The 288,358-nt window shown below is 43.1% G+C and overlaps 2 protein-coding genes across 2 annotated transcripts; one reads left to right on the plus strand and one right to left on the minus strand.

The window, feature by feature from the left end:
- Positions 1-52,468: 52,468 nt before the first annotated feature.
- On the plus strand, positions 52,469-121,487 carry LRIG1 (leucine rich repeats and immunoglobulin like domains 1). The gene is made up of 19 exons (XM_069966915.1): positions 52,469-53,000; positions 80,526-80,597; positions 87,078-87,152; positions 98,813-98,950; positions 99,699-99,842; positions 101,936-102,079; positions 103,138-103,281; positions 106,111-106,254; positions 108,997-109,077; positions 110,785-110,856; positions 111,552-111,623; positions 112,674-112,837; positions 114,644-114,964; positions 115,551-115,832; positions 115,921-116,358; positions 117,719-117,766; positions 118,369-118,509; positions 119,196-119,480; positions 120,593-121,487. The coding sequence occupies exons 1-19, from the start codon at positions 52,816-52,818 to the stop codon at positions 120,793-120,795; spliced, it is 3,153 nt and encodes a 1,050-aa protein (XP_069823016.1). The 5' UTR covers positions 52,469-52,815; the 3' UTR covers positions 120,796-121,487.
- A 6,457-nt stretch (positions 121,488-127,944) lies between these two features.
- On the minus strand, positions 127,945-230,551 carry SLC25A26 (solute carrier family 25 member 26). Its single transcript, XM_069966916.1, has 10 exons — positions 230,338-230,551; positions 228,528-228,684; positions 222,797-222,906; positions 200,466-200,570; positions 198,582-198,629; positions 145,885-145,929; positions 137,926-137,995; positions 135,089-135,153; positions 133,592-133,665; positions 127,945-128,246 (listed from the first exon to the last, which is right to left on the minus strand). Exons 1-10 carry the CDS (start codon positions 230,368-230,370, stop codon positions 128,150-128,152), a joined length of 804 nt encoding a protein of 267 aa, XP_069823017.1. The 5' UTR covers positions 230,371-230,551; the 3' UTR covers positions 127,945-128,149.
- Positions 230,552-288,358: the final 57,807 nt, after the last annotated feature.

A 288,358-nucleotide genomic window follows, 5' to 3' on the forward strand; every position in this document is an offset into this window, starting at 1 on the left:
AGATGAGAAAACATGGCTACTAGAGATGAGCGAGCCGGGTTCGGGTTCGAGTCGTTCCGAACCTGAACTTTCGGTATTTGATTAGCAGGGGCTGCAGAACTTCAATAAAGCTCTAAGGTTGTCTGGAAAACATGGATACAGCCAATGACTATATCCATGTTTTCCACATAGCCTTAGGGCTTTATCCAAGTTCAGCAGCCACCCGTAATCAAATGCCAAAGGTTTGGGTTCGGATCGATTTGAGCATGCTCAAGGTTTGCTCATCTCTAATGGCTACCTGTCCATTGGTTGTGTCTACTTCTAGCACAAGGAAGACCCCAATGCACAAAGACTGGTGTAAGAGAATCAGGACTCCCTAAATGAGATACTTTACATGTGCCTTTGTTTTCAAACCTTTCCAGGTGGTGGCCACTAGAGATGAGCTCAAGTTGTGCATGCTCAAGTCTGATCAAGTTTGAATATCAGTGGCTGAAGAAGTTGGATGCAGCCTTAGGGAGGTCTGGAAAACATGGATACAGTCTATGGCTTTATGGCAGCATCCAACTTCTTTAGACTCGAGCATGCCTCATCTCTAGTAGCCACCATAAAAAGGCAGAAAAGGGGAATTTAAGGAGAAAATGTTGTGAGTTGGTGTGCCAGGCAGAGACTAAGCTGCATAAGAAGCCACTATACCAGAAGAACCCTATTTTTGATGGGTTGCTGGTAGAGATGAGCGAACCGGGTTCGGGTTCGAGTCGATCCGAACCCGAACGTTCGGTATTTGATTAGCTGGGGCTGCTGAACTTGGATAAAGCTCTATGGTTGTCTGGAAAACATGGATATAGCCAATGACTATATCCATGTTTTCCACATGGCCTTAGGGCTTTATCCAAGTTCAACAGCCACCGCCTATCAAATGCCGAAAGTTCGGGTTCGGATCGACTCGAGCATGCTCCAGGTTCGCTCATCTCTAGTTGCTGGGAAATTTAATTGGCTGGGACAAGAGGTCCATGTAATGGTGTGTTTAAACAGAGAGATTTATCTGACCAATTTTGGAAGCCAAAGCCAGGAATGGATTTGAAAAGAGAAGAAATCTCAGTCTTTCCTTTATGACCTGTTCTCTGTTTATAGTCTGTTCCTGTTTTTGGCTTCAAAAATCTGTCAGATTAATCTATCTGTGTAAACGCACCATAATGCTGGGTTTACACGGAACGATAATTGGCCCGATCGTACGATTAATGATGTCGGAGTAATGATTTTTCATAACGATCAGCATCTAGACGGTACGATATATCGTACAGAAAAATCGTTTTGCGATCGTTTTGCAATCGTGCGCCTGGAGCCCGACCCCCAGCTCGCAGCCCGGCCCCCCGCTCGCAGCCCGGCCCCCCCGCTCATCCGCAGCCCGGCCCCACGGTCAACCGCAGCCCCCTGCGCTGCCCAGATCGCCACCCCCGCCGCTCCGATCGCCACCCCCGCAGCCGCCACTCCGATCGCCCCCCTGCCGCCGTCGCTCCGATCGCCCCCGCCACAAGCATACGTTACCTGCTCCGCGTAGCAGGTCTTCGAAATCCCCGGCTCCCCTCTTCAGTACACTGATTGGCTGAAGATGTGAGCCGGGAATTTTGAACGGCTCCTCTTCAGCCAATCAGTGCTCCTCTTCAGCACTGATTAGCTGAAGAGGAGACGTTTTAAATTCCTGGCTCCCCTCTTCAGCCAATCAATGCACGGCAGCACTGATTGGCTGAAGAAGGGAGCCGGGAATTTCAAACGGCTCTTCTTCAGCCAAACAGTGCTGCCGTGCATTGATTGGCTGAAGAGGGGAGCCGGGAATTTCAAACGGCTCCTCTTCAGCCAATCAGTGCACTGAAGAGGGGAGCCAGGGATTTCAAAGACCTGCTACACGGAGCAGGTAACGTATGCTTGTGGCCGGGGCGGGGGAGGTGGGGGGATGCGTCGATCGGAGCGGCGGCGGGGGTGGCGATCGGGGCGGCGTGGGTGGCGATCGGAGTGGTGGCGGGGGTGGCGATCGGCAGGGCCGGTTTTAGACTAAATGTGGCCCTGGGCAAAGTAGAAGGTTGGGCCCCAAATGCTAAAATATTGTAGCAACAATTTAAGGTCCCCATACATGTTACACTTTTGGTTGGTGGTACCTTCTGCTCGTGGTGGTTTCGGCCATCAGTGTAAGGAGTATGAGGCTCTCTGGACAGTTTTCTGACAGATGATATCAGTGGACGTAGGGGGTTAGGCTTGATGGAAAATCAACACCTAAACTCTCTGTTCTCAGAGAGATAAGCCGCCATCAGATCTCCTATAGAGAACACAGGAACACTCAGCTGTGCCAAACATTCCTGTATATGGGGAGGACGGGGCCGGATGGGAGAGATAATTGTCAGCTGAAGGATTGTGGCCAGTTTAAGGGCCGTTTTACACAACCTGATATTCCGGAGAAGTGAGCGCCAATCTGGTAGAATGTAGCTCGCTTAGAGAGCCTACAACATGGCTCGATTATCATGCCAGGACTGCCACTACTGTACATGCCAGGACTGCTGCTATTGTACATGCCAGGACTGCCACTACATGCCAGGACTGCCGCTACTGTACATGCCAGGACTGCCGCTACTGTACATGCCGGGACTGCCGATACTGTACATGCCAGGATTACCGCTACATGCCGGGACAGCCGCTACTGTACATGCCAGGACTACCGCTACATGCCGGGACTGCCGCTACTGTACATGCCAGGACTACCACTACATGCCAGGACTGCCACCATAGAGTGACCACTGCATAATGACACTATATACAGGCCAATATTAGCACCACACCATGACCGCCACATAAAGACTCTATATATACACTATATAAAGACCATATTACCGCCATAGATTGACCATCACATAATGACTCTAAATACACTATATACAGACCAATATTATCGCTATAGACTGACCACTGTATAATGACTAAATACACTATATACAGACCAATATTATGTGGTTGGTCACTGAACGGCGGTAATATTGGTCTGTATATAGTGTATATATAGAGTCATTAGGTGGCAGTCACTCTATGGCAGAAATATTGGTCTGTATATAGTGTATATATAGTCATTAGGTGGCAGTCACAATACCAGAATTTTGAGTTCAATACCGATACCATATTTTTTTATTTCGATACTAAATACCATTTCAATACTTAATAAAGTATATAAAAAAAAAATGCTTAAAATACAAATATAATGCCCCCCCCCCCCCCCCCCCAGGCCACGGATATGATGCCCCCATGTACTATGTTTTATTTATGTGACTTTTTGATCCCTTTTTTGTTACGTTTTATAGTTCGGACAATTACGCATGCAATGATGCCAAATATTTGTTGTTGGACAAAAGGAAAAAGCTGGGATTATTAGAACTTGTGTTATGAATTTTTAAAAACTTTTTTTTACACTTTTTAATTCCCCTGTACCTCCCAGCATACCTCCTTGTGCACTACAACTCCCAGCATACCTCCTTGTGCACTACAGCTCCCAGCATACCTCCTTGTGCACTACAACTTTCAACATAGCTCATTGTGCACTACAACTCCCAGCAAATCTTGTGCACAACAACTCCAAGAGCTGGGAAGTACAGGGGAATTAAAAAGTGTAAAAAAAAGTTTTTAAAAATTCATAACACAAGTTCTAATAATTGCAACTCCCAGAGTTGTTGTACACAAGGAGCTCTGCTGGGAGTTGTAGCGCACATAGAGGTATGCTGGGAGTTGTTGTGCACAAGGAGGTATGCTGGGAGTTGTTGTGCGCAAGGAGGTATGCTGGGAGTTGTAGTGCACAAGGAGTTGCTGCACAACTGCAACTCCCAGCAAACCTTCTTGTGCACTACAACTCCAAGCATACCTCCTTGAACACAAAAAGGTATGCTGGGATTTGTAGTGCACAAGGAAATATGCTGGGAGTTGCAGTTGTGCAGTAGCAGCCTCCCAACACAACAACTCCCAGCATACCTACAGCGGTGCTACAAACAGTATTGCGGCTAACTACTGTGTAGAGTGGGGCTACAGTGTAGGGGCATACTGTGTGGACAATAACACCTACCCCCATAGCCCTAAACAATATAAGACCCCGTGTTATGTGAGAGAAACATAAAAGATTAAAAGATGAAAACTTTGCGATGCCCTGGCCCCTGGGGGCCACTTCCGCAGTGCTGGTGTTATGAGCGGGCAATGACCGGGGCAGCTGCAGGGGTTATACTTGTCACGGTATAGGCCTGAGGGCGGCACAGCTGTAGAGCCGGTCTGTGGAATCTGCGGGTGATGATGGGCATGCGATTCTTCGCTGCACTTAGTCAGGGCACCAGTTAGTGGACACCAATGCCAGGGTTCAGTAACAGCGGTTTTATTATAGATGAGGTAACTAGTAGCAACAGTTCTGTCCGGATGCAACCGGGTATATAGCAGGCTTGGACAAATAAAGCAGGAGTGGTGCTGCATAGGCTGTGAGAATACGTGCCGGATGATGGGAGTAGGAGTATGAGAGAAATAGCGTTGCTGGGTGGATTAGCTTGAGAATAATACTTGCTGTGAATCCTTGCAGCGATGAGGAGAGATAACGGAATGACACCCAGATGAGAGAGAAGAATCCGGTCACTTGAGCAGGCAGATACAGCCGAAGACTTGTATATAGCAGCAGACTTAGTCACTCTTCTGTGGGAGAGGATAGAACCACACAACCTCCTTGCTTGGAAGCCGGGGCTCAACTCCCTTGTCAGCAGGAAGTGGGAGGTCACATGGTTGCTCCTGGCCAGAACTAGTCGGCCATTGGAGGAACCATGGTTACAGGTCACGTGATCAACAGCCTTGCATACCACTGTACACTGTAATACACAGGAACACATGAAAATACACATGAAAATGCACAATACCAGAGAATACTAGGGGAAAACCAGCAGCAGTTGCAGTGCAAACACTTACCAGAACAGGCATTGACACAGCAATAGAAATGGCCACAATAGGAGTAGTAGTCTGCATGTTCTGGGACACTGCATACCTCCCTAGCAAGTTTGAGCCGACCTCGGCGAATCTAGAAGGCAGCAAACATGAATAGACTGGACAATCAGACAACAGGAATGAATGATGAGAGTGAGTGTGATGAGGTGTGTGTTTCCCACGCCCAAGGCACAGGTGAGAAGAGAGAGAATGAGAAACCCTAGTGGCAGGACTTCACCTAGGGGTGCCTAACGTACTCTGGCGACCAGGTAGCTAGTGCGTGAACCATCTGACATGTAAGCCAGGACAACTTAACTGCTGGCGGGGGACCCTCAATATTCCAGCCAGTTAGACAGTAGGTTTTCTGTTAAATGTGTTACCCTACTGGAGGAGAACGTGAAGACCTGTGTACTACCTTGGCGTGTCTGAGTAGTGTCTTGGATACCTGGAAGAGAAAAGAACAAAATAATAAAAGCAAACATACATGGGGAGCTCCCTTTCATACCACTCAATCACACACACAAGCACTCCACAGGCCAAACACACGAAAAGGTATCCAGGGTGCGATATGTATGGACCAGTGTGAAGGTTAGGTATGACTATGTGTGATAACTACTATGTTGGGACAAGACAGAGGCGAACAAATACTGGAAACAAAAAGGAAGGGAAACACAACAGACAACAAATACTGCGAGGTCTTGAGGAGAACTGGCTCACATGAATCTGAATGAAACCTGAGAGAAATCTGAATGAAAATCTGAGAAAAATCTGCATACAAACTGGCTCAACTAAATCTTTCCAGCTATAGATACGATAATAATACACAATACTGAGACTGGATGAGAAAATACACTCCTACATAAACTGGACTTTCTCTGAGGTATATATAAACTGACTTCTCTTACTCAGAGGAGGAGCTATCTGACTTAGACACTGGAAAAATATACTGTTTTACAAAAGAGGCACTCTACTCTGAGGCAATCTATGTAGCCTTGTGCTTACTCAGAGGAGAAAATACAAAGACTTCGATAACACTGAAATGCAATAGTAGAAAAAAATGCAATAAGGAAATAAGTGCAATGATACCCTGTGTGGAACACACAATCACAGGAAAGTGCATTAGGAAGGAATGGGTTAAGTGTCTCTGTGAGGTAGAGTCTCTTTTAGTCAATTAGACATCGTCCATGTAAAAGGCTCTGGGACAGGCACTAGAGAACTTTTTGTTATGGTAAGTGTCCATCAGCTCATGGCTGGTTAGTACAGGGAACTTGGTCAGGGGGACCAGGCACAAACCTTGAACGTTGCAGGAACTGGAACAAAACAGTTAGACAACAGAAACAGTGAGAACAGTTAGGACGGCCATGTCGGCCTAGCTTCCCAGAGAAGCTTACTCTTGCCCAGGGTGTGGAGGATCAGTCGGCTGCCAGATAGCAACCGATGCTTCCCCGTTAGCGGCCATGACCTCTGCCCGATGATGCTCCCAGAGGGCTTGGAGCTGGCGACGCCAGGCATGCAGAATGGCAGCCTTTTGGACCTCCTCTGGATCCGGGGTGCCCTCCAGGGACACTGGAGCAGTGTCCATCTCATCTGGGGAGTCCTCTTCGGCCTGGGTGAGCTGCGAATCTGGAGGCTCTTCCTTATAGCCTGAGAGATGGGAGAGGCCGATGAGGAACTGCGCCCCTCTGGCAGCTGCGGGCACAGGAATAGTACCAGCGGGGCCCGGAGGAATGCTGGTCTCAGGTATGGGCCCCTCATTCTTATCAGCAGAGGCCGGGATGAAGGCCCGGCGAAGACTTCCGTCATCCGACGGGGCAGCGCCCCAGCTGGTGTCGCTGTAGGATGGGAGCGGTGCTAGCAGGCAGGCAGGATTGCTCTCCGGCAGCTCCGGTATCACTGGAGCTGCAGGCAAACGTTTCTCAGGGGCCGCCATCTTGTCACGCTCCAGCGTGTCTTTGAGGAGGAAGGAGGAGGAGCGAGAAGGCAGAAAGCTCGACTCCCCAATCTGCCCAGCAACTGTGACATCAGCGGCCTGAGATAGCCAATCAGGGGAGGCAGCAGCACAATCTATGGCGCCGGGTGATTCCCGCGCTTTGGCAGCATGGCTGTTAACCCCTTCTGGCCCAGAGTATGGCGTAGCAAGGAATAAGAGGAAGCAGCGGCCATCTTGGATACAGTTTAGGGCCTGGGGCACTTCAATTACACCCATGATGATTCGGGCACAGTCTCTGCAAATAAAATGTAAATCTTGCACACCGCGGGGCGTGTGTATCCTGTTCGTGACGCCAAATGCGATGCCCTGGCCCCTGGGGGCCACTTCCGCAGTGCTGGTGTTATGAGCGGGCAATGACCGGGGCAGCTGCAGGGGTTATACTTGTCACGGTATAGGCCTGAGGGCGGCACAGCTGTAGAGCCGGTCTGTGGAATCTGCGGGTGATGATGGGCATGCGATTCTTCGCTGCACTTAGTCAGGGCACCAGTTAGTGGACACCAATGCCAGGGTTCAGTAACAGCGGTTTTATTATAGATGAGGTAACTAGTAGCAACAGTTCTGTCCGGATGCAACCGGGTATATAGCAGGCTTGGACAAATAAAGCAGGAGTGGTGCTGCATAGGCTGTGAGAATACGTGCCGGATGATGGGAGTAGGAGTATGAGAGAAATAGCGTTGCTGGGTGGATTAGCTTGAGAATAATACTTGCTGTGAATCCTTGCAGCGATGAGGAGAGATAACGGAATGACACCCAGATGAGAGAGAAGAATCCGGTCACTTGAGCAGGCAGATACAGCCGAAGACTTGTATATAGCAGCAGACTTAGTCACTCTTCTGTGGGAGAGGATAGAACCACACAACCTCCTTGCTTGGAAGCCGGGGCTCAACTCCCTTGTCAGCAGGAAGTGGGAGGTCACATGGTTGCTCCTGGCCAGAACTAGTCGGCCATTGGAGGAACCATGGTTACAGGTCACGTGATCAACAGCCTTGCATACCACTGTACACTGTAATACACAGGAACACATGAAAATACACATGAAAATGCACAATACCAGAGAATACTAGGGGAAAACCAGCAGCAGTTGCAGTGCAAACACTTACCAGAACAGGCATTGACACAGCAATAGAAATGGCCACAATAGGAGTAGTAGTCTGCATGTTCTGGGACACTGCAACTTGGTATAAAAATATATATTTATTAATAATTCAGTAAATTTCAAAAGTTTTGAGAGGATGAGTGGTCGGCTACTGATGGTCTGCTCTCTGGATGAGTCTTCATGAGAGTCTCAGCTGTTAGGGCTCGTTCACACTAGGGAATTGGCACTGAATCCTGCCTTTTGTCTGTTTGAATGGGAGGGTTCGCGCACCTTCGGCTTTGGCTGTCCAGGCATCATAGGAATTGTAGTTTTGCAACAGCTGGAGAGCTTGAGCTTGTGTTTAAAGATGGTCTCCTCTCTGTTGGAGTCTTCAGGAGCCTCAGATGATATAGATAGTCTCCTCTCTGGATGAGTCTTCAGGAGCCTCAGATGATATAGATGGTCTCCTCTCTGTTGGAGTCTTCAGGAGCCTCAGATGATATAGATGGTCTCCTCTCTGTTGGAGTCTTTAGGAGCCTCAGATGTTATAGATGGTCTCCTCTCTGGATGAGTCTTCAGGAGCCTCAGATGATATAGATGGTCTCCTCTCTGTTGGAGTCTTTAGGAGCCTCAGATGTTATAGATGGTCTCCTCTCTGGATGAGTCTTCAGGAGCCTCAGATGATATAGATGGTCTCCTCTCTGGATGAGTCTTCAGGAGCCTCAGATGATATAGATGGTCTCCTCTCTGTTGGAGTCTTCAGGAGCCTCAGATGATATTGATGGTCTCCTCTATGGATGAGTCTTCAGGAGCCTCAGATGATATAGATGGTCTCCTCTCTGGATGAGTCTTCAGGAGCCTCAGATGTTATAGAGGTTATTGGGAAACTGCAAAGAAATCAGAGAAATAAATGAGTGAGGAAATGAACATTTTGTCTTTGCACAATTGTAGAACAGTCAGAGATGAGAGGGTTGTCAGTTGTCAGGCTCTTACCTCTAGATGAGTCCCAATAGATGTTGCATGTAGGCTGATCCTCCATCTCCACCTGCAGCCTTCAGTCCACCTCCATATCCTCCACCGGCGGCAGGTGGGTTGTGGACATCTTTCTCCTCTTGATGGATACATCCACCATCTCCACATCGTCAGGGAATTGCCGTCCTCCAACCTCCATGGGCTCGCAGATCCTCTTATATGCCCTCTTCAGGATGCGAGCTGGTCTTGCTGATGGGGCGGGGTGGGATAGGGCAGGGGGTGGTGGTGGGGGTGGGACAGGGTTTGGTGGTAGGGCAGGGTGGGATGGGGCAGGTGGTGGGGCAGGGTGGGATGGGGCAGGTGGTGGGGCAGGGTGGGATGGGGCAGGATTTGGTGGCTGGGCCACATTCTGGCGAAATCTGTTTCTCTTCCTTGTCATCTATAGACTCTCCAACACTCCAACTCCAAGAAAAGTTAGCCTGGACTAACTGTGCTGTCAGGGTGCAGCTTGGTTTTATTGTCACAACCAGGTTCTATTGTGACATCATCCTCATACGTGACATGATGACATCACAAGCAGTGGGCGGGGCCAGAGCACATAGAGATGAATACTATGAGGGAGATTTATCAAACATGATGTAAAGTGAAACTGGCTCAGTTGCCCCTAGCAACCAATCAGATTCCTCCTTTCATTCCTCACAGACTCTTTGGAAAATGAAAGGTGGAATCTGATTGGTTGCTAGGGGCAACTGGGCCAGTTTCACTTTACACCATGTTTGATAAATCTCCCCCTATGTGTACCTGCACTGGACTTCTACAATATAACATTACAGCATTTGTTTTCTGCTCCATTTTTAGTCCCATTAGTAAATAATAGTAATAATCAGTGTTTTCTCTGCCTGGTGGGGCAGCACGGGGTCTATAGAGGGGCTTTATTTAGAGTAATAATTTATCAGGAATACACCCCCTCCCCAGGTTGGATGCAGATGACATTATGCTTTATGGTAGATGCTGAGAGTTGTCCTAACCTGACGGCTCCATCATGAATGAGCTCCCAATGTATCTGGTAGATGGCTCCTATGTTATGGATGGTAGATGCCACTGTTAGGGGTCTTACACCCCCACCCCCCAGTATATATTTACATGGAAGCTACAAAATAGTGTGACAGTGTAACTGTTATGTATATCCTATAGGGGAGGGGGAGGACATGACAGTTACTTAACCCCATCATTACTCTGCTCTCTTCTCTGAGGCCACGTTCACACAGGGGATTGTTTCATTAAACAATGGCCGTTGTTGCAGATTGCAAAAACGCCAGTTATTTAATGCCACCGTGGCATTGCATTAAATAGCATGGAATCACGGCCATAGTTTATACACACTGTAAACACTATGGCCGTTGTTCTCTGCAGCCACACAAAATAATTGACATGTCTATTGTGTTCACTGAATAGCGGCCACACAACATAGCCTGTGTACACAATGTAAAGTGCAGCTCCCGGACGTACTTTACATTGTTCTCTGTGGCTAACTGGAGTGTGGACACACCCGAATGTGCCCTCATTTCAATTCAAATGAAGGGATTGGCCAGGTGAACGTCTCACACGTGTTTCACACGGCCATGTCAGCCAACAGCCGCTTTTTTGCCATGTGTGAACATGAATATCACAGAGGCGTATCACAAATTAAAATATCAATTTATTATAACCAGCAAAAAAGGAATAAAAACGCCACAAAACATACATAGCACCCCAATCCAATACTTGACTGGAGTGTACTCGGGTCTCTTGACTCACATTACTTGGTCACTGGTTTGCAGAAAAATGAAGCAAAAAAAAAAAAAAAAAAACTCAGTTGCCAAAAAGTCTGAGCACTTTAGATTCATCTTGTCTGTAGTTTTCTTTTTTTTGGAGGCTGAAAAGTGAGCGTCCATATACTGTATGCACATGGTCTTATGGCAGATTCACTCACTGCAGAAATATTGCGGTAAATCCTGCACCTCTGAATTACACACAGTGGCGGTCAGTGCGTCCCGTCTCGTGTAATAGTAGTCCCGATTTCCAGTTACTCAGATTTTTTTAGAAAGGTCTGGTGCGACTTTTCCAGGAAATCTGAGCACCTATAAAGCGGAGCTAATAATGGCCGCCACCACAGACCTGGCTCTTTTACGTGACCATATTTACTGCACAATTTAATACAGACGCAGGTCTCGGTCTGGCCTCATTCCTGATGACCTGAGCGGATGGGGAAAATCCACATGGGACGGATTTGTGCAGGTAATATCTACAGCAGATTCCGGTTGCAGGCAGGTAGAAGAGACTTCACAGGTCTGGACAATGTCCATAGAAAAGTAGTGATGTAACTCGGCCCTTCTGGTGGTGACATCTTGTTTCTCAAATTGGACGTGCATAATGGGCCACTCCATATGCAGCACACTCCTGCTGTATATGGAGGGGTTAAATGCCGCTGTCAGGTGTGACAGCGGCATGTACACTGTAAAACAGCCGGCACAAGCGGTCGCTATGTGTCGGCTATTTGAATTTGGTGCCGCCAGGAGCTGACAGTGTGCGGGGTAAGAAGGTGACACCAGGGGGCGGCACAGAGAACATGGCTGGCGCTCAGCCAGCCTTTGTGCTATACTTTGTTAAACTGCACTATTATGCAGCTTAAAGGGAACCTGTCACCCGGCATTGCAGCGCAGAGCCTACCCAACCCCCTGGTGCAGCCCCGGATACTTACCCTTTCCTGCAAGTCCCCCTCCTGGAATCGGTCCCGGGACAGAGATATCTGCGCCCGAAGCTGAGCGCACGCTTTATGCTAATCAGCAGAGATGAGTCCGATGCCCATAGAAAATTAATGGAGCCGTCATTCTCTATGGGCATCAGACTCATCTCTGAAGCGCGAGCACCACTTCCGACAGGGACATGTTCCACGTCCTGGGTGACAGGTTCCTTTTAACATAAAGTATGGAATACCAGGAAATCCTGGTACCGAACCGTTTTTTTTTTTTTGCCCGAAATATCGATAGTAGCATTATTATTTTGGTGCATCACTAATGTTCACACATGCACATATTCTATAGACTGCTTTGTTGCAGATCTGTAGCTGAAAATCTGCATGTGTGAACAGGGCCGGTTTTAGACTAGATGTGGCCCTGGGCAAAGTTAAAGGTGGGGCCCCAAATGCTGAAATATTTTAGCAACAATTTAAGGTCCCCATACATTTTACTCTTTTGTTGGTGGTACCTGTTGCTCCTGGTGGGTTCGGCCATCAGTGTAAGGTGTATGGGGCTCTCTGGACAGTCCTCTGACAGATGATATCAGTGGACATAGGGGATCAAGCTTGATGGAAAATCAATGCCCAACCTCTTTGTTCTAAGAGAGATAAGCCGCCATCAGATCTGTATGGCTATGGCTTTACCCTCTCATAGAAAACACAGGAAAACTCAGATGTGCCAAATTTCTATGTATGGGGAGGACGGGACCAGATGGGAGAGATAATTGTCAGCTGAAGGAATGTTCAGCCAGCAGTTATTGGAAGCATACGGCCACTTTTAAGGCCGTATTACACGGCCTGATATTCTGCAGAAGTGAGCGCCAATCTGGTAGAATGGAGCTCGCTTAGAGAGCCTACTACAGCAAAAGCTATGGAGGAGATTTATCAAACTGGTGTAAAGAAGAATTGGCTCAGTTGCCCCTAGCAACCAATCAGATTCCACCTACTTAGAATCTGAGTAATGTAAGGTGGAATCTGATTGGTTGCTACGGGCAACTGAGCCAGTTTCACTTTACACTATGTTTGATAAATCTCCCCCTATGTGTATATATACAGTATATCATTAGTGATGTGTGTGCAATCCTTGCTGTATATAGTAAACAATAAAGATATATACTACCTGATCACGTTCCCCGGTGTCCTCAGGCCATGTCTGTGATATATACAACCTGATCACGTTCCCCGGTGTCCTCAGGCCTTGTCTGTGATATATACTACCTGATCATGTTCCCCAGTGTTCTTAGGCCTTGTCTGTGATATATACTACCTGATCATGTTCCCCAGTGTCCTCACAGAGCGATAGCGTCCTGATTCGGACAATTTTCGCTCCATGTATTAGGGCCCTTACTCAGTTCAGAAGTTTACATGCCGCTACATGTCAGGACTACCGCTACATGCCGGGACCGCAGCTACATGTCGGGACCGCCGCTACATGTCGGGACCACCCCTACATGTCGGGACCGCCCCTACATGTCGGGACCGCCCCTACATGTCGGAACCGCCTCTACATGTCGGGACCGCCCCTACATGTCGGGACTGCCCCTACATGTCGGGACTGCCCCTACATGTCAGGACCGCCGCTACATTCTGGGACTGCCCCTACATGTCAGGACCGCCGCTACATTCTGGGACTGCCACTACATGCCAGGACTGCCGCTAAATGCCAGGACTGCCCCTACATGCCAGGACTGCCGCTAAATGCCAGGAATGCCGCTAAATGCCAGGACTGCCCCTACATGCCAGGACTGCCGCTAAATGTCAGGACTGCCCGCTAGTGGTGTAAATACAAGAACTATTTATATGAATTGCTTTAAAAAAATAAATTTAAAAAAATCACTATAATCAGGACCAAATATTACCTCCATACCGTTATTGAAGAAAACACACTATATATAGGCCAATATTACCACCATAAAAGTGACCGCCCCATAATGACTCTATATACACTATATACAGACCAATATTACCGCCATAGAGTGACCATCGCATAATGACTCTATATACACTATATACAGACCAATATTACCGCTATAGACTGACCACTGTATAATAAATGACTGTATATACACTGTATACAGACCAATATTATGTGGCTGTCACCCTATGGCTGTACTATTGGTGTATATAGTGTATATATAGAGTCATTATGTGGCAGTCAATCTATGGCAGTAATGACTCTACGCTATATACGCTATATACAGACCAATATTATTGCCATAGGCTGACCCCTGTATAATGACTTTATATACACTCTATATACAGACCAATATTACCGCCATAGAGTGACCACTGCATAATTACTCTATATACAGACCAATATTACTGCCATAGACTGACCCCTGTATAATGACTCTATATACACTGTATGCAGACCAATATTATGTGGCGATCACTCTATGGCTGTACTATATATACTGTACTGTGGCTGTACTGCATATAGTGTAATTATGTGGTAGTTAATCTATGGCAATAATGACTCTATATATACGCTATATACAGACCAATATTAATGCCAAAGAGTGACCACTGCATAATGACACTATATACAGACCAATATTACCGCCATAGAGTGACCACTGCATAATGACACTATATACAGACCAATATTACCGCCATAGAGTGACCACTGCATAATGACTCTATATACAGACCAAAATTACTGCCATAGACTGACCCCTGTATAATGACTCTATATACACACTATATACAGACCAATATTATGTGGGCGATCACTCTATGGTTGTACTATTGGTCTGTATATAGTGTGTATATAGAGTCATTATGTGGTGGTCACTGTATGGCGGTAATATTGGTCTGTATATAGTGTCATTATGTGGTAGTCAATCTATGGCAGTAATGAGTGTATATATATACGCTATATACAGACCAATATTAATGCCAAAGAGTGACCACTGCATAATGACACTATATACAGACCAATATTACCGCCATACAGTGACCACCACCTAAAGACTGAATACCACCTTATTTTTTTCTCAATAAAATACACCGTATTGCCTTAGTGATGTCATCATACACTATACATAGGAGCTGCAGCAATTACATAGGACTGATGAGGCCGGAGAATGGCTGCAGCTCCTATATACAGTCTATTCACCTCAACACTTGGAGTCAGCAGTGCTTATACACACACACCATTATATATATATATACACACACACTCACACACCCATGAAAACACATTATACAGATACAAACCATCCAGTCCACACACTATACACAGGACATGTAACACACACTGCATTCATGCATTATACACTTACATTCATACACATTACACACTACATGTACAGAATACTTACTCCCTCTAGCATGCTGGTTGTAGTGGTGAATCCCCCTCATGTTCCTTGCAGCAGCAGGCTGTCATCCTCACCCGGCAGCCCTCTCCTCCATCGTCCCGACAGCTCCACACCAGAGCAGGAAGTCACGTGCAGTGAGAGGAGCTGGAGGGAGAGGGAGGGGGAGCAGACACCAAGCCCAGCGTCCTGCAGCCTCTGCATGACCCCTGATAGCAGCAGCCAGGGATCACTCCCAGACGCTGGAGGACGCTGTCAGTGCTCTTCTCTCCACTGGAACTGCGGTAGGGGGCCCCTGGGGGTTGGGGGCCCTGGGCATTTGCCCTGCTGGCCCCCCCCTAACGCCGGCCCTGGCGATCGGAGCGGAGGGGGGGGGGGTGATCGGGGCAGCGGTGGTGGCGATCGGAGCGGCGGCGGCGGGGGTGGCGATCGGGGGGCCGGGCTGCGGATGAGCGGGGGGCCGGGCTGCAGATGAGCGGGGGGCCAGGCAGGCTGAGGGCGGCTGGACTTTCGCGCGACGACTGTTTATACGGAACGATAAGCGAATTTTTTACAAACGACGATTTAAGAACAAGATACAAGATCAAAATGAACGATTTCTCGCTCGTCGTTCGATTGTTCGCTGCGTTTACACATACGATTATAGTTCGAATTCGATCGCTATCATGCTAATTCGAACGATAATCGTTCCGTGTAAACCCAGCATTAGACATGTCCATGGAGCCCATGAGCTCTGAAGGCCAGGTGATAGCTCCTTCTGTGACTGAGAGAGATGCTGGTCTGCTAATATAAGGGCAGATTCAGCCAGAGCCCTGAGGGGGAAAGCAAGGACAACAGTCTTGTTTCAGTGATGTTCAAGTTTTTGTCTGGGAAGGTCTTTGAAGTGACATCATACCTAGAAAATTGCAATTTGTGGCTGATATCCATTGTGGAACCCACTTAAACCAGACTCACCAGCCATTGGTCCAGAAGGGTATATTGTGCCGTATATTTTTACTATGCATAATTTTCACATTACTGATTTCATTTGGCCCAAAATCTGAAAGTAATCCACAGAACCACCTATAACCGCAGCCACGTATGTCATCCATACTACCTTTATCCCAGATTTATTTAAATGAAAAAGAATATGAATCTGATGAAGACTGATACATAGAAATTAAAATGGGACCTGTGGTCTCTCTTGCCAGATTTACAAATCATATTCTCCATGAAATAATAGTTCTGGAACATCTTTTCTTATAGCTCTGTGATGTGCCGTTTCTCTCTTATTCCTACTAGAAATATATGAGTAAATAGCCAACTGGGTGTTACCAGTAATTGCATGTGCCTACATTGGCAGATTTGATTGGACAGTGTTGGGACACACCCCAAACTGGTAGCATCCCTCTGTCTTTTTAGTCATACATTTATAGTGAGAATAAATGGGGAATTACACAACACTGTAAGGTCTGTAAGAAATGATGCTCCCGAATTATTATTACTTGGAAAATTAAGTAGTTGCGCAGGTAAGGAGAAGCAGCTGCATATCAGAATCGCTGTTTGGTTGCTGTACAAATTTGCTCTATTTTCCCCTTGCACCAGTTTTAATACCCCCCCCCCCCCCCTTTTATTTGTGTATCAGCCTCCATTGAAAGCAAAGAAGCCATAAGTTTGTTTATTGCTTCTAAATTAAGTAACACTGATTCCTAATACGATAATCTGAGATTCTCACCCGAGAAACCAACCGGTTATAAATAAGGCATCCTGCCGTATGGCTTCCATGGCACTATATTTATAGTTGAGCAGTATTCAGATCAACCACATGAATCCTAGGAATGAGATCAAGAAACAGCTAAACCTTTATAGATATAAATAAATGATAATTCACATATCACTTATTAACTAATCACTGGCAAATGAAAAAAAAAAAAAATCCTGCGTTTTACTTTTCCAGTTGGAATGGATGGAATGGAATGGAAATTATTTTATTCACTTTATTTTCTAAACTCAAGTTATTTATTTTATTTTATTTTTATTTGGAGGGGAGCTAAAATTAATGGGGTACATAATAATCCCTGCTCTGTAATGCATAGTTATACATTTGTACTGTACTGTACAGCCCCAGAGGCCTTTGTTGGACTCAAGGGGTATAAGTAATAAACCATAAGTCTTGATGATCCTGGCGGGCACAGGACAAAGGAAGCCCCCTGCCTTTGTCAGCACTATTCTCAGTACTGATGGCAGAACAAAAGTAGAGCAGAAGCTTAAAAGAGTTAGTTGCCAAGTCCTACCCAAGGAATCAAGGCTAATTCTGCCAGAAGTTTACAGAGTACCATCTTTACCCTAATCTTACTTCTGTTGCCTTCAAGAGAAGGACCAGCATCATTTCTACTAGCCTTATAGGGTAACATTTTGTTAAAGATCTCTTTGCACTCCAGTAGTTTTGTTGACCTCCAGTTGGATCCAGACCTTTTCTACTGCAGGGAACCAACTGGTGTGATTTCTTCCACCTTAGGGACTCTACACATCATAAGATCTAGTTCAGAACACCCACTGACTTTTTATGGGTTAATTCTGCACCACCAGTTGCTGTTTCTTCTGTGTTGCAACTCTAAACTTCTCAAGATTTGTACTTCCATGTATGATCTGTTACTGCTAGTGATATGAACTGCACTGCCCCTTGGTCTTATCCTTTCTTCTGCTAGTGACCCAGCTTTACCTGCACCTGCTCAATGTAACTGGCATCCCACTGGTACCCACTGTCAGGTTCTGTATTTAGGGGTGCCCCAGGGGCCAATTCCTCTCCCACATACCTGTGCAGACCCCCTGTTATCAGTTTGCCATTTCAGCCACAGAAGTGCCCCAGGGTCAAACACTTTAGCTACTGTGACTTGCCTCTGCTAGGGTGGCACACTGCAAACTGCCCTAAAAACCAACTCGGAAAAAGTGCCAAAAATGTTCCAAAAAACAGTAATTTGTTTTACACCGAAACAGCCCAAAAAAGGTATAAATTACAGCCATAAAACTAAACTACATGTGAACTGAGAGCCTTTTTTTCATTCAAAGTCTGTTTTTTTATGTTTTCTGGGACATGGCCTAAACTCAAAGATTGTATTCATGTGACCCCTTTCATATTCTCCCATATTTCATGTTGTCATTATAGTTAAATTAACCAGAACAATTCACATGTATATACAGGCAAATATCATCATCTTAGAATTGAAAAAAAAAAAGAAGAAAAGAAAAGTATAAGAAAAATATTCCACATATCAAAATTTGGTCTTAGAACAGAACATATTTAGACAAGGCAGAGAAGGGGTTAAATGCTTGGAACCTATCAAACACTCATTCCAGACTTTTAGGGGAGAGGTTCTCAGCGCTTAACGTCTTCCATGTGGAGCAGGTGCACGGACTGGGCGGAAGAAGCCAATTACAGATACACTTTACTAAATTGGAACAACAGCCGTTTAGTTCACCTTATGTTCCACAGAGTTTTATTTACTGGGTAGCTGAATTCTTTAGCATCAACCAGTGAAGAGATTAACAGATTGCGGGTGTGAGGGATTGGTTCTACATATTTTTCTGATGGAGACCCTAATAGTTGTGTGATAATTGGGCAATAAACACAAAACTATGAAATTCAAGGTTTAAAGGTGAATTATAGAAATTATATTAAAATAATCTAAAGTATAATTCTGAACATGTACATAATTTCTACATGGATAACTTTCCAGGTGCAATGTCCAAGTGCAATGAATTCCATTGGTAATATCAAGGAAGATCATTAAAAAGTAGGTTTAATTTATAAGAACGAGTGTTATATAGTGTTATAAGAACGAGAGTTTCTACTGTTAGGGTATGTGCACACTGCAGAATCCTGGCGGAACACCGGTCGTGGATTCCACAGCTCGCAGGAATTGTTTTCTCCTCCACTAAATTTGCTCAGTCTACTCAGCATATAATTTAGTTCATACCAGATAAACATTTCTATAATATCCTGTGCCTTTTTTTTATACGTAACCCCCTTTACCCCATAACCAAATTCTCTCTCAATCCTAATCTTTTCCTTATTGGGAGATTATTCAAACTTTTGTGCTAACAACTCCTTATATATTTTAGAAATTGCTTTTTTCCATAATACAGTGGGGTTTTTTTTCAAATAAACTGCTTTCAAAAAGTTATATAGATTTGTAATTTACTTCTATTTAAAACTCTCAAGCCTTCCCATGAGCTTCTGTATGTCCTGCAGGAAATTCTTTTCAGTCTGAAACAGTGCTCTCTGCTGCCACCTCTGTCTGGGACAGGAACTGTCCAGAGCAGGAGAGGTTTTCAATGGGGATTTGCTGCTGCTCTAGACAGTTCCTGCATCAGACAGAGGTGGCAGCAGAGAGCACTGTGTCAGACTGGAAAGAAAACAACATCTCTTGTAGGATATACAGCAGCTTATAAGTGTGGAAAGATGAGATTTTTAAATAGATATAAATAACGCTGTGTTTACACGGAACGATTATTGTGCGAATTTGCAAGATAACCATCGAATTCGAACGATAATCATACGTGTAAACCAGCTGATTTGAAAGTAAAAGACTTTCACTGGACAATCCCTTTAAGGTGATTGGACTTTTGAGATGCATTTTAGTATCTTGTGTATTTTTTCAAAGCACTGGAAAAGTTTTTACGGTTGCCACCTAGGCTATGTAATGCACACAATGACATCACTCCAAATGTAAATGGATGATAAAGACAGTGTTGTCACAATATACAGCTAATAAACAATCTGCAAAGATAGCACAGCACAGAATAGTCACAACATTGCCACATTGTACAGACAATAAACACATAAGTCATAAAAACTGCATAAAAACATTATGTCACAGCACAGTGATCATCAATCATCCCAGTGTATCACAATACAGAAGTAATCCACAAACTAAGGGCTCTATTACATGGTACAATTATCATGCGGAAAAAAAAATCGTTATATGGTTCGATTTTAAACGATAATCGTTCTGTGTAATTGCACGCAACGATCGAAAAATCGTTCGTATGTCGTTGATCATTGATTTAGATCTGAACCTAAAATTATTGTTAATCGCTCGCTAATCGTTCGCTGTAATTCCCCGTTCGTTCGCTGTAGTTCCGCATTTGTTCACTAATCGTTCAGTGTAATAGCACATTGTTCATTGTTTTGCTGAGATCAGAAGGAATAAACAATCATAGTAACAATCGCAATAACGATAGTATCTAACGACCATCGCTCTGTGTAATACGGTGAGTGATTTCAGGTTAACAATAAACAATCCATAAAAGGATACAGATGAGTGATCATTTTAAACCATTCCCATTTATGTCACAATCACCTTCCCATTTTTTGCTGATCCACAAAAAAAATTATGGATGCAATACAGATGCATTACAGATATTTTTTTTTTCTTGGGTTGCAGACAAATATTGTGGATGATTGCAGACATCATATACGGTGCTGAAAAACGACTGAACGTGTGATAGTAAACAAATACTGCCGCAGTAGAGAAATAATAAATGTGGTGAGGTCACAGTACATGCCTTGTAAACGCATTACATTAGATTGTTATAATCTAGTGATGTCAAGGTTAAGGGATAATAAACACAGTATTGTCGCAGTATAGGGATAATGGATGCCCTGTTTTCACACTACATGGATAATGAGTAACATGAAATCACAGGAAAGAGTTATTGCACCCAGTGATTTCACGGTACAGGGTAGAATGGGTTATACACACAGTGATGTCACAGATAAAGACTAAGAATCATAGTGATGTCACATAATAACCAGAGCCACCTAAAAAAATAAACCCTGGTGTTTCCTTATGCTGCAGATTGGTAGTTAGGACCTGTCAGTCCTTAGGGCTCAGGTGCAATTGGCTCCCCATGGTTATGCCCCTGGCCATATGGTACGTCATACAAGCCTATTAGCCTAAGGGGATAGAATAACAAAGCTAACATAGATGACAGGACTATTGTGGTGTGACTTAGATTTAACAGACTCAGCTTGTTCTTTCACAGTGTGTTCTTCCAGTCTCTTAACTCTTAATATGTCATTATATAAAGTGAGAGGGGATGTCTAGTCTATTACAGATAAAAAAGACATGCTTTATATATATATATATATATATATATATATATACAGTATATATACATATATGAATTCATGTCCTGATGCTTTTCAAGATGTATGACCCAAGATTCTAGGATTTGGGGACAATATGAGAGGAGGTGATCCATTATACTATAATATTGTCCCCCACGGGCCATGTGTTTATATAACATAGCTGTGATATGTCAGAGTGCTGCCATATTCGAGAAGCCTGGCCAATATCTTTCTACTGTACTTTTATTGAAGCCGAACGTTTGCATAAAACTATACATCAGCCATATTTTTTGCTTTAAAATGTTGAAGTCATAAGAAACATAAAACACAGTGTTAAATCTTTTAGCAGCGTTTCCAAGGACATTTCGCACTAAGGGAAATCCAGGTGGCTTAGTAATGTGGATCGAAACATCTGCACTCCACACCAAGGATGTCCTTGTGAATCATCTCAGGGGAAGCAAAACTGATTGAAATCCTGCAGCTGATCCGACATTCCCAATATTCAACACTTGGAATTAATACAGATCCCAGAATAGCCACTACGGGTCACAATTAACTCTTTGGGGACATAGGAAAGCCTGCTTGGGGTAGACGTATTCTTTATTTCGTTTGGATATTTTATTATATTACCATTTATTCATATATTAAAAGAAAGATTCATTTAAAGGGGTTATCCAGCGCTACAAAAACATGGCCACTTTCCTCCAGAGACAGCCCCTTTCTTGTCTCCAGCTTGGGCGGGGTTTTGCTGCTCAGTTCCATTGAAGTGAATGGAGCTTAATTGCAAACCGCACCTGAACAGGAGACAAGAGTCGTGTTGTCTCTGAAAGAGAATGGCCATGTTTTTGTAGCACTGGATAACCCCTTTAAAGGGGAACTATCAGCGGTTTAGACGAATGTAACCTTCTGATATGTTCCTACTGCACAGGAGACACCAAGGAAAAAGGTGTGTGTCCTACCTTCCTCCTTCTTGTGCTCCATGGACCGGTGAGACCATTAGGAGCACTGGGGCACCCGTTAGGAGCCACAGCCGCCCCCATAGTGCAGATCTGGGCCGGATCAGCAATATGGGGGCAGGCAGTGCTCATAATGGGTGCCTCAGTGCACCTAACAGTATTACCAAACCATGGACTAACTGCACCGGAATGGCACCGAGGAGGAAGGTAAGACACATACCTCCCCCCTCCTGTGCAGTAAGGACATATCAACAGGTTAGATTTGTCTACCCTGCTGATAGTTCCCCTTTAAAGAACATTTCCCCCTTAAAGCCTTCCTGTAACTATGCAGATCTTCCCTCTTAAAGGATCAAGTCATTATGCATATGCCGACATTGGGTGAGTTCAGGGCACAAACCTTATTTTGATTCAATAGGGCTTGTGCACAGGTCTCATCCAGCATGGACATATCCATTGTAGCCCAATCTTCCAAGAACAGACTCTTCTTAAGGTGGCTGAAGGATCAGACAGGTGAAATTCAACATGCCCATCATTCTCTGATCCTACTTCATTTTGTAGGGAGGTACCCATAGAGAATAGATTGCAGCTGGTACGGCTAAAATTGGTGAGTTCAGCTAAATGTATAAGGAATTGTCAATTCACAAAGTTATCTCCCTATTCACTGCTGGGAACCCCAACAATCTTGAGAATGGAGTGATGGCATGAACATGCGCATCGCTGCTCCATTCATTCTTCATAGCTGAGTACAGCGTTCTGTACTCCCACAGTGCAGCTCCCACAGAGAATGAAAGCAGCAACAATGCACATGCATTCCCATTGCTTCATTATGACAGGACACTTGGGCCTCCGTTCTCAATTTTGTGGCGGGTCCCTGCAGTCGGAACCTTCTCACTATCAAACAGACTGAACATAGAAGACAACCCCTTTAAGGCTCATATGTGCTTATTTTGTCAAAGTATCAAGTTGATGTCTTTTAGTCTATTCTGCTTCAGCTAAAATTTGTGCAGTCTCAGATTCTGACATAGGGGAAATGGAAAATGGTAATGGTAAAAAAAAGGAGCCCTGAAAACCTTTCATTCTATTTTCTTAAATTTATTAGTATATTAAATAGTTGTCGGTAGATAAAATTACTTAAAACTATACTAGGTAGCACTAGAGCATAATGTATGTAGATAAAAAAAGAAAGATGGACAGATTGGTTTTTCTACAAGGTTTGCAAGACAGAGATTAGAAAAATGTGATTGAAGATTTAATGTGTTTTACATATGCATACGCTATTCTGTTTCTTATGATACATCACATTGGCTGTATAGGTTATCTGTGAATCTCCAGACTTCCTAGCTCCCCGCATGGGTTATGGTATACTGAGAATCTGCTGTGTCATTTTCACACATTAAGAATCCATGTACTTTTCGTAATTCCTGTTCTTTACAGCCCCATACCCTCCCACCAATAGAACAGGTGTTATAATTCACTCTCTTGTCCATCACCGCAGGATGAACTTGTATTTATCCAGGCTGTAATATAACACTCTGCTTCATCTCTCCCAGTCTGTTCTTCTTCAGGAACAATCATGTGTTCTTTATAGAAGGTCAAACTATTAAGTTCTATATGAGATTCACTGCGGCGAGTACTATTCTACTGCGGTTCATTAGGGTAGACTCTATAATTTTGTTTGTAGTGGTGGTTTTAGACTATAAGTTAAAGACTAAAAATAAGGAAAGAGCAATGGATGTTGTGGAATCCGGTAACTCTAATATCCCCTTAGTCCATTAGCTCTTATTTAGATATCCACTAGATGGAATCATTTTTGCTCTTAATCTGCTGTAATGTTTGCATTAACATGTTATATTAGGTCTAGTATGTTAAAATGATTCCTTGGTTCACAATGTTCTACTGACTTGTGCACTCCAGTATATGGCTGATTTTGGGGTAGCCACAGCCTGTCTTGACATAACTACAGCTATAACTGCTACAGGGCATAGCTGCTCTCTTCTAGAAACAGCACCACCCCTGTTCTCAGTTTGTGGTATTGAAGCTGAGTTGAACTGAAGTAAAAGTTTTAATAATCAGTGTGGTGTTGTTTTTCGAAGAGAATGGCTAATGTTCTGCTAATCCTGAATAACTCATTTAAGCAATTACATTGCAGTTACATTCAGTGACTCACAGGGGGGTGTCTTCACTGATGGGAGTCGCTTACTTTTCTATTCTATCCTATCTGACCTGGTCATCATGAAGACTTCTCCTGGTGATGCCTCATCTCTGCAGAATCTGCCAGACAAACATTTTAGGCTCTAGTACCATCGTCACCTCTTTACAATTTACAAACTGGTAGTATTTGTCAGGACAGGACTCAGAGAGGCAGATGAATCCAGATGAGGCCCTGCACTGGCACCCTCCCTGCTGTCTCTGCCTACTTACCACTATCTGCCCTAGACGGCAGGGGGTAATTGGGCGACAGTCCCTGACCTGAGTTGGTGTAACACAAAAACAAGGACAGGATAAACAAACACAATACTTTCTAGGTAAACAAGCCAGGTCCGTATCTATCAGTTGGTGCGGAACAAAAACAGAAGTCAGGGAGAATAGTCAAGAAGTCAAGCCAGAATCAGGAAATCAGGAAATACAAATCAGGATACAATGCTAGCTTAGTCACTCTAAAGAGGCTCTATCACAGACAAGGGGGATGATGAGGGTAGAAGTCCCAGACCCAGGACATGATTGGGGAATGAGACTCCAGCCCCCCAGCACATTATAGAGCTGATTGGCGGTGGCAGCTGTGCCATCCGGCCCCGGGGGAGGCGGAGAAGTCACGACAGTGGCAGGGGTAGCCATGAACGCTGCCAGCGCACCCCTAGCTAGCAGCCGGGCCGGTTGCCAGGGACGCCAATGGTGCTGCGGTACCGTACCGTCTTGAACAAAAGAAAATAATTCATGATTAAAAATCAATAAGCAATCACCTATATAAGATATCAGGGAATCCACACTTTCTATTTGTCAGTTTTTTTCTTTACACAGTTAGACGTAAGATTTTACAAGTTTCACATTTTCGTTACTAATGTGTATTTTCAAGAACCATAACAAAGTAAATAGGTAACGTGTTAAACCTTTACTAATCCAATTACTTATAATTACATGGAAGTGCACAGGCAGGGGGAGGCCAGCCTGGATCTCTTTTATTTTACCAGTATTTTGTGTGGCTTTTGGCTCTTTTCCAACAAATACATAATTGTGAGATAATTGCTGACAGCGAGCAGAATGCACACAGCCATCATTTGCAGACTGTAATGATACTAATCGCCCACAACAGTGTTCGCTGCCTCTTAATTACTGACTAATTTGTTATTTGTTTGACATACTTTCGGCTTTGACTCATTATATTTTAAGTTGAAATTCAGGACAACCTTGTAATTTAGGCTTTCTTTTGATTTTTTTTTTCTTTCCCGATGACAGGGAAAGGTATACAAAAACCTATACACTAATGAACTATTAAGTTTCTATAGATTTTTTTTTTTAATACCTGGTGATTGCAAGATCCATATGTTTTGTTTTTGTTAGCAGTATTGAGTAATGAGTTTAGGCTGTGTTCACACTAACATAGGGCTACATAAGACATTCCCGCAGTATTATAGTCACTAGACACGCCAGGATTAGTGTTGAGCAAATCTGTCACAATGTCCGGGTTCGGCAATGTTATCCAAACTTGAACACTCAGTGTTTGATTCCCCATGGCTGCAGAAATTGGATGTGGCATCTAATTTCTGTAGCTGCCAGGAATCAAATGCTGAATGTTTGGTTTGGATAACGTTGACGAACTCGAACATTTTGACAGATCAACACTAGTCAGGATATTGTCACAAGGGTATCCAGTGTATACTGTGTCATACCCATACACTGGCTTTAATAAACCAATGGTAGTCTATTAGTGACTTTCATTTAAAGGGGTACTCTGGGCAGGAGGGCTTTTTTTTACTATGGCAGTGGAGGGGGTGAATGAAAGCAACAACATCCACTTACCTTCCCGATTCGAGTGCTGGGTCCCACATTGCGCTGCTCTGGTCTCTGCAATTCCAGGTCTATGATGCAGCTTGAGATGTGGTGTTTCAAGCCTGCCCAGCCATTCAGAGGCTGTAGCAGGGTCCCGTCTCTGCCACTGAATGGCTGAGCAGGCTTGAAGCGTCGCGTCTTAAGCCATTTCATAGACCAGAAAGCGGCAGGGGGACCAGAGACCGGAGCAGCGTGATGCAGGACCCAGCGTTGGAACCGGTGAGGTAGGTGGATGTTGTTGCTTTCATCCATCCCTTCCCAGCCATAGTGAAAAAAGCCCTCCCACCTAGAGTGCCCCTTTAAATGCTGGTATACAATTCATATTGTCAGCCACTGTATGAACAGCTGCAGGTCAGCCAGTGTACAGCTGGGGGTCAGCCAGTGTACAGCTGGGGGTCAGCCACTGCACAGCCATGGATCAGCCACTGTACAGCTGGGGGTCAGCCACTGTACAGCTAGGGGTCAGCCACTGTACAGCTGGGGGTCAGCCACTGTACAGCCGGGGGTCAGTCACTGCACAGCCTTGGGTCAACCACTGTACATGTAGATTTATTAGGAGACCAGCACCTCTTCTAAAATCTGCCGAAATGAACTGGGATTTTATGACTAGTGTGGAGAATGCTGGTCTTAGTCGACTCTCCCCAATATGTTTTTCTTAATTTTTTTTTTTAATTCTTAGTTTTTAAAGAAAATATGCTAAATTTTAGTGATGAGCGAATAGTAAGATATTCGCGTATTCGATATTCGTACGAATATTCCACGAATATTCGAATATTTGATCGAATATTCTATCCCATTAAAGTCTATGGGAACAAGTATTCAATTAGTGAAAACATCTATTTGACCATTTGGAGGGTGAAACCGGAAGCTGGGGGGATTTGAACGCTTATCGAATATTTATCGAATAATCGCGGGATATTCGTACGAATATCGAATATTCGAATATCTCACTATTCGATCGAATATCTATTCGATCGAACACTATTCGCTCATCACTACTAAATTTGTAAGGGGGGGGTTGTTTTTTTTAAACAGAATTTAAAGGGTTTGTCTGTGGAATCTTGTTTTGCTCCCCGAAGCTCATTCATCATCATGTGCAGGCATGGTTTTACGCAACACTTTAACAATTTATTACTTTTCCCATGCCAATACGGTCAGGGACCTCCTCTGTGACTCTATATACACATCTACATTGGTGTTAAGAGGTGAGCAAACCTTGAGGTTCATCCAAACCCGATCGTGTGGCATTTGATTACCGGTGGCTGAAAAAGCATGCCCCAAAGTTTCTCACCTGTATTGGTATGTAGTGACTTAACAGCAGTGTCCATCCACAGACCACCACGTTACGATGCCATGGTGGTCATTGGTTCCATGCAATCCTACATTTCCCATGCTTCATCCGTTTGTGAAAGAAGATGATATTTGGTACCTGTCATATTGAGCAGGAATTAAAAAGGGTATTCAACATGTAATAGTTTCCTTTTGTTACACATATATATATATATATATATATATATACTGTATATATATATATATACGTATTGAAGCTAGAACAAAGTTCTGTTGTGCCCTGCAAACTACCCAGCTCTGAATGACTAGCTTTACTGGTAAGTATTAGAGAACTGTTACGTCTCTCCTGTTATCTCCCACCATGTAATAATCTCCTACTGCCTATGTAGTGAAATGTGTTATAGTTATCTGGTGATAGCTTTGGCTTTGATAAGGACGCATACACAACGTGCGAGGATTAAACACTCCCATTAATGATTAGCGACTGCTTTATGTCTTGTGATTACTAAAGGAAGTGTTTTCGGACAAGGCCAATCATGGAGACACCTGGTAATTAAACATGGAAGTCAGATAAGGACCGAAAGCATTTCTTATGAATGCCAAGGTGCTGGACAAGTGTAGGCAAACATCCTCGAGATGAAGGCAGGAAACAATGTAGAGCCAAAACGTATTGAAATAAAAAAGATAAAATAAGATTTTGCCATTCTGGTAAATGAGGTCTGGTTTTAGGCTGGGGAGAGGTAACAGAAAGGTCACCAGATTATTGAGATTACGCTGTATATTTATTAAATGGGCTGAATGGTGGTATTGTTACTATGTATGTGTGGATGAATTATAACTATAGGGCCACTAAACCGAAAGTCTGAGTCATATAATAGTTTAGTTCTGGAGACTTGAAATAAAGTAGTGATCGTGTGTGGGGTCTGGAGTTAGACATTTTTTTTATTGGCCTTCCTGTTAATAATCCTATTCAAAAACACTTCAGTCAGCAAGAAATGACTGTGGGATATACTGTAATGATCTGCATAGTATTGTACAGTATTTAAAGCGCTTTAGGCTGGGTTCATGCAGTTGTTGCATGCCAGACTGGTAATGTGTAGCCAAGGAGCCTTAAACGGGTTATCATAAGAGCAGTAAAGGTTCTACGCACCCATTCCGGAAATATAGGAACTTTATTTTTTTCCGAAAAGTCATATGAGCAAGAATTTTATTTAAAACATTTTAAATACTAAGCTTAGGGTTGGGGGGAGGAGTGGGGATGAGTCATATTCATGCCCCGTCTGTCATATATTCACCCCCCCTAGTCTTATGTTCACACCATCCTGAGGGTAAGGGCTTATTCCCAAATTCTGTGAAACACAGAAAAAGCGCCTTCTTGTCCTCAGTTTCCGCGTAGTGTTACAGCTCAATTCTATTGGAGTGACTAGAGCTGAATTATAATATTAAACACAGCCTGAGCATGTAGCTGGTGCTGATTTTGGAAGAAAGTAGCTACATGTATGTTTTTCTTATTCTGGACAACTCCTTTAACCAAACTCTAAAACCCCTATATCTCAGCACTGGGGGTGCAGGAGGTGCGGCAAAACAGCAAAATAAAACCAGCATTGGAATCAGTGCATCTGTGGCTATAAAATATAATAGAGAGCTAAATATATTTATACTTACTGGAAGCATTCAGCCATGGTGAGATGCATTGGTGGGCTACAGGGAGAGAAGTGAGAAGTTTGGGTGCAGTTGAGCAGTACCCCTGTAACCTTGCAACCTACAGTGGTACCTATGTTCTCAAACAGCTCGGAACTCAAACTGTATTTTCATGCTTTGGTTCTCAAACTCTTGCTCAGTTTTCAAACACTTTCGGGCACCCAGTCTTGAAGTACTCGGTATCTGAGCGTTTTTGTGAGCGTGAATGGTGTTTTCTATCTGGTGAGTTAAGCACTGGTGAGGCTTCACATACAGTACTGTATAAGACTGCTGGAGTGCATATACAGTACAGTAATAGTCAGTGGCGGATTAAATGTACCCTGGGCCCCGGGCTGTCCACAAACTTGCCCCCCCCCCCCCCCTTCCCCCCCCCGCTGTCCCCGATAAACACTGCCTGCCTCCCCTCCCTGCTGGCTCCAATAAACATAATGTTCGGTCCCTTGCTGCTCCCAGTAAGCTTTGTCCACCCCACCTCCACTGCCCCCAATAAACATACTGCCACCTGGTTTCGGGAGAGGAGGGAGCTGATCTTATAGGGGAGGTCGCAGGGTCACAGCAGCATAGAGGATGTCAGGAGTGGAGGGTGCTGATCTTATAGGGGAGGTCTAAGCCGCACAGAGGAGGTCAGGAGAGGAGGGTGCTAATCCTATAGGAGAGGTCCCAGCAGCACAGAGGATGTCAGGAGAGGTGGGTGCTGATCTATAGGAGAGGTCCCAGCAGCACAGAGGATGTCAGGAGAGGAGGGCGCTAATCTAATAGGGGAGGGTCACAGCAGCACAGAGAATGTCAGGAGAGGAGGGGTCTGATCTTATAGAGGAGGGTCACAGCAGCACAGAGGATGTCAGGAGAGGAGGGGGCTGATCTTATAGGGGAGGTCACAGCGTCCCAGCAGCACAGAGGATATCAGTAGAGGAGGGTGCTAATCCTATAGGAGATGGTCCCCCTCTCCCCCCTTATAGATGGTCACCCTCTTCCCTCCTTATAGATGGTCCCCCTCTTTCCCCCCCTTATAGATGGTACCCTTCTTCCCCCCCCTTATAGATGGTCCCCCTCTCCCCCCCTTATATCCTTATTGATGGTCCCCCTCTCCCCTCCTCTTATAGATGGTCCCCCTCTTCCCCCCCCTCTTATAGATGGTCCCCCTCTTCCCCCCCCTTATAGATGGTCCCCCTCTTTCCCCCCTCTTATAGATGGTCCCCCTCTTTCCCCCACCTCTTATAGATGGTCCCCCTCTTCCCCCCTCTTATAGATGGTCCCCCTCTTCCCCCCTCTTAAAGATGGCCCCCCTCTTCCCCCCCCTCTTATAGATGGTCCCCCCTCTCCCCCCCCCCCCTTATAGATGGTCCCCCTCTTTCCCCCCCTCTTATAGATGGTCCCCCTCTTTTCCCCCCCTCTTATAGATGGTCCCCCTCTTTTCCCCCCCTTATAGATGATCCCCCTCTTTCCCCCCCCCCTCTTATAGATGGTCCCCCTCTTCCCCCTCCCCCTTATAGATGGTCCCCCTCTTTTCCCCCCCTCTTATAGATGGTCCCCCCTCCCCCTCTGTGCAGGCAGATTTAAGAAAAACAAAAAAAACTCACCTTACAACCCGTTCCCCCGTCGAGCCTCTCCGTCTGTCCCCGGCTGATGTGCGGCTGCCGGAGGTGTCCCATCCTGTCCCTGGCAGCGCGCGCATCACAGAGCTCCCCGTGCGCCGGAAGTCACAGCAGCCGGGGACAGTAAGAGCAGGACTCTTGTGACCGCAAGCAAAACAATGCTTGCGGTCACAAGAGCCTGCAGTGGCGAGGGGGGGCCGGGCCGCAGCGGTATTATAATGTGGGCGGCGTGGCATGGGCCCCCCGGAGCCTCGGGCCCGGGCGGCCGCCCAAACCGCCCACATTATAATCCGCCATTGGTAGTAGTACAGTCAGTGCACCACCATCTCCCATCCTGTACTGTATAAGACTGCTGGAGTGCATAAACAGTACAGTAGTAGTACAGTCAGTGCACCACCATCTTCCATCCTGTACTGTATAAGACTGCTGGAGTGCATATACAGTACAGTAGTAGTACAGTCAGTGCACCACCATCTCCCATCCTGTACTGTATAAGACTGCTGGACTGCATAGAAAGTACAGTAGTAGTACAGTCAGGGCACCACCACCTCCCATCCTGTACTGTATAAGACTGCTGGAGTGCATATACAGTACAGTAGTAGTACAGTCAGTGCACCACCATCTCATATATGTTACAGAGCTAGGATGGGGGGACTCTATACAGTAAAGGATGAGTGAGGAGTTTGGGAATATTGTACTATAATTTCTGGTTTTGGTCAATATTTCTTGTGTATAATGTACTTTACAGTATATAGTGCTGCTCTGTATAGTACTGTAGAGATTAAACTGGGTACTTTTCAATGTAATATATGGGTACTATAGGTAATTATTGGTGGGTGCTGGAACCAATTAAAGACATTTACATCATTATTTACTATGGGAAGACACTGCTTTGTCCTCAAACTGCTCGGTTCCCAAACTGCCTTCCAGAACCAATTAAGTTCGAGAACCGAGGTACCACTGTTATTACACATGGGAAAAAACGATCAGGCATGTTGGATTTTACCATGCTTGATCTTTTTATCCTGGAGAAATAAGCTGCTGTTAGGAATGTCTTGGCTGATATGTGCGTCTATATTTATGGGCAGGTTGGTGGTTAGGGTAGCCAGTGGCGGAACTACCGCCGTAGCAGCCGTAGCGGCCGCTACGGGGCCCCGCCGTATCGGGGGCCCGTGGCGCGAGCCCCCGGAGCTCACATAGCCTGTAGCACCCGGCGGCCGAGCAGGCCTCCCGGGTGCTACAGCTGTTTGGGGTCCAGGCAGTGGCCACGAAGGGGGGCCCGCTGGGCCCTCCCGATCAATTACTCTTGTGACCGCAAGCATTGTTTTGCTTGCGGTCACAAGAGTCCTGCTCCCCCGGCTGCTGCGCGGCTGCCGGGGGTGTCGCATCTTATCCCCGGCAGCACGCGCATCCCAGAACTCCCTGCGCGCCTTGGGCCCTGACTTCCGGTTCCGGCGCGCAGGGAGCTCTGGGATGCGCGCTGCCGGGGATAGGACGCGACACCCCCGGCAGCCGCGCAGCAGCCGGGGACAGACCAGGAGGAGAATCAACGTGGGAGTGCGTTGTCAGGTGAGTTAAGTTTTTTTTTTTTTTTTTTTTTTTATCAGCCTGCAGGGTGGGGGGAAGGAGGGGGGCATCTATGAGGGTGGGGGGGAAGAGGGGGCATCTATGAGGGTGGGGGGAAAGAGGGGGGCATCTATGAGGGTGGGGGGGAAGAGGGGGCATCTATGAGGGTGGGGGGAAGGAGGGGGCATCTATGAGGGTGGGGGGAAAGAGGGGGCATCTATGAGGGTGGGGGGAAAGAGGGGGCATCTATGAGGGTGGGGGGAAAGAGGGGGCATCTATGAGGGTGGGGGGAAGGAGGGGGGCATTTATGAGGGTGGGGGAAGGAGGGGGCATTTATGAGGGTGGGGGGAAGGAGGGGGCATCTATGAGGGTGGGGGGGAGGGGGGCATCTATGAGGGTGGGGGGAAAGAGGGGGCATCTATGAGGGTGGGGGGAAGAAGGGGGCCATCTATGAGGGTGGGGGGAAGGAGGGGGCCATCTATGTGGGTGGGTGGAAGGAGGGGGCCATCTATGAGGGTGGGGGGAAGGAGGGGGCATCTATGAGGGTGGGGGAAGGAGGGGGGCATCTATGCGGGTGGGGGGAAGCAGGGGGCATCTATGAGGGTGGGGGAAGGAGGGGGGCATCTATGCGGGTGGGGGGAAGCAGGGGGCATCTATGAGGGTGGGAGGAAGGAGGGGGGCATCTATGAGGGGGGGGAAGAGGGGGCATCTATGAGGGTGGGGGGGAAGAGGGGGCATCTATGAGGGTGGGGGGAAGAAGGGGGGCATCTATGAGGGTGGGGGGAAGGAGGGGGCATCTGTGAGGGTGGGGGGAAGGAGGGGGGCATCTATGAGGGTGGGGGGGAGGAGGCGGGCATCTATGAGGGTAGGGGGAAAGAGGGGGCATCTATGAGGGTGGGGGGAAGGAGGGGGGCATCTATGAGGGTGGGGGGAAGGAGGGGGGCATCTATGAGGGTGGGGGGAAGGAGGGGGCCATCTATGCGGGTGGGGGGAAGGAGGGGGCCATCTATGAGGGTGGGGGGAAGGAGGGGGCCATCTATGAGGGTGGGGGGAAGGAGGGGGCATCTATGAGGGTGGGGGAAGGAGGGGGGCATCTATGAGGGTGGGGGAAGGAGGGGGGCATCTATGAGGGTGGGGGGGGGAAGAGGGTGCATCTATGAGGGTGGGGGGGAAGAGGGGGCATCTATGAGGGGGCATCTATGAGGGGGTGGGGGGGAAGAGGGGGCTTCTATGAGGGTGGGGGGAAAGGGGACCATCTATGAGGGTGGGGGGAAGAGGGGGCATCTATATGGAGGGGGGGAAGAGGGGGCATCTATGAGAGTGGGGTGGAAGAGGGGGCATCTATGAGGGTGGAGGGGGAAGAGGGGGCATCTATGAGGGTGGGGGGGAAGAGGGGGCATCTATGAGGGTGGGGGGGGAAGAGGGGGCATCTATGAGGATGGGGGGAAGAGGAAGCATCTATGAGGGTGGGGGGGAAGAGGGGGCATCTATGAGGGTGGGGGGGAAGAGGGGGCATCTATGAGGGTGGGGGGGAAGAGAGGGCATCTATGAGGGTGGGGGGGGAAGAGGGGGCATCTATGAGGGTGGGGGGGAAGAGGGGGCATCTATGAGGGTGGGGGGGAAGAGGGGGCATCTATGAGGGTGGGGGGGAGAGGAGGCCATCTATAAGGGAGGGTGGGGGGAGAGGTGGCCATCTATAAGGAGGGCAAAATGGGGGGAAAGGGGCCATCTATTTGGGGGGGGGGCAACATAGGGAGAGAGGGAATACACAGAGGGGGGCATATATTATTAGGGGGTCACATAGAGTCAGGGCTACCCACTAAATGAGGGTGTAAAGGGGACAGTACAGATGTGCAGTGTGTATAGAGATAAGGATGGTGCCAGAGTGAGGAGACTAATATGTCTGTCTGGCAGATTCTGTGGATTCGTGGCTCGGAGAAGTTCTCATAATGGCCCAGGACGGATGGAGAAGATGAAAAGGAAAGAACTCCGATCAGAAAAGACTTCCCCTGTGAGTCACCTGATATAACTGCACTGTAATGTATATGGTGTATAGAACCTGTGTAGAGCTGGGGCCACCTCTATATGACTGGATGAGGTGATTTAGTATACTGGATTTGGTCAGTAACAATATGGTGGTGATGGTTGTGGTTGTGGTGTGGCAGTAATGTTTCCTTCCTATATACTGGTATTACTGGTAATATTGGTCTCAGTATACAGGATTTGGTCGGTAACAGTATGGCAGTAATATGTACGGTGATAATACTTTCTCTTCCAATATGCTGGTGTTATTGGTAATATCTGTCTTGGTGTATATATATATATATATATATATATATATATAATATTTATACACACACACACACACCAATAGCATCACTTGGTCGTGAAAGGAGGGGGGGGGGGCCAAGTTGGCCTCTCGCACCAGGGCCCAGGAGACATTAGCTACGCCCCTGGGTCCAGGGGTGTTCCGGGGATTCCCAGGAAGCACAGGTGACAGGCTCGGAGTGGCTTGGCGTCCGCCGGGGGCCAGGGTAAGTACTTCTGGCGCAGGGACTTCAAGCACTAACAAGCGTTCCTGTGTACAGGCTAGGGGCGGACTCTGAGCTCACTGGTACCGGTGCTTCCGGGGATGCTGCCCCCCCCTTGCCACCGTATTGCTGTCCCGGCAGCACAGGTACCGGTGAGTTCAGCGTCCGCCCCCAGCCTGTACCTCCGGCACAGGAGCACTTGTTAGAGATGCACCCTGCGCCGGAAGTACTTGCCCCGGCGGACACTGAGCCACTCTGAGCCCGACACCTGTGCTGCCTGGGAATCCCCAGGACGCCCCCCCGGGAGAAGAGGAGAAGACAGCCGACGGGGGAGTTAGGTGAGTTGTGTTTTTTTTTATTTTCTATCTGCTTTGCAAAGGGGGATAATACAGGGTGGGGCCATCTATGGGGTATATATAGGGGGCCATCTATGAGGGATATACAGGGGGGCCATCTATGGGGGATATACAGGGGGGCAATCTATGGGGGATATACAGGGGGCCCATCTATGGGGGATATACAGGGGGGACATCTATGGGGGATATACAGGGGGCCATCTATGGGGGATATACAGGGGGCCATCTATGGGGAATATACAGGGGGGACATCTATGGGGGATATACAGGGGGGCCATCTATGGGGGATATACAGGGGGGCCATCTATGGGGGATATACAGGGGGGACATCTATGGGGGATATACAGGGGGGACATCTATGGGGGATATACAGGGGGGAAATCTATGGGGGATATACAGGGGGGCCATCTATGGGGGATATACAGGGGGGGTATATATAGGGGGATAATACAGGGGGCCATCTATGGGGGATATACAGGGGGGACATCTATGGGGGATATACAGGGGGGACATCTATGGGGGATAATACAGGGGGGACATCTATTGGGAATATACAGGGGGCCATCTATGGGGGATATACAGGGGGCCATCTATGGGGGATATACAGGGGGCCATCTATGGGGGATATACAGGGGGCCATCTATGGGGGATAATACAGGGGTGCCAATCTATGGTGGATTATACAGGGAGGTATACATAGGGGGATAATACAGGGGGCCATCTATAGGGCGACACCATGAGGGGGCATTTATAAGGGGACCAAATGAGAGTTCATCTATAGGGGGACAACATGTGGGACCATCTTTAAGGGGGATGGACAACACGGGGGGTAATTTATAAGGGGCCAACAAGGGTGGCATCGGTAAGGGGGAATACACAGAGGGGCATATACTATAAGGGGATCACATAGTGTCAGGGCTATCCACTAAACAAGGGGATAAAGGGGCCAATACAGATATGCAGTTTGTATAGAGATGAGGATGGTGTCATAGTGAGGAGCCTAATATGTTTCTCTGGCAGATTCTGTGGATTCGTGGCTCGGAGAAGTTCTAATGGCCCAGGAAGGATGAAGAAGAAAATGAAGGAAACAACTCCGATCAGAGAAGACGTCCCCTGTGAGTCACTTAATATAACTGTACTGTAATTTATATGGTGTACAGAACCTGTGTAGAGCTGAGTGTGTTGATGGCGTAGTGGTCGATTGAGGGGGTGGGGGCCCCAATCAAAAGTTTGCTATGGGGCCCAGCCATTTCTAGTTACGCCCCTGAGGGTAGCCGACATTTATCTAATGTGTATGGTAACTTTAACCCCACACAGAGCAGAGCAATGTAAGAGCAGGCAAGCTTTTGCTTGTTTTATGTCAACAATCACTAGAAAAAATTGTCACTTTTCTTGTGAACGTTCCACAGTGACAGACACAGTTTTTAATTTTTTTTCTTCAGAGGCTTACAAGCTATTCATTCCTCTTTTTCTGTTTTCCTCACTTAATTAGTCAATGCCAAACGACACAGGGGATTTTCCATCTTTCACATGTAGAAATGATCTGATCCTCATCATTAGCTGGATTCACCTTGACATTATAAAACACCCACCCGGGGCATTTTAAGATTTACAGATCTAATTTCAAACCCAGATGGTGTTTTTATTTTCTTTCTTTCGTTAATCAACCGCAGCTAAAATGTGATATTGTTCAAACCCGTTCTGAGTCCTAACCACACAGCTAGTGAGCGAGACACAAACCCGAGGAGCCGAAGAATAGATTCAGATGTAAAGGGATATCTGATAGATGAACCCGTTCCGTCTCGCTAAATATAAACTAACAATAACGGCTTAAATCTTTGAGTCATGTGAAATTTTAGGAAAATGCTCAATTAGATATGGCAGCATTGATATCACGCATGTTGGCTAAGGTTTAAAGTGTTCCTCAATATCAAGAGTTGTCATTAGTGGGGTTCATGAGTCATGAGCCCCACCTAGGACTACATTGAAGGGCTCATACAAAATGAAAGCCTTTTTGGCTTTTTTGGCACCTTCAATAACGATCACGATCATGTGTTTTCTATGTGGAGGGGTAAGCCCGAGCAAAACTGCCCTGGTGGTGGCTTATCACTCCCAGAACAAAAGGACCTCACAGTGAAAATCCATCACACCCAACGTTTCTCTCCACTGACATAATTTGTTGGTGGAGAGTTGAGAGGCCGTCGTATACCTTTTACTGTCAGTTGAACCTGCCGCTGGCAGAGGGGTTTAGCCATCTTTAGTGTAAAGTGCATGACCACCTTTAGTATTAAAGGGATCCAGTCAGAACATTTATGCTGATTTGGCTCCCAGAACAGATGCACGCACCTCACAGACAGCTCTCCTGTGGTGTCAGGGATTCTGGGCTGCGTAGGCTTCAAGTCCAGTACAATGCATTTTAATCCTGCGCACAAGGAAGGAGGAGAGCCGTGAACTAGTCATCTAGGCTGTGACTAGTCACACCTCTCTGTCCTGTCAGCACGCTCTGCGGGGTGATTGGCAGGCAAGGAGGCCCATTACTAGTTAGACCCAGATGACTAGTTCACAAATTTGCTTTGCGCAAGGGATTAAAGTGCATTTTACCAAACATGAAGCCTACAGAGCCCGGAACCCCCGACACCATAGGAGAACCGGCTGCAAGGTGCAAGCAGTCATTCTGGAAGCCCAATCTCGATTAGTTCCCTTTAATCTTACAAGTTCTCCAAGCCAAATCTTGACAGCACTCCTTGAATGAGGCTGTAATTCACAAGCTCGACATTACATGTTTCTTGCAGTGGAAATGTATTACATGTCTCCCTTTAAGATCAATTGACAACCAAATAATAGAAGGCTGGATCAGAAAGACCAAGACATCCTCTAACATAACAGTTTCCTCCTGTGACGTTCCTCTTGGACATATGAATTCCCTAATACATTTTAAATAATAGGAAACTCGTTTCACTATTTTTTACATTTAAGGGATTTTGAGTGTCTTTAACCCCCACTTTGCCATTGGAGGCAACAATGAGGTAAATATTATATGGAGATGTAACTAGGATAAAAGAACACATGGGATGCTAATAAATTTGGTTTAGGCTAAACTAAAAAGTGGAATCTAAGGGATTGTGCGTCATTCACACCTAACTCATGCAAGGGACCACAAGAATTAAGCAAAATTACTTCTAAAAGGACTTTTACATGGGCCAATTATCAGCTAGAAGCAGTGCAAGAAAAAAACATATGCGCTATCAGTTTCCAGACCACACAGCAGTACATACTTACCGCTGCTATGATCCTATTATCTAGCTCTCCTGTCCAGACATTGTGTTGTTCGGCCTTGCCTCCTCTGTCTGGCAACCATTTTGGAAATGGCAGGGCATGAAGACACAGCAGCTGGTACCAGTAAGTACTGCTGTGTGATCCGGACGTGACAGCATTGAAATATGTATATCCTTGCTGTCATTTTTCATGCTTGCACAAACAATAAATGGATCCTTCGTGCAGCCCGGCCACTAGATTTCTTGCACCGCATAAAGGCACTGCAAACAAGTGCAGATCTTGCTGATAGCGCTCGTTTGCAGCCACCTGCGGCTGAGAAATCTTTATATGTAAAAGAACCCTTAGGCATCCATGTGATGGATGAAGGGTCCTCAAGAAGCATGGGATGCCTTTACATGGGCACAAACTGGCCCTTTAAGACACACAGACTGGATGGTAGGACACGGCAAAAGAGTAGCGGTGGGCAGCAGGCCAGACACTGGAATAGCTGAGCTGGGGGTTGTGGAGATAAAATATCATTAGAGATGTTTATAGTTGGGTTAACTATATAAAACTTTACAAAACTATTCTTTAAAAGGGTTATCCAGTGCTACAAAAACATGGCCACTTTTCCCCTCTCTTGTCCCCAGATTGGGTGGGGTTTCAAACTCAGTTCCATTAAAGTAAATGGAGCTTAATTGCAAACCGCACCTGAACTGGAGACAAGAGAGGGGGAAAAGTGGCCATTTTTTTGTAGCGCTGGATAACCCCTTTAATTACTCCATTACATACCAACAGTTCAGCAACTATGGGCATTGTAGAGTAACTCATTGTGCCACCAGAAAGGGCAAAAAGGTGCTGACAGCCATATTTTATTTATAAATTACAAGAAAATTGGCCCAGCATAGGCATTCACTTTAACAACGGTTACCAAAGTTTTCTCCACTCAGCATTTCATGTTACAAGAATAAACATAAACAATGAAACATTGCGTTCATAGGATTCTCTGCCCTTAGTTGACTTTGTGTTGGGTGGTAGACTCTGCACTGAGCAATCATTTCCAGAGTAAATAAATACAATAGAGATACAACTGGACTGACAGGTACAGACACCTACTGCAATGAATGCCACTTACATAATAGGCCCTTTTTCTTGGATTTGATTACATACACAAACCATCAGCTACAATACAGATGAAATAACACCTTATCCTCTAAATGAGCTTTACTTCAAAGACCCCTACAATTAGAGAGAGCTGTATTTATCCTAAATGCAGGATTGAATTGCAGATACTTTGATCAAACTAGCAGCTCAACCTAAGCAAAGTGGGCACGCTCACTGCTAGCAGATTGTATTGCATGCAATGGGCTAACATTTTATTTTGGCAAAATTCTAATTTAACAAAAAAACTAAACAAAAAAAAAAACAAAGGTGCTACAATGCATTCAGACAATTTTCACATTACAGTGGTGCCTTGGATTACCAGCATAATTTGTTCCGGGACTGCACTTGTAATCCAAATCAACTCTTAAACCAAAGCAAATTTTCCTATAAGAAATCATTGAAATGCAGACATTTGGTTTCACGCCTCCAAAAACAATTATTTTTTATTCTGAATAGCAGGTAAAACAAAACAAAAACAAACATTTAAAAAGCTGGATATGTCATATTATAAGTTACTGTACAGTATAGCAATCAGCATAAGGTGTATTATGTATAGTAAGTGCATAAGAATGAAAAAAACAGCAGCAATGTGTAGATACAGGAAGGAGCTGTAGATCCCCAAAATGCAGGAGCTTAGTAAAACAGGTTGCTGTCAGAGGTCTGTATGGTCACATGACAACATTGGAGAAGGGGTATGTGTTCAGCATGGACCAATCAGGAAGAGCTGTGCGGGAGGACAGTGACAGAAGCTTTTTTATACATCAGTGTAAATGGCTGAGTGTAAGTGCAGGCACATTATAGCAGGAATGAAGAGGATGGGAAACACAAGGGATGACAGAGCTGCAGGAAGGAATGAGCAGAGTATAGGCCCTCTTCACTATTAAGAATGCCCCTGGCAGCATTTTTCCTATTCATCACCTGTGTGAACACTGCACATGACTTGGATAGTTAGGCACCTGTGTAGTGTTCTGAAAAAGGATGAATGGTCTGGTCATCCAAGGACATTCGCTGAGTTATCCTTTTTATTACCTTTAGTGCCAAGTATTATGCTGTAACCAAAATACTAATAAAGCAGGCCTGAGGGCCTTCATTGGACCTCTCGTTGCTATGTCAACCACTCAACACCCTGCTATTGAGTTGCATTTGAAGGGGGTATTTGAAACAAATAAGGGCACCTCGCTTCAGCCGCCTAGATGCTGTGGTTGTTATTAATTGGTTCACATCACGATTTTGCTGTTTAATTTATCCTTGCAAAAATGCATGCAAAAATGGTGGGTAAAAACGGATGCTGTTGTATGTCATCTGTTTTCCATTGACTTACATTATTAAAAAAAATGGATCAAATGGATGTTGTTGTTTTTTTTTTCCGTTTGGAAACGTACAAAAAAACTTTTTTTTTTTTTCTATGCATTTTGCGAAACGGATACAGTGAGATGGATGGCAAAATCGTAAAGTGAACCTAGCCTAAAAGCTAAATGGCCAGGATCAGAGTTATCTCCAATCCCAATGGTTGCTGGTAGGTGTCAGCTGAATAACACAGTGGCAATTGACATATATGAAGCCAGATCAGTTCCGAGGGTTTAAATAATAAATGCTCTGACAACTGTAGCAAAAATAGTCATGTTAGACAGGATTAGATAACTTTGTGCAGTAATCGTACGATTGCTCAGACACATAGGTCACATAGAAAGCATGCTGTGGATATGTTTGTAATGATAGAAGATAACATTTAGATCCATGGCAGATTACAAAGCACAACTTGGAACTCTTCAACAATGGCGCCACCACTTCCAGCTATTTTAGACTAACAACTCAAAATGCACATCAGACACTCTGATCAATACCTCGTCCTGACATAGCTGGGGGATTACAGACTTTATTTGTGCTGGAGAAATCTGTGCCGGAGTAAGTGACCTGATTATGTTTACGATAGAACTGGAAGACGCTTGACACCTATGCTGGTAGTGTAGTGGTACATCTCTTGTCGTAACATGTAGGGTCCCACTACAAGAGAAAGCAAATAGAATCCATTCTAATACAAAACAAAAGAGGAATGTTCACTACAAAGAGACCAGGGTCCTGTGAGGTCTAAAACGTGCAAAGTAAAAGAAGGAAAATTTCAAATATGTAAGTAGTGGTGCTGACAAAAATGACACTTTTCTATGTACACGTTGCTGTTGGAAAAGGATCCCATGCCTTATAATACCGATCTATGACCCAACATACACTATAGCATCTGGCATGCCAAAACGATAGAATGAAAGTCCCATTAGAGTCTCATTTTGCTTCTATTGGAAGTTGAACAATAAATCCCTATGCTTTCTACATATAAAACAGAGAAAAACCAACAAAACCTGGCAGAGTATTTTATGTGTATGGGGCTTACCAACTCTTTCCCAACAGATGACATCAAGAAGAAGGGGGAAGCGGCATGTTGAGTGTGATCAACCGGTCCTTTCGGCAAGATGCTGGCTGAGGTGTCTAGTAGCAGCTTATTCACAATTTCCCATAAAAGAGGTTATCTAGCCTTATAAATCTGATGGCCCATTTCTCAAAATAGGCAATCCATGTTACACTGGCAGGGGTCTGACTCAGCTAATTAAAGGGGCATAATAATAAGTTGTAAACTAGTTTTCAATCAAAAGTTATTTCTTAGTGTAGGGGATCGGTAATGGCCTGATAACTGGGAACCTCACCGATCATAAGAATGAAGATAAAATGTACCCCAGAATGGACGTAGTGTACCACGCGTGTGGCCAGAGCGCCATTCATTCTCTGTAGGACTTCCGAAAATTGATGAGCTCATGAGAATAGTGCTTGGCAATATTCAGAAGACCTATAGAAAATGAGTTGAACGCTCAGTGGGACATGTCACCTCCATTCTCATAATCAGTAGGGGTCTCAGAGGTTGAGGGATTTGATTGTAGGATTATCCCTTTTAGAAAACAAGGCAACAGTGGGGAATAAAAAAAAAATAAAGTGCTTCTCACAATGACCTGAAAAATAATCGTCCTCTTATAGCTCCAGTTACTTTAACAGTTGTGCAACACGTAAATGACTGATGTCGAGGATTGTTACAGTGTAATATCGTTATGTATAGTAGTGCACTTTATAACTGGTTGAGGAAGACGTATATATGTCTTATAGATTACATAATTACCTTAAAATCTTTACAATTGTTTTGAGTGTCGCAGGTTTATTGGTGCAAAGTGTGTAGTGTTTATAGGGCCACTGGGTTTCAGCAAAATAAAGCTTATTCATCAGGCTATTCAACGCTTACTGTAAAGTTACACAATCTACTTTTTCCCACTATACTTCCTGTATCAATTCACAGTTTTCCAGCAGTCAGTCAATAGAAATCTTTATTGCTTACGGTATAGATGGCTGGAGTACTTAACTATTTTTACAGGAAAAAAAGAAAACACATTCTACCATGATTTCATGATGCGTTTTTGACAACATGGCTTTACACATTTTGAAACACCCTATACACACATGCTGTATATGCTGCAGATTTTATCACTATATAATATATAAATATATATATATATATATATATATATATATATATATATATATATATTGATTTACACATGATCATTTCTGCAGCATCATATTCGTTGCATACACAGTACTTGTGAACATACTCTTAGGGTCCTGTTACACAAAATGATTATCGATTATACTTGGCTGATTACCGGCCGTTCCGGCCAATAGTCGTTTTGAGTAATAGCTCAATCACCATAGCGATAATCTGCTGCCTGTCGCCCCATGTAGTAAAAACGGCAGTAGCAGACCCTCACTCTCTCTTTTTTTTTAAAATAAATTTTTATTCATTTTTTGCATACAAAACTTCTTTTAAGAAAAGAAAAAGGGAAGAACAACATAGAATGGTCACTCTCTTCTATAGTCCATCTAAAGATCATCTGGGCAGCCCCTCTCGCAGCACCCGTAACCCTACCACCCGCCCCCCCCCCCCAACCAACACACAAGCTTGCTGTTTCTTAAAAGAGGAAGATCTACTGTATTATTAAAATATTACATTAGATTCCATAATTATTTAACATATTTTTTTCTCAATAATTAACACTATTGTTTTTTTTCCATTCCATATCGTACCTGTCTACCCATAAACCCCTGCTGTCATGTCACATTTCCTTAGCTTTTTTTAGAAAGGCAGGTGCTGTATTCCCTAGACACCTGCAGGTACGCCCAGAGGCAGCTTTCTGTTTTCTGTCTTACACACTGTATCGTGAAGGGTTCTCTTTGCCACTTTCCTACCTACCAGAATGAACGTCTCGTGACTGTCTGGTGTGATATTTCATATGGTGTGATTAAAACCCAAGTCACTGTTGTGGGAGAAATAAATAAGAAGAAATCCCCCTGTGGACAAGTGTTTGAGAGTGTGAAAAACGTAAAACCCGTGCAGGCGATGCAACCAGAGAACACAGCGATTTGGTCTGATCTTTATGTTTATTCTGCGGATTTACTGCAAACTAATAAAAGTGCATGATGAAAATGATATTGCTTGATTTGGGAATGCAATTTTGTTCTCATTTTGTGTTAGGCCTAGTTCACACAAAGTAAAAAAAAAAGGCAAAATACAGCTGTATTGGATAAATATGGCCTGAAATAGAGAACATGATCATTATTTTAGGCCGTATTTATCCAAATACAGTCGTATTTTGCCCTTATTTTCACATTGTGTGAACATAGCCTTAAAGTGTAAAATTATATAGGAAGAAAACAAACAAAAAAAAAACAATACCTTTAGTGGTGGGCCTTTACCTTCCTTTTCCTTTTTTCCTCTCATCCAGGTTTACTGGTTTTGGTTTAAACCGGCTGCATTGCAATTAAAGGGTTATTCCCATTTTATAAAAATAATTGCATCTTGCAGACTCCATATACGTTTCACTCATGCCACATGTGAGTATATCCAGAAAGGGGTTCAGAACTGTTGGGGGTCTCAGCCGTTGGACCAAAACAGATCAGAAAGTGATGGCATATCTGAGCGATGTTATTACCTGCAGCGAGGAGAGTGACGGGAGGAGAAGCAGTCTGCTGCCTGTTTCTCTCTGCTCTTTTTAACCATTGGTGGGGATCCAGCATCACCCTGACTGATCAAAACTTTGGACATTTTTGTAAAGAAAAAAAATTATTTTATATGAGAGTAATATTGAAAAAAATTAAAATATAAATAAAAGTATCCAGGCAGTAAGAGTCAGATAAACCTCTTATAAAAGTCGATATTATAATACAAGCAGGTAATTGCTTCGGAAAAATGATGAAAAAAGATTTGTTGGCAAATAGTCCCATTTTATATGAGAAAAGCAAAAATGCGGAGTGTGACATATCCTCCACCAGAGCTACTGTACTGCAAGGTGTGAATTATTTTAGCAGGAGTGTGATCCCACATGACATATCAAGTGACAACATGTAAGTGAAGCTGTTTATAGCACTCAGGCTAAATATGGAAACAAGTCAAATACAATATATTTTAGCAGATAAATCACTTATTATGGTTAAGCAGGTGTTTGTATCTTTGTAGACCTTCTAGATCTAGACGATATATACATTTGAGAGACATAATGTCCCCCATTTTTATGTAGAATACTCTCTCTCTCTCTCTAAATATATATATCAAAGGAAATCAGCAGCACTCCAGTAGTAGTTCAGTGGCGTGCAGGTGCCAGCGAATGGGGTCTTGACCACGGACTAACTTAGATAGTATGAAGGATATTTTGCAGCACTCCTTTTGAAGTAACGAAAGGTGATTTATTCCCACAGCATTAGTGCATTACAAATTTGTGCAACACAGAAAATATAAACCGCGACGTTTTGGCAGCCTTGCCGCCATTTTCAAGTGGTTTATATTTGCTGTGTTGCACAAATTTGTAATGCACTAATGCTGTGGGAATAAATCACTTTTCGTTACTTCAAAAGGAGTGCTGCGAAATATGCTTTATATACTCTCTCTCTCTCTCTCTATATATATATATATATTTATTTTAATCATTGTATAATAATACATGATGCCACATTACTTGGATCTCTGCTTGCTGTCGGTGAATGAAAACACCCATATTTACATCCAGAGGCTGAAACCACCAAGGGTATGTTCACAAGACAGATTTTACCATGCGGATTTGGAAGCATTTTCACCATCAAATTACAAGTTAATTCCATGTCCCTTTGATCTGGGTTAAATATATAGACAAACAAACACAGGAAAAAACACAAGGGGGACTATATAGTGTAGTAGACATCCTATAGACTAAGTGCTGAACATTAACCTTCTAGAGTTGTGCTAATTCATAGGCACAAGTCTATTGTAAGAAGAGTATATGTTTCGCAGCCTGGCTTGTGATCCTGTACCTCTAACACTCGTCACAATGTTTAGGGTAGAATTCAGACTAATTTTAGACCCATGTGTAGTAATCACCACTTGGTGAGAGAGCTTCAATTATATTTAGCAATATACAGCACTTTTTGAAAAAAATTAAAAAGAATTGAGTAGCGCGTTTCCACACTGATCCTGCATCTTCCTCAGGCTCCTGGTAGCACAGCCAGAAACCACAGTGTCGCACTGCATGTCACACTGCCTGGTCATGTTTCATCACTCATCCAAGTGAATGGAGTTGTGTTGGGACTCACAAGCGGTCTTGACCATGACCACACAACAGTCATGGCTGCTTGTAACGTGACTCATTCGCTTGTATGATTGATGGAGTCGCACAACAGCCAGTGCAACATGGTGGCTCCTGTTCATGCAACAGGGAATAATTGAGCAGCCCTAGGCATATACCACAGTAAAGCTGCCCACACACATTGCATTAAAGTTGCTGAAATTAAATCTCTTCAACTCCAATGGTTATTTATTAAGTGAAATATAACAACAAATTCTATTTTTGCTGACCAATGGCAGACCATAAAAACACAGAAAAATGCAACAGCTCACCGCAATGGCAAGATGTAGACCCACTACAGACATGAAAATAGTTAAAAGCAGCCCTCCAACTGCTAACGCTGCCGGCTGCCGGTTAAAGCGCTCAATGCAGTGAAATCCTAGGTGCATTGCCCCCTGGGAAACATGAATATGCAAAAGAAGAGCATGTGGAGCCTCATTTAAGAGTCTCGAAACACAGGACTAGTAAGATACCCCTTTAAGAAGGACTTAGCCAAGGGGTCCTTCCCCTGGGTTCTTCCCAGAGGGATATCTGGCTAGTCCTGTGTTTCGAGACTCTTAAATGAGGCTTCACGGGCTCTTCTTTAGCATGTTTATATTTGAAATTATCACCTTGTAGTTGGACGAAAGGTCTTACAGGAAAGAATATTCTCAGAATGTTCCCAGAATATTCCCAGACAGATCATTCACCCTTTGACCGCTGTCGCTGATCATGTATGGACAGTTTGAACAATGATAATGGACTGAAATGTATACGAATGTGTCTGCAAAGCAGTTGTTTATTGACAACTGTTCATTCAACAATTATTTAAAGCAAATGTACCATCAGTTAAATCGTTTTAATATTTTTGCATGAATGGATCGATGCTGGGGTGGGGATGCTGGCACCGGTCTATTCCCAGGTATCGGCCCAACATGAAGCACTGGGGGCAGGCCTGCTCGCCCCCAGTGTGACGATCTCCCCTCCTCTCTGTGACGCTGCTCTATTAGCCTTAAGTGCTACATGCCAGGCTGGGGCTCGGGAATAGACCGGCATGTGGTGGGAATTGGGCGGTGGTTCAAAGAAAGGACTCCTGCGCAGGCACTGATTCATTCATGTAAGAAACTTAAAGCGATGTACCTGATGGCACATTTGCTTTAACCATCAACCTACTTCTATCTAAGGCTGGGGCTACATAGTGTCACAATATGTTACACCGATAGTAAGTAAATGGGGTTGCACTGCATGGATTTGTTGTGAGTGTTGGGTCATAGTCACTATTACTTTTGAGCCGCAGTGCAACACCATTTACTTTTCCTAGGTGTGATAAAGTGTGACCCACACGGAGCAGCACAAGGATTTTTAGACGTATAACCCCTGTCGTAGCCAAAATCACCATGTAGCCAATGTCTAATGTATATGGCTACCCTTAGGTCTGTTTACAGAAAGTACAAGAATGTTCCCATTCATTGACAGCAAGCAGATCTGCCCGGCTTGAACAGTGTTTAGTCTGCCAGCAGAATCTCTAGTAGATACCTTTTTTTCCAGTGTTTTTGTCATAGAAGTAAAAAAAAATGCTCGATTAAAATATTTCTAACCAAAAAAATGGAACCTTAATACGCTTGTAAAAAAAACACCATGAAGAAGCCATAAAGTTCATGACTTTTTTTTTCCAAGTCTTTAAAATTGCTGAAAAAAAAAGAAAGAGTGTTTGAAGAGTTAAACACCCAGAGGTTACAGGGTGATGAGTGGCTATTTCCCTAGCCCACCTGTGTATACCCCAAGTAACAGGGTGCCCTTCACAACAAAGACCACACTGTCAGACTTCACAGAGCTGGCCTTCCATCAGAAAGTCTGTTCCCTTTGAAATAAGGAGATTGGTTCAATGCATGACAGCTTCCAAATGACCTGAAAACCCTTGAGGGGAGGATGCAGCCTCTTGTCTGCGTGTTGTGTGCAGCTGGACAGTGTGCACAATCGTAGTAGTGTCCTGTCCCTCATATGTGCTACAAGCAGATGTACACCAAGATGTTATGTTCTCCTCATGTAAAACCCTTGATGATACAGTGAAAATAAGGCAGGCAATTCTCCGCAGCAGGATGTGTGAATGTAAACCAAGCTATACACATGGTATATGTACTGACAATGAAACCCTCAGCATGCCACTTACTAGGGTAAGCACCTTGGCTAATACTTTGCTCTACTATTTTTTACATCTCCATTCAGATACATAACTTCTTCTAAAAACTCTCTGGGAAGCAGACAGAGGTCTATCTCTAATATCCTGTCCCATATGGGACCCTAAAGGGGTCATCTGACTTTTTTAAAAATATACCCGGCAAGGCTAAGCTGCTTGGATGCTACGGCCTGGCATATCTTCCAGCCCCTACTTGCTTGGCATACAGAGCTTATACATGAATCATGTTGAAGATGAGTGAGGAGGTGTGTCAGGCTGTGGCACTTGAGCAGCCCAACTCCGCCTCCTTGACATTGGGCTCCGAAATAAAAAGGAGGTTTTATAAGTTTGGAAATCACCATCAGCTCCAGAAAACTTTTATACCCTATGGGCTATCTAAAAGTGTCTGCAGCTCCCATCATATTTTGAGGATTTTTCTGAAGACATGAAGGTGATCTGTGGTTAAATCTGTAGTACAGGGCTGTTAAAAAAATTCAGTCACAGTTGGACCCTACCACCCCTGCGATCAGTTATCCCCTATGCTGTGGATAGGGAACAACTTAAAATGGCGGGTCAACTCCTCTAGTAAGCTTTTGGGGGTGGGAAGTTTTACTACAACAAAACACACATTTTAATGCAAATAAAAAATGGGTGGTGTGGAAAGGACATATAGCAACAGGTGGCCGCGCTCCAGAGGGTGAAGGATGAGATAATGGAATGAACAATAGGATAAGGAAAAGAGGAGTCCTGAAGAATAGAATGTGACTTGTTTGATAGGATCTAGTAGACTTATTTTAAAGTTGTTATCCAGATGCTTAAAAAACTTTCTATACTGCTGGTGGTTGCATGAAAAAAATAAAAAAACAAACACTCGAAGACCTCAGTCCCATTTTTATGCAGTTTTTCTGATGTTTTCCCAAAATAATGTGGTGCTTTTTTTTATTGTGTTTATTATGTACATTTTTTTTTCATTTACAAATTTATCTGATACATTGATCATATGAGCCAAAGATGTTTTTTCAAAAAAAAAATGTGGGGGAAAAAGCCTAGAAAATATACAAATTAACAGTTGAGCGAGTTAAGTGAATCTCCAGCACGCTCAGGTTCGTTCAAACCCAAGCATGCACCATTTGATAACTGGTGGCTGAAGAAGTTGGATGTAGCCCTAGGAAGCCCATGCCATAGGCTGTATCCATGTTTTCCAGCACTCCCTAGGGCTGCATCAAGCTTCTACAGCCACCAGTATTTAAATACCGAACGGTCGGACTTGCATGCCAGAGTTGCACTCATCTCTAGAATCCATAGATCTGATGTTTTTGGTGACTCCAAGACTTTATGGTTTTATGGCTTAGTTTATGTAGTTTTGGTTCACTAGGAGATAAGTGGTGCCCTATCCATTAGCCGCTTGTTTTAGACTGCCTAGAAAACTCCCTAGGGCTGCATCTAATGGTGCGTTTACACTGGCAGATTTATCTGACAGATTTTGGAAGCCAAAACCAGGAATGGATTTAAAAAGAGGAGAAATCTGAGTCTTTTCTTTATGACCGCTTCCCTGTTTATAGTCTGTTCCTGGCTTTGGCTTCAAAAATCTGTCAGATAAATCTGCCTGTGTAAACGCACCATAACTTCTTCAGCCACTTCTAGTCGCCCTGGTTACACCTTTCTCTCTCATATTGAGGCTTAATGTCCATGAGTGCCAACAGGAAAGCAGTAAAGGAGCGTAATAAGTGAAGAACATAAGTGACACATAATGCCCAGTGTGAATATCGGTGTACAAATCTTGTTTCTACTAAGAGAAGAAAGAGGCATACAAGGGTACACGAGTTTCTTGTATTTCCTTGATGATTTATGTAAATCAATAGTTGAGATGACAGTGGCTATTTACTGCTATTTTCTGTCTATAATCAGCGTAAACTGTACTCAGACCGGCCATAAATTAATATGATAACATTATTACAAATGATCTAAATAATTTTATTGACTGGATCTGACTCATGTAAGATTGTGGACATATTCACACCTACCAGTAGTCAGAATACATGTGTCAGATCAGCGTTTTAACCACATAGGTCTTCAAAGAGGAAACATGTGCTGCAGATCTATACATTTCTGAACATGCGTATAGTGTATTTGATTATTTTAAGCCTCCTTAGCAGTTGTATTCTTCCTTTAATAAATTCACATAGAAGCTCATTACTCCCTTCAGCTTGTGCAATGTGTGGCTGTATGCCACTCCAAAATGTTTTCATCTGGCAAGAGCAGGGGGAACATAACAAACAATCCCAACTCACCTCTCCCTGTCCCTCTTCAGCACTGGATTACCACTCAGGGACCCCTGCCAGCTCTGGGGTCTCCCGCACTGTCAACGTCACAACCCAGTTGATGGACTTCCCACTCAGCCAGTCAATGACTGAGAGGAGACATCGCTGCAGGCATTGATTGGCACTGATTGGCTGAGCAGGCAATCCATTAGCTGGGACAGGCATTTTTCCGCCGAATCATGACATCTTTAGAACTTAAGGGAAAATGCCCTCCGGCGGGTGTCCTGGAGCCTTTAAACCAGCACTTCCCGGGTACGGGGAGAAGTAAATAATGGTTGTTCATAACATAAACTCCTGCTGGATGTCTGGATGTGAACATTTTTCAAATCGCTGGACTTCTCATTTAAAGGGGTACTACAGCGGGGGGGGGGGGGGGGGGGGGCAGTTTTTTGATGGGACCGGGGAGGGGGTGGCTGAGGAAAAACACGTCTACTCATCTCCCCGGTTCCAGCAGCGGGTCCCGCATCGCGGCGCTCCGGTCCCCGGCCGCTTCTTGGTGTCTGACGCCACCCAAGATGCTACGTCTCAGGTCCGCTAAGCCACTCAGTGAAGGAGGCGGGATCCGTGTCAAGTCCGCTCAGATCCCGCCTCCTTCACTGAATGGCTGAGCGGCCCTGAGACGTAGCATCTCGGGCGGCGTCAGACACCAGGAAGCGGCCGGGAACCGGGGACCAGAGCGCCGCGATGCGGGACCTGCCGCTGGAACCGGGGAGGTGAGTGGACGTCTTTTTCCTCAGTCACCCCCTCCCCGGTCCCATCAAAAAAGTGCCCTTCGCCGGAGTACTCCTTTAAATAAAAAAATTAAACAAAAAACAAACAAATGCCGGTATTGTTGATTTCACATCTCAGAAAAAGATCCAATGTGATCAGAGTTTCATCTACCCCATTGTGGTACTGATAAAGAGGATGGCGCAAAAAATGGAAAATGAAAAAAGTTATAAGGGTCATGATGATAAAGGGGTTCAAAGCATTAAAAACATTTTTTTCTTTTAAAGCATTAAAACATAAAATTGTGTATCACTTTTATTGTACCGACCTAAACATTTTTTTACAATTTTTAGTACATGGTAAACAGCGTAAAAACGAAGCCACCAAATCTGCAAGATTGCAATATATACACATTATATATATATATATATATATATATATATATATAATATATATACATACAGTATATATATATATATATATATATATATATATATATAATTTATTATTATTTTTTACATTTACATGGTATATTTTATGGTTACTTTGTGCCATCACAAAGTACTACTGGTCCCACAAAAAACAAGCCCTCATAAGAGTTAGGGCTCTTAGAGGACGAGGAGGACTCCCCATCTCCGTGCTACCTCTCTATATCGCCACAATCTGGTTATTACAGCTAAGCAGCGCCGTTATCCCTATGGCTGTGCCTCTGTATAACGCCGCTCCCCACATACCCCGCGCACACGCCGCCGCCTCTAGCCAACAAAATCAAAAAGTTGCAAAAGTTACAAGTGTAAGAAAAAAGCGAGGGTGCGAAAGGGGGACGTGGCTGACCAATCAGAAGCCTCGACACAGCCGCCAATGACTTACTGCCCGCCGGAGCCAATCAGAGCGCGCGTTACTGGGCGGATTGAAGCCAGGCAGTCCAGGCAAGGGAACAGAGCAGCGCTGTCTGCAGGGGGATCTACAGCGGGAGTGAGAGTGTGCGCTGCTGCCCGGGATAGCCAGCGAGCTCCGTGTCCCCCTGTGAGCGGCGTCTGCTGGACACGTCCGCCGGGAGCCGTACAGGATCGGGATCGCTATATCGGAGCTAGGAGTGAGGAGTATCACCCCGCGGCTGGCTGGGCGCTTCTCCCCGATGGTCACCCCCTTATCTGCTGCGCCCCCTGTGATCTCCCCGGACATGGAAGGATCAGTGATCGCTCCAGTGTAACCATCACCAGCGGCAGCGGCTCATCCCCAGCTCTCATCTGTCATTACAGTACGGTGCGGATTATAACATGCAGCCCCGGGCAGGAAGGAGTCTCCTGCAGGATCCCAGCCTCCTTCTCCTACTTCTGGGATGTTGCTTGGCTTCCAGGACCCCCTGTCCCACCAGCTGCAGCTGCACTGGGGATCTGGTGGACTGCAGCAACCTGGGGCTCACAGAGGTGCCCACTCACCTGCCAGCATGGGCAGCCCACCTGTAAGTCCTGCCAGCTCCCTATCATCATATGTCAACACTGGCCACATGTTGTCTTTGTGTATATGTCACCTGTATACTGTTACCATCCTCTCATCCAGCATTAGGCTGTGTTCACACATGGCCCATACAATGCAGATTTCCCCACTTTTCCCAAAATCTGCAGAGTATCTGCCACATGTGAATATACCTTGACCAGCTCTGGATTGTCATAGGTTCTGGATTACCAGATGGTTATAAAGCTGTGATCCCCAACCTGCGGCTTCCCAGCTTTTTGTATAACCACAACTCTCCATGGCATGATAGGAGTTGTAGTTGTGCAACCATTGAAGAACAATGTTATAATATAAAGTATATAAAGCGAGGAGGACCGTGCTGACATCTGCTTTTATTCTGGATTAAAGGAATGGATAGGGCATGTGCTATACTCACCCCTGTCTACGTCTATAGCATTGATCTCCAGCCTGTGGCCTTCCAGAGCTACAACTCCCATCAGACTCCTGACAGTCAGAGTTGTAGTTTCACAACTGGTTGATATACATCCTAGGAAACAAATATCCCTGGGAGCTGATCCCAAGTCTCCTGGTTATCGTGTATCTCCTGTATACAGATGGGGTGGGGGGGAAGGGGCACCCTAGTGTATACATTATTGTAATATTCCCCTTATTATTACTCCTTATGCACCAGGTGTGCGCGCAGCATTGGGAGATCTGCCAAGCAATGCTTTGTGTACTTATAAAATACGGCTATATAATGTAATCCATGTTTTCAGGTCGGATTTTACATTCGAATGTTGGGAAAACACATGATGCAAATTAGAGGCCGATGAATTATTGCTAATATGATTTTATAGTTGCCGACTGCATAGAATCACTTATTGAAGTGCGAGGGCTTCTGTTATTGGAGTTCACGTTTTTAAGGTTTCTTTTAAAAGTTTTTAAGACTTTGGGGGATAAATTTTTTTTTTTTTAGTTTTTAAATGTGAAAACTTTCTTAGGACACCGTGTAAAGTGTATCGGGGTACGTTCACACCTGGTTGATACGTTGCAGATTTTGACCCTATTGAAGATAATTAGGAAAATGACCTCAAATCTTCAAGACGTTGGTCATGTGGGACTATATTCTTAGGCTATGTTCCCACACTGTGTTATTGCTTAGTATTTTGCAACCAAAACCAGGAGTGGATTGAAAACACGGGAAGTCTATGTTCACACAGTGATGAAATTGAGGGTGTTTGATGGCAAATAATTCCCATTAGTTTTAAGCAATGGGCGTTGTTTTTAAATAACGGACGTTATTTGGTGTTAAATGACGGCAATCCTCACAATTTCAACAGTGTGTGAACAGAGCCTTTCTGTGTTTTCAATCCACTCCTGGTTTTGGTTGCAATATGAGGACCACAATACTGACTGAAATATACGTAGTGTGAACATGGCCCTAAATATATCTGTATGTACAGTGTGCAAGGTTTGACTGTTCCTGCAGCTTTAGAACTTTCTAAACTTTTAAAAAAAGTTGAGCTTGCCCCTTGTCGGGGTCTTTTTGGCCACTAAGCTAAGTCAGGGCCTGATATAGTTAATATACAGCTCTGTGGGAACTGAATGCACTACAGAAATTCCAAACAAAATCCAAATAATATTTAAATGTAAGTATTGATTCTTATTACCTTTTATTTATTTTTCTGTTTCTAAATATTATCGATTTCTTTCCATTACCCCTATGGTATCACCTTCACGCTGGGTTCACACCTCGTATTTCAGTATCCCCCCCCCCCCCCTCTCAAAACCTGGAATGGAACCAACACAGAGGGCAAAACGACCATGGAAAGAGTTTCACTGTTTCTTGTGTTTTGGATCCATTCCTGGTTTTGGTGAAAACAAGGAGCAGATCTGACCACTGGCTGTATATATAGAAGGGGTAGTCAGTATTCTGCTGTGAGTCTTGATGGTCCTTTATGTCCGTTGTAATTTGATTGAAAGATTAGATGAGATGGGCCCCTCGGGGGTATCTGCTGTGAGAAGGTGGGAGTCTTCCTCTCCTGCACATAGTACATGTTCTCTTACAGAAAAGATTTGAAGTTGGGCTTTACTAGTCTCACTAATCTCCACTATTTGATATAAGGAAACTGATTGAATGGTTATTGATCCGGTCTTTGTTATACAATGTCTTTTGTAGTTTGGTTTGCAGGTGCAAAGTGTTTGTTTTTTTTAATTTGTTAGTTTAAAGTAGTGTCCCCAACCTGTTGCAAAATACAGCTCCCATCATGCTCTGATCTGGACATGATGGGAGTTGTAGCTTTGTAACAGCTGGAGAGCCACAGGTTGGGGAACACTACTATAGGGATTCTAGTTCATGGTTCGGCTGCTTCAGCTCAAGTACACAGTGTAATACATTAATTCAGAATGATCCTGCCAATAAACCCATCATTGTGCTGTGACTGTTCCTAGAATCGCTGTCAGATTTGATTGTAGTTGAGTATACAGATTATCACTTCATGCTGGTGACCAAAAAGCTAAAAAGTCATATAAATATATCACTATATATAAGTATATATTTGTCTGCCTTTAAGATACAATCAAGAAGTTTGTTGTTTTACCAATTTGCTTTTCCCACCATGATTAGAATTCTTCTCGTCCCCAGACAGTCCAGTCTGCGCTGGGTTAAACATATGTTGGACCATTGTAGTTTTATGTCCGCTTTGATCATTCCTCGTGATAAAAGGGCAAATTAACAGGTGGAAATCATAAACCATGTCCCCATGAGGCCCGGATGGGAATACTGTACTGTAAATCTGTTTCTATAACTTAGTAAGGTCATAACCCCTTTAACTGTCCTATAGAAAGCAATGGGCTCTGTGTAGTAATGTGTGGTGGTAGATGATTGACTATATTAAGTACAGTAGATGATGCAGTCTTACGTTTCCAAGGGTCGTGAACTGCATACTTTTTTTTTTACTCTTGGCCATGAGTTTCCCTCTTTTATAACTTTTCCAAGCACTTGTCTGACTCATGCGACCACAGGATCCCAGATGGGTCGTTATGTTTTGAAGGGCATTTCCCCCTTAAGTGGAAAAAAAATCAACTAGTAGATAGAAGAAATTGAAACATCCGATTTATATCTGTCAAGCACTATTCCTCAAATTCTGATTTATCATTGCTAGATAGTGAGTGACACCCAATATGGCCACTACATGATGTATCACTGTATTGTTATCCCCTCCAAATGACATAAACCTTGAGACAATACAGACAGATCCCATGAACAATCTAGTATAACGTCATGATGCAGAGGCCAACACATCCAAATATATCTGTGATATGTTGTTGGGGTCTATCAGGCCCGCATCATGTGATGCTTACCATCCTGTCTGCCTGACGTGGATGTGAATATTGGAGGAAATAAAGTTGTTGTCGGAGTAATAAAGTTATTTGAGACATTACGTAACAATTCCTGTATGTAATTTCATAGGATTTTAAAGTAATCTAAAATTTGTGTCACGTTCCTACAGTGGAGACCCCCACCCCCCACCATGTACTGCGCTGCCGTATGGATAATGTTCCATTAAGTCCACAGTGATTTCCCCCCCCCCCCCCCCCCCCCCCTTCTCCCAGACATAATTTAATGGCTTCTTGTGGTTTCTTTATTATAGCAATAACGTTGCTTAAGTGATCAGGGGAAGCCTTGTATTATCTTCTGGTTTATCCCATCCTGGCTTAGTGTTTTTTTTTTCTGTTTTTTTTTTTTTTTTTTTTTTTTTTTTTTTTTTTTTTTTAAGGAGGCGTCCATTCACTACAATTCTCATTAAAATTCACGCGATCCTTTAATAGGAAAAAAATATATACATTTTAATAAACTTTTTTTTATTTTATTGATATAATATACTTTTTTATACTCTGGTCTTGTACATCTTCTCTTGGGATTTCCCTTTATATGTGTGTGTATTGCCATGATCACACATACAGACAGATTTTTGCAGAATTCCTATTAGCAGCCATGAATACATTTACTTCCCCCTCAACCCTTACTGAATTTATTTTCCTGATTCTTCAGTGTATAGAAGTAGTCCATAGTAATACTACAGAGGTCTGTAGCACATGAAGTCGTTGTACAATAGTGTGTATCCACAAAGTGAAGTGTTACCAGATTTTTATTTCTTTTTTGGAAGGTGCAGTTTTTCCATTGGCCAGAGAGGCACTGTTGGGCACCTGCTGTCATGTTGCTTCCTCTTGTACTTGCGCTACATGGTGTCGAATTGATGTGACCGTAAATATACCCTGAAATCACCCTGACTGTGTCTGTTGAGATCATCAAGTGCGCTTAGCTTTTCACTAAGGATGGAGAGAAGGGGCTTCTATACTGGATCAATGCCACTTATCTTACCCACTCTATAGCCAACACATCTGAAATTGGATTATATTCAGCTACCTATTAAACATGTTTCTAGGTGTTGGTGTACTTACCCACTGAGCCGAGTGGCCTCATTATTCAGAGAAATTTAGAACTATTAGGGAAGCTTCACACACACTGTATCGCAGCAATTTTTTCTGCTGAAGATCTACAGCTGTTTTGGTCAAAATAACTGAACACAGCATCAAATCACCATCAAATCTGCTGCGGATCCTGTATGTGTGAACGCACCCTTAAGGTTTTTGTTAAACACATGTATACCAGGCGTGTAGTTGTCCCTCCGTGTTTTATTGATGTATATTATTGGCACAATGATAAGGGATGCCTAAATCCGGCCCTTTTATGACTAGTCCAGTGAACCACTATTGACTTTTAGAATTAGTACTTTGTTTCTTTTTGATTTACATGTTTGCTTATCCATAGGGGATTGTGTGTCCATCTGTCCATCCCTGGATATGGCAGAAAAGATGAAGGTTTTATTCCATATAATCCTATATTATATATTATACAATGGGTTCTTCCTAAAGGGGTTATCCAGGCTTAGAAAAGCGTGACCACTTACTTCCAGAAACTGGACCACTCCTGTCACCAGTTTGGGTGTAGTTTTGCAACTCCGTTCCATTGAAGTGAATGGAATGCAAAACCACACCTGAAATGGAGAAGAGTGGTGCTGTTTCTGGAAGAAAGTGGTCATGCTTTTTATGCATTAGCCCCACAAAAACTAATGCATGCTAAAAACACAACAAAAAGCACAATCTGTATATAACAGAGAAAGTATATCCACAGTGGTAAAAAAAAAAATATATATATTTTATTTATTTTTTTTAGCTCAATAGGATTATAAATTTCTACCTTTCAGGAGTATATAAAAGCTGTGTGACAGCTTCTTTCCTAGAGCATAACATTTCACTTAAAAAAAAAAAAAAATCAATTAATTGTTCTATTCTTTTAAATGATTCTATTCTTATTTTTTTTCATTTAATTAATTTTATTTACATATTTTTGTGCTTTTAAAGGTTTTAGTACACTTCTGTTTTTATACTGTACTAATGTGAGAATGAGTCTCTTCTAAAAACAGCCAGTCTTTCCCTAACCTATTGCAAAACTACAACTCTCACCATCCCGAAGGCTGTGGGGCATGGTGGGAGCTGCAGGTTAGGGAACAACTGCATCAGACCTTTTCCATCACAAAAGCTCCCTGAGAAATCTTCCCACCCTTTCCAGTTCCAGTGGCCGTGTGTAAATATGCAATGTGTTAGACTACAGGAGATGGAGGCTTTCTTTCCAGTAACGTCTCGGCTGCCGCTGCAGAAGTGCTTGTAATAGTAACGCTGTGTGGAAAAATGACAGCGGCGCAGTGTGAAGTGTGAAAATAAGGATAATGTGCCTCAGGGCCTACTAAAAAATTAATTCTAGCTTTTCCTCTGGTGACCTTGTTTAAATGTAGGTTCAGGCGCAGCTGGGGGAGGGGGACGGGATTTTGTACTGTCAGTTGTAAACTTAAAAAAAAAAAAGTCAAAAATAGGTCAATGAACTGTGTGACGGTGTAAAGGGGTGAGAAACATCATCATCACTCACTCCGAGTAGGTAATAGTTACAATGAGGCACTGAACAGCTCATCATGATTTTTGTTACTAGTGTATTTATATAATTATTACTTAAGGTGCGTTTACACGAAACGATAATTGGCCCGATCGTACGATTAACAATGTCGGAGTAACGATTTTTTTTCATAACAATCAGCGTTTAGGCTGTACATTATATCGTACGGAAATTCGTTTTGCGATCGCTTAAGCCTATCTCACACATTGGTTAAATCGGCGAACGACTGTTTACACGGAACGATCTGCGAATTTTTTGTGAACGAGGATTTGAGAACATGTTGAAAGATCAAAATGAACGATTTCTCGTTCGTCGTTAGATCGTTCGCTGCGTTTACACGTACGATTATCGTTCGAATTCGATCGTTATCGATATAAAATCGTTATAAAATCATTGATTATTGATCAGCAAGTAAGGAGTCAAATATTGTTTGTTGAACTTTGTTTCTCCATCCACACTTTAGACTTATTGACAGATGATTTTGGCATGTCTGTGGAGGCTAGAAAAGGTCCTCAGCAGCCGCAGACCCTTCTGTCTCCATGCAAATAACATATGCGTGTTTATAGTTATACAGCTGAATAGTTGCTAAAGGTGCAAACTCAACTGTCAGTTATTCATGTTTGTAAATTACTTCTATAAAAAAATATTCAAGCCTTCCAGTACTTATCAGCTGCTGTATGTCCTGCAGGAAGTGATATATTCTTCTATATATGCTTCTGTTCTGTCCAGAGTAGTAGCAAATCCCCATAGAAAACCTCTCCTCTCCTCGACAGTAATAAGAAATCCATCTCTGCTGGATTTTTTTTTTGCAATTGCACATCATCCCCATTTACTGTGACTTGACAGTTATAAGAAATCCATCTCGGATGGATTTTTTTGCAATTGCACATCATCCCTATAAACCTTAAATAAGTGGATATACGTTTTTTTTTTTGTCCAAATGTAAAAGCCGTAGACACAGAATAACCCAAATATCTCAACAAAGTCCAGAACACAGGTGACCACTGTACCCCAAATAAATTTGATTCTCAAGCCAGACTTTTTCTTTGTCTGTTGAGACCACCTATTGTGGACCAACCAAAAAGGTGAACTGGCCTGGAAGTTGCTCTTATAGGGTTAGTTTACGGTGTTTTGCCTAGTGGGGTATACTTCCATGGTGTGGTTAAACCAAGGATTACTGTAGTGAATACTATGAAATAGTTTGTGAGTACAAGGGTAAATCACAGCACCTTGCGGCATTTGGCTGCACTGTGTGAATATACCCACAGAGCTTTGTTCCCCTATAGATAACCCCCATCTCCATAGGACATTTGGCATGTTACACGTAAGTTGCTCCGAATGTTATTTCCATACATATGTATGAGAGCTGACTCCTGATGGTGGGATCATTAGACATACTGGATACAGATGGGCTCCACAATGGTTCCATCAGCCGTTTCTATGCGGCCCGGGTCTGGTCAGGCTTTACGTGCAGCTTTTGTCCACCACATGTGAATTCCACTTGTCAAAATACTCTTCAGCTCCGGTGATGAAGCATTTGCTTTTAGGCGAAAGGAAGTGAGGCCTCAGCTGCTCTCAGGAATGGGCAGGGGGCTCTGTTCTACCACAACCTCCTTCATCTAATGCTTCTCACATGTGGCTTGCTTGTTCTATAGCACAGGGGGGGCACGTGTACAAAAAGTTTTTGTCTGGTCATCAGCCTTGTCTGTGGAAGTGGCGCTTATTTTATAAGGCCTGAGCCATATTGAGTGAACCATCCACATATTACCAACTAAGTTTTAGTTGGACTAAGTATATAAGCGGTTAACGGATATGGCACCACTTATCTCCTAGTGAAACAAAACTATATAAAATAAGACCATGAAGTCTTGGAATCACCATAAACAGATCTGTGCATTCTAGAGATGAGCACAACTTTTCCCCCATGTACCAGCCTGTCTTTTGCCTTCATGTAATGTGTTGTGATCTTGTGTTGTTTCTGCTTGTTACCCCTATCTATTGTATAGCGCTCTGGAATTAAGGGCGCTTTATAAATAAATAATAATAACAATAATAACTCCGGCATGCTTGAGTCCTATCGTTGTGCATTTGATTACCAGTGGCTGAGAAAGTTGTATGCAGCCCTAGGCGGTCCGGGAAAACATCAAAGGGGTTATTCAGCGCTACAAAAACATGGCCACTTTCTTCCAGAGACAGCACCACTCTTGTCTCCAGCTCGGGCAGGGTTTTGCTGCTCAGTTCCATTAAAGTGAATGGGGCTTAATTGCAAACGGACACAAGAGTCGTGTTGTCTCTGAAAGAAAGTTGCCATGTTGGATAACCCCTTTAATACCACCTATGGCTGTATCCATATTTTCCAGGACTCTCTAGGGCTGCATCCAACTTCAGCCACTGGTAATCAAATGCCGCATGCTCGAGTTGCGCTCAAGTCTAGTAGATTCCTTCCAAGCAAATACAGTCCTCCTATTGAAATCTAACGTCTGTGACCACCAATAGTCCTACATATTGGATGAATAAAATCTACAATGCAATAAAAAAGGTAACCGTGTTACGTCTATATTATTTTATTAGTATTACATATATGTCCCGTAGACTCAGAGCTGAACTAGACGGATCTGAATGGGTGTAGCTGTAGGATGCATAGATTTCTGCTCTTTTTGCTCCCCCTCCCGCTCGGCCGTCACTCGCTGTAATCTTGTATACAGGAGAAGATTTGTCTATCTTATCTTTAGTTCCACTCCTGTCTCAAGTGGAAACAATTTTCTCTGTGTACTGATAAGAGGCTACTGAACAACCTTTCAGTCTTCCTTGATTTGGTCAAGTGCTGTCCGGCAAGGCCGGGGTGTGAGGGATTTAACTGTTTTATGGCTCCATTTAATTCAATAAATGCAGCTCAGTTCAGTGTTGGAGCTTTGCTCCTCAGGCTTCTGCAGTCTCCTAGAATAGTGCACCCAGTTTATGTAGTCTACAGTATTTAGTCCGTCCCTGATCAGATGCTACACAAACCACACATCCATCTTTAGGCTATGTTCCCATGACGTACTAAAGATTGCAAAGAGAGAGTTGTTGTTAATAATGTTCATGAATATTATTAGTTCTTTGCAATCTTTAGTACATCGTGGGAACATAAGGGGAAATTTATCAAGGGCTTTGCGCCCATTTTTTGTGAATAATTAGAATTTTCACCCAAGTTCTATTTATGAACCAGTATTCAATGAGTGAATATTTTTTAGATGCAACTTTTTTTTAATCTGCCTGTTTTAAGTATTCACCCAAAAGTTCCCAAAACTTTTTAGTCTTTATAAAAAAAATCGCACAAACAGGTGCAAGCTTACGCTTGGTCAGTACCAGTTGAATATGCTTGCGCAATTTTAGCAATTTTGCAACTTTTTAATCAGATACATTCACTATGGTAAATAGTGCTACATTTTAATGAATCAGTCACATGATATTGGAACAAAATATGCACCAATCCTCATTAGAAGAGTTGCACACATTAGACTCCTTAGTAAATGGCCCCCATAGTCTTAGGCTGCATTCAAATGTGGCACATTTTTGGAGAAAATTGCTGAAAGTCTGTGTGCCTGGATTTCTGCAATGCATATTCAGGTGATAGTCGCTGAATTTTTTTTGTCACTGGTCTACCATGTGTAAACCAATGTAATGGTGCGTTCACACCTACAGTATCCGCAGCAGATTTGATGCTGTGTTCAGTTATTTAAATGAAATCTGCTGCGGATACGGTAAGTGTGAACGTACACTAAAGGCTGGAGTCATAAATGGTCAGGAACTATTCAGAGCAGGAGAGATTTTCGGTGGGAATTTTCTTCTGCTCTGGACAGTTCCTGTCACGGACAGAGGTGGCAGCAGAGAGCACTGTGTCAGACTGGAAAGAATACACTACTTCCTGCAGGACATAGAGCATAGAGCAAGTAAATTGCAAATTTGTACAACTTTCAGATGCAAGTTGATTTGAAATAGAAAAAAAAAATCACCGCTGTATCCCTTTAAAGTGTACCTGTCATTTAGCAAGTAGCTTTTTTACATCTCACATAGACAACTTTGATTGGTCAGGGTCTAGGTGTTCAGATCGTGCGCTTAGGTGCTTCATTCCTTGGCTTCCTGCAATCTCATAAGTCTATAGAGTTGTGGAGTGAAGAGCATCTGCACTTCTCCCAGCTTGTTTTATAGGTCAGTGGGGGTTTAAACACACGGAACAAAACCGATCAAAATGTTTGACATATCGAAAGCTTTTTCTATTGACAGGGAGACTTTGAAGTCCTAATCGGCTTAACCCAAGATTGTTAATTTTTATCTATCCGCCAAATAGTTAATAAGTATCTAATCATTGGGGCCCAACAGGCAGTGGGTAAAGCCTTATTTTTGGATAATCAGCGGGCCGTTCTTGTAATGCTAGGATGCTCCTTGTAATGGATCTTCACTTTGGCTGATAAAATGGAGGACCTCTAAATAAGGAGCTGAGAATCCCCTAATAATGCGTAGTGAATCTGTCCCTGATCATGTGTTACATTGGTCGTATATCTGGAGGGCCCTTTAAGTACAGTCTGTGGCACGTCACAGCCGGAGTGAGGCAATAGACGTGTTCTCTTAGGATTTGTAACCTTAGTGTGTAATATTGTGCAATCCCCGTCTATCGCTGGTATGATGCATTGAGAGGCGCTTTTATTGTTTACATGTGAGCACCTGGAGTGTGAGGCGAAACTTCTTCATGCGGACTGTGCGCCAGGTGCTCCATTCTAAACATTACAAACCACAGGGATCCAGTTGGTTTATTATTTTCTTTTCTTTTTCTGTTTGTGGGAAGCGCGCTGTGTTTTTCTTGTGGATTTATGACATTTTTGTTGGTGTAAGTCGAGTCCTTCTTGTTTCTAATGTCCCATAGACGGCAACGGCTGCAAATCCAAATCCTCCCGTCTTATTCTCAGGGTATTGATGTCCAGTGTTTACTCTGCTTGGAGAGGGATTTTACAGACTCCAAACAAGAGCGTGGATCGTATTCACTAACAGGTTGTGAAAGAAAATGTTAGAATATAAACCCAGTCTGGAGTCTGGCCTTGTGGGTGGTGCGCTTTATATAGTGCAGTCACCCAGCTTTTCCAGACTCCTGAATGGCAAATCAGATTATATCCGCCTAATGAGGCAATTTTTTTTATCCTAGAGCCCCTGTAGGAATTGTTAGCACAGCCGTATTGGTTGTTACCCAGCTTTCCCGGAAACAGATATATCAGATGGACAATTCAGAAGCATCATTTCAGATAATTTTTAGTTACTCTCTGGATTTGGAGTCAATTGATCCTTAATGATACACAGGCAAGAGCGTCTTTCAGAAGGATGTTGTGATAGTTCCCTTAAGCTCAGTGGGTGGGCAGGGGCAGGAAGTCTCTCCAGGGCTGTATAAGACCCCCATTGTTCCTCCCAATCACTTGTGTTTTTGTTCATCATTCACGTTGGGGGACTCTGTCTTGTGTCTCTGCAGTTTTTGTAAGTGAAAAATAAGAACTTTTAATTTATTATAATTATGCAATGTAAAACTTTTTATTGATCATTGATGATTTCCAATTTTTAATGCCCACTAGGCCTTATTAATTTCCTGTTAAATCATCAATATAGTACTGGGAGGCATTTGTTATGTATCGCAGAGTTATGCTGTGTGTACACGGAACGATTATCGTGCGAATAACGATCAAATTCGAAGGATAATCGTACGTGTAAACGGAGCGAACGATCAAACGACGAGCGAGAAATCGTTCATTTTGATCTTTCAACAACTTCTCAAATTGTTGTTGATCGTTAGCAAAAAAATTAGCCGATCATTCCGTGTGAACAGTCGTTCGCCGATTTAACCAATGTGTGAGATAGGCTTAAGCGATCGCAAAACGAATTTTCCATACAATATAGCGTACCATCTAAACGCTGATCGTTATGGAAAATAAATCGTTACTCCAACATCGTTAATTGTATGATCGGGCGAATTATCGTTTCGTGTAAACGTAGCATTAGCGCCAGTGTGGATGCCATTACACGACTTACAGCATATCCTAAATGGTAACTATACTCCATAGCATTTGCAGCTACATCTCACCCACCCTTGTAAGGCAGGTTTAACATGACTGCAGGTCTCAGCCCGACAGCAGGTCTGATGAACCAAACAGACACCTGTCAGAACGAGCGTCTAGATTTGTAGTTAAGCCGGGACTTGTGGCCATAATACAGATGCAAAAATGCTTCCATGATACATCGGCTCATAGGAAACCTGGGTGGAAGGTGACGTTTAAAGGGTTAAGTGAAGACCTAGTGACTGTGAGGCTATGTTTTTGGGACTTGTAAGACATCCCCCCCCCCCCACACACCCCAAAAAAAAAAAAACACAAACAAACAAAAATAAAAATTTCCCCCCAAAAAACTCTTTTCCCCATTGAATTCAGGAGGAAAGCATTTGTTGTTTCACATGCCATTACATTTTATGGCCATAATTATTACAGATGTAATTCTCAGTCCAAATAGCATCTGGACTGCAAACTGTATATTGGTATTTAAGGGCTTTTTAGACCGACAGACATTATTGCCCCATGTAAGGGTCTCTTTCATATGGTGTGCATCCTGTAATTGCAGTCGGCACCTGTAAGTGCTGCTTTAGGATCCATTCACAAATACAGGATGGGCTGCAGATATCAATATATATGTGCACGTAACCTTAGTGAGGCGTGAGGTACATTATACCTCAGTAACGTCACCCTTCCTACTGAGTATCTGATACCTCATGAATATTTGCTAGGATATAACGATCCAAGTAAAAGAAAAAGTAGTAATTCTCCTTCTTGAAGACCATTGGGTCCCCCAGGGGCCCCGGCCGGTGAGAATAGTCAGAGGTCTTTTCTTTCAGAATTCATTTTACACCCAGGGTGCAGATTGTAGAATGGAGAATCACAACACAATTTCACGCTTGGAGACTCTTGGCGGGGGGCATGGAGTGGGTTTGACTTTCTATTGAGACCTTCGTTTAATGTGAAGAAACCCCTCACCATGCATTGATGTCAATTCAAACTTGACATGTCAGAGATGATTCAATTTACATATCTATACAGATGACCGAGGCCGCGGCCATTGTGAGGGATCTATTCAGTGGTGTTTTTTTGTTGTTGCTGTAGAAAGAGTTGAGCTTTCTGTGAGGCGTCTTCTTCTCCCGTATCACAAAGTGAAGGTTATATAGAAAATGCAGTGGTGTGGAGGTGGTCAGGTTGGGGATGGGCTTTGTATTCCTTAATGTTTGTCCCATTGTTGGGGAATATGGTGCAGATCGTGCTAGACCACCAGATTTCTGCCAGAGAAGCTTTTAGGCTCTGTTCACGTGACACAGATCCTCTGCCGCTGAAACTTTTTGATTTCCGCTCCGGATTGAGCATACAGATTATCTCCAATATAAATCAGTTGGGTTAATCCAAAGTAAGGCTATGTTCACATGTTGTAAGAAAGCGGCCGTTCCATGACCCGACCGGTCTCAAAAAAGATCATCCCGGCCAGTACTACAGTACCAGCTGGATGAGCTCTAGCGCCGCTGAGTTCTGATGCGGGCGCATCTGTGCGCGCCCGCATCAGAACTCCCCACTGCAGACTAAGGAGAGTGCGGCCAGAGCCAGAGAACACCAGCAGATGTGGTGAGAATTTAGCCGCCCTTCATAAATCCGATACTTGGATGATGGTGTAGATCATGGGTCTCCAAACTGCGGCCCTCCAGCTGTTGCAAAACTACATTTCCCATCATGCCTGGACAGCCAAATCCAAAGCTTTAGCTGTCCAGGCATGATGGGAGTTGTGGTTTCACAACAGCTGGAGGGCCGCAGTTTGGAGACCCATGGTGTAGATAAATTGTGCCCCAAATAAGCTGTTACATGTGGTTCCCGCATTGCATGGCAGGATAGAGAAATGGTAGCTGTGATCTGACACCACCTTCCTGTTAAGCATTCATCAACCTAAACATACTTAGTAGATAAAAGATAAAACAGCGCCCCACTTCCCCCTCCAACCTCAGCACTGGGTTATGGCTGGCAGTCCAAGTACCTTACATCAGAGACAACCTCTTTCAAAATCCATCCATTGGAGCGATTTGCTGATCACTTTGGGTCTTTTTCCCCAGCACAACCCGACATCTGAGCCAATTAGGAAATTACCCCCAGTAGCTGTCGCTGCTGTGAAGATATGGCATTATATGGCGGCCTTTCAGAAGAGCATTGGTTAAGTCTGCTAGAAAGGAAGTCACCTTTTTTCAAGCACTCAGTCCAGGGATCTGTAATACAAATGCGAAAATCTGCATGTGACTCTATAATAATTCTAGGAAGCTCAACTCCATCACAGTGGGTGTCCAGCTAGCCAGGGAGTAAAGCTCGTAGCAGAATGCTTCATCCAGCTAAAGTTTATGATTGGGACGGATCTCAGGACTGAGACCCTGTGTGACCCAAACTTTTGACATGTCAATTTTATTTTAACAAAAAAAATTTTAAGGTTGCGTTCACATGATGTGACAACATTGTGTATTTTTAGTTTGTTTGTTATGCCACAGTTTCCTGAAACCTTAAAGGACAACTCCGGCGAAATTTTTTTTGGGCTTATTTAACACACATTACAAAGTTATATAACTTTGTAATGTGGTTAAATACCCGGCCTGGCCCCCTTCCCCCACTTTCCGACCCCCGACCCCCCCACCCCGGAAGTTAAAGAATGTATACATTACCTATTACGGTCATCACGGTCCTCTTCTCTGGTGTCGGGTGACGTCTGAGCTGGGGGGGCGGTCCGGGTCTTCTTCCTCTTCGGCGTCTTCATTGAGAGTGAATGGGAGGGAAAAGGCTGCTGGTGCACATGCGCACCAGCAGCCTTTTCATTGGCTGGAGCGCATCACATGGCTTCCAGCTTGCTCAGCCCTGATTGGCTGAGCTTGCTGGAAGTCATGTGATGCGCTCCAGCCAATGAAAAGGCTGCCGGTGCGCAAGCGCACTGGCAACCTTTTCTCTCTCGTGGACCCGGAAGCAAGAGACATCGCTGGACGGCGGACGCAGGTGACGGTGAGGCGGACGGCGGGCGAATGGAGTGGCGATCGTCACCGGAGGGATGGTGAGTATGGTGTCTGTGTGTGTCTGTGTTTTTTTTTTTTTTGGGGGGGGGGGGTCCCGCCGGAGTTGTCCTTTAACAAAATTGCAGTGCCATGATTTCAGAAACTGTGGTAAAACCTGTGATATACACAGCATGTAAACACAGCCTAATTCTGCTGCAGCTTTCTTCTAGATACCTATGAGATTGGTCGCCAGCCTATAAGACTTTGGCCCTTAACAGGTTCTTAGGATTTGGAGTATACATATGTCATAGTAAGGGTTTTAATTTTAAAAATTAAGTTGTTTTTTTTTAGTTTTTTTTAACCTGTTTCCTTTTCTCCAAAAAATGAAAGAACGCCTTGAACTTCTGGTAAATCCTCTAATTGTCAAAGGAGATTTGAAGAAAATTGCTCCCAAGTCGTTGACCTGACTTGTGACCCCCCTGACACTGGACCATTTGTAGCACAGTTTGACCTCTCATCCAGTCCTTGTCGGCAAGCTTCCTGTAAAATTCACTATCATTTTTCACTGCAAGAATTGGGAGGAAAAGTCCTTAAACTGGAACCGCCGCCTGCATAGTTTAACTTTTTGTACTTTTTTTTTTTTTCTTCTCCTCCAATGTTTGGTGGAAAGCGACTTCAAAGTATCGGATGTGTTGGTGCCAGACGCCTCGTAGTTATTGTTAGAGGAATTTGGAATATAATTGAAAACAATCCATGATGTGTATTTGAGATCAGGCCCAGCACTGGCTCGGTAGGGAGGTAGTACGGAAAGCTTGTCTTGCTTAAGGCCTGATGTCTACGAGTTGGTCATGAGAGATGAGTCATCTGTGAATTTTGCGCATCTGGTAAAAGTTTGCATATCTGGAAAAAAGCATCATTTTTAAAGATGCAGGGAATGAGGGTTACCAAGAACAGGAGTCAGGATCTCTCTGGAGAAAGCAAGAAATTACTTTTGCATAACAGGCGTTCTATCTTTTTATTATCCAAGTGTGATTTTTCTTGTTTTTATGGATCCTTTTTTTTTTTTTATTTCCAGATGCTCAGACTGATATATTAAAAATCTTTTCTGTTTTTCACAGTATTAGTCTGATCGCACTAGTATCCCTATTGATGTCTATTTTTTAAAGATGGGTTTGTCATGGGTTTTCTGGTCTATTTGCAAGAGAATTGGAATTTTACCTGGCAATATCACCTGGCTATTGGTGGTGAATTGGGGGCCTGGTTTCTGCCACATTCAGGCTATGTTCACACACAGTATTTTTTCTCAGTATTTTGCAACCAAAACAAGGAGTGGATTGAAAACACAGGAAGGCTATGTTCCTACACTGCTGAAATTTAGTAGATGGCCGCCATTTAATGTCAAATAATTACTGGTATTTTAAAACAACATAATTATTTGCCATTAAATGGAGGCCATCTACTAAATTTCAACAGTGTGTGAACATAGCCTTCCTGTGTTTTCAATCCACTGCTGATTTTGGTTGCAAAATACTAAACAAAAATACTGTGTGTGAACATGGATGGGTCAGCCCCAGATGAAACATGACGACTTTGGTCAAACAACATGAACACTAATATCACATGTGGCGTTGCATCTGATGGTTGTCAATGCGGTTGTGATATGATTTGTGATAATGCGACAATTGCACAAAATCCAATTAGGTTTTGGTTGCAGGTCGCAAATCACATGCAGCATTACTAGTGTAAGAGACCACAACTTGCTGGCAATTTCCCTTTAGTTTGGCTTTTTTTTTTTTTTTTTTTTAATTTTAATTTGCACATATATGGTTGTATGATGCATTGCATGTTCACAGTGGGTCTGTAACCTAAGTTGGCATGCTGTGGATTTAAAGTGTTCCTGTCATTTAAAAAAAAGTTTTGACATGTCAAAAGTTTTGATTGTTGGAGTTCTGGATGCTGAGACTGAAACACAACTGTCTGCCCCCCCCCCCCCCCCCCCATCTTATCTCTGGTAGTATGGCCCACGGTAGTTGTGCATGGGGTATTTGACATGACACCTCTCAATTACTGTAATGTAAATATCCTTCGTCCACCTACAAAACATTTTCGATCTCTCTTGGGCTCTGGGGCGCAGATCTTTTCTAGCAAGTGTTTATGCAGCTGTAATTTGCCTATTAACAGTGGTGAGCCTGTGACTGCGCTCGCTGTGAGCATCCAGTGTTGTCGAGTCCATGGGAAAACCTGGCTCCTTATACGCCGTGTAAACAAACCTTCACGAAGACCGCAAACTGCTGGCCGAGGCCTTGTGAGAGGCCGGGAGCCTCCAGTGACGCTATCGCCCTCCTTGCATCAGAAATATTACATCTTCTCACATCTTTATGTCTCTGTGTTTATGTTCCGTCAAGAGCCACCGCACAGATGTTTGTCAATTTCAATAAAGTTTTAAAGAGTTAGATGGCTGCTGCCTTCAAAGCCGCTCAATAAGTGACATGTGTTTGACGTTACCGAAAACATTTGTTTTGCATATTTATAGCGCGTTATTACTGCTCCTTTGCTATCTTTGCCTTGTCCTATTTATAAATGGCAGACGGTCTCAATTTAAGCTGAGCGCTCTATATTACCCCGTAACCCCTGTACTGCAATACATAGAGCACGGGTCCCCAACCTGTGGCTCTCTGACTATTGCTTAACTACAACCCTCATCATGCCAGGACAGAATATTGTTTCTTTATTTTTTCCCCTATAAACCCCTCAATTGCAAGTTAATAAAACCATTGAGTTGTTCCATCTGTTATCACAGTATCTGGTATTGCTGTGCAATTAAAGGGTTGTTCCAGCCATTTTTTGCTTTCAAATCAACTGGTTACAGAAAGTTATATAGATTTGTAAATTACTTCTGTTTAAAAATCTCAAGTCTTCCAGTACTTATGTCCTGCTGGAAGTGGTGTATTCCTTTCAGTCTGACACAGTTCTCTCTGCTGCCACCTCTTTCCTCTTATGTAAGGAATTGTCTAGAGCAGCTCTCCTGCTCTGGACAGTTCCTGACATAGACAGAGGTGGCAGCAGAGAGCACTGTGTCAGACTGAAAGGAATACACCACTTCCGGCAGGACATACAGCAGCTGATAAGTACTGGAAGACTGGAGATTTTTAATTAGAAGTAAATTACAAATCTATATAACTTTCTGTAACCAGTTGATCTGAAAGAATTTTTTTTTCATAGGGGTACCCCTATAAATTTAGATAAACTGTAATACCAGATGCAGCCCATGGTTAACAGTGGTGCTTTAATGAGACTAAGATGCCACTGGACATCAGAAGATTAAAAATAGCTGATCTATTTGCTGAAACCCCCGCCAATTTCAAGAATGGATGTCATGTGTGTCCTGAGTGTATGGAGGAGCAGTTTGCATGCTCAGCTACTGAATGTAGCTGGGAAAGCATGCCCACTACTGATCCATTCACTTGCACAACAATTAACCCCTGTTTTTGTGATCAGTAGGGGGTGCTCTTTAGCCCATATCCTTTAGATTTTGGATGATTTTCAATCTTGCGATAAACCCTTTAAGGCTTCCCTGCAAAGTTTTAAGACGATAAGCATGCTCAATAAACTCTATAAAAACACCTGCGACAATCACACATACAGTCTACTGTAAGCATGTCGCCTGTTTTAATGTCACATGACTGTATTTTGGCTGATGTGCTGTTCACGTCTAGGTATGACTTCTCATTTCACATCCATCATCTCACATATCCAGTCTGTGGCTCTCTACCTGTTTCAGTACTTCACCTCCCATCAGACATCGCATTTAGGGAGCCGTAGTACTGCAACATCTGACGAGTCAGTTTGGAGACAAATGAGAAACTACAACTGTGTCGGCATGCTGGCAGTTGTAGTTGCTCTTAAGTCGGAGTCCATCTTTTATTGTTCATTATGGCTGTATAGGACAGGGTAGAACTGTATCTAATGCAGAGATGGAGGCAGCCGGAGTCTTTTTAATGTACTGATTGTATATTAATGAACAGCCAGGCAGGAGGCCTCTGCCAAAACCCGGCAAGAAAAAGAGCCAACAATATCAATTTGAACTTTGCACTCTGGAAGTGTGAAGTGATGTCGGTGAAAGGAGTTTACTGCACAAGTGCAGCTCCGGCGGCTCCTTTGAAGCTCATTTTAGACTTCAATAAAACCGAGAAGTGTAATAATTCATTGTGGGGAGAGCTTTCTTCTTACATTTGGCCTGTGCTCCGCCGAGTGTCCACTCTGTAGCCAGAGGAGACATAGTTCTTACACTCAGTTCTCTTATTATGTTTGTTGTACTTTGGGCCTTTATTCACATATCTGATTGCGGTCAGTGAATTAAATTATCCATTGTCTATAATTGCAGGCCAAAAGCCTGTCACATCTAGTGCTGTGCGTATACGTGGTAGCTAACAGGCCGAAGTCCCTTGCATCCAGTGCTTGTATTGTGTGTGTGAACAAGAAGTAAGTCAGGACATGTTGTAATGAAGGTTTCCATTCACTGACAGCAAGCAGAAGTGTGGAAGTGCAATACGGCATACAGTATTCTGGTCTTAGTCTGGATTATCCGACAGTCATAAAGTATAAAAAGTTAATCTAACTCTCTGCTGGATTTATCAGACTTTCCATTAATCTTAAATCCAATAATCCATAATGTCTTTTAGTGTGTATAACCTTTTATTACTTCATATTTTGGTTTTTTTGATTATTTACTTGGAACCATTTTGCAGTTTACTTGTAGAAGTTTAGGACAGACAGTAACTGCGCTGTCGTTTTACACCTGGAAATCCTATTAAGCTTGTCTGCGGCCATATTCCGAGAAAACAAGGGCTCAAGGCGCAGCACGGGAGGAAGCTTGTCATGTCTATGGGAGGCAAGAAGCAGAGCTGAAATGCCTCCTGGTTACTCCTGGGGCAGGTTCTGCAGGCTGTCAGGAGTCTGGGGCAGGTTCTGCAGGCTGTCAGGCGCCTGGGGCAGGTTCTGCAGACTGTCAGGAGATGACTGCTGGTCTGATGGCAGCGGCTATAGACCAGGCCTGAACCGCGCTGCTTAGGTCTGGCTGATCTGTGGCTGGGTAATGATTCAGGACAGGTTTACTGTGGTGAGGTGTGAAGTGTTCGTCTGGCCTGTGTGAAGGCAGGAAGGCTGAGTCTGGGGGAGGTGGAGGGATTTCAAGTGACTTGAATGGCAGCTGGAGTAAAGTCATTGAATTCTGTTTGTTCCTGTTTTATGTTATGTGAAACTGAGTATATGTCCGTTCAGGATTCACGATACATTGTGGAAGAAGATCAAAGAATTTATCCCATCGAGAACTTAACTAACAAAGTTTTTCTTAATAATTTTTTTTCACTATTTGGACAGACCTGAACATTTCCCAAGATCACAGAATGACATAGAAATAATGGGTGACCACTAGTGCAAGGGGACTTGTCGCACTGTTTGGGTTCAGCAACGTCTTTGAACCCGAATGCGGCCCATGTTTTCCAGGACTCCATAGGGTGACATATAACTTTTTCTGTTGCCGTGAGTCAAATGCAGTGTGTTCAAGTTTAGAGAACATTACTGAGCCTGAACAGTTCGACAACACTAGTGACAACCAGTACTGCCCCCCATTATGGTGCCCATGTAAGTTCTTCTCAATCTGAAATATCTGGTCTAGCCCTTGTGCGCATGGAAATACCTTGTTCATGAGTCCTGCCACCTGTCCTGTAGTTTTGTAGAGACTGCATGTTCCCCTTGTAGACATTTATGGGGGATATTTATCAAACATAGCGTAAACTGGCTCAGTTGCCCCTAGCAACCAATCAGATTCCACCTTTCATTTTCCAAAGAGTCTGTGAGGAACGAAAAGTGGAATCTTGATTGGTTGCTAGGGGCAACTGAGCCAGTTTCACTTTACGCCATGTTTGATAAATCTCCCCCTATATTCTTATCTACAATGAACACTTCTCAGTCTATAGAATAGAATACAGTATATAGATGCAGGATGAGTTCATGTGAAATTAGAGGCCAATATAAGTCCATGGTTTTCTACACACACCACCTTATGGATCTTTACAGCACAGATCTCATATACATGTGCACCTAGAGAAGCCATGTTTTTGCTCTTGTGCGTCTCTGTCAGGCGAACTCTCCCCTGTTGTCTTAGCATGGAGTACTAGACCTCTCCATACATAGGAGTGTCTCTCAGACTTGAGAAAATTCCCATGAGACCTAAACGTTGCCCTTGGCACAGTCTTGTCACAGATGACCCATATGTGTCTTCTTGGTGACAGCTAAACAAGTGCAGTGATGTCTTAGAGAGGCTTTGATCTAAGGTTATGTTCTCAGGAGATGGTCATTCGAGTTTCTTGGAGAATTGAGCCTTGGGCAATCCCTCTCACTTAGCACGTCAAGTCTATGTATTACGCAGACAGTCCAGTCATTTTTAATGGGCACATTGTAATGCTTTTTTTGGCCTGTGGGGGTGCTGTAGGGAATTTGCACACTTGGAAACAGGTTAATCCACAGATTACAAACAATATTTTGTATAGTACACTCTCGGGGAAGGGCGAGGGTATCCATTTTTATTAGCTGTTTTCTGACTGGATGATGGTGAGAAGAGCTGTGTAATGTTCTCTGCTGCTACATCAGCCACCGCCATGTTCTTTTGCCCTTTTCATGTTCAAAAGTCCTTTCTCATCCTGAAGAATAAAGAACTTTGGAAGGATTCGGTTCATTAAGCCCCTGAGTTCTGCAGGCGTTAAAACCGGATTGTGTAGCTTTCATCTGTAGAAAATGGTGTTGGCCAAACAATGGTGAGCTCAACAAATCACCCTCTCACCGCAGCGTTCACCTCTATTGATTTATTCCGCTGCCTATTTACCTAATGTGAGATATGTGCAGGCTGCCATAGGTGTAGGTCAGGCTGGAAGGAAAGATGAAAGAGAAGGAAGGAAAACTTCGAGCCTGTCGATAATCTCTATTGTGCAGAGGTGCAGTGGCAAATGACTCACGGAGGGGGCACTGCAAGGAGCCCAGTTTATGCAATCATGGTTGCACAGCCCTGGATAAATATTGACAAGTGAGATCTTGGCAGGCCTCTCGTCTTATCCACCCATAAAAAGAAAAGATCTTTTCATTGGTGTATTGCTGTTGTTTGAAAGACCCTAGCAAGTTACTGCAGGAGGAACAGTTGGGCTGTTGTGCGGTAAACTGCTTATATCAACCTGTCGTACAGATATAGCAGAGCTCAGTGTGTCATTTGACAAAACTCTGGTAGCTGACGTAAAAAAAAATGTCATTTTACATAGGACTTTACGTAGGACTATCATCTTAAAGGAACAGTCAGGGTAAAACTGGACACTTGGTCTTTAATAATCAGAACTGGTCTTGGTACCATAGGTACCAGTTGGAACCCAGTTTTCATTTAGGAACTCTCATTGCTGTCTGTAGAAACCAAAGCCAAGTTCTTAGTTTTATATTGGTCTTATTGCAACCAATCAGTGCATATTTAATAGACAGATTTAATAAAAAGCTGGGCTCTGATTGGTTACTATGGACAACAAGGCCAATTTACATTGAAAGCTAGGCCCTGATTGGTTGCCAGGGACAACAAGGCCAGTTTAATTGGAAGCTAGGCCCTGATTGGTTGCCAAGGACAACAAGGCCAGATTAAATATAAAGCTGGGCTCTGATTGGTTGCCAAGGGCAAATTTGAAAATAGGAACTGGGCTCTGGTTGTTAAAGCAACTTAAAACTTAATATTGGTTTGTGAGGAGTAGCTAGTGAGGAGAAGTTACAGTCTTAGTGTGTTGTGTGAGTTGTGCTCTGGACCCAGATCAAAAGTCGATGAATGTAAGTCTCTACATAATAGATTACAATCTAATTCTGGACTGGAGCACAACGCGCCTAGGATAGTTGCCCAAGGTCACACAAACTTAGCCCTGTTTACATTTTTTTTAATAGATCCCAAAGTCTAAAGTGGGAACTGATAAGTCCTTAACACGTGGCTGTGTAGCAGATGAAAGGACTCTTGTGGCTAAAAAACAGGATATTTTTGGAAGGATTTCTTCTGGTTACGAAGTTGACAGATGACACATGGGGAGAATTGGAAGTCCTTCACTTGCTGATGGGTCTGACCCTACTGAGGTTTTTTATTGCTCTCGGTAGCTGCTGCTACTGGGAAAACTAAGCTTTACTAGAAACCTCTTCTTCTTCTTTTTTTCTTTTTTTCTCCCCTGCAGTCATCTGCTCGGCTGTAACTCGATTACAACAATGACTTATAAAAAGAAGGGGTGTGATCAGCTAGCCTAAAAAAAGTTGTTTGCTGCAACTTTTCAAGAGCAAGATGCCATCGGTGTAAAACATCTGTCCCCTTAGAAATGCTGTGTGAACATAGACCTAAATACGTTAAACAGGCCAGGCTCACTAGCGGCTTTGAGTCTGGTGACGGGAACTGGTTCCTTACAGACGTCATATTGGCGAGTTGCAGTGCCACACGTTCTCAGGACTTTTAACCTTTTATACATAATCCAGAAGAACCCCATTAAAAAAAGCAAACCTCAATACCAACCACTTCACTGCACAGAATACTTGATTCTGAATGACTCTGGCCGCCGCTGAAATATTAGCACAGCGGATTATGGTAGACCACTGAGAACAAACTTTTACTGTACTCCCATCATACCTGATAAATCACCAGTGTTTTGAGCTTGGGTTATTTCAGACTGCATGGAAGTCTTAAATGTTTGCTTAAATTCTAAGACCTCTGGCGACGCAGACACCCAGACAGATGCTTTTAGGATGGAGTCGACCCTCTAGTACAGTGACATATGAGGCAAATGTTTTGAAGGTGGCTCTTAAGGTATGTATTCTAAGATATGATATCGATCAAATAAACAATTTTAATACGTAAGAACCCTATAAACATTGTCCGTAACCCATACACACTGTATATGTTGGCAGGATGTCCTTTATAAATGTTATGCAGTAGGTTTCTTCCCTGGAATATTATATCCTATGGACTAACTAAAGAGGGTGCAGAGTTGGTAACATATTATATATTAACCAATCAGAGCGCAGTGGTTTTTTTTTTTTTCTTGCTTGAAATTGAAAGCCGCACTGTGATTGGTGGCAGTCGGCAAGAACACTAAAGTTTCTGTTAGACCGTATAAATGGATGAGGTCCTAAGTGATGTAATCCGTAGTCGCTGCAGTCCGCCTTGAGGACTACATGTCAGCGGCTACAGAGCTGTTGATGTTCCCAGCTCATGTGTTGTTGTTTTAAGAAAGTCAAGGAATCGTTTCATCTTTCCTGGTTGCTTTTCCACAGAGTGACAGCTATATTTATCACCATTTTGATTCTCATGTGTTTTTGGTTTAGTATCTTTGTATTGGATTGTGTGTGTTTTTTAACTTAACCAGACTTGGCGTGGAAATGCGTTCTTATTCATTTGTGTTCACGTTTCAGTAATTATTTAGTTATTTTTGTGTATTTCAGGGAAAAAAAATTCCTTTTAGGGAGAAAAATGCTGTGGAAATTTTGACCATTGCATGACATTTTTGGGGACAATGAATGGAAAGAACCTATTTGCAAGTGAAACTCTGACCCCATTTCTGAGTGGTCGTAACACCAGTGTAACAAAGACCTACTGTTTTTCCCCCCCAAAAAATAAGACCTCGTCTTATATTATTTTTTCCGGCAAAAAAAATCCAATAGGGCTTATTTTTGGAGTAGCTTTTTCTTTTTGAACTCATGTTGCCTGTGGGTAAAATGTACCATTACCTATACAGTATACCAGTTAGTGATGGGCAAATCTATGTGTAGATTTGGCCCAAATCCTGGGCATTCTGCAGTGGCTCTGGACCGCGACTCAGAAGTTGGTGAGCTGCTTTCGCCCTGCCATGGTGGGAAGTAGCAGGGCACTTGTCCAGTTGGAAGCTACAGTATGCCTATTCTCCATCCCTGTGATGTCAAGTGACATAACCTAGTGCTGACTGTAACTAGGGCTTACCTTTGGAGTAGGGCTTATATTTTAAGCCGACTCTGAAAACCCTCCAAAATCAAGCTATGGCTTATTTGTGGAAAAACTGGGTAGATTAGTGATAATCTGAGGGAATGATGCCTAACAAAGGACAAGAGATTTGGGGCCCGACCCCTATTTAAAGGGGTTCAGTGGTACAGTGATTTTAGGGGATGATATATTGTGGTACAGTTAGGCTGATTTTCCATGTAGAAGTGTGGGAAAGGATTTTTAATGGAGTATGAAATGTCATTTTGTTATAGTGAGTACTATTAGTTGTTATATTATGTTGGTGACTTTACAGGTCACTTAACAGCTTATATTCCTTTATAACAGGGGTATAATGGGGGTACTACTTGGGGATACTACACACATATGTATACGTTTGTTGGTCATGGTCATGGTTTGGGTTATTAGTTCCTACAGAGGACCTTGGCCCCTTAACAAGCCATAAAATAGTCTGGAGCAAATCACAAAAATCGGCTGTAAATGTAGATGTTATGTGTCCCGTTGTTTTCGCCTGGCTGGAAGTCCCCTTGTTTTATAGTATGAACTTTTAGTTGTTCTTTTAACGGTTCAGAGATTACATCAAATAAGGTCTGAATTTAAGGATCAGATCTTCTGTACAATGCTCAGTATCTTGTCAGAATAAGCTCCGCAGCCCCCTCATCCTCTTGACTGAGTGGGTCTATCACACATTGAAGGCCTATCTGAAGTATAGTGGGTTTTTTTTGGTCCCTTTAATGGCAGAATGACTGTTCCATTCCCCGCATGTGAGAGCATTTGTCAGGCTGCATTATATTATATTAAATATATCCAATGGATATTTTATTTGTCCATTAAGGCTTGCTCGCTACAATAGAAATCAGTAGTGACACGTTCAACGTAACCTTATTATGTGGTTAACCAGTAATGTAATCTCCGCCGAGCAAATTACATTTTTGTCCTACATGTTATCAGATGAGGCCGGGCTCTGAATGCGCTGTCAGTCCATGTTTCATGTGACTTTCATTCAGATAGATGTTTGGCAATTTCTGCTGAATGACCGCTAAAGCTTTCTTTTATGATGGGATTCGTATAACAAAGAAAGAGTTAGTGTGCACAGTTCTGGACCTGTTTGTATTGGGAATTCCATCACTATAGATCATTACTAAACAGGTTTCGGTGTACATAGATTACAATACCATAATGGCATCAAGCATACTGGGTAGTTATTGAATATGACATGTATTGTATCAAGAGGCTGCACACTTATTACATTGACTGCATTATCTACAGAGGTCACATATTTTCTAAAAAGCGGCTGTCAACGTATATATATGTATTGCTATGTTGCTTTCTCTGGTATAATCCCCGTACCTAAAATGTAAATGGTCACTGTCATTTAAAAGAAGCTTTTGATATGTCGTCGTGACATAACAAAAGTTTGATGGGCTGTGGTCTTCGTGTTCAGACCCTGACCAGTCGCTAGGGAAAACTGCAGGCTACGGCATTCCCTCCCAGGTCTCTACCACATGAATCAAGAAGACGGTCTCATAATAATAGTCTATTGGACCCTCTCACAAGGAGCAAAGTGCTCAGCCATGTGCTTCTCTTCCCCCTGTGGTCAGGGTCTGAAAGTTTGAACTGCAGTGTGAACGGGGTCTGAACTACAGTACTGCAGTGTAGTTTCCATTAAAATCATAAAGAGGTTGTCCTGTTAGGAAAACCCTGTGCATTTGGAATTCATAGAGAAAGTGCCCATTTTCTTCGGCTGTGGAGAGCTGCCATAATAAGCTCTGGAGGATGTGGCGTAACCATAAGTCACCATGGCTGGGTGCCACTACCATAAAAATATTTAGTCACCTACTGCTTCCACCAGCTATTCGCCAGGGGTCTCATCCGCCAGACTTATGATGATCAGCATATTTAGAGAAGACTTTTACCAGATAGGACAACCCCTTTAATGACACTCATAGGAAGGCCAATGGCTTTCATAGGATATAGACCTTGCACAGTCTTACTTGCCTGGCTTATCTTGCAGGACAAACATCCTATTAATTGCCATAATTCTTTTAATGGCTCGGAAATCAGACAAATGAGCCTGTCGCTGACTAAACGCTCGAAGATTGATTTGTTTGACTCTCCGAACCAAAGAAAATAAATGAAAACAAAACCCGGGCTAATCCGGCTGAATTTGCTGATTTAATTACCAGAGAAGGCAGCATCCCGAGCTTTCCATGTCTCCTTATAGTGCCTTTGTAATTGGCTTGTTTGCCGAAACTGAAAAAGCATTGCCATTTCCTAAGTGCTCTTGTATAACAGCGGATCGTTTTCTCCATGCGATCCAGAATAATTGTCAGGCAGCTTTCTGCTGACCTCAGTGACTGCCATGTGCTGATTCCATTGCCTTTTCTCTTATATTTTTTCCTTTCTGTAATTCTAACAGAAACCTGAGCCACAACAAGCTGAAGGAGATCGATCCGGCCGCCTTTGTGGAGCTGCAGGGTCTACGGGAAGTGTGAGTATTTTTCTGCAGCTTTTGCTGCACTTTTAGAGGAGATCTCTGGTGCTTCAGCTGGAGGATTGAAACGAAATACTCGGTCCCTGGACGCCAGCTTCTCTTGCTTCAATTACATCAGCAGATTGGCCTTTTTATGTGTCTGTGTTTCTGTTCTATATACAGTTCTTTTCTTAACTGCAATTTTACTGTATCAATTAGATATAGATGTGATTGCTGTAACGGACTGGGATTACAGAGAGGCGTCTTCTTCTACACCTAAACTACTACTGCTGCCCTCAATAGTATTTGTACATCAGTGCATTTAGTGTTAGGGTATGTTCACACTGAGCAAATATGGCAGAATTCCGCGGCGGACCTCTCCGCTGTGGAATCCCACCGTGCTCTGTGTCCTGCAGTGAGTGAATGGGAGGGCGCTCGCCCGTCTGCTTCCTCCTCTCTCCACTAAAAGAAGTGATATGACACTTCTTTGAGCGGAGAGCCACCGCAGAGGAGGAGCGTGCGCTCTTCCATAGACGGGCAATGACACACCTAAACAGGCGGGATTCCGCCTGTTTTTTTCAGTGTTAACATACCCTAAGAATTACAAATGATCCTACAATGACAATGTTTGGACCCTCTTAAAAAAGTTCTTAGTGGAAGGCACTAAAATATTGCCTTCTCTGTATTCAGCATCCCAGTCTTGAACACAACATTGGGACCATGATAATGCCATGTTGGCACAAAGTTCAAAGTGCTCCAACCCTAGACGGAGAAGGGGCCTTTGAGCAACATTTTTGGGCCTATGGAGAGCCATTGCCATGTTAGGATCATACCAATCACACGGATGGGAAATGACTTCTTTGCTCTCGTGTAAGACTCTTCTTTATGGCTGGAGTGCCATTGATCATGACTTAGTTGAAAAAGCAGTACGAGGGTTGAGTGCCAAATGATTTAAACATAGCCCAATAGAATTTACTCCATGGCCAGTGTAGGAGAATCAGTCCCAAATCAAATTGGCATAAAAGCAACTGAATGAAGTGACCTTGTTTCTAATGGAAGTAACAGAAAACAACCCCCTTCCTCCCCCTCCCCGTCACGTAATGACTGTGATATATTAAACAAATGTCCCCTATGACTTGTGAATTTTTGTACGTTTTAGGAATGTAATAGATATCAGGGTTAGGTTTCATTTCCTATATGTTCAGGCATGCATTGCTTTTTAACTCTTAAAATAAATGTTACCAAGTTTCCATGCTAGATAGCTTAGATACTTGCAACAGCATAGTCATTGATAAGTTTGCACTATGTAGTATTTACCATACCACGGTGCCTTCACTTACATTGCTACTTCCCAGCCATTATAGCTATGATTCTGGATGGCTGACGCTGGACATTGCTGTAAACAAGATCTCCACCCTTCAGTGAGTTCATTGGCTTTCCAGACGTGAGCATTTCCTGTTACATGGATGCCTGCTACTACTTTCTGAAATTTATTGTGTATGTAATTTAACTGGGTACGTAGACTAGACCAGGAAGAGTGGTAAAAGTGTCCATAGATTAATACAGTGTTCAGGAAGGAATAGAGTTCACCTCAAGAAACCAGGAAATGGATGGAGAGCAGACATAAGTATAACTACAGTAACCCTGGCCTAAACTGAACCTAATAGGTTGGATGACTATTAGTTTAGTTTGGGCAAATTAGTTCCTTTTTAGGCTATGTTCACACATGACGGCTGATCAGTTTTTGGCTAAATTTACAGTAGTTTCATATACCTCTGCTGTGGAGTTGTATGTGATTGTTATCCTGTCTTACCTTAGGCCCCCATCAGTACAATGTCATGTATATATCTTAATAAAAGTCCCCTCCGTCTAATGGTATTGATATGTCTCTGCTCCTACTGTCCCAGTCTACACAACAAAGTTAAAAAAGTGAACTGCAGAAAACAGGAAATGTTAAAGGGGTAGTTCACCAAAAAAAAATCTTTCAAATAAACTGGTGCCAGAAAGTTTTATAGATTTGTAATTTACTTTCATTAAAAAAAAAAATATTAAGTCTTCCAGTACTTATCAGCTGCTGTATGTCCTACAGCACACGTGTCAAACTCAGGCCCTCCAGCTGTTACAAAACTAAAATTACCATCATGCCGGGACAGCCAAAGCTAACGCTTTGGCTGTCCAGGCATGATGGGATTTGTAGTTTTGCAATAGCTGGAGGGCCTGAGTTTGACACCCCTGTTCTACAGGAAGTAGTATTCTTTCCAGTCTAAAGAGCAGGAGAGGTTTTCTATGGGAATTTGCTACTGCTCTGGACAGGTCTTGACATGGACAGAATTGACAGCACTGTGTCACACTAGAAAGAATACACCACTTCCTGCAGGGCATACAGCAGCTGATATGTACTGGAAGACTTGAGATTTTTTAAGTGTACATTTTAAATAAATTATAAATATCTGGCCTTTTCTGGCACCAGTTGATTTGAAAGAATTTTGATTGGGTGAACTACCCCTTTGATTTATTGAATTGGTAGCTACAAAAATCCATTTAAGTGCCCGTTAAGTATTTACATTGTTCCCTAATAATAATCCCTCATTCTTTAGCCTACAAATATGACTCCCGTTTCGGCCTTGAGACTTTTTTCCCTCCATTATTAGGAGATTATTATCATCATTACTTAGTACATCAGCTTGCTAGGGACAGTCTGGATTTAAGAGCCTCTGTTTTTACTTGACACCAAATTGGCAGCTGGTCCATAAATATTTTATATGGAAAAGCCCTCCTCAGGCCGCTTGTCTGTTTATAAAAGGCAGAAAATATAGAGTTCGCCAAAAACAATGATTACGGCACCAATAAAAACCATGTATGTGTGCAGAATTAATAAAGTGTTCATGGTTGTTTTTACACCTTGTCAAAAGAGCTCACCGAGCGAAGACAAGTTAATGGGAAAATTACTGACTGATTTTTCATAACACAATACTGTGTATCGCTTACAGAAATGTCTTTACTTGTCCTACACAATGCCAGACAGAAGCCGAGTTATCTCTCTTACACCTGACTAAACAATTTCACTTGACATGATTAAATATGGCTTGTGTGTACATTATAATGAGGCCATGTTATCAGCGGGATGGAGCAGTCAAGGCGTTTCAATCACCCGGATACGGCTCTGGTTCCCGTCAGATGCCGTAAAGTCTAAAAATGATGTACAAAGCCTATATGTAAATGTCTTAATAGGCTTATGTATGTAAAATAGGAGAAGAAACCCATTCTTTTTCAGCATTTTAAATTAAGGTGGGTGTCCTCTTCTGACACACGAAAGTAGTAGTACTGGTTTTTCTAGTTTAAAAGAACCAACCCCCTCCCTCCCTTCCATCATCTCAAGAATCTCTACTACTCCCTTATAGGAAATGCCAAGCCTTCCTACTGTCTAGAATCCTGGGCTTATTTGGCTAAAACCCTGGTCATATCAGGCCATGCTATCCAGTTACTCATTGGTTTAAATGTTAGTCCTAACTACTATAGAGTTGAGCGCAAGTTGAGCATGCTTGAGTCTGATCATTCAGTATTTGAATACTGGTGGCTAAAGAAGTATGAGGCAGCCCTAGGGAGTCTGGGAAAACATTGATACAGCCTATGGCTATGTTCACACTACGTAAGAAAGGTACTTGCATAATGCTGCAGGCTAAGGGAATCCCGGCCGGAGTGTATACACTCTGGCCGGGATCCCTAGCGGCGCCGTAGAAAACTGACATGTCAGTTTTCTGCGGGCACTATTCAGTGAATAGCAGCTACACAAAACCCTGTCAGTGCACACAATGGAGTGAGCGGCTCCGGCCGCACACTCCATAGTGTGCAGTGGGGAGTTCTGATGCGGCAGGTACTGCAGGATGAGGATCTTTTCTAGGTTTATAACCCCATTTTCAAATTTTCTGTTGAGTATTTATTGGAAACCAGTAAAAAAAAAAAAATGCTCCCAAATTGGTGGAGGAACCTGGCGAGAAGTGTTCGGTTCTCCTGCAGCACCACCGCAGGGGAAATAAAGTATCACATGTCCTTTGAAATTGTTAGGTTGTCCATGTAATGTGCTGATGGGCCAAGTCTTCCAAAGTGAAAGAAGCCTATTGTAGATTTTGCTGACCTGGGGCTAGACTAGTATATGGTATCGCTCAGGGTATTCGTGCTGCCTGAACAACTGACAGCATGAAATGTTTTACTTGAAAAGGGATATTCCTATTTCCGCTTTTAGGGCTCATCAAACTTAGACATAGCTATCTATAGATAATGTATGTACATGTATCTATATAGGAACATTTTTGTCAAGTATTTATTGGATGCAGTTAGGAACATTGCTTGACATTTCAAGCCCATTGAAATTGACAAGCAGAGAATGGTGCAGTATTCTGTACATTTTCTATACAGCTCAGCCTTCTTTGCCATGGAACACGTTGATATTAGTTTAACACCTCATTAGTGTCCCAGAATCCCACATTACAACATGTGCAACGTGCCTAGATTAGAAGACAGGTTCTTACAATGTTTTTCTTCCATAAATGAAGACCACCACAGGATATCTGTTGGGCGTCCACTATTTTCTTTGGTTCCTCTTATTATTTTCATCCCGGGGGTCTTGCCACATAATGTGTAACTTGGGAAAAGCTTGCTCTTTCAAGGTATAAAATAAAGGTGCTAATTCAGCAAATGCTGGAGGTGCCCCATCACTCCTGAGCAGGTAATTGCTTCAGCATGCGGCTTGCAAGCAGAAGTATCGATGAGGGTGGCCGAAGAGTGAGCCACCATCGCTCAAGGAGCCAGCTAAGAAAATTGTGTTAATTAGAGAAATATCTCATTGGCACGACATTAGAAAGTAAAATCTCACTTGTGTTTGTTTAAAGCTATGGTGCTAAAGTGTGTGTGTGTGTATATGTGTATATATATATATATATATATATATATATATATATATATATATATATATGCCATGCCCCTAAGTAACTATGGGACTTCCTTAAATTTTCCTGAATTTGTGTTGTATAGTGTCCTGCTTACTAAAAAGACCTGGAGAGTATACATATTGTGCAGATTTTCCCTTTCCGTTAGCTTGTCCTAATGACCACCAGATTGCTCGGGACCTTTTATTTACATAACAAATTGTAGATGTGGAAGAGATTTAACAGGAAAGCCGATCCTGAGGTCTAAGGTCAGCGCATGACCTTTGCAGTTAAAAATACTGTGTAATGACAAAGTACATTTTGCTCAAACACAGGTGCAACAGCATGTAACTGAAGGTTGGGCCATTAGTGGAAACTACTGAAAATTATTTTCTTGAAACATTTCCAATTAAAATATCTCCTAAAATACTCCTAAAATAATTGTTAAAAAATAAATAAAAGCAGATCCTATTCCATATTGTATAACTGTTTTCTCTGGCGTTGTTTGCATCCTTGTCTTTTAAAGGGGAATTCCAGTTTAATTAAAAACCCACCTACACCATGCTGCTTGTGTAAAATGGCAAACTATGGCAGCATACTCTCCTCAACTGGTGTTCTGTAATCTGTGCCGGTGCCTCTGACATGCCACTTACTCTGACATGTACTTACTGAAACAATATGAAGGCTAAATGCTCTAATACACTTCATACTAAGGTTGGCCAGACTTGCCACTAGTGGCAGATACAGCCATCAGTATACGGTGTATGGGGGCCTTCACCGCCACCGGCAGATGATATCAGTGTTTATAGGGGTTAATGGGTGTGATGTGTTTTCACTGTCTGACCCCTTTTGTTCCCAAAGATAAAAGCCAGCACTAGAGCAGTCTGGCTGCAGCTTACCCCTCCCCATTGGAAATAGTAGTGTTTATTCTTTATTCCCCGTGGCTGTAGAAGTTGGATGCCGCCCTGGCTTGTCCTGGAAAATTTCTGCAGCCACAAGGAATCAAATGACAAGCGTTTGGGTTTGGATAACTTTGCAGAAACCAAAACATTTTAACAGATCTGCTCAGCACTAGTGTTTAGTCTCCTTTAGTCTCTATTCACATCTATATTGTTGCCTTTGTTTATAACTAGAGATGAGCGAACCTCGAGCATGCTTGAGTCGATCCGAACCCGAACTTTCGGCATTTGATTAGCGGTGGCTGCTGAACTTGGATAAAGCCCTAAGGCTATGTGGAAAACATGGATATAGTCATTGGCTGTATCCATGTTTTCTAGGCAACCTTAGAGCTTTATCCAAGTTCTGCAGCCCCAGCTAATCAACTGCCGAACATTCGTTGTCGGATGGACTCGAACCCGAACCCGGTTCATCTCTATTTATAACAAAAGACTCCATACTGCATTAAATCACGATTTCATTTAATAACATTGGGGTCTGTCATGCTATCCATTGTTTTGAAGCTGACGCTATTCTAAGGAATTTGTTGAGAAATATTTAATTGATCATTAATTGTTTGTGATTGTTTGTGAATAAAGTAGTATTTTTAACCCTTATATTTTTTCTTTTCTTTTAGGCAATTAGGCTACAATGAGCTAAGCGCCTTTCCTTCTCTTGGATCTGCCTCCTCAGATGTCGTCAGCCTTTCACTGTAAGTTAAACTTGTATGAAGCTATTCAAAATATTGTTTTAAATTCTTGAAGTCTTTATACTTAGTGTCGTTAACCTGTCTTTATTAAAAAAAAAAACTTTTGACGTCCTAGAGACATCAAAATTTTTATTGGTCCGGGTCTCAGTACTCAGACCTGTCGGGAGATAGAGCAGGGAGAAAATGCACTGCAGTGCGCCCACTCTCCGCTCTGAATAAAAAAAAAAAAGTGTCTGACTTATAATTGGCTCCTACGGAACACAACCCTCCTTTTTTTTTTTTTTTTTCTTTTTGAGCACATCAAAACTTTTGACGTGTCTCTATGACATGTGCAAAGTTTTTTAAAACGACTGGTACGATTTAACTATTTTAATTTCCCAATAACTAGATGGATCATATTGTATATTTTTGTTTCTGGCCGCCATCATGTAATGATTATATCCTCGCAACATACAGACAAAATCTGATTAACATTCTAAAATTCCCAAGGTCCTGACAAAACAACAAATAAATTATTCTGTCATCCCCGATTCTGATTAGCATCGGTACAACCCGGTAAGTGGCTGCCACCATTGTCTCCAGGTGAGGGTTTCACTGTAACTTACTAAGAGGGTGTTTCTGCTGCTTATTTGAACTGCTCATTTTTGTACCTCCCTGACTAAAACCACTCTGTTATCGGAACCCAAGATCCGGTGAAATGTGTTTTGTGAAGGTCTCTATGCTTCATTAAACCTTTGGATTTGTGCTTTATCTTTGCCAGGAAATGCTTCTCTGTAAAGTCTTTCTTTTGTTTACTTTCAGTTAGTTACAGAAGTTATTCTTGATTTAAACTAGCAGTTAATCCTACGGTGCTATTGATCGGCATTTTCTTAGAGGTTGATACGCTCACCTTTCATTTTTTCAGTTTGAATTTGCTCACCTGTGTTTACTTTCAAGTAAAAAAAAAAAGGACTCGACAAATACAGTTGAGGTGACTTGGCATGTTGCTCCATCAATAAAATTGTTGATATAGCTAGTAGATCCGAGATTGGTGTTGGAAATTGGCCATTTTCTGAAGGCTCGCTGTCCTCGCCAACTTCTTGTCATTCTATGAATAAACCGATGCCTTATTTTTTTTTGTGTGCATACAGTAAGTGATTTATATTAATCGTTGATGCAACCTTACTGGTTGTTCTTTAAAGAGACTTTGTCAGTAGGTTTATCTCAGGGTAGCATAAACTAGTAACAGAGAAGCTGAACAGAATGATGTATCACTTACATTGTATTGTGCAGCTGATCCAGCTTATCTTTCTAAATAACAAGGACAATAAGTAGTCTACATTATGTGCATGAGCCCAGTAGTCCTGGATATTCATGAGAAGCAGAAAACTCCGCCCACAACCTGCTGATTGGCAGTTATCTATCTAGTTATCTATCCATGCTGTGTATAGGCAGTCAACTGTCAATCAGCAGCTGGAGGGTGGTGGGAGGGGTGCAGCAAGAATCATATTCTCCTGCATATTAGAAGAACGGCTAAACAAAATGATGTAATACACCGATCTGTTCAGCATTTCTGTCACTAGTTTATGCTGCCCTCATTTAAGGCAGAAAACACCTAGTGACAGATTCCCTTTAAAAACCTTTTAGTATGATTAAGACACCAGATTGTTCCAAATCCATACAACGGCTAAAGAGTGCAAAGCATCTCTCACCACTAGAGATCAGTGAAATTATAGTAAGTTCAGGTTAGCTCAACCCAAAGCACTGTGCATTTGATTCCCGTTGGCTGGAGAAGATGAATGCAAAAGAGAGCTGCATCCATATTCTCCAGCCACCTAGAGTCAAATGTTAAAGAACAACTCCGGCGGGAACCCCCCCCCCCCAAAAAAAAAAAAAACACAGACACCATACTATCCATCCCTCCGGTGACGATCGCCACTCGATTCGCCCGCCATCCGCCTCACCGTCACCTGCGTCCGCCGTCCAGCGATCTCTCTCACTTCCGGGTACATGGGAGAGAAAAGGCTGCAAATGCGCACCAGCAGCCTTTTCATTGGCTGGAGTGCATCACATGGCTTCCAGCAAGCTCAGCCAATCAGCTCAGCCAAGCCATGTGATGCACTCCAGCCAATGAAAAGGCTGCTGGTGCGCATGTGCACCAGCAGCCTTTTCTCTCCCATTCACTTTCCATGAAGACGCCGAGGAGGAAGAAGACTCGGACCGCCCCCCCGGCTCTGACATCGTCGTCACCAGATGGCGCCCGGGAGAAGAGGACCGTGATGACCGTAATCGGTAATGTATACATTCTTTAACTTCCGGGGGGGGGGGGGGAGGGGAAGGGGGCCAGACCGGTTATTTAACCACATTACAAAGTTATGTAACTTTGTAATGTGTGTTAAATAAGCCAAAAAATATTTTCGTGGGAGTTGTCCTTTAAGTGTTCAGGGTTTTTCAACCCTGAATTTACTGTACTTCTATTCCTCTCTAGTCCCTAGATTCACATATTTTTGTATAGTTTTTAATAAAAATATTAGTACTATACTAAGGTTTTTTTCCTAATTAAAAAAAAAAAAATACATAGGAAAATATTTTATCAATTCTCCTAATTTATCATCTCCTTTCAATAACCATTTACTTGCAATTATTTTTGAATTGTGAGACTTTAGTACGGCCAAAGCAGTGCGTGAAATAAGAACAATAATATCCAACACTTCCAAAATACATAATATACTTTCTGGAAAAAATATTTAACTTCAAGATAGAATTGATATTAAATACCTAATCCCAAAATCTATATAGTTTTGGGCACGTCTAAAAGAGGTGACTCCAACCTGCGTTTTCACTTAGGCATTTTAGACAATCTGCATGACTTCTAGAGTTCATCCTAGCCAACAGTTTAGGGGTTAAATACAGTTGATAGACTGTAAAGGAGTAAGGCTACATTTTGGCCTGGATTTTGAAGAAGTAACTCATGCTAAAAGACCACCCAAATCGTGACTCGGTTATTGTTTAGATAAGTGAGGGTATGTTCAGTTTTTATTAGGTAATTTTCTTACCTTGATCCTGAGCGCTGTTTTCGGGAACTTTATAGTTTATCAGATATCTAAATCCTCAGTGCACCAATTCAGCCCACACCCCCTCCTTATGAATAGGAGTGGTGATCTTCTAAGTGACGTCACTGCTGCCCCAATATTCGTTAGAAGGTTGGGTTACAGGGATATATCAGCCACTTAAGTCACAGTTCTCAAGATCACAGAGGGCCCGAGTGGTTGAACCCCCTGCCATCAGTTCATTATCCCCTATCTTATAGGAATATCTTTGTAGGAATGGAAAAATGCTTTAGCCACTTTATCTCCTAAGATTTTTAATAACAAAATTTTTTTCACCCAGATGTATCAAACAATGTAAAATAGAAACTGGTGTAAACTGCCCGCAGCAACCAATCACAGCTCAACTTTCATTTTACCAGCGCTAAAAACTGAGCTGTGATTGGTTGTCATCTGCAGTTTACACCAGTTTATATTTCACAGAGTTTGGTAAATTTAGGCATTAGTATTTTATATAGTAGAGATCAAGTTCAAGGGGATAGCATCAGATATCCTAAGACTCCCCAGGAAAATCATACAACGACAAGACAAGTTTAACTTGTAAATATATGTACACAGCGTCTTGGGGATATTATAGTCTACTTTTTTGACCTGTAGAACCTCTTAATGAATACTATTCTCAAAAGGATCTCTTACATGGCACAGATATGCTGCAAAAAATTTATTGCCTGATTCCAAGAAACCAAGAGAGTCCAAAGAATAATTTCCCCAAATAAAAAGATGGAATGTATAATAAGCACCTTGTTACTGCTCGGACTTTTCCCTAACCTTCCATACCTTGGCGCAAATAAGGTCATTTTTAAAGGTCCAAGTTTTTAAGTTGCCCGGATTCCAGTAATTGTAAAAAATTGGTTTAGCTATAATTAAGAACCAGAGCATCTTGCAAAATAATTGGAATAATGTCCATTTATCGAATACTAGAAGAACTGTACAGCTATGAAACCTAAACACAAGTTTGGTAGGTTGACCCCCCCCCCCCTCTTAAAAATTCTGTTTGATTTACTATTTTCCTCCTCCCATAGAAGATCACAATTTATTATAGCCAGAGTTTTAAAGAAGACAATGATATAAAGGCCAAGATTGTGAATTTCTCAAAACACATAATACTTTTGGGAGCACAAACATTTTAATTAAATTATCTGTATGAAAGGAAAGTTAAATTTACCCAATTTTTTTTCTAACAAATGTCAAACAGGGTGGAAATCTCAAAGTAATAAAGGCCTTTAGTAATATTACCAAATCTGTAATCTGAAGCTTCATTGGAACCGGTTGTAGTAGGCCTGGGTCATAACTACCCAGAGGGAGTAGAATGGACCTAGTCCAATTGACCTGTAGGACTAGAGTTTAGAGAAGACCTCTAATTTAGAAATAACAATTGGAATGGGGACAGATGAATTGTCCAAATATACTAAGATATAATCAGTAGAAAGTGAAACACTATCTTCAGTAGAGTCATATTTAAAGCCAACAATTTCTCGATCTTTATGCATTGCCTTACTGTTTGTCAGATACATGCGAGATTTCTTACTAAATTACAATTTTATTTTATTTTATTTTTTTAAGAGTTAAAGCCAAATTCCAAAAAAGGGGGAAACATAAATATGAAATATTTCATTTTTTTTTCAAGAAAAAGTAGCCAACAACCTTATGTAGAATTTTTTTTAGCTCTGGCAGTGAATTTACCGGTAAAAAAATTATAAAGATGTTTGGTTCCATGAGTTACATTTCTAACAAATTTTATACCTGAATTAAATTTATATATGAAATAATAATCAATCTGTAAGATTCAGAACAGAAAATTCCACCCAAGAACAGAAGTTACGGCTGACTGACAATTATTAACTGGAGTTTAGCATTTTTTGTTTCTCTGCATATCTTTGGTTCCAAACTTGTATAAGGCTTTGTGTTGCTTGAAAAGAGTTGTCTTGAGTTTGGCTTCCATTGCTGGGAAGTCTAAGTCAGCACTACAGAGCCTTTCAAAGAAGCCTTCATTTATTCACCAGATGTTCCTCTATTATGTCCTGTGTTTAATAGAAAATGGTCAATTAGCCATCCCCTGCTATTTCACAAACACTGACGGACTCAGCGTTGAGGAAATAAATGCTGACTATTGGGATCTGGAGAGAAAAAAAAAACTCTTTAAGATGCCCTTTTTTTATTCGGGATTAAAGAAAGCACAAATTTCAATGCAACATGACATCAATGAGTTTTTTAGAAAGTCCCCAAGTGTTCCAGTCACTAGCACTTGTACGAAAGAATCCTTGCTCTGACTTAAACAAGTATCAGCTCCCACTGTTTTCTTGTCTTCTTGCGCCCTCATTCCAAAGAGTAGAAACTTTTTAGCACAAGAAAAGATGCTCTTCAAAGCTTCTCTGTTAAAAAATTTACAAAGATTTGGTAGGAAAATAAAATAAAAAAAATACATATGTATGTGATACTTACAAAAAACAAAAAAATGTGCTTAGTGTAGCTGAGTTTTCCAATCTTTTTAGAAACCTTCGGAGTTTCTCATGCATGACATCCTGTAAAATACTTATTGGCACAATTTGTAAATGAATTGCCCCATTGGAATTGCTACTTATTAGTGTTTTTTTACTTATTCCATTAAGGAAGACTTTATTACAGCAGGAAGCAGGACTTCTATGTCTGACAGGATACTGTGACTTAATGAGAACCCAAGTGTGACCATGTTTTGGAAGCCATCACAAATGGCCAGTCACATACATGACATTCTGGTTTTTCACTTTGTCCTTGGTTGGTAACTTTTTATGGACAGCAATTATTGTTATCCAACAGTAAAGCATTCAAATTACATCAGTAATTTCAGATGCTGTAAACTAAATGTAGAGTTTCCCCTAAATAGAAACTGCCATTAAAAAAACACTTTGGACATGTCAAGTTTTGATTGGTTGGGGTCTCGCTGCTGTGACCCCAGCGATTAGCAGAATGAGCCGAGAGTATGATGCTGTAGCACATTTCACTCCCCGGATAGCAGTGATCTCCATCCAGTTGGTTCCACTGTAAGTTTAAGGGGTCGCTGGATGGAAATGATTGACATTGGGGAAGTAAAGCACACTACCGAACACATCTCCTAAGGGTAAGACTATTGAACATGTTTGTATACCTAGTTGAAAGATTGCAAATAGGTTTTGTTGCGCTTATGTGGTTTTGCACATATTCGGATAGTTTTAGTGAAATTCTTCCAAGGTTTGCCAAATTGCTGAAATGGCTCCAAGGTTGGCCAAATTGGTGAATTGTCCAGTTGGTGGTTTTACTTGGATGCAGAATCTGTCCAGTGTAGAATAATATTGTTCGATACATTTTTATGTTAAATGCTAGATATGATATTTTAAGGTTAACCTTGAGGATAATTTTTTCTTATGGCTTTGTCAGCCTAAAGAAGATCCACTGATTCAGGTTAAAGTAAAAGCTAGACTAGACTTTCTTTGTCTTGCATCTGCCATCATTGAATTTTCCAGTGCGGTAATTAATAAGGAGCTTGAACCCGAGGACCCCCACCAGAAGAGGTTACTAATTACATATCGAATGGAAAACCAAACTCTAAATTAACCCTCCTTTGGGGAGGAGATAGTGGAAAATAGGATTAGATAGTTCACAAAGGGCTAAGCAGCTTTCTGCCGAGTATTTACTGTTGAAACTAAATCAATAGGTCTATATTGTCACTGGAGAGAGTATAAAACTCTATTAAAAAATCAATCTGTTTTACAGGCTAATTAATGTCCAGATCAATCCGCATTAAACTGCAATTAAACAGATAGACTAAGTACACGGCACCAATGGATTTTCTGCTCGGCAGACGGGCAGTAGGGATGGAATCTAAAGCCTGCAGATGAAGCAGTGGTTTTCTGTGGATGGTTGGCTATATTACTTGTTACTTATATCTGTATATATAGCTGTATGTTGTGAAGACAGACCAGTATTATTATCCATTATATCGGACACCCCATCCCCCATTGGTTTAAATTTTGGGTGAGGTTTGAAGATCCTATGGCAACATAAATACATTTTTTTTTGGTAGATAAAAAAAAATTAACCATTGGATGGTGCAATTCCCTTTAACTTCTTTAACTATTTGCATTCGTAAAGGGCATCTGTTTTTAGTGTCTTGCAGCCCAATGGACGAACAGATTAAAAACAGGATAGACTCCCTTATGATAACGTTGTATGATTTACTGGGAAAGGTGTTTCAGACTAATTACTGTAGTCATTGCTGTAGCCCCTGCCAGTTTTTCTCTGTTTCTGGCCTCAATTGAAAGATCTCTCTCTGAATGTATAAAGGCCAATGGGGCAAAGAGAAGTGGCATGGGGCCATCCTGATGACTCGGAGTCCCGTACTGGGTGCTGTTTAACTATAATTCCTCTGATGCACCATAGCATTTTAGGGTGACTCATACATTGTTGTACTAATGGAACTTGTACCGCTTTCATGCTGCCGTGGAATGACACTGATAATAGGTTGGAGCACAGTTATAAAAAAGTACAATTGTCATCATGCCTAGTCAGCCAAAGCTGAAGCTTTGGCCATCCAGGCATGATGGGAATTGTAGTTTTGCAACAGCTGTTGGCAGAATTTACAATGCCAATACTTTACATCAGTCCTTGCACTATGACACATTCTAAACCCTCTTAGGCTATGTTCACACAGCACAAAACAATGGCTGCTTTTTGATGTGTTCCTTGGGCCGATACTGCTTTATCGGCTGGAGGAAAGTGATTCAAAACCCACTGAAATGTCCCGGCCGTATGGGTGTGTCTGAATATCAATTAACCATTGATTTGCATGCACACTATGGCCGGTATGACAGCCACACAGTTTTGTAAAGTGTCAGTTATTTGCGGCTGCCGTTTGGGAATAACGGTTGGAAATAATTGACAGGTCAGTTATTACCACGGCGGTATTGAACAACGACCATTGTCCAATACACTGTGTGAACAACTGCCTTTGTTTCAATTGATTTCAATGGGACACATTTTTTATGACAAGAACAGCCATTGTTTTAATCAACGACAGTGGCTCTTCTTGTTATATAAAAATACATTGTGTGTCCATAGCCTTACAGTGCACATACTTGCTTATGTCTTTCCATCTTGTGCCTTATTGTGACGTTTGGCATACATCATCTTCTACCAGCTTATCACTACTATGATGTAATGCCCGTTATAGCCTTCTGTTCACACTTATCTACTTCTCTTCCCTCACACGTATCTATTCATCTATTAAACATTTAAATTGGAGTTCAGTATCTTTTAAGCCTTTAACCCTCCTCGTAAACCCTGACCTAACCGCAACAATCCAGAAACTACTTCAGCCTAATGCAACCTTAATGCCTAAAATATGTAAACCTAAGGAAAACTAAAAAGAGCAGCAAGCACAATTATTGTTAACAAAGGCGTCTACCTCATGTTAGGCATTAGAAACAAACTAGTCTCATCAAGGTTAGGGCTTGGGACGAATTGCTTACATGCGGCACATTTGGTTGCAATTATGCATCTGGCACCTAATCACAGTAATAATGGTGGTATTTCCAACGTATTCTTATTGCCCTATTTGGTATTTGGGATTCACAAGCTGTTTCAAATTATTTAGCTGTGATTCACTTTGAAATCCTCTAGAATGCATCTGATAGATATTACTAAACTCTTCGCTCTCCCTCTAGCCAAGTACCGTCATGTGGCTCCAAGCTCCATATCAAAGTTTTCCTTTGTCTGTATTTTCCCAGAGATCTCTGCATAATGTGGATTGAGGGCAGCTCTTGTTTTAAAAAAAAGTGTTGTCTCTCGTCTTTTGGGCTGGAGGGGAATTTCGTTGTTTTTTTTTGTAATAACAGGTACAGAGGCTGAGAGAGGGGTAGCAACTAGTCATCTGGGTGGGGAGCGGTCTGTGACTAGTCACGGTCTCTGCGGGGCTGATTCACAGGCAGAGAGGCCTGCAACTGCTCTCTGCCTGTTGGCTCGCAGTGTAAGGCAGAGAGCAGTAACTAGTCACGAACGGCTCCCAGCCCAGATGACTAGTTGCTGCCCCTCCCCCTGCCTCTTGGCAGAATAGGAGTACTTTTTCTCTTTACCAAAACTACTGCAGCCGGGGCTGGTACATGCCTTGGCTACAGCAATAGCTCTATACAATAATTCTGGTAACCATATCGGCACAATTTGTTTTCTTTAAGTTAAAAGCAAGACAAGAAACTGCTAAAAAGCAGCTCATCTAATTTATCCTTAACCTTTATGTTGGCACCAATTCTTACCCCCTTCCATGACCAAGAATGGGACATCTCGCAATTCATAAAAAAAAAAAAAAAAAAATCAGACTTAAGTCGCTGAAAGACGCCTGTTCTAGTGGCAGACTCCATTTCCACCTCTGTTTTGGCAGCCGAATCCTGTTTCAAGGAATGTATCTGAAAAGTTAAGGGGAAAGGGGAAATTCTTTTAATTCTTTTATCATTTCTTGTTGCTTTGGATGGATTTCAAACTCTGATGTCAACTTGGGAGAGTTGAAGGTGCTGAAGGTGCCTTTGGTTCTTATGCTTAGGAGAATGTCCAATTACACAAGTCGTTTTCAGATATGGTTTAATAGCTAACAGACTATGAGAAATATGGCCGAGGTGTTTTTTTTTTTTTTACGCAGTTGTAAAATAAATCAATCACTGGTTCTAACTCTTAACAATTATTTTTGTTTGGGGCTGTAAAAGTTTTTGACTATTAAAGAAAGATCATAATCTTCATAAATCCCAATAAATCCTCAATCCTGCATTTTTATTGTGTGGTTTTTAATAATTGTAGTCTTGTAAAGTTGCTAGGACTTTTATAGAGTTGGGTGTTCTTTGATTTCTTAACTAAGGACTGATATATATATGTAAAAGGAAAGCGGTGATAAATTATAGCAACTGAAGAAGGATATGAAAATGAAGCGCACATCACTGCTCTGCTTTTAACTAGCTGTTCTGCTACAATTCACTCCATATCCTCGCTGCTTATAGAAACGTGCATTTCAGGCTTGATCAGTGGGATGCAATGTTTATTGGGTGGGATTTGTTCTCAAGTGAATTAGACCTTTAAGGCTTTAAAAACAATGAATTGTTTTGTATATAAGGCCAGTGGAGAGTTCTCATAAAGGGGGTTTGTCATTTGTCATAGACAGAATTATGTCTAGTGTAGGTTGGGGGGGGGGGTGCATAGATTCCACCCTCTCCAAACCATGACAACTTTTTTATATGATACGGTTAAGGTCTTTTTACATAAGCCACTAGAACATTCTAGTACTTTTATAGGGTAGGCCAATCAGTAAAATATCAGTAGGGGTAAAACTTATGGAATGCCCGTTAGCTGATTGAAGCTAAACTTCCTAACAGACTCTGCTCCATACATTCAGTGGTGGCTGTACCTGGTATTGCAGCTCATACTACCGAAGTGAACGGGACAGGATTCCATTAACCAGTCTTGTGGAACCTGACCTTGAAGGCTGCAGCATATTGGAGCACAATAAATCCTTCCAGATGATTATTGGGGCTGCCAGAAGTTAACCCCCCCCCCCCCAAACACACACACCAATCTGATATAGATGGTCTATCCTAAGAATAGACCATCAAAATAAAAATCCTGGAAAATACCTTTACATTGTTGGTAGTCAGGATGGGCCTAATGTGCACAGATCTAATAACACGAGTTATTAACAATCGATTTATAAAAGAATAAGTTTGTATCTAGGTATAAAAATGGAGATAATTGTAATAGTTGCTCTGAAAGGGTCCTAATATATGGCTGTAGTTCCCAACTAGAATAGGATTAGGGTGCAGTATTTATGTTAAGCCCAGATATATCTCAGATTCCTCATGGCATGAATGTGCAAGCGGGAAAATCTTATAAAGTGTTTGCGTTGCCTTTTTCTAATACCGAGGACCTATGGTCCCATCCAACCAGGTCACCATCTACATGGACTTTGTGTCATCTATTAGATCATCTGCTTTACTCTCACAAGCGAAACATATTGATTAGTTAATTTGTCCCAACGTGAGGGATTAATTATAGCTGGTTAATCCAAAATTATCCATAAAAATCATCACATGTTCGAAAACCCTCCATTTTTGGGAGCAAATTGATACTCTGCCCATTTTGGCCTCTAGGCTTCATGGGTTCAGACACTGGTCTGGCCTTGTTTTTTTGGATTGAGTTCCCACCTGAACAAACAGAACTTCTGCAGACGGCCTGAGAATTCGTCCAGCTTCCCTCGGGAAGCACTGACTCAGCAGACTCATGAAGAAGATGCTTTTATTTTTTCCCTGATATGAAAGTGTTCATTTCCTGTGAGATGAGTAAAAGCCAAATAGGCGCACATGACCCTAAATGCAACAAACCGCCAGTCCTTTGAGGTATCATTACCCTGAAACATCCCAGGTCTAATAGCGTAAGATGCACAGAGAACTACAAGGTGCCAGATACTTGTCAGCAGGTGGCATGGAATAGATATTACTTCACTTTGGGCGCTCAGCATTTTACATATGATACAATGTTACTAACTTAAAATTTCCGTTCCTACGATGATATCCTTTTTCTTTATTCTAGGCATCACAATAAGATCCGTAATATTGAGCAAAGTGACCTGATCCCATATGCATCACTGGAGACCCTCGACCTGAGCTCTAATGAAATAACAGAAATCCGAAGTGGTTTATTTCCTTTACGTCTTCGTATAAAGGACCTGTAAGTATCTGTCTATATCTCTTTGTTGCTCTCTTGATTGCCACTTCCCACTTGATTTATCACTATAGTACTGTTTTTACCCTATTTACTTTTGGCTATTAAATAGTAAGTTTAGATGTGGCCGCTGTACACATGAGATTGTTGTCACTGAAATTCCGATAAAATAAATAGAGGAGGACCAGGGGACTACATTCAGGAGGCAGCACTGTGTACATACTGCGAACACATGGGACAGCTACTCAGAACTCTATGGGTGGTTAACCGGAAAGTTTTCCTCAAGTCGAAAACTTCATGGCTCTTTAGGGTCACAAGATTTTCAACCACCTTAATGTTCTTGTCCTACAAAAGCTTCCCCAGTAGTAAAATATTAATGTCGCACAAGGCTTGTACTACCCTGCGACACTTACACACATCTAAAAGTCAATTTTTATAAACAAATGATTGCTCCCTTTTTATTTATTTTTAACATTTTATGTTTTTTCTTTTTTTTTTTCTTTGCTTTTATATATGATAGTGTAGTTTTTAGAATTTCCCCCCTGAATTCTAAATATGCAAAACCTAGACTAGAACATATTGTACTAAAGTTTCAATCCCGTTGATCAACTTCTGCAGTGACATTCAGAACGGCATGCACGGCTCTGTAAAGAAAGTTCACATCCATTCTTCACAAATATGCCATTTGCCTTGCATTGAAATAGTTGACATTTTATTTCTTTTCTGCAAATGCCTTTTTATTCTTTCTCTACAGCAACCTGGGGAGCAACAAGCTGAGCAGCCTCGAGTCTGGATCATTTGACAACCTGTCACGGTCTCTGCTTACACTTCGTCTGAGCAAAAACAGAATCTCGCAGCTTCCTGTCAGAGCGTTTAAGCTCCCCTTACTAACCCAACTGTAAGTATCGGAACGGAGCGTAATTACGGCTCCCTGCCCGCTCCTGCACATGCCGCTCCTCCTGGGATCACTGTGCCAACTGTGATAGTCTCTGTAATGCCCTGTGTTCATTAATACAAAAACAACACCCAATAAAACATGTATTAGGCCCCTTTTTCTTAGATAAATGGCTATTTTGTAAAGATTAGGGGCCTATTTCAGCTAATAAAGCCAGAGCCTGTGAGACTTTCAGTCCATCGGGGGCCTCTCAGCCTCAAACAGTCTTAATGTGATCGGTAATTTTATCACGCTCGCTGGTTGGGGTCTGGTGCAGAACTAACATGCTCGGACCACACAGGGGCTGATTAGGCAGGAAATGTTGTACAAGGTGATAGTAAAATAAATCTTCTTTTGTTTTGGTAATAAAACTTTGCCTACAGTTTCCAAGCTTAGACCGATTATTGTTAATGCAGGAGCAAGTCATTTTCTGACTGTGGTTTACAGGTGGTAGGCAGCCATGTACAGTAATACCACATGTACCAGTGCAGTACACTGAAGTTAGTGTACTGTCCAAGGGGCTTGCAAGTTACAGTATTTAGATTTAGTTGAATATTATAAATTTTTGTACATGTCAAGATTCACATTCTTGTTCATTGAGGCAGTCTTATAGTAGTTATATTTGTGTACACAGGGGCAGTATTAAAGTAATTATATTGCACAAGCCAGTGATGTAGAACATTAAAACTGGTGAGTGCCGCTACTTTTTTTTCTCTTGCAATCATTATTGTAGTTTTAATCTGGGGTTTGCATCAGGGCAGGGAGAGACAGGTGGGACTCTGTGCACACACCTACAGACTGTAGCTGTAGCCGCGTGCACAGCATCTTACCTGTCTCCCTGCCCTGATGCAAACTCGAATTGGAACTACAATAAAGATTGCAAGAGATGAAAATTGGTGAGTGCTGCTACAACATCTTTTCTGTTCTACCTCACTGGCTGGTGCAATTTTTCAATGGACTGCATTCCTATTGCTGAGCACCACTAGTACATTTGCCGCATCAGACAGTAAATCTACTGCTCCCCATTAATGGCTGCATAAAGGAGGCTTATAGACATAAAATAATTGCATACTATACATGACAAGATTGTGCTGACTTGCTATTTCTCTATTGCTTGTGAGTGATTATAGTAGTTATATTCTTGTACATAGAAGCAGTATTATAGTAGTTATATTCTTGTACAGTATATAGAAGCAGGATTATAGTAGTTATAGTCTTGTACATAGGGGGCAGTGTTATTGTAGTTATATTCTTGTACATTATAGTATTATAATAGATATATTCGTGTTCATATGAGGTAATAATATAGTTTTTGTGCAGTACGGCTATTTTATTTTTTGTCTATAGGGGCAGTAGTAAGGTTGTTGCTCAGCTGAATGGGTTTATAAGGATTTTTGAGTCAGGCTTTTACATTGAGCCCTTACCACCACCACACCACCTGGCAGCATATATAAAATACAGAATACAGCAAGAAGCCTACTCCAGAGTATGAAACCAAGATGTCAGGCTGATGTCACCCATCTACACGATGTAGTAAGCAGCTCAGTGCATTGTGTCTATCATGATATAATTGTCTATGTAGCCATTTTGTTACTTCTGCCCTTGCAATAGTCCTTAAGTTACAGAAACCTCACTCAAGGTCGGGCAGGTTCTCTACTTTTAATTAACTGCAATGCACTTCTGGCAAAGTTTGCTCCTGGGACTTATTCAATAATAAGAAAGTCATGTTTGGTTTCTTTAGACCGGTGCACTAGGAGATTTGTTTTTTAACTAAGCAAGTATCATTTTACTACCAATTCAGCCTGACAAGGTAGTAGGAACAATCAGAGTCTTTAGATCCTTCTTGTACTTCTGTAGAAAGCCCTTTAGTTCTTTGCAGGTCCTCTTTTCCCAGTGGAGGTGTAGATGGGGGGAGAGATTAGAGAGCCATGCGATACGATCTGCCGGCCCTTTATCCTGTACACTATGGGCTCTAGCCTCTTTTGCACAGAACCCGGCTGACTACCAGTTAGCAAGGTACTTTGTAACAATGTTACATGACATGTCTCTATTTGTAGGGAACTCAATCGGAATCGAATTCGCCTGATAGAGGGACTCACGTTCCAGGGACTGGACAGCTTGGAAGTTTTAAAGTTACAGCGCAATAATATCAGCCGACTCACTGACGGGGCTTTCTGGGGCCTTGCAAAGATGCAAGTTTTGTAAGTATGAGTAAATCATGACTCTGCCGGGAGTTTGCAGAGACACAAAGATGAGAAAGACATGACAACTTCTGACTGCATACTGCCACCAGTAGAGGGCGCTTATTGCATACTGTTTAACCATCCAGTATGAGTAATGCAGTAAGCTTCCCCTAGTTGCAAAATGTAAGGTACCTCACAAGGGAAATTTATGCTTTGTGGTAGTAGTCCTAAAATATGCACATCTTTTCTCTTGGCAATATTGATGTGAAAGCTCTATATTCATTATTGGCTTCGCGAGATTTACTTCGCGAGATGTTCAATAAAGTATTTATTGGGTACACCAAAGGGATTCTTAAAGTGTAACTGTCATTTGTTTTGTTATCTTATGGGGAGGGGGGGGGGGCGAGGGGGATGAATGAACAGAAAAAAGAGACAAGCAGCTATACAGCTTGCATACTGTCTGGGCACATAAAATGCTGGATTCAGAGATCAGAAAGGTCAGTGCTTATCTGGGGACTTGGTCAGAGAAGATTGTAGGATATAGTGTTTTGTATAGCCCTACTTTTCTCCTGTCTGTGCTTACTCATCCCCCTTGTCCCTTCCCCTCTCCATAGAGCATATTGGACACAGAAATCCTGCTTCTTCTGAGTACAGAAGAAAACGCTTTTGCTTGATAAAACCTATTACAGAGTTTCTTAAAATCGCTTGTATTATTGATATTTATTGATTTCAGAAAAGTGACATTGAAATGACCGTTACTCTGAAGGTGGCTCATGGGCCTATTGCCCTATACTATAAACTTTATACGACCCCTCCCTTTGCGAGGCATGATTAATGGATATCACAGTGTGGTGTGCCGAGAAGCTTCTTTACACCATGCAGTGCACAGGTCAGGGTTGCAGGTCCATATGCCTTCAGTTGAACTCCCCCAGCTGAATAAATGTTAGGTAAACAGTGACAATCTTGTTTTTATCTTCAGCGAATATTTGTATGATGAATGTATATACTGCATGGAAAGGCAGCGGTCTAACCACCGGTTTCATCTTTATTCTTCCTCCTGCTGCCTGTCTCCGTAGACATCTGGAACATAACAGCTTGACAGAAGTGAACACCGGATCTCTTTACGGGCTCAAGTCTCTACAGCAACTTTACCTCAGCAACAACTCCATCTCCAAGATCGGCTCTGGTGGCTGGAGCTTTTGCCAGAAACTACAAGAGCTGTAAGTGACTCCTACATCTCCACCTACCCCCCTCCCCCTTTATATTAAATGAAGTAACAGCTGTTATCACACGGGACACCGCAATGTGGGATGTGGCAAAAAATAGAAGTGATAATCCTTAACATAGTATACATATAATGTGTTCTGCTCCTTATATTGCACTTATGTGGGATTTATGCTTCACAGTCATATCTATCCATCTGCAATAGTACCTTAAAATGACTCTCCACCTTTTATTGTCACGTCTTTTTTATATTGCTGATTAATTTCTTAATATATCTGTATAACAATGGCGGTCATGTTTTGAGAGCCAAATCCACTACATAGACCAGAGGCAGGGAACCTTGGCTCTCCAGCTGTTTCAAAGCTACAACTCCCATCACACCTGGTCAGCCAAAGCTTTAGCTTTGGCTGTCTGTACATGATGGGAGTTGTTTTGCAACAGCTGGAGAGCCAAGGTTCCCTACCCTTGGCATAGACCCAGAGTTCAGTGATAAAATTATGGCTGCCTGCAGCCAACACTAGGGGGAGCTTAGGAGCCTACTGCATACATCACATAGTTTACATACACTTTAGTCCATTAATTAATTTGCCCAGTCTGTAGGCAAGACAGTATTGGGTGGCAGCATCAATCTCATTGATACAGTGCCACTTTTTAGCCTGTCCATAGTATTGCATTGGGAAATGTACTTAATCCCACTGGCCACTGTTAAGCTATGCACAGCAGTTATCAGAAGAAGGTCTAATTGTTTGCTTCCATGGATCAGTGAAGGTAAACTGTATCACCGTGGAGTCCAGGAGGATTTCTTAGACTGTTTTTTTTTTCTTCTCTCTTATATGCACAATTCAGTTTAGATCTTCTATCAGTGGCAGATGTTTTACTTTGCATTAAAGTGAACTTTTTCTTACTTTTATAAAATCCAGGTCTTGAGTTACTTTCTCAGAAATGCATTTATCTCTCGACTAAATTCTTAAATAGTAATTGTAGACATTATTTTGGGCGGATGCCAATACAAGAGTTAACTCTTTCAGAAGTGTCACATAGTTCATTAGTCAGGGATGAATATCTTAGGATTTTATTGCGGGGGACATGAGACCGCTAATACATGGGTCTCCAGGTTTTATATCTTGTTTCTAAAAGGAATTCTCTAGATCTACATTGTGCTTTGTATCCCTTCCCCATGCAATAAATGTTTTAGCAGTTCAGAGTTGACTGAATGTTTGTGTTCTATATACCTGTCATCACACATGGTCTTATATCTACTGTATTTTACATGGTGACTGGAGTTGGTAGTTGGCTTTTATCTTTGTAGTTATGGCTACTTCTGATGTCCCATCTTATTTTTGGCAATGCTGTCTTCGTTGACTACTTAGGGTGAATTCTGGCTAGTTATGATATAGAAGAAGAGATCGTTCCCTTCGTAGCTAGAAATGGTTGTAATTCAGGTAGCTAAAAAAGTTGGATGACCATAATGATTACATCTGTATTGGTGCCCATATAAGTGCCCATGTAGCTTTCCTGCATAAAACTTGGAAATAGGTGAGTACAATGTTATGTAAAGGATGTCTGTGAAAATGTGGCTAAACTGCAGAACCAGCAACAGCCTGTAGAAAAGCGAATCTTAACTCACAATCTGTCCACCCCCAACCCCCCTAAACCACTTATACCTTCAGATAGCTGCTTTTAACCCAAGATCTGTCCTGGGGTCCATTCAACAGGTGATGCAGTTATTGTCCTAAAAAAACTACTTTTAAACTTACAGCCCTGTGGTAAATTGGCAAGGCCTAAAGTGTCTGTGCCCTAGGCATGCACCGCCTCTTTGTCGCTCCTCCCCGCCCTCTTCAGTATTAGGAATGCCCAAGCCAGGATTTTTTCTATTCATCACTTGTCTAAATACTGCACATATGCTGGATTGTTAAGGCCCATGTACAGTGTTCAGACAGGTGATTATTAGGAGAAATCCTGCTTGGGGCATTCGCAATGGTAAAGAGGGTGGGAAGGAGGGACAGAGAGGCAGTGCAGGCCTAGGGCACAGACACTCTAGGTCACGCCAATTTTGACACAGGGCTGAAAGTTTAAAGTGACACTGTCACCCCCTTTTGTGCATTCTGACATCTCTACACAGGTGTAAAGGGTAAATTTAGGGTTTTTCATACCTTATTTCATATCATACGTCATGGTGCTTGTTCAAGTAAAAAGTGTCCTTTTATCAACTGCAGATTGTATTAAGTGGGCGTGGCCTCGCGGCATTAGCACCACTTAGCTCCGCCCACAACTGCACAGTTGGCCCCGCCCCCTTGACGCCCATTGGTTAGCCGACGTAAAGGGTGTGGGGTCTAGACCTTTCAGCCAGCCTGTTCCAATGGGTGGCAAGGGGGCAGGGCCAACTGTGGTGTTGTGGGCGGGGCTAAGTGGCACTAATGTCGCGAGGCCCCGCCCACTGAACGCAATCTGCAGTTGATAAAAGATGACTTTTTACTTGAACAAGCACCATGACGTATGATTTAAAAGAAGGTATCAAAACCGCTAAATTTACAGTTTACACCTGTGTAGAGATGTCAGAATGCACAAAGGGGGTGACAGTGTCACTTTAAAAGGAAAATAACTGCAAGGACCCAAGGAAAGATCATTGAATAAAAGCAGCTCTCCAACGGTACAAGCGGTTTGGGGGGAGGGGCAGATTGTGGGTACAGAGTCGCTTTAAGGAGAGAGAAATCAAAACATGGATATCCCCTCTGAGGTGTTTATTTAGGGGATCCATTTTCCCCTGTAATATTTCTCTACAGCACATATGATATAACTATTTTATCATCTTGTCTCCTTCACAGCGTCCTGTCTCATAATAACCTGACCCGCTTAGATGAGGGAAGCCTTGCAGATCTCGGGTCTCTGGCTGTCCTGCGTCTCAGCCATAATTCTATAAATCTCATCGCTGAGGGGGCATTGAAAGGGCTTCAGAAGCTGCGTGTATTGTAAGTATTTACCAACCACAGTCAGAGTCTATAACTGTTCTGTTATTCTTGTTATTTTTATCTGACTATTCTTGTGCATGGCGGGGGGGGGGGGGGGCTGAGGCTTCTGTGCCTGAGATTTTCCAGTCTGGTCTCCATGCTGTGGCTTTCAAGCAGTTGGAAAAGTACAACTCTCATCAGCCATTGGTGGGTAACAACTGCTATAAGAGACTACAGTTATCTCCTGAGATAATGTATCACTTGAGTCTGGACATGTGAAGCCCACAATGGCCATCATTACACAGATAGCTGCAAATCAGATGATATCTGATGGATTTATCATTTTTACCATCTTTTTATTTTCCATTGCTCACACACGGTCTGAACGTGTAACAGTTACATGAGAATCCTGTTGTGTTTGAGGAAGCGGTGATATTTATTGTCGTTACAGTGCATAACATCTATCTAAAAGACACGTAGCAGAGCTTAGTTTGTAGTTTAACATAACACCTTGTGATAGTTTTTTTTTTTCCCCCTAAGGTCATAAATTCAGCTCTGCTACATCTGTTTTTTTTTCATCTGTTTACATATTTTCTCCATAAACCAATAGTTTAAGAAAAGTAAAGAAACTTTATAATATATCTTATTAGACAAAAATTCTTCTTTCTCCACTTATGAGCCACTTCTCCTCCTCATCCTTCTGCTTCTAGTTCTGGCTTGTCCTAGTGTTTGATTTAGAAGCTTAGGCCTTCTTTCCATGTTCCATGCATATGGACAGTGTGCAACGGAACAGATTACCGGAACTCACATAATGTATCATTATGATGCAGGGAGCACTGAAACAGTGTAAGTTTGCAGTACACACACAATGAAGTGGAGCCATAAAATATTGCAGAGTTTATTATATCACGAGTAATTTCATGATATATTGATGTATTGGACATCAGCTCGGTCCCTATAGTTTCCTTAATCATTATGAGTGATAGAAATCAATCCATTTCATTGATTTACTTATTGATTCAATTCAATTTGGCTGAGCTGCAATGCCGGACGTGGCCTATAGAAAGATGTGGCGCTGTTTCTTGTTTGATACAGCCTAAACAACTAAAATGTCTATACAGGTATTGCATATACACGTCACTATTAGCTTTCACTGCTTGAATTGATATGTATACGAATAATACTAAACCACCCAGAGCTTTTTTCCCTCCAAAATTCCATAGAAAATATCCGCTCTCGTCCTGCAGTCAACCTAGATTGTTGCATAGCATGACTTGGCTGTAAAAATATCTGGAGAGAAGAGATCAGGTTCTTCAAGAATGACTTTTCCATCATTGTAACATAAGCAACCTGGCATCTCCAAATGCTGTGCTCAGTAAAGACCCACAATTGTGTTTTTTTTTTTTTTTTACTGAATGATCTGTTTTTGCCCCCTACTCTGCCCCCCCCCTCCCCCCCAAAAAAACAAAAAACATTTGGGCCCATTTCCTGCTTTTTTTCTGATTTCCACACCAACTGAAAGCCTCCATCTCCCCGGAGATATGTAAAACCTCAGGATCTGGCACACAGGAAGACTCTGTGAATGCCAGCTGTTGGTGCCTGTGCTTCACCCGGAATTTGTTGGCATTCCAAAAAGACTTAAAGAATCTTGTTGTGTTGAAGTTTTTAATGCAGAGATCCTTTCAGCTGGGTGAATAGAGAGCGGGCAATGGTGGGTGAGCTCTAATTTAATAAGAGGGGGTGCACCCCGGCTCATACACCTGGTGAAAGGGACCCGAGCATGTTTTAATTACAGCCCATTGTCTGGATGCCTTTACTTGGTGCAAAGCTGCTGAATTGCTGGCCTATTCAGATAGAGGTCACACTGGAAGACCTCCCAGTCCTATGATTAACAGGGCCACTTGCATTTAGATGCAGCCAGCCAGAAAGAACGGGAAATTGGCATGGGAGAGAAGAGGGCTGAATAGAATGAAAGATGGGTTAAAGCCCCTCATTGTCTCCTCAACAATACATATGCAAGTTTTCAATGGAAGAACACACCCAAGCGAAAGAAATGATAATGCATCACTGATGGAAATGGATTCACTGTAACGTTATGGATTCAGTAGATAAATAACTAACAGGGTCATGTCACCACTTTGACAGGGATTCAGGATTTATTTATTTTTTTACTTTTTTTTTTTTTTTTGGTGTTTTTTTTTTCTTTTTGTTAAATACTAGGCTGGCATTGTAGCACAGCCTCACTGAAGCAAATGTGTATGAGCTGCAATACCACATACAGCCTCTGAACAAGAGTGGCACTGTTTCCGGGAAAAAGGCAGGCACTTTTTATTATTATCTCCCCATAGGCCTGAGTAGTGAACTGCATATACCTCTTTTCAGACATTTTAGCTAATGTTAGAGAACAAAAGTGTGAGATCAAATCAACTGAGACAACTACCATATTCTTGTGCAGGTTGATCTCCCCTCTCCAGTGCCTTTTATTAATGCTGGGGCTCATATAACAGTATGTATATTGTGCTATATATATTATATTGTTCTGAATTATGTAAGTATTGCAACATATAAATGTGGCTCCACCAAAGCCACAAAAAATATGGTCAAGATGGCCAAAACTGGTGTAGTCCTGAGAGGGTTAAGAAGAAAAAATATCAGCATAAAAGTCTTTTTTTTTTTTTTCTTTTTTATCCCTTTCCAAAAGTTGTTCTTACAAAGAAGCAAGTGCAGAAACTGATTGTACCTTGTCTTTTGTGTTCTCTGCAGGGAACTGGATCATAATGAGATCTCGGGCACAATAGAGGATACCAATGGGGCCTTTCGAGGCCTGGACAGCCTGAACAAGCTGTGAGTACTTCACCTCCTTCTTTCACTGTTCCTCGAGCAGTAGGACCTTTTCCTCCTTCCCCTCCTCCCGGTGTGTGTCCTTTATTCTGGCCGCACAAATAAGGACAGCCGTTCACACATATATCTTCTAGAGAGACGGCTTCTATAGTCCCAGGCTCTTAATGACTTGAGGTAGTTCTGAAGAAAGAGGTGCAGGGTTTGGAAAAGGCTGGTGAAAGGTTTTGGGTGGTCCGTCGCTAGGAAAGAACTGGCAATTCACATATTTTCCCCCCACTTATACTGATATTTTATTTAATGGTGGTGACAATTTTTGGTGAAGTGCAGCCATATTGGTTGTAATTTTAGGCTTCTCAGCAACTGATGGCACAGGCTGATCGCCTAACAGTTTTAGTGTTTAAGAAGTTCATTCAAATGTGACACCCAGTATGCCGGCACTTCCTGTTGTCACCAAATATGGCTGCCACAACAATCTCTTAAAGGGTTTATCCCAAGATTACAATTGTTACCTTCAAATGGAAGTATCTTATCCTCTTATACCCCTGTATGAATGAAACAGTGGTCAAACAAGTGTGCTACTGCTTCATTTATTCCCTATGGGACTAATAGTTGAGTGCTGTGCTTACCTTCAGTAGTCTTATAGTGAGTGAAGTGAGTTGCAGCAAAGATTTAGTGATCTAGATATACCAAAGTGCCAATTTCTTTAGAGATGGCTTCAAAGTTTTCATTGGTCAGAGTCTGGGTGTTCAGACCCCTACTGATTGTTGGATAGAACTAGAAGAAGCAGTCTTACTGCAACAAGACAGAGAGTGAAGCACTTAGCTGAGCAATTCTCCCAGCTCTATTTAGCGATCTGAGTTCTGAACACCCAGACCTTGACTGATCAAAACTTTTGACATGTCAATTTTTTTTTAAAGTGACAGTGCCCTTTAAAAAAAAAAAAAACTAAAAAAAAAACAACTCCTAAAACAGTGTGACCTTGTTGTTTAAAGTGTCACTGTCATAGAGGCATGTCAAAGGTTTAGATCGGTCTTGGTCTGAGTGTTCGGACCCGTACCGATTGTGAGAACAAGCAGGGAGAGGACTGTGCTGCAGCGCAGCCTCTTCCCACTCTGTATCAGTGAAAGAGTTGGGCTCCATAGACTTACAATATGAGCCCACGGAGCTTGGTTAGGACCTCGCTGAGTGCGATCTTCTTTAGGTTCGCTTTCACAATCAGTCGGGGTCTAAACACTCAGACCCGGACTGATCAAAACTTTTAAAAAAGTCTCTATGATATGTCAAAAGTTTTATCAAACAGTGACACTTTTATCAAGTCAGCGATTTACATTATGCATGCACTACTTGTAGATGCAGGAAGCTGATCTGACGGCACAGTCACTAATGGCCTGTTAGACCTCCCTTCTTGTACAACATGCATTTAACAAAAAGGGAAAGGAACTACGGCCTAACAAGAGAGCTGAATGGCGGCTTTCTCACAGGAGAAAATATGTGTGATTCAGCCCTGTCATCACTGGTAAATTGCATTGCTGATAAAGGGATCTCCTTTCAGTAGGCCAAAGAAAGAATAGGCCTAATCTCTGTACTGGATACTGATAGGAGCGCCGTACAGCGGACATGAGATCTGTTTCACCCCAACTAATTCTGCTTTTTCTTCTTATCCCTTTCTCCCCTTTTGTTTGTCTGACCCTTGATGTTTGGAAACTGCAGATCTCTGTTTGGAAACAAGATCAAGTCGGTGGCCAGAAACGCTTTCTCAGGCTTGGGGGCCCTGGAGCACCTGTGAGTCTCCCATCATGCATTGCATTTTTAGAGTGGGTTGCCAAAAGTAGCTGCTTGAGAGGTCTGCAAGCAATTTAATAGCGTCTTTGTAAGCTGAGAAGCTCGTCCATTTGAGCAGACCAGCTGCTTCCTTCTCATTATAAGTCAGCTTCAACTTTGGCCTCTCGTTGTGCCAAGAAAGGAGTTAGAGAACATATGGCAAATTTAGGCGCATTTTTATTTTGTGATTACTCTGAGAACAGACAACACTTGATGAATTCTCACTGGTTTGACTGGTTCAGATCCGCACCACAAGTTTGGTCATTTTCTCGTCACACAAGGAGGAGAACACCTTAAGTTTCCTTCGAGAAAGTTACGTGTGCAGCAGACTTGGCTGGAGAGGAGGATATTTTTTTTCTTTCCTCTCTCCTTCCCCAAGGACCATAAATGCTTCTAGTACTGAATCAGCATTGGTTTCCTTTTATAAATGAAGTGCAGCCTGGACAGTATATCCCCAGGATGACTGGGTTTACTTGTGTTTATTAATATTCTGACGGGATTTGTGGAAATCATTAGTTTCTGGCACAAATTACCCAAATTGATAGGAAATCAATTTTGAATTTACAATTAGGATTTTAAAGTTTGCCAACATTTGTTGATTATTTTCCAAGCTGATTTTTTATTTAATTTATTTTATTTTATTTTTTTTTTTGCAGAAACCTAGGTGGTAATGCCATGCGGTCAGTTCAGGCTGAGGCATTTGGAGAAATGAAGATGTTGAAAGAACTGTAAGTAAAGTTTCAATATACAAATTATTTAAATGGTGTATCCACAAAAGTGAGGGATACTTAGCTGCTGGGTGGGCGTCTGATCTCTGGGAACTATCGTGAGAATGGAGGTCAAATGTCAAGTGGATGGTATGGTACTATGCATGCTCAGCCACCATTCCATTCATTCTCTTAACTGCTATGTTCAGAAGTCCCATAAACAGTGAAGGGAGCAGTGGCTGAGCATGCATATTGCCGTTGCGTTCACTCAGACGACATTTGACCTCCTTTCTCTTGATTGGTGGGGGTCCCAGCAGCCCTGAAATTCAGGACCGTGATGCCTTTCAGCAAAGTTCAAAGTTCCTTGCTTACAAGGAGAGACCGGAGACAGCTGGGTGCCCAGTTTATAGGAGATGTAGATACAGCAATGCAAGTGCCTTATATTAAAAAATTAGGGCTGACATCCGTTCCTGTGGATATACCATAAATATCCTGAAGTGAAGTTCAGAACTTTGAAGAATTAACATGTTAAGCGTCTTTTAAAAAGCATTAATTTTCATTAGAACAATGATTGAAGTAATTTTTTCCCCCAGGGAAACCGTATAGGTTTACTATATGCCTCCCTGTGCTGTGAACCAATAAAAGGCCACATACACTACCTCCCCTGGCACTGCGGCTCTCCGATCTTCTGGTTGTCCCCCCTGTGCTGCTCTCCCTCCTTTTGATGACGTCCTGCTCCCTGCTCAGCCAATCGCAGAGCAGGGGAGTACTCAAACCAGAAACCCTCTTTAGTATATAATACATGATCTGTACTTGAAATTGAGCCACCATTACCCTCTGTAGGATAATCTTACCCTTAAAATATTTAGCATATAAAATGCAGTAAATAAAACCTTCAGAATGAGAATACAAAGTCTCCTGAATAAATATAATGGGAAACTGGTTTCCCTTTAAGACTTTGAAATATCCTTATGTATTCATTCCATCATTACCCTAACAAGTTCGATGATTGTCCAGCCGTGCTGAGTGAAATCCTATCTAGTCTTAAGTGTCTTTTTCTCTTTATTCAAGATACATCAATAGTGAGAGCTTCTTATGTGACTGTCATCTTAAGTGGCTTCCATCATGGCTGACCAGTAGGAAACTGCAGGCCAATGTTAAAGCTCTTTGTGCCCATCCAGAATCCATACAGAACAAGAGTATCTTCAGCGTCCCTGCACGGAGCTTTGTGTGTGGTAAGTTCTGCTATTTTCATCTTACGCCCATAACTGATGGATCATATAGGCAACCTCGTCGCACCTTATGAGAATTTTTGAAAAACAGATTTGGGTACAAGAATACATGTATATGATTTATAGCTGATCTTATAATATGGAGATTCTTTTGTTTGTCGAACACATAAGATTAGATTGCTTCTGGGCTGTATTATTTCCTTATGTGACGTAATACCGATGTACTGTTATGTGAAAGAAGATGACCGATAGCAATGAGGTGCAAGAGACAAATCGGCAGAATATAGCAATCTACTCCAAATGTGCTCCAGTCCAGAAATGTGCACATCTGTGAGATTAAAGCTGATTGAAAATCTTAGAACGGAAAGCCGGGCCTCCTCTCCAGAAAAGTGATAATCTTCTTCCCAGCAAAGTCTAGTACCAGCAGTCCAAAGTGCAGGCCGACATCAAAAACTCCTGAGGACACATATGTGTGTCACATGTGCTGCCTGCTGCTCACACCCAAATTCCAGGATTTCTCTCCTTTTGTGGTCCAGCTGGCTCTCAGCTCTGGACAGCTGAAAACACAATTATTCCCCCACAGAACAACGGTAACAACAAAAGGTTTAATTAAAACAAGGTACGCGGAGATCAAGCTTCATTATATATGTTTTTTTCCAGCAAGGTACGTGGCTTGGAACGTTTTGCGTTGCTTATTTTGTTTACTGATTTGTACATTCCGCCAAAGGAACGAGATGAAGTGGAAATTCGTCATTTATATTTCAAATAGCCACATGTTACAGCGAACCAAGTCAGTCCATGAGTTACGGCTTCTGGGAAAGGGGGCCGCTTACTTGTATATGTTCATTGTATCCAACCAGTTAATGAGTAAACTATTTTATATCGATGTAAACTTACAAACATATGTCAGTGTTTATTTTATATGGCCAATGAAGAACAAATTGATCCGTTTCCTTTGGCAGATGTTTAGTAATGGGCCGAAATTCTTAATAGTCCGAGATAATGTTGGAGGAGGCCAATAAGGGTGGTAGACTTGCCAGTTTATAAAGTCTAGCGCTTTTAGTTCTCTTTTTCTCATTTCCACCAAACAATCATAAAGGGGAAGAAAGGTCTCCTAGCTGGAGTGGAAGACCCATCTAGACTAGAAGATATTTGAGTTGGACACCAAGCCAGTTCCTCAATGCACCTCAGGGAAAAAGTGAGCATTTCCCAGTGCAAATCACCCTGAACCGCACAGATGGGGACATGTTCCCCTCTCAGCTGTGCATAATCCTTAAATGTAGAATAATATTTGTATGAGCCAAGCACAATGAAAAATTGAGCCACCTACAACCTTGAACATTGGCTCTCCGATGTAAACAGAAGGATCATCCCACCAGTGTTTGTTTAGGTAATTCCAAAGGAACACGATCTCTCAGCCGTCACACTAACAGGTTGTGAATGTTACTTTAAAACAAGATATGTAGCAACCATTACCACCAACTAATTCTACACTGTAAATATGGCAGAGGAAGAGCCTAGAACTGGGGAGATGTTAGAGAGGGCAGAAACTTTATGTATCCAGGTCTTCACTATACCCTGGTTAGCAAATCTGATGGCTGTCCAGTAGAATTCGAAGTCCACTTTGTTCTTTGTTGCCAACTTCATTACATGATGGTGAAATTTATAGCACAAGGAGTTCACCAAAGACTATATGAATGCTCTATAACCCACAAATTATGGGCCGTGTCAATGAAATGTGGAAATATTCTTCTACATTCTGCTTCAGAATTGACAAACACACATTATCTACCACTTTTTGTCTTCTAGATGACTTACCAAAGCCACACATCACGGTGCACCCAGAGAAGACCATGGCGGTGGTTGGGAAAGATATCCGCTTCTCTTGTTCTGCTGCAAGCAGTAGTAGTTCTCCCATGACCTTTGTGTGGAAGAAAGACAATGAAATCTTGCACAACATGGAAACTGAGAATTTTGCCAACATCAGGGAGAAAGATGGAGATGTGATGGTTTACACAACTCTTCTGCATTTACGTAATGTTACTTTTGAACACGAGGGACAATATCAGTGTATCATCACCAACCATTTTGGCTCTACCTACTCCAATAAAGCTGGACTGACTGTAAATGGTGAGTATAGATCAAGCTAGGGTTGATACTTAAAGGGAACCAATCACCATATGACTTGGCCCCAATACCTTACAGCTGCCAGGCACAGCTCTCCGACCCTGTATCTGTCGAACTCTAATGGGGCATCAATTTCCAAATATTGATGATTAATCCTCCGGGTTGGTCCCTGGTAACCAGGCATGGGGCGGAGCTGCAGCGGCATGTAGTCATGCTGCCTCTGCCCTTTTCCCAGTCACTCACACTTGATTGGCAACCTGCACTGGGAACTTAATGCAGAGGCCAACACTCAAGCTGCCAGTCATGCGTGTAGTACCACATTTCCGCTGTAGGTAAAATTAGTTATAACAGCTGATCGTCGTGGTTTGATGATCAGTTCATTCTAAGAAGGCTCAACCATTTGATAGTATTTGTCAAAGGTTGGATAACTTGATTACATTTATCGTTTGCCAGCAGTGGCCTTGTAAAAGTGTATTTCCCTGATTTTACCATATTCTAGTTGGCGGCCAGTTTCTGTTTAACCCTTACATTACCTTATGTCATGTCGAAATGGGGTTAAAACTATGTTTGCAAATTTCTTTCCTTCCAGTCCTGCCATCCTTCATCAAAACTCCAAGAGATAACACCATCAGGACGGGTACTACTGCCAGGCTGGAGTGTGCAGCAGATGGACACCCCACTCCGGAAATTGCATGGCAGAAAGATGGGGGCACAGATTTTCCTGCTGCCCGAGAACGGCGAATGCATGTCATGCCAGATGACGACGTCTTCTTCATTACAGACGTTAAAATTGAGGATATGGGCGTCTACAGCTGCACTGCACAAAACTCTGCAGGATCGGTTTCTGCCAATGCCACATTAACAATACTTGGTAAGATAGGGAAAATATTTAAAGAAAAATGTATTTGCATCACTTCTATTTGCAATATTCACTTTTTTTTTTATTTTTGTACTTTCAGAGATGCCATTTTTGGCACATCCACTAGAGGACCGTACTGTTTCAGCAGGAGCTACATTAGCATTACAATGTAAAGCCAACGGGAGTCCTCCTCCCCGAATCACTTGGCTAAAAGGGGACGAGCCTCTCATCATGACAGAAAGGCACCATTTTACTCCTGGGAACCAGCTCCTCATCATACGCAATGTGGTCCAGGAAGATGCTGGAAAATATACCTGTGAAATGTCCAACACTCTAGGAACTGAAAGAGCTTATAGTCAAGTCAGCATATACCCCTCCTCTCGCTGTGTGCTGGAGTCCAACAAGATGGAGGGAACCATGACATTTGGTATCATCACAATCGCCGTGGTGTGTAGTATTGTCCTGACCTCACTGGTTTGGGTGTGTATTATCTACCAAACCAGGAAAAAGAGTGAGGAGTACAGCGTTACTAACACAGGTAAATCCTTACATCTTAAAAGGCAAAGATTGTCAGGTTTAGTTAAATGGAGACACTTGGTGAGGTGTTGTAATTGGGAAGTCCTTCCCCTTCCCTATTGTAACATCATTCACACCCTGATGGCTAGTCAGCTTATTTGGGTGGTTATCTAGCATCAGGCATTACAAGTGGTCTACATGGTCAGATTTCCATCATGAGATCTAGTGATGCCACAGGACTGGTGATGTGAAAAACACCGCCAACTCTTCCAGAGTTAGAGTTACTGTCACTTTAAAAAACAAGCAAACAACTTTTGACATGTCACACAGATATGTCACAAACAAACAACTTTTGACATGTCACACAGATATGTCAAAAGTTTTGATTGGTTGGGGTCTGGGAGTTCAGAGCCCAAATGATTGCTAGATACAGCCAGGAGAAGTGCGTGGCTGAGTGCTTCATTCTCTGGCTTGCTGCTCTGTCCAACTCCTTGCGGGACATAGACTTACTATAAAATCCTGTCCTACAATGAGTTGGATAGAGCACTGAGACACTGACCGATCAAAAAGTCACAAAAACGTGTCAAAACGTTTTTTTTTTTAAAGTGACAGATATGTCTTTGAAGGGGTTATCAAGGCTTAGAAAAACATGTCCACTTTCTCCCAGAAATAGCACCACTTTTATCCTCAGTTTTGATGTGGATTTGTAATTCAGTTCCATTGACGTGAATAAAGTTGAATTGCAATACTACACACTAACCTAAAGACGTGGGCAGTGCTGTTTTTGCAAGAAAGTAGCTGTGCCTTTAAAAAGACAGGGTTAGAAAAATATGGCTGCTATCTTCCAAAAAACACAGCACACCTGTCCATGGAGTACCTGCCTGAAGGGAATGGATTGGAGTTGCAGTATCTCATGGAACCTTTCCACAAGTGTGGGCGTTTCAGGAAGAAAGCAGAGGTGGTTTTGTTCCATTGAAAAGAAGATGACCCTCCTTACTAAACTATTGGGGATCAAGACTAGTTAGAAAACTATAGAGAAACATCAATATGGATAAAACTCTGCTTTTCTTAGTACCAGACACAGCCCATAGCCAAGAATGGGGCTCCTCTTAGAAAAGAAAGCAGAACCCTTTACATGAAATAATGGCCTGTGAATGTGATGTGTTTGTTCAGTGGTCGCGTGCTCCTCTCCGCCTGTTTATAGAAATAAATGCACTGGCTGAAAGGGAAGCCAATGTTATTTGAATTAGTTTGTGGTTTCGCTGAAGTCCTGGCTGTCTCCACGCTGCCAGTCACACTACTTGTGAAAGACAGAAATGCTTTTTTCTTTTTTTTTCTTTTAAAGTAATCGAGTAACTGGACTGCAATTTATTGTTTTGCAGATGAAACCATTGTGCCCCCAGATGTGCCAAGTTACTTATCCTCACAAGGTATGTGGTACAAGTCTGCACCATGGGGCTCTAACTGGGAACAAATAAAGGGCCATAGAATCTGTTAGCATTATCAGGGGGGTTGTCCACAATTACAAATATGGTTTGTTCCAGAAACAGCGCCACTCTTTTTCCTCAGTTTTTGTTTGGTATTGCAACTCTATTCCAATGGTGTGAATGGAGCAAAGTTGTAATATCACACGTAACCTGAGGGCAGGTGTGGTGCTATCTTTGGAAGAATGCAGCCATGTTGACAGATTGACATACAATGATATGGTGTCCTCTCAGCAAGGAGACCATAAGTGACAGGTTCCCTTTAAGCAGCACACAAAAGCGTTGTTCCTTACATAAAGACATAGCTGTAATACCTGTACAGAGCAGTAAACTTTTGTGTCCACCACATTACCCGGACAGACTTATCTACATGGAAAAACAATGATACAATCTGAGATCTTGAAAGCCATGAGAAACTTATACAAAAAGGATATTGGAACATGACAACACAATTCAATTTTTTTGCATAATCCGTATTTGCTGAAATCACAATGCCCCTTTAAGGTTACATTGAGTGACAGTTTGGTCTCTTTGGTTATATGTTCCAGGTATCTGTTCTAGTGATGGCATTGGAAACACTGACGTGGAGGCGTGTAATGTGGGATACAGGCAACCAAGACTTTGCATAGGATGCAACTCAGATGAACCCTGTAAAACAGCAGAAGGATTGTTCTCCACAGACAGTAACGGTAATGACCTTGATTGTTACTTTGGAAGTCCAGTTCCCAAATATATTCCAAATAAAACGTCTGTTGGAAGTGGAGGGGTTAATGTCACTGAGTAGTGTGGGGCACAGCCACTGTTGTGGGTTTCTCCCTGCACTCAGGCTGTCAATCAACCCTGACTGGGAGGGACAGAAATGGAGGCTATTGCTTCCACTATTTATTCTTATTATTTCTACCTATTTAAAGAAATGCATCGGTACAGAATAGTGTTCATCAAGCATTTTCTATTTCTATAAAAAATAGTTCTAATTTTGTGTAAATTAAATATACAAATAAAATTAAAAAAAAGCAATATGTTACTGCAAGACACAATTGAACTCCGGCGGTATGTCGTCAATTGATGGCATACAATTGGAATTCTAATATCTCTTGCAGTAACCTTTTGCTTTTTTTTTTTTTACATTTAAATTTACCCATGCCTTGAAGGTGAACCAGGCACCCTACCCTCTACCGAGCAGGGGGCACCTGGGTAGCTTCTTCATCACTTGAGTCGAGTACTTGTGCATGTGATGGATGAGCAGAACTGATTCCCATTACAGTGTGTGTTTTATCAGCCATGCACCAGTATACCTTCATATGCCCATGGAGACCTATTTTTCATGTTACTATGTGTAGTTCTGAAAATAAAACTTGTTTTACTATCTTTCCAGGATATGGATACCAGGTGGTATGTACAGACTGCTTGGAGGGCCGAGCAATGTACAGCAAAGACCTGGACTACTGCCCCCAGCCGTTACCATCTATAGACTGCTCCTATGAAAAGCCCCAAAGCAACCAGGACACTTATAGGAATGGCATTGACCATTCCCACCTGCCTAATTGTCAGCAGAGCTACAGTAAAATGGACAGCAATGATTTTGTCTATCCCAGCAACCATGAAAGGGTTCCCCTCTTCGGTGAGCAGAGATCACATGTGTTGGTTTCTGATGCACAAGGTAATAATCCATATTTATCTTCTATTTGGTAGACACCTCAATTACACATGACTCCTCAGCTGACGTTGTACTGTATGCCACAAGTCATGATAACTGCAAACACTTAGGTGATTCATTAGTATTTAGCAAATACTACAACTTGGCAATTTTATTTTCTCTGTTGGATATTGAGCATGAAGAAACTTGATAATACAGAAAAAAAGGGAGACTGGCACTTGAAGGGGGTTATCCAGGACTTTTAATAAACAAAACCCAGCTACCTTCTTGTAAAAACAGCACCACCTCTGTCATCAGGTTGTGTATGGTATTACAATTCAGCTCCATTCACTTCAACGAAACTGAGATGCTGTTTCTGGACGAAAGCAGACATGTTTTTCTAAGCCTGGATAACCCACTCACTGTAGTAGCAGGGCAACTGCACAGTAAATGGAGCCAATTACTTCTAGCATCATTCATAGAACAGATCCAACCTTGACAGCCCTGCAAAACAGGAGTGTCAGTAGAGATGAGCGGATTTACAGTGATCAGTTGAATTGCTTTGTCCCTGCAATCTGCTCATCAGCCTGCTGCCTTATAACTTACGCTACTCAGGTGCTGGGAAAAGCTGGATCCAGTCCTGGGAAACTTCCCCGTTTCCCTGGACTGGATCCAGCTTTTCCAGGCACTGCGTTAGAGATAGGTGAATTTACTGTAATAGCGAATTGCCTTATTATCTCGCAAAACTGCTCATCTGCTGGCTGCCTTCTAATTGTCAGGGTTGCCTTATCTGTGTGTACTAGGCTAGGGCTACATGGCGACTTCTGGTTGTGAATCCAGTAACAACTGTGTTGCACTGCCTGTCATACAAATGAATGGGGTCTTGTTGTGACCCAGAAGCGAGTGTCACCCCTTCAGGGTAGCAGTCATGTGTGTGTATATATAGAAATCCTCTGCAGGTCCATGAAACATTTGTTATCACCAAGGTTTAAAAATCCACTACATGTGAACAGGGTTTAGAACACTCTCATAGTCTAGTTGACTTTTAGTGCCAGATTATAGCCCACAGACTAAACACTTGTGAATGTGGTAAAGGCTCTTCCCCACATCAATGTCTCCTATGCTTCTATTCACAGGTTCACATCTGGAGCCATTAATCCAGTCACGTGACCAGGAGACGTATCAGCAGCCTCTAGATTCGGACTGTTTAACGCAGCAATCATCACACATAAGTGATCCTCTACAAGAGGCCAAATTGACTGTGCTCTCTAATGGACACATCACGTCACCGGCGCCTATCGAGCACAGGCCACACAACGGATCGTGTGACTCCAAGTGACTCTTGTGTGCAAGGAATTAGAAAGGACCTTTGAATTTTGCACTGAACCGGCAGAGATCTTGCTACCTCAACTCCTAAACTTACCATTTAGGGGAGGCATCCGAAAAAAGAGGTACGAAGTGTGGGTGTAGAATCCAACCCGATCGACGCTGGGATAAATGGACTTTACAAACTTCTAAAGTGTTGGTAGCTCAAACGTCACATTGCATTTAATGCACAAAAATGCAAAAGACTTGTAAGTAGGGAAAGAAATATGTATTTGATACATTGTACATAAGAGTTTTCATAAATCTATATCTGTAAATATCTAAAGGTTAGATATATAAATATATACCTATATGTTTTACAGAGTCTATTTTGATTGTTAGTGCATGAGTCATTCTAGAACAGCTGTGAAACGCGTCAATGGTTTTAAAAAAACGTATTTGGAAAAGAATGAACTAGGTGCCTTACTGCATAGAAGAATACAGGGCGGTTTATTGATGGAGGGGGTGCAGCTGCCTAGACTATTTCTTTCAAGTATTTTATGGAAATGAGCCATCACACATTCTTAAAGGAGAAGTCCGGCGAAAAATTTTAATAAAGTATTGTATTGCCCTGCAAAAATTTTACAAATTACCAATATACACTTATTACGGGAAATGCTTATAAAGTGCTTTTTCCCCTGCACTTACTACTGCATCAAGGCTTCACTTCCTGGATAACATGGTGATGTCACGACCCGACTCCCAGAGCTGTGCGGGCTGTGGCTGCTGAAGAGGGTGATGGCAGAGGGATGCTCAGTGTCCCTCAGTGTCCCCCTGCCATCATCCTCTACAGCAGCCACAGCCCGCACAGCTCTGGGAGTCGGGTCGTGACATCATCATTTTATCCAGGAAGTGAAGCCTTGATGCAGCAGTAAGTGCAGGAAAAAAGCACTTTAAGTGTATATTGGTAATTTGTATAAGTTTTGGGGGGCAATACAATACGTTAATAAAAATTTTCACCAGACTTCTCCTTTAATACAGATGCATTTTAGTATCTGTAATATAACTGCACCACCTCTAGAATAGTCTCTGCATCAATGTTCTGTTCAATAGGGGGGTCATCACCATAATATAGACAAAAGGTGCAAGATAAAGTGTAGATGTTACATAAGTAAGCTCAGATCTTCACCTGTGGTCCGACACTTTGTTTTCTAATGGGGTTATACAAGATGCTGCTCCTCTACCAAGGCTTGGTTCACCGAATAGCTGAAGTCGCATTAAAAACAGCAAATTTTTACTATGACCTGCACAGTCATGGTAAAATAATGAGGTTTAGGGGAAATTGCAACATATGAACACAGGACGGAAATTTTTAGCAGTCCTTATTTACTAATCCTGAGCACCCTCCTGCAACTTGTACTGTACTGCAGCATCTCCAACATCATTACAGACTAGCCAGTCAGAATACAGCAGCTGTCACTCTGCTCCCCAATAAATACCTGACAAGTAAAGTGGCTTGCACAAAAAGAGAGGTATATTGCACTTAAATGCTATATTTGCATCTTCATTAGAGACATTCTACAAGGGTGTCGTGTGATGAACAGAAGGAGGGTTTACGACATGTTACTTTTCTAGATCACATTCCAAAAAGATACAGACACATGACTCATAAGCTACTGACCCTTTACAGTCCCTAATTCTGGCTTTCCTGTCTAATTGCTGACGACATTAGAGTTTGGATCTGGGACGACAGAAGACATATAAAAATCAATAAAGGAATCTATTCCATATTGAATTTGCACTTTGAGACATTAAAGGGGTAGCAAAAAATAAAAAAATCTTTCAAATCAACCAGAGATTTGTAATTAATGTCTGTTAAAAAAAAATCTCAAGTTTTCTAATACTTATAAGCTGCTGTACGTCCTGTATTAAGTGGTGTATTCTTTTCAGTCTGGAGAGCAGGAGAGTTTTCCTATGGGAATTTGCTGCTGCTCTGGAGAGTTCTGATGTCAGCAGAGAGCACAGTGTCAGACTGGTAATAATATACTACTTCCTGCAGGACATACAGCATCTAATAAGTACTGGAAGACTGGAGATTTTTTTAATAGAGTTACAAGAGTTACAAATGTCTGGCACTTTTTGACACCAGTTGATTTGAAAGAACAACCCCTTTAAAGTCCTCCCTGTTAGTGAAAGGCTCTGTTCAGGCCTTTTTTCCCCCCCTATAATTATGATGTTTGGCACTTCTACCTGTATAGTTCCCAAGGCATATGCTGAACATTATATATGTAACATTGTGCACCCGCTATGTTGTAGCAGTCTATAAAAATATATTTTTCCTGTAGTATGTGGCACTTTCCTAGACACGGGGATACTGTATAAAAAAAAAAAAGGTGTGAACAGAGCCTTAGTATACAACATCTTCTATTAAAAGGTTTGTATGGTTAAAAAAAAAAACAAATGCCCAAAAAGGGTACTCAGTGGGGAGGGGTCTCGGGACCTTTCTGTATTAGAGCAACTTCAAAGATGGATACCACACCGGTGCTGAGTGTACATGGAGTGCCAACAGTGTTTAGGGTTAGAGATAAATGCACTTACTGCTGGAAATTCAGATTTTCTTTCCAGACAAAAAGAACCCAGTTACAGTACAGATTAGTTCTGTTCAAGTGCTCGGAACCCCTGTACGCCTGATAGGAGTTTTCCAGGGAATCTCCGCACTTGAGTGGAACTACTTTTTCTAGACCAAACAAGTCTTGAGAGTTAGATTCTGTGATTCTTCCTGTAAATTCACTTATCTCTATTTAGGACTTATAACCAAGATTAATCCTAGGAATGGAATCTATATTCATACTACATCCTATTGGAAAAGCTAATGTAATGTGAATGTTTACCTGGCCTCCACTAATATCGCTGTGATCAATGAATGTTTAATAGGATAATGTGAAGTGCTAAACTATGGCAGATTATAAGAGACTTTATATTCTTAGTACATTCTGGGGGAAAAAAAATTACTTATATAAGAATAGCAAGACTTTTTTTGTATTATTTCACACTACATAGAAGGCATTTACATTTAGGGTTTGTTCACACGCTGCAGATTTTCCCAATTTATGTCAATAGGGAAGTCTGAGTCTGCATGTGAACATGCCTTTTAAAGGGGAAATCAAGTGTGAATCATCAGATACATTCTAGATACTTGGGACAAGGTCAATATGTGATCCACTAGGGATGTATAGAACTAAAAGGCTCTATATAGAGATCACACCCTTTGGCACCGCTCAGAGCTTTCTGTACCCCAGAATCTGACAACTAAGACTCATCTGAATTAACCTTCACTTAGACTACCAGTAAGGAGACTCTTACAACCATACCAAAGGGCCTTCATAGCCATAGAGCTTTTTCAATATAGAAATCAGTGATGGCCCAATATCAGGCTTCAGCATCTCGTATGTATGTATGATGTATCAATTATTTGGACTAGAATTCCCCTTTAAAACCACAAGCATTTCTGTAAGTTTTTTTCCCCATTTCCTCTTCTAGAGTGAATTCTAAATTCAAAGTAAAGGAAATTAATGTAGGAATTAGTATTTTGACATGGTGCTGATCTTTGTAGTATTTTTGCCACATCTCTTACATGGGGATGGAAGGCGGCAGGTGATATGTAAAGGAAAAATGCACCTAGTGCAGATAAGCAATATTAAGGTGTAGACAAAGCCATACTGCAGCTGGCTGCAGATTCTTCTATAGAAAAAGAAATAGACTGACTTCTCACCTGATCTTAGTCATTTGTGCCTGAAACAATGTCAAAATAGGACTTAAAAATCTCTAGTGTATTCAGCTTTACGTTTCCATGGTTACAGACTACAAACAAACCCTGGACGTAGTCTGACCTGCACTTACTGCCTTCTATCAGTTCTAATGCCTGAGGGAGTGAGCAGGAGCTGTGTACACAAAACTATAGGATATTTTTTAACAAAGTCTCTTTCTTTTTAGTTTTTTATTTTAGCTGCATAGTAGCAGCCCGACAGACATTAAACTGTGTAACATTACAAGTGTCCAGCTGATGGCCGTGTGACATGCTCATCGAGCCTTTACAATATTCAGCATAGGAAATAAGCCTGTACTTGGGCCTTAGTCTCCGTAGTAAAACCTCAACTTAAATCCACATTTTTGTAAGCTGAAGAAAAAGATAATTTTTTAAGCTAAACAACATTTGCCACATTTAACCCTTCAATGTTGTTACTTCCACGAACCAGAGAAAATGCTGCTTCTGAGAGGCAATGTGAAACGGAAGTATTACTTTTATGTAAAGTTATTTATTTATAGAAGATGTGGTACAATGTATATTGCAAAGTTTCTAACAAATGACATTGACGTGTCTACTAAACCGTTGTTTTAATGCAGCAGAGTTGTTTTTGTTGTTGAAAGATCCAAGTTGGAAAAAAATAAAAATTTTAGAGAGAAACTTTTGTGTCTATCATTTGTCAACACTGTACAGATGTAGCGGAACTTGTGATCGGTGAACTGTAGTTGGGATTTGCTATTAAAGCACATGATGCAAGATGATAGTGAAATCTGCTGCCTTATCTTATGGAAAACCAAAGTGGTGAATTCTTTCCAGTCTGACGAGCTCTCTGTTGCCGCCTTTGTCCATATCAGTACTGTCCAGACCAGTATCAAATCCCCAAAGAAAACCATTCCTGCCCTGAACAGTTCCTGACATGGACAGTGGTGGCAACAGAGAGCGCGTCAGACTGGAAAGAATACACCACTTCCTGCAGGCCATAAAGCAGCTGATAAGTACTGGAAGACTTGTGATTTTTACAAAGAAGTAAATTACAAACCTAAATAAATTTCTGACACCAGTTGACTGTACAGAAGAAAAAAAAAAATCACCAGAGTCCTCTTTGAATATCAAAATTGTACAAACAAGGTCAATACTTAAACTTTAGCTATAGAAATACACCTGGTTAGCTGCTCCATGGGACAATAGGACACACTTTAATGAATGATGACTGACAAAAACAGATGAGCAAACAAAAGGTTAAACTTGCACCTACACCCTGCGAATAGAGACCCATGAAATTTGTGCCACACTAGTCACATGGGTGGGAACTGTAATGTGAATACACACACAACCATGATTCACATGCCCCTGAGCCTTGCATTCACACTACATTTTACAATAAAGTCCACCGGACTGTACAGATAGTACAAAACACATCTGGAATCTGGGCACCCAAGGCCATAAAATGATATAAAAAACATTCTCTTTGACTGTTCACAGATCCTCTTTAAAGGGTACCTGAAACAAGGATTGTGCAAATCACCTGCAAGTATGGGGCATAGCCACTGCTATGCCATCTTCTAGCATCACAATCATTATACATCCTAAAGGGAACGGTCACAGAGACAGAAAAAAACCCATCATTTTTGCTGTGTAGAAGAGTACAATAAACTACCCTATTGTGATAGGTCGTTTCAAGACAACAATAAGCCGCCATTGTGCATGTTGGTTGATCGTTGCCTTTTAACATTACCTATTAGACCAAACAATTAAAGCGAATTGTCTGGTGTAGTAGGGCCCTTAGGATAGGCCTTGAATATTTGATGGTGTGGGGTCAGATGCCAGGCCGACTGATCAGCTGATATAAGAGCTGCAGCTCCTTATTTCCCATCAGGCACAGCTCCCCATGTATTAGGCAGCACATGGCATTGCAGGTTGTCCACTTATGCAAATGAGGTTGAGTTGCACAGAGCAGAACTACCACCTCCATAACTCTTAGGTTAGCTGGGCTATTGTGTAGCATTAGTCCGGCCTGGTATGTTTTCTACATGTGACTTTCTTATAGGCTTTAACTGGATACAGTAAAGCTTCAATAGAAAAGGGGGAATTAGCATTTTGTTAAGATATTTTGACATTCAAGGCTGAAAAGCTTAATAAATTCTACAAATACCTAAATAAGAAGAGATGAGGCGGCTATGAAAGGGTCTGTTCACATCACAGGAGCTTATAGTAAAAGAAATTCCAAAAATGCTGAGGTGAATGACAAGCCAGTTTACTATTACAACAAGGGTAAGCCTGCACCCCGGCTCAGGAAACTGCCTAACGCAGCGTCTGACTGCTGGAGGGATGTTAAGGAGACTGCGGCCTGGTGTAAAGTACAGAAACAGCACAGAGATGTTCAGCATCAATCTTAACTGGGTTACTAAAAAAATAAATGCTTTCTTCCATAATGTAGGGCTACTAGAGTCTACCACAGGTGCAGAGACCAGCAGCATGACTCCACTCAAGTGAACAGGGTGACTGTCGTCTCCTGCACAGTTAGGTTAAACCTCTTGCATGGATTGTATTTTTAACCTCTTGCATGGATTGTATTTTAAAGCATAAAACTTTCAAATGTTCCATAGTTTTGTTCATAATTGCATTACTCGCAATAACTGATAAATTTAGGGCCCATTGATTTCAATTGGGCAGTTCACACTGTGTAATTTTTGCAGATTACGGATCCATAAAACTACAGATAAGCCCTAGTACGGACTGTAATTACGGCAAAGACTGTCCCATAGAAGTCTGCAATTTTTCTGGATTATTTTTTACGGAAGAAATGCCCACATCATTTGTAAAGAAAAAAATATGAACAAGTAATTATTTCATTTGAACCATTCCCATGTATATAAACATCCCCTTCTTTGATGATCCACAAAAAATATGTATACAATATGGATTTATTTTTGGGGGGATTGCAGACATCATATAAAGTTGTGAAAAGCTAAGTCAGTTACTTGAAAATTGCAAGCTGCGAGTTGATTCGCATAAAACGGCGAAATGCCATATAAACCCCTCTATACAAGCTCAATATCATGCTCAAAGATATAGAAATGGCCCGATAGGAAGAAAAAAAAGAAACATTATTCACCTCATCAGCTTGTTGACTGTTTCCAGTTGGCAACCTTGATCACATATAATGTGGACCGCGTTTCAAAAACCTCTGATACTTGAACTACATGTCTCCTTACATATGCACGACAGAAATGCAGTGGAACAAAGTATACTATCCATTCAGGAGTCTAGAAAGGGTGGAGGAAACCACTTGTACTGGCAGTAATGGTGGCCATATTGGCTTTACCCAGTCTGTATTACTAGTTAATAGAGCTAGGGGTTTTGACTATTAAAATAAAAATAAAAAGTACAAAATACAAGTAAAAAACAAAAAAACAAATAGAGAATTTACTGCTGTTATAATGTGGCGAGTTCCAGTTAAAGCTCACATTTCCCAGCTTCAATGTCATACACAGATCCCATTGGTGCAGTCACAGGAGAGGTAGGTGCAGGTATCAGTCTGTATCAGTGATCATCAACAAAGATGTTTTCTGCTTCCATGTCTTCACATCAGTAAGCTGCGGACCTTGTCATAAGCTCCAAGGAATATAAACCCTCCAAGGCTGATGGCGGTCATTCTTGGCACAATGCCAGCAAATAACCTGAGAAAGAATGAAAAGTCACAAACTGGTAGAAGGTCCTACATTTAGCTACATCCTACTTATTAAGTGCAAGTCTATCACAATTACAACACTCAGGACAAAACAGAGAAAGTGTATTATGCCTCCTGCAAGGCCCGAGTGAGGAAGTATCACCCCATAATAACAATCTCTAGTCAAGGACATTCACACTGGGGAAACTTATGTTGGGGCACCCTATATGAAAATAAAAGGACCTCTCATCCAGATTGGAGAAGGTAACTGTGTGGTCACATTACTAACAACAACCACATGGCGTTTCTAAGCCCATCTCTCAGCAGTAGGCGATGTAATTCTTTTTTCCGAGCTGCCATGTTCTATTCGTCACCTATGCTATCTGCTGTAAGGTACAGACCTCATGGCAGGAACATGACGGCCCTGGTAGACCCTCTTGTGTAGGGTAAGACGACTGTGCTGTGCAGCTGCAAACAGTTTAGGGAATCACTAGACAACACTTAAGTCTATTACATAATCGCTCCAACCTGCACAAGGCTGATAGAGAGCAAATTGCCAAGGGAAAACTGAAAAATACTTGCCATATCAGTGATCATAAAGCCAGCATCTCAACAGAAACACCATTACACTGGAACCATCCCATGCTTATTAGTATTAATGTAATATAGGTCCTTATACAGGAACAGCTACGGAGGGTGTTGGTGACCTTGTCTTACACTAAGTTCATAGGACGTTATCGGGCATGTACCAAAAGCAATGCACAATTGGGTAGGGCATGGTTAGTCTCTCAACAAAACATCTATTGTAGATCCCTGCACTACTCCGGTCCAGTAGTGATACAGATCTTATAGAAAAGAAACTATTGGTACCAGCAAGGGGCGCTCTATTTTCATTCCATTCTTAGTCCGTCCCGTCTGTGCACTCCCCTGCTTAGTATGAAGTTACACAATGCTTATTCACTGTATTCTATCCCGGCACTCAGCTAATTCTATAGCGGCTGCATCTGGCACAGCCCACATTGAACGGAGATAGAAAGTGATGTATTTGGTGTTGCAGTCATCACATCCATTTTCTTCTCCTCAGTGGTCTATACTAAGGAATCTGTCACTTGTTATTCTACCGCTCTGGATTGAATTACTGGGTACACTGCTGTTTTTAACAATGAAGATGCTGGGTGAACCTTTCGCCAACTGGAAATTCTACAAGAGCTGCATTGCATTGCTAAAGTAAGACCAGGCCTTGCTTGTAAACTAGGAATGGATTTATGTACTGGTTTATACACCAAGGGGGGTTATTTGGTTTTTACAACAATCACCCACTATAATAAAAAACTAAAATTAAGGAAAAAAAAATCCTATTGCTGGTTATAAATAGCACTGGATTTTTTAAGGAAACGGGCGGGATTATTGGACAGTGCTTGTGATGCCAACATAACTATAACTTGCTATTAACCATTAGGTAACTAAAGAAAAGGATATGTTAAAGTGGTTGTACAGAATAAAGAAAAAAAAAAAAAAAAAAAAGATTCTTCCCAAAAACAGCAATGCACCCGTCCACAGGTTGTGTTTGGCTTAGAGATGAGCGAACCTGGAGCATGCTCAAGTCCACCCGAACCCGATCGATCGGCATTTGATTAGCGGTGGCTGCTGAAGTTGGATAAAGCCCTAAGGCTATGTAGAAAACATGGAAATAGTCATTGGCTGTATCCATGTTTTCCAGACAACCTTAGAGCTTTATCCAACTTCAGCAGCCCCCGCTAATCAAATACCGATCGATCGGGTTCAGGTGGACTCGAGCATGCTCAAGGTTCGCTCATCTCTAGTTTGGCTTTGTAGCTCAGCTTCACTCAATGGAGCAAAGCTGCAAGAAAAGACAAAATCCAGGACCAGATGTGACGCTGTTTAGGGATTTGTGAGCTCTATATCATGCCGAAATGTCAAAGAGGTGGTGCTGAGTCAGCACATAAAATGGTCAAGAGAAGAAGGGGTGGGGAGTTGGCATGCATGCTGCAGCTCGGCACAGCATCTTTGACATTTATAGCTGACACATTGTTTTTTTTTTCTCCTTGTTATATGCTTTAGAGAAGAAACAAAGGGGCACACCACTCAGTCCAACCACTTCTGCCCCTTCATTTTAGTAATCTGGGGGTGTGGGCTCCTGGACCCGCAGGTTTTTACAACTTTACTTAATATTGTAAGAAAATAACACATGTTAAGTTTCCAGAGTTTTGGATATCAATAGGATCTGGCGTATATATTTGATTGGTAACATTCCCAATTAGACTGCTGGTGTTCCCACTAATCCTGATGTCTCCCTGGTTTTCTAGGCATTGCATGTCCTATCAGCCATCATTATAGAGAGAAGATAGTTCAGTAAACTAATACACTACCTGTGCCCACCTCTTTGTTACAAAATAGGCACATGGGACAATGAACTGGAAATGGGATGAAGTTGAACAGAGGACATGGAAGGGCTGCATCTGAGAGCCTATAATGTGGCTGGGTGACCACCCCTCACTCATATAGATATTAACATATATAGTAGAATTTTATAGGGAGGATCATCCACTATTTCTGTGCAGAACTATGGGGTCACTGTTAAGATACACAGAAGAATAAAACTTTCAGAAACCTTTCTGGTCTCCTTAGAGAGGTGGTCTTCAGGACAGGTTTTACAGGTTATTATTTCAAGCTGTGGCAAGGTAGCGCCTGTAAACCATCTTTGGCGGAGACCCAGCACATGTGCACTTCTATAGGGGAGGTCAAACTACAACCCTGGTCCATAATGGTTTTGCAAGTCTTCAAGAATAATCAGCTTTACATAGTTGGAGGTGATATGTAATTGAAAGGGGACACTGTGCACTTGGTCTGCTGATAGAAGAAAGTTAATGCGAGCGCTAAGAAAAACAAATGGTTAAATCCCATCATTTAACAGTTAAAATACTCTTGCTGCAAGGATTCCTGCGGATCAAAGTGAAGAGGAACTTAAGTGAAATCAGATCTATTTTTGCAGATTTTGCCATATGGAATGTATAAGGAAAATAGCATAATTGTCAGGCCTGGGTACAGCTGGCTAGACGGCTGAAATCACATAATTGCTTAATTTTGTTCCCCTGTAAAAGTTCTATGCGTTATCCTTTTTTTGTTAGGTCAGAGTTTAACCGCTCTCCGTGTTCACACCCGATGGCTGTGGCTGTGTGACACCCGCTTATAATCCTCCCTCTGATCTCTCTATAATACGCTGGATGTTTATTGTCCAATACATCTGGTTTATAGATATACAATCCTCCGTTCCAGCGAGTTCGCTTTAATAGCCGCTTGTCGTACAATTTCTGCAGTAAACACATTCGGGATGGAAGAGGTTTTTCTTTGGTTGAGGATTTTTTTTGTAGCCATTTTGAATTGAAGTACTGAAAAACTATTGTTGGGGAGCTTAGAAAGTTATTACTGGAAGAGTTACTGCGGCTTCATCCCCTTCCTCAAAGTAGTCGTAGTGTTAATATTGAGACTAAGTTCCGGATAGATGAGGTTCTTAAAGGGGTTATCCAGCGCTACAAAAACGTGGCTACTTTTCCCCTTCTCTTGTCTCCAGTTCAGGTGCGGTTTGCAATTAAGCTCCATTTACTTCAATGGAACGGGGTTTGAAACCCCACTCAATCTGGAGACAAGAGAGGGGGAAAAGTGGCCATGTTTTTGTAGCACTGGATAACCCCTTTAATCCAGGGTTGGTCAACCTACATTTTCTCAAGGGAGATTGGATACATCTCAGCAGACCAGTCAGCCCCCCAAGACTAACGTCTATGAAGACTGACTGGCTAACTTCTCTAAGCCTTAGGGTATGTTCACAGTGAGAAAACAAGAGTCTGTGGAGCCTCGGTTGTGTGTCTCAAAACACGGGATAGCCAGATATCTCTAGCCTGTTGTCACGGGGTGCCTCCATGGGGAGAGCACCACACCACCCTGATAGTTTAGAACCCCTAAAGTCCCACTCGGTTGCAAGTATTGAAACATAAATAGGCAAACAACAGGGTGGCCCCTTTTTGTCAAGCCATTGTCATGATCGCAATACTCACACCTTGAGTTAGACTTTGACAAAAAAGGGCCACCCTGTTGCTTCCCTATTTATGTTCCAATACTCGCAACCGAGTGGGACTTTAGTGGTTACCTATCAGGGTGGTGTGGTGCTCTCCCCATCATGGAGGCACCCCGTGGCAACAGGCTAGAGATATCTGGCTATCCAGTGTTTTGAGACTCGCATCCGAGGCTTCACGGACTCTTGTTTTGCATATTTAAATTTTGGGGGGCATCAGTGGAGACTCTTGATTGAGTACTTCATTGGAATTTTTTCACTGATCTCCTTGAGTTCAGTGATAACTGTGTTTTGTTGGTTGATTTGTCATTGCCCCAACTAGCCAGAATCCTACTCCACACTGACGAGGGGCAAATACCCCGAAACGGCTGTCTGTGGATGGATACCTGCCTTGGCAAGCCCTTGTCATGATCGCAATACTCGCACCTTGAGTTAGACATTGACAAAAAGGGGCCACCCTGGTGTTTCCCTATTTATGTTCCAATATAAAGTTCAGTTCAGTGATTACTATGTTCACAGTGAGGAATTGGCAATTCTGCTTGAATTCCACCCATAAATTATTATTAACATAGTAATGTTCCATTGTGTTCAATAAAACTTCCGCTATGCTGTTAACATGGCGGAAATTACACACAGAATTTTCCACCAAGGATCCGCTTTCTGCCCTAAGAATTGACAAGTCAATTCTTTTGGCGGATTCCCCTAGAGAAATCCCATAGAAGTGATTGAATTTTAGTTTTCTGCTCGAATGACTATAGACTGTATCCATGTTTTCCAGAACTCGCTAGGGCTGCATCCAACTTCTTCAGGCACTGGTAATCAAATACTGCATGTTTGGGTTCGGACAAACCCGAGAGTTCTCAAGGTTCTAATCATTTCTAATCGCCATTCATTAAATGGCCCCCATGCAATGTAACACTGGTTATTAGGGTGAAGGGGGGAGAAGTTAGACCTCCAGATCGCTTTGCTGTGAGACAAACCTATTAAATAATATAGGGTGGAACTGTGAATTGTTTCCCTGTAGAAATACTCTCTGCATAGCATTGAAGGTGATGTTTGGTGCAATTGTTTCCTACACTCAAGATTTGCTATGAAACAGTCATGATGGGAAAAGTGTTGTAGAAATTGTGAAGGGCTACAGAAGTTATGCGATACCTATCACACTGCAGTCTCATAGCAATACACATGTTAAAAAAAAAGAAAAAAAAAGAAAAAACTCAATTCAGACATATATTCAGATATGGACGATAATTCTCTATAGATACCCTGTGAGGCCTTGCGTTCTCCACACATCACTTAGCGCTAGCAGCACATTTCCACTTGCAGTACTCGATCCGACCTATAGGAGGAGAAGGATAACCATTCAATCAGCTTACAGAGCTCAGTGGATTTTAGGGCTGTCCCTAGTGAATTTAGGGGCCATTTACATAGTCTCCATGCACAGACAATATTCTGTGCACCGGACCTCTGAGCTCCCGGCATCAGTTTTTATTATGCCGCCGAGAGCTCTGAAACTATTTGAATGTTCACATTACTGTACTGACACAGTGTCCGGGTCAAAAATCTGCAAACCGCTCAACTTCTGTGTAAGGTAAGAAATCAGAGAAAGGAAAGACACTACTATAGACAAGACAAACTATATAGGAAAGACAAACTATAGAAAATACATGAAAACACACCAGAAATTCTTCAACACTGCCCTCCTCTATTATCTTATCCCGGCTCACACTACAGTCAAATCAGTGAGAAGTATAAAAATAATTCTACATCTATCCCTATCTTTTAGCCATTTTTCCATTTTTTCAACAAAGATCAGTTTCTGGTGTATGGCAACTGGCTGCAGTAGAAGCCCTACCCCACTGTGCAACATGCCTGATCCTTCTAACCTGCACCTATGATGGGTGGGGCGATATGTAAAGGGGTGTGGCTTCCTACCGGAATTCAGTGCAAATTATGGCAGATATGTCAGCCTGTAGCTGGTATAGATTAGTGTGTGTGTTACACAGCAGTCACATTTACTTCATCAATATTAAAAGGAGAAGTCCGGTGATTTCTAAAAGCCGGCAGCCTGCAGGGGGAGGGGGGAAACTGATTACAAGAAGTAACAACTTACCTTTCCTTGTGCCCATGGTGAGCGATGGGAGCAGTCGTGGGACCCCCGCCAGGCTCCAGGATCTCTGGCGTGTCCACGTCATGACCCGGCTAATAGTCACTGATTGGCTGAGCTTTCAGTCCATCCACTAGGACAAGCATCCTCCCCCTTCCCCAACGTCAGTTGTGAGGCCGTCATCACAGCTCGGCTGAAAATGACTTCCAAAGCGGTCCCGCAGCCGCTCACTGCGGGCACAAGGAGAATTAAGTCCTACTTGTAATCAATTTCCCTCCTCCCCCTGTAGGCTGACTGCTTTTAGAAATCGCCGGACTTCTCCTTTAAGGGACGTGTGTAAGACCATTGCATGAAACGCTAGCATACCTGTCATTAGCAAAAACATTTGCAGCCATCCAGGTCTCAAAGGTATAGAGTGCAGGTAGAGAAGCGCGTGTCAGTGCAGTAGTATTCCCGCTAGTTTTACTGACCTTGACTATGTCCCTAACACAAGAGAAAGTCCCTACCAGAACAGATTAACGATAGCTCTCAGTCCTTATACTACTTTACATCAAACACATCACCTCCGAAAAGAAGCCATAATATACACTGTCTGGTGTAGTCTGAATGCGGCTATACTAGAGTCACACAGGTGGGCGATCCTCACTCTTTTTACCTTTGCCAGCATTATACGGGTCTTCGCTACATCCAGGGGTGTAGTAACCGCAGCTGCAAAACCACCTGAGTAGTAAAAAAAAAAAAAAAAAAAAGAACAAAACAAATAAGACCTTGTTGGGGATTGATCTTACAGTGCGGTTCCCACAACCTCTGCCAAGACATCTTGAAATGTGATGTTTATATATAAACTACATCAAACATATGACGGGTCATTCGGCTTGTGACTGTGGAGGAGGGATCTCAAGGGTGAAGATTCTGCTCCTTCCGCACATCCAACCATTCCTTTATAAGCAGATGTTGGAGCAGTCTCTGACCCTATACGTCCACTTCATGTAATGTAAAGGAGGGGGGAGGGAGACAACCATTAAAAGAGACTGGTTACTGAGCTGGCAGCACCACTGGATAGATATTAAAAGCACGTTACCTGGGTCTGTGGTTTAATTTTCCTGAAGAACAGTGTCAGGGGGCTGGGCCTAGGCTGCCGTGGCCCTAGCACCACTACGTCTCACCGTCATGTACAGTGAGCTCACCGATTATGAAAAGGGCCATGATACAGCACATTGAGGTGTATAGGCACTATAGGGTCATGGTAGCAATATTATTTGCTTGCAACCCCCTGTAGGTCACATACCCATTGATAATCATTTGTGTTTGGGTTGACCATGAATTTTTGTGTTCCTAATTGGAATTTTTAATTGTTTTTAACTGTGTTTTGTAGTGTTACGTGTGATCTTTAATCTAATAAAATAAAACATGTTTGTACTTTTTCATAATTAGCAAGTGGAGTGCACTCTTCATTGATGTCTAGTCTTTGCTTCTTTTGGTTTACTATGGTTACAATCTAGGCATTGAGTGGCACCCAGCCCCTTAATTATTTAGGTAGAGCCCCCTGTTTTGTTTTTTCAGTGTAAAGGCACTAACGCTGAGAGAACCCTAGGCCCCACCCCCTTGACACTACTTCTTTCCAGTCTGACACAGTGCTCTCTGCTGCCACCTCTGTCCATGTCAGGAAAATCTCTACTACTTTGGACAGTTCCTGTCATGGACAGGGGTGGCATCAGAGATCACTGTGTCAGAATCGAAAATATACCACACACAATTTGGTGCAGACTTTCTGCTTTTGCAGAAAATCTGCAGCATATCTGCTACAAGTGCATGTATTGTATACTGCCTATGTTGCAGATTTTCTGCTGGTTAGTTAATGATAAAATCTGCAGCAGAAGATACAGTGTGAACATACTCTAAAAGGGAACTTGGCCCCTATTTCATGTTACCCTCTTCGAAAGCAGCATGTAGTAGTGACAGAAGTGCCAATGCCAGCAATTACCTAAAACTATGCCGAAGCTTTGTCAAACCTAATGTTTTTTTTTTTTTGCTGCGGTAAACTGTAATCCCTCTTGGTTGTACAGGACCTCCGGCTCATAGCACTCGCAGAACAGAATGTGAGTTTCACTAAACTTTGGCATATTCTCACATAACAGAAATACTGATGAAGTCAGCACTTCTACATGCCGCTCTCAGAGGGGGCAGCATGAAATAGGGGACAGGTGCCCCTTAAGGCTATGCTCTCCTACAATCGTTCTCTGTTATCAGCCTGGGATTGGGGACAGTCTGTATTTGGGATTAAAGGGAACTCTTTCATGCTGGCTAAAGTCAGAGAAAGCCACTGGGGGGGCATCCCAATGACTTGTGGCTCAGACTGCATGAGTGAAGGCCCTATTCCACAGGACGATTATCGTCCGCATAATCGTTAACGATAAACGATCTCAAATAACCGACCTGAAATTGTTCACCTATTTCCACGGAACGATGATCGTTACTTATGATCGTTCTTGCGATCGTCTTGTTGTTGCTATTGTGTTCGTCGCTACTACGAACAACGTCTTATTTCAATGCGACCGATTTGTGAACGAGCAACGATAAAAATAGGTCCAGGTCTTATTAAGCGATCAACGATTTCTCGTTCGTCGTTTAATCGATAACTGCTATTCAACCGCAAGATTACCATTTCTTTCCGAATGATTTGACGATTATCAGAACCATAATCGTCCTGTAGAATGGGGCCTTAAAAGTGACAACAGGTTCCCTTTAAAATTCTGCATACACTGGGGGTTGGGCTAAGCTCCACTTTGCATTCATTACCTTGCTGGATTGAAAGCAGGTTTATAAACTAAAATTTAAGAGTGTCCCTGTCTTTATCCTTCAGGTTTCCCCAGCTATGGGGAGTCACACTACCCCCATAACCTTTTCTTATTCTATTCGCTGATGTCATGCCTGTTGCTTCTACACTGCCCAGATGTTTTGTTCTCCATTGCTTTCGCATAGAAGGGTTTTTTAGCCTGTAGGCGCTTGCAACAAATTTTTTCTCCTCTCCTGACACCACTTAATCTGCGCTGCTGTCAGAGCTGTCACACAAGAGGTGAATCATGGCCTTTCTACAGGAGTCGGAGAAAGCCCTGAAGAGCGGCTGGGGGCAGACAGCTGCACGGTCCTGTACTCGCCTCTGCAGCCTCTTCACATAGGATTGTGCTCCCTTACCAGGATTACAGGCTGGGGAGGGGAGGGGGTGATTGACACCTTCTCTATTTTAAACAAAGCAAATTTGTCAAAAACAAATTGGTCGTCTTTCATCTTAATGTTTTTTTTTTTCTCACCTCTTTGGTAGAATGACCTCCGAACACCAAACAACAACTGTAGGGATCACACTCTAAACAAACCGGCTTCATGAAGAATGCTGCGCCTCTGAACCTAATACAATTCTATGGTGTGTTTTTTCGCCCTCCTCTCTAATGTGTTTTTCCCCTCTCCCTCAGTTTAACATATAATCCCTTGCACCTGCAAAAGCTCCACAGACCGCCGACTGCCAAGAATCGAGTGGACGGCTCTGCTTCCATGACCAGAGATCCTAAAATGAAAAACAGAAGAGAAATAAAAATGTATTTAAAAAACGGAGGAATGTCCTTCAGTGTTTGAGATCATCTGCAAATGGGAAAATTTCAAGGATGGGAATTGACGTAAAGGGGTCATGGAAAGCATTGGAGGTCAGACTTGGGAAAGCTGGGACTCTCCAGATGTTGAGGAACTACAACTCCCAGACTGGTGGATTAGCCAGCGGGGAGCAGCACTAAATTATAGTGAAAAAATCAGTAACAAAAAGATAAACATGTACAAGGACAATAGAACACAATAAGCAACAATAAATTGTCTTGGCTGGCTTGAAGGAACTGTCTCTTGACAGACAACACCTATCCTATTATCTGGCTCCTTTGCCAAACAGCTGATCTTGAAGGGGGAAGCCTTGGCTGGCCAGACACTTCCCCAGCAGCAGCCAGAAGTCTATGACAAGGTCATTCAGCTAGAAGCATGGATGAGTACTGCTAAACTTATTTGGGGCTTTTGTTTGTAGTTCCATAACTTTTTATTCATCAGTCAACATAAATTACATCAGTGATGTCACAATCTGGCATAATGCAGCTATGATAGTGAGTGGAGTACATAGAAGGCATAAGGACTGAAGGATGGGGTCTAGTTTTGCCACCCAGAGTAGAAGTGCCTGCCAGTAGTCTAGCCCCCCTTTATGCATGACCCATGACTCTTGAGGCAGTTCCCTTGTTTACTAACAAGGTTCTTACTATCCAGGAGCAAAGGTAAGAGGATGAACCAGGCTTGTACCTTCCCTATCCAAAGGCTTCACAGAAGCTGCTGGTCTACCCCCATAGTGATGATAATAATAATAATCAACGCAGAATTTTACGTAATTGAAAATCCTTTCACTTTCATGTGAACAGCTTTAAATCCAGTCATCGACACTATACAGACATAAATGGAAATTTGCACAAGCTAATCCCTCTCTGACAGTTGACAAAGGCTTATAAATATCAGGGTTCTCAAGATCGCCCAGGGTGAAACCTGTGCTAATGTTTAATTTCTTACTCTGTGGATATTACTGTACCGTGTCACTGCTATTTATTTTAAAGGTTTAAAAATGTACCTTTACCTTTGGTGAACCTTTCACAAACTATTAAAAGAAATGCTTAATGGAAAGGTCCGCCTTCATTTTTTTTTTAATCATTTTGTTAAAATGCATCTAAAATGAAGAAGCAGCTGATTTTCTAGTATTCCCTTAAAATCTCCTACTGTTTGGGATTTACAGCTTCTACGCAGGTCTCCATGGTATCAGACTACTAATATACTCTGTGTAGTCTAATCTTATAATCATATGGTCATCAAACTTCTTGCTAAGCTACCAAATGTATGCTAGTGAGGAGGAGCAGGCAATTGTAAGGGAGCATGACAGCAGGATCAGACTACACAGGGGATGTTTGTAGTCTGTTACTATGGAGACACATAGATCTGAGTTTTATCCACATATCTGGTATAAATAAACAATAGCTGTAGTTAAAATACCCTTTAAGTTGAATCTTATGTTTCAATGAAAATAAAATCTCCTGTTATGTAAGATAGGGGCTCAAAGCTAAAGTTGAGCAACTTTCCTAAAATTATTTACTCACCCTTACCTGCACTGCCCAATTAATAAAGATGGCTGGACCATAGTAACAATGAAGCACTTTGTCCCTATGCTTTTTTTGTCTCAAACCCCCTCCTAATAGTCTGTAAGCTCTGTATGTATGTCTGTATGTATGGATAATTATATGTATATATGTCTGATTTTTGTCAATGTTTGTACCCCCAGAATTGGAAAGTGCTGCGGAATCTGTTAGCGCTATATAAATAAAAATTACATTATATTGACCTTCACAATCTGCATTCGACAGTATTTTAAAAAGGTGTCACTGCTACAGTACACTAAGCTGCAAATATGTGTCTTTTGAAATAACTTGTTATTAGACAGGTCAAAAGTTACTGATCGCAGTGGGTCTCACTACTGAGACCTGCTGAAATCCCTAGACACAGTCATGGGGAGTGTGCAACAGTGGACTTCATTCCCCAGACTGCCAAAGATCCAACTCTTTTGCTTTATAGGGTATGTTCACACTGAGAAGATTCGGCGGAATCCCGCCTGCCTCAGTGTCAAATGGCGACTCGTGCACCTCCGCTCTCTGCTCAAAGAATTGACATGTCAATTCTTGGAGCGGAGGCACGCAAACTGTTTGACACTGAGGCAGGTGGGATTCTGCGGCTTACAGCTCCACCGTGGAATTCCACCGAAATTGATCAGTATGAACTGGCCCATAGACTGTAATGAAGCGAAACAGTTAGATTTGATTGACAGCCAGGGAGTGACCTGCTGTCAATCCAATCAGATTTGGAAGAAATTAAGATTTTGAAGAATCTGAACTTTGGGGGAACTGTGGAGCAAAGTTGGTGTGAAACATACCAACTCCTCATATTTACTAAAAATCCATTATTGAAATGCTCAACTAGGGCATACTGACTTAAGGCTATATTAAACTGTAAGAAAGCGCATATCTGCTAAATCGCTGCATACTTGCAGAACCGATTCACGGCTCGATAATCGTGCCTGTAGGGCTGCACAAACATCGCTAGTGTGTCAGTGCAGCCCTTGCTGTATATAGAAAATAATAAAGATGTAGTTATACTTGCCTCTCCGCCAGTGATTGGCTGAGCGGACTGTCATTGCAGAGATGGTTCGGAAGTGTCAGCAGTGGTTGCAGTCAGCAGGGAATGTGAGAAAAAGGCAGCATGACACCACAGCAGTAAGGAGAGGTAGATATAACTACATCTTTATTATTTTCTATACTCTTTCACCAGCCGTCGGCCACACAAACTATAACACAAAGTGATGCATGGCTGGTTTAAATTTGCTGAAAGACAACGATCAGATATTGATTGCATCCTTAGCTGATGTTTGTCTTTATTTCACAGATTCGGCAGATAATTGGTCTGTGTAATAGGGCCCATAGACAGGAGTCCCATGAATCAGCTGTAGTAGAGTCTCTTCCTTATGAGGACCCAACATGTTTATGTGTTATATGGATATACCACTAATTATAATGTACACTATGTAATGCTTTATGTCCCCATAGGTGGCATTGCAGAGAAAACACTTGCTTTAAGGCTTTATCTGCAGATTAGTTCATTGTTGGCACGCCCAGTAACAAGATCCTGTAATAAGCCTATATTCAACAGGTCCTTGTAATAGAAAATCTTTGCCCAGGTGAAAAAAAAAATCCCTTTAAGGAAGCTATGGACGGTGAACCTACTCAATCAATATACATCAACGTGGGGCTATCCCAGAAATGGTTTGAAAGTCTCTTGTGTGCAGGATTCAGGTCAACTTCAATGATACTAAGTACAGTATGTAGGATTCACTTGACAGCGTGCCATATGATATTAAACAAACACAAGGTAATAGGATATACAGTGTTGGAGGACGGTGTTCTCTTCCAATATGTGCACTGCATTTTTCAGGATGTGCTAGAGACAAGTTCTTTCCTTAGATTGAAAGGAAAACACAGAGGAAGCCATTGATAAGCTTCTGGCTTTGGAAAGCTTTTCCCCATAGAGCACTTACAAATGGTTCTAGTAACAGCTTGTGTTTCTGGGGAAACTCTATTTAGAGGAAGAACTAATGGTCCTGACAAAGTGACTGCGACAGCACAAACCGGGGACATTCTCATTGTGCGTCTCACAGAGGGTAGTGGATTCTATTCTGCTGCCTGCGCAATATTCTTATGTGGTTTCTCCACGTGATCAGCATTGGAGCGATCAGTGTACCACCGGTAACATTAACCCTTCTCACCGGCTGCACATAACCCACTAACTAAATATTCCTTGACTCTCTTAACATTTTTTACAATGTAAATAGTTAATGGTTTTATTGAAACAAAATTATCACATCATCATCCTGGCTCAAGCAGTAAAATATTATTACAGTCAATTAAAGGGGTACTCCGGCACTCAGTTGTTTTTAAATTTATGATGCAGCTAATCAATTTCTTATTTAGTTGGTCTTTTCTATCCAAAAAATTCCTGGAATACTTTTCTTTCAGTTGGGTCATGTGATCTCATGATGATCCCCTGGAAATTACATGTGTTTTTGTGCTCTAAACAGGGTCACCATCTCAGCCAGAACTTCCTATGTGATCAAACTACATGGACCCTTTCCACACAAGCAAACTCCACATCGTTACTATGGCTTAAAAGTCCGATGGTTTATAAAATCCTGCAGCCGCCAGGGGCAGGGGGAAACTGGTTTCAAGTACTAACTTACCTCGTCCCTGTGCCCGCAGTGAACGGCCGTGGGACCCCCGCTGGGCTCCGGGATCTCCAGAGCTGACACATCACGACCTGGCTGATGGACTGGCCACTTAGCCAGTTAGTGACTGGGGCAGGATGCTGATCCAGTCACTGATTGACCAGTCCATCCGCCGGAAAAGGTACCGAGCACAAATTGGGGGGGAATGCCTTTTGGCGGGGGTCCCTAGGCTAGTCCCGCTGCTAACCATGGGCATGGGGAGAGGTAAGTTAGTACTTGTAATCAATTTCACCCCTGCCCCTGTCGGCTGAAGGATTTTATAGTCCACCGGACTTCTCCTTTAATGACAGTTCAGCCTCCCACACTGTATACAGTACTTACAGTCTCCTAACCTATTTAGAAAAACATAGAGACGAGAATTATTACATTCTGCAGGTAGAGGTTTTACTGGCTCTAGCTGCCTATTTGATGCTGTGCTGAAGCATCATGGGACTAAATACAGATCACTTGTCCTACTAGCTGCTCATATACTCCAACCAACACTCCCTCCCTCCTACTGGCTACTGCGGCCACTCCACCTGTCTTACCATGCTGTGTACCATTCAAGCACTGGCTGTCAGCAGTAGCAACAGTGCCAATAGAGAGAGGAAATCTCTCCGTATGCTGGGATTGCAGGAACACACGCAACCGCCAATGAATAGTTGGGCAAGTAATGGATACCGCATTTAGAGGTGACCAAGGTCACAGGGCAGAGGAGGACGAAAGTATAAAAGATGGGGCAAGTACCCCCCCCCCTTCCCTTCCCTTCATTCTGTCTTAAAAGCAATTAATGGTATTAAAATATAAGAAAAGCTTATGTCATATAGAAAGCAAAGCTTGGTCTGCAAAAATAACACCTTACGCAGAAGAGTCAAAAGCAAATATACTGAATAAGGATATACATGGAAACGTCAGGGATTTCAGGGAACCATTACATAAACGACATGCTTTTACGGTCAATGCATTACCCAGTGGGCATTCACAGCTTGACCCCGGCCAACTGAGGAAGGATTTCCCAGAAGCTCTGAAAAGGCGATGAGGAGATGCCTATTACTCCATTGTCACTAGGGAATAGTGTAAACCTCCCCTCAACAGTGCTTACAGATTCTGTATTGTCTCATGTCCATCACTCAATGATGAATGGGGGCAATCGGTATTTCTGACCACACCAGTATCATAACCCAGCTATGCACAAGGGTTCATGGTTAGGAACAGTGCTAACTAGGGATGAGAAAATTTACAGTGCTATCCAATCCAAGCAATCAGCTTGTCAGCCAACTGTCTTTGGACTCCATGCTGCTCCGCTCTGGGTGCAGGGAAAAGCTGGATGCAGTCCTGAGAGTCCTGAGTTTAAAAGGCAGCCAGCTGACAAGCTGATGGCCGAGCATAGCAAAGCCCTTCACTAGCACTGTAAATTCACTGATCCCTAGTGCTAACCACTGTACTGCCCAAAGGATAAGGTTATAACTAGGACTGCCTAGGTAAGCACAGCATAGGAGTAAGTCATACATATACATATGGGATAGCTTGTGCTTCTAGACTTCCATAATAGAGATGAGCCTAAAGTTTGGGTTTGAACGAAACCGAACGATCACCATTTAAATCCCCGCTGTATACAGCCATAGACTGACTCCAGCATGACTCCTAGCTACAATTGTATCTCACCCACTATAAACCATAGCTCTGCTCACTCAGCTCCAACTGGTCAACATTGGATTTCCGCACTGCTGTCCACACGGCGGAATTTCCACACCAAAAATTCTGCCGCGGATCCGCTTTCCGCCTGCAGAACTGACATGTCAATTCTTTTGGCGGAAAGCAGATTCCTCCGCTAGAGCAATCCTATAGAAGTCAATGAAGTGAATTCAGTGAATTCTGCTTGAATTTCGCTTGCATTCCGCTCCTATTCTGCCTGAGAAAAATAAGTGAGGAATTTCAAGTAAAAACTTTCCTCTTTAATTCCTCGCTGAATACTCGCCTATTCCTCAGGCTACATTCACACGTCAGTATTTTTCATCTGTTTTCACTGATCAGGAAATACCGAATCCATTACAACCCATTATTTTCAATGGTGCTATTCATATCTCCGGTTAATTTGCAGATCGGCAATCCGTGACAAAAGAAAAATAGGACATGTTGTAATACGGTCCGTATTTACGGAACGGACACCCCAATAGAAATCTATGAAGAGTGCAAAATTTGCGAAGAGTACATTGCAATCCGCAAAATCTTTTGCAAAATCATCTGTATCACGTATCTGTTTTTTGATGACATCATTAAGCTCCTCCTGCCAGAAATATCCTGCCTCCTGATAGAAATGACTGTAAAATGACCACCAGATGGCCAAGTGACCTTTTTTTGGGGGGGGGTTGCGGTTTTTTGCTATCCCCTCACTACACCTTTTTTGCGGATCCACAAAAAAAAAAATGATTACAATATGGAAGATACTACAGATGCAATGCGGACAATTTTTTGCAGATTGAGGATAAAAATTGGAGGATCCAGATTTTCATCCTTGAAAATAAACGGGCATGTGAATGTAGCCTCAGTGTAAACATACCCTTAGGGTATGTGCACACTGAGGAATAGGCAAGGAATTGAAGAGGAATTCGCTCTTAATTTCCACTTGAAATTCCTCCTGTAAAATATGAACAGAGCAATGTCCAATTGTGTTTAATGGAATTTCCACTCTGTTGTTCACACTGGAGAATTTTCAAGCAGAATTTTCTGCCACAGATCCGCTTTCTGCCCGTAGGGTGGGTTCACACTACAGAATCCGCGTGGATATGTTCCGGTGGATTCTGCCGCTCGTACCCGCTTGCAGCAGTGCGCATCTCCGCCTGTGCCATAGACATCATTCTATGGCTGGGCGGATTCTTTCAGCGGACAGCAGAAATCACCGCCATTAGAATTGAGTCTATGGGAAGGGCGGAGATCTGGCCGCCGTTAACGGGTGCAAGTGACAGAATCCACCGGAACTTATCTACGCGGATTGCATATTGTGAACCCATCAAAGAATTGACACGTTAATTTTGTGGGCGGATTCTGCTAGAAGAATCCTATAGAAGTCAATGGGGACTTAAATTCTGCTTGAATTCCATAAAAATTTTCTCCTATTCTGCTCCAATTCTGCCAGAGCTAAATTGGAAAGGAATTACAAGCAGAAAACATTCCGCTTCAATTCCTCACTGAATACTCGCCTATTCCTCAGTGTGAACATACCCTTATGATTTGCTGTCTCCGGATGCCCATGATTATTCCCATACTCCAATATTCCCATTATGCCCATGACCAAACTTGCACATGCAAATGCTGCAGGGTATGTTGGTGATAGATAAGTAACAGAAAATAAATGCAAAAATCAATAGATAACTACAGAATAAATGCCAACAAAATTATGAGGATACTTTATGGTAATTTAAAAAGAGAAGAATATGACATTCCATGAATATATCAGACGTGCACCATCTAGTCTGAACAATTCAGCTGCACGACACATTCATTTTATATCATGCGGTTATAGATCAGGAGTCTGTGAATAGCTTACCTTTACATACAATGAGGTTATCACTCACCTTTAAAAACTCCCAAAGTGGAAACTGAACGAGCGAAAATGGAATCTAAAAAAAAAGAAAAAATCTGTTAATAAAGAACTCTAATAATAAGCTAAAGAGGGGTCAGAGGAAAGTAATTGGATTTCCACCATCCAATCATATTGCTATTCTCTAGTACTGAACTGGAACTTGAAGCGTCTGGGCCCAAATGCAAAATCTGCACCTAGGCTTCCAACTACTACATTCTTATGTGCCCCTTCTGATGCCACAACCTCTGCACCTCCTACTGGGTTTCCCCGAAAATAAGACAGTGCCTTATATAAATTTTTGTTCCCGAAGAGGGACTCTGTCTTGTTTTGCACCACACAAGCATGTTGAGGGCGAGGGGTTACCTGCATGGGAGGGAGACGGAGGGGTGAGTGGCACAGGAGGGTGTCTTGCACATGAGTGAGTGAGGGAGACGGTGGGGCGAGTGGCACAGAAGGGAGACTGAGGGGTGAGCGGCACGGGAGGGAAACGGAGGGGTGAGCAGCATGGGAGGGAGAGGAGTGATGAGCGGCACAAGACAGTCACAGAAGGGAGGGGGTGAGCAGTGGCGGGTAGTGGTGGACAGCCTTACTTTGGGGGAGGGGGGCCTTATTTTGGGCTACTTGTTAGATTAGTTGGGGTGTCTTATTTAAGGAGGATGCCTTATTTTCTGGGAAACATTGTCGTTACACCCCTGCTTATCTGTGTGGCTGGACAAGCACCCAAATAAGTTCATGTTGTTAAAAAAAAAAAAAAAGGTTAAAAACGATTTTTGGCCTTTCCAAGGTCCCCAAAGAGCTGCATTTATATACCAATATACTTACACATTGTTTTTCATTAAACTGCACATTAAACCTTATTAATACTATATAGGGATTTTCACTTGGCCACATAGTATATAAATTAACACTGGATTCTAGAAAGGGTCCCAGCTGGGAGACTAATATTATAGCCTTGGGTGGTCTTCAAAACATATTAAACAAAACAGATAAAACTTACTTGACTTATAAAATGATCATCCAATACTAACCGTGTGGAAAACGACTTTGTAAGGCCATGGGACCATTAATATTCCACGTACTGTTATATCGCTGCGCAGCCATACAAGACAACATCAGGTCTTGTACTGTATTCTATCTTGTCTCAACTCTCATGGTGCTGGTGGGTGTCTATTTCCATTCACTCAGTCTGAGCACGGATAACGTTCCGCGTTAACTGTTTTACACGTACAATCTAATGCACCCAGAGTCAGCCTGTCTGCTGGCTCCAGTCGAGATTTTCTGGTCGACCCCCTGCCAATGTATTTTGCAGATGGACGGTTTCAGTGCGCTTAGCACCCAGATATTCTGCTGCTAACGGACCGATAAAACACAGCACAAATGTTTATGTAGCTGAATAAACATAGAAGGGGCAGGGTCCTTGTTTGGCATTGTGAAGAATAAATTTAAAGGAAATGTTCAAGGTCTTATCAACCAAACTGAGAGAGACTTGTAAAACCAGTGTGGTAGCACTACCTATAGCAACAAACCCAGCATGCATCAGAAAGAGGGGGGCATAAAATCGGCCAACTCGCCCTTCTGTGGTCAAATAAGTGAGGAGGAACTTACAGCCCGCCAACTAGGAGCATGGAGCTGGACTAGCATATAAGCCCACTCCCTTGATATACCGTCCATAGAGACAAGGTCAGCAAAATCTCCTGAGAAAAGGAACACTTTCAGTTTCCTAAAGGAGTTATCCAAGCTTAGGAAAACACGGCCACTTTCTTTCAGAAACAGCACCACTCTTGTCTGTAGTTCTGGTTTGGCTTTGCAGTTCAGTTTTATTGAAGTTATGCTTTTTCTAATCGTGGATATCCCCTTTAGTCAGCCAAAAGTTCCTTTCTTTTCCCCACTTTGGTGGTCAATGGTAGCTTTTGGTAGACCACAGATCTCTGTACAATTACAGCATTACTACAGAATAATTTGGTTCCCTATGTGGAATCAGACCAGTGAGATTTTTTTGGGGATGGTTATGAGGTCATCCGTAACCTTATTTCTTATGGAGACTAAATAGCACACGCACTTTCCAACATTTTTGATATGTATCCAAGTCTGTAACGTCAAATGTTTCCTTGTTTTTAAACATTCAGGTTTAGACCTTGATTATCCATCTCATAGGATAAAACACCCATCAAGCAAAAGATGAATGATAGGGATCAAGAAAGAGCAAAGGTCCCAAGTATAAGAAGACACTAAATAAGATGAAGCTCTGATGTGTAAGGACATCTGACCATGGACTTGATGACCAAGAAGAAACAAGGTGTGATGTCTAAAAAGATATGAAGCTACATAAGCAAAAAAAGCATGACAAGAAGTAAAAAAAAAGATATGGAATAAAATAGTACACGGAGGAATGTGATCAAATGTGCAAGGGCATGGGAGATCTAAGATATAAGGAGACATGGCATCACATGACTTAGGGCTGATAAACTCAGGCCCTCCAGCTGTTGCAAAACTACAATTCCCATCATGCTTGGCTAGCCAAAGCTTTAGGTTTGACACCTGTTATGATGATGTGAGATACAAAGTACAAGAAGAGGTGAGATCTCCGATAAAATGCAGTGGCTACATCCCAAAGTCATCTCCATAAACACAGTAGCATAATAACAAATCCAGTACATTACATTTCTTTGAAAATACAATACTTAAGTACAGTAATAAATCTAGATGGGAAGTAAAGTGTGCAACCTGATCTCAATAAGTGCACAAACATCTTAGTGAGGATCCATTTCAGTAATGTCACCAGGGACACGGGTTCTGCCATGCTTCTAAAACCAGCTGACAAGTGGCTGTAAAACAATTGCAATTGTGAATACTCAATTCAGGACGGTTGTGGGGAAACTGTATTGTAGATAAGGGTAAAGAAAGAGGTTTTGTCTGTGTCCATGACATCATGAGGAGCGGAATGTTCCCAATATAGCCTTCATTTCCTGTCTGTGGTTCCACACCTGGCACCTACTATATAATAATTGGCTGATAGATGACATTTCCAGTAAGCCATCTTGTATTACAGCATCTGGACTATCCATAAAGCAACTATCCTCCAAAATCCAAAAAAAACGTATTCATCATCACAGTGCCCCAGCCTAACAATTCAGTGTGCCTACCACCTACGTGCTAGGAGAGGCAGCTGTCAGCCGTTGGCAGGGAACAAATCCAGTGTGATCTTACAGGGGTGTTACACACCATACTCTGTCTATTTCTTTCAAATCAACTGGTGTGAGAAAGTTAGAAAGATTTGTAATTTACTTCCATTAAAAAATCTCAAGTCTTCCCATACTTATTAGCTGCTGTATGTCCTACAGGAAATGTTTGTTTTTTTTATTTTCAGTCTGACACAGTGCTCTCTGCTGACATCTCTGGCCAAGACTCTCAGTTTTCTATGAATCCCCATAGAAAACCTCTCCTGCTCTGGACAGTTCCTGTCTCAGCCAGAGATGTCAGCAGAGAGCACTGTGTCAGACTAAAAAATAAAACACCATATCCTGCATGACATACAGCAGCTCATAAGTATGGGCAGACTTGAGATTTTTTAATAGAAATAAATTGCAAATCTTTATAACTTTCTCATACCAGTTGATTTGAAAGAAAAATACTTTTGCTGGACAACCCCTTTAATATCTATTAAGGCACAATTTAGCCTGAGGTTGAGTTCACACTAGCATAATACAAAGATATTGTTGCATTCACAGCTTTCCAGACATTTTGTACTTGCTACGACAGGGGTCAATCAAAGACAACCACTATAATGCAACAATGGGGCGGTATAAGGGAAATAAAAATACTCTCTCGAATAGCACTGTTGGATTGAAGCACAGGGTCCAAATTTTCCCTGACTTTGTATGTCCTCCTCTATGTATTCTGGTTTGCTCCCAAACTCTAGAAAGACTCACTGAATGAGTAAAGTGGCTGCAGCACACGTGACAACTGTCCCTGTTCACTCTGGGGACATTCTGGGGACTAGGAATGAGATGGGTAGTCAACTTGAGTACTAGAGGTTAGATGGGAAGCCATGCTGTGGACCATAAATGAAAGCAGGGCCATGCTAAGGATGAGGAATAAGATGCAGAGTTGTGTTGGGGACTTGGAATAAGAAAGGAGCTGAGATATAAGGAATTAAGCTCACCACCATGAATGAGTTGTGAGCCACACTGGGGACTAGGAATGAGATAGGGAATGAAGCTGGGCACTAGAGATCAGATGTGGAGCCATGCTGCAGACCAGAAATATGAGATAGGGGGCCATGCTGAAGACAAGGAATGACATTGGGGATTCATGTTTGGGGTTAGTATACAGGTGAAAAGTAAATATTAGGAGCTAGGCTGGGTACTAGAAATGAGATGGGGAGCTGGGCTGGGTACTAGAAATGAGATGGGGAGCTAGGTTGGGTACTAGAAGTGAGATGGGGAGGTAGGCTGGGTACTAGAAATGAGATGGGAAGCTAGGCTGGGTACTAGAAATGAGATGGGGAGCTGGGCTGGGTACTAGAAATGAGATGGGGAGCTAGGCTGGGTACTAGAAATGAGATGGGGAGCTAGGTTGGGTACTAGAAGTGAGATGGGGAGGTAGGCTGGGTACTAGAAATGAGATGGGAAGCTAGGCTGGGTACTAGAAGTGAGATAGGGAGCTAGGCTGGGTACTAGAAATGAGATGGGGAGCTAGGTTGGGTACTAGAAGTGAGATGGGGAGGTAGGCTGGGTACTAGAAATGAGATGGGGAGCTAGGCTGGGTACTAGAAAAGATGGGGAGCTAGGCTGGATACTAGAAAAGATGGGGAGCTAGGTTGGGTACTAGAAATGAGATGGGGAGCTAGGCTGGGACTAGAAGTGAGATAGGGAGCTAGGCTGGGTACTAGAAGTGAGGTGGGGAGCTAGGCTGGGTACTAGAAATGAGATGGGGAGCTAGGCTGGGTACTAGAAATGAGATGGGGAGCTAGGCTGGGTACTAGAAGTGAGGTGGGGAGCTAGGCTGGGTACTAGAAATTAGATGGGGAGCTAGGCTGGGTACTAGAAGTGGGATGGGGAGCTAGGCTGGGTACTAGAAATGAGATGGGGAGCTAGGCTGGATACTAGAAATTAGATGGGGAGCTAGGCTGGGTACTAGAAGTGGGATGGGGAGCTAGGCTGGGTACTAGAAATGAGATGGGGAGCTAGGCTGGGTACTAGAAATGAGATGGGGAGCTAGGCTGGGTACTAGAAATAAGATGGGGAGCTAGGCTGGGTACTAGAAATAAGATGGGGAGCTAGGCTGGGTACTAGAAATGAGATGGGGAGCTAGGCTGGGTACTAGAAATAAGATGGGGAGCTAGGTTGGATACTAGAAATAAGATGGGGAGCTAGGCTGGGTACTAGAAATGAGATGGGGAGCTAGGCTGGGTACTAGAAGTGAGATGGGGAGCTAGGCTGGGTACTAGAAGTGAGATGGGGAGCTAGGCTGGGTACTAGAAATGAGATGGGGGGCCATGCAGAGTAAAAGAAATTAGATGGGGGCCATGCTAGGTAAAAGAAATTAGATGGGGGCCATGCTAGGTAAAAGAAATTAGATGGGGGCCATGCTAGGTAAAAGAAATTAGATGGGGGCCATGCTAGGTAAAAGAAATTAGATGGGGGCCATGCTGGGTACTAGAAATTAAATGGGGGACCATGTGGCAGAGCAGAAATTTGAGAAGGGGGAGCCATGTAGAGGACCTGAAATGAGATGGGGAGCCATGCTGGGTACAAAAGATCAGATGGGGGAGCCATGCTGCAAACGGCAAATACAAGAAAAAGAGTCAGTCATACAGAGGAGCAGAAATGGGATGATGAGCAATACTAGAGACCAGGCATGAGAAGAAGGAGGGACCAGGAATGAGAAAGGAGCCATGCTGGGTGGCAAGAACAGAGAAGCAATGCCAGGGACCAGTAAATCAACAGAAGAGAACATGTTAAACCTGCATTCTGTATACTTTTTGTCTCAGAGATGACCACCCCTAGAAAAGACCACTTTTCTGTGCAACTTTGGGTAGATGACTCAAAGAAGTTTCACCGTATACAGATATACAGTATAGTTTGCACTTTGTTAAATCCCCTATTGGATCTGTATGTTACCTGTAAGTTATGGTACAAACTCACCATATGTTTTCCTATTTCTGATTTCTGCTCGCAGTACACAGCCCACCGTCATGCTTTGTTCATAAGCATAAAACTACCATTGTATTAATCCTTCCGTACAACTTACGTCTGTATTGTACACAAAATTTATTTTGTGTTTGTTTTCCAGCGCTTCTTATTACAGGTGCTGAAAGGTATTTGCTAATTCCTGTCGCAGGCAATGATTAATACATGAAGCAGCTATGGTGAGGCTCGAAGAGGAAAAATAAACCTGACAGATGCCCCAGCATGACAGAATGGTTATCTGTTCAGACAGGAACTGAGAGTGAGAAGAAATCAATGTCACCGCCATAGGCTGAGCTGACACGCTGAAATCTCACAGGAAGTTGGTCATCGCTGTGAGTGATAAATGCTTCATGATGCCATCTCACAATCCTGCAGCAGAGGTCAAACTTGGCAGTGCAATAAATTCTAACCCAACGGCCTTCTGTACTCACGGCAAGAGACTCAGATCTGCTATTTACTCCCAGCATTTAGGACAATTAGTATAAGAAAAAATAAACTTTTAGTGGGAAAAAAAAAAAAAAAAAAAACATTTTGCCACATGATGCCAGGTTCACCAGTATGGCACTGTAATACTAGAGCAATGCATTTAACAGAAATTATTGTGGGTGGTCTGTGGTTTAAATTCCACTCAAACATAAATTTTGATACTGTATGTTGCTGTCCATGATGAGACTTACAATTCTTTCCATACTTGTTATTATCTATTCAGTCTCCTTCCCCCAGTTCTCAGACACAAAAATCTGTGTGCAAGCTGTCTCCCCCTCCCTTCTGAGACAGCTGATATAAACAAGTAAACTGGAGAGAAAGGAACGGCTGCACATCCTATCTATGGCTGATACTTGGCCTATATTAAAAATCAACACCAGAGTGTCTGTATATTATTTGATCAAGCCATAATAGCCCCGTGTACCAACGTGCCGGTCCTCTGGTTCACACGGGTCTCTACGTTAACTCCACACCGTGTCGGTCAGTGACCACCGCCCGCGCAAAGAGTGAACATGCAGGGAAAGGGGGCCATGGAATGGCCTTGCAACCCCCATGTCACAAGACCAGACCCAAAAAGCCCCACCAGAACCCGGCCAGCACCACGACGAGGGAGGCTGCCCCCAAATGACACAAGTATGGATATGGTATTACACTTACCACTGCTGCTCTCACAGAGTGGGGAAGACATAAGGTCCGGACATGTGAGCACAGGCATATCCTGCTAATTTTGGTCATGTGGGTCTTATAAAGGAGTGCGAGCTGTTCAGAGAGGGAGAACTGGAAAACACGGAAACTGGAGAGAAAGGAACGGCTGCACATCCTATCTATGGCTGATACTAATGCCGCTAGGCCTATATTAAAAATCAACACCAGAGTGTCTGTATATGATTTGATCAAGCCATAATAGCCCTATGTACCAACGTGCAGGTCCTCTGGTTCACACGGGTCCCTACGTTAACTCCACACCGTGTCGGTCAGTGACCACCGCCCCTGCAAAGTGTGCATGTGCAGGGAAGGGGGGCCATGGAATCAAATTATATACCAACATCCTGGAGTTGGTTTTTAAATGTAGCTGAGAAGCATTAGTATCAGCCATAGGTGTGAGGTGCAGCGCTATTTTCTCTTCTTGTTCGTATTTTACATTTCTCCCTTTTCTCAGTGTTTGCACTCCTCATGGTAAGACCCACATGACCGCAATTAGCAAGAGACACCTGTGCACACATGATTTGTATCCTTCCCATTCTACCTGCTGGAGTGTGGTGAGTGTTTTAGACCTTGTTCACACTTGTGTTGTTTGGTGACAGCTTTTTCCGCCGGCGGTGCATGCTGGGATTTACGGGGGCCTCTGGGTATTGGTCCTGTGACAGTGGGGTTGCAGTGCCGTTCTATGGCCTCCCTTCCCTGTGCATGCCTTGCGGGGATGGCGGTCGCTGACTGACATGGTGGTGAGTTAGTGTAGGTACCCATGTGAGCCAGGAGACCTGCACGCTGGTACATGGGGCAATAGGGTTTGATCAAATTATATACCAACATCCTGAAGTTGGTTTTTAAACGTAGCTGAGAAGCATTAGTATCAGCCATAGGTGCAGCGCTATTTTCTCTTCTTGTTGATATAAACAAGTCCCTCCCAGCATTACAAAGTTGTTACAATGTTGCAGATAAAGCCAGACAGGGACTTGTTTACATCAGCTCAATAGTAAACGTAGGAGACAGAACTTCTTGTAAAAAAACGTTATTTTTTTATTTACATCAGACGCGACTTTTCGGCTGGTACTTCAGCCTTTCTCACGTTTTTTTTTTCACAAGAAGTGCTGTCTCCTACGTTTACTATTGGATTGACGCCGAACGGAAGGGTCCTGTGCGGTGAGACGTGCACTCCATCTAAATATTCTTATTTTTTCCCACTTTTTCCAGTGCTGTCCCAGTTTGATTTTTTTATTTGCTTACATCAGCTGTCTCAGAAGGGAGGGGAAAGGAGAGGGAGACAGAGAGAAAAGCTTGCACACAGATTTTTGTGTCTTCAGGAGAAAGTGGCAGCTGAGATCTAAGGAAAGGAGACTGAATAGATAATAACAAGTATGAAAGGAATTGTTAGTCTAATCATGGGCAGCAACATATCAAACGTTAAGTTTTAGCGGAATACCCCTTTAACGATGGATGTCGCAACCCCTGGTGCTATCTGCAGCCCGGGACCATGATTATTAGCCAAAGTGCAAAATTGAACATTTTTGGTCCCATCAAATCCAGTAAAATTGAAATAAAAAGCGGTCAAAAAGTCGCATATATGCAATCAAGGTACCGATAGAAAGTACAGATCATGGCGCAAAAAATGACACAGCCCCATAGACCAAAGGATTTAAAGAGCGTATATTTTCTGTAAAAGGTTTTATTTTTTAAAAAGTCACCAAATAATATAAAAGTTATGCAAGTTAAGTAACATATATAACATGTCAGTTTTTCCATAGGAGGAAAAAATAAGGGCTCATGTGGGTCTGTAGGGGAACAAATACAAGTGCTATGGCTTTTTAAACACGAGGAGGAAAAAACGAAAACGCAAAAACGAAACGAAATGAAAACTGGCTCCGTCATTAAGGGGTAAATACAACAGCACCAGCTTTACAGAATGTGGCGGAGCTTAGCATATGGATGGACACACATATCATACCCTCAGTAATGAAAAACATGGTAATAAGGGATATATTTGACATAAAACATAAGCTGAATAAGAAAATGTAGGTATGTGATAGTGTGAGCCCTTTCAGATGGCTCCAGTTACAGCATGCCACAAAAGGATTTTACTGAATTCATCCTCTATATAAAGACCTCTATAGGTGATATACTATGGCTCATAGCCGAGCGCCCTTATGGTTTTGATTTGACCCACAAGTGTCAATATGTAAATGAAGTCTTCTTATATGGAAATCATTAGAATTTTGCACTATTTTAGAATTTTTGTAGTGACATCAAAAGATTTACAAAGGAAAAAAAAAAAAAAAAAACGCCCACACACCATAAATCTTCAGGTAATTTTTCAGACGAGGTTGTGCAGGGTTGAAAGGTGTTATTTGTTCACAAAAATGTCTCCCAGGCTGGATTCGCACGTGGCATTTGTCTGATTGATGATTTTACCTTACAAATATGGCACAGGGCAGAAGTTCTGCAGAAGAGAATGGGAATTTATAAAGAATTCTCAATCATTATCACCTGAGGTCTTTAGCTTCTCCTGGGATTGTCCCCAACCGGGCTGCTCCTGGACAGGTCGGTATAACAGAAGGAGGCACAAGGAAGACATAATGGTTTTCAACGTCTGGCGTCCATATGCTGACTTAAGACTATTGCCAGCCAAACCTACCAAGTTTGGCTGACAAGCTCAGATGTTCGATACAAGGTAATAGACACATTAGGGAGATTTATCAAACATGGTGTAAAGTGAAAGTGGCTCAGTTGCCCCTAGCAACTAGATTCCATTTTTCATTCCTCACAGACACAGGAAAATGAGAAGTATCGCTCTAGCGCCATGGCCCCTTTAAACACATTTTGGAGTGTCCAGAGTCAGACCTTTATCGATGTTACATTAAAGAGGTACTCAAGGAGTTGTTTTTTGTTTTTTTTTCAAATTCATGTCCAGAGCAGTAGAGGTTTTCCATAGGGATTTGCTACTGCTCTGGACAGTTCCTGACACAGACAGAGGTGGCAGCAGAGAGCACTGTGTCAGACTGGAAAGAATACACCACTCCCTGCAGGATATACAGCAGCTGGTAAGACCCTTGTGTTGGTTAACCCCTTTCCGCCCACAGCCCCACCGCAGAGAGCATACATTACCTGCTCTGGCAACGCTGCTGCATGTCAGGCTCCCAGCTCCAGTCCCACTCAGCCAATCAGTGCACAGCTGCAAATTCGCAGTGTGAAATCCGCTGCGAATCAGTTATATGTGAACGCACCCTAAAGGGGTAGTGTGGTGTAAGACATTTTTTCAGTAAATAACACACATTACAAAGTTATACAACATTGTAATGAGTGTTAAGTGAATGGCCCCCTTCCCCATGTCCCCCACCCGGCCTTGGACTCAGAAATGTCATAGAGTATACTTACAGAATCACTGTCCACCCCGCCCGCTAGCGCGGCATCAGCTGCTCAGCCGCGATTGGCTGAGCATAACAGAGCTCAGCCAATTGCGGCTGAGCAGCTGATGACGCGCTGGAGGGGGGCCGGCATGAGGGAGGGCGGAAAATGGGGAAGGGGGCCATTCACTTAAATAACACACATTACAATGTTGTATAACTTTGTAATGTGTGTTAAGTGAAAAAATGTCTCACACCGCACTACCCCTTTGACGTATCTGAAGGATAAATAACCAATTGAAAAAAAAAAGCTGCATAATCCTTTTCATTTCACTGCTTTTATATCTGAGATATATGTGTGCAGCCTGCTCTCCCCCAGCAGCTAAGCTAATGTTACATTGCTCTAAAAGGCAGAGTTTAGTAAATTAATAAGCTGTATGCCAGTTCTTTAACATTTTGGCAAAGCAACTGAAAACTGGAGGAAAAGTTAAAACTGTCATTGGTTTTTTAATGTTGGGATTAGAAATAAAGTAGAATTTTTATTAACTGGCAATAGGTCTGAAGGTGACTGAGGTGGAGCAGAACCAGGAACAATATTTTGACAGGCTGGACAAGGGGATCTGTACTGTCTTATATAAATATGGCGACCTGCAGTGAACAACATTTGGATGAGTTTCTGTGTAAATAGAGCAGATCTGATATCCGGGGAAAGGTAAAAGTTCACCCCACCTCCTGGGCCATAACTAGGGATCAATAAATAAACTGGCCTGTTTACTCTATCCTGGAGTTGTCTTTGATTTTATTACATTTCTGACCTCTATATGATAGACTTCAGCCAGTTTATCAACCATCAAATCTCTGTCCCCAGGGAAGATTATGCTCTAATTCCCCCCTCTCAGACTCTATCTATCTTATTAAGGAATTCTGAGTATAGAATGGGCCCAATACTCAGGACTCTATTAGACAAGGCTGAGCATTAAAAAAAAAAAATTGCTAATCGCTGGGTGTGACAACTTTACATCATTACTTTTTAGTCTGCAGTGAAATAAGATGTTCTGGGCAGGAAACTGACAGAAGTGCTGTGGGAAGAAAATAGGCAGCGTGGGAGGACCATGTTGAAAAGCAACACTTACTGGGACTTGTCGTACTCAGCAACTGCTTCACCAGGGAGTACATCCACAAAATACAGAACTAAGACATCCAAAATAATATATTTTTGGTGGTTTTAATCTGGGGCAAACAGGTAAGCAATGGGTCAATTATCAGCTGGCAGGAATGCTCAGTGCCATTTGTCAGCTAATTTGCTAATTTGCCATTTGCATTTTTTTCTGTGGCCATTGACGGTCAGTTGCACATCTTTCTTTGTAAATAGGAACATGTCCAACATGATAGCATTAATAGGCCGCACAAACAATCCAGGAATCATTCATGTGGCCCAGCTGCATGATTGAACCTTGTAAGGCTGTGCTCACAAATGGGATTTATTTAGTGTTCACAATCCATTTTCGCCATGACTTTAATGCTATTTTGCCACGAATTGCACAATCACGGTGAAATAGGGCAATTTTTGTAGTTCTGTCAAAATGGCAAAAATTGTGCTATTTTACAGCAATTTTCCAATTCAAGGCAAAATAGCATCAAAATGGTTGAAAAAACGCACTATAAATAGATCCCACGTGTGAACACAGCCTGAAGGCTCTGCATACAGAAACCAATCTCATTGATCAGCACTCGTTTGTGCCCTAATATCAGGCTTGGTTAACAGGCCCTTAGCTGATGGCTGTTTGCAAAGTTATAAAATCATGTTTTCCTTATTAAGTTCCATTGTCACAGAGGTCATGATGAGCTGCAGCATGCACACCTCCTCCCCTCTGCCACCCTTCCTGCAGTGATTGATGTACAAGATGCAGTGCTGAAAGCCGAACCCTGTGCATCAATCATACAGGTAAGTGAGGGGTGGGAATGTCAGGAAGGCATGGATGCTGCAGCCCTTAAAGGGGTTGTCTAAGATCAGAAATACAAAGCTGCATTCTTTCAGAAATATCGTCATACTTGTTCTCTGGTTGTGTGTGGGATTGCAGCTCAGTTCCTTTTTGAAGCGAACAGAGTTGTAATGCCACACAACACCTGATGACAGGAATGGCTGTGTTGGGCTAATTCATTATAAAGCACACATCAATGCAGCATAATTTGCATCTTACATAGATAGATAAACAACAATATATCAAGGAATACAAACACATATACCTGAATGACTGCAACGCATAGAACACTCATATATTCACATACTTTTTTTTTTCGCGACAGTTTTTGCAATTACTGCAACATAACAAAAAGGTTCTTAATTTTTCTAAAAATTCCTGTAAATACACCCCAACACTAACTGCCTGCCTGAATCTGCTCTGTGCACACCATTGGATTTTTCCTCTTCTCCGCTAGCCATAAGATAACAGATGAGTTTCACAGCTTTGAATGAATGACGATATTGTTTAAGCTGAAACAGATGTGTGTCAGATGGCAAACCCATTAGAATGTTCCATCGTTAAAAAGAAACAGGATAACAATGAGCCATCTGAAAAAAAAAAAAAGAAGAAGCAAGAATCGCCCTGATCAGGAAATATACAAGCCGCGGCTAATCTCCCATTTATTGATGGATAATGCCTTTCGGGCATGCACATGTACCGCGCAGAGTACCATGAAGCTCGAAACTCTGTTCACATAAAGAGGTCAGAGGTATAGCCCATAAACAAAGGGTGCACAATTTGTCTGAAGGATTTTTTTTTTTTTTATTTGATTTATTTTTTTTTTGAATTTTTTTGAACTGTACACACACAGAGTAATGAAGTATTATCATGAATAGAAAATGAAATTATTCACATAAGTTCAGGGATCAACAATGCCTAGTTTAGTATAGCCACATCCATCTAAGAGGTCAGGAATGTTGAAAGAATGGAGACTGATCCATTGCGAGCTGAATGGCGCAATTGTCTAGGCCACTTCCAAGGATGCACATATAACCTACATACATTTCCGTCTGTGCTCATTGCTCAATTATAACATAAAACACAAATACAGCGAAATTATACTTTGAAATCATTCACTCAGAATAAGGCATGCCATACCTTAGAAGCCCTGGAATAAGATATCAACAGTATTGGCAGTTATTGTTAGGCTGAGGTGCCGTTACACGACCAAACACCTCTATTTAGCACGGTAAGCTTTGAGCTGCATCGAAGCTAAGGTAAGTTAATAGGGTTACACTAAGGCCCAAAAGTGGCAGCGACTGTAAGGGTACTATTACACGGAACGATAATCGACCCTATTCGGCCGATTATCGCTCCGTGTAATAAAGCAAACGATCAGCCAATAATCGTTGTCATCGGCTGACCGTTGATATAGGTTAGACCCTATAATTGTCGGGCGCCGACCGTGCATCGCTATGTGTAATAGCGGTGCGCGGCCGGCAACTGACGATATACATTACCTATCCACGCTCTGGGGCTGCTCCTGCGGTCTGCTTCTCCCTGGGTCCCGCACGCTCTAGCTTCAGAGCGGCCTGTCAGCTGACAGGTTGCTCAGCCAATCACAGGCCGGGACCACCGCGGCCTGTGATTGGCTGAGCAGCTGAGCTCTGAAACTTGAGCGCGGGGGACCCGGGGAGAAGCGGACCGCAGGAGCAGCCCCGGAGCGTGGATAGGTAGAGTAGATAGTTAAAGCAAGGGCTGCAAGGACATCAGTAATCGGGCCATGTAATAGGCCCAGTAAACGAGCGCCGATCTAGCAGATCGGCGCTCGTTTAGAGGTATTATCAGGCCCACATCGGCCCTTGTAATACAACCCTAAGGGAATGTGCACACAACGAAACCCAGGTGGATCGCCCGCCGCAGATTCCGCAGCTCGCCCCAGCACGCATCTCCGCCTGTGACAGACTCCATTCTATGGTCAGGCAGATTCCACCGACCGGACGGCAGAATCTGCCTGACCATAGAATGGAATCTGTGGCACAGGTGAAGAGTGAAGCGGTAGCGCCTGGGGACGAGCGGCAGAATTCGCTGCAAGTCCTCCGCCTGTTTTCCTAGTGTACACATACCCTAACTCTGGGGACAAAAAATCCATCTGAGATTCACTAACCTTAGGTGAGACACAGCGATCCCTGGTCATATAACCCCTGCCACAGCCAGGATCACCTTGTAGCCCCAATCTCATAGCAATTAAGAAAACTTAAAAACTCCATATGATTGAAGCGTTTTTTCGGATTTAGCCTTACTTGTCCCTAATCCACAAGACAGGGCAAAAGTGTGAGATTTCGGAGGGGTCTGACCCCTGCACCACTGGGTATTTCTAGATCGGTGCCCCAACTCCTTTGTTTTGAATTCCTTCTCTACGGAGAGCTCAGCTGTACAATTGGAGCTACAAACTTTGAATAGGATGAATAAATTGAGGGTCAAGATTATAACTACAAATTGCCAGTATTATGGAGCCTTGTAATATAACAGGCCCCAGGCAGCTATCATCTTTAGTTGGAAGGTGTTCAGAGTTCTGCAGTTTGTAAGCTACACTTACCAGCTCAGAGTAATATCGCAGTGTTACACTTGGCCATGGTTTAAAAAAAATTAAAAAGTAAAAAAAAATTAAGTACAGCTGTTAGAAAAGTCTGAAAAAATATCCTGATGAAGACACAAGGACCTATAAGACAGAAAGTTACACTAAATTTCTAGGGGATGAAAAAAAACAAAAAACAAAACTATTGTGTTGAAAAAAATCCATGGGGGGGATCAAACCAAGGCTGGGTTCATACTACGTCATTGCAATCCATTTGTGTGCATCCATTATGATGCGTTTATCCAATGACATTAAAAGAAAAAGGATCAAAACGGATGTTTTTTTTTTTAATGGACACAAAAATGAGGTTGACTTCGTCTTTGTGTACTAGGGGTATTCTGGTTGTATTATATTTTATATACACACACACACACACACACACACACAGACCAACCCCACATACTTACCTGCCCCAATCCCCCACAGTTGCCAGTCACTGCTGCCCCCCATTTCCTGCAGCTTTACACAGCTCAGCTAATCACTTGCCTATTACTTATGGGACCATAAGCTGTGACAATCATAGGGTACATATGCTCCCTTACCGGTAAGAGTAGGAAAGATTCTTGTATTTTAAGAGCAGTGGAACCTCGGTTGCTGTTTGCATGTTTACATGTATGCACACACTGCATCACTAGCAATACCCAAAAAGGTTACTGCCATAAAATGCTAACAAACAAACTGACTTCTCCAGCCAAATACATTTGACGGGAAAACTTCTAAAACAGCTTTAAAGGAGGATCTTCACTTATTAGGTCTAGTATATTGATGGATTTTGTAGTGAATTTTGCTCCTTGAAGATTCCAGCCTGATATCATCTTTCAGCACAAGGCTTACTAGAAACAATGTATTTATTCTAAGATAAAGGGTATCCAGTTTATTCTTCTTGTAAAGTAAATTAATTCGCTTGACCAGAGAGTTTGGCAGAAACTAGACCTAATGTAAAAGAGACCATGGACTCCTCTTAACTGTGCTAGAAAAAATAAATAAAAATGAAGAATAAAATTCCACCTGTCATCACCCGGAGCACCCCACATGAAGAATTTACACAATCTGAGCTCGAAATGCCGGAGGGGATGTCATAACACTTTGTCATTGCCGCACTCTCTGCTGTTAAATTGCCCTGGAGAAGAGACAAGTGCCTGAAAAGGGGAAAGGTATTTAAAGCATATTAAGACATGCTTAGAATACTAGAACTGGCCTGCTGGCCCCACACCAAGAATTATCGTTTTCCAATCTGTTCCATTCAGGTCCTACTACAGATGAAGCCTAAGAAAAAAAAAAAAGTGTCTAACTCAGCAGCACAGGGGTAAAAATTCTAAAGAAAAAGTCATCTGCAAATCTAAGGCCTTGAGGTAGCAACTACACACTGTTCTAGAAAGGAAAAAAAAATAAAAATAACTATACAAACAGTATATAATGATATAAGGTGTGTGTGATAGGCGATCTGCACACGTATCCCTCAATCAAGGTTAAAAGCGGACATTTATCCGAGTTGCAAAAATTGATGATTATCGGCTTTAGGGCCCAAGGGTGGCGGTATTTCTGAAACTGCGCACTTTGTAAATTGTTCACATGCTGCTGTGCTGAAAGTAAATTGTGAGCGCACAAATGGCACAACTGCAAATAGGTAACATGGCTGGGGAATGTTTTTGTGGCATTCGTATGGTGCCTTTACAGAGATCTTTATCTGATAGATTTTGGAAGCCAAAGCCAATAATGGATTTGAAAAGAGGCGAAATCTCAGTCTTTCCTTTATGACCTTTTCCGTTTATAGTCTGTTCCTGGCTTTGGCTTCAAAAATATGTCAGATAAATCTCTCAGTGTAAAGGCACCCTTAGGGCCCACTCACCCATGTGAAAGGCGCTCTCAACAGATTTGGGTATGAATCCATCCTTGCAGATCACGTACACCCATACATGAAGCAGTGTCGGACTGGAGTACATTGGGACCACCAGAGAAAGTCATTCCCAGGGCCCACCCTTTAGCCACTATATAACACCATAGACCATGGCACGAGTATGCCAATCTAATAAAAATCACTGCCCTGTGCGCTGTGCTGGAATTACTAAGGTTTTAGAAGACCCAACTAGCCTGAGTTGGGCACAAAAGTTTTCAGCATGATTTATACCTGCAAGCAGGCATAAATCATGATCACTCAGGCACGGGAGGAGGCCAATGTGATAATTTAATAGTTCGGGTGATTATGCATGTGGAGATACCAAATATGTTTGTATTTTTATTTATTTTTACTTGGGAAAGGTGGGGGTGATTAAAACTTTTATTAAGGGAGGGGATTTTTTATTACTGAAAAACTTTTCATTCTTTTTTTTTTTTTTTTAACCCCTTAAGGTCCAAGCCAATTTTCGTTTTTGCGCTTTTGCTTTTTCCATTTTATGTTTAAAAGTCCATAGCGCTTGCATTTTTTCACCTAGAGACTTATATGAGTGCTTATTTTTTGCGAAACCAATTGTACTTTGCAATTACAGGCATAATTTTTCCATAAAATATGTTGTGAAACCGGAAAAAAATCATTTGCGCTGTCAAATTGAAAAAAAAAAAACGAATTTGTTTTGATTTCGGGGAGATTTGCATTTACGCCGTTTGCCCTATGGTAAAACTGACTTGTTATGCATGTTCCTCAAGTCGTTACGATTACTATGATATGTAACATGTATAACTTATATTGTATCTGATGGCCTGTAAAAAATTCAAACCATTGTTAACAAATATATGTCACTTAAAATCGCTCCATTCCCAGGCTTATAGCGCTTTTATCCTTTGGTCTATGGGGCTGTGTGAGGTGTCAGTTTTTGCGCCATGATGCGTTCTTTCTACCGGTACCTTGATTGCGCATATACGACTTTTTGATCGCTTTTTATTACATTTTTTCTGGATTTGATGCGACCAAAAATGCGCAATTTTGCACTTTGGAATTTTTTTGCGCTTATGCCGTTTACCGTGCGAGATCAGGAATGTGATTAATTAATAGTTCGGGCGATTACGCGCACGGCGATACTAAATATGTTTATTTATTTATTTATTTATTAATTTATATTTATAAAATGGGAAAAGGGGGGTGATTTGGACTTTTATTAGGGGAGGGGATTTTTTATTAATAAAAACACTTTTTTACTTTTTTTTTTTACATGGACTAGAAGCCCCCCCTGGGGGGCTTGTATATACATAGCACTGATCTCTCATAGAGATCAATGCTGTGTATATACACAGCAAAGATCCATGAGATCGGTCATAGATTGCTATGGCCTGCTGCAGGCCATAGCAATCTACTGCCGAGCCGGGATCAGCGTCATTCCGACGCTGAGGCCCGGCACGGCCAGAAGAACGGATCTCCCCCCCGCGATCGCATCGTGGGGGGGAGATCCGACCCACTAGACACCAGGGATGTGATGTCTAAAGCCCTTCAATGCAGCTGTCAGGTTTGACAGCTGCATTGAAGTGCTTAATTAGAGGCACTGCCCGGCTGCACGTGTCAGCCGGGAATAGCGCCGTTCCCGGCGGGACCCCGCTCTGAACACCCCCCGCGGCGCCATGACGTATTAGATACGTCATGGGTCGCTAAGGGGTTAAACCACACTTTAACTTTTAGTCCCCTTGGGGAACTTTTATTGTTACTGCACTGATCTCTCATAGAGGTCAGTGCAGTATACTTAATACAGCACTGCTGCAGCCCAGGGCCATGGATTACCGAGCCAGGATCAGAATCATTGCGACACTGAGGCCTGCCAGGGAAAGATGAAGGGATCGCATCGCACATTGGGGGGATTGCCCCCACTAGACACCAGGGATGGGGAAAAAGAGCCAATCAAATGCAACTATCAGTTTTGACAGCTGCACCTAAATAGGTAATTAGCCGGGAGTGGCGATCCGCAGCACCAGCTGCCACAGTTCCAGGGAGCGCAATGGTTCACAGCGGGGTCGCAGCGCACAACCCCTCTCTATACGTCACATCCTTACGCAGGAAGAGGTTAATGCGATATTACAGCATTTAAAAATAAAAGATTGGGCCATGGAGGAAAAAAAAAAAAAAAAAAAGCTATAAATACTTTCCCTTGCAGGTCCCACTGCAGCTCCTGTTTCATCTGCTTCTGGTTCTCCACCGTTCTGTCTGCTTCCAAGACATAAACTTTCATGCCCCTATTACACGATTCGTTTGGAGGAGCAAACGAGCGCTATTAGCGCTCGTTTGCTCCTCGTTCCCCGCTCGCTGCTGCCGCTATTCAACGCGGCGTCAGCGAGCGGGTGAGTGCGGTAGGGGCGGCGGGGAGCTGCTGGGGGGGCTGCCCGGGGGATCGCTGATCGTCCGGGCAGCCCATAAGCCCCTATTCCACGGGTCGTTTAAAGGAGCAATATCGTTCGTATTCGGCCGATATCGGCCGCTACGAACGATATTCGTCCCGTGGAAAAGAGTGCAACGATCAGCCGACATCGTTCATGTCGGCAGATCGTTGCAGTCGCTTGTTTTTCAACATATTGAAAAACAAGCGTCTGATATAGCAGCGATCTGCTGCCGTCGCTCCGTTGAATAGGAGCATCGGCAGCAGACGCTGCTATATCCTATGGGCTGCCCGGACGATCAGCGATCCCCCGGGCAGCCCCCCGCCGCCCCCTCCCGCACTCACCCGCTCGCTGCAGCCGCGTTGAATAGCGGAGGCAGCGAGCGGGGAACGAGGAGCAAACGAGCGCTAATAGCGCTCGTTTGCTCCTCCAAACGACTCGTGGAATAGGGACATTAGGATATAGCAGTGTCTGCTGCCGATGCTCCTATTCAACGGAGCGACGGCAGCAGATCGCTGCTATATCAGTCGCTTGTTTTTCAACATGTTGAAAAACAAGCGACTGCAACGATCAGCCGACATGAACGATGTCGGCTGATCGTTGCACTCTATTCCACGGGACGAATATCGTTCGTAGCGGCCGATATCGGCCGAATACGAACGATATTGCTCCTCTAAACGACCCGTGGAATAGGGCCTTTAGTCAATCAGTAAACGCTGCAGTGTCAAAGACTAAATGGCTGAGCAGGCTGGTACTGCACCAAGCTCTTGTCTCAGAGAGGGCAGAAGACAGGAGTAGATATAAGTGTGAATCGAGCATGTTCAAGTTGGACCGCTCTGCATTTGAATACTAGTGGCTGACAAAGTTGGATGCAGGCCTAGGGAGTCCTGGAAAACATGGATACAGCCTGTGGCTACAGAAACAGCTGCAAGCTGAGAAAAGGGAGGTTGTGGGGGTGTACCTAAAATCACGGAAACATTAGCTGTAGGGGAACAAGGTGGTGTTTAGTTCTTATTTTTATCAGACCTCTCCTTAGCAAAAATTTTCAGATCCCAGAATACCATTTTAGTAGCTAGGAGAAGAATATAATAAAAGCATGGAAATCCAACCACTGTGTTTCTCCAAAAATAAGGCACCGTCTTATTATAGCTTTTCCTCTGAAAAAGGGGGCTTGTTTTGGGAATATACACTACCGTTCAAAAGTTTGGGGGTCACCCAAACAATTTTGTGTTTTCCATGAAAAGTCACACTTATTCACCACCATACGTTGTGAAATGAATAGAAAATAGAGTCAAGACATTGACAAGGTTAGAAATAATGATTTGTATTTGAAATAACATTGTTTTTACATCACACTTTGCTTTCGTCAAAGAATCCTCCTTTTGCAGCAATTACAGCATTGCACACCTTTGGCATTCTAGCTATTAATCTGTTGAGGTAAGCTGGAGAAATTGCACCCCACGCTTCTAAAAGCAGCTCCCACAAGTTGGATTGGTTGGATGGGCACTTCTGGCGTACCATACGGTCAAGCTGCTCCCACAACAGCTCAATGGGGTTCAGATCTGGTGACTGCACTGGCCACTCCATTACCTATGATAGAATACCAGCTGCTGCTTCTGCTGTAAATAGTTCTTGCACAATTTGGAGGTGTGTTTAGGGTCATTGTCCTGTTGTAGGATAAAATTGGCTCAAATCAAGCGCTGTCCACTGGGTATGGCATGGCGTTGCAAAATTGAGGGATAGCCTTCCTTATTAAGAATCCCTTTTACCCTGTACAAATCTCCCACCTTACCAGCACCAAAGCAACCCCAGACCATCAAATTACCTCCACCATGCTTAACAGATGGCGTCAGGCATTCTTCCAGCATCTTTTCATTTGTTCTGCGTCTCACAAACATTCTTCTTTGTGATCCAAACACCTCAAACTTGGATTCATCCGTCCACAACACTTTTTTCCAGTCTTCCTCTGTCCAATGTCTGTGTTCTTTTGCCCATCTTAATCTTTTTCTTTTATTGGCCAGTCTCAGATATGGCTTTTTCTTTGCCACTCTGCCCTGGAGCCCAAAATCCCGACAATCTCACATTATGCTGGATTCTTTTCTTGTACTCTATGGAGCAGCTTTTCCTTTTTAGGGCCGTAGTGACTGTACCACCAGGCCCAGGCTGAAGCACTGCAGGCGGGCCTACCCACCCTTAGTGGGAGGAAACCCTAGCCCCTCTATGATAGGGTTCCATTGATTCTAATGAAGTCACATCATGGAGGGGCTGGGGTTTCTTCCCACTAAGGGCCCTATTACACGGGATAATTATCGTGCGAAAAATCGTTAAATCGGTCAAATTTAAAAGATAATCGTTCTGTGTAATTGCAGGCAACGATCGAAGAAATCGTTCATATATCGTTGATCGTTTATTTAGATCTGAACCTAAAATTATCGTTAAGTGTTCGCTAATCGTTCGCTGTAATTCCACGTTCGTTCGCTCACGTTCCGCGTTTTTTAACTAATCGTTCAGTGTAATAGCACATTGTCCATTGTTTTTCTGGGATCAGAAGGAATAAATGATCATAGTAACAAATGCAATAACGATCATAGTAACGATCGTAACTATTATCGTTAAGTGTAATATGGTGAACGATTTCAGGTTAAAGATAAACAATCTTGTTTGCGATCGTTTATCGTTAAAAATCGCTCAGTGTAATAGGACCCTAAGGGTGGGTCGGCCCGCCTCCAGTGCTTGTGTCTGGGCCTGGTGGTACAGTCACTTTAAGGCCTACTCAAAAAACCCTGCAAAATCAAGCTAGGGCTTATTTTTAGGATATAGCTAATTTTTGGAGAAACAGGGAAGTACAACATTTAGCCATATTATGCACTGTTTTAAACATGGGGGATCTTTTACCTTTGCTCATTTCTTTTTATCATTGTAGTATGAGTCACATTTTATGACCTTTTACATCTGCTAACAGGAAAGTGACAACTGCCCTGAGCATATTAATGGCTCGCAAAATTAGTAGCAAATATTCCAGCTATTCAGCCATTAGCCTGACAAAGAAAAACGAATATCTGTAGTACTTAAACGCTGCCTCCTATAGCTAAGAATATGAACCTTATAATAATAACTAATAATTAAAGCAGTTAGCAACTTCTCAGAAGACAATAGTTAAAGTAAAAAGTTCCATGACATAAAAAAAAAGAGAAAGGCCCCTGCCTTTCTCTTTTTTTTTTATGTCATGGAACTTATGCAGAAACATAATAAACAAACACTACCTATCCTCTTACACCGTGACGTTGCAGTTGGAAGAGCCAGGTATGTGACCTACCCGGATTCCAGACAAAAATGACAGCGGGACCCGGGAGTGGCGCTAGGGAGGCACAAAGACTGGTAAGTATACATTGTTTATAAAGTTCCTGCACCCCCCTGCCTGTCTTGCTTTTTTATTTTTATGGGACTTCCCTTTTAAGAACAGCAAATCGCCTTTAGGGTCTGGCTATCCCACCTCTCTAACTAGTATTCCTCTACTAGTATTCCTTTACCAACAACCGGGAAAATGTAGTATTACATTGCGTTCATTCAAATCAAGTGGGAACCAATGTAATAGATAGCCACAAAGCACCCACTAGGGCAGAGACTGGTCCTACTATTCACTCTGTGTAGGTTTCCTGCTAGGAAGTCTATAGCCCTTAGAATATAGAATGGGTTTTACAGATGTGATTACACCTATAATTTCCTTGTGCATATTACTTAGGGTTTTTTGTCTTTTTTTTTTTCTCTTCAAGGTGCTGACAGGGTTAGGAATGGATTATGAGACTTTTCACTTGGGTCATGTATTGATTGAGGTTATTGATATTGAGGCTTTGTCCAACCTTCACTCACCTGTGGCAGAAAACTGAATAAATGTGTAAATTCTATTTCGCCTCTATTCTTACATGGAAATCCACCTGTGTCTCAAGATAAATTACACAACTCAGCTTTGTACATGGTGTCTTTCCATCACGTTGATAGGTAAAAAATCAGAATTAATAGCATTACGTTACAAGATACATGTCTTCTATTCATGTTCACTCTCCATTCACCTGGGAACAATACACAAAGCTGTACCCTGCTGACATACACCGCCGAGCTCCTGTATGCATTCAGCTCATGTGCATTCTTTAGTAAATTATAAGGTTTGGAGCTGCAGGACAAACTGCTCTATCCACCATAGAAGTTATAAATCATCTTAACACCTGACAAAAGTCTTGTTCCCTACGAGCAAAGAAGAAGAATGTGAAACCCCAAATTACATAAGGTGTAAAGCAATCCAAATGAGCTGTCATCCTGTCAAGGTGTGCATGTATTATCAGACCATTAATGAGATGCAAACACCCAGAAGGTGAACTGATTCAGTCCCAGGTGCTCTTTTCAGTTGCGTCTTCTGAGCCAAGTGCTGGTATGCCAAGATACCGCGACAGGGCTTACCTTACAGAAATAAGAGAAAATTAAGAAAATGAAACCAAAATTTCAGCTGGAGCCAAGAAAAAATTAAATAAAAATAATAGGGTGGTCGCGCAACCCAACACACCCAATGTCACAGTCCCAGGCATCTAGGAAGCTAAGATCTGAATAGTTGATCAGTTAGACATACACATAGTACTGAGTTTTGTCTGTAATTCTGGATCCTCAATTACGGAAAAATTTAGGACCTTTCGATTTCAATTGGGCTGTTCACACTGTCCGTATATTTACGGAAGCGCAGTCCGCTAAAATTGCATCCGCAAAAATTACGACAAGCTGTAGTATGGACGCAATTGCGGCACAGATTGGCCCATCGAAGTCTATGGGAGTGTCTAATTTTTGCGGATCTAATTTTTTACAGTTGTACCATCCGAAACGTCCGCAAATCCTTAAAAAATAGGGATGAGTAATAATGTGGAGCCATTTCAACTTATATAAGCTATCACCTTCCCTTTTTTGCTAATCCGCAAAAAATAAGGATGTGGAAAAAAAGACTGCAGAAGATTGCAGATGTCATATACAGCTTAAGGTCGTAAGAATGCAGGATCCTGTGCCCCCCCCCTGCTGCTCCATTCACTTCCATGAGAAAGATGCAAAGATAGCTGAGTGATCAGTTTATATATATAATATATATATTTAAAGGGTTAATTTTATTGTTAAAAACAGAAAAGTCCATCCATTTGGCATCCAGCTCCATAGCATATTAGACCCCAATATATGTTTTAAAGAACACCTGCAGACAATGACAGCTTGGGGGTAAGGAAAAGCTTCATCAATGTACTTCCATCTGTATGCCTAAGGAAAAGAACTGCACCTGCTTAGAAGTCAAAAGGAACGCTGTGGGGCTGTAAAGTTTCTCTTACACCAACAATGGAATTTCCCATTAACAATACATTTTTAGAGGCTCTGCTGTCTGAACATTACTACACCAATAACCATTCTATGGACTGACTTCAGATGTATGAGAACGCTCCCCTCTAAAATATCTAAAAAATGTGAAAATATACACTCCATGGTCACTATGTTACCTCTGTTCACCTTAAATTTTTCCCTGCAAAGATTTACTATGATCCTGGAAACACACGTATTACATGGCCCGATGACTCTGCTACATCAGCACTAGCTTATTGAAGCCTATAAATGTCCTGATAATCATGCAACAAGGGCTGCATGGACATCGTTAACGATGTTCGTGCAGCCCTTATAAAATAATAAACTATACATACCTTTCCCCACTCCCTGATGTCCTGCTAGCGTCGACCCAATCCCCGCGGTGTCTGAAGTGACAGATCGCTTAGCCAATCACTTGCCATGGAGCTGTCTCAGTGATTGGCTGAGTGGTCTGTCACTTCAGGAGCGGGCTGAGGCTAGCAGGACACCAGGGAGTGAGGAGAGGTATGTAGAAGTTTTTTTATTTTTACACAGTCACCAGCTGTTGGCCGCCCATTGCTATTACACGTAGCGATGCACAGTCGGCAGTCAACGATTTTAGGTCAGGACCTAAAAGACACAATCAGCCGACGATCGCTGCCATCAGCTCATAGTTGTCTTTATTACACGGAGTGATGATCTGCCGAATCAGCCAGATTCTGCAGATTATCGATCCCAGTAATAGGGCCCTTAAACATTTTGGTCAATGTTGGGATGACAGTATTTGCTGCAGATCTGTACCTTTCCCTAGTGAACACCCAACTGATAAGGGGAAGAGTGACACCACATTGTCAATTCACTTCTAGATTTCCAGGTGGAACAACAGAGGAATATTTCTAAGAAAACTCCAAGAAAAGTTTCGGAACACAAGTATTTACAAAGACAAATGTCAGGGGAGCTGGAAGTCTGCCATAAAGAGAACAGATTAATGTCTATCACAGTATGTCAACTATCATGTAAGGCAGTGCTTCTCAAACTGTGAAGCGGGCCTCACCAGTGAGGCGCCCCCTAGTTGTTGGTGAGGCCCAGCTGGGGAGCCAGTTTTCAGAAAAGTAACTATAATCTGCACAATCCTTTTGCTGTTTGCAAAAATCTCCATTTTAGCAACATTATTAATTTATTTATTACTTGCTTTATTAGTATCTAGGGCTTGAAAGATGGGTGAAAGGTAGTCCTAGCATTATTTTCAGCTTTTAAATAGACTTTGGTGAGGCCCAGGCACCCTCTTGGTCAGTCTGGTGAGGCCCAGTCATTGCCTTGGTCTGTTGGGTGAGGCTCCAGTAGAAAAAGTTTGAGAAGCACTGATGTAAGGGATAGAAGGGCTTGTTAAAGGGGTACTCCCATGAAAAAAAAAAAATCAAATCAACTTTTGTCAGAAAGTTATACAGATGTGTAAATGACTTAAAAATCTAAAGTCTTCCCGTACTTTTCAGCTGCTGTATGTCCTGCAGGAAGTGGAGTTTTCTGTCCAGTCTGACACAGTGCTCTCTGCTGCCATTTCAGTCCCTGTCAAGAACTGTCCAGAGTAGCAGCAAATCCCCATAGTAAACCTCTCCTGCTCTAGACAGTTTTTGTCATGGACAGAGGTGGCAGCAGAGAGCACTGTGTCAGAATGGAAAGAATACACCACTTCCTGCAGGACATACAGCAGCTTATAAATACTGGAAAATGTGAGATTCTTAAATAGAATTTACAAATCTGTAAAAGTAACTCGACACCAGGGGATTTAAAAACATTTTTGTTTCACTGGAGTAACCCATTAATAGTATATATACGTTACGGTCTATCAAGCTAAGCCCGTTTTTATCACAGCACATTGTTAGGCTATGTTCACACACAGCAAACCACTCAGTGACCCCGCTTTGCAGCCCATGACTTCCGGCTGCTGTCTGCAGCTGGGGACCACGGGCATTAACTGATGCGGTGGATCGCCGTGCCCGGCTAATTAAGCCATTAAAATGCAGCTGTCAAAAGTATTAAAAAAAAAAAAAGTTTATTAATAAAAAATCCCCTCCCCTAATAAACGTTTAAATCACCCCCTTTTCCCATTTTATAAATAAAAATAAGTAAATAAACAAACATATTTGGTATTGCTGCGTGCTAAACCATTAAATTATCACACTCCTGATCCTGCAGATAAACGATATAAGCCGAAAAATTTTAAAAAAATGTGATAAAAATGCATATACGCAAGCAAGGAACTGAAAGAAAGCACAGATCATGGCACAAAAAATAACACCTCACACAGCCCCATAGGCCAAAAAATAACAGTGTTATAAGGCTAGGAATAGAGCAATTTGAACAGCTTCTGTTTTTTTTTTTAAAAGGTTTTAATTTTTTCAAAGCTGTCAAATAAAATATAAATTATACAAGTTAAATACCGTTGTAATTGTACTGATTTGAGGAACATAGATGACATGTCAGTTTTACCATAGAGTCAACGGCGTAAACACGAAAAAAGAAAGAAAAAACAAATTTAAAAGAATCACATTTTTTTTGCCAATTTCACCATAAAAATCCTTTTTTTTTCTCTGATATTGCAGCATATTTTATGAAAAAATTAAGTATTTAATTGCAAAATATAATAAGAGCTCATGTGGGTCTGTAGGTGAAAAAATGCAACCTTTTAAAAACACAGAGGCAAAAATGAAAATTGGCCCGGGAGGGAAGGGATTAATCTCACCCTCCAGCGTTGAGATATAAGCTTAAGAATGTACACTTCAAAAGGAATGTGCTAGCAGAGATAGAAATTACCCTAAGGATGTTCACATGGGCAAAAACTGTACCAAAAAAATGTGTTTTCCATTGACTTCAATAGGAAATGTTAAAAAAATAAAATAAATTGTTTTTCTAAATGGCACAGAAAAAAAGTGTCATTACTTTTTAGAGTGGCTCCACTTGGAAGCTGACATTGTTGGCATTACTGAGTATCAGACATGAGGACATGATGGATGTAAGGAGGAGTTAGAGCTGGAGTGGTATTTGGAGTGGGGAAACTTACAGACACCAGTGTCTCGTTGCATACCGCCCTCTTTATATAGGAGTCCAGTCATCAAGCGATCTGCAAACCATTCACGTTATGATCTGGGAAGCCACAAACTGCTGCACTTAAGATTATTTGATTTTCCCTCGTTTTTTTCCTGTTATTAAAGCCACATGCTGGCATGTGCTCATTTCACGGTTCATTTGAGATAAACATGCAGAAAATTATGGGGAAAAAACAAGAGACGGAGGATTTAGGAAGTGGCGAGAGACTGCCCCAGCGAGCCCACGGCCTGTGTGTTTTTACAAAATGCAAACTCTAAATATTGATATTTGCGGTAGCAGAAAGGAAAGAAAACAGGAAAACTGCAAGCGAGCGGCCAAAACGTTCATATCGGGGACTTCATAAAAAACAGATTAGGATTTATTGTGGGGGACACATGTTTAGGACGAAAATATTTGCAGTTGACATATGTGCTCCATGTGTAGAAAACACCAAATCATAACTCTCAAAGATAAGAGGTCTTCAAATTTTTGACCAATAATTTAAGCATTCATGATGTGTTTCCTAAGGGAACACAGTGGGGAAACATATGCACACAGTTCTGCACAGACATGTTCACACTTCATTCAACTAAAAAAAAAAAAAAAAAAAAAAAAAAAACATCCAAGGAAAAATATTTAAAAAAAAATCAGGAACCCCAACTTTTCTCAAATAAAATGGCCTCTATGCAAAAAATATATTGCAACCTGAAAATCTGCCCCACAAAATCTGGTCTGGATGGGGGAGGGGGGGGGTCTTTTGGAGAGGTTTTACTGTAACCACACATATACAATATGTGGACAATGCTTCTTAGATGCGATTATAATCTGTTCGGGTATGTTCGGACTGAGTAACATAGGCAGAATTCCACTGTGGAGCTCTCCCCCTGCCTCAGTGTCACACAGTGTCTCTATGGGAAGGGCTCCCGCTGCTCTCTGCTCAAAGAATTGTCATGTAAATTCTTTGCGCGGAGAGCGATGAAAGCGGAGGCGTGCAAGCCCTCCCACTGAAGAAGGAGAGCTCCGCCACGGAATTCCGCCTATATTACTCAGTCTGAACATACCCTTAATCTGAAAAGGAAGAAGAAAACTTTCTATTGTAAAAAGTGGTTTCCTTTTTGTTTCTATTTCAGCAAATAGAACTGGAAGCATTTGACAATTTAGGTGGCAAACTTTCCGGTACGGAGAGACATTAAGCATAGCAGTAGCTGGTATAAATAGAGCAGATGGACCGGCTGATTTACAATATGACTTAATGTATGTGTACAGCTATACTGTATATCTACTCTCCGACATCATCATGAGTAACAATTATTTTGCTTAACGGGAGCCTCTTGGGGCTGGTGACGCGGAGGAGCTTAGTCTCGGCCTCTGACAGTCAGCTCTTATCCAGTAATTACAGCCGTCACTGCTCCTCTCGGTGAGGTGTTTGTTTAAATTAAGGAGCCTAGACTTAGTGAACAAATCCGGAAAGTGTGAGGAGACACCTGTTTTGACATTTCATGCTTGTAATCTCATCAGTTATGATGCAAAATTGTCAACATCAACTTTTCCACCATGTCAAAATAGTAGTCATGTTTAAACCCCCCATAAGTTCTTTTTTTTTTTTCTTTTAGAAAGCCTATAGACCTTTTTTTTCATAAAATAAAACACAATACAACATACGGGTTGGGGAATGTTTTTCCCACCACCCACACTAGAGGTCCAGTGTCAGCAAGATGGGTGTTGAGGTCCAGGGAGATGGATGCCTTGATCAATCCCTGGATGCAGAAATGGCTGTCAAGTTTTGGCCAAGGATTTAGGGATGGATAAATACAGGGAGACAGAGGTGGCTGTCTTGGTGCACCCAAATGCACCGAGATGGCGGTCTAGGTTTATCCAGGATGCAGAAATGTTTGCCTAGGTCTGTCCAGAAGCACAGAGATGGCTGTCGAGGCTCGTCCAGATACTGTCAAGGTGAGTCCAGAGCTGCTGAAACAACATCTAAGATCAATGGACAGGGAAGTCTTGAAAAGTTTGAGACCTTGCTGTGAAGCTTGACTAAAACGGACATCTTCAGGTATGGTAGTCACGATCCCTTTCCATCGTTAATGCTAGGTTTTGTTCAAACTAATGGTTATGTTATAAAGGAGTTGGATAGATTTAAAGGAGAAGTCTGGTGAAAATTTGTATTAAAGTATTGTATTGCCCTGCAAAAGTTATACAAATGCCCAATATACACTTATTACGAGAAATGCACATAAAGTGCTTTTTTCCCTGCAATTACTACTGTATCAAGACTTTACTTCCTGGATAAAATGGTGATGTCACGACCCCACTCCCAGAGCTGTGCGGGCTGTGGCTGCTGGAGAGGATGATGGCAGGGGGATGCTCAGTGTCCCTCAGTGTCCTGTGTCCCTCAGTGTCCCCCTGCCATCATCCTCTCCAGCAGCCACAACCCGCACAGCTCTGGGAGTCGGGTCGTGACATCACCATTTTATCCAGGAATTGAAGCCTTGATGCAGTAGTAAGTGCAGGGAAAAAAGAACTTTATAAGCATTTCCCGTAACAAGTGTATATTGGTGATTTGTATAACTTTTGGGGGACAATACAATACTTAAATAAAATGCAGCCCCTTTCAAACCACTGATTGGAAGGGGTCAAGGGAGTTGGAGCCCTGGTGTTGGATCAAGTGATCACATGGTGCACAGACCTTTCTATGGTTGTACCAATCTCTGGTTAAGCAATAGAGTTTTGCTTATAGTAATGTTATTCTGCTTTTAGGAGACATTCACCCTGACAAATTTGTTCTAATTTACTAAAACTGTCTAACTGTTAACGACCGCTAACTTAGAGTCCTTTTACACTTACCAATCTTCAATCATCCAAGCCACAAACAAGCACCGATCAGTGAGAACAGCAAATCAAGTGGCCAGGCCAAATAAAAGATCCCTGTATCTTTCATGCGGACATTTAAATACATTATTGGACGCAAATTCCCGGTTTAGATGGGGAGATCTGTGGAAGATAAATGATTTTTAGGCATGCACAAAAGATGTGATCAGCCAATGAGTAGGCATTTTCCATCTTCCAGCTCCAAATACTGACCAAACTAGTGTTTCTAGCAACAATCATTGGCAATAATCGGCCTGGGTAGCCTTTGAGGAAGACTATAGATTCTAGTGGCCGAACATTGGCCCTATTTGCGGCAAAACAGTGGACATGTGTTCTCCCTAATCTCTGTCTAAATATTTTTGGTTAAGATAGAAGCAGACCACCAGTATTTCCCCTGCACCCTCCTCTTAACTCTGGTAGCATTATTTTGGATTTTTATATTCAAGATATAAAGTTCATTTAACCTCAGAAGTAAAATACAGAACACATGTTTCTCCTTTCGTACTGTAAGCTCCAAGTATGATCTGACTTGCTGATCCTCTTGTGTGTCTTGGTTATGGTACAACAAAATTCTTAAATCTAACTGGCTGCCACGCACTTTGCTAAAACCCCTGAAGCCAGTCATCTAACAGGAATCTGACAGGCACTTAATTAACTATGCAAAATTATTTAGCTGGATTGCTCAAACAACTGATTAGGCCAATTCTCTGTTCTTCACTGTCAACACGTTCTCCATTTGTTAGATAATAACCATTTCCAGTCTCCTTTATCATTCTAGCAGATGCCAAAGCGGACCACTTCCAAATTTCACACATACTATGTGCAGAGCATGAGTCAACCCTTTCTAGCAACCTTTACATAAGGCGGCATGTGTAAACCTGCTTGGTGCATTCAGATACTCGGCAGAATCATAATATGCTGTTTAGAGGGGTCTTTTTCAAATACAGATTTCCAAATCCTTCCCTTCACAAAGCCATAGAGTTAAACAATAAAAGTCTGGCTACCTGCAGCCTCCACTAGGGGTAAAGTACTGCATAGAGCTTGCATTTCATTTAATAGATCTGTATTCAGTACAGCTCACCCTAGTGGTGGCTGCAGGCAGATAGAATTTTATCATTACAATATCTTTTGGCTGTTTTTTAATATTCTTATTCTTATTTTTATTCTAGGGTGAAAAATGTGTCCTGTGAAGTCCCTCCTATAGTAACCCCTGCACAACAATTACCCAATATACACTCAAACGCCACTTAATTTCAGATACCCATCTAATAGCACATTGGTCAACCTTAAGGACCGCAGCCGTTTTTCCAGGCACTAGGTGATAAAAATACTCAGCAGGAATATTGGCCGCGTGGGCCGAACAGCTCCCTATAGTTGCCGAACAATGGATGGGGAGAAATGACATTTGTTTTGATAATTACGCTCGTAAACAATAATCATGATAATTATTTATGGCTGTATTTGCACCTCAAAAAACATTGTGTGAAAGCCTTAGACAGCAATGACAGTCAAGCTGGTCACCTGCTGTTATAGCCCATCCATGTAAAGGAATGACAAGTTGTACATTTGGACATGTAAGTTAGTCCCCAACATTGGGGTTGGCCGCATTGTACTAGACTGTACACCATCTAGTTGTCAGAACAATACTTAAAATCCTTTTCTGACCCCTTTAAATTGACAAGTTGTTTATATCCACAGGATCTCCTTTTGATGGATGTTTTTCCTTAATTGCACCATTCCTGGTATACTCTCGAAACAGTTGCATTGAGAAACTCCAAAAAGTTTGATGACCAGGCCTCCTTCATAGTTTCTTAGATCACCCAATTTCCCCAATAAGACTGTAAAGGATCTACAGAAAATTTCCAAACCATGAAAAAGATCAGGAGTCCAGAAGGGAGCTGCAGGGACCGGGGTAGGCAAGTATATTACAAAGGCCCCAGTAGTATATGACGCCGGACAACCCCTTCAAGAAAGAAGGAAAGGTATCAGACATATAAATCCTATTGCTTACTAAATTGTGCTGCCTGTATTCAGTCAATAGAGTAGGGATGGCACATGGTGGTAACCTTTTTCTCTCTCCATACCACCATGCTTGTATTATGTTGGGGACAGCAGTCATTGGGAATTTCCCCACACCTGTTTCCCCATATCTGGCATACCTATCTTGCTTGTACATGGAGTGATTCAGCTAATAAGTATGTATTAGGAACCAATGAAAAAGGAAACATAGAAATAAACACATTCTTTAGTATTTTGAACAAGCGATGGAAAAAATATCTTTCTAAAATGTTAAAATTCCACTAAAAAAAAAACACAGGGAGCGCCGTTCTTTACGGACAATTATTACAACTATAACAACAAGCTTAACCTCGGTTAGCCAGAATCCAAACAAGCCCACTGCTGGTAGGCACAACTCGCATTCCATTATGTCTTTTCCTCTCCACATTTGCTATACACATTAACTCTACCCCTAGTAAACTTTCCAAACACAACATGAGTTCAGTGGATCGGCACTGTAAAACAGACCACAACTGGCTAATAAAAAAAGGAAAATATGATTCATATTTCATTAGTGTTTATTTAGCCTAAAAGGAAAGCTAACAACTGGGGCCAAAAAATAAAAATATTTTGGTGTTGGCTTTGGGAAGAAAAAAAAATACATATTTACCAAGATATTCAAAATGGCTGCCACAATTGTTTTTTTCCCCCCTTTGAAATTTTTGATTTAGAGTTTCCATCACATTGCTCTTAGTAATAGCACATGTAATATTGCGTTGAGTCATGTAATTAAAGGCGAACTCTGAATAAGGAAAATTACTGACTGGTCAAATGGTTTAACCATCTCTGCACCATTTTGTCTAACTGATGATTCATTGTCCACAGGAAGTGCTAAAAACAGGCCTTCAATGCCTCCACTGAGCTTCCTGCTTCCTCCACTACCCCACCTCCCGCAGGAGAGGAAGAACATGTGACCCCCGTCTCGATCTCAGACTGTAAGTCAAATATCCCTGCCTCTCACTCCTTAGAGCACTTTGATTTTTTTAACAGACTGCAGAGTTCCCTTTTAAAGGCCAGGGACACCTAGGCACAGAACTTTTTTTTTCTATGTTTCCATACTGCAAAATAAACAATTTTTTACACCATCGTCATAAATAAGTCCAAGAAGTCTGGGTAAGTCAGTCATTAGGACTGAGCCATTGGACAGCAGTGTGGGTTTCTGATGGACATCTGTACTCATCAATTCTATTGTTGTTTAAAAAAGGTTTTATATAACTGCAAAATGTGAAGAGTTGGGAGAACATGCATGAAGGGAAGCTCACATGAGCTGTAGATAAGCAGAAGAGCAAACAAAAGGTGGCTTGCAGGAGGCAACAACATAGGCTGTGTATGTTACAGAGAAAACATGCCCACATAAGAACCTTAAAAACATGAACCAAGGGGCAGGCTGCAAACTCAAGGGAGTCCGATAATGAAGGAATTAAGACTGCAGACTTGAACGTATGGGCACGGTTAGATGGTTCGGTGCACTGTGTAAATAAGCGCTGATCTTGTAGATTGGTACTCATTTACTGACCCTAGTACATGTAAAAATGCAAATATTTGTAAGTAAAAAAAAAAAAAAAAGGACAGTTGATCATAAAGTTTACTTATTAAGGATGGGGGGGGCAGGAAATTCAGCAGGCTGCAAACAAGTGATGTGAATTTAGGGTCCATTTACACAAAAAGCCAGGAATGGATTTGAAAAGAGGAAAAATCACAGGCTTTCCTTTATGACCTGATCTCTCTTTATAGTCTGTTTCTGGCTTTGGCTTCAAATCTTTGGCAGATAATCTGTCAGATAATCTTACTGTGTAAATGGACCCTTAGTGCAACAAATTTAACTTGCAGTAACCAATAACATTATGTCGAAGGTGTCCCTACTCTAAATATTTACCCTCAGCCAAGCTTGGTATCTAAACCAATATTTAGGCAGAAAGTACCCATGAAGTTCCTACAACAACAAGCTGTAAAGTAAGAACACCAAAGCAAAACAGGGTAACACTATAAAACATGGGGCAAAAAAAGTCATCTCACAGAAACATCATTCTGTATGCAACCAAAAGAACGTCTGCTTCACTCATTTCATGGCCGATTTATCTTCAGAATATAGTTTTCTAATACACCGACTATTTTTCTTGCCTTAATATTTTGATAAGGATATAAAAATGGGTTTGGCTTCCTCAAGTGGCCTTTTTTTTTTTTTTCTTTTCTCCACATGGAAACTAAACTTACAGCCAAACCCAAACAGGTGTGAGATGAATCCTGTTCCAAAGACTGAAAAGAATTCTCAGAACAATACGTCACTCCTGAATGTCTGCTTTGCTTGTTTGGTTTTGTTAGCGTTTATTCACGATTGTTCATGTTGACACTTTCATCAAATGATTAAAAGCAAAAAAAAAAATTGTTATATTTTTCTAAAAGTGGAAAAAAAAAAACTTTCAGCTGTCTGGGTGATTGAGCTGCCTGCTACCTGTCACCCCTCCAATGTACATGTGGTATTTGTTTAAAGTGTTTCCTTCTGTCTTACGAGGCAGTGGAGCTTAAAAGGGCCCACAAAGCAATATTTACTTTACATTTTTAATAAAAGTTTTGCCATTTTATTCAAGCCCAGGGAATATTCAGGTAAAAAAAAAAAACTGGCTTAGTCACGCTGGGGTGAAGGGCACAGCAAACACACCGGAATATCAAAGTATTTGCTGCATAGATCAAATATTACATCCCATTTTACAGTACTAAGTGACTGGTTTCCCAAGCTTCTCATATACACAGATGTAATTATGAGGATGGGTTCACACAACATTATTTCTGCCCGGCTATAAATTGACATCACGTCAAAAGAAGGGATGCAGAGATATACTGTGGTGCATAGAAGTGGGTCCATTTCCTAGTGACTACATGCGCTTTACCGTTCTGTACACCAGAACTACTGAGTAGACCTAAAACTATGTGTACCAACTGGAAGTGGCCTGAACATAGTCACTAGCCAACTACTTTTGGCCCATTAAAATAAAATGACCAACTACTGTTAGTCACAGTATGCTTTGGGATCTCTTTTTTTTTGACAAGATAGTGACGTATAGCTGGGAAGCACATCAGTAATGCAATTACACCACCTGAGACCACCCTGGTAGCTTTGGGTGGTGTAACTGTTAATTGTAAACTGAAATTATAAATGGCAAAGGTGAAGTCTCTTACTTAATTGTTTCCCATGGCCTCATTTTCAATGTAAATCATTCGTGATTGAGCTCTTTCATATCAAATCACCTGTACAAAAACAAATTTCCAAAGAACTCTATTTTGTTAAGCAGTTTCATTTCTTAAAAAAAGAGGGCGACAACCATTTGGTTTTCCAATACTTCATGAGATAGTGAAACATCTAGAGTCCACCATTCCTCACCCCTAGCCATCTCTCAAAGGTATTTGCACCATCAGATCCTTGACCCCTTGAAACAGACACTAAATGGCAGTAAGGGTGAGGATGTTGGGTAAAAGATGAAGAATACATACGTGTAGGTCAGGAAAGGATGGTCAGAGCCTACTAAAATACCAGAAATGTTGTAGCTAGAAACAAGGTAATAGTAAAAAAAAAATAAAAAAAAAAAATATAGGGATTAGGGAATAATAATCTTAAATTTAGGCGACACCTGAAGGAGTGATGACTAGAAACAACTAGTGACCATTATATCTCCCACATAGGCTCAGCCCCCTGCCGCTCCATAGGAATGAATAGAGCAGCGGGTCACATGCTGTACCCAAGGCTCTATTCTTAACACAGAAGCCAGGGCCTGATATAGAGATCAGCAGGGGATACGGAGGTCAGGCCCCTTGCAATCTCTTACTTTTCCCCTATCCTGTAGGAAAAAAGTTGATTTTGGCAAACTCAAAACGAGCCTTAATATTTTTGGTTGTAAGTAAAGGCTTTTTTCTGCCCACTCTTCCATATGGTCCAGCTCTAAGGAGTGTACAGCTTATTGTAGTCATATGGACAGATCCTCCAGTCTCTGCTTGGGAACTGTGCAGCTCCCTCAGGGTGACCTTTGGTCTCTGTGCTGCCTATTTGCTCCCTACAGTCGGAAAGTTTTGGTGGGCGGCCCCTTCTTGGCAGGTTTATGGTTTCTAGTTGTTTCTAATTGATAATGGATTTTATTGTGCGCCATGGATCCGTGCATCAGAGATTTACATATTTTTTTTTAACCCTGACTTGTCTGGAGATCTTCTTTGTCTTCATGGTGTTGTTTGGTTAGTGGTGGCTTGTGTTTAATAGTGTTGCATAGTTTTGGGCAGACAAGTCAAACTGCTAAGGTTTGGCAAAGTTCTCTGAACCCGAATGTTTGAAGTTTTATTTCCTGTGGCTGCAGTTGGATGCAGCTCTAGAAGGTCCTTGAAAACATGGTTAAAGCCATAGGCTGCATCAAACTTCAACAGCAGTAGGGGAATCAAACGAGAGCATTTGAGTTTGGAAAATATTGCCAAACCTAAATAGTTTGACAGCTCCGCCCAACATTATTGTTGCCACCTCTGCGGCCTTTCAGAAGAGGAGTGAAAATACCGATAGACCACGTAACATTTAGTTTGCGCACAGTGTACAGTACTTTGTTTCACCAAGTATATGATTTCCGAAGGAAATTGGTTGCACCAGAACTTTTTAGGGGCAAAAGGGCTGACTACATATGTAAATTTTTACATGTCCATGTCCATAGAGAAGAGCAATGCCCTCTCATAACACACCAAGAAGTGATGCCCCTCCTTTTGGCGATTAGCGTGTTGACGTTCACTCCATTATTTATATATACAGGTGATCTGAGGAGGGTGAGGATCTTCAAGGAGGTTCAGGACATTCGATAACAGAGTTAGCATTTTTCCCTACTAGATACAGCATCACTCTTGTCCGCTGATTGTGTCTACAATTGTAGCTAAGCTCCATTTAAGACAGATAGGAGACCATTGTAATACATTATTACATCACCATGTGGTATGTCATAAAATTGATCTGGTCTAAGCTAAAATGTCCATGAATCTACGGTAGGTTCCTCAACCTGCAAAATCTGGCCATCATTATGTGCGGATGACATCTATTTCTGGACAATGGCTCTTTCAACATCTTCTGCAGTACAACATATGAGTGGAGAAGGTCTGATATACAGTCACAATGACTGCTTTATGGTGCAGTAACATTGGTTCCATCATGATGACAGCTCGGTCCTCGCAGTATGACACCGTCCTGTTAAAAATGTCACCCCCAACTTCCCTGCACCTGTAGGAAGTAACTTTTTTCAGAAATAACTTACAACCGTCCTGTGTTTTGTTATTCACACCCTGTGAGTAATAAAGGTGTGTGCAGAAGACTTGGGACGGACACTGTGTGCAGTATTCAGATAAACATCTGCAGATGTGATCAGATTGGACTCACTCCATGCACTTCTTTATCTGCTACATTTAACAGACTTTCCCTCTTGATCTTTCCTATTATACAGGGCAGCTCCCCAAACACTTGATCATTTGCAATTTTAGGACCATAAACAGAAAAATTATAATTTATTTTTGCTACAAGTTTCAAATAAACTTTTTTTTTCTTTTTTGCAAAATGTATGTATGTGCATACTGATCCTCAGCTTCAAATGAATACCAGGTTATTATAAAGAGCATCCCTAGCCACCTGGTTGGGTAGGGAAATGCCGCTGGTCTCATTCACTTGAGGCCGTGATGCAAGGGAAAAAATAAATGGTGTAAAAAGTTAATCAGAACTGTACCCCTTATATTCCAAAGGGAAAAGTTTCATATCAACTGGTACCAGAAAGTTGAAAAGATTTAAAAAAATTACATCTATTTAAAAAAAAAAAAAACCCTCAAGCCTTTCAGTACTTATTAGCTGCTGCATGGTGCTCTCTGCTGCCATCTCTGTCTGTGTCAGGAACTGTCCAGTGCAGTAGAAAATCCACTTTGCTAACTTCTGCTTTGGACAGTTCCTGAATCCTGACACAGACAGAGGTGGTAGAAAAGAACACTGTATCAGACTAGAAAGAATACACCACTTCCTGCAGGGCATACAGCAGCTAATAAGTACTGGATGACTTGACATTTTTAAAGCAGAAGAAATGGACAAATCTTTATAACTTTTTGACAGCAGCTGCTTTGCAAACCATTTTCTCCAAAGTACTCTATTAGGTACATCCCTTTTTATTTATTTATTTTACAGTAGCAGATTGACGACAGGGATCCCGGTGGCATAGTACTTTTTTAAAATACTGCTCCGTTCTTTAGCTATGCACCGTCCTGGCTCTGAGCACAGGGGGCAGGGCCGCCTCCCCTAGTGGGACCACATCCCTTCCCTCAGTGACACGGCTCTATTAGAATCAATGGGGGGGATACAGTAAGCTCCTATGCGCAGTCTAGTGTTGGCTGCAGGCAGCCAGAAATGTATCACTTAAAGTGACTCTGTACCCACAATCTGACTCCCCAAACCACTTGTACCTTCGGATAGCTGCTTTTATTCCAAGATCTGTCCTGGGGTCCGTTTGGCAGGTGATGCAGTTATTGTCCTAAAAAACAACTTTTAAACTTGCAGCCCTGTGCCCAACGGCCATGGCTAAGAATATCTGTGCCGTAACTTTGCACCACCCCTCCATCCCTCCTCCCCAACTTGTTCATCATTAGGAATGCCACTGGAACATTTTCTCCATGCTGAACATTGCACTGGTGCCTTAACGATCCAGCCCATGTGCCGGGCTGACACAGGTGATTAATAGGAGACAATCTGCCTGGAGCATTCCTAATGATGAAGAGAGTAGGGAGGTGGGACAGAGAGGGTGTGCCAGCCTAATGCATACACAATCTAGGGCAAGGCCGTTGGGCACGCGGCTGCAAGGTTAAAAGTTGTTTTTTTAGGACTGCATCACCTGCCTAACGGACCCCAGAGCAGATCTTGGATTAAAAGCAGCTATCTGAAGGTACAAGTGGTTTGGGGGGGTCAGATTGTGGGTACAGTCTCACTTTAACAACAGGTCTGTGCAGGGTAGTCTAAGCCGTTTTAGAAAAATTGAGCAATGACCTCTATAAAGATATTGGGTAATTAATCAGCTTAGACTTTGGTACCTATTTAGTAAGGAAAGGAAAAAACGATTGGAAACCAAACAAAAACAACAGCAGCCGACTGATGATGAAGCGGACGTCTTATTATAAATATGCATTTCCCCATTAAGGTAGATGAAAACAGAAGATAAACACATTTCTCTCCCTCTTTGGAATGTAGAAGTCGATTAATCTCAATCACTTCAAGAAGTGGATGAACTCTTTGAATGCAGAAGGGAGATGATAAAATGTTTGATGTGCTGTGTGCAATCCATTTGTTATTTGCAGATCAAAAAAAAAAAAAAAAAAAAAGAAACTGAAAAGATCCTGAAACAAGCCGAACGTGAGAAATGCCAAAACTCTGCTTTCATACGTGTCCACCAGTCTCTTTGAACTTCTCATTTACAGATTGGGTCAGTATATTGAACTAATTATCATGTGAAGGGCCTGCCAGATTTCACGGCTAGGATTCCTTGCTTTAGATAATGTGCTGGATGAATGCAGGACAAGAATACCAGATACAGCAGGGCGCTAGTCTGGAAGATGTTATATAAGCTAGTTTTACTGTATGATAACCGGATTCCAATGGAGGCAACACCACTGTTTCGTCATGTATGCACAAGTTTTATACATGACTCTCATTGGCCAAGAGAATGGGTAAATATACAAATGACCTTAACCCTTAGACGACCCAGGGCGTATAGTTACGCCATGAAAGTCTGTCCCCAGACGACCTAGGGCGTAACTATACGTCCTGGGTGGTTCTCCCGCTATGAAGCGTGCTCCGGAGCGGAGCGTGCTTCATAGCAGGTGGGGGCCGGCTGCAATTAGCAGCCGGGACCTCACCGGTAATGACACGCTGGGACTTCACCGGTAATGACACGCTGCAGCAATTGCGCTGCCGCGTGTCATTAACCCCTTAAAGGCGACCGCGGCGTTTAAGTGTAAGTGACAGGGGTAGTCCCCTGTCACTTACCGATCGGGACCCCCGCAGTGTGACTGCGGGGGTCCCAATCGTTAAAACGGACTGCTGGAGGTCTCTCACCTTCCTCCGTGCGGTCCGATCGGCGATCTGCTGCACTAAGCCTGCACAGGCAGGCTCAATGAGCAGATCGCCGATAACACTGATCAATGCTATGCTATGGCATAGCAATGATCAGTGTGTGTAATCACACTAGTGTATGTAAAAGTCCCCCAAAGGGACTTCAAATGTGTAAAAAAAAAAAAAAGTTAAATTCACTAACACACTACCCCCAAACCCCTCCCCCAATAAAAGTCTAAATCACCCCCCTTTCCCATTATATAAATAAAATATATAAAAATAAATAAAACAAACATATAATATACCGTAGCGTGCGTAATTGTCCAATCTATTAAAATATCACAAGCGTCATTGCAAACGGAGAACGGCGTACACGAAAATAGGAGAAAAAGTGCGCCATTACCGATTTAATGTTACATTATATATAAAAAAAAAATTAATAAAGTGATCAAAATGTCCGATCTTCACAAATATGGTATTATTAAAAACTAGAGATCATGGCGGAAAAAAATTACACCCCATACAGCCCCGTAGGTGAAAAAATAAAACTGTTATAAGCGTCACAATAGGCCCATTTTATTTATAATTAATTGCCAAAAAAAAGGATTTCATTTAAAAAAAATATATATATAACATTAGAGAATCTGCGTAAACCTGCATATGGTTGTGTTCGGGCTGACCTATAGAATAATAGTGTCATGTCGCTGTTACCATATAGTGCATTACGTAGACACAGGAACCCCCCAAACGTTACCATATTGTATTCTTTTTTACGATTTCACCTATTTATATTTTCATAAATAATATATTTGGGATCCGTCATACATGTTATGGTAAAATGAATGACGCCATTACACAGTACAACTATTCCTGTAAAAAAACAAGCACTTACATGGCCTTGTAGATAGAAAACTGAAAGTGCTAGAGCTCTTAGAAGGGGAGGAGGAAAAAACAAAAACACTAAGATCAAAATTTGCGCGGTCCACTGGGTCATTTTGGGCCTGGTCCTCAAAGGGTTAAAGTATAATCATGGTTACATAACTTAATACCACTTTGTATAATAAAGATGGTGTAGACAGAAACCAGTAAACTAACTTTACCATATAAACCAGGGTCTTATGTCAAATTGTGTTCTTTATTGTTTATGGAGGTTGTGTCGTTTCCAGTGGCCGGTGGGCAGAGGAAGCTGGTGCTCATGAATACTGAGGACCAATAAGCACTTGCACATAATGGAGAGGACCAAAGTGCGGTGCTCAGAGTACTTGTTATTTGCATGTTCCCCACAAATTATCAGCAACTTGTTGGAGATGTGGAGAAGAGAAGAGGATGCGCCTTCCTATTTTTGGACTACCCTGAATGACCTTTATACACAGGTCAGCAGGGATAAAACTAGACTGACCCCAAAAATTACTCTCCTCTCCATCCTGCCAGGAGCTATTTCTTTACAGAAAAATAATGTGTGCTGCATTTTTTTTTCCTGTAGGCGGCTAGAAGGGTTATCCCTCATCATTGGAAGCCGTCTGCTCCCCCTACCCCTATGGAATGACAGTACGAATTTACATCCATTCAGAGAATGGAAGAGCTACTCTCCACAGATATGCTTAGGGAACAGAAATATAATAAAATATGGTGTCCTTGGTTACGATTTTAAGAATTGCCACACTCCCTCCCTCCAGCCCTGTAATTTGTGTGGTTACTCCTTCTACACTTTAAATGCCTGTCAGCCAAACACTCTCTCAACTAATCTTCCCATACACAAGAACATTCGCTATGGATGACCATTCAAGTGTGACAGCTCTGGTAGCGGCTTATCTATCACAGGACAAGAGGGTAAGGCACTTGAAGTCCAACATGCCCAAACCCGAAGTCAGTGGGTTTGGCAAACTTTTGCCTAAAGTGTATGGGCTCCTGGAGTCACACAATGGCTCAACATGTTTGCAGTCCATTAGAAAAGTTACGTTTAGTTAGAAATGAATTCTGGGATAGTTAGTCAAGGATCCAAGATGACAGGACGTCTCTACCCAAGCTGAAGGAAACCATTCTAATTCCTTACTCATAAATGTAAAAAAATAGTGGGAACAGGATAAGCGAATAAGACCGGCTGCAATACCAGCTACAGCCATGGACAAGAGTGTCGCTGTTCCTCATAGGAAGAGGGGAGCAGACGCTTATAGTCACTCTCATAGAAACTAGAATTAATAAAAAGAGAAAATCAAGTCACGTAAGGAAAGATGAATTACACCATATCAGACACCTTTCTCCACTTTAATTAAGAGCCTGCCGTCCAGAGAATTACACTGTGGAGTATTTGGCTGTTGTGTAAATTTTAAAAAAATAAAAAAAGGAAAGAAAAAAAAAAATCATTAGATTCACTATAGCTGGACACATGGAATGAAATAATAAAGTTTCATTAGATGTTATTTTGCCTAAAGCTAACTGTACATGACTGGGGAGATCCTCACAGATAACAGGCTTCTACGCTTTTCCTTCGGGAAAAGTTTCCCCAGTTATCTGCAGCTCAGGCTCGCCAGCGCTAAATTATTATAAATGGTCTCAATAGCAATCTCCTAATAAACTCTTATTACTATAACTGCTCTCCTTCCAGGATGAGGGAGTTATAAAAAAAGGGTTTAAAAAAAAAAGGGGTTGTATTATATATAAACTTTCTAAAATTAACGTATATTGGTAAATAAGGTTGTTTGGCTACTTTTCTGTGGCCTTTTACGTTTTTCTTCTGTTTCTAATGCAAACTGTCTCTATTGTCTTCAGTCTAATATCGTGTCTGATGTACATCCTGTACTGGACACTCTAGCCAGGAATTCAGCCAACGCTTTCTCCATTCCACTACATTTTCTTGATTAGAAACCCCCCCCCCCCCCCCACATGGTGGAAGGGAGAGTGAGTTGCTGAACGCCTGGCTAATGTGTCCTGTACACAGGAACAGGAGATCCATTACCACATGTATACCAGAGAGGACATTAGGCTGAAGACAACAGCGCACACAGTTTGCACCAGAAGCAGAAGTAAAACATGAAAGACCACAGAAACGGAGTGAATAATATAAAAGCAGGATAAAGAAGCAGCAGCATCAGTTAAAGGAACAGGAACATCTCAAACAGTCACACTTATCCATATGACAGGAGATAAGTGGAGGTTCGACCCCTAGGATGCCCACAGACCCTGAGAAAGGCGGCACAATGGACCCGGAATGAGCGCGGCTCACTGTGTATGGGGGCCCTGTGCTTCATTCATTCTCTATGGGGCTCCTGAACATTCTCCAGCTCATAAAGTTGAGGCATATCCTGGTGACAGGCCATAACAGTAGATGGGAATAAAATGTGTGCTCAGAATCATGATGGGAGAGACATTCAGCTAACTTCCTATAAGCAGACAATATTAATATCTATTCCAGGTACATGTTAGAAATTATAGCATTTTACACTGTAACTATTTTTATTACCTTTTTGTCTTTAAAAGTAGAAATAATTCATACCACAAACATTAGGATCACTACACATCCAATAGGTGGCACCAGTGAGTAAGCTTTATTTCCTTCTGGCAGACAAATACTTTACAAATATAAGCTTAATCTATTCTAATACAGATATATATGCCTGAAATCTGTCATTCATGATATCAGATAGTTTCTAGACCATAAAATATTCTGGATTATTGGACAGTTACAGAAATGTCAAAATTATACTGGATTATGGGATCTTTTAGATCACTGGAAATTACTGGATTAAGTAAATTTCACTTGTAAAAATTTTATTACATGAATAATTTTGACCAAATTTGATCAGCAACCATGCAGTAGAGACACAGCTACCTGTGGCTTTGCCCTTATGGATCGTATCATTGTATGGCTTTATCACAGTAAGTGGTTTATTCGGACGGTACAGAGATATCTGCAGTCTGCAAAATAGTAACATGCCAATAAGGTACATGTACTGTACAACACAAATATTAACAGAGCAGGAACATTCGCATGTACACCAAGACACCACTGTACACTTCAGTATTATTCAAGTTCTTGCAAATGTGCAAAATACACAGGACACTACTGCCCTCTGGTGTTAAATAACTGAATTGCTAAATCTCAATGCATACTGTATATAATATATATATACATATATATATATATATATATATATATATATATATATATATATATATATATATATATATATATATATTTGTTCAGGTTAAAAAAGCAAAAACAAAAAAAAAAAATTATATATAAATATTTTTTAACCCAAACTACAAATTACCTCCCCTGTGATCATGTAAGAGAAATATAAGAAATATAAAACATGCTAGTTACTTGAAGCAAAAACCAAAAAATTTTCACATACAGGTTTAAAGAGAACCAATCATGGAGGAAAATAAAAAAAAAAACATTTTTCCTTAATTATATGTAAAATATAATTTTATTAAAATTTGTAAACATATTTAATTATTTTTTTTGCTGCGTTTTAGATTTATTCACGTTTTACTTTCCTGTCTCGCGCCGGCTCTTTTCAAAAGAGCCGGCGCGAGACAGGAAGCTCCCGTCTTGCACAGCGGCAGCAAGGTCGGGGGGCCACCATCTTGATTACGTCATTTGCGTTCCAGCGGTGGAACGCAAGTATTGTAATCAAGATGGCGGCCCCCCGGCCCGAACAAGAGGATCAGGTAAAGTATAAGATACAGACTGCTAAGGCAGTCTGTATCCTCATAAATAGACAAAATGAAGATACAGACTTCCTTTGCAGTCTGTATCCTATACTTTACTTGATCCTCTTGTCTGCTGCAGCAAGGCCGGCGCCGCCATCTTGGTGACGTCACTTTGCGTTCCACCACCGGAACGCAAGTAATGTAATCAAGTTGGCGGTGCCGGCCTTGCTGCAGCGGACAAGAGGATCAGTTAAAGTATAGGATACAGACTGCAAAGGCAGTCTGTATCTTCGTATATAGACAAAATGAAGATACAGACTGCCTTTGCAGTCTGTATCTTATACTTTACCTGATCCTCTTGTCCGCTGCACGAAGGCCGGGCGCCGCCATCTTGATGACGTCACTTGCGTTCCAAGTGATAGCCTATGACTACAACGGAGGCTGCTAATTCATTGTGATAAGTACTGTGGAGCGGCCCAGCCTAACTCGGGACAGATCCGTCCCGTTAATTGACATCTCCCAGACCGCTGACTAGCAAACAATGTCCTCCTTGTTTCTCCAGCCTCATCTGCACTCACGAGTCTGCCAAGAACATTAACACCTGCATCCAAATGCAGAAAAGAATGCTATTGAGCAGTTTACATGGAGATATATAGCCCATGTGCAGATGTGGGGGCCTATGTAAGAGATAAGACAGAGCCCAGCTGTCATCCTAGCTCAATGTATATACCAGGGGTGGGAAAACCTCAGCGCCCCACCTGTTGGCGCCGTACAACTCCCACGATGCTACATCAGCTGCGTTCTCTAAGAAAACAGGAACAAAGCAAAATAAGACATATTAACTGATTATTACTAAAGCATGTGTTCTAAGCAGCTGCATCGAGTCTTCTTACTATTTATACTGGTTTTACTTTAAGGGGTTCTTAGGGATTAGAGAAAAAAAAGACCACTTTTATAGGGTGTATGTTATTGCTGTTCAGGTCTATAGGCCATATGTGGTGTGAACACATACCTAAGGCCTTTGTTTCCTCTGTATAGAGTCCAATGATGCTGAAAAGTTCATTAGTGTCTGTCAGGGATATATAGGTTCTACATATAGCACCATATAAAGCCCCTGGCACATATAACTAAAGTACAGGTCCAGGGAATTCTATAGGCACCATAGTATAGAGTTGCAAATACTAGGGGGACATATGCTTAATGAGAATCATAAAGGAAGATTTTGTTCTTGACTCCATTAAATCTTTCTCAGCCAATTACACAACAGATAATACATCCTACTAAGCAAGAAACTGGCTAAAAAGCTTTCACATGATGAGTGGGCCTCTACTCTATCAGGACAAACACCAATTGACAGATCATGGGGTTTTAATCTTTGTACAGAGCAATTTTTAAGACAAAATAGGAAACAAGGATTACACGTGTCAGAAAAATTCTGTCTCTAGTAACAGGTAGATCAGGACAAATTACAGGAAGTGGGGACGGGACTTGCAATGTGTTATGCGCAAGACAGAGGGAGACAGCCTGGACTCTTACCTGCAAGATCCACACTGTCCCTCAAAGGTAAATCAAGGCTTTTCTCTCATTTCTAACTACCCACTGCGGTTCATTATACAAGTACCAGATATCTACAGCCGTACGTCCACAGGGCTGAAGTGTCATCTCCACTACCCCTTTATCTATTAGCTTAGAATCATCATCAGATCATTTTTACTTTTTCATCAAATGGAAGCTCTGTTTATAAGCAGCCTCCATGTTCCTGAGAGTGATCACTTGAAAACGTATTTTGGCAACTTTTGGCAAAAAATAAAAACGGATATGTTTTTACATTGAGTGGCATCAGTAAGGAGCGATATTGCCCCTCTGCTTCCACAATTGGCTGTGTTGGTAACTGTGGGGATGTACAAGCCCTGGTTCTGGCACAGTTACATATTGGTAGCTCTGCATAATGATACAGAGACTCTCCTGATGTCTATTCTAATGCATGTTACCATGTTACAGAAGACCCCACCCCACACAGCATCATCTGTCAATATTATGCTGGCAGCGGTGAAAATGTTTGACTATTTGCAGCACTGTAATGAAGCAGCCGAGCAGCTGCTTCATTACATTGCTGTGAATATTTAAAGACTTTAATAATTGCTGACAGCATAATATTGACAGATGCTGTCGAGCAGGGAAGTGGACTCCACATCAGGCCTTTCACGGATTGCACATCCGTGAGCCACAAACGTGTGTATAAGGCCTTAGATTAGACATTTCACTTGGGAAAGCTGTCCGTGTCACTAGTGCTGCAGCCAAGGCACAGTGTAGCAGAGCGAGCGTGGATAACTGTCAATCACTACCTGTTCTGCTTCATTGTGCCTCGCTGCTGACACAGGCTGCTTCTGCAAGTCTAATGTCTGTATTTAAATCTGCTAACAGCTAGTGCTGAAATTGTTAACAAGATAGGGGTCCCAAACTCAGAGACGGATAACACGTAATGATCTATTTTGCCTGTGGTGGCGCTGTAGGAAAGCTTAACACTTGTTTCGAGATTAGAGAGGATTGCTTCAGATTATCAAACCTAAAACCAAATCAAAAGCAGACAAGCCCTTAAAGAAGCTCTGTTGGGAACTGGTTAACCTATACAAATTCAAGAAAAGTTTTTTCCAAACAAAGAGTCAGAAAAACAGAAATTTTGTTGGAAAAAAATTTACATTTGCTTTCCCATTGGGTGACATTCGAGCCTGCATTAGAAGCTTAATCTGTTCTATGAAATAAGCCACATGAGGACAAAAAAAACAATGTTTTATTGAGGGAAAACAGACAGGTGGCTTTTTGAGGTCTGAGCTAATAAAATCTCTTTTTTTAATTCCCCTCTTTGTTCTGGAGGAAAGATTATCTGTCTGCCCTAAACATAAAGGTATAGTCCGGTACAGGGTATTATACGACCAGTTACATAAAGACTCTGATTAGACAAGGAGCTTGGTTTTTCCTTCGTGTAAAATTTCCTATTAATAATAGTGTCCATTTAAGACATCTGCTTGAAACTTACATTTGTTTAATGGAAAAATTCCAAAAAAACAGCTTATTTTCCCATGAAACCGGCATGGACGTTATCCGGACAGATGTTTCTCCGATCGGATTCAATTATTTGACCAACGGAGATGATGCACAGAGCACAACACGCGCTGAGCAAATCATTGTGTTCCCTCTTAGGAGACGTACGTGGGTTGTGTTGCATTTTAATAGGGCGGCAGAAGAAACACTCGAACATGAGGCCATTAATAAAAGAGCCACAAATAACAGAATTACATAAAAAAAAAAAGGTTTCCGGAAATCTGAGACAAAGTCTATGTACAGTTCTGGGCCAAAAGTAGTTCTTAAAATCTAACGTTAAAAAAAAAAAAGAAAAATACCGTCTTGATTGAAAGTCTGATGGTGTTTTGTGTATACATCTCCTATGCAGATTTATGTGCCTTCATGTCTATAAACAGAACCTACGCTGATCCTGCATAACCCATTAGACTTGCTTGAGATAGGTAAACCCTTTCAAGTAAACGCATCCCATTAGGCCAAGCTGTTACTACACCCAGAAACGGCTAACTGCCCTGGAGCTAGTTCCAGATATGACAATTTAACCGCCTAGATACCATGGACAATGGTGACTGATTTGTCCAGGTCTGAAGCAACATTAGCAGGTGATTAGCAAGTGTGGCACCTAGGCAGTTTAAAGTTGCAAGCCAATCACTTCCATTATCCAAGCAGGTCTCCTGCAATGCAGCTACAGGGGACTACTGAAAGCCACTCTGGCTGCCACCTGCAGAGCTTACAATGTCTGGTCATGAAAGTGAACAACCACCTTTTAACACCACGTCACAATAGCTCTTTGTAACATTTGGGCACAGGAACGGGTAAGTATAGATTCTCTACGTTCCTGCACCAGCTGGCTGCCTTTGAACTCTGTGGCACTCCCAGGGTGCCTGGAAAAGGCGGATCCAGTCCTGGGAAACTTTTCTTAGTTTCCCCAAGACGGGATCCAGCTTTTCCTGGCACCTGGAGAGGAGCGGCATGGAGTTCAAAAGGCAGCCGGCTGATAAGCCTACTGCCGAGCTAACAAAGCGCGTCCAATACTATAAATTCGCTCATCTCTGTTCACTACCAATAGCCAGGATGATACGGAATCTCAGAAAAAGGAGCCACGACCTTTAGATTTACAGAGAGTAAAAATAACCAGTCAAATAGGGGTTAAGTCAGTTCCACAATAAAACCTGCTTGAATCTATTCCATTACAAATTGCATGCTACCTGCTAAACAAGCAAATTACACATTATTTATTTCCGAGATGAAAAAAGGGGCCCGTTCCACCAAAGCAATAATTGTTCTCATTCCAATGACGGCTTTCTGGAAATTAACAAATATTTCATGTGGAATCAGTTTTGAAGGTTCTTTTATGAATACACACAAAGCAAAAGACCCCAATTAAATCCCTTACAAAGTGCTGCCATTTTGAGGCACGCAAACACCTCAGAAAGGTCACCTCCGGCTCCTTTATATCAGCCAGGAGAATTAATTACTGCGCTGACATATGTCAGAACGGATTTTAAGAGGACGGCGGAGTTGGGCTGGAGTTGTGGGTCTCGCCCATTTGTTCCTTATGCAAAATCAGTTTTGCCGAGAATGGAAATGTATTCATTTATTCGCGCCCCCTTAGATAAATCACGGCGACTTGTTGGGCTTTGTATTCAATCCGCATCTTGATGAAATCTGAAGAAATTACATGTGTTTAGTGGAGCGTAAAATAAGTACAGGAAGAAGGTATTGTGTGGTTTCTATTTCAGATAAATGGATCTCTTTGTTATGCAAGGGACACTGGAACTACAGATGCCATGGATCGCCACTGGAAAGTCTCTTAAAGGGGGTCATCGGGTTTTTAAAAAATCCATTTATATATACAGTAGCCTATGAATATGAATAGCCCATTATGCCTTGAAGGAGAATAGAGAATGGCTATGAAGATCTCCAGCTCTGGAGGATAGAGATGAGCAAACCATAGGCAGTATCCATGTTTTCCACAACTCCCTAGGGCTGCATCCAACTTTAGCCGTCGCTAATCAAATGCCCAACATTCAGATTCGGACAAATCCAATAATGCTCGAGGTTCACTCATCTCTCCAGGAGAAACTGTCCTGTTTCACATAGATAGCATATTCATTTTGGTGGACACCATGTAATGCTTCATTTCCCGTGTGGTGGTGCTGCAGGGAATGTAAACACTTTCTTGACAGCTTTTGCCATGGATTACAGATGATCACTAGGTACCTGAGCAGCAAGAGAGGCTGCTAGCTTTTTGTCAGGGAAAGCATCTAACAGACCACCCAAAGCAGACAATCCCTTTAATAAAGGGGGAGATTTATCAAACATGGTGTAAAGTGAAACTGCCTCAGTTGCCCCTAGCAACCAATCAGATTCCACTTTACATTCCTCAGAGACTCTTTGGAAAATGAAAGGTGAAATCTGTTTGGTTGCCAGGGGCAACTGCGCCAGTTTCACTTTACACCATGATTGATAAATCCCCCCTTTATGTTTTGTCCCTTTCTACCTCTCTGCTGCCTCAATATACGTGTGCACATACAGCGCCTGATTCATGGAAAAAGCACACACAGTCTCTGATAAATTAGGCTCAGCTCTTACTACTCAATCACTTGGGCTTAATCTTTTTTTTTTATTATGATATTTAAGGGTAGCTTCACATGTACCTGATTCTCAGGGGATTTCACGCTGTGAGTTTGCAGTAAAATTCGCTGTATGCTGCAGTAACTTCCCACCACCGGCAGCATACGGCGCCACAGCTGCATCTGAGGCTCCCGGCTCTCGTCAGTCTCGCTCAGCCAATCAGTGCACGGCTGTGCCGCAGTCACTGATTGGCTGAGCGCGACCGGCCGGAGACTCAGATGCAGCCGTGGCGTGGAGCGGGTATCATTTGCTATGGGTGGTGGGGAGTAAAAGGGACCGGCGTTGAAAATTCTGCTGCGGGTATGTAACCCCATTGAAGATCACAGTACCAGGATCCTCAGCGGATTTCGCTGCAAACTCGCAGCGCGGAATCAGTTACGTGTGAAGCTACCCTTAAAGTATATTTTCACTGCAGTTCCCCCAATATAGCCAGCTACTTTCTTCCAGAAATAGAACCACCCCTGTCCTCAGGTTGTGTGCGGTATTATAACTCATCTCCATTCAAATCAATGGACTTGAGCTGCAAAATCACACCCAAAAGGACAAGGAGTGGCGCTGTTTCTAGAAGAAAGCAGCCATGTTTTTACAACCAGACTACCATCAGGGAATTACTGCCATTTAGAAATTGGGTTGAAATTGTCAAAATCTGACACCTGGCACATCTATTATTTAGCTGTTTGCCAAAACTATGGCACCTGCTATACAATGAGCAGAACTGGAGGCAGATGGATCAGTACATTATATAGTGGTCGTGCTGGGCTACTGCAGCTCAGCTTTTATTCAATAAACAATATCAGGGAGCTGTCTGTTTCAATCTCCATTCTCTCAGGCAAATAGCTGATCAGGTGTCAGGCCACCATCAATATTGGTATTGATAGCCTATACCGAAGACAGGCCATCAATGAAAAAGTCCCAGATAACCCCTTTAAGTTGTCATAGGATACAGCTATGAAACAGATCCACTGTCGACACACTTCTGAATAATAGGCATAAGTGGAAACTATATCTATAGGTTTCAGTATAGGTTTCAGTATTTCAGAATTGTAAGATACTAAACTATCATACATATTGGTGCAGAGGCTATCAGAATTTCTCTGGACTATTAAATGCCATTGTAATGTAATGTAATAATAATAATAATATTAATAATAAATAATAATAAATACTCCTATGCAATAAGGATACTATAAAGCAGCAGTCTGTGTCTTACCTCTCTTAGGACTGTGCTTTTATAACCTCGATACAGGCCTCGGATTCCCTGTAATACCAATAAAACCATTAGGGTAAGTGACATAAAAGAGGAATAAGAGTTACGTATTTCTATGTAAAAATCTACTAAAGGAAGGTGGTGGTTTTATGTGCTTACAGTGTGATTTAACAGGAGCACTTACCAGACTATTTGCAAAAATCTCATGGATGCATAGCAACACCCTAAGGGTGCCTTCACACCTATCCGCAGCGGATCTCACTTCTGCAGTTTCGCAGCGAGATCAGCTGTGGATCCAGTATCATTCACCCCTATCATTCATCCAGTATCATTCACCCCTATCATTCACTCCCTCGTGCCCGCAGCCCTGCCGCCCGCATCCCCATCCCATCAGCCCTGTCCCCAGCATCCTCCATCCCCTTTCCATCATCCCCGTCCCCGGTATCCTCCATCCCCGTCCCCGGCATCCTCCATCCCCGTTCCGGGCATCCTCCATCCCCGTTCCGGGCATCCTCCATCCCTGTCCCATCATCCCTGCCGCAGGCATCCTCCATCCCCGGGAGGCTCCCGGCTCCAGTCCCGCTCAGCCCATCAGTGCACCGCAGCGGCACCGGAGCCTCACTGTAGCTGCGCCACCGAGCAGGTAATGTATGGTCTCGGCGACGGGATGCAGGTGCGGGGATGGAGGATGCCGGCGGCGGGGATGATAGGATGGGATGGGGATGGAGGATGCCGGGGACAGGGATGGAGGATGCCGGGGACGGGGGATGCGGGCGGCGGGGCTGTGGGCACCAGGGAGTTAAAGCACATACTCACAGCGGGATGTCAATACCGCTGCGAGTATGTGCTATCATAGGGGTGAATAATACTGGATCCGCAGCTGATCTCGCTGCGGAACCGCAGAAGGGAGATCCGCTGCGGATCCGGTAGGTGTGAAGGCACCCTAAAAGTCCTTTTATAAGGGCTGATTCCCGGCCGTCTAGGGAAGCAATCAACAACAATGAGAACAATGAGATCGGCACCGTTTGCACTGCCACAACTAATCAAGCATCAATGCCAAATGGAAGATCAGTGCATTATTCGTGCAAATACACTGCTAGCGGCCACACATCCTGTTTAAACAGAGATGTGCATCCAAAAAACAATGATTTTAGACAGATTAGACAGTCAGATAAAAAAAACAGAAGGTGCAGCAGCAACCCACAGATGCAAGGGCTTATCGTATATACTCCTTCCAGCGTACACACGGTAAACACCTGCTCTGTAGAAAAATTTTATTAAAGTATTGTATTGCCTCCCAAAAGTTATACAAATCTCGAAAAAATGCACATACAGTGCTTTTTTCCCTGCACTTACTACTGCATCAAGGCTTCACTTCCTGGATAAAATGGTGATGTCACGACCTGACTCCCAGAGCTGTGCAGGCTGTGGCTGCTGGAGAGGATGATGGCAGGGGGACACTGAGGGACAAAAAGCACTGGAGGGACACTGAGCATCCCTCTGCCATCATCTTCTCCAGCAGCCACAGCCCGCACAGCTCTGGGAGTCGGGTCGTGACATCACCATGTTATCCAGGAAGTGAAGCCTTGATGCAGTAGTAAGTGCAGGGAAAATAGGAAATAATAGGAAATGATAGGAAATAAATGTCCTTGTTTGAGACTTCAAGGAGATTCCAGGGTTTGGGCGTTCATCATTCGGAGAGGCTCAAACTGAATTTTACCTCAGAGTTTATTATTTTAAAGCTTTTTCTGTGTTGACTCAAACACTTTGACATTTCTAGGATTTAGCAGGGTTCATATAAGGAGATTGCATTGTTTGCAGAGACGTTATATGAAACACAGCGATAATTTTTATAGGGATCACCACTCAGGTCTCTTGACCTCTTACCTCTTGGCGCAGAGTGCTGGCAAACATCTGATAGGTGGTGGAGGACGGAGAAACCTGCGCCCTCTGCTTGATGACCTCAGAAGGCACACGGATAAGACAAGCCACCTGAAGACAGAACACAGAGGAGATATGTAGAGATGAAAAGATCAACATAACCGGCCCTGCTTAAGGCATTCTGTAAGAAGGTAAGGCCCTCCACAGACTAGATTCATAGAGCATACAATACACAACCTTACAGGCCCTCAAAACATCATCTTTAGGGTGCTAACACACACGACAGATGTGCAGCGTATTCATCTCTGTGAGATTCTCGCAACATAATACGCAACGATATTGGTGTCCATTGTTTTCTATGGGAAAGTAAACTCGCTGCGGATTCTCGACTGATTTTCTACATAGGCACGTGCGATTTTCACACACAAAAATCGCATTAAAGGCAACCTGCGAGTTTCCCGAGTATTTACTGAGATAAACACGCTGCGCATCTGTCATGTGTGTTAGCACCCTAAATCTGTCCTGGTCATGTGAAGCCAAAGCCAAGAATGGATTCGAAAAAGAGGAAAAATCTTTATGACCTGATCTCTGTTTATAGTCTGTTTCTGTCTTTGGCTTCAAATCTTTGGCAGATAATTTGTCAGATAATCTTTCTGTGTAAATGGACCCTAAATTCACACTTGGTCATGTGATTACACACAGGTGCACACTACTACTAAGTTCACACTTTATGGCAACTACATGTCGAAACTGCCGCCAAATTTACTCTACGTTATATGTAGATCAAATCTGTAATGGCACAGCAGTGAGGAGTAGGTGTTGTGTTGTGACTGGCTAGATAAGTAAGGAAGAGGAAGTGCCTGTGTGTCTACTACTGATGAACATCCAGCTCTGGTCCTGTCCTCCTGAAGTAGAGAAGAAATAGCTGTGTACCATAGTGGGTTAATCTAAAAAAAATCATGCATTTTAAAAAAAAATCTTTTGAAACTACAGATAGCGCTAACTATCTACACAATATTGCCCATAATTCTTGAGGTTTTTTTTAGTGCAGGACACAAACAGGATTTTTGGTAAAGTTTTCCGACCAGTAAAATATTCACTATTCACTAGTGTGCTCTACACCTGGACCAGAATGATTTTTTTTAACCATTGGAAATATTGGTTATTGTACAGAAGCATTAAAGGGGTTATCCAGTGCTACAAAAACATGGCCACTTTTCCCCCTCCCTTGTCTCCACTTCAGGTGTGGTTTGCAATCAAGCTCCGTTTACTTCAATGGAACTGAGTTTGAAACCCCACCCAATCTGGAGACATAAGAGGGGGCAAAGTGGCCGTGTTTTTGTAGTGCTAGATATCCCCTTTAACTTTCTATTACCCACTAAATAACCAACAATTACAGCCACTGTAATACCACATAGGGAAGCCTTTATACAATGCTCTCCTCTATAAGCATATAATGACATATCACTTGAGAAAAAGTTTATGGTAGAGTCTTGCAATGACCATCAGTTTTATTACAACCTACGGGACTCCCAGACAAAGTATAGTCTCAGGCAGAACTGGTACGTTGGATTAGGTGGAATGGCTTGCATGACTGGCTATGTGTTACGACGGCCGCTGATGTGATGTGAGCGTACAGTATTCATCCCAATCATTTCTCATTCAGCAAACATGCGGAATGAAGACAAAGCCTGTGTTCTCAGGAGGGCGGATCAACAAGAATCACGTAGCAGTCAAAACAGATTTTTCTCGCCTGGGTCACAGCTAAGGTGAATTGAGGTTTTCTGCTTGTTACCTGCAAAACCATTTTGTGGCCTAAACCAAGATTCACGACAACTATGAACTCATTTTCAACGGCTGGTACAGCTGGAAAACCAGCAACATTACCACAACATGTGGTACTACCCTTCGTGGTAATGATAAGCCTTGCAGTAAGAGATAGATAATGGATAGGGGTAGATCCACACTACATTTCCAGTGTACAAAAGAGGCTGGTAGATATGGTTAAAAAATTACATATATCTTACATGTTTTAAAATCAACTGGTGTCAGAAAGTTATACAGATATGTTATTTATGTCTATTCATACTTATTAGCTGCTGTATGCCCTAGAGCAGAGCTTCTCAAACTTTTTCTACTTGAGCCTCACCCAACAGACCAAAGCAATGCCTGGGCCTCACCAGACTGACCAAGAGGGAGCCTGGGCCTCTATCTGTGGTGAAAGTCCATTTAAAAGCTGAAAATAATGCTAGGGCTACCTTTGACCCATCTCCCAAGCTCTATATGCTAATAAAGCAAGTACACAATAAATTAATAATGTTGTTAAAATGGAGATTTTTGCAAACAGAAAAAGGACTGTGCAGATTATAGTTACTTTTGTGAAAACTGGCTCCCCAGCTGGGCCTCACCAACAACTAGGGGGCGCCTCACTGGTGAGGCCCGCCTCACAGTTTGAGAAGCACTGCCCTAGAGGAAGCAGTATAGTTTTTCCAGCTCTCACAGTGCTCTCTGCTGCCACCTCTTTCCGTGACAGAGACTGTAGATAGCAGCAGCAAACCCCCATAGAACTGGACAGTTCCTGACAATAATATTAATAATTATTATTCTGCCGAGATTTCTGTACTTATTTCAAACAGTGCTGCATCGGGCCTTCACTAAATACGTTTGGGGGGATGTTAGACCCCGACTTAGCCGGAAGATTCTCTCGAAGCCCAAAACGCAGGGCGGGATGGGACTGCCAGACTTAAAGATCTATCATGAAGCAGCAGTCATATCTCGACTCATTGACTGGGCCCGACACCGAACCACTAAGCGATGGGTGACAGTGGAGACTGCGCTTGTCCCCGTCACTTTAGTACTGGCTCCTTGGCTAAGAAAGGCGGATCAAGACTTGGTGCAGGGGTGGCCTTATTTAACTAAGCACATGCTTGCAGTCTCGGACAACTGGATTGTCTGGTCCCAGATTTCTCTACGTCCAGGGCCCATGACGCCCCCTTTTTGAAAATACATATTTTCGGCCGGCCCTTACGGCCCACACTTACCTGGTTTGGCAAAAGGACGCACTACCTAGGGTTCATCAGATTCTCGCTGGCTCCCGACTGCCGCCACTGACATCTCTTTACTCTGACCGTCCTGTGGGGAGACTGCCCTGGCTCGAATGTTCCTTCATGGCTTCCCTGGGGTTTGGAACATCTACCTGTCCACCCCTAACTGAATTTGACAATTGTTTTCTGTCGAGTGAAGTGGAGAGGGGGGTCCTATCAAGAATGTATGGCTTGATTCTGTCGCTATGCAATTCAGAGCAGGCCCCCTTCTTTGCAATGTGGGAAAGGGATTTGAACACCACGTTCTCCCCAGAAGAGACTCTCAAAATCTTTGCTTTTACACACGGCCTTTCCCTCTCCTCTCACTCGAGGGAAAAAAGCTACAAGCTATTGTCTAGGTGGTACAGATGCCCGTCCACCATACACCGCATGTATCCTGAATCTACCGATCGCTGTTGGAGATGCGGGGTTGAGGAGGGAACACTCCTCCACATTTGGTGGAGTTGCCCCAAAATCAAGGTGTTCTGGGACGGAGTATTACGAGTGTATGAGGCGTACTCCGGTAAACGCATAGCCAATACTCCGAGAGCCATGCTCCTTTCTCTACTACCCGGCTCAATGTCGCGTCACAAGAAGGGCGTGCTGAGACACGTTCTCGCGGCTGCGAGGGCTGTGATACCGAGACACTGGAAGACGGTTCTGACCCCTGCATTGCGGGAATGGTTCCCTGAAATGCAGGGAATTCAACGGGCGGAGGAATTTGTGGCCGAGGCGCGGGGCAGAACGGAGGCGTATCGTAAGATCTGGACTGCGTGGACCCTCTTTGTGGAGGCCCCAGATTTTGCTAGTCTTCTATAGTGCGGTTAAGGAGCTGAGGTGAGTCTATGGTGTTGAGGGTCTGTGCCCTCTTAACCCCCTTTACCCCCCCCCACATTCCTGCCCCTCTTCCCCTTTCCCTTTGTTTGTGTGTTCTGTTTTGTCCTGTCCTTGTTGTCGTTGCCGTTTCCTTTTCTCACCTGCTTACTTGTTTCTTTTCTTTCCTTTTTCCTTTTGATTTCCCCCTGCGCCCTAGTGTTTTTACTCACGAACCTCTATTGTAATGGCCTCACTATGTTGGGCTTTCGTGGGCGCATGTTCTTTCTTGTTATTTCTCCAAAATTGCTGCACCTCAAGGTGCTTTGTTCACTATATTTTCATAGCGTTGATGCGTAGCTATCCTGTGTTTCATTATGTAACATACGTTGCTTCATGCTATATTTAAAACATGATGTGCTATGTATCACGGTTATACTTTATGCCACTGTAACCGACCTCTTGGTCATGATATGACATGTTATAATTTTTTCTGATGGCTTCTTAATAAAGTCAGAGTAAATAATAATAATAATTATTATTATTATTATTATTATATCCAACTATTGAACTATTGTTTCTTTTTGTGTTTTTTTTTCTTCATTAAACTATATTGAATATAGTCCCCCCCCCTTTAGGGGACTAGAAGCAGCAATCCTTTGATTCCTTGCATTTTCCTTTGAAATGCATAGTACTCCAAAGCGTCACTCCCTGTCAGTATTCCATGTGAAGTAACCTACATGCCCCTTGTATCATCTAATGACAGCAATGGCATACCTAAGGACCATGGTTAGACCACCGACTGTTAAATGTTTAAGATGCTGCAGTTGCTACTGACCAAAGCATCAAAGGGGTTAAACTTCTCAGCCATATGGACTGGAACTGTCCTCATAAGACATCCCCTTTAATAGAGTACCAACAGAATATGGCTGCAGAACCTCATAACCTTAGTAGCTATTGAGGGTATAAACACCTTTGCAAACTAAATTGGAACATTTCACTAACACACACAAAGAAAAAAAAAAACGTTTCTGCTTGTAGACTGGTTTGTGGTCCCTTACGTCGGCAGGATCTGTGCCTGTCTATGTGTGGGGGAGATGAAAGTCCTCAACTGGATAAAATGAACACTTCAAAGCCATATTCATAAGACCACAAGGAAACCGCTGCCGCCAATCCACGGTCATTTTGGGAACTTATAAGCAACTATATATACGTGTCCGGGGTCAAAGCCAACAGCTGACCCCATTATGTCAAGAAAATAAGAATTTGTCAACTTGTAAAGTTCAGCATAAATATTCATAGAACTTCATGCTCCAGAACACTTCACGTCTTTACATTTGCTTTTTGTTTCCTTAAACACACAGAGGCAGAAGGGAAACCATAAAAGGGTTTGCAGATAAAAAAAAACAATCTGACAGGACTAGCGGGTGCCCAGCATGGCTTCCTGACTTCTGTGGTGCGGCAATCTGACTCGGTGAAGGGGGCTTACACACTAATGCTCTCCTCTATATTCCAAAGCTCAGTCGATTTCTTTTTACATTATCTTTCATCCCCCCCTTTTTGAATCAGAACTACAAGGAGAGAATATATTTATTTTTTTATTTTTTAGAACAAAAAACAGGTGCCCCAGTCTGATCTCTAACCGCGAAGCCGATGTCATCTTAGGGCCCCTCGTCACATCCATTTTCCTGCAGACGTTGTCGCCCTGGCCCTGCTGCAAGAAATCTCTGACATTTAGACATCAAAATGAATGAAATGTTAAACAATAAAGCACATTGAAAGGTAATATTACATATATTCAAAGGCAGAGGCTTCTAAAGGGAAGATTGGCGTGATGTGAAATATCGGGAAGATAAAGGATTCAAGAGCAGTGGAATATGCACACAAAATGGCCTGTTTATTAAACCTAATTCTGTCTTGGACCGTCTGACAAATGAGACAATCTTTAGACTGTCTAGTCTAATGTAAGAACTTTGCTGTATTAAAGGAGAAGTTGGCAATTTGCTAAAAGCCAGCGGCCTGTAAGAGGAGGGGGGAGATTGATTTCAACTAAGAACTTACCTTTTCCAGTACCCCTGCTGGGCTCCGGGATCTCTGGAGTGTCCACGTCACAACCCAGCTGATGGACTGGCAGCTCAGCCAGTTAGTGACTGGGACGGGACGCCGCTCCAGTCACTGATTGGCTGAGCAGCCAGTCCATTAGCCAGGTCAGCATTACCACCCATCCAGAGTTGTGACATCCTCACAACCCAGGGGGGGGAGGGGGAATGTCTTCCAGCGGGGATCCCTGCAGACATGGGGAGAGGTAAGTTGTTAATTGAAATCAAATTTCCCCCCTCCCCCTGCAGGCTGCCAGCTTTTAGCAAAGCCAGACTTCTCCTTTAATGAAGTGAAGCACTTTGTTAGCTCGGCACTCAGCTGCTTTTAAACTCTGTGCCGCTATGCTCAGAGTGCCTGGAAAAGCTGGATCCAGTCCTGGGAAACTGGGAGAAGTTTTCCAGGACTGGATGCAGCTTTTCCAGGCACCCGGAGCAGAGCGGCAGAGTTCAAAGATAAGCAGACTGCCGAGCTAATAAAGTGCTTTAATTCATTACATTGCATTTGCTTATCTCTAGTTAGAACATCTATTAGTTTGTATAGATTGCAGAATATAAACCCTGAATACTTGTACACCCAGAATACTTGTGTACCAAATCCACACTCCATTTTGCCAAGGCCATGTCTCTTTTGATGGATTCAGGGGGGAATTCATAATAAATGTGGCATCAGAATGCAATCAATTAGTGCAAATCACATATACCCCCAACCAATAAAAACACATATGCTATGGCTTTTCAATGGATGTAAATTAATACACAAAAGGTCATAAAGATGTCAAAAAGGCAGTTCTAATGATCCTTCTAGGAGCAGGACCATGCAGTCATTCAAAGTGCTCTGGTTATTTGAAAAAAAAAAAAAAAAAAAAAACTTTTGACATCACACAGACAAGTTTTTATCAGTTTATTGTTCAGTAATGTTATGTAATGTTATTATTCAGTAATGTTCAGCGGATCTGTCAAAATGTTCTGGTTCGGCAATGTAATTTGAACCTGAATGCTTAGCGCTTGATCCCCTGCAGCAGCAGAGGTTGGGATTGCTGGAAAACATGGCAAACAGATACAGCAATATAAAAGAAAGACTCACCAGAAACGCAGGTTTATTCCTTAAAACTAAAAAGCCAGTGTGCAGGCAAGATAAACATGGAGCAGGTGCACCCTCCAAGGTTTCGCACGTGTGCTCTTCTTTCAGCCTGGTGGTAGAAGTGCACATGTGCGAAATGCCCATTTTGCCTTAGTGGGGCGTGTTTGTCTTGCCTGCACACTGGTGTTCCAGTTTTTAGGGATAAACCTGCGTCTCTGGCGAGTGGCTGCTGTGTTTCTTTTTTTTTTTTTTTTTTTTTTGTCGTATTCCAGCTTTACTACTGAACATCCAGACCAATTTAAAACTTTTCTGTCTGTGTGACATAGAAATAGTTATTTAAAGGGACAGTAACACTCTAATTTTCTTTTAAATAGCAATGTAAAGCCAGATATCAAAAAAGGTGATTGCAACTGTTATCTGCTCTTTTTATAGGGAATATATATTGTATTTACAGGCAATGAGCAGATGTACAACTGTCCTCGGATGTGTCTCTTAAACCCCTATACTCTGAATGGGGAGGCAATGCACATGCTCTGCTGCCCCTTAAACTTTCCACAGTCATGAGGAACAGGAGACTCAATGTTCACATTCTAGAGGGACCTTAAATGATTATAGTTTTTTGTGTCTTTTCTGGGGGGGGGGGGGGAGAACCTACATTCCCAAAAATCTATTCTACATTTAACACACTTTTCTGTAACTTCAATTCTGTCTGTAAGTACACAAGGGTAACAGGCATTGTTGTCTACACCAACAGATATAATTGCTTTTAAGGCCATCGTATAATAAACTGCAAAACTCAGAAAAAAACATTTGCCTTACATTCATGATGGAACACTGCCATCTAGTGGTGATTTCCAATAAGGGGAACAAAAGAAAATAATCCTATGTTCAAACTTCTGCTAAGCCTTAAATACATGCCCATTACTAGTATTACACACAGGTTCCATATAGATATATCCTGATGCAGTATACCTTAAATTATTATTCTTAAAAGTTAAGAGTAACCATCATTATTATGCTTGTATTTTTGGTACAAACTTACAGGGCGGATCCGCAGCTGATTTTTCTTTTGCTTAGATTTAGAGCATTGATACATGCCCTCCTTTATGCAAAACCAGTGTCTGAAGAATGATCCCCAGAAAATTTTAGCTGTCTCTTCTCAATAAGAAGTGGGAGGTTTTGATGGGATCCCTACCAAATCCTTCATGTATGTTGTAAATGCTGTGTCTTGTGAAGAATTCTCCAGTCTTCCCCACTTTTTGTTAATTTTAGAACGTCTTACCAAAATATGTAGAGTGTTGTTACTGGAAGAAGCTGCTGCTTCCTGCAGTGTCGGTGTCCGCCGCGCGGTCTTGTGTGGGAGGCTGGCAGCTGACAGCTACTAATTTGCAGAGTTCAAGCTTTAATGGTATGATGAATTTGTTGGCAGGATCAGTGGATATCTGTCTCCGTTCATCTTTATTTACAAGCAATTTCCAGCCGCAGGGTTAATTCCACTTTCCTGCAACTCTTACTACGCTCTCTTGTATCTGTACTGTAAATGTGGGTACAAAAAGAAACTGAAGTGTAAAAGTAAACCTGCTGCCGTATTATGGAAGCCACAAGGGAGCATCCATGTACTATCAAGGTCATAGATCCCAGTGTAAAATCTGGAGCTGGGGCCTCAACCTACAATGTGCCATTTATAACAATGGTGGTTTCCTTTTGGGTCCCCTTAGGCACAAGGCCCTGGGTTCCTCAGCTGCCGTTGCGATCCCCCCCGAACTAACGTTAACTGAGCCGCAAGAAGTCAACATGTTAGCCCTATTGAAACTTGTGACTAGCTTAGAAGGCTCAGGATTCACATGGCACATTAAGAGGGCAAATCCCTTACTGAATACCTAGAATTGTAACCATCAATAGGCACTAAACTTTTAACAAAACATTGCTTAGTACAATCAAACACGAGACTGAAATATATCTTACCAGAAAAAAATGCCCCTCTCTCTACTAATCAAGTTTCTATTCTGCTTCTAGACCCATCATTACATCTGGACAAAAAATGTATCTTTCTATTACGACAGGGATTGTTCCACAGGACTGGCGCATAGCTAATGTGGTACCAATATTCAAGAAGGGGTCAAAGAGCGATCCTGGAAACTACAGGCCCGTAAGTCTAACATCTATAGTAGGTAAAGTATTTGAGGTGTTTGTAAGAGATGCTATACTGGAGTATCTTAATTAAAACAATCTTGTGACGCAGCATCAGCATGGATTTATGAGGGATCGATCCTGTCAGACTAATCTGATCGGCTTCTATGAAGAGGTCAGTTATAGACTGGACCTGGGGGAGGCTGTGGATGTTGTGTATCTGGACTTTTCAAAGGCATTTGATACTGTGCCGCATGAAAGGTTGGTCTACAAAATGAGGATGCTGGGACTCGGGGAAAATGTATGCAAATGGGTAAGTAACTGGTTGTGTGATAGAAAACAGAGGGTGGTCATTGATGGAACTTATTCAGATTGGGTTTTAGTTACTAGTGGGGTACCACAGGGGTCAGTGTTGGGTCCACTTTTTAATATTTTTATTAATGATCTTTATTAGGGGCTACAGAGTAGAATCTCCATTTTTGCAGATGATACTAAACTGGGTAAAGTAATCACCACAGAGGATGATAATATCTTATTACAGAGGGATTTGGAGAAGCTAGAGGCTTGGGCGGTGAAATGGCAAATGAAGTTTAATGTGGATAAATGTAAGGTTATGCACTTGGGCCATAGAAATAATAAATACAGTTATGTGCTAAATAATAAAACACTGGGTAAAACTACTTCCGAAAAGGACCTGGGGGTATTGGTGGACAGTAAACTCAACTTTAGTGATCAGTGCCAGGTAGCAGCTGCCAAGGCTAATAAAATAATGGGATGCATGAAAAGAGGTATAGATGCTAAAGATGAGAACATAGTTTTGCCTCTTTATAAATCACTAGTCAGACCACATATGGAATACTGTGTACAGTTTTGGGCACCGGTATATAAGAAGGACACAGCTGAACTAGAGCGGGTGCAGAGGAGGGCAACAAAGGTCATTAAGGGAATGGGTGGGTTACAGTACCAGGATAGGTTATCAAGCTTGGGGTTATTTACGCTAGAAAAAAGACGTCTTAGGGGCGATCTGATCACAATGTACAAATATATGAATTGACAGTACAGAGATCTTTGTAGTGGTCTTTTTACTCCTAGGTCTGTAACCACGACAAGGGGGCATCCTCTACGTCTAGAGGAAAGAAGATTTTATAATCAGCATTGACGCGGGTTCTTTACTGTACGAACGGTAAGACTGTGGAACTCTGCCACATGATGTTGTCATGGCCGATTCATTAAATAAGTTCAAGGGAGGCCTGGATGCTTTTCTTGAACAATATAATATTACAAGTTATGGGCATTAGATTTCCGGTGATACGTTGATCCAGGGATTGTTCTGGTTGCCATTGGAGTCGGGGGGGAGTTTTCTCCCTGTGGTGGGGTGGTTGTAGTCTCCCTAGTGGGGGGTTTTGCCTTCCTGGATCAACACAGTAGGGTTTCCCTAGGTTGAACCTGATGGACTCTTGTCTTCTTTCAACCTTGTTTACTATGTTACTATGTTTTTGCTTCCGAACAGATCAACTCACTGATGTATCAGATTACAGCTGCTGATACAAGTCTATGGAGAGGGAATGAGGGAGTGTTAGAGAGACAGAGGGAGATAGAGATGAAGCAGGGTGAAGCAATAAATGAGAGCAGGATCCCCTCTTTAGTGTGTGCGCAGTATATGGGACACTCAATAACTTAGGGACAACTGAAAATTACAGATAAGTCTTGTAGACGTTCTCTGAACCCAAACGATTGGCATATGACTACCAGCGTATGGAGAAGTTTGACGCTTATGGCTGTATCAGTGTTTTCCAGGACCTCCTAGGACGGCATTCAACACTATTTACAAGTGATAATGGTGAGGTTAGGACTCCCAGCAATGGGAAGCAGAAAAGGCTGTAGGCCACTAACCTAAAGAGGTCTGCTGAAAAAAATATTTCATAAGCGTCAGCAAAATAGACTGAAGTTTCAATCCTTATAACAAGATTGTACCTACGTTCCCTCTATCAAGCAGGGACTGAGGATAAGTGGTTATATTCTCTGGCTTACATCCATCAGAGTGTTCTACAGCATGAATACTGCCTTAGGGTCAGTTCACACTGAGCAAAAGGCGAGAGATTTCCTAGCTGAATCCGCGCTTTTGAATTCCATCTGAAAAATTGGTGCAGAGGAATTTCCCATTGCGTTTACTGGGATTTCCACTCTACTGTTCACACGGCAGAATTTCCTTGTGTAATGTTCCACACAAAGGCCCCGTGCCCACAGACCAAAAGCGGCGGAATTGTCCGCCAGTCTCCGTGTCATAATGACACTCTATGGGAGGCTCGCGCGGCTCCTCTCTCTGCGCTGAAGAATGAACCTCCCATAGAGTGCCATTATGACACGGAGACTGGCGGACAATTCCTACACAGTAGTGCCAAAAATGGTTGTGAATCCTAGCTAGAATGCCATTTTAGGTCAAGGGGGTCCATTACAGACAACACCCTTCATATAAACCCAGCAGAGACAGTAATACTGCACTACATAGGCTGTAGCCCTGTACTCGCATCGCTCCGTAAGCAGGGGTCGCACAAAATAGACGTCTCTTTCAAAAGGAAACACTATTGATCTGTATGTAAATTACAAGACGGAGCAGTTACTTACCAGATGCAGATTTATTTCCTTACAGATCGATTGCTGTCTACCTAGATGCAAAGGAAAGCAGCTCACCCGCTATAAATAATGTAGCACACCTGCATCTCCCCAGCTTATCTCAGTATTACAGTAATAACACATTTCATTTGCCTACGGCAGGTGCTACCACTGAAAACAAATTAAATACTATTTTCCACCTAAATAGTAAAACCTAAATAGATCAGTGCTCAGCATTCATTACAGATTTTCAGTATAAGACAGTGGTCTTAAATCTGTGGCTATAGAGTAGAGACAGAACTACAACTCCCAGCATCCCCAGACAGCTGAAGATCCGCAGGGAGGAGACCACTGACATGGGTGGTAAAGCTGTGATGGTGACTAAATTGGTAGCTGACCCCTTTGATAAATATGTTGTATCTCAGCTGTAAGGCCCTGGCCTATAAAAACTTTTAAAGGGGTTATCCAGTGCTACAAAACTATGACCACTTTCTTTCAGAGACAACACGACTCTTGTCTCCAGTTCAGGTGGGGTTTGCAATTAAGCTCCATTCACTTCAATGGAACTGAGCAGCAAAACCCCGCCCAAGCAGGAGACAAGAGTGGGTCTGTCTCTGGAGGAAAGTGGCCATGCTTTTGTAGCGCTGGATAACCCCTTTAAAGGGGTACTCCGGCGGGGGGATCCCACCTCCTTCACTGACTGGCTGAGCGGACTTGAAACGTCACGTCTCGAGCCCACGTCAGAGACCAGGAAGCGGCCAGGCAGCAGGGACAGGAGTGCCGTGATACAGGACCCGCCGCTGGAACCGGGGAGGTAAGTGGACGTCGTTGCCCTCAGCCACCTCCTCCCCGGCCAGATCAGAAAAAAGCCCCCCGCCGGAGTACCCCTTTAAGGCTGGTGTCTCTTTTAGAAGTTGCAATGGGTAGAAAGGAGTGGCTTCAGTAACCAATTAGAATGATTTATTGCCTCTCTGCAGTGTAGTGATATAAGGGGATGCTTTATCACCTTATGAGGGGCACTGTATGTAGAATAAATTAAAATCCATAAAATAAAAAATCTAAATAAAAATAAAAACCACAGGCATACTCACCTGCCCTACCCAGCAGCTGCCATTCCAATGGCTCCTGGTCCCTGCTTCTCTTAACATTTCCTGGTCCCTATGAGACCCCTACCCCTAGGAAAGTTTACTCAATCACTGGCCACAGCAGAGTGTTACGTACTCCAGTGTGTCCAGCAGTGGGAACTGGAAGTAGTCAGAATGGCAATTGAAGGGAATGTGGGCAGGTAAGTATGCCTTCTTATTTTTCCTGTCACTTTCACTGATTTTTTTTAGCTGGAATACTCCTTTAAGACCTAAATCAACACAATTTCCATCTACCTCCAATTACTTTTTGCTGTGAGTAAAACACAGCACTCTTAAAAGAAAAAAAAAAGAAAAAAGTGAGGGTCAGTATCAATAACCTATTCGGCACAGAGATGAAAACAGAATGTAATATTGGGGGGGGGGGGGATGAATGTACAAACTGAATTGACTGGGATATTTTACTGTTGGCTCTCGAACCTTACCAGAGCACTCCTGAAGTATAGTAAGTGCTATGATATGTAACAATCACATCCGCGCTCACATGAGGGTCTTCTTATAAAAGAGCAATTTCATGCCTCCACGTCCCCTGTGCGATGACAGACATGGTCTGCGGCACTTCTTAGCAAATAACAAATTTTGCCTTTTTCTCCAGTTATTTATTTATTTTCTCTTGGCGGTAAAGAAATGCGGCTGTAGAATAATTGAGGCTGGGACTCAGAGATTCTCCACAGCCGCCGACTTAACACCTATCTCGTTCTCTCATATCAAATCCTATCACATTGCCTCTTTAGTATCTACAACTTCAAGAAGACGACGCAGCTTTGTAATTAAAGTTCTATTGATTAGTCATTAATGGATTTAATCAGGTTCTGACTTGAGGGAGGAGGTGACATCAGCACTTTACATTAACCTGTTATATATTCCAGGAAAAGTCATGAACAGGTCTGATAATTCATCCCCATAGCCGTGCCAGGTGCAGCTTACAAATGATGTCATACTGTCTGGTATTCAAAAGAATGATGGTTGATCTCAGGGAGAGCAGCCAAAACACCATCACATGTTTTTCAACGTCAGTGAATCTAGGAACATTGTCCCATAGGGAGTCAAATATGCAAAATCACTGCAGAGAAACCATCACGTTTCTCAATGCTAGACCTTCTACCGGGCAGGACGAACAAGACCAAGAGGGGTCTCCAGTCAAGGCAACCACCTTCCAACAAGTCACAGTCAAGAAATGACAGGAATCCACAGACAGCTGTTTCAGGATTTTTGGTTGATCTTACCGAGGTCAATCATCATTTTTTTGAATGCACTAAGCTTTGCTCCCACTAGCCAAAATCCTACTCCACACTGATAAGAGGCAAAGACACCAAAACAGCTGTCTGTGGATGGATACCTTACTTGGGTACTTCCAAGTCCCGTCATTTCTTGTCTGTGGCTTGTTGGAATGTGGTTTCCTTGACTGGAGACCCCCCCTTCCTTAGGTTGGTTGTTCCTTCTTGGATGACTGCTGTCAAGAAACATGTGATGGTGTCTTCGCATGTCTCCATAGTAATTTTGCATTCTGTCTGGTCAGGGCCGTCTTAACAGCATTATGGGCCCCTGGGCAGAGGTGCAAATTGGGCCCCACCCCCCGCGGCCGCCGCCATCAAAACCCCCCCATCTTTGCAACCCCGCCCCTAGCCAGTACAATTACGTACAATAAAAAATACAAATTATTGTTAACATAAACTTTAATTCACAACACAGTCTTTCAGCAGCGCAAAAACAAAAAATAACCGTGCGTGCATGCCTCACCAAACCAGACCAGGTTGGCTTCAAAGTATCCAAAAAACGCAATGGAGACAGCACTTCCAACAGCAATCTGCAGGGTTTATTGACACACCAGTGCAACATGTCTCATATATACAGAGGGGCAACAACATGACTATTATATAAGAGAACCATGTTGTTTCCCTGTATGTATACTGTATAATACAATATACAGGGAAACAACATGGCTTATATATAGAGAAGGGCAAAACAACATGTCTCATATATACAGAGGGGCAACAACATGACTATTATATTATATATGAACCATGTTGTTTCCCTGTATACAGAATACAGGGAAACAACATGGTTCATATATAATATAATAGTCATGTTGTTGCCCCTCTGTCTATATGAGACATGTTGTTTTGCCCTTCTCTATATATATGCCAGATAACAAGCAACAAATATTACCACCGCATACTGACTAACACCACCGCTGCTACTGACTAATCTTCTGTACACAGATCACTATCACCTCATTCAGTCATATAGAGGTACCCAGCTCTACACAGGTTCTGTACACCAAATACATTACAGTGCAGATACATCAAGTGACTCACATGGAACGTCTTCTCTGATCGGAGTTCTTTCCTTTTCATCTTCTTTTCCATTTGCCCTGTGCCGTTATGAGAACTTCTCGGAGCCACGAATCCACAGAATCTGCCAGACAGACATATTAGGCTCCACACTCTGTCACCATCCTCATCTCTCTACACACTGCACATCTGTATTGGCCCCTTATAGATAGCTCCCCTTGTATTACCCCTTATAGATGGCTCCCCCCTGTATCCCCCCCCCCTTATAGATGGCTCCCCCTGTATCCCCCCCCCTTATAGATGGCTCCTCCCTGTATCCCCCCCCCCTTATAGATGGCTCCCCCTGTATTACCCCCTTATAGATGGCTCCCCCCTGTATCCCCCCCCTTATAGATGGCTCCCCCCTGTATCCCCCCCCTTATAGATGGCTCCCCCCTGTATCCCCCCCTTATAGATGGCTTCCCCCTGTATCCCCCCCTTAAAGATGGCTCCCCCCTGTATCCCCCCTTAAAGATGGCTCCCCCCTGTATCCCCCCTTATAGATGGCTCCCCCTGTATCCCCCCGTATAGATTGCTCCCCCTGTATTACCCCATTATAGATGGCTCCCCCTGTATTACCCCCTTATAGATGGCTCCCCCTGTATTACCCCCTTAAAGATGGCTCCCCCTGTATTACCCCCTTATAGATGGCTCCCCCTGTATTACCCCCTTATAGATGGCTCCCCCTGTATTACCCCCTTATAGATGGCTCCCCCCTGTATCCCCCCCCCGTATAGATGGCTCCCCGCTGTATCCCCCCCCCGTATAGATGGCTCCCCGCTGTATCCCCCCCCGTATAGATGGCTCCCCCCTGTATCCCCCCCTATAGATGGCTCCCCCGTATTCCCCCCTTTAGATGGCTCCCCCCTGTATCTCCCCTTATAGATGGCTCCCCCCTGTATCCCCCCCTCGTATAGATGGCTCCCCCTGTATCCCCCCCTATAGATGGCTCCCCTCTGTATCCCCCCCCTCATATAGATGGCTCCCACCTGTATCCCCCCCTATAGATGGCTCCCCCCTGTATCCCCCCCCTCGTATAGATGGCTCCCCCCTGTATCCCCCCCTATAGATGGCTCCCCCCTGTATCCCCCCCTCTCTTGTATAGATGGCTCCCCCCTGTATCCCCCCCTAGTATAGATGGCTCCCCCCTGTATCCCCCCCTAGTATAGATGGCTCCCCCCTGTATCCCCCTGTATCCCCCCTATAGATGGCTCCCCCATATTCCCCCCTTATAGATGGCTCCCCCCTATAGATGGCTCCCCCCTGTATCCCCCCTTATAGATGGCTTCCCCCTGTATCCCCCCTTATAGATGGCTCCCCCGTATTCCCCCCTTATAGATGGCTCCCCCTGTATCCCCCCTATAGATGGCTCCCCCCTGTATCCCCCCCTATAGATGGCTCCCCCTGTATCCCCCCTATAGATGGCTCCCCCCTGTATCCCCCCTTATAGATGGCTCCCCCGTATTCCCCCCCTATAGATGGCTCCCCCTGTATCCCCCTATAGATGGCTCCCCCCTGTATCCTCCCTATAGATGGCTCCCCCCTGTATCCCCCCTATAGATGGCTCCCCCCTGTATCCCCCCCCCGTATAGATGGCTCCCCCGTATTCCCCCCTTATAGATGGCTCCCCCCTGTATTACCCCCTTATAGATGGCTCCCCCCTGCACAGCAGATAAAAAAAACAAACACCCAACTCACCTACCAGCGCTCCCCCGTCGCCGCTTCCTCTCCTCTTCTGCCCCTGGCTGATGCGTCGCTCCCTGGGGGATTCTCCGGGAGCGCACACATCCGGAAGCTCAGTGTGCGCCCGGGCCGGGACTTCCGGTACAGGAAGCCCCAGCGACGCGCACTGAGGTTCCTGATGCGTGCGCTCCCTGAGAATCCTCTGGGGAGCGACGCATCAGCCGGGGCCGGATTTCCTCTTGCGACCGCAAGCAAGAAAGTGCTTGCGGTCGCAAGAGAAGGGGAAGGGGGGGGGGCGCGCAGGGCCGTCTTACCCATTGGGCATGGGAGGCGGCTGCCCGGGGACCCTTGCGTCCTAGGGGGCCCCTGGCCGCTGTCACAGCGGGCAGGGGCCCCCTAGGACGCAAGGGCCCCCGGGCAGCCGCCTACCATGCCCAATGGGTAAAACGGCCCTATGTCTGGTATGTCTTCAGTGGATGGGAGGAAAATCTAATGCTTAGGCTGAGCTTACACACACACACACACAGATATTTGACAAATTTATCTGACAGATTTTCGAAGCCAAACCCATGAATGACCTGTTCTCTGTTTATAGTCTGTTCCTGGCTTTGGCTTCAAAAATCAGTCAGATAAATGGGTCAATTATCCGTGTGTGTAAATGCAGCCATAGTCTATGTGTTGTTGATACAGACAGTTTAGCAATGATAAATAGGCTGTGAGACTGTATACACACACACATACAAATAACTAATAAATTAGTTTTTTTTTTTTTTTACAAATAGACAAATAAAAGAACCGACTGTAGTGTATGTTTCTATTTTCATTGCATATAGTACTGAGTCTACCCATATGTTTTTTTATAGCATTCCCACATGGTTTATATTACTACCAAATTCTATGTACAACTGTCTGGAAACAACCAGCATCCTTTGCCACACTCTGAAGGGGTTTTATAATCCTTTCCATTGGTTCAATTTGACAGCTCTTGTGTACATGGCATTGCTAAAGACAGCATAGCACAGACATGGACACCGTCTAAAGGCTATCAGTTATCTCTCGGTTATCTGGCCCCCATTCTCTCCATACACAAAAACTTTAAGCATGGGCGAGCATTCCTGTGTTCTCTATGAGGAGGGTTAAGCCGCAGCCAGACAGGTCTGAGTGTGGCTTATCGTTCCCAGAAAAAAAGGGCTAGGACTGTAATTTTCCATCACGGTTGAGTCATACCTCCACTGACATCATCTGTCAGTGGTCAGTCAGGAGAGCCCCATACATCTTATATTGCAAGCAGTGGGTATGGCCGACAGAAGTATAATGTGTATGGGCACCTTAAGAACCAGATCGGACAACCACTGTAAAAAGTGACTCCTGCTCTGGCAGACTCAAAGCAGGCAAGCATTAAAAAAAAAAAAAAACAACAAACTTATAGCCCTGAAGGTTATCACAGAATAATTTGACACATGCCAATAATAATGGATTTTCCCATTAAATCAGTTTGGCTGTATTTTCTTTCTATCAATAAATAATATAACAAGAGGATAATTCTCCTAAAAAATAAGCCTCAAGATCTCCAGGAATACGAGTTGTAAATAACATTCTGACTGAGTGCAGACAGAATCTTATTTCCCTATAATATAAATGTGCTGATATCCCTTCTAGACGAGACAACTACTTTCCTGTATAATATTAGTAAGACAAACGGAATATAAACCCCTTCAGCGATCTCTCCGCTCTGAGACACAACTGCTCCACAGCAATTTCACTCCCCAATTCCCTGCATCATATCTATGACATATTTATTTACTGGATTCAACAAGCTGCTTTGTCTAATAATTTCTATTTCCAGCCCTGGTGCTCAGATGTACACGGAAATCACATCACAAGGCGTATTTTTATGTACCCTGATACATTGCTTAGGTGAATGTAGAGATGATGGGGACAGACGACCAGAGATTTTAACCAGATGAGGTATTTGTGAAATGGGTCTGTGACTATACAGACGCCCTTTACTGTCAAATTGCAGGTATAGCTTAAAGAAAAAAAAAAAAAAAAAAAACCACTATCTTTGCACTAAAAGTTAAAAAAGGAAACCAGAGAAAGATTGGGAGATCAGGGTAGGTGCCCCTCATTTGTACCCCTATTAGGTATTATGAGTTTTTAAAAGATGTAGTCTCTTCTGGATCCTCATCTCTCACTCCACAAGAGCCGTCCTGTCCTATATTACAGGGGTAACCCATTGATTTGTAGAGGCACAGTGTAATGTGTTGTTTCTCATATAGAGGTGCCACAGAAAGACTGTAGACTTGCTTCCAGTTTTCCCCGCAAATCATAGATGATCAATAGGGCCACAGAAGAGGGACAGACTGATCAGTTTATTGTCTAATGATCCTTATAACAAGTAGAGAATCCCATACACCTTTTCTCTATCTTAAGGCCCTATTCCACGGGTCGTTTAGAGGAGCAATATCGTTCGTATTCGGCCGATAACGGCCGCTACGAACGATATTCGTCCCGTGGAATAGAGTGCAACGATCAGCCGACATCGTTCATGTCGGCTGATCGTTGCAGTCGCTTGTTTTTCAACATGCTGAAAAACAAGCGACTGATATAGCAGCGATCTGCTGCCGTCGTTTCGTTGAATAGGACCGTCGGCAGCAGATGCTGCTATATCCTATGGGCTGCCCGGACGATCAGCGATCCCCCGGGCAGCCCCCCCAGCAGCTCCCCGCCGCCCCTCCCGCACTCACCCGCTCGCTGACACCGCGTTGAATAGCGGCGGCAGCGAGCGGGGAACGAGGAGCAATAGCGCTCGTTTGCTCCTCCACACGACTCGTGGAATAGGGGCATTAGATCACCATGGTGGGTGGCATGAACCCTTCTCTAATGCCCTAGATCACTACGGAGGCTAGTACTCCCCCCACTGACTTACACCCCATATCTTTGGAGGAGCTGGAAGTAAATAGGTACTGTCCCCTTTTTTGTGTAGGTCGACGAGCCAAAAGATTTGATCAGCCAGGAAAGAAGTTCAGACCCTGACCAATGGCTGAAAGGAGTCTAAAGAACTGTGTGTTAGGCATATTTTCTTCTCAGTACTCTGCACGTAACAGAGGTGAAAGCCTTCTAATGTAAGGGCCGTATTACACGGCCAGATCAGCAATGTAGACGAGCGTCGATCAGTCACGCTGAAGTGATAGGCCGCTCAGCCAATCACTGGTCACAGATGTCTCAGTCAGTTATTGGCTGAGCGGTGTGTCACTTCAGAGACCAGCTCTGCAGTACAACCGGCGGCTGCGGGCAGCAGCCGGGAAGACACTAGGGAGCGGGAGGAAGAACTGGGGAGCTTGGACAGTTATGTATATGTTGAAGGAAAAAGAATCAGGGATTTGATGAAATGACCACAACGTTCCATCATTTCCTTGAAGAAAGTCAGTGATTTGATCAAATCCCCGACCCCTTTCAGGGAAATGATGAAATGAACGACTCAGGGGTCGCCCGGCTCTATGTTTATTTACTAAGTAATGTGACAATAGTCGCTTAAACGCAAATTATTTATTGGAAACGAATTAACAAAGGAAGTAGGTCCAGTATTTTTCTACGTATAAGACTACTTTTTAAACCAGGAAAATCTTCTCAAAAAGTCAGGGGCCATCTAATACGCTGGGTGTCGTCTTGTAGGGTGGCTGCTGAAAAAAACTTTGGAACCGGACTGGAGAATCTGCGGTCGCTGCATATGGTGGTGGGGGGAGCTCAAAAACGGTAGTCTGGCGCTGTTCCCAGAAAAACACACCTCTTCCACCAGTCTGGGCCGCTCTTGTATCCTACGGGTATTACTGTACCTCCTTCTTTAATTCTCAGATCTCACGGCTATCTGATGTTTTTTTATAAATTTTTATTAGGTGTGCGTTAGGAGAGGGGTAGTCTTATACAGAGATTATATTCCAAACTCTATATTTTAACTGGAAAAGTTGGGGGTCGTCTTATAAGCCGGAAAATACGGTAGTTGAGCTGGTATTTTTACAGAATGTGATTAATAAATAATCCCGTTCATTAATTTTTTATTTTTTATTTTTATTAAAACACGTTGTTGATTTTTGTTTTACATCGCATTTTGGACTGTCCACAGGAACACTTTTTTAAATCCTTGATCTCTAAATAAGGATTATTTTCCTGCAATCTTGCAATCTCACGCAGACTTAGGTCAGTCTAGGGAACTGTTTCAGTAAATGTTGTAGTAGCTACTTGAAGAGCGTTTCTAGGGAGCCAATCTTTTATAATTCCGACCGAGGTACTGATTTGGTATAATTTTTTTTTTACATCTTACACGATCCCCACAATATTACTTCCATCTAATGGGCCTCTATAAACCTTAGGTACATACACCAAAACTATGGAATCCAACGACACATCTGCGCCTGTGCCATCCCGCGGTGGGTCCTGGCTGGTATTTTGTCATTTAAAAAAAAAAAAAAAAAATAAGGGCATTTTTCACACCCAAATTGTACGGCTATCACCCAAATTTTACCACTAATCTTAAGTACAATATGTCACGAGAAAACAATCTCAGAATTGCTAGGATAAGTTATAATATCACAGAGGTATAACCACATAAAGTGAGACTGGTCAGATTTTAAAAATGGGCTCTGGTCCTCAAGTCACTATCTGGACCGGTCCTGAAGGGGTTAAAATTTCTTCAAAGAAACGTCTTTTTTGCAGCATTTTTCCTTCGATCTTTAAAGGAGAAGTCCAGCAAAATTTTTTATTAAAGTATTGTATTGCCCCCCAAAAGTTATACAAATCACCAATATACACCTGGATAAAATGGTGATGTCACGACCCGACTCCCAGAGCTGTGTGGGCTGTGGCTGCTGGAGTAGTAAGTGTGGGGAAAAAAGCACTTTATGTGCATTTCCCATAATAAGTATATATTGGTGATTTGTATAAAACCTTTGGGGGGCAATACATTACTTCTCCATAAATAGCACACCCGTATTTCTACCCATAATCTTTTTCTCCTAGGGTAATGCCACATAAACATTGTGTGCGCCGGTTATTCTTTTACAAACGTCACACGAATGGGCTCTGGCATATTCCGTTCCACAAACGACGCAACATGCTTTACAGTTGCAGACAGCTGCTTCCCTTTCCGACGTGAGTAACACTACAGGCGATTGGCCCAATAGGGTAAGGAATGATCCGGCATTAAACTAATGTGACAAGTACACCATAACCTGCCCCCTACCCTGAAGCACAGAGTGTTTCATGCTGCTTATGGCTCGGGCAGCATAAAAATGATTACAGCATTCCTTTAAAACCTCAAATCAACAGAATTACAAATAGAGAGAACAGAAGTCCCGACTCACCATCTCTCCGACAGAGGCGGCTGCCATATGTGTTAGGGGTGAAAAGTAAGGAGAGGAGCCGGAGTGTAGCACACATTTCACCGTTTCATAAGTCACAAAGAAGGCAGCAGCTAAACACAAAAAGGGAAGAAAGGAAGGTGTCCGTGAGAAGCTGAAAATATATCCATGTGTCTATATTGCAAATATTATACAGCAAAACGACAATAAATGTCCTGGCCATCACTCAACTAAGATCACTATTACAGTGGTGCCTTGGATTAAGAGCATAATTGGTTCTGGGACCGAGCTTGTAATCCAAATCCACTCTTAAACCAAAGCAAAGCTTCCCATAAGAAATCACTGAAATGCAGACAATTTGTTCCACGCCCCCAAAAATAATGATTTATTATTCTGAATAACATGTAGAACAAATGAAACAAACATTTCGAAACCGCTGAATATGTGATATTATAAGTTACTGTACAGTATAGCAATCAGCATGTGGTGTATAATGTATAGTAACTGCATAACCCTGAAGAAACAGCAGCAGTTTGTAGACACAGAATGGAACTGCAGATCCTCATAAATGGTGAGGATGAGAAACACAAGGGCGGACAGAGACTGCAGGGAGCATGATGGAATGAGCAGGGCAGATGTGGGCACAGTATAGCAGCACTCTCTGTCAGTGGAGAAAGGGGTTACAGCTATGGAGATTACCTCCACAGTCCTGTCCTCTGATGTAATCCCCAGCCTGAAGTGGATGTGCTTTGATTTGGAAGGTGAGGGAGACTTCCTGGGTCAGAGTACAGGGCTGTAGAACATGCCCCTCCCCCCTCCCCCTCCCACACAGTACAGGGAGCTCTTAAACCAAAGCAATGCTCTTAAACAAAGTCACAATTTTGAAAAACTGTGAGCTCTTAAACCAAAAGGCTCTTAATCCAAGTTACTCTTAAACCAAGGTACCACTGTACATGTAAAGATGCGCAGTCAGTGGCTGATGATTTTTAGGCAAGATCAAAAGGCATTATCAGCCAATGACCGTTGACACGGGCTGATCATTGTCTTTATTACACACAGAGATAATATGCTTAATCGCCAGGTTATTGCTCCGTATAATAGGGCCCTATGTCATGGCATAGTAAATAGGACTAAGTGATGTTCAGCGACTGCCCAGACAAATAAGGGAAAGGGAGTCCAGGTGTGTATACTGCTGGCAAACAACCCAGCTCTGGTTCCACCTCCTAAAATGAAGAGGGTTTGAATCTGTATAGTCTGGAGGAAAGAAGGGAAAGGGGGGACATGATGGAAACCTTTAAGTATGTTAAAGGACTAAATAAGGTTCAAACTGAGCTCAAGAACGAGAGGACACAGTGAGAGGTTAGTTGGGGGAAAGATCAGAAGCAACGTGAGAATATATTATTTTACTGAAAGAGTAGTAGATACCTGGAACAAACTTCCAGCAGAGGTGGTTGGTAAATCTACAATAACAGAATTTAAACACGCCTTGGATAAACATACATCTATCCTAAGATAATAAGAAAGAAAATACTAAAAGGGCAGACTAGATGGACCCTGTGGTCTCTTTCTGTCGACAATCTTCTAGGTTTCTACTCTTCGGCTGAGACTAAAAATAGGTGCACATTCTAGCTCTGGGCACTTTTCTTTTTGATATTAAAGGGAAACAGTCACCATGAAAATTGTACCCAAGCTATCAGCATCATGTGATCGAGCAGAAGGCTTATATATTTTTCGATCCTAGCTAACAGACAGAAGTCGGAAAACACCAAGCTGAAAACCAGTTTCACAGGATTGTGGTTAATGACAGGTTACCCAGCATCTGTAAGCTTCCCACTCTCGCCCATGAAGCTGTTAGGTTGTCCCTGCAGGGCAGCCAAGTCTGCCAATCTTAATCACAAGATACCAAGATTGCATGAGGCCATTATAGGTATAGTATTTCTCCGTTCCCTATGCGTTTGCCCTGTCATGCTGACTTCTATCTTTTTCCTATACATGTTACTATCTGCATATCTAGTAGACGGCTGGAGTGGGGGGCAACAGGGAGGTAGGAACATGATAGTGCCATGGTCCAGCAAGTTTTGCCAATATGGCAAGAACCCTTTTAGATGTTATAATAGGAGCTGGAGCTAGGAAAGATGAGTATGTACAGTATAAAGACTGATTACCAGAAGAGGTGATTCCGTTTGTTTGAACCAAGTAGTGCCTATAGTAGTTCTATTAACTTACAAATCATGCCTAGGTATGATTTTTTTTACTGAGTATTTTTATTGTGTATTTATTATTTTATTGGTGTGTTTTTAGTGTGAATATTTATTCAACTAAGTTTATTGAATGTTTGATAGTAACCTCTGAGCCAGAAATGGAAGTGAAATGAGAAGGGTATTTAAAAGCTGTGAGTGTTGATGTATGTTAAAGGAAATCTGTCAATAGGTTTCTGAGGGCAGCATAAACTAGTGATAGAAATGCTGAACAGATCAATGTGTTAGGCTTCGTTCCCACTGAGCAAAATTAGAGGAACATGTTCATTCTTCAGCGCGGACAAAGCAGGAGCGCGTGCCTTCCATAGACTCCCATTATGAGAGGGAGGCTAACGGCATTCCGCGGCGGACAATTCCGCTAGTTTTGCTCAGTGGGAACGAAGCTTTATTTACATCAGTCAGTCTCCCGATGTGCAGAAGAATGGGCTTTGTACCACCCCTCACCTGCCTATACATAGCATAGATAGATAACTGCCAATCAGCTGCTGGTGGGCGGAGTTTTCTGCTTCTCATGGATATTGAGGACCACCGGGCTCATGCACATAACAGAGGGGATTTCTTATTGTCCATGTTGTTCAGGAAGATCTCTAGTACAGCTGCACAGAACAATGTAAGGGATACATCATTCTGTTCAGCTTCTCTGTCAGTGGTTCATGCTGCCCTGAGATAGGACACCTTAAACCTACTGACAGACTTTTTAAGCTTGAGAAAAGCTCTAGTTGATGGATGAGCCAAAACGAGTTGCTGCTATTCAATAAATTCCTGGCAACATTTTTGTCTCATTCTGGAGTCCACATTGCAACAGTACTAGTTTGGGCAGATTTGCATTTGTTCATTAGCGCTTGTTGGTCAAGAGCATAGCTACCTGCTAGGTGTGTGTGTGTGTGTGTGTATATATATATATATATATATATATATATATATATATATATATATATATATATATATATATATATATATATATATAATATACACACACACACATACATACATACATACACAGTATATATTTATTTATTATATATAATCACTGACAGTCTGGCTATTAAACCACGTGGCTGGTATCTCCTGTGTACTGCAAGTCACTTCCTTTATTTATTCGGACTGATATTAAGCGTCTTATAATACACAAGTGTTCTGCTGCAGCACGTCAGAGAGAACATAGGCTGTGCAAGAACTGGGCCGGTGCCACAATATTTCCAACATAAAGTCAGCCAATGCCACATCTGCCTCACACCCTGTTTATACAATGCAAAAGGGATACATGAGACCAGAAGTTCATCACAACATACTAATGTTTATTGTAAGATAAATATATTCACAAGTTACAGGTGAAATATGAGGAACACAAAGGGGGAGATTTATCAAAGGGGGTAACATTTAGTGCCCTATTACACCAACAGATTATCTGAGCCAAAGCCAGGAATGTACTATAAACAGAGAACAGGTGATAAAGGAAAGACTGAGATTTCTCCTCTTTTCAAATCCATTCCTGGTTTTGGCTTACAAAAATCTGTCAGACAATCTGTTGGTGTAATAGGGTCCTTAGACTGGTGTAAACTGATCACAGCTCTCCAACCTTTCACCAGAGCTGAAAGCTGAGATGAGATTGGCTGCTGTAGGCCGTTTGCGCCGGTCTATATTTTACACCCTTTGATAAATCTCCCCCATAGTGTCTGACAATAACCCAGGGTGCAGAGAGCAATGTGCTGCTACCTCAGCCAAGTACTAGCTCTAACAGTTACAAGAATATCACACCTGCGCAATTGCAAAAAAACATTTAAAAGTTAAAAATAATTGGTGACATTTATAGTGAGTAGGGCTAGCACCATCCAAGCATCAATTACTTTTTTTCTTCTTCTTTTGACGAATATTGCACACTTATCCTGGGATACTGTAATACTATTATAGCACTTTAGAGTCTTGCATTGGATATTCAGTACAATGTGTAATTTCATGTTCATAATAATAATATTAAATGTTTTTATTTGTATAGCGCCAACATAGTTTGTCAATTTTGGTCCCTGTCCCCATTAGGGCTCACAATCTAAGCTTGCCTATCTGTATGTTTTTGGGGGTGGGAAGGAAACCGCAGTAGCTGGAAAAAACCCACACAAAGACATAGAACACACAAGCTCTTTTCAGGTGTTGCCCTTGGTGGGATTTGAACCCAGGACCCCACCGGAGAGAACAGCTAGCAGCACCCTGGGCTATTGTCAGGGACTCTGTATTTTACACATTCTTAGGCCCCCTTCACACGTCCGGAAAAACCATCCGGATTTCCTATCAGGAGGTGATGCCGGCACCCCACCGCATGCCCCCCTCCCCCCCGGAAGAACTCACCTCATGCTGCTGCCGGGAACCAGGACAGGTGAGATCACAACCCCCCCCCCCCCAGGACTAAAACTCCCACCATGTCCTGCTGACAGGCCATGATGGGAGTTGTACTTCCGCAGCGTTTGGCCATCCAGGTTGCAGAAGTACAACTCCCATCATGCCCTTCCTACAGGTCATAATGGGAGTTGTACTTCTGCAGCCTGTGGTCATCCAGGTTGCAGAAGTACAACTCCCATCATGCCCTGCTGACAGGCCATGATGGGTGTTGTACTTCTGCAGCGTTTGGCCATCCAGGTTACAGAAGTACAACTCCCATCATGGCCTTCCTACAGGTCATGATGGGAGTTGTACTTCTGCAGCCTGTGGCCATCCAGGTTTGGAGTTACAACTCCCATCATGACCTGCAACCTGGGTGGCCACAGACTGAAGAAGTACAACTCCCATCATGACATGTCAGCCGGGCATGATGGGAGTTATAGTTCTGCAAGCTGTGGTCATCCAGTTTGCAGAACTTCATCTCCCATCATGTCCTATTCTTTTCTTCTGATCAGGAAATCCTGAAGGCTTTTCCTGATGGTTTCCTGAAGGTAAAAACTGATTACTGTCAGGAAATCCTGATACTTTCCTGATGACAGGTGTCCTGATCAGGATTTCCTTACAGTAAAAACTGACACGGACGTGTGAATGGGGCCTTATACTTGGTATGTGTCTTGTTGCTGTATATACATCACACATTGTGATCACGTGATAACTGTAACCTGTTCTGTGAGTGCACGTTGTGTTGCACGCCACTCTTTTTTTTATTTATTTTTTTACATTTTTGCTCAGAGAAATGTAGTATAATACCAAGCCGTGGCATCGGGGGAAGAGCCACCCGGGAGGTCCCTCTAACCTCTTCCAGCTCGGCTTGACTGATACATGTCTTTTCCTCTTTCTGTATAGGCAGAAACCCTTTAATCAGGTTGGCCGGGTGGGCAGTATAAAACAGATCCCTTAAGCTTGCTGCCAGCACTTTAGGTGCCCACCGTAACGTTGATATCTGTCATCTCTAATGGGTAGAGATAGATAAACCACACCCCGATTCCGTAAGCAAAAGACTCAACAAGAAACTTTCTCAATTCTAAGAAAAGAAATGTTACCATTGGGAAATGATCCAACAGCAGTGGAGGGAACGCCGGCGTAGATGCCACGGAAGCCACCAGATTTGGAGAATCCCTCAGGGCTTTGAAGTCTGGTTTTAATGGTGTCCAGGGGGAATAATATCAGGTCGACACACATACCCGCTGTCCCTCCGGCCTGGAAAATAAGCCAATAACGTTGAGCAGGAGTGATAGACCAAAGGCGTACCAAACAGTGCTGGTTTACTCTTGCACCATCAGGATACCTACAGCCCTGTTGGGAGATCCACCAGGTGAGTCAGAAGAGGGCGGAACAATCCTAGAACTTTGGATTAAAAACATGTTACAGGCCTGTTCCTCCATTGTACCTAATGAATTCCAATTTGGAAGTTGTCACAATTTTAAAGGAGACCCATCACCCCCGTGCAGGGGTGACAGGCTCCTGACCCCCCGTTACAGCCCTGTATACTCACCTGATCCCGCCAGGTCCCGCTTTTGGATCCGGTCAGGTCACGGAGATATCAGCTCCCGAAGCCCAGCGTGCGCGCTGACAGGAGAGTCCGATGCCCATAGAGAATAACAGAGCATCGGACTCCCCATTCATTCTCTATGAGCGTCGGACTCTCCTGTAAGCGCGCGCTGGGCTTCGGGAGCTGATATCTCCGTGACCCGACCGGATCCAAAAGCGGGACCCGACGGGATCAGGTGAGTATAGGGGGCTGTAACGGGGGGTCGGGAGCCTGTCACCCCGGCACGGGGGTTGACAGGTCCTCTTTAAATCAATCCTGGACAGATTTCTGGAAATTGTTGTATTGCATCAACTTATGCTGCGTTTACACGGAGCGATAATTCGCCCAATCGATCGTTTAACGATTTTGAAGCAACAAATTGGTTTTTATAACGATCAGCGGTTATGCTGCGTTTACACGGAACGATTATCGTTCGAATTTTCGCATAAACGATCGCATTTGAGCAATAATGGTACCGCGTAAACACAGTAAACGATCAAACAACGATCGAGAAATCGTTCATTTTCATCTTTCAACATGTCCTTAAATTGTCGTTCGCTGAAAATTCGCAGATCGCTTCGTGTAAAGTCTTTCACCGATTTACCCTATGTAAAAGATGGGCTTAAGCGATCTTAAAAATGATCGCAATAATGATTTTTTTACGAATTTTCAAACGATTTTTTAACAATTTATTCGTCTAAACGCTGATCGTTATAAAAACCAAATCGTTGCTTTAAAATTGTTAAACGATCGATTGGGCGAATTATCGCTCCGTGTAAACGTTGCATTAGATGAATAAATTGTTAGAAAAATCGTTATTGCGATCGTTTTTAAGATCGCTTAAGCCCATCTTTTACATAGGGTAAATCAGTTAAAGACTGTTTACACGAAGCGATCTGCGAATTTTCAGCGAACGACGATTTAAGAACATGTTGAAAGATCAAAATGAACGATTTCTCGCTCGTCGTTTGATTGCTTCCTGGGTTTACACTGTACGATTATCGCTCAAATGCAATCGTTTATGTAAAAATTCAAACGATAATCGTTCCGTGTAAACGCAGCATTACCCACCGCAATGCAGCCACATTCACTTCTATTTTATATTAGTGACACAGCAGCCTTAGCCAACATGGCAACTAATATATACCTGCACAATGCTGGCGTCTGTAGCATTCAGTGCTTATGGGACTACAACCCCCATCATGTGCACGTTAGGAGTTGTAGTCTGCAACAACTGGAGAGCCAGGGGTTACTGTACAACCTCCTCTCAGACAGTGCCAGCCCCAGCAGTGGGCAGAGGAGCGGTGCCAGGCTGTACTCACCAGCAGAGAGGTGAAGTAGTCTCTCCGCTCCATGTCACACGCCGCGGCAGCTTCGCCCTCCACTCGCACATAGCGCACACTGCACTCACATGTTCTGTACAGGCATCAACACAGGGTGACCTGTAACCGCGGACGAAAGGCTCCTATCCCTCGGGGATCACTGCTCCCAGCAAATAAATCCCGGGTCTAAAGCCGATTCTAACCCGGGGTTAGTATACGTTTGGCCTCGTACTGTCACTATAACCCCGCCCCTTAGACATAGACGCTAGGAGGTGATTCAAAGCTAAGATTCCGTCTTCAGTGCAGGCGCCATTTTGGTGAAGCCCTCTTCTAGCCTCTTCTTGTAAATATTAGATCAGGCGGGAGTGACTTTTTGATGCAGCTTTACAAGTTAATTTCGGAATATTTAACTTGTTTAGACATGACTGTGCTTTTTTGTTTGTTAGTTTTTGTTTTTTTTTAAATTTGCTTTCTCTTTTTTTCTTTTTCGGCAGCAGTCACAGATATAGGGTTAAATGAATTCTATTGCTAAAAGCTCTGTTCACGTTAATAGATCTGTTTATACACATAATTATGTTGGCTTATAAGGCGTTATTATTGTCTTAAAAAATACAAAAACAGGAAATCTTGAAGGACTAGCAAGCTTGTCAGTGTGAACATGGTTCTAAAAGGGTTGACTGGGCCTGATCAGTCGTTGGCTGGTGCCTGATGGGAGATTTGTAAGGCAGGCAGTCATTGCTAAAGCCATTAGCATCGCTATGGGAACACAGCCCTCCCACCATGCCCTCCTAATACATTGTATTGTTCCCCACCTGAAAATCACAAAGCACCACTCTCTGTGTACTTGGAAACCCAAAAATACACTTGTTTAGCTAGGTTCACACTAAGTTTTTGCAATCCGTTTTTTTTTTCAGCCGTTTTTTGCAAAAAACGGATGAAAAAAACATGCATTTGTGTGCATCCATTTTGATCCGTTTTTCAATTGACTTCCATTGTAAAAAAAACAGATCCGTTTTTTTAACGGACACAAAAGTAGCTACGTTTTTGTGTCCGTTAAAAAACCGGATCCGTTTTGATCCGTTTTTTTTTTTTTACAATGGAAGTCAATAGGAAAAAAAGGGGATCAAAACTGATGCAAACAAATGCATCCGTTTTTTTCATCCTTTTTTTGCAAAAAACGGATGAAAAAAACGGATTGCAAAAATGCAGTGTGAACCTAGCCTTTTTAAGCCTTTTTTTTTTTTTTTTTTTTAAGCCTTTTTCAGCATGTTTATGAAAATCAGGTCAGGCCTAGCAGTGTTTTAGGCAGTGGCATCGCATTAAGATTAAGATTAAGGCATTAAGATTTTTTTCCTCACAGACTTTTTGGAAAATGAAAGGTGGAATCAGATTAGTTGCTAGGGGCAACTGAGCCAGTTTCACTTTACACCATACTTGATAAATCTCCCCCATAGTGTTTATGATCATTGACAGCCAATATTTCACAATAAAATCCTGTAGTGGAAACATAGCCTTAAAGGGTTTATGCACAAAAAAGCTTCAAAATGCCCCCCTGTTATGACTCTTTATGCTCTGTTTGTGGTGTCCCACCACGGGTGTTGCTTGTCTTTACACCCCTCACAAAGGCCTGTACTTCAAAGTAGTAGTGGTAACGAAGTAGTACCTAAGTTTTGCCACTAGATGTCGCTAGTATGTATATTGTATGTTTAAGTACTACACAGCTGTAGGTAACTAAAGGGTTATTGTCTTCAGGAACTGTGAAACAAAAAGAGGCTCTCTTATCTACCTATCTCTATCCTTCTCTTACTCTTGCACTCTCTTCTTACTCACTCACAGCACATATTATATATGCTGTAGGAAGTTGTCACATGGAGAAAGGAAGTGTAGCCACACCTTTAGTGAGTCTTACTCTGGTTTCTGTAGAGAAAGGACGCAAGCCAGAACGGTCCCTACAGTGGTCAAGTTGGGCCCTGGCTTATGCCAGGTCCCCTGTTAGAGGACGTGTCCAGTGTAGTCTGAGGTGTGGTAGTGGACGCACATACATAGGACGCGAGAACACTCTTTTCTAAAAAGTAGCATTTATACACACTATGCAGTGCTAAATGCTCACCAAGAGGACAAAGTCAGGGATCACCCTAGCCCACGCCGTGAACAAGTCTAAAGGTACAGGACAGTATTCTGAAGAAAGAGGAACAGCGCACTGATTGGCCGGGCGGAACGTGTCGGGAGCCGCTGAAGCAAGCAGGAGCGGGGACCTGGTAATGTATATCCTACCCGCCCCCCTGCAGCCCCGATCGCCCCGCAGCCCCCGGCCGCTGCGTTTTTGCAGTGAGACTCGCTGCAGATCCTGGCCCTATACTTTCAATAGCAGAGAAACTCGCAGCAGGGATGTACATCCCTGCTGCGATTTTGTCTGCAGCCCGCCCCATTAACCCCCCGGCCGCCGGACATTATACATTACCAGGTCCCCGCTCCTGCTTGCTTCAGCGGCTCCCGGCACGTTCCGCCCGGCCAATCAGTGCGCTGCCCCGCCGCAGCGCACTGATTGGCCGGGCGGGCCGTGAAGACACCGGGAGCCCCGAAGCAAGCAGGAACGGGGATGGGGCGGGCTGCAGACAAAATCGCAGCAGGGATGTACATCCCTGCTGCGAGTTTCTCTGCTATTGAAAGTATAGGGCCAGGATCTGCAGCGAGTCTCCCTGCAAAAACGCAGCAAGGAGACTCGCTGCAGATCCGGCAAGTGGGTTTGTAATCTAAATGTAGAATAAAATACATCTACAAATACTAAACAATTACTGCTTTAGAAACAATGACTCAGGAATAAGTTGGTCCGTCTTTTTGAGTAATCATGACTAGCAGACAATGGCGAACAGATATAATGCTCACCCCTCCAGGTTCCTGCTGTGCTCTGTCCTCTTCTGGTCAGGTCTGAATGGTGTATAATGTAGGCAAAGCTAATCACTGCCCTGTCAGCATTATACAGAAGTGCCAAGCACAGGGCTCCCTTCCTCCTGTCAGAGCTCTATTCAGTTGTGTCTACGATGTGCTGATACAATTGAATAGAAAGAGAGAGCTGCTCACTGCAATACCCCCCAACCGACTGTCACCTTCACAGCTTATTCAGAAGAACTGCTCTGCAGGGCATCAGTCAGGGGCCCATTAGAGGACCAGATGTTCTGCATTGCAGTGCCATTTGACAGCGGTGTATGACACCGTGGGTTGCTTGGATGGCCATGTGCCCTCCTGGAGCTTCAGGCCCCAGGCGGCTGCCCATACCACCCATATTATAATCCGCCCCTGAATATGGTGTATGTGTGTAATGTGTCTGTATATGTGTGTGTGATTTGTTTGTCTACATAGTCATAATTTTTTGACTACTTCCTAATTTCGATGTTGGCAGTGTGTAGAAGATCATGAAGGAAGTCACATGTTGTGATCTGGCTTGGTGGGTATATAAGGTGTGTTAATAGATGTCTGCACCTGTGCTAACAAAGCTGCAATTTTCATGGCAGTGTTAGCTTCGGACCTTGGGTTGCTTTCTCCAATTGATCACATTTTCTGCTTCAAAGGGATGTCAAAATCAAATTCTGTTTTATTTCCTATGCAAATACAATGGGTGACAATGGAAAAACAACAAACAATTACTTGAGCATTAGGGCCTAGAATGTATGCCAGGCAAGAGGTTAATAAATCCATGTTTTGAAGGGTTTTTTTTTTTTGCACAAATGGTCTGCTATAGACCCCTATTATATGGTTTTATAGCCTATAGGTTTTATACATTTATTCAGTCAGAGTGCGCTTTACTTATTGCCGGTAACTTCCAGAGGTCGCCGTTTTCTTTTGCTCGCTCTGACCTTGAATGTAGCTTCAATTTATCAGGTGCTGGATGCATCTTGTTGATGTCTGTCAGACCCTTCGAAAAAAAATCCAACAGCAAATGTTCTCGTCACTTCTGAACAAAAGGGCGACTGTAGAGCTTTCTTCATGTGTGAATAGAAGGCCCCTTGGGAAATATAGTTGTTACAGAACTGACCTGGCTCCTGTCGTGGAGGGAGATGTTATTGCTTGCGTCTGTCATTTTAGTAAATGAGGAGACACCGAGATGATAGAATAAATGCAACTGCGCTGGGTTTAATTTATAAAGGAGAGAAAAAAAAATGTAGATATGTAGAACAATTCAGGCAGATGTGAGGAATTTCAGCATTCATTGTGCTAACAATACAGGCTCTGTTCACATCTGCAGTCACATTTCCATTCTTCTGCTATAGGAGGCGAAAAACAAAAGTGACCTCAGGCCTGCATTTGTCACATGAAGGACACCTATTGTGTCCGATAGACCCCACTAACTTTAATGGGGATTCTGTGTGATGGTATCCGTCATTTTGCCAGAAAAAGTGGAGAATCTGCAATGAAGACTCCTAACGCAGATTTGGACAAAACCTTATCTAATCAATTAATTGCTTATTGCATAGCTGAATGGGGCAATTGCCCCAGGACTTCAACCCCATAGGTACCACACCATGCCGTAGTATTATTTTGGAGTTTTCACACATTGTTATTTGGGCACTACTACTATATGGCGCTATTATGTGAGCAGTGTGGTACTGCTATTTTCCTGGGCACTGTCATCATTATAGAGATCCTATGAACTATTTTATAGATCAGTGTAGAAGTTATTCGACAGGGAGAAAGAGGTTGGGCTCTGACTATTATCTATTGTGGAAGGTGCCCAACAGTAGAAGGCACCCATGCTCACTGACAGTTTGTGGCGCCCCCCTTTTTGCTCCCCCCTCTTCGATTTTCCCGCTAGAAATTGTTGCATCTGAGAAGGGAGAGGTAAATGTTCTTTACTCTAAGACTGGCGGATGCCAAGTAGCCTCTAAGAAAGCGGTCCAGGGGTGTCAGGCCTATCAGCGTTGGGCTCAGCTCCCAAGATATTAAGTGTATGTAGCCTTACCTCAGCCTTCCTCCCCCCATTCCTCCATCTTTCCATTGTCAAGATTGTATTGGAGTTGTGTTTTATGGTATTTCAAGTGTCAGCTGGCAGATTTTAACCTGATAAGCAGGTGAGCAGTGGTAAAGCCGACCTGTGTGGCAGGAGTCTGCTGTGGCATAACCCTTACTACCCTTCTCCAATGTTTGGCACTATTTGCCCGTTTGGTTAGTGTTTACAGTTCGGCACTGTGTGCCCTTTAAATATGTTTACAAAATTCTTGCAAATAAAAGCTGTGGCTGGTCACCAGCCAGCAAAGGAAGTAAATGTCTGAAATGTTTGGTGGAGGGTTGGTCCTTAGCTGCTTGGTTGGTTGGGCCTATATGCTGTCTGACCTGTGCAGAAGTCAACAGGGAGGAGGCCTGGCTTTAAAGGAGAAGTCCAGCGAAAATTTTTATTAAAGTATTGTGTTGCCCCCCAAAAGTTATACAAATCACTAATAGACACTTATTACAGGAAATGCTTATAAAGTGCTTTTTTCCCTGCACTTACTACTGTATCAAGGCTTCACTTCCTGGATAAAATGGTGATGTCACGACACGACTCCCAGAGCTGTGCAGGCTGTGGCTGCAGAAGAGGATGATGGCACAGAGATGCTCAGTGTCCCTCCAGTGCCCTGTGTCCCTCAGTATCACCCTGCCATCATCCTCTCCAGCAGCCACAGCCCGCACAGCTCTGGGAGTCGGGTCGTGACATCATCATTTTATCCAGGAAGTGAAGTCTTGATGCAGTAGTAAGTGCAGGGAAAACAGCACTTTATGTGCATTTCCTGTAATAAGTGTATATTGGTGATTTGTATAACTTTTGGGGGGCAATACAATACTTTAATAAATTTTTTTGCCAGACTTCTCCTTTAACATTAGCGGCCTGATCACATCTTATCTGTACCCTGGTGTCACCACTGTTATCCTGTCTGTGATGATAAGAAGGACACTGGAGGGAAGTTTAAGACCTAGTGGCCGGAATTAAAACTGCAAGATTTTATTTTAAACTATAGATAGTAAAATGAAAAATTTGAAAAATTATCAATTTACATAATGCTTCCATAATGTAGAACAATGCTTTTATTCTCCACTGCACAGTGTCAGAGAGGCACCCTACCCCTGGCTTGGGGCTCAGCTTCCAGATCATTGTCAATAAAGCAGGGGTAAGGATGGGAAGGGAGCAGAAGTGCTGTGATAATAGCAAATGTGAACGTAACCTTAGGCTTTATTATCAAGCCTGCTTATCTAGCTAGCTTGGTGTATACTTTGTACATTGATAAATAACATGACATTTAAAGGGCCAATAGGTCAACTTCAACAAAGCGGCCTTAGCTGACAGCAGGATATTAGTTGCTGTAAGTTGTGGTACTGACCTCTGGGGTGATGGATTCTGAACTGTCTGCTGTGTTTATGAACTGACTGACAGAATGACAAGAATAACAGACTACAATATGTACTGCACAATATATATAACACAGCGCTGACAGGGGATGCGAGTATCTTTCAGAATGATTTGGGGTTTTTTAGAGATAAAATACATTGAAGCATTTATAATTAAAAAGAAAAAAAAATGGAGTTTCAGGAGTGTCAAACTTGCGGCCCTGAAGCCATTACAAAACTACAATTTCCAGGCATGGCTGTCCAGTTAGAGTGGTCAGTATTCACACTGCTGCCCAGGAGAAGATTTCTATTCTATCTGTAATGTTAGACAGAGAATTCCTCAAATGAAACAATTTGTGATAATGTGAACTTGCACAGGAAGTGTGAGAGGTGGTGTAGCACAAGGCCGGCTTGGTGCAGTAGTGCTTTGTGGTTCTTTGCTAACCCAATGTTCTTTGTGCAATGCACAATCTTTGTCAGGTAGCTTTTTCAGTAATGCAAAGTATGACCATGTTCACACAACGCAAGTTTCTTAGTTCCTTTAGCACAATGTAAGTTCCATACTAATCACGGCGGTTGCAACAACGACCGTGATTAGTATGAAACTTATGTTGTGCTGAAGGCTCAGGGAATCCTGACCAGAGTGTATGCACATAGTATACACTCCGGCCGGGATCCCTAGCGGTGCCGCGAGAAACTGACATATCAGTTTTCAGTGGCCGCTATTCAATGAATAGCGGCCACAGAAAACCCTGTCAGTTCACACAATGGAGTGTGCGGCTCCGGATGCTCCATTGGGTGCAGTGGGGGGCTCTGAAGCGGCCTCGCACGGATGCGCCCGCATCACAACTCAGCGGCACTAAAGATCATCAGGAACGGCTGGTCTCTTACCAAGTGTGAACATAGCCTACAGGCGAATGACTTCTAACAATACTACTTCTGTGAAACAACTATTCAACTGTGCAGCTTAAAGTGACACTGTCACCCCCTTTGTGCATTCTGACATCTCTACACAGGTGTAAAGGGTAAATTTAGCGTTTTTCATACTTTATTTTATACCATACGTCATGGTGCTTGTTCAAGTTAAAAGTAATCTTTTATCAACTGCAGATTGTTAAGTGGCGGGGCCTCACAGCATTAGTGCCACTTAGCCCCGCCCAAAATGCCACAGTTGGCCCCGCCCCTCACCAGCCATTGGAACAGGCTGGCCTAAAGGTCTAGGCCCCACCCCGTCTAGGTCAGCCCACCAATGGCTGCCAAGGGGGCGGGCCAACAGTGGTGTTGTGGCCGCGGGGCTAAGTGGCGCTAATGCCATGAGGCCCCGCCCACTTAACACAACAGTTTATAAAAGATGACTTTTTACTTAAACAAGCACCATGACGTATGATATAAAATAAGGTGTGAAAACTGCTAAATTTACCCTTTACACCTGTGTAGAGAAGTCAGAATGCACAAAAGGGGGTGACAGTGTCACTTTAATGTTACTAAGGGTGAGATTGTTGCTAGGCAGCCCAGTAAAGGGGTACTCCAGAGAAATAAAATGTTTTTAAATCAACTAGTGTCAGAAAGTTTTAAAAATTTGTAAATAACCTCTATAAAAAAAAAATCTCAAGTCTTCCAGTACTTATCAGCTGCTGTATGTCCTGCGGGAAGTGGTGTATTAGTTCCAGTATGACAGTACTGTCTGCTGTCACTGTTCAGAGCAGTAGCAAATCCCCATAGAAAATCTCTACTGCTCTGGACAGTTCCTGTCATGAACAGAGGTGGCAGCAGAGAGCACTGTGTCAGACTGGAAAGAATACACCACTTCTTGCAGAGCATACAGCTGCTGTACTGGAAGAGGTCATTTACAACTTTAAATAACTTTCTGACACCAGTTGATTTTAAAAAAATTCAGCAATTACGGACAATTTCAGGGCCCATTGATTTCTATTGGGCTGTCCACACTGTCGGTAAATTTATGGATCCGTAATCTGCAAAAATCACTGACATGCCCTATAGCGGACAGTAATTGTGGCACGGACACACCAACCTGAAGTCTATGGGATGCATATTTCTAGTTAGTATCATTATTTTGACCATTTCTCCTTTTTTTTACTTCACACTTTTTCGGATCCACAAAAAATATGGACACATTACGGATGCATTTTTGCAGACACAATATACAATCCTGAAAAACTACTGAACATACTGACTAAAGTTAGGCACAGCAAAAGAATCCTTAAAGCGTAACTGTCATTTCAGGGTCATTTTTCTGAAAACATTAAATATCAACAGTACAAGCGATTTTAAGAAACTCTGTAATAGGTTTTATGTACTAAAAGAGTTTCCTTCTGTACTGAAAAAGCAATCTCCCAGCCTCCCCCCTCACATCAGAAGCAGCAGGATTTCTGTGTCCATTATGTGGCTATGGAGAGGGGAGGGGCTGTTAGGAGTGACTGAGCACGGAGCAGTCCTGCACAGCACAACACCCTGCAATCTTCTCTTAGTAAGTTCATAGAGAAGCACTGACCTTTCTGACACCTGAATTTAGCGTCTTAGGTGCCCAGAGAGTCTACAAACAGCTGACCTTCATGTCACCTCTTCCTGCTCCCTCATCTCCCTCAGCCCCTCCCCCCTTCATAGGCTTACAATGGAGAGAGCAGAGCCCGTCTTCACTGGCTTCTCTGTAATGAAGACGTGTTTGCCTGATAATGCACAGATAAGAAGTCAGGGGGGGAGGCTGGGAGATTGCTTCTTGAGTACAGAAGGAGGCTTTTTTGGCTGATGAAACCTATTACAGAGTTTCTTAAAATCGCTTATACTACTGATTTCTGCAATAAAAAAAAACATGACAGTTACTTTTTAAGTCTTACTAGACTGGCCAATTTCCCTTCTGTAGAATAGAAAGACGTGCTTCAGTAAAACTCAGGGGAAACTGCAGGGGCTTTTCTCAGTGTGGACTGTGGGTAGTCGTGACAGATTAAAAAAGACCAAGTTTCAGTATCTGGCTCTAATCGGTAAGAGAAAATCTAGGCGAAACCATTTAAGCTAGGACTATACACCAGTGTGTCAGATCCTCTGGTAATACATCTTCTCTTTCTGTTATTATTATCCCAATGGCTCTTGCCATACATTGAGAATATTCAATATAGTTGTTGGCACAAACTATCACAATGCTTCATTATGGTTGTATATCATGGAACTAGGAAAGATCCCCAGAGACATCTTGGGGGTAGGACATCTGCCCTAACCTTGACAACAACTGGAGTTTCACTTTAAATGTTTTCTTTGCTTTCTATATCTCCGCGTAGCATGTTGATTTTATTCATCACTTTGTGTCGCTGGAACGTCCCATTTGCATTTAGAAGCCGCAACCTTTTGTTCTTCTGTTACCTGATCCTTACTTTAATGAATAACCCTGACTTAATGCTATGCACCTATTATTAATCTTCCTGATGAGTCCCCTAGTGAACTTCCATTGACCTAAAAATCTGTGACTACTGAGAGGACACAGCCACACAGCAATCTGTTGTGTCCTGCTGCTGAATGTGCACATAATGGATCTCAGATAAACCTCCTTATGTTTTATTCCAGCTTGAAAACAATTCGGAGCAATGTGTGTGAGGCAGATAAGTGCGTTCTCCGATTGAGGTCTAATTAGAAACAAAAATTACCGACCCAAACAATTCATTTGTTATCAAATAGATTGCCAGCGGTTAGTAAGATTTACCCCTAGAGGGTGGTTATGGTCAAGTACAGTTTGAGGCCATGTTCACACAATGTTATGTAATGTGTGTTTATAACGGATGTTCTTTTCACTGAAAAGAACGGCCACTGGTAATGAGATCAATACATTGGCATTGATTTCAATGCAGCAACAGCCATAATGTATTCACACAGTATAGACTACGGCTGTTGTTGAACTGCGACCACAGAAAATAATGATAATGTCTATCTTCTACGGCCGCAGTTTGGCAAACAGTAGAAAAAAGCTGTGCACACAATGTAAAGTACGGCTGCCGGCAATACTTTACATTGTGTGCAATGCTTAATTGGATTGCGGGCACACCCAAAGGTGCCTGCAATCAAAATAGAAATAAAATAATGTTAATCTGGCTGATCTTGCAGTTTTGACTGGGTGAACATGCAAACCAGCGGCCATTGTCAATACAGTGTGTGAGTGTAGCCTACGCTTTACTAACACAAGACACAATCTTCAGACCATAATATAAGATTAACAGACTTCTGTAAAACCCCACTGTACCATCTGATTTTATATGAATGTGGTGCAGACACTATAGAAGAAGGGCAGCAGTACTAGACATAACCTTAGTTGCCAGTCAAGGTAGAAGAGTTGCCCCAGAACCCTGACTCGGCTATCTTCATCAAGCCATTGAGTTAAATGTTGTGGCAGTGTGCATGTCCGACCACTGCTTTACTCAACTAGGGTACAGGACTATTGTTTTTGTGATCTGTGGGGGTTCCAGCTGTGAGAGTCCAAACAATCAGTGTCCTAATGGGGAAGACAAGAAAACTAAACATAGTCTAATATTTAAAAAAAAAAAATGTTGGCCTATCCTGCATTGCATTTGGGGCTGGCTGACCATGTAATGTGTATGGTGGTTCCCAGCGTTCCCCAACAGCAGATTTTGGGGAATAGAAGAGTTGAGTATGTTGGATTTTATGTCTGTGACAGCCGCTTTCTCCTCTCTGCTAATTGAGAACACATGCCTGCTTGGAAGATCTGATTGTACATACAGTATGTATGGGGGATCTGGAAAAATACAGTGGGTACAATAGTAACTAGAGAAGCAAGCATTGGTCATTGGAGCCAAGGATACCAATATCTGCTGCAAACCCAAAAAGCAGGGTGGAAAGTTATCTTTATACCATACCATCCCATTTTAATTTGAGTCATCTACAGTAACCTTTCCAGTCTCATCTATTCACAATCATCTCTCTTTTTCGCCCTTCCCCAGGGCAGCATAGACATCTTGCATAGTATATAGACATTATCATCCCACACATTTCAGAGTTGAAGGGTGCAACTTGGAATTCATCAGTAAACAGAGTTCATCAATGTCAAAGTTAAGATTAGTCAAGTTAGCAAAGCTGAATTTCGAGAAAAGCCAAAGACTCATGCCTAGGGCACATGGTTATAGGTGTGCTGGTACATATGTTGTCAATCATTGCTTCTTTTTATTATGTGTAGTTGTGGAATAATCTTTGAATCCCACTGCTAATAGACGAGACTACAGAAAAATAGGAAAGTCTTATTTTATAGCATTGATTGGTTTCTATACTCCAGTGCTACAAAAACATGGCCACTTTCCCCCTACTGTTGTCTCCAGTTTGGGTGGGGTTTTGAAACTCAGTTCCATTGAAGTAAATGGAGCTTAATTGCAAACCGCACCTGAACTGGAGACAACAGTAGGGGGAAAGTGGCCATGTTGTTGTAGCGCTGGATAACCTCTTTAACATCAATCAGCAGACAATAGGCCACAAGGTGTGATCCATCCAGCGCAGTAGAAAAGGAAACATCTGGTTTCTTAAGCAGATGTGCTGTCCATAAGGACTGCATCTGTATGCGAGGAAGCAACTGTCACGGCCGCGGCGGCGTCCCGCGTTCCGGGCCGCCGCCGCGACCGCTTCCTGCCCCATGCAGCAGCCGGTGTCCATAGTCGGGGACCCGGCGCTGCTATCACCTCGGCCCCGGGGGGCGCCTCACCTCTCCACGCTCCTGTCTCCCGCTGTGCCGGCCGGCGCGCGCGTCCCCGCCTCCTAGGGCGCGCGCGCGCCGGCTGTCTCAGATTTAAAGGGGCAGTGCGCTCCTAATTGGTAGTTGCACCTAATCACTCCCCTATAAATCCCAGCATGCCCTGTCCCCTGTGTTGGAGCCTCTACATGCTTCCCATAGCGTTTGGCCCAGCTCCCTGTTGTTCCTGTGTCCTGTCCGTTACCTGGTCCCAAGTCCCTGTTCCTGAGTCCTGTCCGTTACCTGGTCCCAAGTCCCTGTTCCTGAGTCCTGTCCGTTACCTGGTCCCAAGTCCCTGTTCCTGGTTCCCGTTTCCCTGTCACTCCACCTGTTCCCGTGTCCAGCCTGTCACGTGCGCTCTCACCTGCAGACCATTGCCTGTGCCATCTCCTGCCACGCCTCGCCTGCCGACACCAGCAACCAAGCCAGGGGTAGCGACCTGGGGGTCGCCTGCCGCAGCAAGTCCATCCCGCCTTGCGGCGGGCTCTGGTGAAGACCAGCGGCCCCTTAGACTCCGCTCCCTGGTGAGGTTTGTGCCATCGCTGGTGCCGGTCCAGTGGATCCACTACTCCAGGCGTTACAGTAGGCTCCAACCATGGATCCCGGCGAGGTGCCTGATCTCCGTGATGTCGCCAGAGTGGTCACTCAGCAGGCGCAACAAATCCAGAAGCAGTCACAGCAGATCCAGCAACTCACTGCCGCCTTACAGCAGCAGACTACTGCCCAGCGCACACCACCTCCTGACGCTTCTTCTTCACTCCGACTGGCCCTCCCAAGCAAGTACTCTGGGGACTCTAAGTTGTGCAGAGGATTCTTGACTCAGTGCACCATGCACATTGAACTTTTGAGTAGTCAGTTTTCCACCGAGCGCTCTAAAGTGGCTTTCATCATCAGCCTATTAGAAGGTAGAGCCCTGGCCTGGGCCACGCCACTGTGGGACCGTGATGATCCAGTTGCTGCCAATCTCCGGGCCTTCCTATTCGAGTTTCGCTCCGTCTTTGAGGAACCTGCCCGTGCTTCTTCAGCCGAGACTGCTCTCCTCAACCTCTCTCAAGGCAGCTCCTCTGTTGGTGACTACGCCATCCAGTTCCGCACCCTGGCAGCCGAATTGGACTGGAACGAGGCCGCCCTATTGGCCACCTTCAAGAAGGGCCTGTCTAGTCGTGTGAGAGACGTGCTCGCTGCCCGAGACCTGCCTACCTCCCTGAACGAACTCATTCTACTGGCCACCCGAGTTGATACTCGTTTTTCGGAGAGGGAGGAGGAGGTTCGGCATGAACATTTACTAACCCGTTCCCGTCGCCATCCCCAGCTGGCGCCGGTTTTCCAGAATCCTGACCTTTCGATGTCCCAACCCTCTCCTGAGATTCCTATGCAGGTGGAACGGGCTCACCTGACGCCTGATGAAAGAATCCGGCGCCTGGAGCAGAATCTCTGTCTCTATTGCGGTGGTTCCGATCACTTCCGGCTGGGATGTCCCCTACGTCCCCAAACATCCGGAAAATGCTCGCACCTAGGTCCGGTGGGACAGGTGTCCCTAGGTGTGAATGCCACCATTCCAAGTCTGTCTATGCCAGTTTCCATCCGGACTCTCTCAGGACGAAATCATCAGACTACTGCCTTCCTCGATTCTGGGTCAGCAGGCAGTTTTATTGCGGCAACATTGGTCCAAAGATGGCGGCTACCCGTGACCCGACTAGCCAGGCCCCTGTCTATCTCCTCGGTCACAGGCGAAATTCTTACCGACCGTGTGTACTACCAGACCGCACCTTTAGTCCTCCAGGTGGGTCCTTTACATCAAGAAGAGATATCCTTCTACGTCCTGCCCCATTCTTCCCCCGCGGTCCTCCTGGGACTCCCGTGGCTGCAAGAACATGCCCCTCAACTGGACTGGAGAACCGGGGAGATTCTCACTTGGGGTCAGGACTGTTCCCACCAGTGTCTCAAGTCACCTCAGACCAAGTGTATTATGTCATTTCCTGTCCCGGCCAAGCCTCTACCCGACCTACCGGCAGAAGACCAAGACTCGGCGGATGCCTTCTCTGCCGAGGTGTACCCTCTCTCCGTACCCAAGACTAAGGTCGTGTCCTCTCACCACCGGGAGAACTTACAGAAGGTCCTCGTCCACAGACCCACAGTCCCTTGCCATGTTTTACCGCCTGATCGCCTAGCACCAGTCGTCACCTCCTCGCTTCAGAGAGTACCCCCCGGAAAGACTCATGTTCACCCTGCGCTTCGAAGAGGTATTTTGAAGTGGGGTCATTCCTCGTTGGAGGCCGGGCACCCTGGAGTCCGTAAGACCGGTCAACGGATCTCTCGCCACTACTGGTGGTCTAGTCTGTTTCAAGATGTCAAAGACTTTGTGGCTTCCTGTGCCATCTGCAGGCAAGAAAGAGGGGGAGGCCAAAGGGGGGGGGTACTGTCACGGCCGCGGCGGCGTCCCGCGTTCCGGGCCGCCGCCGCGACCGCTTCCTGCCCCATGCAGCAGCCGGTGTCCATAGTCGGGGACCCGGCGCTGCTATCACCTCGGCCCCGGGGGGCGCCTCACCTCTCCACGCTCCTGTCTCCCGCTGTGCCGGCCGGCGCGCGCGTCCCCGCCTCCTAGGGCGCGCGCGCGCCGGCTGTCTCAGATTTAAAGGGGCAGTGCGCTCCTAATTGGTAGTTGCACCTAATCACTCCCCTATAAATCCCAGCATGCCCTGTCCCCTGTGTTGGAGCCTCTACATGCTTCCCATAGCGTTTGGCCCAGCTCCCTGTTGTTCCTGTGTCCTGTCCGTTACCTGGTCCCAAGTCCCTGTTCCTGAGTCCTGTCCGTTACCTGGTCCCAAGTCCCTGTTCCTGAGTCCTGTCCGTTACCTGGTCCCAAGTCCCTGTTCCTGGTTCCCGTTTCCCTGTCACTCCACCTGTTCCCGTGTCCAGCCTGTCACGTGCGCTCTCACCTGCAGACCATTGCCTGTGCCATCTCCTGCCACGCCTCGCCTGCCGACACCAGCAACCAAGCCAGGGGTAGCGACCTGGGGGTCGCCTGCCGCAGCAAGTCCATCCCGCCTTGCGGCGGGCTCTGGTGAAGACCAGCGGCCCCTTAGACTCCGCTCCCTGGTGAGGTTTGTGCCATCGCTGGTGCCGGTCCAGTGGATCCACTACTCCAGGCGTTACAGCAACTCTGAAATCATGAGGAACAAAACCTATAAACATTGTGAAATTTGTTGGCACTATATTAAAGGAGTACTCCAGGCACCCCCTAAAATCTAAACTCCTCACACACTGGGGGATGGTTACTGGCTTCCTCTCTGTCACTGTTCTTCCCCCTCTGGCTGCTCTCGCTGCCCCCCGCACTGTTCTCTGTTGCTGCTGATTACATCTCCAGCTTCCTGTTTAGACCAGTGCCTGTGTGCTGCATATTCCTACAGTTCCCCACAATGCCTTGCTCCCCTGGCCTGCCTCTGTAAACCTCCCACCTCCTCCTCCCACCCACAAACATGGCCCCAACCCCCCCTCCATCCCTAGCTCTTCTATTCTCTGCCTCCCTCCATCTACTCCCCTCCCACTGCACAGCTTAGTCCCCTACACAAGCAGTAATGGTAAATACTGACAACCCAGCCCCCTTATTTGGGTGTCCAGTGAATAAAAACTGCCGCAACCATTGTCTACTTTTAATATGGCATGATGCTGAGGGTTGTGGTTGTGCAACCTGGAGTTACACAGCTTGAAAAATTACTACCAGCACCTTGTCCAAGAGACAATGATGGTGGTAGTAGTTCTGAAAGCTGTGCAACTCCAGCTTGCACACATACAACCCCCACCATCATGCCATGCTTATACTTGATGATGGTGGTTGTGCTTATGCAAGCTGTTGATAGATAGATAGATAGATAGATAGATAGATAGATAGATAGATAGATAGATAGAAAATAGATAAAAGATAAATAGATTATATATAATAGATATATGGACTATGTGTTATAGCTGAATCTGGTGTCCGAGGTCTCCTCTGCTTCTCAGTCATTCTGGAGGAGAATCCTGTAGCATCAGACACCAGTCATCTCCTAGCAGGTATCTGGCATTGAAAGGGTGCCAAATGCCTCCTATTAGATCTGTGACGTCTGATGCTGTAAGCAGCTGCCAATCTCCAGGATGACTGAGAAGCAGAGGAGACTGAGATCGTGCAGAGGAGGGAGCCCGACAGATAATATAGTATGTATTGTAAAACGGGGCTGGCAGAGGAGGAGTGGGGCGGGCAGAGGATGTGTTGAGGGGCGGGTTTCCCTGTGACAGAGAGGAAATACATCACGTCTCAATATGGCACCTGTGGAACAGCACTGAGACGTGATGTCCTTTTTCCTGAACTACAGAACTTCCTGTGGGACTTTGATTCTTTGAAAAACGGGTAACATTACAGCTGTCCTAATGAGTGTAAATGGCAATGTTATATAACTTTCCTTTTTAAGTGCAGTGTTAAATTATGTAATTTGCCCGGAGTACCCCTTTAAGACTTTTTATATTGGCCATTGTTCAGACTGCGACAGAGGGACCTCCTTTGACTCTGATGATGTTTTTCACTTGTATCCAAGTTCAGTTTCAAAAGACTATTGCTACTGTTACTGTACAATGCTAATGCACTCACCCAGTCTGCTTGGACACCAAAAGAGCCGTCCCTACGTACGTATTGTTATCTTCCTCAGGGAACTGCCCACTTCTCTTCCCTACCCCCTTATATACATCCAAATCCCAATTAGCTTACCTGCATTTCCGGGACCACGGCGCACCAAGCCGGCAACCGAGGCCGCGTCATATCCGGGTAGGCAGCTCACTCCAAGTGCGCATGACCGCAACATGATGTCACGGGCCTGCGCACAATGGATATTGAGGCCCCCCGGATACGACGCTGGCGTCAGTGACCGTCTCAGCGCGCACGCCCAGAGATGCTGGGTCATGTGATTCTATCATCCAATGAAAAACGTACTATATCTAAACCAAGACAAGAGCGAATATAGTCTATTTCAAGTGACTCGATATATATATTAAACAATGCTGCATATTCTAACTATGACGGGGATGCTATTATCTACCTCTAGACATGATTATAAATAAAATAAAAAAATTCTAAAGAATAGACGTTTTATAAATCTAATTATTCATATATCGCAATGTGTAATTAATTATAAAAAGTGTGACAAATATATATATATACATATATATATATGTGTATAAAAATAGATATTCAATATCAAATACAAAATTATGTGAAAAAATAATTCATGAATAAATATACCAAAACAACCATATTGCGTGAAGAGTGTAAAACACATCAAGAATGCAGTACATATAACAACCTAAAGTACCAGTGCAAGAAGTGCGATAGTGAAAATCGCAAGTATGCGATCACTAGTGTATCTAGGCGTCTAAAGGAGTCTAACAAGGCTTCGGACACAGTGGGAACATAGCCTTAGTATGATCACACTTGGGTCTCACGTTTAGTATCTTCACTATTAACTATAAGAACTGCTATCAAATAGTAAGGTTTTAACATGACCTGCAGTTACTCATCAGGGGAACTACATTTCCATGACATTCCTGATGAGCTAGGCCTTGTATTTGAGCTAGGCCTTCATATCCATCATTAGTGCCCAACATTGTAATTCATTTTTTGTAACAAGAATATATGGTTGGAATATATGATATCATGGTCATACAGTCCATCCATTGCTATTGTACCAGCAATGACTTTTACTGGTGGAAATAGAGGATTGCACCAACATATCAACATATCTACAATAGGAATGACGTACAGTATATTAGAATCTAAACAGGAACCTATGTGTTATGGTCTGGTGTTGTTATATATTTTATATGTAGTTTTGATTTAGCATGATCCCAATGACAACATATAACATGGTACATAGACTTCACCAAAAAAATATATTTTAGATATTTACAGAAAAACAGCTTGATGCTCATGAGCTCCAAAGCTAAATCTGTAACAGGGCCCCATACTTACCACGAGTCATTACATAACAAAACAACCTAATGTGGTCAAGTTATAATTCTCCATTATAACCTGATTATGGTAATACCTTCAAAAAGTGCAAGCACCAGCATTACTGTTCTTGGGCAGTGTAAAAACTGTGTGAGCTCAGTCCAGATCTGTGGTCCCTTCTATTCTTTCCTATTGTAGAGCAGCTGTTGTAATTGGCTGCTCTGACCATTCTATAACCCCCAGGGCTGTATACAGTACACAGGCACCTGCTCAGGGTTTATTTATAACTGTAATTAGTTTTCTCATTCACTCTAATATCTTTGACCCCCAATGATACATCATTTACAATGTCAAGTGAAAATTTATGTGTTTAAGCTGAATTTAGGTCTGTCGTCTTAATGGTTTCTATCCAGTCATTTCAAAGGGCCAAAAAAAGGACACTTACCTTTCAAGAAAGCAGATGTACTGTATACTTCTTTATTTGGGGACTAAAGAGGAAGAATCCTTAAAGAGGTTGTTGTTGTTGTTGTTGTTCTAAGTTAATAAAGGGGTCCTCATTTGAGACATCCTGTACATCAGTAAGCCAATGCTCAGAGCAACTACAAAGAGTGTCACCCACTCTGGAGGACCCACCATGTCCATACATTACATAGCCAATTTCAATCAGCACACTGTAATGCCTCATGTCTCCTGTGGTGGCACTGCAGTGAAACATAAAGCTACCACAGCTAAATATTGTGGTGGTGGTGGTGATGGTGGTGGTGGGGGGGATCCCAATATTGGAACAAACGCTGATTAACATATTTAAGATGGACTCTCTTAACAAAAGGGGACTGCAATCTCATTAATAAATTTTAACCAGTAGGTTTTACCTGGATAAACATATCAGTTGAAGATTTGTATAAAATGACAATAAAATGTCTGCTTTGATCCATAAACACACAAACTGTTGTATACAGTCTGTGTATCTCTCATTTTATTATTAATCCTGCATATTGAATGCTGTAAAAAAAAAAAAAAAATAATAATAATAATAATATATGAATACAGCCATAGGCTCATGCTCTTCCATTTCCTCTTGCAGGAATCACATGCTAAACCTCTGATCTAACCCCTAATCTAATTGTTGCTAGAGACAGAGTTTCCTGACAGCAGAGCGTGGGCAGCAGACTATAGAGAAGTGAGACTCCTAGTGGCCAAAACTTTAGAGCTGTTTTTTCTTGGGTAAGCAGTAGAGATGAGCGAACCTCGAGCATGCTCGAGTCGATCCGAACCCGAACTTTCTGCATTTGATTAGCGGTGGCTGCTGAACTTGGATAAAGCCCTAAGGCTATGTGGAAAACATGGATATAGTCATTGGCTGTATCCATGTTTTCCGAAACAACCTTAGAGCTTTATCCAAGTTCAGCAGCCTCAGCTAATCTAATGCCGATCATTCGGGTTCGGATCGACTCGAACCCGAACCCGGTTCGCTGATCTCTAGTAAGCAGTCATTCAGTAATTTACAAATATGTTAGAAATGACACTGACTATGAAATGGAGGGAAGCTTTTTAAAACAACAGTGACCACTTGAACACAATTCAACTATTAATTACATCTATTAATTTACACCCGAAGCCAAATATTTGGTTATGTACTTGAAACCATAGTCATAAGGCCAGCCGTGCCTCTCAAATTACTTCACTACTTCAAACAGAAAATGTCACAATATATCAACTTGGAGAGAGTGAAGGGTATGACACAGGTATTCCCAAGTACTGACTGTGAAGAGTCTTGACACTTCCTAAATAAATATATTTAGAAGCAGCATTCTCACTGGCAGCAAATAACTAACTAGCAAAGCTTAAAGTGTACCTGTCGTTTGTAAAAACTTTTGACGTGTCATAGAGACATGTCAAAAGTTTTGATCGGTCCGGGTCTGAGTATTCCGACCTGTATCTGTTGGGAGAACAATTGGGAGAGGACACGAAAAAGAGTCAGGCTCATAATGTAAGTCTATGGAGCGCAACTCTTTTTTTTTTTTTTTTTACACAGAGTGGGGAGAGGATGTGCTGCAGCACGGACCTCTCCCCACTTGTTCTCCCGACCCGTATGGGTGTGAACACTCAGACCTGGACTGATCATAACTTTCCACATGTCTCTATGACATGTCCAAAATTTCAGGTACACTTTAAATGGGTTAACCCCAGATTATAAGTTATCACTTATCCACATAATTTTTAACAAAAATCTTATTGGTAGGGGTCCAACTGCTTGGAGCCCGGCTATCATGAGAATGGGGGTCCCTTTTACCTTAAAGTGTCACTGTCGTGAATTTTTTTTTTGCAGAAATCAATAGTCCAGGCGATTTTAAGAAACTTTGTAATTGGGTTTATTATCCGAAAAATGCATTTTTATCATGAAAAAGCAGTTTGAAGCTCTCCCCCCTGTCTTCATTGTTCTCCTATGGAGAGAGCTAAAGAAAAGACCAAAACAGGACAACAAAGAGTTAATCTACAAATCCCTCACGGGATATCTCCTGTGACAGTCACCAGTGACCTGTCTGAGCTCAGATTACAGCTGTCACCCAGCTCCTTGCCTGTAATCCTCTGTTATCTGCTTTCTGCTGCCGGCTAACTCCCTCCTTCCTCCTCCCCCCTCCCCTCTCCCTAGAGCAGACAGGGGACGTCTCCTGCAACAAGTCACAATTTTCAGATTTTTCAGAGTGGATGAAAAAGAGGAAGGAGGGGGGGACCTGGGAAAAGGCTTTTTACATGCAGATAATGGCAGATTTGGCTAATAAACCCAATTACAAAGTTTCTTAAAATCGCCTGGACTATTGATTTCTGCAAAAAAAAAAAAAAATACGACAGTGACTCTTTAAGTGAACAGAGCATCATTAAAGGGGTTATCCACCGTTCTCGGAACCAGATAGAGAGAGGCCACAATTTTAATCTTAGAATAATCCTTATAATTGTTATGTGGGTTTCCATTCTTTGGAGCTTTGCACTGTTAATATTTAAGCACTATTTAAAGGGTTTTTCTTGTTGATCATCTGTCTTACAAGGTCCTGCTCTTTTATGGCCTTTCTGAAGATGAAAATGGTTTTTATAGGCAGAGTTTGTAGTGTCCGTCATTCTCACTTGCAGAGTCAAAAGATCAAATCAGCCGGTGAGCAGGCATTTCCTCCCTCATTAGCTGATCGCTGGTCCTTTTACCTGGGCTGATTATTGTCTGAAAGCCTTCTTATGGTGTGTTTACACAGACAGATTTATCTGACAGATCTTTGAAGCCAAAACCAGGAACAGACTATCAACAGGGATCAGGTCATAAAGGAAAGACTGGGATCTATCCTCTTTTCAAATCCATTCCTGGCTTTGGCTTCCAAAATCTGTCAGATAAATCCTTCTGTGTAAACGCACCCTTAGCAACACTCATTAATGATGATGGGCCCATGTAAAGGGTCCTTGAGTGGGCAAAGGTTCCAGATCTTCCAAGAATCCATTCTTTAGAATTCTCCTTCTTTTCTTAATTTTGTTGGAACGTTAATAAATCACTTTGTCTATGGCCAGTCGCATATTAAAAAAGGAGACTTTGCCCAAGGGACTACTATTTAAGTTTCCTCCATCTATCTTTCTCATGAAAACCACAAATTTGTATGGACTCCTGACGCGACAGATGATTTTAGGGAAGTTAAGTTACCACCATGTTGAATACCCAAATATTCATCGGAATTACCTTTACTGACACCTACAACCTGACAACTCCTCCCCCCCCCCCCTGTGTCATCAACAGCTAGGTGAGGATTTTACCAGCATGCAGGTGACCCATATCATTTTAACATATAAGATCCAATGGTTGAATACAAGTAAACCTCTTTAGCCAATCACTTGGGTGAAATACTCTGCAGGTGATACTATCCATTTAGACTAGTGTGGTTCACCAGGTAATGCAAACTACTGTTAGAGAATGATGGGCTTTGTAGCTTTGCAGCAGCTGAAGAGCCATAAGTTTGGGAACGTAGTTACCCATTATCCCAATATCAGTAAGTGAATGCAGTCTCCTGTGCTGTTTACATACCCGGCCCCATAACTGACCCAACCTTCCCTGAAAAATGTGCTTAAATCACTCTGTTTTATACATCTCATTGATAAACAGATGGGAGAGCAGACAGCCAAATGTCAAACAGCCCCTTTGAGTACACATTAAAATAAACACCTGCTAAAACCTCATTAATAGACAGAAAATTGATTATACATTCGTTTATAAAATATTAGTACATTTAGTTCTTTTCCAACCCCAGCTTTAAAAAGACAAGCAGCTATATAGCTCCGGCCTGCCAAGAAAAGGATACTTAACCGTGGATGTCATCCAGTAATGATGTGCAGGATTTGTGGGATCTGGTCAGCTCTACTCATTATTATAACATATTGTAATGAAGTCATTGTGCCAGCAGGGCTAGGGAAAATAACGCTGCAATACCTTACTGCCTCATGCACACGCTGTATAGAGAATGTTTCCTTATGACATAGACAACTCATAGTGGTGGCTGCAGGCAGTAGTAACTCTATAGGATTGCTACAGAGCTTTAATCCTTATAACAGTACAGTTCTTAAACAGTATTTAATCCTTAGGCTGGGTTCACACTACGTATATTTCAGTCAGTATTGTGGTCCTCATATTGTAACCAAAACCAGGCGTGGATTAAAAACACAGAAAGGATCTGTTCACACAATGTTGAAATTGAGTGGATGGCCGCCATGTAACAGTAAATAACGGCCATTATTTCAATACAACAGCCGTTGTTTTAAAATAACAGCAAATATTTGCCATTAAATGGCGGCCATCCACTCAATTTCAACATTGTGTGAACAGATCCTTTCTGTGTTTTCCATCCACTCCTGGTTTTGGTTACAATATGAGGACCACAATACTGACTGAAATATACATAGTGTGAACATAGCCTTATACTGTATATAGTTCAGTTCTGAAACAGTATTTTCAAGGAAGGTTTGCTTCAGTTCTTAAACTCTTGCTTGGTTCTCAAACACTTTTTCAGTCTTATAGTACAGTGTTACCTCTATGTTCTAACTCATCTGAATTTGGACTGTTCGTTATTAAAATGAAAATGAACCCAGAAGTTGAAATTGAGTGGATGGCCACCATTTAATAGCAAATAATTGCTGTTATTTTAAAATATTGGCCGTTATACACCACGGCTGCAGTGGCGTCCCGTGCTCCGGGCCACTTCCGCACCTGCTCGTCCTGTCCTCCTTCTTCTGCGGCCACTGGTGCCAATGTGCCTGGACCTGGCGATGCTTCCTCTTTGGCCCCCGGGGTCGCCTCACTGCTCCACACTTCTGCTACCCGCTGTCCTGGCCAGTGAGAGTGTCCCCGCCTCCTAGGGCACACACGCTCCGACTCTCACAGATTTAAAGGGACAGGGAGTCCCTTATTTGTTACTGTCCCAATCACCTTCCCTATAAATGCCACACCTGTGCTGACATTCCTTGTTGGAGCCTCTGCATGCTTTCTAGCGAGTGGTCACAGCTTGCCCGTCATTTCTGCCCATGATTCCTGGCGCCTATGGTTTCAGCCGTGAGTCCTGCTGTGTTCCTGCCTGCCTAAAAGTCTTCAGCTGCACCTCACCCACCGTCGCTAGCAAGCCAAGCCGGGGGTAGCGACCTGGGGTCGTCTGCCACAGCAAGTCCATCCTACCTTGTGGTGGACACCGGTGAAGACCAGCAGCCCTTAGACTCCTCTCCCTAGTGGTTTATGCCATCACTAGTGGTGGTACAGCGAATCCATGACTGCAGTACTGGCTGGATGAACTTGATTTATGTTGAATTTTTCTATGGGGATTTGCTACTACTCTGGACATTTTCTGACATGGACAGAGGTGGCAGCAGAGAGGACTGTATCAGACTGGAGAGAATACACCACTTCCTGCAGGACATACAGCAGCTGATAAGTACTGGAAAACTGGATATTTTTAAACAGAAGTAATTTACAAATGAATTGAACTTTCTGAAACCAGTTGTTGCCTGAGTACTCTTTTAATGTTTTCTTGGGTATAGAAGCTCCCTTTTAATACAATGATACCTCAATACATTAAAAAATAAGTTTACAATGTTAAAAGAAACATAAACTTCCCACTGCTCACTTAGGTCTGCATACCCATTCTGCTTACAGCACTATACATGAATTGGCACGGAGCGTTTCTTTTAGTTAGAGGGAATCTTAAACGCATCATTTTCAGACAAGAACTTGATAGTTTAAATGAATCGTGTTAGGACAAAATAATCCTCCCCTTTCAGTCTACCTAATTAACTTCTATAATAGAATTAATCAGAGTCTGAAATATCGTGCTTACCCTGTGTCCTAAAAAAAATACTATCTATTTCTAAATACAATTACATTGACAAACTCAATTACATGCCTGACTTGCTCTTTAAATTACCGCCTGATATTGAATGGTTCACAGACTAAGCTCCATTGTTCAAAAAAATCATAATGTGTTTACAAATATCCACTAAAGGGGCCGCTTTATCATCCAAAGCACAAAATTAATTTGACACAATAAAAGCATAAGAGGGGCCGTGGACTCGGCTTATTAGAGGCAAATTTACAGCGGTCGGGGAATGATAAATTAATAAACAGTTTTCATAAAAGTTATTATAACCACTTGTGTGAGGCTGATGGAGTTTTTGGCGCCTCAATGTATTCAAATGCAAGATGGCTTTGTTTGTCTACAAGACTATACAGGATCAAGTAGGGAGCTAGGATCACTACTGATAACATGGATCTCCCACATACACCTTCAAAAACTGATGTCGGAACAGTCATTTAGCGGACAGTCATCTCTCCCGTCTTCCCATAGACATAGCCACATACTCATATATTCTCTATGGGGAGGGATTAATACATCGCTAGATGGCCGTTTATTTCTTTGAGAACAAAGAAACGGGCAGGGAAATTCAATGACACCTTACCTCTATCTACATCGACATTACCTGTCAATGGAGTCTCAGAAGACCCCCATACATGTTAGGTTTGGCTGACCTTATGGTGATAGCTTAGATGAATTACAGAATAAGGCCGGGTTCACACAGGGTAAGACACTGGCTGATCTGTGACCCAGCAGTGTCACAGACCAGGTGGTATCAGTGAAGTTTATCCTGGCCGGTGCTGCAATAAACTTCATTTCTATTTAATTGGAATGTGGACGCATCCGTGTGTGCCCACATCCCAATTCACCATTGCACACAATGGAAAGTGCGGCCGGAGCCATTGTGTGAACTGACCATTGTGTGAACTCTCAGGGTTGTGTGGCTGCTATTCAATGAATAGCGGCCGCACAAAACTGACATGTCAGGTTTAGTTGCTGCCGCTTGCAATCCCAGCACCGACAGTACGCAGATTTAAATTGAGGCACACTGCCTATACATGAGTCCTGAGCGCATGGAGGGAAACCTCCTAATCATTTTTCCATGCGAAAAAACATAAATTCAGATTGCAACAACGGCCGTGATTAATTGATAATTTATGTTGTGTGAACATTGCCTAAGGGAAATTTTACTTTTTTTTTTTGCCTATATTGAGCAACTTTGAACACAGTCTTTATTAAAAGTTTTCTAAATTTTGAGTCTACAGGTCTTATGAAACCTGGGTCTGCATAGTAAAATAAAATGGCAACAGTATTTTTACAATGTTACAATACAGTGCCCACATCCCAAATAGTGAATGGTAGATCCCCTACTGGTTTTGGGCGGAGAAGGTTTACATGCTCTACACTCAAGTCGCTCTAGGGGCACCAGCCCTAGGAATAGGGGGACCTCTTTGTTACTCTTTGCCAGCTCTGACCAAGGTACACAAGTCTCTGCAATTAAATCTCATCAAATCCTGTCTTAAAGACTGAGAATAGACTTTCAAAATGGAGGAGTGGTAAGAGTGTTCAACACCACTCTACTCAATGTAGCCTTACTAAGTGTACTAGTTTGGCAGAACAAGTACTCATTTTCACTGCTTTGTACCCCTTGACTTAAGTAGTACAGCTTACCTTTTTTTTCAATTATTCAAGTTTCTGAAATGTTTCCCCAAAAATAAGATGGTGCCTTATATTCCCCCCAGAATACCCCCCCCCCCTCAAATACTCAACCTGAGCTGCATCGGGTAAGGCGTGCGGCTGTGTCGGGTCAGGCGTGCGGCGAGACATGCGGAGGACATGGAGGCCATGGACCATGCTGCCTGCGGTGCTGGTTTCGGAGGTCTGGATTAGGTGAGTCCTGGGTGGCAGGGGAGAATAAGGGGTCCCTTACTTTCGGGGGGTGTCTTAGTGTAGAGTAGGGGGTGCCTTACTTTTAGGGGGATGCCTTACTTTAGGTTAGAGGGTATAGTAGGTGGAGTGTATTATTTTCAGAGGGCGTCTTATTTTCAGGGAAACATGGTATGTAACTCAATTTTTGTTCCTGGGTCAGCCTTTTATATTTCAACTGCTAATGTATAAACTTGGGGGGGAAAAAATTATAATTTAATTTTTTAATTTTGTGACAACTGCCAGTGCTAGTTTTGTATTTGTTGAGATGTTATGATCCCCAACAGTCACAGAGTAAAACAGGTGGAATTCCGTGCGGAGCCCCCGCCGCAGACTCCGCTCTGAGTCTCGCCCTCCCTCAGTGTGTCAATGCGATGCCTCCGCTCAAAGAATTGACATGTCAATTCTTTGAGCGGAGAGCGGCAGAGAGAGGAGGTGTGTGAGGCATTGCTTTGAAACAGAAGCAGGCAGGATTCCTAGCAGAGCCTGCGACAAGGGCTCCGCACGGAATTCCACCTGTTTTACTCAGTGTGAACAGACCACAAGCCTCACACATCTTAGAAGATGCTTTCACAGAGTATTTTTTCCTCTTTTAAGATGGCTGCAGACTTGGCAAAATACGCCTGCCAGAAGTGTGCAACCTCTGGATGTCATCTAGATTAACTCTAGCTGTGTATACTATCTCTCTTACACTTTGCAGAGCATCAAATGAATTGGTTAGTCCAAGGTAAATTTATTTTTATTTTTTTACTGCTATGTGTAATTGTTCAGCAGCCCCAGAATGTTCTAGAAGGTTCTAGACAATTCTGTACAATTTTACAAGCTTTTGAAAGTTCTCACAATTCCAGAAGATTCTAGAAGTCTATACTCGGCATTGAATATTTTGCAAGTATTCTGAAAAATACATAAATGTAATCACTGTGCTGCCTGCAAAATCAAAGTTTATGGTCAAAGTTTATAATAACCTTTTTCTATTTATTTTAGGCACAAAGAATTAGGAAAACACACTTAACACCTGGGATCAAAAAATGTTTATATAATTGTTATGTAGTGATACCAACACTATTAGTTTCACCAGAATTGTGGTGCACCCCTAATTTTTTTTTTTTTTTTTTTTTTTTTTTTACCAATGCCTTGCCTTTTGTGTAGGACCCTTTGGAAAAGTGCAGAAAGTCATCTTTACATAGTGTAATCCTAACCAAAGCTAAATTTTGCTACAAAGTCATGTTCTTTAATTATTTTGTAGTGTTATATTGCCACCCAGTGGTCAATAAGATTAATAACAGCTTGGGATTTTATTGCACGTTTACCTTTGCAAACAAGTGTTTACATTTTTTAAATGCATATGAATTAAAAAAATAAAGAACTTTGCTTTATTTAGACAGATATACCCTACCACTGGATCCTTGTTTTCCAAGCAGGCTCAGAGCTAAATCTAACTTCTTCATCTCTATCTGATCATCTCTATCTACAGCCCCAATGCCGACTATGCACTTTCATGTTAACAGACAGAAAACTCAGTAAAGTCTTTAATTCTTCAGACTTTAATTTCTCTGCTGTTTCTCCTTTACTTCTAGCTAACCTATGCAAAGTATGTTATCACAAAATAGGGATATAGAAAAAAAGTGTAAGACCTCAGGATTACGCCACAATGTCACCATGGAGATGCACCGTCTACAAATGAAGACAAGATAATAGGACATAATTGAAAAAAAAAAAAAAAAGCATCTTAGAGGTGGCACTAAGTGAGTGGAAGATTGTACAGATTCTCTACATTTCAGGGGACAGCACCATGGCTGGGTTGTTTGCCAGCAGTACTCACATAGGTACTTACTTTCCCTTATTTCTCTGGCCAATCACAGGAGAGAATAGCAGATCACTGATGAAAGTAAGGATACACAACAGGCAGGCACTGCGCTGGGCTGACAATTTACACAGTACAGTACTATAGATGGCGTGTGGCGGGAGAAGGGGGTTATTGATGCTGGCACAGTTACAGTCAGGTTGATACAAGGGCTTCTACAGAATTCTTCCATGCTCCTTTGACAGTTGCAGTGACTCCTGTGCAGTCTGGTTAATTATTTTCCTGGCTATTGCAGGTACCAGATCATTGCAGCATTATCTTACTACAGGTTTGTGCCATGTTTTTTCGGTCAGCTTGGCTTAAGGGTAAAACACTTTAAAACCATGCATTTTATTTGTTTAACCCATGCAGCCAAAACCATGCTGCAGTTCATGGTAAAACAGTGCAGTCTTCCATTGCAGGCTTTGACCACTTCTGCTACCCTTATACTTATACAACAACTGATGTACAGATGGTGAATGTCAGCGTTTTTGAAGGTATCTACCACATCTGTATCTTCAAACAACAGAGGCTGGAAAGAAGAACATATAAGACAGGTATCACAGGGAATCCTAACATGATGGATGTGAATCACAGCTTGTGTGTGACCCAGTAGGAGCCATTTCCCTAGCATCTTCCTCTACAATCGTTCCCATTTCATCTCTTCATAATGCTTGACTGTCACTTTCCAGCTGTGTCTTTAAAATGTGCCCATTTATCTCCGGCTACAGCCTGATTTTATTTGTGTCTTTTTGCTCATCCCTTATGGTTACAGCTGAATCATCATCTCTCCCACCTGCTGCTTCATACTGCTTTTTAGGGCTCGTTCCCACTGAGCAAAAGCAGCTGAATTTCTGCGCTGAATCAGCGCTGAAATTTCAGCCGTTAAAATAGGTGCAGAGCTAATTTCCATTGTGTTGAATGGAAATTCTGCTCTGCAGTTCACACAGTGGAATTTCCGCACTGAACTAATCTGCTTTCCGCCAGAAGAATGAACATGTTCATTCTTCCGCTAGCGGAAGCCTATACAAATCAATGGGGCTCTGATTTTCTGTTTCAGCGCGGAATACGCGCGGAATCAGCGCGGAATACAAGCGTAATACAAGCGGAAATTACTCGCTGAATCAGCGCGGAAATGGGGAAAAGGGGGGGGGAGGAGGATTCTAGTATATGTTCTGGTATAGTCTAGTTTACTCACCAAATACTCGCTGAATTTCAGCGCTGAATGCATGCGGATTCAGCGCGGATTCCTCGAGTATTCCGCGCTGAATTTGTCAAGAGCTGATTACGAGCTGAACACTTTCCTAGCAGAATACGCAGGGATTCTGCTTACATTCTGCTTATATTCTGCTCGGAATTCAGCCTCAGTTGATTTCAGGCGGAAATATTTCCTTGCGTAATCCGCTCCTTTTGCTCTGTGTGAACGTAGCCTTAACTTTGAAATCTCTTAGGAGGGAGGGAATGAGTGGCTACCAGGACAGCGGTCTATGTGCAAGGTGACAGCATGAAAAAGCTATGTTGTAAAAGTAAACCTCCACCATTTAAAGGGAACTTGTCACCACTCCTGACCTGTGTGTTTTAGTAAATACTTGTATTCTGGAACATCTTTCCTAATAGCTCTGTGATGTACCATTCATCTGTTAGTCTTACTTTTAGGGAATCTGAGTGTTTTTAAGTACAGTGGTACCTTGGTTTAAGAGTAACTTGGATTGAGAGCATTTTGCAAGAAGAGTTCAGAGTTTTTCAAAATTGTAACTTGGTTTAAGAGCATTGCTTTGGTTTAAGAGCTTCCTGTACTGGCTGGGGGGCGGAATGGGGTCGAGGCATGGTCTGCATAGGATGGTCTACAATCTAGAGCACTGTACTCCGACCCAGAAAGTCTTCCTTGCCTTCCAAATCATAGCTGATCCACTTCAGGCTGGGGCTTACATCAGGGGACAGGACTGAGGAGGTAATCTCTTTATAGCTGTAACCCCTCTCTCCCCGGACAGAGAGTGCTGCTATACTGTGCCCACATATGTCCTGCTCATTCCTTCATGCTTCCTGCAGTCTCTGCCAGCCCTTATGTTTCTCACCTTCTCTATTCCTGCTATAATCTACCTGCACTTACATTCAGTCAAAAGTATCAGTCACTGTCCTCCTGCACAGCTCTGTGAGTCTAACTTCCTGATTGGTCCATGCTGAACACACACCTCTTCCCCATTGCTGTCATGTGACCACACAGACTTCTGACAGCAGCCCTGCTTCTCCATTTTAGCCTATTTTACTACGCTACTGCATTATGGGGATCTGCAGTTCCATCCTCAATCTACAAACTGCTGCTGTTTTTCAGGTTTATGCACCTTCTTCTCCTCCTTCGGCGTTCGCGATCTCACTCAAGCAAAGCAGGGAAAGGAGTCGCTGGGGCACTAGAGGAACCATACAGGTGAGGTAAGTATAGTTGTTTTTTGTTTTAAATACAGATGGAGGGGCTGAAGAATGATAAGGGAAGTACTGGTATGCTGATGAGGGGCAAAAGGATGAGAGGGGTACTACTATGATGATGAAAGGGCAGGAAGATGAAGGGGGAAGGAGGAGAATGGAGGGGCAGGAGGATGAGGGGGTACTACTATGATGATGGAAGGGCAGGAGGATGAGGAGGGTATTACTATGATGATGGAAGGGCAGGAGGATGAAGGGCGAAGGAGGATGATGGAGGGGTAGTAATATGATGGAGGGCAGGAGGATGATGGGGTAGTAGTATGATGGGGTAGGAGGATGATGGATGGGTAGTAATATGATGGAGGGGCAGGAGGATGAAGGGGTAGTAGTATGATGATGGAGGAGCAGGAGGATGAAGGGGTAGTAGTATGATGATGATGGAGGAGCAGAAGGATGAAGGGGTAGTAGTATGATAATGGAAGGGCAGAAGGATGAGAGGGGTAGTAGTATGATGATGGAGGAGCAGGAGGATGAGAGGGGTAGTAGTATGATAATGTAGGGGCAGAAGGATGAGAGGGGTAGTAGAATGATGATGGAGGAGCAGGAGGATGGAGGGGTAGTAGTATGATGATGAAGGAGGAGGAGGATGAAAGAGGTAGTAGTATGATGATTGAGGGGCAGAAGGATGAGAGGGGTAGTAGTATGATTATGGAGGAGCAGGAGGATGAGAGGGGTAGTAGTATGATGATGAAGGAGGAGGAGGATGAAAGAGGTAGTAGTATGATGATTGAGGGGCAGAAGGATGAGAGGGGTAGTAGTATGATTATGGAGGAGCAGGAGGATGAGAGGGGTAGTAGTATGATTATGGAGGAGCAGGAGGATGAAGGAGTAGTAGTATGATGATGAAGGAGCAGGGGGATGAGAGGGGTAGTAGTATGATGATGGAGGAGCAGGAGGATGAGAGGGGTAGTAGTATGATGATGGAGGTGCAGGAGCAGGCGCGTAACTAGAAATGGCTGGGCCCCATAGCAAACTTTTAATTGGGCCCCCCCCCCCTCAACCAACCACTACACCGTCAACACACCCAGCTCTACACAGGTTCTGTACTACATATAAATTACAGTGCAAATATATTTAGTGACTCACAGGGGACGTCTTCTCTGATCGGAGTTCTGCCCTTTTCATCTTCTTCTCCATCTGTCCTGGGCCATTATGAGAACTTCTCTGAGCCACGAATCCACAGAAGCTGCCAGACAGACATATTAGGCTCCTCACTCTGGCACCATCCTCATCTCTATACACACTGCACATCTGTATTGGCCCCTTTAAGCCCTCTTTCAGTGGGTAGCCCTGGCTCCTTATAGATGGTCCCTTGTTCAGTCTTCCACATAGATGGCCCTGTGTGCATCTACTATAGTAGAGAGCCCCTCTGTGTTTATAGTACATGACAACCTCTGTGCATCCCCTATACCAGGGGTAGGGAACCTCGGCTCTCCAGCTGTTGCAAAACTACAACTCCCATCATGTGTAGACAGTCAAAGCTAAAGCTGTAGTTTTTAAACAGCTGGAGAGCCAAGGTTCCCTATCCCTGCCCTGTAGTATATGGCCCCCTCTGTGTAGTCCCCTTATAGATGACCCCTCTGTTTAGTCCACTAAAATAAATACCCCCCCCCCTGCGCATGCCCTATTATATACATCCCGCAGTGTAGTTACCCTTATAGATGCCTCCTCTGTGACGTCCTCCTTATAGATTGCCCCCTGTGTTGTTCCCCTTACAAATGGCCCCCAGTGTTGTCCCTCCCCATATATATAGCCCCAAGTGTTGTCCCTCCCCCATATATATATATATATATAGCCCCAAGTGTTGTGCCTCCCCATATATATATAGCCCCCAGTGTTGTGCCTCCCCCATATATACAGCCCCCAGTGCTGTGCCTCCCCCATATATATAGCCCCCAGTGCTGTCCCTCACCCATATATACGGCCCCAGTGCTGTGCCTCTCCCATATATATATATATATATATATATATACAACCCCCAGTGCTGTGCCTCCCCCATATATATATATATATATATATATATATACAGCCCCCAGTATTGTGCATCCCCCATATATATATATATATATATATATATATATATATACAGCCCCTAGTGCTGTGCATCCCCTATATATATATATATATATATATATATACAGCCCCTAGTGCTGTGCATCCCATATATATATATATATATATATATATATATATATATATATATATACACATACAGCCCCTAGTGCTGTGCATCCCCCATATATATACAGCCCCTAGTGCTGTGCATCCCCCATATATATATATATATATATATATATATATATATATATATACAGCCCCTAGTGCTGTGCATCCCCTATATATATATATATATATATATATATACACACACACACACATACAGCCCCTAGTGCTGTGCATCCCCCATATATATACAGCCCCTAGTGCTGTGCATCCCCCATATATATATATATATATATATATATATATATATATATATACAACCCCCAGTGCTGTGGCTCCCCCATATATATATATATATATATACAGCCCCCAGTATTGTGCATCCCCTATATATATATATATATATATATATATATACAGCCCCTAGTGCTGTGCATCCCCCATATTATATATTATATATACACAGCCCCTAGTGCTGTACATCCCCTATATATATATATATATATATATATATATATATATGGGATGCACAGCACTAGGGGCTGTATATATATATATATATATATATATATATATATATATATATATATAATATGGGGGATGCACAGCACTAGGGGCTGTATGTATATATATATATATATATATGGGGGATGCACAGCACTAGGGGCTGTATATATATATATATATATAATATGGGGGATGCACAGCACTAGGGGCTATATATATATATATATATATATATATATATATATATACAGCCCCTAGTGCTGTGCATCCCCCATATATATACAGCCCCCAGTGTTCCCCTCTGGTAAAAATAAAAAAAACTCACAACTCACCTAACCACACGATCCCCCGTCGGTCGCAGGCCTCTTCTTCTCTCTTCATCTGCACCCGACAGATCAGCAGCTTCCAGGCGAAGTCCCGGGCAGCGCCACCACTGAGCTCAGTGTGCGTGGAGGCGGCTGGGACTTTCGGTACAGGTTGCGCGTCACTTCCTGTACCGAAAGTCCCAGCCGCCGCGACGCACACTGACCTCAGTGATGTTGCTGCCCGGGACTTCGCCTGGAAGCTGCTGATCTGTCGGGGGCGGGGGCAACACTCTTGTGATCGCAAGCAAATGCTGCTTGCGGTCACAAGAGTGATTGACAGGGCGGGAAGCCTATGGCTTCTCGCGCTGTCAATCAGAACACTGAACAAACCGGGAGGCCCGCTCGGCCACCGGGTGTTGTAGGCAGTAAGCTCCGGGGGCCCAGGCCACGGGCCCCCCGATGCTAGGGGCCCCGTAGCAGGCGCTACGGCTGCTACGGCGGTAGTTCCGCCCCTGTGCAGGAGGATGATGAAGGAGGTAGTAGTATGATGATGGAGGAGCAGGAGGATGAGAGGGGTAGTAGTATGATGATAGAGGGGCAGAGGGATGAAGGGGAAGTAGTATGATAATGGAGGTGCAGGAGGATGAAGGAGTAGTAGTATGATGATGGATGATCTGGTCAATAACAGTGTGATTGTATGTTTTGAGGTACAGTATGGTGATAATATATATATATTAGTGCTGTTCTGGGGTCACTTCCACACAATGAGCCCACACATAACTATGTATTCTGATCTCCCACAAAGCATTCAGTGTACAATACACCAAGAATCCTCCAGGTACAACAGTTGCAGGCACTACAACTCCCAGCATTTACTGATAGTCTGCATCCCTCAGGATATGCTGGGAGTTGTAGTACATATGAGCTGCCACTGTAGAGACATATAGTGCTGGACCTTGAGGGCTGATGGTTGTAACAGATTACAGCCACCAGAAGCTTCTGCACAACAATCAATTATTAAAGGTTTGTTCTCTCTGAAACTACAACTCCCAACATACCCTTCATTGAAGCTTCATAAGTGTAGGGTATTCTGAGAGTTATAGTTTGACTAAAAACATGTAATTCACAAGGGAGTTGTCGCAGAATCAGATGAATCCAGGACAGGGCCAGGTCAGTATGTCACTTTTTACCGATTCTTCTTTGGTGGGCCCCAATGATAATTTCCTCTGGTGGGCCCCAGGTATCCCAGTCCGACACTGTGTCTGCTGCTGGTGTGAAGCAGTTAGTTGCACTCTCTAAGGGTATGTTCACACAACGGAATCCCGGTGTAACAAGCCAGAGTATACCCCCAGCCCAGACTATACCCGGGGTTAAAATGGCCTAGGCTAGATTATACTCCAGGTATATTTTGGCCTAGGCTATTTTATACCCCGGGGTATATTTTGGACTAGGCCAAATCATACCCCCTCAGGCCATTTTATACCCCCATGAAATCAGCAGCAGTGAATGATATACACAAGAAATACTTAATTTTTCAGCATTTTATTGGGGATTTGGCTTTGTCTGCTGAGTTAAGTGAGAAGCTACTGATGTAAATCTCAAAAATCTAAACACATAGGAGGAGATTTATCAAACATGGGGGGAGATTTATCAATCATGGGGGGAGATTTATCAAACATGGTGTAAAGTGAAACTGGTTCAGTTGCCCCTAGAAACCAATCAGATTCCACCTTTCATTCCTCACAGGCTCTTCGGAAAATGAAAGATGGAATCTGATTGGTTGCTAGGGGCAACTGAGCTACTTTTACTTTACACCATGTTTGATAAATCTCCCCTATAGGAGACATTTATCATTATGTTTTTGTTTTGTTTTTTGCTAATAAGGAGATTTAGTGCAGTTCATGAATACCTTAAATACACTACCAAAGAAAAAACCCTTCAACTATTTAACTTAAAGAAATTTTTCCATAACCAAATTTATATACCACAAAATTAGTTCTTTTTTAATTCATGAATCCCAAAATAATCCCGATAAAAACAACAAGAACACAATGGACAATTAAAAACAACGGGTGCAGGGGGTCATAACAACATACTAATCAAATCCTAATAAATTATGCAAGAACAGGGGGAGACAACAGATAATAAGTACATGGGGTTTCGAAAAGGTTCAATTCATATACCATAAAGTGCAACGTGCCTGTTTGTAAACAAATGGTCCTGAGGCTAAGTGCCAAAGGTAAATCAAGTGGCTAAATTGCCAAGGAAAATTCCTCCACTCAGACCATTTCACCTATAAGAAACACCATCCCCCATACTGCATCCCCTGCACCTCACCCACCAACGCGTTTCGTAAACCTTTCTCAAGGAGGATGAAGGAGTAGTAGTAGGGTGATGGAGGAGCAGGAGGATGAGAGGGGTAGTAGTATGATGATGGAGGTGTAGGAGGATGATGAAGGAGGTAGTAGTATGATGATGGAGTTGCAGGAGGATGAGAGGAGTAGTAGTATGATGATGGATGATATGGTCAGTAGCAGTGTGATGGTATGTTTTGAGGTACAGTATGGTGATATTATATATATACGTTAGTGCTGTTCTGGGGTCACTTCCACACACTGAGCCGCCACATACCTATTTATTCTGATCTCCCACAAGGCATTCAGTGTACAATACACCAAGAATCCTCAAGGTACAACAGCTGCAGGCACTACAACTCCCAGCATTTACTGATAGTCTGCATCCCTCAGGATATGCTGGGAGTTGTAGTACATATGAGCTGCCACTGTAGACACATATAGTGCTGGACCTTAAGGGCCGATGGTTGTAACAGATTACGGCCACCAGAAGCTTCTGCACAACAATCAATTATTAAAGGTGTGTTCTGTCTGAAGCTACAACTCCCAACATACCCTTCATTAAAGCGTCATAAGTGTAGGGTATTCTGAGTTATAGTTCAACTGAAAACATGTAATTCACAAGGGAGTTGTTGCAGATTCAGATGAATCCAGGACAGGGCCAGGTCAGTATGTCGCTTTTTACCAATTCTTCTTTGGTGGGCCCCAAGGATCATTTCCTCTGGTGGGCCCCAGGTATCCCAGTCCGAAACTGTGTCTACTGCTGGTGTAAAGCAGTTAGTTGCGCTCTTTAAGGGTATGTCCACACAACGGAATCCTGGTGTAACAAGCCAGAGTATACCCCCAGCCCAGACTATACCCGGGGTTAAAATGGCCTAGGCTAGATTATACCCCGGGTATATTTTGGCCTAGGACAATTCATACCCCCTCAGGCCATTTTATACCCCCATGAAATCAGCAGCAGTGAGTGATATACACAAGAAATACTTAATTTTTCAGCATTTTATTGGGGATTTGGTTTTGTCTGCTGAGTTAAGTGAGAAGCTGACTGATGTAAATCTTAAAAATCTAAACACATAGGAGGAGATTTATCAAACATGGGGGGAGATTTATCAAACATGGTGTAAAGTGAAACTGGCTCAGTTGCCCCTAGAAACCAATCAGATTCCGCTTTTCATTCCTCACAGAATCTTTGGAAAATGAAAGGTGGAATTTGATTGGTTGCTGGAGGCAACTGAGCTACTTTCACTTTACACCTTGTTTAATAAATCTCCCCTATAGGGGACATTTATCATTGTGTTTTTGTTTTGTTTTTTTGCTACTAAGGAGATTTAGTGCAGTTCATGAATACCTTAAAGACTTATTGGGGGTTTTGCGCTATTTTACATCAGTTGTCAATGCCTGCACCTTTTTTCAATGTATGCAAGGGGGAGGTGGGGGGGGGGGGGGGGGTTTCTATTAACTACTTTTCATTAGATTTGTCAAGTGCAAATTTTCTTTTTTTTTTGGCCATAATCCTACCCTAGCATAGCTTTGTAGCCAAGCTGTTTTAGACTGCTGTCACACTGTGTTATTGCAGTCCAATTTTTTTCCATTAGTTTTTTTGAAAAATGGATGAGAAAAAAGGAAGCGTTTGTGTGCCTCCATTTTGATCAGTTTTTCCATTAATCAGTTTTTCCATTCCGTAATAAAAAATGGATAAAAATGCATCCTTTTTATTAGCGTACACAAATACTGTGGTTGACCGCATTTTTGTGTACACTAAAAAAAGATGCTTTTTGATCGGTTTTTAATCCATTTTTTTTTTTGTTGCAAAAAAGGATGAAGAAAAGAAAAACGGACTGCAAAAAACGCATAAATTGTGCAATAAATTTTGCAAGATGTATCAAGGCACTTGCTTCTAATGATGATTTTTGTGCAACAACCGTAAAATTTTGCACAGCCCATAAAAACCTCCACCTGCTTAAATAGTGCAGATGATGCACTGATGGGACAGCGCCACTGTAAGCGCTGTACTGTATTTCTCAACAAGAGGAAGCAGCTGTGTGTCCAAATATGATTAAAAAAAAAATAATAAAAATCTGCACACTTTTCAACAAATTAGAGATGAAGTGAGAAAACCAGTGAAGTGATAACATTATGACCTGGAGGGATATAGTCTGGCCTAGGCTATTTTACACCCCCTGGTATAGAATATATCCCCTGGGGTATACTGTAGCCTGGGTCAGAACTGAGAAAACCAGTGACATGATAACTTGGAGGGATATAGGCTGTCCTGGTTTCACACCCCCAAATATAGAGTTTTTCCCCCGGGGTATATTATGGCCTGGGCTAGACTGTCTCCAGGTTTATTGTATAGCCTAGGCTATATTACACCCCTGGGTATGAAATTATATGCACTGGGGTATACTGTACTGTGGCCTGGGCCAGGGGTGAGAAAACCAGTGAAGTAATAACAGTATGGCCCGTAGACATATAGCATGGCTTAGGCGGTTTTACACCCCCAGGTATATAGTTTATTACCCGGGGTATACTGTGGCCTGGTTCGACATTGGATGTATATATTCTGGCCTGGATGGGTATACTCTGGTCTAGGCTATGTTACACCCCGGGGTATAGTTTGGTCTAGGCTATTTTACACACCGGGTATACTCTGGCCAAGGCTATTTTATACCCCAGGTTATACTCTGGCCTAGGCCATTTTATACCCCGGGGTATACTCTGGCCTTGAGGGGTATATTTTGGCCTAGGCTATTTTAAACCCCGGGGTATACTCTGGCCTAGGCCATTTTATACCCGGGTGATCAAGCGGAACTCCTCTGTGATCAAGCGGAACGCGAAACGTGCGTTAGAGGTGGTAGCACGCAGCTTACATCAGGTACTGGTTTCAGGTCTTTGGGATTGGACTTTCTATGTGATTTAGGACTGTCTAACTGTCAATAGCAGGTATATAGTTAACTTTGTGCAGGAACATTCCAGCCAATACTATTTTGCCAGGATTGAGAGGGATTTATCTATCATCCCTATAGTGGCAGATAATACATCATAGTTAGAGATGAGCGAACCTCGAGCATACTCAGGTCCATCCGAACCCGAACTTTCGTCATTTGATTAGTGGTAGCTGCTGAAGTTGGATAAAGCCCTAAGGCTATGTGGAAAACGTGGATATAGTCATTGGCTGTATTCATGTTTTCCAGACAACCTTAGAGCTTTATCCAAGTTCAGCAGCCACCGATAATCAAATGCCGATCATTTGGGTTCGGATGGACCCGGTTCGCTCATCTCTAATCATAGCACCTTATACAGGTTTAGTATTCTGTCTTATTATTCTTGTGTGATTTTTTGCAGTACCTCTTGTGCGCATAATTTTACTCCATTATGTGATTTTATATGTGATATCAATAAAGTGATTTTGTATTTTGAAGTATTGGTAGTGACCCTTTTTTTGTATAGGATTTCATTTTATACCCGGGTATGATCTGGACGGCGGTTAATCTGGCCTGCTACACTGGTAATATGGCCCTTGATGGTGGTGTGGTGCAGGTAGACCAGGACAACAGGGAGACAAGGAGGGAGGCAGTATAACAATAACTCCTTTACTGTAGGTGTTTTAGAGTCCTGTGGCATACAGCTGTTAACACTGACAGACTAGAATGGGTTACTGTGCTTGTGGAGAGCCTGGTAGTGTGTGGAGAGATGATCTGACGGTGCCATTCAATTCAATCAGATTAAAGAGGATGTACCTGGTGGTACATCCTCTTTAAGGTTACTAAGCCGGGCCTTAGGCCACAACTTTCAAGTCCTAGAGGTATCCAGGGGTCCTAATAAAATTTCCTCCCTGAATTAGGAAAGAGGGGTACAGAGGCCTCAGTTATCTCTGCTACCCAGTATACTTAAGTCCTTTTACTTAGGGTTCCTGTCCTTAGGATTCCCACTAACAGTAGAGAAGTACCTTGTGTCTCTGTAAATACTCCTGAAGAACTCTCTCTCACTCTCCTTTGTGTTTAGTCTCTCCTCCTTTATCTCCTTCCCCTTCTTAACCCCTTAAGGATCGGGCCAATTTCGATTTTTGCTCTTCCATTTTTTTTTCCCTCCTTGTGCCTAAAAGGCCATAGTACTTGCATTTTTTCACCTAGAAACCCACATGAGCCCTAATTGTACTTTGCAATCACAGGCTGAATTTTTTCATAAAGTACACTGCGAAACCAGAAAAAAAATAAATGTGTGGTGAAATTGAAAAAAAAACAACAACGCATTTTGTGTATTTGGGGGGTATTTCTTTTTACGCTGTTCGCCCTGGGGTAAAACTGACTTGTTATATATGTTCCTCAAGTCGATACGATAACAACGATATGTAACATGTATAACTTTTATTGTACCTGATGGCTTGTAAAAAATTCAAACCATTGGTAACAAATATGTTCCTTAAAATCGCTCTATTCCTAGGCTTTTAGCGCTTTTATCATTTGGTCTATAGGGCTGTGTTAGGTGTCATTTTTGCGCCATGATGTGTTCTTTCTATCGGTACCTTGATTGCGCAGTGACTTTTTGATCGCTTTTTATTACATTTTTGCTGGAATTGAGCAATCAAAAATGCACAATTTTCCACTTTGGGATTTTTTTATGCTTACGCTGTTTACCGTGTGAGATCAGGAATGAAATAAATTAATAGTTTGGGAGATTACGCACGCTGCGATACCAAACATGTTTATTTATTTAGTTATTTTTATTTATAACATGGGAAAAGGGGGATGATTCACACTTTTATTAGGGGAGGGGGCTTTTTATTAACAACAACACTTAGTATAAGCACACTGATCTCTCATTGAGATCTATGCTGTAAAGTTATACAGCATAGATCAATTAGATAGGCACTGGATTGCTTCCGGCTGCTGCAGCCGGAAGCAATCGAGTGCCGAGCCGGGATCAGCACCATTACGACGCAGACACCCGGCCTGTACAGATGTGTGGATCGCTTCTTCGGGGCATAAGGGATTCAGATGCAGCTGTCAACTTGGACAGCTGCATCTGAATCCTTAGTTAGCGGGCACGGCGATCAGACCGTGCCCACTAATAGCCGCGGTCCAGGGCCACATGCCGCAATTGCACAGGGTGCATCACTCCTGGCCAGCTAAGGGGAGCTCTGGCAGACTGACAACTGCACACCTGACTAATGGTGCGTTTACACAGGAAGATTTATCTGACAGATTTTGAAAGCCAAAGCCAGGAATGGATTTAAAAAGAGGATAGATCCCAGTCTTTCCTTTATGACCTGATCCATGTTTATAGTCTGCTCCTGGTTTTGGCTTCAAAGATCTGTCAGATAAATCTGTCTGTGTAAACGCACCATTAGAAGTAGGAATCTGTAAGTTAGATATGCTGTCTGCCCCAGCGCCCCCCAGCTGGCCGCCTGCCCTCCTCCTATGCTAAATGTGTTGCCTGTAGCAAGCGCTTCCCGGCCTACCAAGGCTCAGAACCCGGCAAATTAATGATCCGGGTACGTCCGGTAAGCTCCGCCCCCTGCCAACAAGCCCCGCCGACGACAGCGGGTGGGATACTGGCTCTCACCTTGAAGAGTGCACATGGCCTTTATCCATTATCCTGGATTATCCTGGGCAGCAAGCAAGGGTAGGTAGATGGGCTTAAAGTGGGAGTAGTAAAGCAGGGAGATAGCAGCAGCCACATCCCTCAGTGTGCTGGAACAGACTATTGCTCATGCTAAGGGGAAACCATAGCCAGCAGCAGCAGCAACCTGTGCTCAGTACCTGCGATGGCGTGGGCCCCTAGGGGCCACTCCGCTTAGAGGATGTTGTTGCGGGCAGAACCCGGGGCAGCTGCTAGCTAGAGGGTTGTCATGGTTTAGGCATGAGGGATCACAGCTGGAAACCGGGCTCCTGACCGAGCGGAGACTAGGCATGCGATTCTTCGTTGTCCTTAGTCAGGGCACCAATAATTACACCAATGCCAAGGTTCAGAAACAACAGTAGTTGTGTATTTATTGTAACAGTGGTAACTAGTAGCAACAGTCTCTCCGGATGCAACCGGGTATAAGGCAAACTTGAATAAGGCAGAGTAATGGATGATGCTGCAATAGGCTGTGATGATAGCGTACTGAATAATGGGAGTAGTAGTGATACTGAGGATAAGATGCTGGGCGTAATGGAACTGAGATGAATACTTGATATTGATGATTAGAGAAGATGATAAGAGGAATGACTGAAGAACGGCACCCAGATCTTGAGAATAGATGAGAATCTTGAGAACTTGAGAATAGAACACAGCCAGGAACACTTCTGGTAATGCTGCAGCAGATACCGCAGGGTTGCGGCCTTGTGACATAGGAGCAGCAGCAACACAAAACCTATCCCCCTAAAGGTGGGAGACAAGACCAGGTAGAGAGGAAGTCACATGGTATTCCCCAGCCAAAGCTCGATGGCCATTGGAGTTACCGTGCATCATCACACCATTACCATACTTGAACACTGGGGGGCAACACAATACCCTTAGGCACTGATAACTGAATATGCATACAAGAAATGAATGAAATAGCAGACCTGAATACTGAGAGGGGTGACACAATACACACAGTTTGCAGTGAACCATAGCTTTCCAGAACAGAACTGGCTATAATAAAGGTGCAGAGACAAAGTGACAAATAGATACTCTGTTCTGGGACACTGCATACCTCCCTACTAGAAATGAGCTGACCTCAGCGAACCACAAGCTGAGGTAGATGTGGATAAATGAAACACAAAGGATCAAAACAACAAGACAAGAGGAAGGAATGTGAGTGTGAGTGAATGTGTAAGTATGTGTTTCCCACGCTCAAGGCACAGGTGACAAGAGAAACTATGAAGAGAAAGAAAAACCCTAGTGGCAGGACTTCACCTAGGAGTGCCCAACTTACTCTGGTTACAGGTAGTTAGTGCGTGGACCATCTGACATGGAAGTCAGGACTACTTAACTGCTGGCGGGTGACCCTCAATTCCAGTCAGTTTGGACAGTAGGTTTTCAATGAAATACGTTACCCTACTGAAAAAGAATGTGAAGACCTGTGTACTGCCTTGGATGTCTGTGTAAAATGACTTGGATACCTGGAAGAGAAAAGAATAAAATAATAAAAGCAAGCTTACATTTGGGCGGCCATGCATACCGGTCAATCATACAACACAATTACTCGATAGGCCGAACACACGAAAAGGTATCCAAGGTGCAATATGTATGAACAAATGTAAATGTTAAGTATGACTATGTGTAGCAACTACTGTGTGTGGGGACAAGACAGGGATAAACAAACAATGGAAACACAAGGAAGGGAAACATGGAAGACAAACACTGCGAGGTCTTGAAGAACACTGGCTCAGAGAAATCTTTCCAGTTGAGAATACCACAATAATACAATATATGAGAAAAATAGAATACCCTTTTAGGAAATACACTCTTTAGAAAATATACTCTTTAGAAAATAGACTTTCTCTGAGGCTATAGATACATACTGACTTCTTACTCAGAGGAGGAGGAAACTGACTTTGGCACGAAAATACACTCTATGAGAAGATACACTTTTTCAAAAAACACACTTTACTCTGAGACTATCTAAATGACTTTTCTGCTTACTCAGAGGAAGAAAAAAAAAAAAAAAAAAAAATATATATATATATATATATATATATATATATATATATATATATATATATATGAATCTGGTCTGAAAATAACCTTTGACTACTGAAGTGCAATAATAAACTTCTGACAATCACATAATCACGAAAGTACTTTAGGAAGAACTGGGTAAGTGTCTCTGTTATGGTAGAGTCTCTTTTAGGCAATTAAAACCATCCTCCATGTAAAAGGCTCTGGGACAGGCACTAGAGAACAATACAACAACCTGAGTGTCCATCAGCACATAGATGGGTAGAAACAAGGAAGCTTGGTCAGGAGGACCAGGTGCATAGCTTAAACGTTGAAAAACTTTTTCAAACTGGAGACATAACAATCACTCGAACAGTCAGGAATCTTGGTCTCTATAGCGAATTATTGTGAGGAGGCAGGAGGAACCTCATTAGGCCCCTTTTCCTTCTTCTGCTTTTTCTTCTTCCATGGATAATAGAAGGGTGGTGGTGCTGAAGCAGGGACATCCTCGGACACATTAGTGACCACAATGCTTGGTGTCACTGTGGTGATGGGAGACATGATTGGCGCCACATGGTAAGTGACCGTAGTGGTGGAACAAGCGGCTTTAGCCACAGCAGCAGGAGCAGTAGAGCAGGCTGCGGTGGTAGCTGAACCTGAAGCCCTGGAAGCAGCAGTGATAGAAACCAGAGGTTTAAAATCCTGCCAATCTTCACCCCAGTTCTCTGAGGGAGTTGGTAGGAAGGGCCGCTGTATCGGGTTCTTAGGCTTGGTAACTGCTGCAGCCCATGGACCCTTTGGGGATCCCACCAGGGTATACTCAATAACCTCTCCAGGGACAAGGTTATTGAGATAGGCAGGTTGGTAGTCCTGCATTACAGCCCGTCTGTTCACCAGCACCAGTAACCCGGTGTATGAGTCCATGACCAGGCCGTAACCCCGTCGCTTGTCGAATTTAGTCACGGTTCCTCTTCTCCTTTCTAGGGGGGCAGCACCTGGTCGAGGTCTTTCCAGCTTACGGATGAACAACCGCTCAGATGCAGCATTGGATTCCAGATAGGGGGTATATGGGTGACCCCCAAGCAGAGCATAATCCGGATAAGGCACAGGTGGAGGTGGTTCCGGCGCTAGGCCGGGTTGGATAGGGAAGATATCACCGGCAGTAGGGGCTGCTGTGGACTGCCGGGCGGTGGTAGCTGCTGCAGGCGCTGTGGTAGCCATAGAGGGCACAGCTTTAGTGGCAGGGGGTAGAAGAGCAAGAGCCCGCTGTATATCTTCCACCAGCTGCATGACCCTAGGCTCCTGGCTAAATACCCATTGTGGGAGAGGCGGAGAATCACGGCCAGGAGGTCGCCACAGGCCCGGGAAGATGGGGCCCTTAGAGAGAGTCTTACCCCCGAGTTCAGGGTCTGAGGGCACCATCGAGGATCTACGATCCGGTCATCGTCAGAGGAAAGCGAAGGTCCGGTAGAGAAGGTATAGTGTGAGGAGCCGGAATGCTCGGGGTTGGAGGCACCTCTGAGATTAGAAGAAGTCCCCTCACCTCTGCCAGGGGGATTTGGCGTGGAGGCCCGGCTTGGATCCCCCTTTCCGGACCGGACGGAACCCTAGCTGCTGTTACTGTCCGAGGGCAGTGGGGCCAGCAAGCAGGCTGGATTGAGTTCTGGCAGAACCACAGGAAGCTCCGGTAGAGGGAGTACAGCAGCAGCAGGATTACACTGCTCACAGGATGCCATCTTGCTGCGCACGGGCGTGGTCTTGAGGACCTGGGATGAGGCGGAGCACAGAGGCTGAAGTTCCAGCCCAGTAGTCTGCCCAGCAACAATGACGTCATCCGGCACAGGCAGCCAATCAGGAGGACCCACTGTAAAGTCTATGGCGCCGGGCGATTCCCGCGCTTGGGCAGCATGACAATTAACCCCCTGCTCTCCGGGGTATGGCGCAGTTACAAATAATAGGAGACAGCGGCTATCTTGCACACCGTTTAGGGCCTTTAGCACCTAGATTACGCTCATAGTGATATGACAAAGTCTTTCTGGGGATGGTAGTGTGCCTTGAGAATACTGACAGTTGGCGCAGCACAAATCCTGTTTGTGACGCCAAATGAACCGGGGCAGCTGCTAGCTAGTGGGTTGTCATGGTTTAGGCATGAGGGATCACAGCTGGAAACCGGGCTCCTGACCGAGCGGAGACTAGGCATGCGATTCTTCGTTGTCCTTAGTCAGGGCACCAATAATTACACCAATGCCAAGGTTCAGAAACAACGGTAGTTGTGTATTTATTGTAACAGTGGTAACTAGTAGCAACAGTCTCTCCGGATGCAACTGGGTATAAGGCAAACTTGAATAAGGCAGAGTAATGGATGATGCTGCAATAGGCTGTGATGATAGTGTACTGAATAATGGGAGTAGTAGTGATACTGAGGATAAGATGCTGGGTGGAATGGAACTGAGATGAATACTTGCTATTGATGATTAGAGAAGATGATAAGAGAAATGACTGAAGAACGGCACCCAGATCTTGAGAATAGATGAGAATCTTGAGAACTTGAGAATAGAACACAGCCAGGAACACTTCTGGTAATGCTGCAGCAGATACCGCAGGGTTGCGGTCTTGTGACATAGGAGCAGCAGCAACACACAACCTATCCCCCTAAAGGTGGGAGACAAGACCAGGTAGAGAGGAAGTCACATGGTATTCCCCAGCCAAAGCTCGATGGCCATTGGAGTTACCATGGAAGCAGGGGCAGTCACGTGACATCCAGCCATTGCATCATAACACCATTAGGCATATAGGACTAAATATACATGAGAAGTACCATACTTGAACACTGGGGGGCGACACAATACCCTTAGGCACTGATAACTGAATATGCATACAAGAAATGAATGAAATAGCAGACCTGAATACTGAGAGGGGTGACACAATACACACAGTTTGCAGTGAACCAAAGCTTTCCAGAACAGAACTGGCTATAATAAAGTTTCAGAGACAAAGTGACAAATAGATACTCTGTTCTGGGACACTGCATACCCCTACACTATGCTGCTGGCTGGAAGGATTCTTTCCTTGGCTTGTAACATTATATGGCATTTGTGATGTGATTGGCAATGATTTATTTAAAGGAACCTTTCACCCTGACTGCTGAGTCATTGCAGCATCTTGTAGACTGTATGATGGAGGTCACCCAGCTTTCCCAGTATCTTGTAGTCACTTTCAGTATGATGGTGGTCACCCAGCTTTCCTAGATGAGCTTAAAGTGGAGTCAGTATAAAGGAGGTCCCCCAGCTTTCCCAGCATCCTGTATAGTAGTCAGTATAATGGAGGTCACCCAGCTTTCTTAGTATCCTGTATAGTAGTCAGTATAATGGAGGTCACCCAGCTTTCCTAGCATCTTGTATAGTAGGCAGTATAATAGAGATCACCAAGCTTTCCCAGCATCTTGTAGACAGTAAAATGGGGTCACCCAGCTTTCCAGCATCTTGTATAGTAGTCAGTATATGGAGGCCACCCAGCTTCCCAGCATCTTGTATAGTAGTCAGTATAATGGGGTCACCCAGCTTTTCAGCATCTTGCACTTAGTGTAATGGAGGTCACCCAGCTTTCCAGCATCTTGTACTCAGTATGATGGAGGTCACCCAGCTTTCCTAGCATCTTGTATAGTAGTGAGTATAATGGAGGTCACCCAGCTTTCCTATCATCTTGTATAGTAGTCAGTATAATGGCGGTCACCCAGCTTTCCCAGCATCTTGTATAGTACGCAGTATAAAGGAGGTCACCCAGCTTTCCTAGCATCTTGTATAGTACGCAGTATAATGGAGGTCACCCAGCTTTCCTAGCATCTTGTATAGTACGCAGCATAATGGCGGTAACCCAGCTTTCCTAACATCTTGCATAGTGGTCAGTATAATGGAGGTCACCCAGCTTTTCTAGCATCTTGTATAGTAGGCAGTATAATGGAGGTCCCCCAGCTTTCCAGCATCTTATAGCCAGTATGATGTGGTCCCTCAGCTAAGCATTGTAACCTGCTGAGGTTCTCAATCGGTAACATAATCGAATAGGGGCCCACTCAGACTCGCTTGCCCTAGGCTGAACCCCTAGCTATACCCATGTGTGCAACTGTCTGCAGGAGCGCCAATCAGGAAGGCAACGGACGGCCACGGAGGCAACTGTCCTTCTGTCTGCTGGTAAGTACCTTTATTGACGGTTAGATGTTTAGGTGGCTGGGGTTTAGGGGTTGTAGGATTTAGGGTACTATTACATAGGCTGATGGGGGCCCTATAATAACTGTAAACAAGCACCGATCTACTAGATCAGCACTCGTTTACTGGGCCTATTACACAGCCCGATAATCGTTTAACAAGGGCTGCATGGACATCGTTAGCAATGCCCTTGCAGCCCTTGCTAAACTGGCATACATGGTCAGTTTAGCTCTGAAGCTGCAGCGTGCGGACCCGGGGAGAAGAAGACCACAAGAGGAGCCCTGGACCATGGATAGGTAATGTATTTACTTTGCTCATCGTCAGCCTCCGGCTGTTATGTGGCCGACAATTATACGTCTAAACCTATATCAACGATCAGCTGTGTTTATTACAGGGAAAGATAATCGGCCAGATACGGCCGATTCAGACGATTATTGTTCCGTGTAATAGTACCCTTAGGGTGGTATTCCACGGGCCGATGGGGCCCGATAAACGAGCGCCGATCTGCTAGAGCGGCACTCGTTTACTGGGCCTATTCCACGGCTCGATTATCGTTAAACAAGGGCTGGAGGGACATCATTACCGATGTCCTTGCAGCCCTAGCTTAACTAGTATACATTACCTATGCATGGTGCATGGTGCATGGTACTCTTCTCCTGCTTCTCCCGAGTCCCGCGCGCTCCTCCAGCGTCAGGGCGGCCTGTCTCGGCTGACAGGCCACTCAGTCAATCAGTCAATTAGCTGAGCGGCCATTCTCAGCTGACGCTGGTGGAGCGCACGGGACCCGGGATAAGCAGGAGAAGAGGAGCCCTGCACCATGCATAGGTAATGTATATCGCTTGGCGCGGGCCGCGCACCGATATTCCACGTAGCGTTTCATGGTCGGCGCCCGATAAATATAGGTCCTAACCTATATGAACGATCAGCCGATGACAAGGATCATCGGCTGATCGTTGACTCTATTCCACGGAGTGATAATCGGCTGAATCGGGCCGATTCAGGCGATTATCACTCCGTGGAATAGGGCCCTTAGTGTCTATCATATCTAAATCCTTCAGCTTCCCACCACCAGATTGTGGGGGTTGCCTGGAGGAGTTGGAGGCTGTAGGATTTAGTCTATGTCACTATTAGTGAGTATCAACAGAGGTGGTGTGTGTGTGTGTGGGGGGGGGGGGGGGTCGGGGGGGGCGCCAAAAGAAAGTTTTGCACAGGGCGCCATCTACCCTAAAGCCGGCCCTGTCTGCAACAGCTTTGGGTGGAGAACTGGCAGGAGTGCTGTGGGAGGTGAGGAGGCACGGTGGGAGAACTGTGATGAACAACAGAAAAGTGCATTCTGGGACTTGTAGCACTGACCAGCAAGTTCAACCAGCAAGTACAACCACGAAATACATAACTAAGATCCCCAAACAAATGGATTTTTGGTAGTTTCCTCATATCTTGAAAGTGTTTGCGAAATCTCATGTTAAGTGCTGTTTCACAAATGGGTTAAAGGGGTACTACAGTGGGAAAAAAATCAACTGGTGTCAGAAAAATATAGTTGTAAATTTTAAACCAATAAAGACTCCATACCACAACCTACTAAATGTTAACCACAGGGTCGCACAGCAGCTCAAGGTTCCTTCTACAGTAACATATCCTGATTTAATATAAATTATTAAATCAAAATTCCAGTAGCCTCCCTTGCTTCCCCCTATACAGGCCCAGAATGGCAAGAGAGCCAAGGAAAGTGGGGCAAACAAAAAACTTAACACAGGAACGTTGGTACCTTAGGTTAAAAGCTGATATGGCATAGCAGATTACATATAGTTCATATAGTGATAGGTAGGCAATCCCTGTAGGTAACTACCCAATAGTAAGCACCCAAGTATATAGTATTCCTCATGTCGGTAATCCCCCCTGGAAGTTAGTAACCCTCTCCCCAGTAGGCATTCTCCTTGCAGATAGCCTTCCAAGGATGGACTATCCCTCAATTTAACAGGTAATCATCCCTAATGTTAGTCATATCTCTTGTTAGTTAGTACTCCCCTTATTACACCGGTCTTGTGCCTCTGTCCTTTGGCATCTTCTTCCTCTCCCTGCTCTGCGAGTTCACCAGTGATGTCACTCATACACCACCGGAGCGCTAAAGGAGGGAGCCACCTCTTTGCAGCAGTCAGCTGGACTTCCCTTAAAGGGGAACTCCAGGTAGAGGTTTAAAAAATGAAACTTCTGCAGAAGCATAAAGCATTACTTACCTATCTATCCCAGTTTTGAAACTACCAAAAATCCATTTGTTTTGGGCGGTTTTGTTCTGTTTTGTGTTTCTGCACTTCCTGGTTTATCAGTTGTACACAGTACTACAGGTTCAAGAATGCATTGCTTTCCCTCAGCTGGTCATCACAGTCCTCAACCCTGCCTATTCCCTGCCCAAATCTGTTGCAGAACATCTAGGCTGTGTTCATACGTTGCAGTTTCATTGTGTTACTGAATTATTTGCAGTAATTTATGATTTCATTGTGGTCCCACCCACACAGCACACTGTATTCTCTACCTGTAACACCACACAGTACGCTGTATTCACTACCTGTAACACCACACAGAACGCTGTATTCTCTACCTGTAACACCACACAGCACACTGTATTCTCCACCTGTAACACCACACAGCACTCTGTATTCTCTACCTGTAACACCACACAGCACGCTGTATTCTCTACCTGTAACACCACACAGCACGCTGTATTCTCTACCTGTAACACCACACAGCACACAGTTACTACCTGTAACACCACACAGCACACTGTATTCTCTACCTGTAACACCACACAGCACGCTGTATTCTCTACCTGTAACACCACACAGCACGCTGTTACTATCTGTAACACCACACAGCACACTGTATTCTCTGCCTGTAACACCACACAGCACTGTATTCTCTACCTGTAACACCACACAGCACGCTGTATTCTCTACCTGTAACACCACACAGCACACTGTATTCTCTACCTGTAACACCACACAGCACACTGTATTCTCTACCTGTAACACCACACAGCACGCTGTATTCTCTACCTGTAACACCACACAGCACACAGTTACTACCTGTAACACCACACAGCACACTGTATTCTCCACCTGTAACACCACACAGCACTCTGTATTCTCTACCTGTAACACCACACAGCACGCTGTATTCTCTACCTGTAACACAACACAGCACGCTGTATTCACTACCTGTAACACCACACAGCACGCTGTATTCTCTACCTGTAACACCACACAGCACGCTGTATTCTCTACCTGTAACACCACACAGCATGCTGTTACTACCTGTAACACCACACAGCACACTGTATTCTCTGCCTGTAACACCACACAGCACGCTGTATTCTCTACCTGTAACACCACACAGCACACTGTATTCTCAACCTGTAACACCACACAGCACGCTGTATTCTCTACCTGTAACACCACACAGCACGCTGTATTCTCTACCTGTAACACCACACAGCACACAGTTACTACCTGTAACACCACACAGCACACTGTATTCTCCACCTGTAAGACCACACAGCACTCTGTATTCTCTACCTGTAACACCACACAGCACACTGTATTCTCTACCTGTAACACAACACAGTACGCTGTATTCTCTACCTGTAACACTGATATTGGAATAAAGTAAAGAACTTTTTGTTTTTTTTTTCTTTTCATTTCCACGTACATATTATAATCAAGCATCTTTTATCTTTGAAGTTGAGCCCCACAATTAGGCTCGGATCCTCTCTGCCATTTAGCATCATTTACTTGTGTTACTGCATCATTTTTGTGAATACTCTGCAGTACTGCAATGACACTCCAACATGTGTGAATACAGCCCTAATTTCACTGCACACTTCTGCACAATCAGAGAAATCAGTGCAGCAGGTGCTTCTGGCTGGTCAGAGATGGTGAATCACTCAGGGGATTGGGGGATCCAGCCAAGCCTCCTGCGAGATCACACCCTGACCCCTGTCTGCATTATCAGCCTGATCTCAGCAAACACACACAATGTGAGACAGAGCAGTTTCATTGTGTTACTGAATTATTTGCAGTAATTTATGATTTCATTGTGGTCCCACCCACACAGCACACTGTATTCTCTACCTGTAACACCACACAGCACGCTGTATTCACTACCTGTAACACCACACAGCACGCTGTATTCTCTACCTGTAACACCACACAGCACGCTGTTACTACCTGTAACACCACACAGCACACTGTATTCTCTGCCTGTAACACCACCCAGCACACTGTATTCTCTACCTGTAACACCACACAGCACGCTGTATTCTCTACCTGTAACACCACACAGCACACAGTTACTACCTGTAACACCACACAGCACGCTGTATTCTCTACCTGTAACACCACACAGTACGCTGTATTCACTACCTGTAACACCACACAGAACGCTGTATTCTCTACCTGTAACACCACACAGCACACTGTATTCTCCACTGTAACACCACACAGCACTCTGTATTCTCTACCTGTAACACCACACAGCACGCTGTATTCTCTACCTGTAACACCACACAGCACGCTGTATTCTCTACCTGTAACACCACACAGCACACAGTTACTACCTGTAACACCACACAGCACACTGTATTCTCTACCTGTAACACCACACAGCACGCTGTATTCTCTACCTGTAACACCACACAGCACGCTGTTACTATCTGTAACACCACACAGCACACTGTATTCTCTGCCTGTAACACCACACAGCACTGTATTCTCTACCTGTAACACCACACAGCACGCTGTATTCTCTACCTGTAACACCACACAGCACACTGTATTCTCTACCTGTAACACCACACAGCACACTGTATTCTCTACCTGTAACACCACACAGCACGCTGTATTCTCTACCTGTAACACCACACAGCACACAGTTACTACCTGTAACACCACACAGCACACTGTATTCCCCACCTGTAACACCACACAGCACTCTGTATTCTCTACCTGTAACACCACACAGCACGCTGTATTCTCTACCTGTAACACAACACAGCACGCTGTATTCACTACCTGTAACACCACACAGCACGCTGTATTCTCTACCTGTAACACCACACAGCACGCTGTATTCTCTACCTGTAACACCACACAGCATGCTGTTACTACCTGTAACACCACACAGCACACTGTATTCTCTGCCTGTAACACCACACAGCACGCTGTATTCTCTACCTGTAACACCACACAGCACACTGTATTCTCAACCTGTAACACCACACAGCACGCTGTATTCTCTACCTGTAACACCACACAGCACGCTGTATTCTCTACCTGTAACACCACACAGCACACAGTTACTACCTGTAACACCACACAGCACACTGTATTCTCCACCTGTAAGACCACACAGCACTCTGTATTCTCTACCTGTAACACCACACAGCACACTGTATTCTCTACCTGTAACACAACACAGTACGCTGTATTCTCTACCTGTAACACTGATATTGGAATAAAGTAAAGAACTTTTTGTTTTTTTTTTTCTTTTCATTTCCACGTACATATTATAATCAAGCATCTTTTATCTTTGAAGTTGAGCCCCACAATTAGGCTCGGATCCTCTCTGCCATTTAGCATCATTTACTTGTGTTACTGCATCATTTTTGTGAATACTCTGCAGTACTGCAATGACACTCCAACATGTGTGAATACAGCCCTAATTTCACTGCACACTTCTGCACAATCAGAGAAATCAGTGCAGCAGGTGCTTCTGGCTGGTCAGAGATGGTGAATCACTCAGGGGATTGGGGGATCCAGCCAAGCCTCCTGCGAGATCACACCCTGACCCCTGTCTGCATTATCAGCCTGATCTCAGCAAACACACACAATGTGAGACAGAGCAGTTTCATTGTGTTACTGAATTATTTGCAGTAATTTATGATTTCATTGTGGTCCCACCCACACAGCACACTGTATTCTCTACCTGTAACACCACACAGCACGCTGTATTCACTACCTGTAACACCACACAGCACGCTGTATTCTCTACCTGTAACACCACACAGCACGCTGTTACTACCTGTAACACCACACAGCACACTGTATTCTCTGCCTGTAACACCACCCAGCACACTGTATTCTCTACCTGTAACACCACACAGCACGCTGTATTCTCTACCTGTAACACCACACAGCACACAGTTACTACCTGTAACACCACACAGCACGCTGTATTCTCTACCTGTAACACCACACAGCACACTGTATTCTCTACCTGTAACACCACACAGCACACTGTATTCTCTATCTTTAACACCACACAGCACGCTGTATTCTCTACCTGTAACACCACACAGCGCGCTGTTACTACCTGTAACACCACACAGCACACTGTATTCTATACCTGTAACACCACACAGCACGCTGTATTCTCTACCTGTAACACCACACAGCACGCTGTATTCTCTACCTGTAACACCACACAGCACGCTGTTACTACCTGTAACACCACACAGCACACTGTATTCTCTGCCTGTAACACCACACAGCACGCTGTATTCTCTACCTGTAACACCACACAGCACACAGTTACTACCTGTAACACCACACAGCACGCTGTATTCTCTACTTGTAACACCACACAGCACGCTGTTACTACCTGTAACACCACACAGCACACTGTATTCTCTGCCTGTAACACCACACAGCACGCTGTATTCTCTACCTGTAACACCACACAGCACACAGTTACTACCTGTAACACCACACAGCACGCTGTATTCTCTACCTGTAACACCACACAGCACGCTGTATTCTCTACCTGTAACACCACACAGCACACTGTATTCTCTACCTGTAACACCACACAGCACACTGTATTCTCTATCTTTAACACCACACAGCACGCTGTATTCTCTACCTGTAACACCACACAGCACGCTGCATTCACTACCTGTAACACCACACAGCACGCTGTATTCTCTACCTGTAACACCACACAGCACTCTGTATTCTCTACCTGTAACACCACACAGCACGCTGTATTCTCTACCTGTAACACCACACAGCACGCTGTTACTACCTGTAACACCACACAGCACACTGTATTCTATACCTGTAACACCACACAGCACGCTGTATTCTCTACCTGTAACACCACACAGCACACTGTATTCTCTACCTGTAACACCACACAGCACGCTGTATTCACTACCTGTAACACCACACAGAACGCTGTATTCTCTACCTGTAACACCACACAGCACTCTGTATTCTCTACCTGTAACACCACACAGCACGCTGTATTCTCTACCTGTAACACAACACAGTACGCTGTATTCTCTACATGTAACACAACACAGTACGCTGTATTCTCTACTTGTAACACTGATATTGGAATAAAGTAAAAAACTTTTTGATTTTTTTTTTCTTTTCATTTCCACGTACATATTATGATCAAGCATCTTTTATCTTTGAAGTTGAGCCCCACAATTAGGCTCTGATCCTCTCTGCCATTTAGCATCATTTACTTGTGTTACTGCATCATTTTTGTGAATACTCTGCAGTACTGCAATGACACTCCAACATGTGTGAACACAGCCCTAATTTCACTGCACACTTCTGCACAATCAGAGAAATCAGTGCAGCAGGTGCTTCTGGCTGGTCAGAGATGGTGAATCACTCAGGGGATTGGGGGATCCAGCCAAGCCTCCTGCGAGATCACACCCTGACCCCTGTCTGCATTATCAGCCTGATCTCAGCAAACACAAACAATGTGAGACAGAGCAGTTTCATTGTGTTACTGAATTATTTGCAGTAATTTATGATTTCATTGTGGTCCCACCCACACAGCACACTGTATTCTCTACCTGTAACACCACACAGCACGCTGTATTCACTACCTGTACCACCACACAGCACGCTGTATTCTCTACCTGTAACACAACACAGTACGCTGTATTCTCTACATGTAACACAACACAGTACGCTGTATTCTCTACCTGTAACACTGATATTGGAATAAAGTAAAGAACTTTTTGATTTTTTTTTTCTTTTTATTTCCACGTAGATATTATGATCAAGCATCTTTTATCTTTGAAGTTGAGCCCCACAATTAGGCTCTGATCCTCTCTGCCATTTAGCATCATTTACTTGTGTTACTGCATCATTTTTGTGAATACTCTGCAGTACTGTAATGACACTACAACGCTGTATGCACGCTGTATTCTCTACCTGTAACACCACACAGCACACTGTATTCTCTGCCTGTAACCAGGCCCGTATCTGCCATGAGGCGAGATGAAGTGTTCGCCTCAGGCGGCAGATAACACAGCCCTTGAGGGGGGCGGCATCAGCGTCCTGTGTCCTTATCATTACAACTAGTTATGGCTCAGTGCCCGGCCGTGTTTCCTGTCAGTTGCCTCATGAGAAGCGCTGAGGAGGAACTGGAAGCCTTGTATTCACAGGTATTCACATCACATAAGACATAGATATAGTGTCTCCTGCTGTTATCCCCTTCAATAATGCGGAGTTATTATACTCTGTACACACTGTAGAAAAGAAAAAGTTAACAGCAGCGGGGGACACTATATTATGTCTTCTCTGCACGGCCGACCTCCGAGCTGACCTCAGCATAGTGCAAGAGCAGGAGAAGAGGCATAAAAGTCATGTTCTGCTCTTCTGTTAACTCTTTCTGTATTGCAGAATGGAAGTGATGCACAGTAATACTCTACATTCTGCAGTACTGAAAGAGTTAACAGAGCAGCCCGTTTTATGGCTCTTCTCCGGCTCCTGATGTCAGAGGTCAGAGGTTATCTATAGTGCTGTCCCATACACACTGCCATGCTGCACTGTGCCTGTCCTGGATCTTCTCTCCCTGACTATTGCTCTGAGGTCCCTGCAGTTTAGACTGCTGTCAGGTCACAGGATAGGATACTCAGCTGAGGCATTAATCATGTTGAATGGGGGGACCTGGGAGTGCTGGAGTTCTTGTATGGGGAGTGTGAGGGGCACTATGGGCATGGTGATATTACAGGGAATGTGAGGGGCATTATGGGCATGGTGATATTACAGGGAATGTGAGGGGCACTATGGGCATGGTAATATTACAGGGAATGTGAGGGGCACTATGCACATGGTGATATTACAGGGAATGTGAGGGGCACTATGGGCATGGTGATATTACAGGGAATGTGAGGGGCACTATGGGCATGGTGATATTACAGGGAATGTGAGGGGCACTATGCACATGGTGATATTACAGGGAATGTGAGGGGCATTATGGGCATGGTGATATTACAGGGAATGTGAGGGGCACTATGGGCATGGTGATATTACAGGGAATGTGAGGGGCACTATGCACATGGTGATATTACAGGGAATGTGAGGGGCACTATGCACATGGTAATATTACAGGGAATGTGAGGGGCACTATGCACATGGTGATATTACAGGGAATGTGAGGGGCACTATGGGCATGGTAATATTACAGGGAATGTGAGGGGCACTATGGGCATGGTGATATTACAGGGAATGTGAGGGGCACTATGGGCACATGGTGATATTACAGGGAATGTGAGGGGCACTATGGGCATGATGATATTACAGGGAATGTGAGGGGCACTATGGGCATGGTGATATTACAGGGAATGTGAGGGGCACTATGCACATGGTGATATTACAGGGAATGTGAGGGGCACTATGGGCATGGTGATATTACAGGGAATGTGAGGGGCACTATGGGCATGGTGATATTACAGGGAATGTGAGGGGCACTATGGGCACATGGTGATATTACAGGGAATGTGAGGGGCACTATGCACATGGTGATATTACAGGGAATGTGAGGGGCACTATGCACATGGTGATATTACAGGGAATGTGAGGGGCACTATGCACATGGTGATATTACAGGGAATGTGAGGGGCACTATGGGCATGGTGATATTACAGGGAATGTGAGGGGCACTATGCACATGGTGATATTACAGGTAATGTGAGGGGCACTATGGGCATGGTGATATTACAGGGAATGTGAGGGGCACTATGGGCACATGGTGATATTACAGGGAATGTGAGGGGCACTATGCACATGGTGATATTACAGGGAATGTGAGGGGCACTATGCACATGGTGATATTACAGGGAATGTGAGGGGCACTATGCACATGGTGATATT

Source organism: Dendropsophus ebraccatus, chromosome 4 (genome assembly GCF_027789765.1).
Source record: "Dendropsophus ebraccatus isolate aDenEbr1 chromosome 4, aDenEbr1.pat, whole genome shotgun sequence".
Classification (NCBI taxonomy): Eukaryota; Metazoa; Chordata; class Amphibia; order Anura; family Hylidae; genus Dendropsophus; species Dendropsophus ebraccatus.

Coding starts and splice junctions, on each gene's coding strand:
- LRIG1 (XM_069966915.1), top strand. CDS start 52,816: ATGCAGCCCCGGGCAGGAAGGAGTCTCCTGCAGGATCCCAGCCTCCTT. Junction 106,255..108,996: donor CTTCAGAAGCTGCGTGTATT/GTAAGTATTTAC, acceptor TGTTCTCTGCAG/GGAACTGGATCATAATGAGA. Junction 114,965..115,550: donor AGCTGGACTGACTGTAAATG/GTGAGTATAGAT, acceptor CTTTCCTTCCAG/TCCTGCCATCCTTCATCAAA.
- SLC25A26 (XM_069966916.1), bottom strand. CDS start 230,370: ATGGAGCGGAGAGACTACTTCACCTCTCTGCTG. Junction 200,571..222,796: donor CCGCCTCTGTCGGAGAGATG/GTGAGTCGGGAC, acceptor TTCTGTCTTCAG/GTGGCTTGTCTTATCCGTGT. Junction 198,630..200,465: donor CCAGCACTCTGCGCCAAGAG/GTAAGAGGTCAA, acceptor TTGGTATTACAG/GGAATCCGAGGCCTGTATCG.